The following is a 245,921-nucleotide window of genomic DNA, read 5'->3' on the forward strand; positions in this document are numbered from 1 at the left end:
GAACTGTAAACAGATTTACTTTTTCTTTATGGATATTTGACTAATCACTCCCCTTTTAAACTGTATTCTTGTGTTACTGTCCTATAGTATTTCATACCCGTTTTTCATTTATTCTCTTATTCTTTAATAACTGTAATGATCATATAAAGGTATTCCTCGCAAATACTTGTTTACATAAATGGTGACCAAACCGTTTGAGACCCACTGAGATAAGTTAACCTACACTAAAGTTAACTATCAAAACACTGAGAGAGTCTTTACCTCACTGAGCTGACGTTATAAGAGGCCAGTCGCGGCTGGTGGAAAATATTTTTGGTGGGGCTGTTGATATAGTGAGTAAAAAAATGTTTTGGGGAGAAATGACCCTTTAAATTAGGACTTCTGGTGATGTAATGGCGCGTTTCCAGTGCAACGCGGAGCTCGCTTTAATGCTGCGTTCAGACCGGACGCGATGCGAATATTCGCTTCGCTCTAAACGCTCCTATCACATCGCTCTAGTCGCTCGAGTTTCACTGCGGCTGCCAGCTGTGTTTACTCGCATCATTCAAACAAGACGCGCTGGCTCGGGAGCTACAACTACAACAAAATGAACATATTTTACGGTGATTAAATTGTAATACACGTTTCTAAATGATGCCGACGTAACAACATACTGATACCGGTTAGTAAAAACCATGAATTAATGCTTTGACAAGTCTGCAGATAGACGGCAGGCGAAAAACAACGGCCTATACAGACATAAATAAACCAGCGACTGTATTCTCCATGACACAGACAGTCTGTGGTTTGTAGCCTACTTGTTTAACTTTTGTCTAGTTTCTGAACAGTCCCGGTGTTGCAGTATAACGTGAGTCATGACAACTGGCGACATTCTATTATTTTCGTCATAGGAATCCGGGGCGTGTACATTGAGGACCCATTGTTGACTTACCATGTCGATCGCCTCGTTTGTCGTTTACGTTCATATTTTGCTATATCTGCCTTCCTAAGATCACTTTGATGCACATTCAGTACTCGTATGTGAGGTTGTGGGTGAGAGGTGGATATCGTGACGCTTACAGGGAGGTATCGAACATTACAAAGTAGGTGACTGTGTGGATGCCTGTTAAAAATATTGCAAACTTGAATAAATCATTTAAATTATATATTTGTGTCCGACTTTCATTTGTACATCGTTCTTAATGTGATGTATAGTAGCTCTGATAGCTGTCCATACCTTCAGACAGCCTAAAAGTAAAACACAAGTTGTTTATTCACAGCCCGAACGCTCATCAACATGACTGAATCACTCATGACAAGTTGTGATCAGCTCCGATTAAATTGTGATATAAATGCTAGCTATTCTCCAGGGAGCACGTTTTTTTAATGAAATACCTGTATCCCTCTCATCACAACAAGACTCTACACTGTGCAGGAAAAACAATTACATACATGAAAATAACCTTGATGCATGGGAATGAATCACACAAACTATCTTCCGTGGCTATACTGATATGTCACAGTAACGGTCAACCACAGAAAAGTAAGTCCTGCGGGGCACAAGTTGAATACATATAAAACATGTGTACATCGTTCTTAATGTGATGTATAGTAGCTTTGATAGCTGTCCATACCTTCAGACAGCCTAAAAGTAAAACACAAGTTGTTTATTCACAGCCTGAAAGCAGCATCGAGATGACTGGATCATCTGCAGTGTTGGGCAAGTTACTTCCAAAATGTAATACAGTACATTACTTATTACTGTCTTTTTTAAGTAATAGGCTACGTTACATTACAATATTACTGTCTCTGAAATGTAATGACTTACACTACTTTTATATTAGCCTACTTTTGATCACAAATACATGGATCCTGAGATTGAAGCTCAAGCCGGTGACCAGTGAGATTGTTCTAACAATTTCCAATAAATGTTATTCTGAAACATAACTATCACTGTTGTCTTTCCTTCTATAAATGAAGCCAAAAATATGTCAAGCTGGCGCTTAGCCCTCCAAAAAGTGCATGGTTGCAACTTAGACAGTTAAGCATTTTATATCAGTGGGTCCTCATGGTGCAGACAGAATTGCTAAGACACAGGTGTCACATGAACTTTAAATGTTCTGGAAAGTTCCTTATACAGCTTTAGCCTTTTTTAAGTCCCTAAGTGACACACACTGAACAGTCTGGTGGGTTATGGTCCTTGTCATTTGCTTTTGTGTTCCCATAACAACATGTCCAAGATGTCCATGTGCCAGGCTAACACATGTGACAGAACTATCTACATTTGGAAAGGTTTTTTGTTGCTAAAGTTAACATTCAAGCCATTTAAGAATACAAATGCTTACATGACATGTCATTTGTTAAACATTAAGCTGTCTTCGGCTCTTTTCTGATTCTGATTACATATAACCTGTTGTAGAAACATTTATTGATGAAATTGATATGAAACAAATGCCATAAATATTGCTGTGACACTGATGTCACATCGGGACATTAACCCTAAACATTCACAGTAAACCCGGAGTGACATATATGCAAAATTACAAATATGATTATGATCTGCTCAGTTAATTTAGCTGATTCAATTATATTTAGTTAACATATTCTTTATTCTTCAATTCAAGTATGTTCAAACAAATGTAAACCAAAAAATCATCCTCATTAATGAAGTTATAAATAAGAGTTACTTTACGATTAAAGCCCAATGTGACACATATGTCACATTTCAGATATTTGACACTAGGGGGGGGTTACTTGTCAGAAATGTGTTCTCGGTGGTCTATTTAGTCTAAATGACATTCCCCTTAATTTCCCCAAAAGTAGAAATGGGTCCGGGTTCTTATGGGTTAAACGTATAGGCTTAAAGGCATAATAGAACTACTGTATTATATGTATTGAGCTTGTGCCCCGCTGGACTTACTTTTCTGTGGTTGACCGTTACTGTGACATATCAGTATAGCCACGGAAGATAGTTTGTGTGATTCATTCCCATGCATCAAGGTTATTTTCATGTATGTAATTGTTTTTCCTGCACAGTGTGTAGAGTCTTGTTGTGATGAGAGGGATACAGGTATTTCATAAAAAAAACGTGCTCCCTGGAGAATAGCTACAGCATTGATATCACAATTTAATCGGAGCTGATCACAACTTGTCATGAGTGATCCAGTCATCTCGATGAGCGGTCGTGCTGTGAATAAACAACTTGTGTTTTACTTTTAGGCTGTCTGAAGGTATGGACAGCTATCAGAGCTACTATACATCACATTAAGAACGATGTACAAATGAAAGTCGGACACAAATATATAATTTAAATGATTTATTCAAGTTTGCAATATTTTGAACAGGCATCCACACAGTCACCTACTTTGTAATGTTCGATACCTCCCTGTAAGCGTCACGATATCCACCTCTCACCCACAACCTCACATACGAGTACTGAATGTGCATCAAAGTGATCTTAGGAAGGCAGATATAGCAAAATATGAACGTAAAGGACAAACGAGGCGATCTACATGGTAAGTCAACAATGGGTCCTCGCTGTACACGCCCCGGATTCCTATGACGAAAATAATAGAATGTCGCCAGTTGTCATGACTCACGTTATACTGCAATACCGGCTGTTTGAAGATCAAGCATGGGAAACAAAAGATAGCATTTACCTGTTTGCATCGTTTGCATCCAGCTAGCCTCGTTGATACGTTTTGTCTTTTTCACGAGCTTGCTGTGATATATACAAATCGGGTTGGTCCGGTCCAAGGTCTATAAGTATCAATTTATCTCCCAAACTTCTCCTTTCGAAAGGATTGGAGAGTAGCTCTTGCACGGAATTGGGTGCGGACCGAGGTCCGGTGACTCCACCTGCACACCATTCTCATCCAAATACTGCGTCACCTTGGTCACTCACGAGTCTAAAAAACAACTCACGTCAACGCACGTAAGCAACGTGGGCGCCAACGTGAGCGCCCTCGTGACCAAAATATTTGGCGGCGCTGATTGGCTGAAATTATGTTTCGGCGGCACAGTTTACTATTGAGACTTTTGCAACGTGCTGGTTGCTGCTGTTTGGCTCGGGGGCTCCGCCCGGTAATGATAAACTAATGCCATGGGCAAGGCCAGGCAGGAAAACATGTGACTTATCAGTAACTTTAGACATCGTAACACCATTTTAAACGAGATTTTATTGTAGATTATACATTTTACTGATACCAATTGTATGATATTTACCTTGTTCATTAAAAATAAAAATATAAAATATATATATTTATTAAATATATATTTTATTTTTTTTAGGGCCGGGACTTTAACGCGTTAATTAAGATTAATTAATTACACAAAAATTAACTCGTTAAAAAAATTAACGCATTTTAATTGCACTTATTTTTGCACCGCGGAACGTTTCTCACTGGATGAGTTTCAGGCGTACCGATTATACTGGAGCACCAACTAACGTTCATGACTTCAGACAACAACAAACCACAGTGAACAACAGTGGGAAATGTTGTTTTAAAAAACGGACGGATGGAAGCGTCGATAAGAGCACGGTTGTGTGCAAATTATGCAAAAAGGAATTCGCATATCACCGCAGCACATCAAGCCTCAAGTATCACCTCAATGCAAAACATATAGCAGCTAGCGTGGAAGCTAGCGTGGACGTTAGCCTCTTTTATCGCGTTCACACCAAAAAGAGCCGGTACTAAAATTAGTTCATGAGAACCTTTTTACCCCCACGAAAGTCCCTGCTAGAGAGCAGAGAGCTGCTAGAGAGCAGGGACTTTCGTACGGCTCTCTTGTGAGAAAATAGCTATATGTCTGATTGGCTGGGCGGATTGCAAACCACGCCCCGTAAAACTCCCAAAAAGTTTTGTGAAGCCGCCATTTTATTATCCTCGCATTAGCATTATTAGCATTAGCATTAGCATTAGCCCAGCGCAGAAACGCAGAGAGACTAACTTATGGCAACACAAAATAAAACATGGGAGCGGTGGAGATGAGGAGGTGTCGGCGTTCTGGCGATTTACTCGGAAGGCTTCAGTAGAAGCTGCTGGGAGTCCCAGCAGCTTCTACTGAAGCCTTTCCCAACTCCGGGGACTTCCGGCCGGGGACTTTGGGCGGCAGTATACGCCGTGAAGTGGTTTGCGGCCCTGCCAGTAAACCCAAAGCAGAAGAAGAAGAAGTGACGTCAGCGGCTTCATTTGCCTAATCCTCCCCCAGGTTCAAAGAGTTCTCATGAACCTTTGTGGGAAAAGTACTGCGGCGTGAATGCGCCTAATGGTACACTAAAATCCATGTGAAAAAAATTGCCTCTCACTGTTCTCAGGTCAAATATTTATATGTGATTAAAAATGCGATTAATTTCGATTAATTAATTACAAAGCCTCTAATTAATTAGATTAATTTTTTTAATCGAGTCCCTGCCCTAATTTTTTTATATATATTTTTGTATGTGGGAAGAGGTGGGGCGGCGCCCCTAGCGATGGGCCGGCCGCCACTGTAAGAGGCTCTCAGTCTGACAGGAGAGGACTCTCCTCCACCTTGGTGTAGAAACAGCTCTTTATATCCGTTAGCATAGCTAGCTAACCAGATGCTAACAACAACATTCCACGTTATCGCTCGCGCACTCACAAAATGTGCTCGTGCCACACACACACACACACACAGAGCCGAGCTTGAATGAAACACAGAGACCCAGAAGTAGGCTACTTGTACTGTACTGTATATCATATTATTTTCGATGGCTTTACTGTATAATCAGTGTAACAGATTAACAGATCGCCACTGGGCTTTCATCTAAACCAGGGGTACTCAAATACAAATCTTAAAGGTCCAAAATAAATGTTTCAATAAGACAAAGGTCCGTTTATTACGGTCATTCAAACTTTTAAACAATTGCAACAAGATTCTTAACACGAGGTTGCAAAAACAAAAATAATCTGTATGCAGCAGTTTTCATTGTTATTGTGTCTGTGCTTGACCCCTCAGAGTCGCAGTGTAAGAGCTGCACAGTTATGAATAAAGGCAGCTGCACCCTCTTTCATTCAGCATTCCCATTATTGCTTTATAAATGTCTTGCCTCCTTGTGTGTCCACTGAGGTTCGTCAGGCCCAACACATCTTCAACAAACTCCCCCTTTGCCTCATCATAACAACTCACAAACACCAGCAACTGAGCATTGTCAGTGGTGTCAGTGGACTCATCCACAGCTAAGGAAATGCACTGTGCATTTTCTATTCCATCACAAAACTGATGAATCAAATCACCAGCCAGTATTTCTGTTCTTCTGGTTGCTATGGAATCTGAGAGGGGGATTTGCTTGATTTGACCTGTTATTTCCTCTTTTTGTTTTTGTCTATTACAGCTGAATGCGGCGATTACCATTTTGTTCAGCAAAACGCCTCACAAACTGATTAAGATCAACAGCTTTAGTGCGTTTTGATTCAATGCTGAGTACAGCCGCAAATACCTCATTCCTTCAGTACTTGGGTCCGAATGCTTCTCGTTTTGCGCCGTCCCGTTCAAATGAAATCGCCGCCAATCATATTTCCACGCTCGTGCCAGGACCGGGGGAGGGGTTACAAGACGTGCATCTTGTGCTGCATTCACTTGCACTCGGACATTAGAGATTTTCTCTCATAAATGTCCGATGAGCCACAACTTTTCTTTCAAAACAAAGCTGCCAACTGGGGTGGCAAGGCCTATTTTTAGGGTGTCAGTTGCCACCCCGGTAGGTGAAACTAGGCTACTGGCTACAGTACAGATGGAACTAGATGAGCTGTTAACTCTCGCTCTGAATTTTTTTTTTTTTAACTCTCGCTCTGACTCAGACAGGTTGAAAGAGACGAGACACACATTTTTCTCACCCGCATTTCGCGATGACCCGCCCTACTGTGCCTCTGATTCGCAGATTGTTTGCGGGGGGAAACGCTGACGGGATGCTGAATGTGATTGGACCAATGCGTTGACAGACACACACAGACAGTGGAACAGGACATGCAGAGCGCTGTTTGCAGTCTATGGACATAGTGGATCATTTTGACTCGTTGCGTTTTGGCGATGTCTCGCAGATAACACAGATACAGATAATACATATGAAAAGTATAATTTGCTCAGAGTCCAGAGACAGTTGTGGTTCGGTCCGGACTTTGAGGATGCCTGATCTAAACCATAGATCTAAACACAATGATAACAAAACAAAGGTCGGGGGTCATTGGTCAAGCAACACACCAATCAGAGAGCAGCAGTGAGCACACCTCAGACTGTGTTTTATATTTGTATTCTTTATTTCTGATGTATTTCACACAAAACGTTTTCACTTATAGCCTATGATTTAAAAAATTTAAAAAACGGCAAAGTGGCAGGGCTTGCCCACCCTGCGTTGGGGGGGGACAGTGACTCATTTGGGGGGGCATGGCCCGCAAATGACCCCCCATGACGCCGACCCTGCCCTGCCCTATAGGGGGATCGATAAAAGTCCACCTTAATCTTTTATAAAATAGGATGCACTGCTGCATTACTTATTCACACCTTGCTGAGCAAGTTAGCTAGCTAGCACTCCACCCTCTCGGTCCCATGTCATGCTTTTCCGGTTATTACCCGTCCCCTTGTGTGTTATGAACAGGGGTGCACATAACTTTTTTGCCCTGGTTCTCAAAGGAGCACCTGGAGATGTTGCTTGGTGCTCATCCTTAAAATGAAATAAACCGTAACTTTTGAGGGGGTCTTGACTTTATTTGCCAGACACACGGCACTAAACACACATGCAGAGGTGAACACAGAACACACATGCAGAGGTGAACACTGAACACACATGCAGAGGTGAACACTGAACACACATGCAGAGGTGAACACAGAACACACATGCAGAGGTGAACACTGAACACACATGCAGAGGTGAACACAGAACACACATGCAGAGGTGAACACAGAACACACATGCAGAGGTGAACACAAGACAACATTAGCACGACCAGTAATCCTACAAGCTGTCATCACTACCCTCCTGACTGTTCTCCTCACTGTCTTCCTCTCTGTCAGACATGGTAGCTGATGATGTAGACCTACTTCTTTCTCTCTGGTTGAGTCTGTGATTAGCTGCTTGCATCCACAAGTCAACAGCTGGGTTTGGGTCGAAAGTCTCTGTTGTCATCTTAGACAAGTGGATGTAATCAAATAAGTATGTGAACATAACCAATAACCTACCATAGCCAATAACAAATGAATGTAATATCTTATTTTACCTTAACATTTATTTATTTATGCATTTTTTTTTATCTTTCCAGTTTTAAAGGATATTTTTGGTTTACTGTCCTATAGTATGCATTGAAATGATTTCAAACCTGTTTATCCCAATAATTATAAAGGAGTGCCTTGGAAATATGTGTTTACATCAATTGTGATCAAAACGTTTGAGACCCACTGAGATAACTTAGACTAAAGTGAACTATCTAAACACTCAGAGTCCTTTACCTCACTGAGCTGTAGTTATCAGCCTCTCAGTCTGACTGGAGAGGACTCTCCCTCCACATTATTGTAGAAACATCTTCTTCTTATATCCGTTAGAGCAGCTAGCACCAGATTCTAATAACAACAGCGCCGAAACCGGTGCACCCTCCCTCTCTCCCTCGCTCACTCGCATTTTGGCTGTGAGTTGCGGGTGCCAGATAAGCCAACATCCCCCATTTTCATCACTTACAGCGCCCATCGTACAGGGCAAATGAAACGTGTAACCGGGGTGAAAAGGGTGTTACATTTACTTAATTATGAATGTTGTTACATCAAGGCCGAAAATTAGGATGAGCACCAACGGTCAAAAATGTTTTTTTCCCTCCCAGAGCTGTCAGCGCAGCGCCTCCACAGATCTGGCGCCCGAGGCGAACATCTATAACGCCAGTGCGACGGGCCGGCCCTGAGTTCATATGCAACTCGCAAATATCTTTCTCTCTCTCCTCTCTCTCCTCTCTCTCCTCTCTCTCCTCTCTCTCCTCTCTTCTCTCTTTTCACTTCTCTCTCTTCTCTCTCTCCCTCTCTCTCAATGTTGGTACGCAAATGCGCCTTTTTTCAAATGACCCGGTGCTCTTTTTTTGGCGGAGGTGCGCATGCGCACCTGCGCACCAGTTATGTGCAGCCCTGGTTATGAAGGTTGTTCTGCATGTAAACGGTCTGCAGAGTCACAAACCCTCAAAGTACACCCTGTAGCGAGTACAACTCTAACACAGAGAAGACCTATCTATGCTGCCCCAGAATGCCTCGTTGGACATTTCTCTTTTTCCATTGTTTACTTCCTGGGTTCTGTGACGTGTGAACACCCAAATCAACAACAAATGACCGGATTGGCCCAAATGGACCAATCCGCGGAGCACCTCACACACCAGGGTCCCTTGACTACCAGTGTTGGGCAAGTTACTTCCAAAATGTAATATATTACATATTACTTATTACTGTCTTTTGAAAGTAATAAGTTACATTAGAATATTACTGTCTCTGAATGTAATGAGTTACACTACTTTAGTTACTTTGTAGTTACTTTCACCAAAATAACCTCAAAAGAATGGCTAGGTATTTTGAATGCTGAAATGTAGTTTAGTGCAGCTCATTATACATCCAGTGAAGGGCGATGTGGTATAGCATAACAACTGTGTAGGCCCTTAAGGCTACTGACAACTTGTATTACACGGCTTAGTTGAATACTCGATTCTGATTGTAACTTCTTAACATGTGACACGTTGTTAATACAGCAGTACAGACCACTGTCAAGGACTATAATGAAGGTTGCTAAGGAGGATCCAGAAAGAGAAAGGAAAAGAGGTTAAAAGACGGAGCGCTGGACGTCAGATAAATCACCAGAAGAAGGAAGACAGGAAGTAAACACTAACAGGACACGGAATGGGCTCTGTAGTGTGTTTTAGTATATGGCCGTGTACAGGCCCGGTTCCAGAACAAAATGACTCAGGGTGCCTCTGAGGTTACAGGGGGCGCAGCAGTAGCAGGTTTACATGAGCAATAGTGGCCGGCAACAGCAATGACAAATAGCATTGATGGTCCCCAATGAACAGATTATGGCCTTTGTTATGTTTTGAAACCAAGCAAGTGAGAACATTTCAAGTGAGTTAAAAGTGCAATCCTGAAATATTTAATATAGTCCAAAGTGGACTGTGGCAAAGAAAAGCACAACAGCTTCAAAACTGTACTGATAAAACAAATGAGAACATATTGTAAATCAAGGCAAATATGATTTGAACCAGCTCATGGTTTGAAATGACAAACATTGAAAAGCAAAAGTATTATTAAAACCATGTACTAAACATCACTTTGGTCCCATCATATACTCTGGGAAGAGAATATTTACTGTGCTTGAAAACTGGATCACATCATCATGTGAGGTTGACTTTGTGACCTGGAGAACATTTCAGCTGCAACATTAGCTTGTTGATAAGCTTGGGATATGAGATCTTTCTGTAGCCATTCGTGGTGAAGGCATCTGTGCTATTGTATGCATTATGTGTGACCCAACATTTCTACAGGCATGGCAGAATATGGCACTATTTCACATGAATATTCTAGCCCTTGTCTATTTGTATACCACGAGCTGCAAGATGACCGCCTAACCCCACTGTACAGGCGGGTACTTGTTTAGATATACCTGGGCAGGCTCTGTTTTGCCGTGGTATCCTGGCACCTGCGGGCCGCAGAGGGGCGGCGTAGTTTCGGGCGACAAAGACTGCTGCTCCGGGGGCGAGGGCGGAGTCAGGCGGGAGTAAGCTAGTGTCCACAACGGAGGGTCACGTGATGTCCCCATCTGACCTGTTGCTACTGTCTGCAGTAGATGCAGTGTTGCTGGCGTTTAGTGATGGTTGCTTTAACCATGTTCGTATAAATGATTATCCACAGATGTGTGTCACTGCTGTGGAAGCACTTTGGAATGATGCACGCGCAGCGGAGCAGGTCACGCGCACCTGACACAATTTCTTGTTTGTATTTTTCGCTCCGTTCTCTTTTTTGAATAGAGGGTGCATAACATTCAACTGCCCGAAGATCCCGACGCGAAGCCTGAAGGGTAAACACCAGGTTTACTAATCTACCCGCACAATTTGTCTCTGGTGTCGGAATGTCTCGCTATGTTAGTACATTCTTAAAAAACAAAACACCATTTCCGGTTGCAATGTGTTGTAACTGCGTTACTGAGCATTGTGACGGGTAATATATTACCCACATTTCATTAGTAATGCGTTACATTACTTCGTTACAGCAAAAAGTAATATATTACTGTAACTCCGTTACTTTTGTAACGCGTTACACCCAACACTGCTGACTAACTAACAGGGAGTCCCATTGACTTGCATAGAGCTCCCTGAACGCTGGTAATAGACGAGTTGCGATCGTGGAGAAATGCTCTCCACAGACCCATTCTCACAGCGTTATAAACCTTTTTCTTTCTCAATATCAAGCCACACTTATTGTTTTTACTTCGGCTGTGAGTGTTTGTATGTGCTCAGGATGAGTTTCGCTTGTTCTCCTGTATCGCCGACCCGGAAACCTGTCCGCTCCTCGCAGCAGCGAGCCTCGCAGCGTCCCGACCAATCAGAGCACAGTGGGCTCACAGGGGGGGGGGGGGGGCAGGAGCTCCAACAAGCCATTTAGGACAGAGAGTGAATACACATACTTTACAGAGATGCTGTTTGAGAAACCAATGTGAGTTTGGAAAATTGCACAATTTAAATCTATTCTAGTAGACCTCAACAATGGAAATATGATCAGTAGAAATGGCCATGACGTGGGACTTTTAAGCATTTCACTTCTTCAATTGGGTCCATATAACATCAATCAAAGTGATCTGTTATTTTAATGCTTTTGAATAAGTTACAGGAGGGAAATAATTATAATAATAAATAAAATCACCGAACTTTGTCGAAATGCTAAATTGAATCAGTGAAATACACCACAGGCTTTTCAAGATGATGTCATAAGGTAGTTATTTCTCAAAACAAAAAAGGATGTTGCCATCTGACAATAACAATAACTAATGTTCTTCCATAAATAGGATGACAGGATATTAATATGTGGTTTTCAGAAATAGCTTGTTATACATGCATTGAGGTTGGTATGGATAGGCTAACTCCATTTGATATTATTTTGTCCTGTAATCCCATGGTTACGACATAAATCAGGCCATTTTGCATCTGGGTATGAATTATACGTTATATTATGATATGTTATTATAAAAACATGATTACATTATGACAACACTCCCTGCAGATATGTGTGTGTTTGCTCACATTGAATCTAATACACACAAACTGAGTTTGCACAGCGCTGCTCACCACACAACAACCTGTTAGACAGTACGGACACACACACAGAGAACACAGGCTGCTTCACACACCGCGAACCTGCGCTTACACCCCCGCCACAGCACCTCACTGCGGGACACTCGGTGGAGCGCAGGGCTGGAGCCTTACCTCCCATACCGCTGCGGGAATCGGGCAGCGGTGCGGGCTTAATCTGCCGTCTGCTTCCCGAACGGACGAACCAGTTCACTCCCTCAGAACATTTCACCATCTTTCACATGCAGGTCTTACCGGCCCCCTCCTCTTCAGAGAGATGTTCTTCCACAGCAGGAGATGGAGCTGGTGCAGGAATCCCATGTTCCACCTCTGCTTCAGGCTGTCGTTAAATGGACCAAATCAGCATAACGGTGCCGAAGGGGGCCTATGACTGTTTTAAAGAACCGGGGGATTTCTATCCCGTTCACACGCATCCCGTCCGAACCTGGAATGGTGCTCTCATGTGTGGACCTTGGCTTTTTAAAAATACTAAGTGGTTAGAAGAAATGCTTCATTAGCTAGTGGCGGCCTCTAAAGGTGCTTCGCGTTCCGCCTATCATCCTCCGGAGCAGGAAACAAGTGGACACAGCCTGACGTGAAGTTACTGCAGTCAGGAAAAGGCCACTTCCGCCCTGGCCTTAAAAAATAAAAGCAGTTTGGTATCAGTTTAATCGCCTTAAAGGAAGCTGTTTAAAAGTAACGTGCAGTGGTGGATGTAACGAAGAACATTTACTCAAGTACTGTAGTGAAGTATGATTTTGACATAGGCCTACTTGTATTTTACCTTCCAATTTGTGCTTGGTTATAGGCCTACTTGCACCACTACATTTTTTAGGCAAATAAGTGCTACCTAAAACTCCAACACTCAGTCACTTTTTACATACAAACACAGATGATGACGCTTTTATGACACAACTAATCTACTTAGTATTTAAAAAACATATATAAAAGTGGTTTAACATTGACAAACTCCAACATTAAAATTACATGACATGTATTGGTTGGTGATAACAACTGAATTATATCGTTATGAAATACTAAGAAAAAAGCCTAATTATATGTTTGACAATACATTTGCCGGTTACTGTATATATCTGTACTTCTACTCAAGTAACTTTTTCCATTCAGGACGTTTACTTGTAATGCACTATTATAAGATCGTTATATTGTAACTTCTACTCAAGTAAAGGATGTTAGTACTTCTTCCACCTCTGATGACCAGTCTAAGCCCCCCGATGCACCTACTAGACCATCAGAAATGTTTGAACAGACAGTTCGTATTTATTATTTTTAGTGTTTTGACTTTTTCTATATTAAGTAGGCCTACAGTGTTTGCTCTGTTGGATACTGAAATCACTCCTTCACACCTCTTTACATAGACAACAGACCAGATTAAATATAGATCACTGCTTTTCATTGCGTTGGCACAGAATGCACTCATTTGCAACACCTTTCAAAAATAATGAAGAGTTCTCTCAATCAAATCCAACCACCACTTTTGCATCATTTTTGCTCATTTATACACACCGTTGTAATGTTATTTACTTTGCATTCAAAACGATAAAAAACGTTTTTATATTGGACTACAATTTGCTGCACTTTGTATACATCTTCAACACATTTTCTCCAAAGCATAAACTTTTGATTGGGATCCTATTTCATTGCTTGATGACCAAGAAAGACTTGCAGGTGGTAAGAGCCATTGGGGAATTATTTCCGTCATGGCCGCACAGCAACAGATGTCCTCCTACAAAAAACGACCATATAGGCCGATTGTTCAAGCCCTTATTACGAACCAGACACGTTTTAAAGTGTATGTTGTTTCTTACACGACCACTAGAGGTGCTCTAGTTGTCGTGTAAGAAACAACATGCTTGATTGCAAACGCCCCGGAGGGACGTTTATTCCAGCGCCAGATAGAATATTCTATTAGGTTAGCTAACCCTATTCTATTATATGGCTCTGGTTTATTCACAAATAACCCTCTCTGGAAAATCCTAAATTGTAGAATAGTTTGGCCATTAAAATGCTTTTTGATTAGATTTCTGGCGAGAAGTGTATATTGTACTTTTAGAATCCACGTCCAGTGGATGTGTAGGATCTATAGTTTGATAGATATTACGAAGATGATTTGAGGTCTCGCCAGGATAACGTGTATGCAGCTTCCATGTAAAGTTAGTGTGGGTGAAAACAGTTTTTCCGGTCTCGAAGTTTTCATAATAAAACCGGATGTATGTCAAATGATTACACAGTGATATCTGCATTACTCATCCACTAAAAAACATCAGTTTATCCTTGTTAATTACACAATATTGATTGGTTTGAATTGTGTATAATGCTTTTGTGTTTTTAATCTTCGATTCGGAGAAACAAATAGTTTTTCGGAGTTTAGACACTACAGAGTTTCCTAAAACACTATACCCATAATCCCCAGCAATCGTTTGGGACTACAACATCCGCCTTGCTTTTCAAACCCCGTGATTAGTCATCAAGCCCTGTGATTGGATGTTGGAGTGGCAGTGCGACAAGGTTACGCCGAGCGTCAGCAGCTCTTTGAAATGGAATGGAACCACGGCAGACTTTCCAAAACTGGAATTGGACGGGTCCAGCCCCCCGAACTACATGCTGGGTATTGTGTGTTTCGCAACATGTTCTATGGCCAACCCGGTATCACGGTGAGACGTGAACATGTAACGCTTTACCATTGCTGGGAGACGTGAAGATGTCACGGTTTCGTATTTTCAAAACGTGAAAAGCGTGACAGCTACACGGTATTGTTAACCCATGTTAACCAGTGGAGAAATAACCGGAAATACCAAGCAAATGCTACCCCGACGTAATGATTTATTTTGTAATAGTCACACTCGATTACAGCGATTTTCTTGTTGCCCCAGCTGGTCGACACCTCTTTTAGCATAAACAAAGGCTACATTAATGTATTAAATCGATGTTAATCCATGCGTGTGGATGTGGAATTAACGGACGTGACGTTGTGCGATTGAGTTGCCAAGCAACAGCTTCGGTTCATGTTAATTTACAAACTATTCAACTACAACCGTAGTTATATTTAAAAACATGTTAGAAGGCCTCACGAAATACTTTAATGCACATTCAAATGTAAATGTGAAGGAATGTGTGTATAACAAAATACATCGGTCATTAAACAAAACCGGAAACAGACGTAGCCAAGATCCTCAGCTCGATGATTGGATGGTTATCCGCAATGCATGCTGGGATTTGGTGTTTATGTGATGTGAAATCTGAAAACGTTTTTTAAAAATACAATAATACTTTATTCCGAGTGTGCTTGCTTTTCTCTTTGAAAGTCATCACATAACGGCATTGTAATACACGGATCGGCTGCATTAAATATTACATATCTGCCGTAATTCTCTATTTATAGAGCCCTGATGAGAAGACTTCTAGACAAACATGAGGCACTGAAAACGTGACGTGGATCATAAATATATAAGCAATTAAACAACATCTTACATTTATTTTCACACAATACTTCTCCTTGCAGTATCAACACTAATTCGGCTGACTTTTATATTTGATCCAATTAGTAGATAGGCTGTATTTACACCATAACCGTGCAGAGCTGATAGAAAGGGACACCTGGTGGTCAAAGCATGTTATTGAATTGTATTATTTTATTATTAGATATTAATAGGAGGATGTGCAAAACAGACAAACTAATAAGGCTTAATTTAAACATTAAAGAGTACTTTAGGTTAAGGTCTTATTTTGAATAAGAAAAAAGCTTTAAGAAGAATATGGAGGGATGAAACCCTCTTGAAACCGCAGGTCCTTCCTTCCTGCAGCGGTCAGACTTTATAACCAGCACTGCCCCTTGTAGACCCTCCTACACACACCACAACACAGACTATAACACCCCTTGCTGCTAAATACAAACCAACTTTGTGCTATATGTGCAATATATATATGCCATTAATAACTGTGTAATTTATACCTGGCCACTAAATCAATATATATGCCATTTTGTTTTTGATCTGTATTTTTGAAAATTATGTAACTTTTTATCTTTTTTTTTAGCATATTGTTTAATATATTATAACTTAGTACTTTTTTAGCATATTGTTTATTTTATTCTAACTTAGTACTTAGTCTGTGGCTCTTTCCTGCTGTAACGCTGCACATTTCCCCTCTGTTGAACTAATAAAGGTATTCTGATTCTGATTCTTTAATGGTCACACATGCAGAGCACACAGCACACACAGTGACATTTGTATCTACAGATAAATATTAAGCCTGACAAAGTACTTAACGTCTAATATATTGCTTTCCTGCAATGTTAACTATGTTTAAGCACTTATTTGTTTATTATTAAACTGATATTATACATATGTATTATACTCTTATAAGATGTATGTAGATAGTATAAGAAATGTGCAGAATGACAGTTTAATGGTGGAGTATAAACACATATTGATAGATGTCTTGTAATGCACTGTTGAGGAACCTGCGACCCAAGTTTTTCATTCATTGCATAACTACACAGTAGTTGTGTATAATATGATATGTCAATAAACCTTAGCTTATACAATCTTGAAATCTTGAAAGGGATGTTCAAACTAGTCATTATATACAGTCTTTAATGAACTATTAGTAGAGAATAACGAGTAATGAATATACTTTATAGAGATCCTATTAATATCTAATAATAAAATAATAAAATTCAATAACGTGCTTTGACCACCAGGTGTCCCTTTCTATCAGCTCTGCACGGTTATGGTTTAAATACAGCCTATCTACCAATTGGATCAAATATAAAAGTCAGCCGAATTAGTGTTGATACTGCAAGGAGACGCATTGTGTGAAAAATAAATGTAAGATGTTGTATAATTGCTTATATATTTATGATCAACGTCACGTATTCAGTTTTGGCGGCAGTTCTCCTGTTTGTCCAGAAGTCTTCTCAGCAGGGCTCTATAAATAGAGAACTACGGCAGATATGTAATATTTAATGCAGCCGAACCGTGTATTACAATGCCGTTATGTGATGACTTTCAAAGAGTAAAGCAAGCACACTCGGAATAAAGTATTATTGTATTTTTAAAAAACGTTTTCAGATTTCACATCACATAAACACCAAATCCCAGCATGCATTGCGGATAACCATCCAATCATCGAGCTGAGGATCTTGCCTACGTCTGTTTCCGGTTTCGTTTAATGACCGATGTATTTTGTTATACACACATTCCTTCACATTTACATTTTAATGTGCATTAAAGTATTTTGTGAGGCCTTCTAACATGTTTTTAAATATAACTACGGTTGTAAGGCAAGGCAAGGCAAGTTTATTTATATAGCACTTTTCAACACAAGGCAATTCAAAGTGCTTTACAAAAAATGAAAGAGATTAAGAAAATGGCATTTAAAATCAGTCATTAAAAAGAAAAGCTAATAAAATAAACATTAAAAGAAAAAATATATGGATAAAAGTTACAGTGCTGTCAATTAAACATTAAAAGAAAAAAGTACATGGATCAAAGTTACAGTGCAGTCTAAGATATGAATAGTTCAATTAAAAGCAGCGACAAAAAGAAAAGTCTTCAGCCTGGATTTAAAAGTAGTCAGAGTTGCAGCGGACCTGCAGGTTTCTGGGAGTTTGTTCCAGATATTTGGAGCATAATAACTGAACGCTGCTTTACCATGTTTAGTTCTGACTCTGGGGACAGAAAGCTGACCAGTCCCTGAAGACCTGAGAGATCTGGATGGTTCATCATTTAGCAGGAGGTCAGAAATGTATTTTGGGCCTAAACCATTCAGTGCTTTATAAACCAGCAGCAGCCGTTGTAGTTGAATAGTTTGTAAATGAACATGAACCGAAGCTGTTGCTTGGCAACTCAATCGCACAACGTCACGTCCGTTAATTCCACATCCACACGCATGGATTAACATCGACTTAATACATTAATGTAGCCTTTGTTTATGCTAAAAGAGGTGTCGACCAGCTGGGGCAACAAGAAAATCGCTGTAATCGAGTGTGACTATTAAAAAATAAATCATTACGTCGGGGAAGCATTTGCTTGGTATTTCCGGTTATTTCTCCACTGGTTAACATGGGTTAACAATACCGTGTAGCTGTCACGCTTTTCACGTTTTGAAAAGACGAAACCGTGACATCTTCACGTCTCCCAGCAATGGTAAAGCGTCACATGTTCACGTCTCACCGTGATATCGGGTTGTCTATGGCACGTCTCTACTGGAAATTGTAGTTTTATAATACGTTTTCGTATTTCCCACAATTAGAAGTTGCCAGTATTAAACTGTGTACACCCTGGAGGTTTAGGGGATACGAAACACAGTGGTGTTATCAAATTTAAAACATATCATTAATAAATGGGTGAAAATTGCTTGTGTCCATAATGGGCAGCATTAATATACCCACATGACAGCTACATTTAAGGTCAGAAGAGCTTTATTTAACAGCAGAGGCCTGTACTACGAAGCAGGATTTTTTCGCTTAACTTCATGGAAAACTCGGGGTTTCCGGCCCTACAAAGCTGGTTCTCTTTTTAGCAGGCTAGATCTCCATAGTAACTTATGCTGAGCGGCTAACCTGCCCCAGAGCAGGTTAGGTTGCAGGCTAAGAGATCAACTCAGTGAAAGCACTGCCTGCTGACCAGTGTTGGGAAGTAACGCGTTACTGTAACGCCGTTATTTTTGGCAGTAACTAGTACTCTAACGCAGTGGTTCTCAAATGGGGGTACGCGGACCCCTAGGGGTACGTTGGAGTACTGCAGGGGGTACGTGAGATTTATTTTATGTTGATGAAGAAAAACAACATAAGTAATGTATTTAAACAAACTACTAATAGTAGATTAACAACTTTATTCAAAGGTTTACAGTAATTCTGGATAATAACTTGGGAAAAATAAACGTGGTGCTCTCTTTTCCTCTCCCTCTCCTGACAGCCCGTCAGTCTCGTGCAGCTCGCTGAACCTGTAATAAGTGACCCGACAGTTTACTGTCGGGTATAACTAGTTTAGCTAGTTCCAGAGTAGATAAACTAGCTAAGTGTGTTAGGTCTAACTCTTAGTGTATTTAATTTTGCTCCACTCAACGGTCCGTCACAGCGGGCGGAGCTGTGATCATGCAGAGCTGTGTGTTCTCCGTCAGCAGCAGCTGATCTGATATCTGATCTCTCTCTCGCATCCGGTTACACTTCATTCGCGTTTATGTCCAAATCTATCAGATCTAGCTAGTTCTAGTTAATTATTTGACTGCCTGCTTATCAAAGGACACCTAAACAATAAGCGTTGCTTGGCAACGGCTTTTGGCCACAAAGTATAACGCAGCATTATGCATATTTAAATGAGGGGTCAAAATCCCATGCTCATATATTTTGTTCTCTTCGTTCCCCACGCCCCAAAATAAATAAATATACCAATTTTAGGAAAAGTAACGTAAGTTTGAGCAGCGTGGGTTTTATATTAACAGAGTTACACATAGGCTATTTCAAAACGTGAAGTGTAGAACTGCAGGTTGCCTCCCTGTCAGAATGACAAAGATCTTCAGTGAAGCACAAGCCCATGTTTCACTACATTGTAAGTACAACTTATTAAAAAGATCAGTTAAATGCAACTAATGTCGTCTTAGTGTTATTCCATGATGTTAAAATGTGTTTGCCATGAATTTAGTGATGGATTCTAAACATTTGAAATGTAGCATTTAAGTGTTTCTCAGTTACAAAGTTGTTGTTTTAATAAATCAGACACTGATGGTGCAGCGCTGTACTGTACCTCTTTAGCTTTTTTTCCTTAACAAATTGTTTTTGCGCTGATCAGGGGGTACGTGGCTGAATTTTTTTTTCAAAGGGGGTACATTATTGAAAAAAGTTTGATACTTTCTAAATTCAGTAACTCAGTTACCGTTACTACATGGTGCGTTACTCCGTTAGTTTTTTTTCTATAGTCAACAGCCAGGAGAACAGAGATGAGAACTGTACTTAAGTACTGTACTTGAGTAAATGTACTTAGATACTTCCTGTGTCACATGCGGAGACGGGCTGTGGGCGTGTTTGTGTTGTTTACTAACAAGACTATCATGGCGGCGGCGGAGCTCAAGTCTAGTTTCTCCACCTGGAGATATTCTCACTATTTCACTTTTGTCGAACACAAAGAAAAGAACGTTTTAGTTCAATGTAAGTTGTGTCTTGGCGGGTCAAAGATCCTATCTACTGCCCAAACCAGTAATTCAAATATCTTAAAACATCTGCAAAAACAACATGCTGGGACGAAGCTAGTAGCTAAGACCACAGAGACTCAGCCGACGCCACTCCACCTCCACCTAAGCAACAGCGGCTGGATTTTAACCAAGGGACTGCTAGCCAGGGAAAAGTCGATAAAGCCATTGCACGATATGTTGTAGAACACATGCAGTGTAGGAGCCATTTTATGGGTGCTGTTGGTGTGTCAGTTTATTTAAGTTATATGTAGCCTATAGTGCAATATTATTTTTGAACACTTGGTGGCGGGGTTTAGCTGCACCGGGTGTATATAAAGAGGTCATAGGTGACAGGAGTGGAAGGACACAGAAGGAGAGAGCATACCGATTCCACCAGCCCGGCAGATGCTCATCACAACAACTAGAACTGTACAATTAACCCTGGTATGTAAATGCTGAATAAACCTCACTATAAACTGCAACAAAGGACCGGAAACTCATCTGTTTGTGTCTGCGTCTGGATCACTCTTCAGCCCTTCTGTGACGTAATGACAAAAATATATTGGACATAGGAACAGGAAATTGCCATTACATTAAGTGGAATCTAACTCTATGAGTGAAACTGGACAATAAGATTCACTTCACATTGGATTAAGGATCGTTTTAAACGGAAACAAACAATTGGATTATTGCACAATCGACATCGTCATCCCGGATCAGCTGCACACGCCACAATCAGCTGGAGATTGTTCCCACCTGCGCTCACCGAAGACGCGGAGAGCCAAGACTGGGAAAGCGGCCGGGTATGTGCACTGTGCAGCAGGACAAGTGTATTGGAGATATTAAGCTGTATTGGACAATGGCTTAGTAAATGGTTTTAATGCTGCAACGATGTCAGCTGTTTGAAAAAGGCGCTGTCAGCTAACGGACAATTCCTGAAAACGAAACTTAAAGGGACAGTGAACATTAATCATGTCTGTGAAATCTGACGTCCCGTCACAAGATGGCGCTGTTGGACTGCAATCTGTGAGAGAAAAGGATTATCACTCACACTGCCAAAGGATTGGAATTGTTTATTGCAAACTGTCAAAAAGCAAGAAAGTTCAGCTACAAACAAATAAAGAAGTTAATGGAAAGACTGAAAGAGCTTATGAGCTCAGAAGACAATGCAAAGGAAATACAGTTGAAACTGGTTGAATTTATGAAGTTGTGTGATGAATTAAAAGCAACTCACAAATCATGAACTGACCTTCAACTGCCTGAAGAAGAAATGGGAAAGCAAAGGCAGTGGCTGCAAGAAAAGATGCATATATTTGATGGATTTATACAAGATGCAAATGTGTGGTTATCTGAGAGTGGACAGGCAATTAGACACACTATTGTGGGAAGTGCCATAGAACAAAGTGTCAGCTCAGATGACATCGGACCTGATGACAGCATTTCAAAGGCATCACACCCTCAGTCAAGACACAAACCTGGTTCATCACATGCATCATCTACCTCTTCTGCTCGAATTAAAGCCCAGGCAGAAAGGGCGGCTTTAATCGAGAGGGCTGCAGCACTGGATATTCAACATGAGCTTGATGTACAAGGGGAGCAGTTAAACCAACAGTTGAAACAACAAGAACAACAGGTGAACGAAAGAAGGAACAATTGGATTTACAAACTAAACTGGCAGAAGCCAATGCCAGGCTAAACGTGCTCAGCATGGGATCAAGACACACCTCTAGAGCATCAGATGGGATGAGCTCTTACTACAGAAACCCTACAGCAAGATTTAACGTACAGGCCACTGAATTCCCGCCTCATCAAGCCCAAACCTCTATTCCCAGACAAAGTATACAGACACATGTGCAGGGACATGTTGACATCACACCACCTGTAATCAACAATGGTAATCAAGGTGACATCTATAACCTAATCCAGAGGCAAAATGACAACACTGCTATGCTGGCTCAACAACATCTCACTTCTACTTTACCTCCAAGAGACATTCCTGTTTATGACGGTGACCCATTGCAGTTTGAAGCTTTCATCCGTGCATTTGAAAGAGGAGTAGAGCGGAAAACTGATGATGAAAGTGACTGCCTGCATTACCTAGAGCAATACACCAGAGGGCAACCACAGGACCTAGTGCGCAGCTGCCAACATCTGCCTCCAGCTCAAGGTTATCAAAGGGCAAAACAGCTGCTTAAAGAGCACTTTGGTAATGAACATAAGATCGCCACTGCATACATGAACAAAGCATTTACCTGGACAATGATCAAAGCCGAAGATGTGGAAGCACTGCAAGCCTTCTCTTTGTTCCTAAGAGGTTGTTGCAATGCAATGGAACATCTCACCTATATGGATGAAATGAATGTTGTTTCAAACATGAAACACATACTTCAGAAACTACCCTACAAACTCAGAGACAAGTGGAGGAATAGAGCATGTCAGCTACAGGAAGAGCGTGGGCATCGAGCTACATTTCCTGACCTTGTCAACTTTATAGAAAGGCAAGTGAAGATACTGTCAGATCCTCTGTTTGGAAGCATCCAGGATGATAAACCAACTGCAGCTATCACAACTGTTATCTCTACCTTTTCAAAGGGAAACCCAAGCCTAAGAGGAAGTAGTTTTGCAACAATTATTACCTGCCCAAGAACACCAGTGCTAGAACATGTAACAACGAATGGAATGAAAATACCTCCATCAAGCCACAACTCCCTACATTTGTGTTTGTTCTGCAGAAGAAGTGGTCACTCATTGGAGCAGTGTCCACACATCCTGAAGAAAACACACAGAGAACAAATGGACTTCTTGAAAGGAAAAGGGGTGTGTTTTGGATGCCTAAAAATAGGACACATGAGCAAACACTGCCACAGTCGTTTGACATGTTATGTGTGCAATCAAAGTCATCCTGAAATACTCCACATTGAACAAAAAGGCAAAAGAGAGGAAGCAGAACACACAAAACAGAATGGGAAGCCAATGGAAAGTAATAGTGTCATCTCACCTCATACATGTGGTCACATTGGGGCCAGTGATGAAAACTCCATCTTCTCCATTGTACAAGTAAAGAGCCACAAAGTGTTACAAACTTATGCATTTCTGGACCATGGAAGTTCATCCACCTTTTGCACAGAAAGTTTAATGAGGAGGCTAAACCTTACAGGACAAAGGACTAACATTCTCCTAAAGACAATGAATCAGAGAAAGATTGTGTCTAGTCATCATATCTCAGGTTTGGAAATATCGAGTCTGGACGAAAACAATTTCCTTCAACTATCCGATGTGTTTACACATAAAACCATGCCTGTTTCCAAGCACAATATTCCTCTACAAGGAGATCTGGAAAAATGGCCTTACTTAAAGGACATCAAAATGAATGAAATTGCTTCTGGCATTGACCTACTCATTGGGACAAATGCTCCTAAGGTATTGGAACCTTGGGAGCTGATCAATAGCCAAGGAGAAGGACCGTACGCTGCAAAGACCCTACTGGGGTGGGTCTTCTATGGTCCCCTAAAAGGAAGCAACGACAGCAGAGATGCTAGCGGACTCCAAAGAGGATGGAGATGTTGTAGCAGACTCCAAAGAGGATGGAGATGTTGTAGCGGACTCCAAAGAGGATGGAGATGTTGTAGCAGACTCCAGATGAGATTGTAGCAGACTCTAAAGAGGATGGAGATGTTGTAGCAGACTCTAAAGAGGATGGAGATGTTGTAGCAGACTCTAAAGAGGATGGAGATGTTGTAGCAGACTCTAAAGAGGATGGAGATGTTGTAGCAGACTCCAAAGAGGATAGAGATGTTGTAGCAGACTCCAAAGAGGATGGAGATGTTGTAGCAGACTCCAAGAGGATGGAGATGTTGTAGCAGACTCCAAAGATGGAGATGTTGTAGCGACTCCAAGAGGAGGAGATGTTGTAGCAGACTCCAAAGAGGATAGAGATGTTGTAGCAGACTCCAAAGAGGATAGAGATGTTGTAGCAGACTCTAAAGAGGATGGAGATGTTGTAGCAGACTCTAGAGAGGATGAGATGTTGTAGCAGACTCCAAAGAGGATGGAGATGTTGTAGCAGACTCCAAAGAGGATGAGATGTTTGTGGAAGACTCCAAAGAGGATGGAGATGTTGTAGCAGACTCCAAAGAGGATGGAGATGTTGTAGCAGACTCCAAAGAGGATGAGATGTTGTAGCAGACTCAAAGAGGATGGAGATGTTGTAGCAGACTCCAAAGAGGATGGAGATGTTGTAGCAGGACTCCAAAAGGAGGAGAGATGTTGTAGCAGACTCCAAAGAGGATGGAGATGTTTGTAGCAGACTCCAAAGAGGATAGAGATGTTGTAGCAGACTCCAAGAGGATAGAGATGTTGTAAGCAGACTCTAAGAGATGGAGATGTTGTAGCAGACTCCAAAGAGGATGGAGATGTTGTAGCAGACTCCAAAGAGGATGGAGATGTTGTAGCAGACTCTAAAGAGGATAGAGATGTTGTAGCAGACTCCAAAGAGGATGGAGATGTTGTAGCAGACTCCAAAGAGGATGGAGATGTTGTAGCAGACTCCAAAGAGGATGGAGATGTGTTGTAGCAGACTCCAAAGAGGATGGAGATGTTGTAGCAGACTCTAGAGAGGATGGAGATGTTGTAGCAGACTCTAGAGAGGATGGAGATGTTGTAGCAGACTCTAAAGAGGATGGAGATGTTGTAGCAGACTCTAAAGAGGATAGAGATGTTGTAGCAGACTCTAGAGAGGATAGAGATGTTGTAGCAGACTCTAAAGAGGATGGAGATGTTGTAGCAGACTCTAAAGAGGATAGAGATGTTGTAGCAGACTCTAGAGAGGATGGAGATGTTGTAGCAGACTCCAAAGAGGATGGAGATGTTGTAGCAGACTCTAGAGAGGATGGAGATGTTGTAGCAGACTCTAAAGAGGATGGAGATGTTGTAGCAGACTCTAAAGAGGATGGAGATGTTGTAGCAGACTCTAAAGAGGATGGAGATGTTGTAGCAGACTCTAAAGAGGATAGAGATGTTGTAGCAGACCAAAGAGGATGGAGATGTTGTAGCAGACGCCAAAGAGGATGGAGATGTTGTAGCAGACTCTAAAGAGGATAGAGATGTTGTAGCAGACTCTAGAGAGGATAGAGATGTTGTAGCAGACTCCAAAGAGGATGGAGATGTTGTAGCAGACTCTAAAGAGGATGGAGATGTTGTAGCAGACTCCAAAGAGGATGGAGATGTTGTAGCAGACTCTAAAGAGGATGGAGATGTTGTAGCAGACGCCAAAGAGGATAGAGATGTTGTAGCAGACTCTAAAGAGGATGGAGATGTTGTAGCAGACGCCAAAGAGGATAGAGATGTTGTAGCAGACGCCAAAGAGGATAGAGATGTTGTAGCAGACTCCAAAGAGGATGGAGATGTTGTAGCAGACTCTAAAGAGGATGGAGATGTTGTAGCAGACGCCAAAGAGGATAGAGATGTTGTAGCAGACTCCAAAGAGGATGGAGATGTTGTAGCAGACTCTAAAGAGGATAGAGATGTTGTAGCAGACTCTAAAGAGGATGGAGATGTTGTAGCAGACTCTAAAGAGGATGGAGATGTTGTAGCAGACTCCAAAGAGGATGGAGATGTTGTAGCAGACTCTAAAGAGGATGGAGATGTTGTAGCAGACTCTAAAGAGGATGGAGATGTTGTAGCAGACTCCAAAGAGGATAGAGATGTTGTAGCACACTCTAAAGAGGATGGAGATGTTGTAGCAGACTCCAAAGAGGATGGAGATGTTGTAGCAGACTCCAAAGAGGATAGAGATGTTGTAGCACACTCTAAAGAGGATGGAGATGTTGTAGCAGACTCCAAAGAGGATAGAGATGTTGTAGCAGACTCCAAAGAGGATGGAGATGTTGTAGCAGACTCCAAAGAGGATGGAGATGTTGTAGCAGACTCCAAAGAGGATATAGATGTTGTAGCAGACTCCAAAGAGGATAGAGATGTTGTAGCAGACTCCAAAGAGGATGGAGATGTTGTAGCAGACGCCAAAGAGGATGGAGATGTTGTAGCAGACTCCAAAGAGGATAGAGATGTTGTAGCAGACTCTAAAGAGGATGGAGATGTTGTAGCAGACTCCAAAGAGGATGGAGATGTTGTAGCAGACTCCAAAGAGGATAGAGATGTTGTAGCAGACTCTAAAGAGGATAGAGATGTTGTAGCAGACTCCAAAGAGGATGGAGATGTTGTAGCAGACTCCAAAGAGGATATAGATGTTGTAGCAGACTCCAAAGAGGATGGAGATGTTGTAGCAGACGCCAAAGAGGATGGAGATGTTGTAGCAGACGCCAAAGAGGATGGAGATGTTGTAGCAGACTCCAAAGAGGATGGAGATGTTGTAGCAGACTCTAAAGAGGATGGAGATTTTGTAGCAGACGCCAAAGAGGATGGAGATGTTGTAGCAGACTCCAAAGAGGATGGAGATGTTGTAGCAGGCGCCGAAGGCGCTGAAGGCAAAACTGAGGCCCCCCCAAGAAGAAGAAGATGAGGGTCGGGATTCAGGTGATTACTATGAAGAGGCAGAAGACGAGCCTTTTGAAAGCCAGCCGACTTCAGACTCCTGTCACAGCATGCCTGACTTCACAGCAGATGTCGAGTTACACCAATCTGACGCAGTGCCTGAGGAAGAAGCCAAGCCTGTGGCCGAGAAAGTGGAGACCGAACCAGAAGTGGAAGTGAAGATGTCAGATGGACACTACTGCCTAGACTTGCCATTCAGACAAGAAAATCCCAGCTTGCCCAACAACAAACACGTTACCGAGCAGCTCATCTGCGATGTTGCTGTTATGGTAGCAGGGCACCGGCTGAACCCAAGTGACAGACCTGAAGAAGTGACTGACTCATCAATGCAGGAGCCCTATAAGGAGAGGCTTGGAGTTGGGTGAAAATATAACCCACAGGTTCTCTCAGCGCTGGACGGGATGGCAACACTACTGCTTCAACCTAAGAACAGCAAAGACTGATGACCCTTAAAATAAGGGAGAAGAAAGGAAACTGAAAATTCTTTAAGAATTACATACACACCATTTTTATAGCTCCTTTATTATTTATTGGTAATTGTTTTTGTTTTCATACTAAAGCCAATTAGGGGCCGGTGTGTAGGAGCCATTTTATGGGTGTTGTTGGTGTGTCAGTTTATTTAAGTTATATGTATAGTGCAATATTATTATGTTATTAAGTTATATATATATATATATATGAGTGTTGTATGTCTTGTAATAATGAACCAAGAGTCTCTTTAAATAAAGATGATATCATTGACCTTCTACTTTCCCACTATTTTGTATGTACTCTTAATATTTAAATGTTTTTATCAAATATAACACATTCAAAAGTGCTTTACAAAAAAAATGAAAGACATTAAGAAAAAGGCATTTTAAAACAGTCATTAAAAAGCAACACAATCTTCCTGCATTGCAATTACTCTAAACGTGTAATAACGTGCTTTAACCAGTAGGTGGTTTGGGTTCAAAAGTGTTAACAAAATAAAATATATTGCTGGTTCCGGTTTAGTTTACGACGGATATATTCTGTTGTTTTGATATTTGTAACACAAAAGCGATGGAAAAACCCCACAGCAACACAGAAAAGATGGTCTTAACATGACCCAGCGGTCTAGTTAATAAAAAACAATAATATCAAAACAAATTATTACTATTTATTGTGAAATTAAAACAGAACAGTAAAAAAATAGTTTCCGGTCTATTCTGAGGCCCGATCTCTGTAGATAAATAAAGAACTACTACAGGTTAGTAATATTTTATGCAGCCAAACCATTTATTACAATGCATTCATGTGATGACTTTCAAACATATCACTGTAAAATCATTCGACAGTAAGGAGAATCCTCCGTTATCCAATGGGAATGGACGCTCACATTGCTCTCCGTAATACAATAAAGGGGACATGATCAAATAGGACTATAATGTTCTTTTAAAAAACGTGAACTAAAGGGAACAATCTATTTGATACAGCTGAAGCTCTGGCCTTCCTTAAAAACAAACTAATGTAATAAAAAATCACAGTTGTATTACACACAATGCACTGTTTTTTGAGAACAATTCGTAACTAATGCACCATAATACAATCTGACGAAAAATGATTATGAATACAAATAAAATAAAAGAAGCCTCCCGTGAGTTACTACAAGCTATAAAGTAGATTTGAAAAACGTTTTATAGAATAAAAGCTCACTGCAGGACGCTGTAGAAATGCGTGTGTGCACCACGACAAAGGAGCCTCATTCACTTTACATTGGGCTGGTTTGCGTGGTGCAGACACGTAAATGTAACAGAGTTCGTGACTCCACCACGCACTGCGGTGTTAAGGAGTCGTGGTGGAGTCACGCATTCTGGTGAGATCAGGGGCCTCATTTATAAAGGGATATACGCTCAAAAAATGGCGTACGCCAGTTTCTACGCAATGTTTGCGATTTATAAAATACTAACTTGACAGGAAAACGTGCGGTCCTCCACGCAAACTCTGACCCATGCGTACGCACTAAGCACAACAACGGGAGAGACGAGAAACTGCGACACCGTTGGCAGAAGGAAGAATGCAGAGAAATATGTGGAAATAATACCATCAATAAAATGTTACCTCTCATTTATCACATATGAAGAATTCATTTTCAAACATTGATTAAAGCCAATCTTAAAATGATTAAACAAACGCCTGTTTGAGACTCCTCAGTGCACACAAACACATAACTTGGAGAAATAAATAAATACGGATATGTTATTGAAAACCACCTCGAATATGTTGTGTTAATGTTATGAAATGTTTTCTCATAAATGATGCGGTAAGCAGGAGGACAGAATTACGTCTAAACTGACGCCGTGTTGCATTTCTATAGGTTGATACGAGCATGGTTTTATATACTATCATGTTTAATCGTGTTTTATGCCGTTTGCTAAGACTTGATAAGTCGCTCGTAAAACACAGGAGGTATGGAAACTAAGAACACCATATGTGGTCAATTGTACAGCGAATATAACACAACACATTAGTTGTATTTCCTTTAACTGGTGGATATAGAGTTGCTGCGGCGGGGGGGGGGGGGGGGGTGAGACGCACAGGCTGCAGTGGAGACGCTGCGCACAGCTGATCGACAGCTGGAACACAAACCACCAAATACAAAAACATAATTCAGATCCAGTCGTCATGACTCCACACCGGGGGGATTCCCTGATCACTTCTTACAGTCTCTCATCAAGGGGGTGTCTCCTGTCCCCGGTACAAACACACTGCCTGAGGAAGGCTATGTGTATTGTTTTTGTCATTAACCTTTTTCGGGCCATTTATTTATTTATTTTGGTGATGATCCGACCTCCATGTTGCTACTCTGGTTCAAACGGCATCCACCAAACAATGTGATTTTTCTCGACCTCCCCAAAATAACCAGAATCTGACACGGTGTGAGATGTCTTTTTTAGCTGTTCTGTCGTCATTTCCTGCGATCTTCTTCATAAAGTCAGTCAGAATGAATGAATGGGCGTTTCTTTGATTATTTATAGGCAAATATGGGCGTTACGTGAAGCCCGCAAAAGCTGCACCGCATTTCGAGTCAGTTGTGATTTATAAAGGGAAACCGGCGTAGGAAGTGCTGTACGCACTTTCCTCGCCGGTACGCAATGTTTGGTGAATCGGAAAATATCGGAACATTTCTGTAGCCTACCTATTTTTTTAATTTCTACTACGTAAGCAACCTTCCCACGTGAATCCTACGCACGGCATTATAAATGAGGCCCCAGGTTGTGTAAATCCTATGGGAGATACCAACTACAACAAAATGAACATATTTGACCGTGATTTAATTGTAATACACGTTTCAAAGTGATGCCGAAGTACAGTGGTGTAGTGGGGATTTTTTTACTGAGGGGACGCTATTTTAATTAGGTCATCCCAAACAATGCTACACATGCACGCAGTGCACTCACAAAACGGGCAGACAGGTCCACAGAAACTACCGGTATGCTTAGTCCTACTTTAGTTACTGTACTGCAAAAAGCAGACGGTGCTGCGCTCAACACACACACAGACTCAAAACCATGGACACACTGGCACATAAGTTACATAAACAATTTATAGGCCTAAATTGCATAAGCTACAGTATTGCAACTAAGCAGACAGTGCTGCTTCTCTCTCTATCTCTCTCTCCACTTTCAAAATCTATTTAAAACTCATAACAAACCAACAAAATGTCCAAAGTTGTCCTGAAATTAACTTATTAAATAAACAAAACAAAAAATATAGCCATACTTATGCAAACAACATTGAATCTGGACTTGACATTATTCTGATTAGGCCTAGCCTACATTGCAAATAAGCAGACAGCGCTGCTTTTCACACACACACACACACACACACACACACACACACACACACACACACACACACACACACACACACACACACACACACACACACACCTTGGGTTTTGAAGACTGATACATCCGAAATGGATGAACAAACTTTGCAGCCCAGTTTCCCAGCTTTGCAGTCTATCCACGGGTATGCCTCTTGTTTCCTCCGCCACATCTCCTCGGTCCACACCTCTGGGAAAGGTGAGCTTGAGCTAGCCAGGGGAACGTTGCTAGCGCAGCTAACGTGCACGTTAGCTAGCATTATCCACGTCTTTAGGCGGCTCTTCTGATGATGTATTACAAGCAGCTTCACTTGTAGCTTCGGTGCTGCTAGCCTCTTTCTTCTTGTGAATTATATTCTTTTTAGAAAATAAGTCAAGTAAAACATGTTAGCCTGCCATTATAGAGCTTTTTCGTTAGTGTTCTTGAAAAATCGGCGGGCACGGCGAACTGGCTCGCCGTGGGTGTGTCAGTGACCGCGAGGTCACGAGCGTGATGATGAATCATACTTTTTTAAGGAAATCGTTTTTATTATTTATTTTAATTACTGTGAAATGTATTATGTTTTCGTCATTATTACAACAAATACACACTTGACAGTTGCAAAAATATCATTGCCAGTGTTATCAGTTGCAAGTTGCAACTGATAACACTGGCAATGATTTTATATTTATTAGACTTAAAAAAAAGATCATGCTCCAAATAAGTGGGGGTACGGTGTATCCCCGGGTCCAACGCCCACTGCCGAAGTAACTACATACTGATAACGGTTAGTAAAAACCATGAATTAACGCTTTGACAAGTCTGCAGACAAGAAGGCAGGCGAAAAGCTTTTAACATGCGTGTTTTCTGAATGGAATCGGATCCATCAGGCTAAACTAACCCGTCCAAACTCACAACAACGTCATACAGACATAAATAAACCAGCGACTGTATTCGCCATGACACAGACAGTCTGTGGTTTTTACTCGTTTAACTTTTGTCCAGTTTCTGAACAGATATGAGGAGCTGTGAGCTCTGAGGCCGTTTCTCAATCTTGAGGAAGCTGGCTTGGTAGTCGCGTACTTCCAAGTCACTTCCTTCAGAAACGAAGCCAGTATACTTCCAAGCCACGGCTTCGGAAAACGAAGAAGAATGGAACAGGCTAACAAGTGTGCCACTCTCTCTAACGGGTTTCAACAAAAACTGTACCGAAAATAAATACCTCACGATGTCTATCTAATTATGTACTTGCTTTACTTTCACAGAACACATTTTTGGTGATAACAAACAAATGTAACAAAGTAACATATTTACCAACACATGTTCTACGCCCAGTGGCGTTTCTATATGTACAAAAGTGGTGGGGCACAAAAAACGTAGATGTCTATAAGCTTCTGCAGTGAGGTTCATGGCTGGTGAGGCACTGGCACTGACTCTTCGGGTTTACAAATATTATATTTGGACCTAAATCAAAATATAATATTATTTTCAAAAGCTTTTTTTGTCTGATGCTTCGATTAATTTTAAACACAGTTCAACAGAAGGATACCCAAAAAATGTAATTTTATCATTTAAATATTGAATTGTTCTCTCTTAGTAAGATCCCATTTCAATAAAATTGCAGTCTTACCTTGACTTGAAGATTAAGTCCATTTGCCTATCCTTCTGGACAAAAATCTTACTTTTTTGTAAAAGTCCTCCTTATGTTCTTGTAGTTTCAAAAGTCTATCATAAATCTAATCTAATCAATAGATTTATAATTCGAAAATTATAAAAGTAGGGTAGACATGTGGATATTATCCGGCTGAACAAAACGTGCATTTATCTAACAGCTATGTTAACCACAGATCTTATTTGGAGCTATTTTCTAAAATCCTATGGAGAAATCTCATTGCTTTTTTGTCGAGGGAAGCCATGCGCAGCTTATTTCCGGGTTTTAGGATGCGTCACTGCAGCTCTCTCGTCTCCTCTTCACACACCACACTTTTCGCGGCACACGTACTTACAGCCAATCAACTCTGAATTATGTGAGATGACATATGGTGGGGATGGCAGCTCAGTGCCCCTATGGTCATTATTTTTTTGCCACACACATTAAATAGGAAAATATTCTGAGTCTGAGCAAGCGCAGTGTAGTTTTTACAGTCACCATTGACTTAGACAGTAAGAGGGAGGGGCAGGATCGGGTTTTGTCCCACATGGCTCTAAACAGCTCAATAGGCACACACTGTAGACACTAATTAGAAGAACACAGACTAAAACAGCAATGTACAGACGAATCAGATGATTAAACATGATCTTAAAATATATTTAATATTTTATTTCATTTTTATGACCAGTGTCTACGCCACTACATACACTGAACAAAAATATAAACGCAACACTTTTGTTTTTGCTCCCATTTTTCATGAGATGAACTCAAAGATCTAAAACATTTTATATATACACAAAATAACCATTTCTCTCAAATATTGTTCACAAATCTGAAAACATCTGTGATAGTGAGCACTTCTCCCATGGTGGTGGTGGGGTTATGGTATGGGCAGGCGTATGTTATGGACGACGAACACAGGCTACTCGATTCACAACATTACCCTAACCCTACCCCTCACACCAGATACTGACTGGTTCTCGGACCCCCCCAGACCCCCCAATAAAGCAAAAATGCACGTTTCAGAGTGGCCTTTTATTGTGGCCAGCCTAAGGCACACCTGTGCAATAATCATGCTGTCTAATCAGCATCTTGATATCTGCCACACCTGTGAGGTGGGATGGATTATCTCGGCAAAGGAGAAGGAGAAGTGCTCACTATCACAGATTTTTTCAGATTTGTGAACAATATTTGAGAGAAATGGTTATTTTGTGTATATAGAAAATGTTTTAGATCTTTGAGTTCATCTCATGAAAAATGGGAGCAAAAACAAAAGTGTTGCGCTTATTTTTTGTTCAGTGTACTTACATTTAAATGTGTGCTGCGTCGGTTCAGCCATTCTCCGCAAGGGTTTTTGAAATTGGTCTGTGCGCAAAGCATTGTGGGGATTTTAAGGACGCAAAGTCTACCCATGTGCAGCCTCGAAATTTCCCCCAAACCAAGGACGCGGCCTCTGTGGAATTCCAAGTATGCTGGAGATTGGAACAGTACTTCGATGACGTAGATGACTTGAAATATTGGCTTGGAAGCCAGTATCCTCGAGATTGAGTAACGGCCTGAGTGTGTGCTAACGGCTGATGTGTTGGGACATATAGAGAGGCGAAGTCACGCCCATCTACTTCCGGTCCATGGGACCCCGGAAGCGAAAAATTATACATTGAATTCAATGGAGAGAGAAAACGTATCTTTTGATCCCGTTTGAATTGTGCCACGAACTACACATATGATGTTTGTCAATCTTAAACAATCATTTCCATGTCAAAAAAGTCAAATTTTGTCGTAAAACTGTTGAAATATAAGACTATGAAAAATACGCGACTACAAAGACTACAAATCCCAAATCCCATTCTGGGTCGCGTAAGTGATGTCACAGGCGATAATGCTCCAAGTGGTTGGTTCACTTTTACAAGATGCCTGTGTGCTTTGTACCAGGTTGTAATCACAAAAGTGATCATACATCTTGCTCGTTCTATCGCTTCCCGTCTGATGAAAGGACCAGGAGTCGCTGGATCAGACATATCAGGTAATATCATAGGTAATATACATGTTGTGCATGGAACATAGTCAAGTTAGCTACCTAGCTAGTAGCGACGAGTAGCGAGCACGTTAGTTAGCATTACATTACTTAGCCGTGTCATTTTTAGTAGCCTTACCATGAAGTTATTATTTTATTACATGAAGTAAACCAAAATGTTAAACAGTAACCAAACATGATGGTAAGTATTTCGTGAAACTTTTGAAGAGTAGCCTACTGCGCCCTCCACCGGGTGCTAAGGAAGCAGTTCAGGGAGAGTCGAAGGCAGGCAGGGAGCTTTGCATGACATTCTTCTGGACGTGTTTCATTGTGATGACAGTGAGGGTGAGTCAATCTGTTTGTTGGAAAGACAGTCGTTGTGTGCTTATTGAGAGAAAATTGTTAGAAGAGATAATTATTCAAAGTGTTGTTACTTTAAAGTGTTGTTACTGACCTTTTTCTCTTTTATTTTCTTTACCTCACCTGTAACTGCTGAGACGTTGAGGAACATGCACACTGACCTGCTCTGGCAACCTGATTTCCACTCTACGTAATAGTATTTGGTTATGGTATATTATTTATATACATCAAAGGCACAATGCACCCCCCAGAGACACACATGTATTGAGTGTGATATTTTGCATAGGTCATGTGAAATCATCTTTACATACTAGAAAACTGTAGGAGCGGCAACTTGTTTTGAAATAGAATTTTTAATATCCGATAATAAAGTTGATCTGTTTTCTTTATTCTTCTCTCTTCCCAGCTCCATACATCACCATTCTCTGTTCCTGCAGGTCCTGCTTGCTAATCAATGCTCATATTTTTTTTACACAATTACAAATAAAGTCATTGTATTGTATGACATGAAGTTGTGCTTCATTCGGAGTCAATAATAAATTCATTCTGCCTTCAACTGCACAATGATTGTGGACTGCACCGACATCCATGTAGCTGCCCTCCAGTAAGATGAACCAAGCAAAGAGGGTCACCATCATGCCCAAGGACATCCAGCTGGCCCGCCGCATCCGCGGAGAGAGGGCTTAGACTGACCTGAGACCAGCACACCCAAACACAACGGCTCTTTTAAGAGCCACCTACAGTTTCAAAGAGTTGCAATCCTACGTTATTATAATGATTAAACTGGTTCATGTATCACTTAGTTTACTGAACCGTGATGAATGAAAGAAATTAGTGAGGTAGTGGTTTACTGAAGTTACAAAGACATTAATATATGAGTAACAGGTCAGTGTAAACACAAGCTTCTGTCAATTATGGATCATTCAAACTATTTATATAAAAATATGTAATAAAGTTCTAAAACAAGTATTCGGTATATTCCTTGATAGCTTTTGGAGAAGGTTGTTTTTAAGTTTACTAAAATCTATCATTTCAACTGTTTCACTTTATAAAAATGGAACAGGTGAGTAGAGCGTCATTGAGTTTCTTATTCTGTCAGTAAATTATCCAAATTAAATGTTTTTCATTATTTTAGTCAACCCTAAACAATTTTATTGTACCTTTTAATAATGACCTTACATGGTCGGCAAAGTTAAATTAACTTCAGAAAATCAAATCTGTTCTGAGAAAAAACTAATAAATGTTTAAAGATAGGAACTTGCCATCCCACTGAAAAACAGTCCGTAGAGATTTAAAGGCATAGTTTTAGTTCAATCCAACGTTTCATTTGGATTCATTTGACAACAGTCAACTATTTTCATAAAGAATATATATATTTGTCAAAGTCAACTTTAATGTCAATCTTACTCAGTTAGTGTTTATAGACAGAGAGATCAAAAAGACCTTTAAATAAAATTATACAATTTACAGATATGTATACAAATATATATATATCCTATATACACCATCATGTATAATGATGGTGTATGATGTAGAAGGAAGTGTGGTAGATAACAAGTAAATATAGAGTTACATACAGATCCATGTTACAGCAAAAGATGGAATAACTAAGAAGCACGCAGTATAATAATAATTACATGCAACAATTAAATAACTGCTCAGCATCTCCACCACAATCCCAATCTGCTGTGTCCTGTTTTCCTCCCCTCTGCATAACACCCCATCACACATACGAAACACAACGCAGAGTCCGAGGGTGTTAAGAGTATGTTTATTTAAATGTCCTCCTCTCTACTGGCCAACACAGGGAGCATATGCTGGGTGTAGAATTTTTCCAGGAGGAGATTTCCATGCCATGCAGGGTCTTTGGGGATGGGGATGATGATCGCCTCCTTCGTGGTCCACACAACAAAGTAGCAGAGACTCCGGTCTGTGATGTGCAGCTGCCCTTGGACCTGGTGCCAGTATGGGTGATTCTCCTTGAGAATATATGACCCACCCTCCTCACGAAGACAGAAGGATGGTAACTGGACTGCCTCCGCGATGGTCATGTTCCTCTGGCTGTGTGGACACTTCACCTCCAGCAGGGCAGATGGCTGCACAAGTCCATCGGGTGATGCTCCCAAAACACCCGACTCACTCACAAAGAGACCAGACTCAATTCGAACACTGTCACTTGATAGGCCTCCACAAAAGCCTTCACCCCTTCGGCCTCGTTTACAACCCCCCAGTTGACAGTTGGCGATGTCTCTGGCCAGTGGGTTGTATGTCTCCTCTCGCTGTTGGCAAAGTTGAGACACCGGCTGGACTACTTTTTAAGTGCCAGGCTTCCTCCACTGGCACTCAACATCTGTGGAGCTGATCTGCCACATGGCAAATATTGCCAATGCTGCAGCGTGGCTGCATTTGTACATCCCCTGTGCACAATCACAGACAGCGCTCTGCATCGCGCCATCGTCTCCCATGCAGATCTGTAAAAATAAAGTAAGTACCATTTGTTAGCATGCTATAATAGATTGAATGAGCAATAATACAAGGATGGTCCGGATCTGGGGGTGGGAGGGTTTATTTTTCCATAGTTTTGTCCTCTTGTCTGATTGTTGTTATTGTTTGTTTTTTCTGTTTGTTTTGTAATTTGTGCTGTATTGGTTGTGATTGTACATTGTATTTTTCTAAATGTGTATGAATACATTTTTGAAAAACATTTGATCAACAATAAAAAAGGATTTGGTCAGGATCTAGACTCAGTGTGTAGTTTATTAATTAATCAATGCTCTCTACATTAGGAAAACACATACCAGTGTACCAGAGTGAGTCACACACAGCTGTGCCTAGATAACCAAAATCCTTGAATCTACACACAGCAAATAAACTCAAATGACACAATGAGAAAAAGGAGATCACACATACAGTATAGTCGATATAAAACTGGCCGCTTCAATCTGAAGAGCAACTAAAACAAAACACGGGAGTGTACCTTGTTCTTGTGAACACTAATGTTATCCACAGCATACACAGAGACCACGAATTTCTTAAGGAGAAAACTAGTTACTAAAACAAAACACGTTAGTGTACCTTGTTAGATAATGTTAGCTAACTGACATTAACGTTACACATTGCACTCATATTACTCACCGAAACCTTGTAAAGCCGGTCCCGCTGCTCTTACAGAACCGACTAACTACCCTTTCGTGTATTGTTTAGAGTCGGCGAGGTCCTGATAATTTATTCCGGTAAATTACTCTGACCTACTAATTGACCTGACCGAAGTTATTGAGTCTATGTAAGTTTACTGCTTGGCTCAGATCCACCAACGTCAGCAAGATCTCACCTCTATTAACCCCCCGAAGAACCAGGTTCAATTAACTGCTGTTTCTATTCAGACAACTCTTTTTTAATCTGTGATCCCGAAGGATTTTGATATCAGTAAATGGAGTGTGTTCCTACCTAAGTGTGAGTGTGGCAGGGTGCAGTCTTACCTTTTAAGCAGGAGAGGAGAGCACAGATTTTCTTTTAGTTGTCCCAATCCAACAGGTGAGATCAGTTTATTTGAAGAAAAATAGGTCCAAACTAATACAGGGTTTTTACCTAAAAGGTAAAAACCCTGTATTACTTTGGACCTATTTTTCTTCAAATAAACTGATCACACATTATAATCATATGCAACATATCATGCTGGGGTTATATTTTTTTCTAAAACCTCAATTCATATTTCTCATCTATCCAAGATCTAAATAAAGCCATTAGTTATACAATTCCTGTACGTCCTAATAACGCCTTCCAGGTAGATCTAAATAAAGCTATTAGGTCTAAGATTCCCGTACGTCCTATTAACGCCTTCCAGGATAGATCTAAATAAAGCTTATTAGGTCTAAGATTCCCGTACGTCCTATTAACGCCTTCCAGGATAGATCTAAATAAAGCTATTAGTTCTAAGATTCCCGTACGTCCTAATAACGCCTTCCAGGATAGATCTAAATCAGGGGTGGGGAACCTCCGGCCCCCGGGCCGTATACGGCCTGCGAGACCATTTGGTGTGGCCCTCGAGGTAATTTATAAACACACGCAAAAAAGAAAAAAATTAAAGAAATCTAGACTGCAAAATAATTAAACAAGTGAGTGCCTGTTTTTCCTGGCCAAGGTCAGGGTCCTTGAACACAACACAAGCCTAACGTGTCATCACGTGGTATATATCTCGTCTGACAGGGGTGTAGTTCTGACGGGGAGCAGTGAGCACCAGAACGCAGCTCCGCTCCGGCACTTCCAAAAATTGCAGTACCCATAAGGAGCCGTACACATGCTGCAGTTTTTGCGTGGCTGTGTCTTAGTTGTAAGCCCAGTGGCGATCTGTCATACTGATCATACAGTCAATAACTTTGTTGTTATTAGCATCTGGTTAGCTAGCTATGCTAACGAATATCAGAAGCTTTTTCTACAACCAGTGAGGTAAAGGCACATCTTTATATGATCATTATAGTTATAAAAAAATAAGAGAATAAAGTAAACGGGTATAAAATACTATATGACAGTAAAAAAAAGTTGTTATTAATAAACAAGAATACAGTTTGAAAGGGGAGTGATTTGTAAAATATCCATAAAGAAAAAGAAAATCTGCTTACAGTTATGTTTCATATGGGTGTTGTGAGATGTATTCATAGATCTAATGTTACTCTCAAAGTGCACCAGATTGATGCTTTTAACTTCAACATTTAAAAAAAAAATCTTCCCGGGGGTGCATACCCCCGAACCCCCCTAGAGGAGGTTAGGTCCCCCCCACTTAAATCATGTTCACATGGATAGGAAACTAAATACATTTGCACACATCTTGTGTCCATATCTTTCTGTTTTGGTGGTCATGCCACAACCGTGCATGTGCATGCTTGCGCGAGTCATGGTAAGATATCTGGATTAAGAGGTTGCTTTTTCTTTGCACAGCATGAAAGAAAGGTGAAATGAGTGGGCTGTGATTTTAGTATTTTTAAGCAGAGGTCAATAATTTGTACGGCCCTCGGAGGATGTTGAAAACATTGAAATGGCCCTTGAGAGGAAAAAGGTTCCCCACCCCTGAACTAAATAAAGCTATTAGGTCTAAGATTCCCGTACGTCCTATTAACGCCTTCCAGGATAGATCTAAATAAAGCTTATTAGGTCTAAGATTCCCGTACGTCCTATTAACGCCTTCCAGGATAGATCTAAATAAAGCTTATTAGGTCTAAGATTCCCGTACGTCCTATTAACGCCTTCCAGGATAGATCTAAATAAAGCTATTAGGTCTAAGATTCCCGTACGTCCTAATAACGCCTTCCAGGATAGATCTAAATAAAGCTATTAGGTCTAAGATTCCCGTATGTCCTATTAACGCCTTCCAGGATAGATCTAAATAAAGCTTATTAGGTCTAAGATTCCCGTACGTCCTATTAACGCCTTCCAGGATAACCTTACCGAGAACCATTTTACCCAGCTCTGAAGGACAGAGCCTACCCGGAGAGAGTATACCAGGGGTTTCCCCCTCTCTCTTGCGCTCTCTCAAAAAACCAGTCTCTTTATGCTCAAAAAACCGGGTCGAAACCCCAAAAAACACCTCCTCTATCCCCAACCAACATCTTCTATTGGCTAGGGCCTAAGACACACCTTCCCATGTTTGTGTAAAAAGGACATGACTGCTGTAGGACTTGAAAAATATTATTCTCGGCTATGACTTAACCATTTTTGAGGCCTCAATGTGTTTCTCGTTTAAGGCAGGAGCCCCCCTCCCTGTGATCTGCTGTGAGAAAAAAGGGGAAGAAACTGCCCTCTTCCTTATTAGTGACACCCATAAATCATAGACCTTACACACTCAACCTAAACAAACCACTTTGTTTTGTTTATGCTGTAAATATAGAAAAGCCTAAAATATGAAGCATTCTCATTATGGGTTCATACAAGAATATAATTGATCATATATGATTTATAATTAACTTTCGTTTTAAGGCGAGACACCCCAGGTGAATAGGGTAATTTTTTTAACTTAAAGGTATCAGCTAGACATTTCTCCAGTTAATTACTTACAATAAGGCAATTGTCTTTTGTATTACAAGTTTTCTGAAATAGCATGTTTAAATATGCAAATGATCCATTATCTCATTAAATATGCACATATTTTAACACATTTCAGGAATCGAAATCTGAACTTTGGATATAGCCAGATTCAAAATTATTGTTTCATTTTGTAGTCATATTAGTATCTAAGGCTTTTACAGAAGGGATATTGGATATCTCTTTTTATCATTCCATAAATCAGAAAATACTGTCAACAGCCCTAAAATATCCATTTTCGCCATGTTTTTAGGTATACAATGTTGTATAATTCAGGCTATGAATTATATATGAACAAACCCTTCTGTAAAAGCCTTCATAATATTGATAGGAATATAACTGGAAGGTTTGGTGTCTCTACGTACTACTGAAGTTGAAATTTCGAACTCAGAGTAGGAGAAAAAACTCATTTTGAGAAAACGACCTTTAAAGATTGCAGTGAGGCGCTAGCTAAACCCTCCTGTTCTTTGAATGACAGCTTGCGCATCGACGCACTCCGTGAAGGTATTTCATGTTCAGGGTCATTTTTTTTTATATAACCTTGCTTCGTGCAAGTGACAATTGTTGTCGTCTTCTCTGTGAACGTTTTTTTCGCCGTTCTTTTGGCATTTTGAGATTTCAATTTCTAGCTGAAAGCTAACCTGGAAGTGTTTTAGCACACCACGTGACGCATCTGAACGAATCACGTTGTCAGAAATTGACACCAGCCAATGAGATTTTGTTTCTTGGTTTAAGACCCCTTTGTGCTTTCACGATTGGTTGCTGATACAAAGGAAATGACCATATTTGGATCTGATGAGATTGTGCAGGAGAGACGGAGCTTTCCAGCGATACCTCTGTTGACATGGTGCACACAGCGGTCGCGGTACTTTATGTTATGTTAGAATGCTAACTTTTGGTGAATTTAGGAGAAATCTACAGACGCAAATAGACAAACTATAGTAAAATAAACACTTAAATGTGTATTTTGTACGTTTTCCTTCCAAAAGCCTGAAAGAAAACATGTTATGGAATCAAAATAGCACAAAATCTCAAAATTGACCAGTACTTGAAAAACGATGTTTTTGCCTGCCGTGTCTCGCCTTAAGTATTCACTTCATATATGATTTATAATTAACTTTCGTTTTAAGTATTCACTTCATATGAAGCTCTCAACAGTATGTACAGCTCTCAACATGCCCAGACTTGTAGTGATGTTCACCTCGTTTTATACTTTTCGCCTCATTCTGAAAGAAACGGGTGAAATTTGCTAACGTGACGGCCGTCTTTGTGATGGTGACGCGTTTTGTGCGAGACCAGAGACCTGTAGTTCACTGAGCGGTTTCACACAAAAAAAATGTGTAACTTCACAGTTTTACGACACATTTTTATTTTTTTGACTTGTAAAATGTTCTTTTAAATTGACAAACATCATATGTGTCATTCGTGGCACAATTCAAACGGGATCAAAAGATAACCTTTCTCTCTCCATTGAATTCAATATATCATTTTCCCGCTTCCGGGGTCCCATGGAGGCTCCCGGAAGGGGAGGGACTTCACCTCTCTATTGCGCTGTTGGGTGTTGACCAATCAGGAAGCGTCATTTCTTGACTGCCAGCGAAAAAAACAAATCACAGCAGTGCTTCTCTGGCTGGCTCTGTCCAATCACAAACAAGAAGTGTTCTCTAAAGGAATACCCTTTCCGTCCAACGTGAAATGCTGTAGTGTTTTCTGAAATGCTGTGGTGTTTTCTGAAATGCTGTGGTGTTTTCTGAAATGCTGTGGTGTTTTCTGAAATGCTGTAGTGTTTTCTGAAATGCTGTGGTGTTTTCTGAAATGCTGTAGTGTTTTATGAAATGCTGTGGTGTTTTGTAAAATGCTGTAGTGTTTTCTGAAATGCTGTAGTGTTTTCTGAAATGCTGTGGTGTTTTCTGAAATGCTGTAGTGTTTTCTGAAATGCTGTAGTGTTTTCTGAAATGCTGTGGTGTTTTGTGAAATGCTGTAGTGTTTTCTGAAATGCTGTGGTGTCTTGCACTTCAGGGCCACCGTAGGTTTGAAGATCAACGCACTGTCCCACAGCCTCCCTTAGTAACTCAGCAGCGCCCTCTGTGATTGGATCCTGAACTTCCTGATGGGCAGACCCCAGGCAGTGCGGGTGGAAAAGATCCCATCCTCCACCCTGATCCTCAACCAAGGGCTCAGCACTCTCATCTACTCCCTGTTCACACACGACTGCGTGGCCACACACAGCTCCAACACCATCATGAAGTTTGCTGACGACACGACCATCATCAGGACGGAGCTGCCATCCATGAAGGACCTCTACTCCCAGCGGCTCAGGATTATAAAAGACCCCCATCACCCCAGCAACAAACTGTCCTATCTGCTGCCGTCTGGCAGGCGGTACCGCGGCATCAGAACTAAAACCACCAGACTCAGGGACAGTTTCATTACTATTTAACACCTGAGCTCTGCTAAGTGCCCGATAAACATTCCTGTTGTCATCTTGTGCAATCTACTAATTTATATTATGATAATAGTTATCACCGCAATAAACGGTATTTAATTTTATCGTAATTTACATTACTTAATTTCATATTCTGTTATTTCTATTGACATGTATATAGACTTTTTGCACTGCTTTTTTATTTTTATTTTATTATATATGTTGCATTGTTGGAGGAGCTCAGGTCAGAATAATTTAACCCTGACATTTTGGTGCCAGGATAACAACCTCCATCTCAACGTCAGCAAAACAAATGAGCTGATTGTGGATTACAGGAAGCAGCAGAGAGAGGGACACGTCCCCATCGCCATCAATGGGACTACGGTGGAGAGAGTCAGCAGCTTCAGGTTCCTCTGTGTCCACATCACTGAGGACCTGACATGGACTCATCACTGAGGACCTGACATGGACTCTTCACACAAACACCATCACAGCCGCTCTTCTTCCTCCGCAGGCTGAGGAGGTTCAACTTGGACTCATACTCTGCAACTTCTACAGGTGCACCATAGAGAGGATCCTGATCTTCTACAGGTGCACCATAGAGAGGATCCTGACCTTCTACAGGTGCACCACAGAGAGGATCCTGACCTTCTACAGGTGCACCACAGAGAGGATCCTGACCTTCTACAGGTGCACCATATGGCGCGTTTCCACTGCAGGCCTCGCTCGGTTTGGTTAGGCCTTATTAGGCACGGCTCACTTTAATGCTGCGCTTCCATTACAGTTTAGGAACTGGGGCAGTTACTATAGTAACACAGTGTAGGTGGAGCCGAGACGTCATCTTCAATGAGAGCCCCAGAAAAACAACACAGCTGTTAGCTCTTAGCACTCAGAGCTCACAGCTCCTCATATCTGTTCAGAAACTAGACAAAAGTTAAACAAGTACAAACCACAGACTGCCTGTGTCATGGCAAATACAGTCGCTGGTTTATTTATGTCTGTATAGGCCGTTGTTGTGAGTGTGGACGGTCGGAGCATATATAACGTTAGCTGAGCCATGCTACATTTAGAAAACACGCATTTTAAAAGGGTTTTTCGCCTGCCGTCTGTCTGCAGACTTGTCAAAGCATTAATTTATGTTTTTTACTAACCGGTATCAGTATGTTTTTACTTCGGCATCATTTTGAAACGTGTATTACAATTAAATCACGGTCAAATATGTTCATCTTGTTGTAGTTGTAGCCCCCTTGCCAGCGATTCTCTCTCTAGTTTAGCATACTCAGCCCGACTCAGCCTGGTTGTTCCTGGCCCTAGAACCACGATTTAGTCGGGCCAGAAAAAAGTTGAAAAAGTAGCCCCGGGCCAAAACTAGGCCAAGTGGAAACGCAACCAAAAACGGGCCCCGCACGCTTAAAGCGAGCTACCCGCTGCAGTGGAAACGCGCCAATAGAGCATCCTGGCCTTCTACAGGTGCACCATAGAGAGGATCCTGACCTTCTACAGGTGCACCATAGAGAGGATCCTGACCTTCTACAGGTGCACCATAGAGAGGATCCTGACCTTCTACAGGTGCACCATAGAGAGGATTCTGACCTTCTACAGGTGCACCATATAGAGGATCCTGACCTTCTACAGGATGCCCATAGAGAGGATTCTGATCTTCTACAGGTGCACCATAGAGAGGATCCTGACCTTCTACAGGTGCACCATAGAGAGGATTCTGACCTTCTACAGGTGCACCATAGAGGGGATCCTGACCATCTACAGGTGCACCATAGAGAGGATCCTGACCTTCTACAGGTGCACCATAGAGAGGATCCTGACCTTCTACAGGTGCACCATAGAGAGGATTCTGACCTTCTACAGGTGCACCATAGAGGGGATCCTGACCATCTACAGGTGCACCATAGAGAGGATCCTGACCTTCTACAGGTGCACCATAGAGAGGATCCTGACCTTCTACAGGTGCACCATAGAGAGGATTCTGACCTTCTACAGGTGCAACAACAGAGCTGCCATCCATCTTTACTCCCAGTGGCTCAGGAAGAAAGCCCTCAGGATTATCAATCATCGTCACCCCAGCAAAAAACGGTTCTGTCTGCTGTCGTCTGGCAGGCGGTACCGCAGCATCTGGACTAAAACCACCAGACTCAGAAACCAACCCGCGGCCCTCAAGCCGCTTTCGGCCCTCAAGCCGCTTTCGGCTCTTTGCCCAGTCTCATGCGGCTCCTCAGTTCGTATCGAATTGTATTTGTGTTTGGTTATGTGTGTGTGTGTGTGCGTGCGTGTGTGTGGCGTCAGTATGAGAGCATGACAGCACGTCTTATTTTGATTGTAAACAAACTGAAACTGTTCCAGACACACCTTCAAAAGGGAGGAGTAGCGCATTTTCCCTCTCTGCTAAAAGCAAGCGGACAATCCACCTGCGCCACCCTGAAAAACAGCCTGATATGCAGCATTGGTTGAAAACCTGCAAAAAAACGTTGCGACCTAGTTCCATGGTCTACAGCTGAAAAGGCCACAGATTACGTCCCTCGTGGACCCTTTTGGTGCTGAGACGGACTGTTTGAAAGTTGCGCTTGTCACAGATCAGGCAGCAGCCGAATTAGAAATTATTGAACTTTTTGAAGAAGACCGACTGAAACCTTATCTGAAGGAAGGGACCATTCAGTTCTGGAAAACTTTGCCAATGGAAAAATATTCCAATGTCAAACGGGCTGCGCTCAATCTACTATCGATGTTTGGGTCAACATACGTCAACATACATACAGTGGGGCAAAAAAGTATTTAGTCAGACACCAATTGTGCAAGTTCACCCACTTAAAAAGATGAGGCCTGTAATTTTCATCCTAGGTACACTTCAACTATGAGAGACAGAATGGGGGGAAATAATCCAGGAAATCACATTGTAGGATTTTTAATGAATTAATTGGTAAATTCCTCGGTAAAATAAGTATTTGGTCACCTACAAACAAACAAGATTTCTGGCTCTCACAGACCTGTAACTTCTTCTTTAAGAGCCTCCTCTGTCCTCCACTCGTTAACTGTATTAATGGCACCTGTTTGAACTCGTTATCAGTATAAAAGACACCTGTCCACAACCTCAAACAGTCACACTCCAAACTCCACTATGGCCAAGACCGAAGAGCTGTCAAAGGACACCAGAAACAAAATTGTAGACCTACACCAGGCTGGGAAGACTGAATCTGCAATAGGTAAGCAGCTTGGTGTGAAGAAATCAACTGTGGGAGCAATTATTAGAAAATGGAAGACATACAAGACCACTGATAATCTCCCTCGATATGGGGCTCCACGCAAGATCTCACCCCGTGGGGTCAAAAATGATCACAAGAACGCTGAGCAAAAATCCCAGAACCACACGGGGGACCTAGTCAATGACCTGCAGAGAGCTGGGACCAAAGTAACAAAGGCTACCATCAGTAACACACTACGCCGCCAGGGACTCAAATCCTGCAGTGCCAGACGTGTCCCCCTGCTTAAGCCAGTACATGTTGTTAGGGATTTGGAGGGATAACTGGTCCGCTTTTCAAATCTCCGCGCGTTCCTATGAAGCTGGTTATAATACAGGAAGGAATCCATATCTACAAAGTAACCTTTAACAATAATCTACTTTAATGGCAATATGACAATGCAATACAATCATTACAATACAACATGATATATTACAGTTATATTGTAATGCTTAAGGAGTAATACCGGCTTACTCCTGCCCTGGTTCGCATACTGCAGAGCTACTTTCACCCGAGGGCAGCATGTGAAGAAGAGGCCGAACGCCAGGGATCCTCCGGATATATACCAGAGTAAGAAGGAGGGGTTTGGTGTTAGGTCAGCTGGTCATCTTTTCAGGTCATCTCATTGGGAGACGCAACGCTGGCCAGCAGGAAACCAAACCGGCTCACTTTACAACAAAAGGTCTCAAGGCCTGCATACCTACACCTCCCCCACAGAGCAATAAAACCCTGTTTACTCCAACCAGCCCAGAATGTTTATAGCCATTTGTAGTCCTTACATTTATGAAAGGATAAAACAGAGAAATCAATATAAAACACAAACACAGGTATTGTTTGAACAGTATTCACTTAACTGCTACTGTTGATAACCACCAGAGAAACCCAAGGGACCTCTCTTAATATCACAAACACTGCAGCTAGATCTAAGTTGAATGCAAATCAGGACATGCTCTCACCTTCCCCCATCTTCCTTTGTCCTCAAAAACACATGTCAACAGGCCCCATATCCAGCTCACAGTTTTACCCAAATTATTCCCATTTTAAGCTTATCCATAGTTTGCTAACATGAATAAATACAAATATAACTCTACAAATCCCCCTTTTTATCTCCTTCTCCAGAGATAAACTTAGACAAGGCATTTTGAAATATACCCACTGTCATTCTTTTCTACTGTGTCCGTAAATCCATCCGAAGCTGGTATTCAGAGTACTTGAAACCTTCATGGAGACAGAACACCACTTTCCATGGCAGTGAAGGAACCATGAGGGGGTAGCTGAGTGCTAGAATCATCAGCCCCCCCCCCCCCCCCCCCCTCGGAGGAATAGCCCACAAGGACAGCTAATAGGGAGGGGGAGATGCAGCTTTCCCTTCACGGGTAGAACTGATCAGAGCGAAGTAGACTCCTCTGCTGCGCCGTCCTGGCTTGCCGTGTCTTTGTCCACCCAATCCGCTGACAGCAGCTTCTGGGCTGCCTGCTAGAGAGATGTCTTCCTCCTCCTCGTCCTCCGGCCCGCTGATGGCGGCTTCCGGGTCGATGCTGTAGAGATGTCTCCAGGGTCCTGCTCCTCCAGTCCGCTGCTTCCGAGTAGTCCACGTCTGCCAGGGCCACGTCCGTCCTGATGTCGTCCCCTGGTCCTAGTAGGTGGTTTCCCCGCCGCACACTGGCTCCCGTGGTACGAGCTGTCCCCCTTTTCTCCCAGGCAGACGGCATAAGAGGTCCGCTGGGTCACTCGGTCGGGGTCGGAGAGCCTGGGGTTGAGCCACTTTGTCCTCGTGCTTCTCGGGTCCCCCTTTTGGCGCCAGTGACCTGTGTGGAGAAATCTGATACAACTCCCTCAAGCCTACGCTCAGCTGTTTTGCCCCACTTGGAGCCTCTTGGTGGGGTGTCTTGAAACAACAGCCGTCTGTGAACAGGTTTTCCAAATTAATTGTAGACCTATCTGCCAGTACAGCTTCAGAATCTTAATACTTGGATTGTGCCAACTAAATAAGAACCCCAACATCTTTAGGTAAACTAAATAACATATTTCAATAGCTCTGAATTTCTGACAAGCATCCGTGTTTATTTTTAAATGAAATCCTATTTAAAATCCAAATATAATATGAACTGCTAATGTTTCTGTAAGGAAACACACTAATGTTATGGATTCAAAAACAACCAAAATCACGATACTAACAAAGTGAATGACTTCCTGGTGATACTGCTCTTACCTGTCAGTGCTTAGATATTATCACGCTGAAAAAATGAATACAGAATTCCAACAAACTGTCATCAAATGTCTTTCTATTATAAATTTAGATGAAATGTATATCCCCATAATGACCTAAACAATAAAGTCTATGGCTTTTACTTCTTTACCAGGCTAGTTACATGATGTTGTCTAAATTAAATTCTCTCTCAATACACTACTATGTTTTAGCTTTAACTGTAATATGTTCTTTCTACATTTCAAACCTCAGTTACTCTAATGTCTGTTAAAATATTACAAAATTGTTTCATTATCACAGGTCAACTTCTTCGGTTTCACAGTAGCCCCTTGGCCACTACTTCTTTGTTACCTGTTATAATTCAAATCAATATTTAGAAACATCTCAACCTTCATCAAACAGTATCTTATCCCCAGATATGGAGCAGGTTAATTACATTCAATGCTCAGTTTGAACATCTGGGTTGGGGCGGAAGGTTTCTGTCAATCCTTAAAAGAAAAATTTAAATTGTGAATTTTACAGCCATGTTGAGATTTATACATTATACTCACTCCCCCTTTTTACACATGAAATAATGTGTAACAAAACCCTGTCATGGGAGGGGAACAAAAACTGTCAGGTAATTGGTTAGGGACATAACGAACATTATTTTCAATTTGACATCATTATCATTATTTCCACAGCGAACACTTCAGTGAAAAGAAGTGTTCCTCTCCGTCCTTCAGGCCTAAAAGAAACAGAATCTTCAGCTTTTAGTTTTACATTTGCAAACCACCAACTCATGTGAGAGTAAAATATCACATGTGTGGTTTCCCCTTTTTGTGGAATTTTTAGGAAACCTCTCGTTTCCCTTGGAGCTCCAAAATAATATGTTAGTCCAAAAACATGCTTGGTTAGTTATTGTTTTAGAATCATGCAGTTACACTGATCACATGCCGGCATTCATTCACACTCACACTATCTGGTTGTAAAGTCAAGTTTGGTCAGGTTCACCCCAGAGTCAGTCATCCACAGTGCCTTGTCAAGTTACACTGTCGGTCAGGGTCAAAGGTCAGTTGGTCTCCGTCTTTTTTGGCCATGTGTCGTGCTCTGCAGAGACTTTGACATTTCAGCATAGGCCAGTATCCTTTGTCTACAAAAATATGTCACGATTTCAACTACAATTTTCAAGATGATTCTCACTCGTCATTGGGACTTCTGCCTCCCACTTTTCCTGAAACTTGGTACAAAACTCACTTCCTTCGAGTACCACTACTACTGCAATCCAATTACACCTAATTAGTATTCAAATGTCTAATGATCTATTTCAGAAACTTGTGTACATAACTATTATCTTGAGTCAAAACATTACTAGGATCTGTGTCGCTCTGCATTTCATAGCTCATTATAATTCTGGTCTACTTAAAAAACAATGTTAAACTCTTTTAGCAGTGTGTGGAACCTTGGGTGTCCGAACATGCAACAATTACTCCCTCCTTTATCAAGGATTTAAAACCGAAGTCTGGTAATAACTATGCCACAATGGTGAAATCAACACTTTAGATTGGAATTTTATATGTGGCTTGGCACCAGCTCCCTTTTTAACATTATTAATACAAATAAAGATTTGTCTTATAGAGTGGTTCCTAAAACTATCCTTATAATGGTGATCAATATTGTAACCAATGAGATCACTACTTTATTCACACGTGAATAAAAATGTCTTAAAGAATGATTTGTTAACATAATGAAAATATTGAAGAATATGGTTCTACTCTGTCAGTGTGTTTTAGGATGATTATCATTTTACTTTAATAGTTTCCTCTTTACTGCTATTTTTAATTTACCAAATGATTAATAAATCTTTCTGTCTTTACGTATTTATGAAGTTAATTCAAGTTATTTAAATGTGCGTTTCGTGAATAAGTGTGTTTATGTGTAACTCACTCATTCCCGTTCTCCTTTCCTCCTCCCCTGGTTTTCTTAAACCGTGACCCCGGCCTCCTCACTTCTAATCGACCATGCCAACTCCTCTGATTCTGTCTTCTCTTCAGTCCATCAGCTGTTGAATCCATCCACTGTAACTTTTGTAGGCAGCCATTGGCCCAGTCACATCTGCAGCCCCATCATGCCACTGTTGTTGCACTCCTCCTCCTCCTCCAGTCTCTCTGCTGTTTTTATGGAGGGCGGATTCTGCTCTCATGTCTATTGTGCCAAATCTCGCGGCGCAGTTTGGAACTTCATGTCCTGTTTGAGGGACCGATGAGAGTTTGCCTCTTTGTCAGCATGCTGGTTTGGTTCTGGATGCCACAGGTGGAGCTAGTTCTGGCTGCAGTCTTGATGTAGTCTTGTTGTTGTTGTTGGTTCAGCTCTGGTTCTCTGTCTGTACGATGGAGAAGGAGGAGTCTCCTGTTGGGTTAGGTGTTTTTGTCTGCTTGGAGGGTCGGGATCAAAGCCTTTCTAACTCAGAGGGGGAGTCCAGGTCTCGGTACACATTACCTATAAGAAGTCTAGCCCACTGATGTTAAATAAATGCAACCCTTTCCACTCTGTCTCTTTCTAATCATACTATCTGTCTTAGTTGTTAAATGCCATGTAAACAACATAATTAATGTCTACTTATGATATTACAAAAACTCACTCCAAAAATTGTTTCATCCATTGTTACATATTTACCCAACATAACTCCGAAATACTTACATGTTTCCAGCATCACATATTCCACACACTATGAAAGAACATCTCCATATCTTCTCTCATTTTAAATCCCACTGTTACTTCGAACAATAGTAAACCTGCAGAGCACACCAATCGGATCACAGTAATGAAATTTGAATCAAGTGTAGGCCTATGTCTTCTTTCTGAACATTTATTTATATTGTCTACATTTGCAAACAGTTCGAGTGTAAAATGTGTTTTGCACAATGTATTTACACTCTACAGATTCTTGAGTTTACTCATCTCCTGGTGCTGTCGTTGTAAAAAATGTTCAATCCCTTATTGTTTTGTACCAGTTTTCTTCAATACCGGCCAGCAATGTAATGATCAAACTCTAAGCTCGCAGAAGTTTCAAGGGTGTGATAACCCCTTTCAGCCACTAGATGGCAGCAGCAGAAGTTTCAAGGGTGTGATACCCCCTTTCAGCCACTAGATGGCAGCAGCAGAAGTTTCCAGACAAAGGGAAACGCTCTCCCTTGGTTTAATATATAACAGACCTCTGGCTTTAAGCTTTTAGCATTGGTCTGTTATTTAAACCCCAGTTTTAAACGGCGACTCGATCTGATTTATCGAGTTTCCAGGTTTTGTCGTGCAGGAATCAAACCTCGCATTCACACAAACTGCACCATTTCCACGCCACTCAGGAATAAACACCTGCAGATCCACGCCAAACTGCTCTATTTTACGTCACGCAGGACTTTCGTCTACCTGTCGATCAACGTTTACGTTTTGTATATAACTTTCCTAACATAGTAAAATATGCATTGTATATTCCATTTAAACTATAAAAACACTGAAACGCCTACAGACAATCCTAAAGTTTTAGCGTATCCAATTACAGACAGGCGACTTTCATCGTCTGCTTACCTTATTTGCAAAGTTGCAGAGTCCTGCTGATTGTCTGAGATGTTTGAAAGCGTCTGAATTCTTCCTCAGCTTCGTTATATCTAGACGTCGGGTCACCATTTTGTTAGGGATTTGGAGGGATAACTGGTCCGCTTTTCAAATCTCCGCGCGTTCCTATGAAGCTGGTTATAATACAGGAAGGAATCCATATCTACAAAGTAACCTTTAACAATAATCTACTTTAATGGCAATATGACAATGCAATACAATCATTACAATACAACATGATATATTACAGTTATATTGTAATGCTTAAGGAGTAATACCGGCTTACTCCTGCCCTGGTTCGCATACTGCAGAGCTACTTTCACCCGAGGGCAGCATGTGAAGAAGAGGCCGAACGCCAGGGATCCTCCGGATATATACCAGAGTAAGAAGGAGGGGTTTGGTGTTAGGTCAGCTGGTCATCTTTTCAGGTCATCTCATTGGGAGACGCAACGCTGGCCAGCAGGAAACCAAACCGGCTCACTTTCCAACAAAAGGTCTCAAGGCCTGCATACCTACACCTCCCCCACAGAGCAATAAAACCCTGTTTACTCCAACCAGCCCAGAATGTTTATAGCCATTTGTAGTCCTTACATTTATGAAAGGATAAAACAGAGAAATCAATATAAAACACAAACACAGGTATTGTTTGAACAGTATTCACTTAACTGCTACTGTTGATAACCACCAGAGAAACCCAAGGGACCTCTCTTAATATCACAAACACTGCAGCTAGATCTAAGTTGAATGCAAATCAGGACATGCTCTCACCTTCCCCCATCTTCCTTTGTCCTCAAAAACACATGTCAACAGGCCCCATATCCAGCTCACAGTTTTACCCAAATTATTCCCATTTTAAGCTTATCCATAGTTTGCTAACATGAATAAATACAAATATAACTCTACAATGTCCAGGCCCGTCTGAAGTTTACTAGAGAGCATTTAGATCAGAGGTGCCCCGTACGTCGACCGCGGGGGCAATGCTGGTAGATTGCGAGTTATTCATAAATTAAAAAATCCAGCTCCGTTAAAATAGACAAAACAGGTTTTGATCCCTCCTCCCTTGGCCTCCCTGCCACTTAATTCAGGAGTTTACTTGATTGACAGAAAAAGCGACCAATCGCTTTCCAGTCTGTTAACCCAGAATGCAAAGCGATACAAAATCAGTCAAGTGCCGGGAAAACTCAAATTAAGTTAAAGAGACAAACAACAAAATGAGTGCGGGACCGAGCAAAAAGCTAAAGACATACCACTTCCACCCAGAATGGGAGGAAGAATATTTTGTTGTGATGTCACATTCAAAGGTTATTTGCCTTATTTGTAAAGCAAGCGTCGCTCTGCCAAAGAAAGGTAACGTGGAGAGGCATTATCGGAGTGTTCACAAGGCATATGACAGCGACTTCCCTCCGAGTAGCGAGTTGAGAAAGGTCATGTATTATTGCTACACAAACATTATCTCGCAGTCTTAGTGGCTCAACGATTGTACTCGCGCTTTTAGACGCGCTTGTAGGCGTGCAGAGAGAAAATGGAAAAAGGATAAACTTCATGTCTCCTTAGAAATTCTTCGCGCTTGCCTTTCCGATTATCAGACGGCAGTCAAAGCAGCCAAAACAGAGTATATTTCTCTGTTAATCTCCAAAAACAGCCATAAACCTCAAGTTCTTTTTAATGTCCTCAATTCGATCATTAATCCTTGTGATGCCTCTCCAATTGTGCCATCAACTACTCTCTGCGATACATTTCTTAAAAATGTTATCGAAAAAGTATCTGCTCTAAGGCTAGCCTGTACTAGTGCTACCCCAGATCCTGCTCCCTTTCTGTGCCCTGCTGTCCTCGACCATTTTGAGCCTGTATCTCTCTTCTCTCTCGGAAGTAGTCAAGCACCTGCGGCCGACAAACTGTATCTTAGACAGCATTCCCTCTCGCCTCCTTAGAGAGGTTTTTGAAAGCACTTGGAGCAAGTGTTTTATTGCTTGTAAACACCTCTCTTAGCTCAGGATGTGTCCCAGCTGCCTTCAAACATGCCGTGGTTAAGCCACTACTTAAAAAGAAAAATCTCGATCCCTCCATTCTCGCAAATTTCAGCCCCATCTCCCAGCTACCCTTTTTATCTAAAGCCTTGGAGCGAGTAGTCTACGCCCAGCTGCAGTCGTTTTTAACCACGCATGGCATCCATGAAAAATGTCAGTCTGGCTTTAAACCTATGCATAGCACTGAAACAGCCCTTTTAAGAGTTTTTAATGATCTGCTCTTAGCCGCCGATTCAGGCAGCCCAGCTGTCTTGATGCTGTTAGACTTAACTGCTGCCTTTGACACTGTGGATCATAGTATCCTGTTGTCACAGCTTGAACAGTCTGCAGGCATTACAGGCTCTGCTCTTGCATGGTTTAGGTCTTACCTGACGGACCGTAGCTTCTCAGGGCAGTTGGGTGCCTTCTCCTCTGCCAAAGCCCCTCTTATCTGTGGGGTTCCCCAAGGCTCGATTCTGGGCCCCATCCTTTTCCTATTGTACATACTGCCCCTAGGTTCAATTCTCACAAAACATAATATCCCCTTCCATTGTTACGCTGATGATGCACAGATGTACCTGCCTCTCAATCAAAATGCCAACTCACTACAGCAGTTGAAGGACTGCTTAATGGAGATTAAATCCTGGCTGAGCCAAAACTTCCTTACCCTCAATGAGAGCAAGACCGAGGTCATCTTTTTTGGACCCCAACCAACAGTCTCCCTGGTTGATATTCTGGGCTCCCTCAATAAAAATATCCTCCCGTCTGTCATGAACCTTGGAGTGACCTTCAACAGCGCCTTTAAATTTGATAAGCACGTTAGCACTGTAGTCAAGACCTGCTTTTTCAAAATACGACTATTGGCTAAGACCAAGTCGTTTTTATCTTTTAAAGACCTAGAAAGGGTTATTAACGCCTTTGTTACCTCGAGACTGGATTACTGCAATGCTCTGTATGTGGGTATGGATCAGGCCTCAATTAGACGCCTCCAGCTAGTTCAGAACGCAGCTGCACGTCTTCTTACTGGCCATAGAAAGCGTGACCATATCACCCCAATTCTGGCTTCCAGTTCGGTTCAGAATAGATTTTAAACTCCTTTTATTTGTTTTCAAAGCCCTAAATGGGCTGGCTCCTGCCTATATAGCCGAACTCCTCCATCGCTACACCCCAGGCAGAGCCTTAAGGTCGGCTGATCAGCTGCTGTTGATAGTGCCTAAGACCAGGCTTAAAACCTGAGGGCATCGAGCTTTCGCAGCGGCTGGCCCTAGGCTCTGGAATACTTTGCCCCTCCATGTGAGGTCGGCCCAGACCCTGTTTTTTTTTTTTTAAATCAACACTTAAAACTCACTTTTTCTCTCTGGCTTTTGTTTAATTATTTATTTATTTAGTTATCCTCAGAATTGATACTATTTTTAATATTATTAAATGTTATTAATATTATTGGGGTTTTATGGGGTTTCAGTTTGTTATGATTAGTAGGTTGGGGGCGGGGAGACCTTAGAGAAGGTTCTGACTGGACTGACTGGTTGCTACGTCTGGTTGCTTGGAGCTGAGTTGGTATAACCCTGAATTAGATTAGAACATTTTAGAAATATGAGGAATAACCTCTTGGTTTTATAAACAGTTTTGTAATTACTTCTTCATCCATTTTTGGATCTCTGCTGGGTTTTCTTTTAAAACCTTAAACCCCCCCTTGGGCTTGGTCCCTCCCCTCTCCCTCTGCGGATCTAAGGTCCGGTAGAGGGGGATGGGGCACAGAGTCGCTTATCCAGGCGGGGGAGTGCATCTGACGAAGAGATAGGTTGTTGTGCTCTCTATCTCTGTTTCTTATCCTACATTTTCACCCTGGACTAGAGGGAAAGCGTTCTTGGACGCCTTTTCAGCTCTGTTTCTTACTATATTCTTCCTACCCCGTTTACCTTAAACTATTCTAGGAGAGTGTGTTGACGTTGAGCCTTTCCTCCTGTACTTGTTTGTTCCCCAGTTCTTTCCTTTAACTGAATCTAGGAGAGGGCATTTAGGCCTCTCTACTTCCTTCTTTTGATTAGTTTAGTTTTTCACCCCCTTTCCCTTGAACTAATTTATACGGGAGAGTGCATTTACGTAGTCACGTTGTGCCTCTCGGCGTATACTTTGACTTTCTGTCTCTTTGGAGTGCTAGTCCGTTGAATACGTTGGGCTTTTTCACTGTTGTTCCTCTTCACTAGTATCCCATGTCCCCTCTTTATAATTTGGGTCTTCATAATTTCCACCCTATTCTAAGGGGAAGCATGATGGTGCCTTTTCTTTTCAATTTCTTGCTTTGTGATTCCTCACCTCTTACTCGTTTAATATTTAGGAGAGTGCATTTACGTAGTCACGTTCTGCCTCTCTTTCTGGCTATTCTTTTCATACCCTTGTTTCTCTGAGAATAGAAGAAATGATATTCTAAAAGGAGCTGACACATGGTAGGCTTGTTTGAGACGCGTTGCGGCTCGCCTCGAAAGTAGACGAGAATAGCCGATCGCAGCCGGGGGAGGTCTCAAAAAGCTTGCCTGAAGTCGGACAGCTCCGAGTCGGCTTCGTCTTCTTCTTCTTCTTCTCTCGGTTTTTTGGCGGATTGCAAACAGCTTGATTGCATACTTAGGTGCATACTGCTGCCTCCGGAGTCAGCTTGACTCGGTTTGCATTTATAAAGAATGCACACATGTGTTTAATCGTTAATGTCAGATTATCCTGCTCAAGATTAGATTCAACTTTATTGTTATTGCACATATTACAGGTACTGAGACAACGAAATGCACTTTAGCTTCTAACCAGGTGCAACAAGCAGTAAAGTGAAAAGTAATGTACACAATAGACAGAATAAAATATAGAATGAATTGAATGATGAATAAACAGTGAGGGGTATGAATACACTAGATATCAGCCTGAGAGCAGTATGAACAGTGTGTATGAATATGCTAAGATATATAAAGTATGAAAACGGTAAGCAATGCAAGTATAGTATAAAATATATGGATATTAATTTCATGATGATAAATATTGTGGAACAATGATGAAAAATGTGAATGGAAGTGGCGACGTAAAACTGACACAAAACAACAACAAACTTTTGCCCAGCCAATTGGAGAGTTTCATCAGCAGCACGGGGTAAAAACCACCAATGAGCGCTCAGCTCGAGATACCAGCGAGTCGTTTCCCATCAAGCATTTCGCTTCCGCAGCCCGTGGAGAGGAACTGCGCCGACTCGCCGCACCTCGCTCTCAAGGCTGCAGGCGTCTTTGTCCCGCGAGATTTCAACGTCTCATGTAGGCGAGCCTCCAGAGCAAGTCGGACAAAATGACTAACCATCATGCAACGCACGAGCAAGACGTTGATCGAAATTGCGCAGGTCTGCGCAGGTCTCGCTTGTCTCAAACAAGCCTGGTGTCTCTTCACTTGTACACTTGAGGGGTCAGAGTTCATATGGTGAGGGATTCCATGAGCGATATGCGCCGGCCTGTGCCTTTACCTTGGACTTCTAATAGAACTGCTCGGGTCTTGATAGATTGAGTGGGGAAGTTCATGAGATCTTTCTAGAAGGTTATCAAGAATAACTTGTATCCAATAACCTTTTCCCTCTCTGTCTGTGTCTGTGTATTCTCTTGTTCCGATTAACCCAGCCAAATCTTTTTTCTTGTTTTGTATCTATATCTACGCCGGGAACCGGAGTCGAGGCTGATCCTCTTGCTGTAGTCCTGTGTCCTGGATCCTCTATCCCGAGTTCTGGATTAAGTCGTGGACGTTTCGGGACGTGGCTGAACCTGTCTCTGCGGTCCTGCCTTGGGTCTCGCCATGCTGCTTCCCTGATGGCTTCCTCAGGATTGTAGCTGACATCCTCGTGGATTCATCTTTTTATTACAGACACATGTATTTCCTAACATTCGGTCTATATGCTGTAAAATGTATTATCTCTTCGATTTACACACAGCATCTATTGCACGTCTGTCCGTCCTAGGAGAGGGATCCCTCCTCTGTTGCTCTCCCTGAGGTTTCTCCCATTTTTCCCCCTCAAACTGTGGGTTTTTCTCTGGAAGTTTTTCCTTGTACGATGTGAGGGTCTAAGGACAGAGGGTGTCGTTTTTCTCATACTGATATTCTGAACAATCTGTGTTGTTGTATTTGCTGTAAAGTGTCTCTACTGTAGGCTAATTTTATTATATGTACAGCACTTTGGCTCGACCAAAAATCGTTTATAAATGTGCTATATAAATAAAACTTGATTTGATTTGATTTGAATGAGCTCCCCCATTGACATCAGGACAGCAGATAGCTTACACACCTTCCGGCGCAGACTGAAAACTCATCTCTTTCGACTCCACTTCGAGCGATAGAACTATTAACAAAGCACTTATATACTAATAAAGGGCTGGCTTACCTAAAGCCAGTTGAGTAGCACTTGAAATGTTTGGCTTTATGAAACCTGACGTACTTATATGATTCTGTTTTCTTCAAGGTTGTGTCTTCCTGGTCGAATGTACTTATTGTAAGTCGCTTTGGATAAAAGCGTCAGCTAAATGTAATGTATTGTCGGACATTGAAAATAAACTAAAATGAACAAACAAACATCTTTTGTCCACAAGCACGAAAAACATTGTCTCTTAATGTCCCCTGTCATGCTTTTCTGGTTATTACCCGTCCCCTTGTGTGTTATGTAGCTTTTTATGCATGTAAACGGTCTGCAGAGTCACAAACCCTCAAAGTACACCCTGTAGCGAGTAAAACTCTAACACAGAAAAGACCTGTCTATGCTGCCCCAGAACTTCTTCCTCAGTAAAGTAACGTAACGGGCATAGTGGCGTAACACACACACACTCTCACTCAGCCTTATCTTTTCTCATCCGCGGCTCCGTGGCTGTGAGTGTGTGTCTGTGTGCTCAGGCTGAGTTCCTCTGTGTCTCGCTGTCTCACAGACCCCACGCAGCAACCAGGAAACGACACCAGTAATCCAGCTCACACTGTCTGCTCCTCGAGCCGAGCAGCGAGCCCCGCAACATCCCGCCAACACGGCACCCAGACCCACGCAGCATTCTCATCAGTTTGTCATTAGTTACTGGTGTCATTCTCTGGTTGCCAACACCATTGTAACACATAATCACTGATGTTCACCACCGTTACAGCTGAACATCAGCGAGACACAGAGGAACTCAGCCTGAGCACACAGACAGCCAGGCTGTGTGTGTGTAAATCCATGGAGCCGCAGCTGAGAAAAGATAAGGCTGAGTGAGAGTGTGTGTGTTACGCCACTATGCCCGTTACGTCACTTTACTCAGGAAGAAATTCTGGGGCAGCATAGACAGGTATTTTCTGTGTTAGAGTTTTACTCGCTACAGGGTGTACTTTGAGGGTTTTTGACTCTGCAGACCGTTTACATGCAGAAAAAGCTACATAACATACAAGGGGACGGGTAATAACCAGAAAAGCATGTCATGGGACCTTTAAGTGGAGGCAGCTCCTTAGAGAAACATTGGGTCATATTTCCGGTGTCCTGAATAAATTGTCATCGGCAGCCACATGAATGTGCCTGACTTTTACACCATTAGTTTACTTACCATCATTATAGTGGTCCATTGACTGGTCCAACTCCGCCAAATAGCTTCCACAAAAGCCTACAATGAGAGAACACAAAACATGAACTATGAATGCTGTAACTCGGACAAATCACATTTACATACTGTCCGCCCGGAGGTAGTAGTGTGAAGTAGGGGTCGACCGATTATCGAGGCCGATATTCCGCATTTTACAGATTATCGCTATCGGCCTTTTTTTTTTTTTAAATCAAATTGCCGATAAAACTTTGGATCTGATGCGGCCGTTTCTCTAGTTGCAGTCACCACTCTGTGTTCACGAGCATTGTCCCGATCCAATTCTATCAGTTTCCCAGTTACACAGGTAGCGTCTCGCAGCGGATAAACTGTGAGGGGGGGGGGGGGGGGGGGGGGGGGGGGGGGGGCTGCTAGTGGAGCCTCGCAGCAACTCTGCTTTCTGCACCACAATCTGGTGCTGCTGAATTGGGACTACTAAATGAGTGAGACTCAAATATAAGAAGTTTTAGTAGTTTTTATTTTTATTTCATTTACTTTACTCAGGGTCACAGAGAGGAAACCAGTTTTAAGATGTTGAAAAGTTCATCAAACATAAAAAGGCTTTTCAAAGAAGTTGTGTTGGAGTTTGTGTTATTCTACATTTTGAGACCAAGATTTTCTGATATTACTGCAAATGTATATCGGTTCCAAATATCGGTTATCGGTCTCCTTGATTACTAATAATCGGTATCGGCCTTGAAAAAGCCATATCGGTCGATCCCTAGTGTGAAGTGGTTCATTTACCATTATCAGCCTGGTGAATTGACAGAACATCCTCCGAGTGGCTTCCTCCAGAGGCTAAAAGGGAACAAAAGACAGGAATAATGGATGCTGTAACTTTTGAACACATATCACATGACTGATGTTTGAATGTATTGATGGAGGAACTAAATGCTTGTAAATTAAAGCTCACATGCAATTACATATTGTTTCTGCCATTTTAACAAGTAATGACATACCACTGCTTGCATTTGGGGTTGGTACTGAGGGGTACTGGCTGGATTCTGGGAGCACTGTAGGACAATGAACATCAGGTGGCTTGGCAAATCTTCTCTTCACACAGCTGGTTTCTGACTCCCCATCTGACTCCATGTACACAGGATTTGGCCTGGAAAATAAAAATGAAACATTCAACATTCCCATTAATTGAACTAATTTGGCCCATGGCCCATTTCTGTAGAATGAGGCAGCTTGACGTACAGGTACACAGAGATGACACTAGTCCATCACAGGACTGGAGGTGGGGTTTTTATTTATTGTTTACACAGAAACCAAGGATTATATATTTCAAGAGGGAGCGATCAAAGTAAACATCCTAAGCCTGCTTCCTCCACACTGGGAGTGCTGTGACCACTTTTCCATTGCATCTTATGAGCGGTTGGGTTCTTTTGGTTCCAGCCTATGCACGCATACTGGTTCTTATCAATGCGATGTCTGATAAGGATTAAAGTCAGGCCAGACATGGAACCTGACCTCCTACAGGAATTCAACTGTACCTTACTCTTCTTTTCCCACGTTCACCTGCTTCGTCCTCAGAGCTCAGATCAGTGGTTGGACATCCAGTATTCACATACTTTTATTCGTATCGTTTGGCCTTTTCCAATGAGTCTGTAAAAGAAAAAGCATAAAATAACAGGATGACATTTTACTGACTAGTCTTACTTGTGACAGATATGTCATATGTGGTATGGCACCACACACATTCAAACTACCATCCATAAAAACGTGTGGATACCTATATACTTGAAAATAGACAATAGTAATGCAGTGACTACTTACCACAAGTAATCAAGAGCCGGACATTCACATATGTGGTCCATCCTTTATGGGCCGTCATGTGTTCTTTAAGGGCCTTCAAATACATGTTTTTTGGGGGCCATAACAATTTATCTTCCTTTAGACTGAACCAGCTGGCAAGAACTGTTGCAGCTCCGCCATTTGGAAAAAGTACAACGGCCCAAAGCACCACCTCCCTTTCCATTCTGTATACAATAAATGAAATAATGTAAATGATTAAAAAAAAACCTGCTCATAAATTATAAGATGTCATTTACTCGCCCAGCAGTATGAGCGGTATGCTACTGCATAATTATGAGCTATTGGAATAGCTATGAGGCCATGTCCTGCTGACTCTGGAAACAGAACACATTTACGTTTGATACATCCAAGTTTACCAACCCCGATATTGTCACACAACTCTCTAACCTTGTATGTACCTATGCATGAGGACTCGCAGGGATAAGTGTAATATGATTCTTGGTGTCTGAACCTTTTGTAGATCACATAGACCTCATCTTCTTCCTGGACTATATTCTGCACTACTGCAATACTATGTCCCACCTCAATACAATTATCCCCCTGCTTTGTAGACAAGGTAAAACGACTACTGGAGACCTTTGTGTACTGTACAGCAACACCGAAATGTTGAGGGAGTGGACCATCAGTGTGGATTTTCTGTAAGACTGGTTCATCTGTTGGTAATGGAACCTCAAAACGTGGCTGTTCTGACAACCTTTTGACCACCTGTTGTAGAGGTTGGTGTGGCATGAGTAAAAGATGCTTTATTTGGCCAAGATAATTCTCAAAAGGGAATCCTGAAACATTATCTAAATGTCCAAACTGTTTGTATTCATCGGCTAAATGTATAAACTGGTGTACACTGAACACAATCTGATCCCTGCCATACAACTGTCCAAAGTGTTCCACAAAGGAAATCATCAATCTATGCGCTAATTCAACCTTTTGGCCAGAAATTCCAGGAGACAAAAACAAATACATGGCCACTGAAAACATAAAGTTGTCATAAATCTCACTGGGAAGGCAATCCTTCAGAACTACAGGGACAGTATGAAGGATCGGAGCTCTGTAGCTTTCCAACGATCCAGCTCATTCAAACCCCTTGGCTTGCGATTGAATTCACAAGGGGTGTGGGAATGTAACCCCAGCAGTTTGCTTGATATACTGTTAACAGTTTGTGAAGGAAGCCTAGTGGCTAGATTGCCCTTTAACCACATATTCAACAGTTTTCTCATCACACCAAGACAACAGAGGTGCATATAATCTATTGGGAATGAAGAAACCATCTTTACTGTCCCTGTTAAAGGACTGAGTGTCTGTTTCAAGTGGTGTTCTTCATCAATCATATCACAATAACTTGAGTCTGTCCTGAGCCTGACATTTGTTTCAGGATAAGTCATTTTCTTCCTCCACACACCATGTTGATCACACTTGTCGCACCCTGAATAGCCATTATGTGACTTGATATTCTTAACGTATGCTCTGGCTGGAGCATCACACACAAATGAGGAAACCAGTACTTTCAATTGGTTACCATTATGAACAACACCATTAGCCAGTACATTTTTACGGTCGCTAATAAATTGCTGCAGATACTCAACAACACACTTGGGCTTGCTTAAACCACAAAAGATACCGAAAATAAATGGGGACTTCGTATAATCACATTTCAGAATTGCAAGTATAGGCCAGAATTGAAGGGAGAAGGGAGTCTCCCTCCGCAGCCGGTTGGTGTAGTTTTGGCACAATTCCGTTGTACAGATTACATTACATTGCATTTAGCTGATGCTTTTATCCAAAGCGACTTACAATAAGTGGGTTCGACCAACAAAATACAAACTTGAAGAAAACAGAATCATATAAGTACATCAGGTTTCATAGAGCAAAAACATTTCAAGTGCTACTCAACTGGCTTTAGATAAGCCAGCCCTTTATTAGTATATAAGTGCTTTGTTAATAGTTCTATCGCTCGAAGTGGAGTCGAAAGAGATGAGTTTTCAGTCTGCGCCGGAAGGTGTGTAAGCTATCTGCTGTCCTGATGTCAATGGGGAGCTCATTCCACCATTTAGGAGCCAGGATAGCAAACCCACGTGTTTTTGCTGATGGGAACTTGGGTCCCCTTCGCAGCGAGGGTGCAGCGAGCCGTTTGGTTGATGCAGAGCGGAGTGCATGTGCTGGGGTGTACGGTGGACCGGGCGCTGACATTGGCGCCCGGTGATCATCAGATTTGACGACGCTGATTGGCTGAAATTATGTTTCGGCATCATAGTTTACAGATAGCAACAGTCAGCTGCTAGTGGCTGCTGCTGCACTGGTTGAGGGCTCCTTTCTTACCGCCCAGACGAGAGAGGGTAATGACCATAGACTGTATATATAAAAAAAGGTAATGACACATGGGCAAGGCCAGGCAGGAAACATAATAAGATTTAATTTGTTAGCGCTTTTACAGGTGCTCAAAGACGCTTTACAGATATAGTGAAGGGAAAAGAAAAGGAAGGAACAACAAATAAATATATAGTTAAAGTTAAAGTCAAATAATACAAAAACAATCACACATTAAAAGCCAGATTGAAGAGGTGAGTTTTTTGAAGGTGGTGAGGTCAGTGCAGTCTCTGATGGGTTGGGGGAGTGAGTTCCAGAGGGAGGGGGCAGCGACGGAGAAGGCTCTGTCCCCCCAGGTCCGGTGATTGGTGCGGGTGGGGATGGATAGGAGGTTGGCTTTTGAACATGTGACTTATCAGTAACTTTAGACATCGTTGTAACACAATTTTAAACGAGATTTTATTGTAGATTATACATTTTACTGATACCAATTATATAATATTTACCTTGTTTATTAAAAATTTTAAAAAATAAAATAAAATGTATTTTGTATGTGGGAAGAGGTGGGGCGGCGCCCCTATGGGTCGGCCGCCACTGATCTATAGCATGGATAGCATCAGATAGGATCTATAGCATCTATAGCATCAGATAGCAAGGGGGGGGGGGGGGGGCGTAACAGCGGTAATTCAAGTTTAAAAGTCTCAAAAATGCTGCAACAACTGTCACAAACTGGATGAATGTGAAGTATTTTGTTAAAGGGGGATGAAAGCGTAATTAAGGAGCACTATTGGAGTGACTTTGATGGTTATTGGACTCAGGATTAATTAATTTGGATTCCCGCTGTATGAAGAAATTAAAGGACGGCGCAAGTGGAAACAATTCACAAAGGGATTAAACTGTTTAAAACACATGCTCAAAGTAAGCCGGATTTTGCCGATGTGTTTATGTGGATTCAAAAGTCGTAAATAATCTAAATGGAGAAGACCGATCTGATCGGAGAAACTGTGACAAATAATCCAACTGAAACCGGCATGGACAACGACTATTTTAAAAATGCGCTTATCCAGCAAAGCCTGGTTTGGACACTTTACGGGCAGAAGAAACATTTCTATCAAAGAATTTGTTTTGTATTTTTATGCCTTTAATAGCTACTAACTTGAATTTTTATTCAAATGAATTAATCAATTATTTTTTATATTGTATTGTAATGAAGAGACAAGGCTTTTAGAGACAATCAAGTATTGAGTTAAAATTATATGTAAAAAAATTTTTTTTTAAAAATAAATAAAAAGTCTAAATATGATATTTGGCCTCAAATCATCTGAGGCCTGGCGAGTTGCAAAAACACCACGATCTTATGATCCAATTCTATCAGTTTCCCAGTTACAGGGGGGGGGGGGGGGGGGCGGGTAGCGGTATCGGTTATCGGTCTCCTTGATTACTAATAATCGGTATCGGCCTTGAAAAAGCCATATCGGTCGATCCCTAGCATGGATAGCATCAGATAGCATCTATAGCATCTATAGCATCATCTGTCAGCGGTTGAACAGAGGAGCTCTGAGCAGAAAGAGAGACTTTAAACTAAAGTGAGTTAACCAGTTAAGCCCTGAGCTTGTTTTTCAGGTTTCAGGCTCGAAAATGCCACTAACACAACAAATGATATATCTTCACTTCTAAAAGGGGTAAATTAATAATTGTTTTTCTCAAAGCAAGGTTACATCTGTGAGTTGGATGTAGAAGTGTCAGAATCAATATAGATGTTTTTATCTTAAAGTAAATTCAGATGGAACATAGTAAAAACATGTAAATTATAATGTCCACCTAAAAAAAAACCTTTACTTATCGTGAAAACCACCCTTGCATGATGGGTTAGTAGACTAAAAGCTTTAGGAATCCAAACTATAACATATAATAAGTACCCTGTATCAAGATTGATGCAAAACAAGTGAAATTTGACCTTTTTAGAGAGATTTAGAAAAATAAAGTCTAAGCGGACTCACCTCTGGGTAATTTGGGAACCATCGGTTCCATTTGAACTTTTTCACTGTAAAAATCATTTTATTACTTTGAATTATCACTATAGGTATTCATTCCATCCAAATACAACTGTTGTGAAAAAAAAATAATAAATAAATAAAACATAGGCCTACTCTTACAGTGAGCCTCTGAATTAGCCCCGAGCGAAAAATGCTAACCTATTACAGCACCGAAAATCACTCCTCGCTCCCTTATTACTTATCCTAGCTGCACATCCAACACATTGTTTATGATCGCAAGGAGACACAGAGTCTAACGGTGCCCACCTGAACAGCCCAACACTGAAAGATACAAACTCGCGACGTTATCAACAAAAATGTACATCAAAACAAATGGCGCTAGCGCTATAGCGCTAGGCTAACAATGACTTACCTTCCTCGTTGTCTGGTCTAAACTGGTCTTCAATGGCATTAAAACGATAAAAACGATGATGTAGTTAATCCATAGATTAATATCCAATAGGGCTGTGTCCCCTTTGAAATGTTCTGATAATCTATAAGCAATAAAACTGCAATTCCGTTATCTGCTGTCCGCTCTGTGCTCCGTGCGCTCTGGGTCCTGCTGCAATACCCGCTTCTTTACGTTGTAAACAATAAATGAAGTGGGCTGCGTAATGTTGGCACGCTGGCTGGCATTCTTTATAATTTGCGCAGGACCATATCTCTGGAACCCATTGGTCGATTCGTGTGATTTACACCTTTTTCTTAACCATCAGAACCAATAGAATCGATGGGCAGTTCCCAAATCTACGTAAACATTACCATAGCGGACGTAATAGAGAAGCAAACGAAGCATATCTGAAAGTGCAAGCCTGGACGGCAATACTTTATACCGAGTATATTGCCATAAATATGATGATTGATTATCAGTAAAAAATTCTACGTGACACAAAGACATTGGATTAACCTTGAGATGCGTTTTTATTCCGTTGAACACAACTTTTGATCACAAATCAAAAAAGGTAAGACGTAATTATTGTAATATTTTTGGAACCGGATGTTGTTTACTTTCTCTTTTCTGGCTGATAGCTCCAGGAATTCGAGGTCTTACAGTGATGACATTACATGTGTGGAATCTGTGGAGTCTCAGCTTTAAATCGTATATCTTGTTTGTGCAGTTAAGATAGTAATAAGGGCATTTCTACCGTGTGTTGTGTGTAAAAAAGCGTTAGCATTAGTTAGCATTTTTTCGCTCAATGCTAATTCAAAGGCTTGGTATTACTTTTGTGTTTTTTTTAGCTAACAATTGTTCTTATTGTCAGTTAGCGGAGTTTCTTACCTTTAAAAGGGTATGAAACATTAATAGTTTCATAAATGTTAAGAAGCCCTGAGACATGTGAGAAAAAAACAACTGGGAGGGGTCCACTGGGGGGACCTTCGGGCTTAACTGGTTAAAGAAGGGTCTCCAGAGCAAAGAGACTGCTGGATGCTAACCTGCATAGTTTGGGACATTTACACAATTAGCACAAGTTAGCATTATTTAGCATTAATTATAGCCTATGTGGACAATAGTTCAAAATGTCTCATCTGATTTGGACAGTTCTGGAGACGTTATGGAGGTTATTGAAGATGCTGAATCCATTTCTGACATTTCAGAATCAACAAACAACAGTTTAAACAGAGAGAGGACCGATCTGTTCTCTCTGTGGACGGACTCGGACCAACAGGAGTCGTGCTGGACCATTATGAAAAGCATCTTTGGTAAAGCTCTTTAAAAATCCAATGTATGATTATTATTGGATATATAGAGGAACATCTTTATCTTCAAATAAACAAGTCTGTCCAACCAGAATGATCCAGAGTCCCTTAGATCGTCAACATCTACCCAAAACGCATCATGATCCGTCCACAGAGAGAACAGATCTGTCTGTAAATCCCTTTAAAGACGCATTCATAATATATTTAAATATTAGACTTATTAGCATTAATTTATTAATTTAAATAAACACAATGAACACAAACAACTGAGTCAACAACAGGAATACAACAATTACATTCAAGTTCATTTAAAGTTATATTATAACATTAAAAAGTAATCACCATTGATGTCTGTTTCTTTGATCCCAGCACGAGGATCAAAAATGTTCGGGGTCGGCCAGGGGGTACTTGGCTGAGAAAATATTTCAAAGGGGGTACATTGAGAAGCACTGTGCTAGGCTAACAGCATGCAATAGTGTTTTATTGTCAGAGTTCATAGAGGTTTTATCTTCACAGTCTACTGTATATTTTCTACTTTTTTTAACTGCAGTTTTAATTATATTTTGAGATGTTTAAATTCTAGCATTGTTTATTTCTACTCTTTAATTTCTTGTTGTTTTTTATGCTGCTGCAAAGCAAACATTTCCCCAATTTGGGATCAATAAAGTACCTCTTATCTTATTATCTTATATATTACATCCTAACATCGCTTTTGTTGTTAAAGTTGGATTCAGAACTTTAAACTGCACATTCACGTTTATTTGTGAGGGTTTATCGTATCCAACTGCGTGCTAGGATAACTGCGTGCTAAGCTAACGGCATGCTAAGCTAAGGCATGTGTGATGGAGTTTTCATTGATAATACACCTGTACACTCACCTGTGAGCGGGCAGTTGAAGCCTCCTGCACGTCCACTGACACATCCCAGGAGTCTCCGGACATGTTTTGGATTCACCTGAGCTTTTATTTAAAGATAAAAAACTAACTTTTTAAGGTTTTAAATGAAAACTGCGTTTCCAGCTGAAGATGAGTCGACCTTACTCCGAGGCTGCGTTCAGGAGAGTCGGACATCTCGGTACTTTTAAAACGTCCGGTAAGCAGAGGCAAAGCATTAAAGTCATTAAAACCGAAAGATATTCATTTTAAGTTAAATAATTTCGTCTGTTGTGTGAAGCTGAGGATTTAAAACAGCTGTTTCTGTTTGTCTTTAAAGGTCCCATGGCCATTTCTACTGATCATAATTCCATTGTTGAGGTCTACTAGAATAGATTTCTCATACAGCATCTCTGTATAGTATGGGTGTTTCTCAATCGCGAGTAAAGCTGCTCCTTTTCAAGCATACTACGTCAGTGAGTGCCGCCGAAGTACTGTTCCAATGTCCAGCACTCCTGGTCCGTGGTTCGATTCCCAGCTGTGGCAGAGTGCTGGACATTGGAACAGTACTTCAGCTGCACTCACTGACGTAGTATGCTTGAAATAGTGGCTCTGGAGCAGCTTTACTCGCGATTGAGAAACACCCATGCTATACAGAGATGCTGTATGATTGTGCATGGTAGAAAATGGACCCACTGTATTTACTGTGATCAGATGCTGCTCTGTTTACATGCACAGATCACTCCTGCTGTTAGATGAAATCCTGCTTATTGTAGTAACATAAATGTGCGATGCAAACAGAAGAAGTCATGAAGGCACAGAGCTCAGGAGTTTTAGTGTCCGGTGGTGTCTCTCCTCCACAAGTTAAAAGCATAACCCACTACTCGAAGTGAAACTAGTGAACTAAAGTGTTATAAAGAAAGGCAGAGGAGATCAGAGGAGGCTTTGCAGCTGCAGTACCACAGGGAGCCATGGGGGCGCTGTTTCACCCTAAATCATCCCAAATCATATCAAATCTTTAAAAAATCATATCAAATCACAGAAAAGAGCTACGGGAAGGAATCAATAGGGAACGCTTCACGATTGTGCGTGTCATCCTTTTGCGCCACCGGGGAGACGTTGTTCTCCAAAATTCTGACCAATGGCTGTCCAGGGTGGATTCAATCGTTCGCCAATGGGAGGCGGATAAAGTTCCAAATCAGAGAATCAAACTTTTGGCGTCCAATCAGTGAGGCGGATTTTTTCAAAATGCTCTCCTCCGTCCGCCATTGTTTCGACCTGGCATTCTACTGACTGACTTCAATCAAGTGACACTGTGAGTAAAATGTGCATTAATTATTAGCAAATACGCGTGTAAAACACTGTTACAAAGACACTTCTATGTCCGACATTAGTCATACTGAGTTAGCCGTGGTGTTTGTACGGTACTTTGTGAACCGCTGATGAACTGCTGTGTGTGTTCACCTTGAGCTAGGGCTAGCGGGATGCTACGGAGCCCAGCTATCCGCCCTCTGAAGCTTTTAGAGCCGACAGGGGGAGGAGAATGTCCCGCTAACGCTGTGTGTGTTTCACATTAGCGGGACGCTACGGAGCTCAGGTATCCGCCCTCTGAAGCCTTTAGGGCCGACAGGGGGAGGAGAATGTCCCGCTAACGCTGTGTGTGTGTGTGTGTGTTTCACATTAGCGGGACGCTACGGAGCCCAGCTATCCGCCCTCTGAAGCTCTTAGGGCCGACAGGGGGAGGACAATACAACGCTGTGTGTATTTATCGCTAAGCTAGCGGCTAAGCTAGCTGGACGCTACGGTTCAGGTATCCGCGCTCTGAGGCATTTATGGCGGACAGGTTGAGGAGTATGTACCGCTCCTGTGTGTGTGTGTAACGGAGCTCAGATGAGAGGGCTCTGAGTATAGTTTTAATCCTCTGTCAAACTGCATGTTTTCTGCTATATTTGACGAGAGATAAAATGATTTTCTGCCACAGGAGTTTGACAGAGAATAACTGAAAAAGTACACAGTAAAATAACTTCATAGTAGCCTACTTGTGGTAGAAGTCCAACTAGTACTGACTCCAACAGTAAAGTACTTCATTGTGTTTGTGGTAGTTGTCTAACTGAGTCCAACTCTGTGTAGATGGAACATCCAGTATTTCGGAGGGCCCCTAACGGGACTCTCCTCTTAAAGGCCACGGCCGAAGCCAGCACCCTCGCCCCCCGGCGAGCAGCCGGCCAAGCCCTGTACAGGGCAAAGAAGCCCGAGGAGGTGGACGCGGAGGCCTGGGCCCACGTCTCCTCCGAGGGTGGCTCCACCGCCAACGCCACCCTCGTCCTGAGCCGGTGGAAGGTCCAGTTCGGCCAGTACCAGGGAAAGATCTTCCACTGGCTCCTGGAGAACGACGTGGGCTACGCCATTAATCTGGTCGCCTCCCACCAGAAGGAGCGAGAGAAGACAGGGTCTCAGTCCCCGCTGATGGCCAACAAGGTGGAGTACTTGAGTCTGATTCACAATACCATTAAAAGAGTGACAACAGTTTTAACCTTATTTGTGAATTTACAGGACGCCTTCACCCGCTACTCCTCAGCGTACCCTGACTTTCTGGAGGCAGTCAGGTTCCACCGGGCGTTTGAGGAGGCGCGGGCGAAGTCCCTCCTGCCTGGTCAGGAGGGACAGGCCCTTGTTGGCTTCGGGGACTTTAAATTTGAGACCCTGGACAGCCTGTACAAGTCTGTGGACCCCAAACAAATCCGGTATGTCATATGTCATATATATATATATATATATATACATATATACACATGTGGATTCTAATTCGGTTGATAAGAATCACGTGTCTGATTTTTGTAGATTTGTCAACTACCTCCGGAGGAAGATTCCCACACCCGGCACGCAGATGGAGAACGCCATCCGCTACACCAAGAGCCGAGACAGACAGAGACCTGCTGCTGCTGCTGCTGCTGCTGCTGCTGCTGCATCCACCACCAGCAGCAGCAGCAGCAGCTCTCACACAGTCTCTGTGTCTGTCTCTGGCCAGAGAGCGAGGACTGCATCAAAGTACGTGTGTTATTTTAAAGCTGTCTGAGTTTGACGTACCTGGATGACCTTTCTGAAGACACGTTGGTGTTTTTCATGCTGTGCATTCTAGATGTTGTTCTGTCTCATAGGCCTCTTGGTTCAGCGCTTGCGGCCTTCGTGTCCGGGCGGCGTTCTCTGTCTGCCGTGGAAATGCAGGCAAAGATTAAGAAGCTGGTGGTCCCTAAGCCTGCATTTCCAGGCAAGTCCAGCCTGAATGAAATGCACAGTTTAACCCTATTCGTATTTCTCATGTTCACTGTATATTTTCTTCTCACTCACGTTGCGATTACAGCCTCCCTCAGATCAGCTCTTCCCTCCAAGCCATCGGAGGAGCCTTCCGATGAAGAGCTGATCAGGGCGGTAGTTGACATGGAGGAGTGTAAGTAAAAACTCAAGTAGCATTCATGCAACATGTTGTTGATAATTGAAAGTTTGACTTCCTTTTTGACCCTTCTCCCTTTATTTTGCTCTATAAATATGCCCGTACTCAGAAGGATGTGACCTGGCAGGTAAGTTTGTTTTAATGAATAACTATCCGCCTGTTTCAAGTCTCAAATCACCAAGCTTCACGCCGACCAATCGCCTGTCAAATCATCACTAACGGGTGCTTGTAGAGTAAGCTCATCATCCTCTCCCTCGTAAACCTGTGTAACCCCTCCAACTGCTCGCTGCCTGCATCGCTCCCTCAACAAGTCTAATCTGGTGCCGTTGTTTTGTCTCGTCGTCACTTTCTCTCTTTAAACAACCTTCTGTGCTCCACTAGGTTTTAGTTTTCTGTGGCTCAATATTAACACAACACACATCTAATTCTTTCATGTTAATCAAACATTTGTGTGTCTTTTTCATACCTCTGGGCTGTGGGAAACAGTATTTCAATCTTTCTGTGTGTACAAACATATTTTGAGATTGACATAAAGTTGACTTTGATTTCTCTTTAAGCCTCAGATGTACAGGCCCCTCTCTCGTTCCATCCGCCTCCCGCCACCCGCTCCTCGGCACCACAGAAGGGGGCTGGTGTCTCTGCTGTGCTGGGCGAGCCCACGGACGAGGAGGTGCTGGAGGCCACGCAGGAACAGGACCGCGCCCTGCGACCTCCAGCAGTAGTCCAGCCTGCACCAGCTCCCTCCTCGCTACCGCCGCCCGCAGCCACGGCTTCCCCCGGAGCTGCTGCTCGCGGACAGGAGGAGTTGCTGGCGCCAGCCTTCCTCCCTCCTCCGCCACGTGAGGTAAGACTGTCTGTCAAAACAAACGCTGCTCATCTGCTGCCCTGGAGCGATGTCCTCAGATATAAGTGCCCTTTACGTTGCTCTGGTTCTCTCTCCAGCTGCTGCCCGTGTCCTGGCGGGCAGCTCTCACTGTGGATCAGCAGCAGTGGATCGGTCGGGTGCTGTTCACCAGGGACCAGTGGGGGAGGCCGAGCCTCATCCCAGACTTGAGTCTGTGGTGGAACCCCCCCCAATCCCGGCCGATCTACCACCAGCCTCCCGCGTCCCCCGACCCCTTCTTTGCATGTCGGCTGTTTCTCTGGATGCCACACCGGATCTGGCGTCTGCAGCTGACATGCCCCCAGCCTTCATGCACCGGGTCCATGGTGAAGGCTGGGCTGTACAGGACCATCCGGAGGGTTCTGGACATCGACGGCTGGTATCTCATGGCCACTGAGTACCTGGAGTGCCGTCGATGCAAGAAGAAGGTCGGCGGGTGGTCACAGGGCATCATCAGGCAGCTGGCCCCCACCTACAGCTGCCTGTTCCCAGCAGTACTTACATACAAGTGAGAGGAATTGACAACATACCGTATATATAAATGAATGTGATGAAGGGAGCTGTATATAATGCTTGTTTTGTGTTTCTGCAGGCTGTCCTGTGACCATAGGGTGGTTACCCAGCTGAAGTCCCGCACTCTGGGCAACAGTGCCACTCAGCTGTGTAACACCCTGCGGGAGCAGCATTCGGACGCCTGGATGCGGAGAGCGATCCAGTACCTCGGCGTGTGCGAGCAGTTCCTGGCCTTGTGCAGCGTGAGGGGGCAGTTTCCACCACCGCCCATAATGCCCACTCTGCCCTCACCCATCTGGCTGCTGACGGTCTATGGCTATGACATAATGACGCGGCTGGATGAGTACAAGGCCAGGATCACGTCCACCTTCGGATCCATCCTTAAGATTGATTCCACCAAGAAGGTTAGTATAGTTTGGCACAATTTCATTTTTTTCTTACAGCCGCCGTGTGTTTATGCACTCACCTTTGAAATATCTCTCTCTCTCTGTCCAGGTGACGAAGAAGCTCGCCGGTACCGCTTCCGACACGGCCGCCTGGGTTACCAACGTTGGTAACGAGTACGGGCAGGTCCTCATCAGCGTCCTCACCTGCTCCGAGGGCGCAGAGGGCCTGTCCAGTATGGCGGCCGGACTGATGAGGCGGTACCGACTCGCCGGGGTACCACCCCCCCAGCTGATCTACGTGGATCGGGACTGCTGCAACAGAGACGGCGTGTCAAAGACAGCTGCCTTGTTTCAGGTCTGGCCTGTCAACACTAGTACTGATAATCATAGTAGAATTATAGCAATATTATTTATCTTACACAAAATGACTATTGACCAAAGACACGCTAGGTGATAATTACAACATCATAAAAACAGAAAAATAAAAATTGTACTCCAATAATCAGACAGACTTTTGTTTCCTTATCACAGGAGTGGGGACAGCTTGTGGTGAAATTGGACATCTGGCACCTGATGCGACGTTTCGCAGCAGGTGTCACCACAGAGAGCCACGAGCTGTACCCCGCCTTCATGAGGCAGCTGTCTCTGTGCATCTTCGAGGTGGACTCCGGAGATGCCCGCCGTCTCACTGAAGCCAAGCGGTCCCAGCTGGAGGGGAAGCACGGGATGGTCGGCCTGACCGACGCCGAAGTGATCCAGAGGATCACCAGGGAGGAGTGGAGGCTCCACTGCCGTCGTCGGACGCGTGGGGCGGAAGAGACGGCGCTCCTGATCCAGGACCTCCTCCAAACCTTCGGCGGTACGGCAGGACGCGACAACCTGGACATCCCGTTGCTCGACGCTCTCCGCATCCAGGACATATGGAGTACGCAGAGGCCCCACCTCAGCTGCATCCAGGACCCACCTGGCATGCAGCTGTACACGCAGACCGGCAGGCTGACAAAGGGCGGAGTCATCCTGCCGGTCTATCGCTGCGCGAGGGGCTCCACGTCTTTGGAGTCCTTCCACCTCCACCGGTTCATCCCAGGTACAGCTTGTGATAAAGTCTATCATGAATTCACATTTCACGCAAATGTCAATTAATCTCTGATCTGATACCTGCTTCCTCAGGGACGCAGGCGAGTGCCAAGCACTTCCAGGCGTTCCTGATCGATGGACTGGTGAGGTGGAATGAGGACCGCGCAGCGGCAGCTTCGGGAGAGGTGGAGCCTCTGCACTCCTACAGTGGCCACCTCAAGCACGTCCTTAACCAGAAGAGCCAAAGGGTGCTTGGCCGTCAGCTGGTTAAGGACTTCACCAAGCCTGCCGAGTACACAGGTGGGTGATGTGAAAACCCTATTTACTTTATTCAGACATCATAACTGTGAGGAAAAGGAGCATTTTGCAAATCCTTTGCTTCCTGTCTTTTTGCCGTGTGACAGGGGAGCTCATCGGGGTGGAGTTCCTGTACAGGCAGACAGGCAAAGTGCTTGAGGACGTCAGCTTGGACCCCGACATTCCGGACGAGGCTGCTGCCATCCAGTCGCTGGAGGAGGTGGACGAGGGTATCGAGGAAGACGTGGAGGACCCGACCGTCTTCCAGCCAGATATCCCCTCCACCGGCACAGCAGCCCGGTCGGGTGATCCGGCTGACGCACCCAGGTCTGAGCCATCCGGCCCGGCCGCCCCTCACCAACCTGACCCTCCCGAGGCCCCTGAGGCTCCTGCTCAGCAGTCCTCCTCAGACTCTGAGGTAAGTTCACTAACACACTGCTACTACTGATAATGATAACAATAATAATTATATGTATTCAAGACTCCACAGCAGCACTTCTCTCCTCCTCCCTCCTTCCTTTTCTCCTCAGGAGGAGATGCAGGGTCCTGATGGCCAGCCAGGATACCAGCATGTCCTGAAGCTGGCCAAGGCCCTGCTGGAAGCCAGGAGCCTTCAGGGGCTTTCTGACAAGAGGGTGGACGAACTCATGGCCCTCTGGCAACGCCTGCCCGAGCCGGACAGGCGACGAGTCGTCTACCCTCCCAGACACCGGGAGAGGCAGCTGAAGGGGCGGTTCAAGACAGCGAAGGGGAAGAACACCTCCTGTCCCGGGAAGGAGAGTCTCCAACGGTAAGACTCGCTTCAAATATTCCTATACTAAATATTTGCTGCCTATTAACCCTCACTGTCCTCTCCGTGACTCAGCTGTCTTCTCGGGCTGAACTCGGGCCCTGCAACATGGCCCAGCGCCAGCCGCCTGGTAGAGGCCATTTGCAGCCAGCTCTGCCGTCTCCACCCCGCGGCCACGCGGTTCGGAGGGATCATGAGGACTCGGTGGTTCCTCATCCTCACGGACTACGTGGCCATTAGAGAGGCAGTGCTGGCCAGCCCGAGGTTGATGGCTCAGACCGACATTCAGCTCTTTGAGCTGAACCAGAGGACCCTGTCCCAGTGGTGAGTTTAACCAGCAGCTTTGTTGGTGGTTTTGTAATCCGTACTGGGGTTTCTTTCCGTAAAAACATCTGCCTGGGTTTGTCTTACAGGTTCTCTCGGCGCCAGAAAGAGAGGGGGGTGTCTGTGCTGCTGCAGGGAGCTGGCGTCGTCCCTGCAGTAGATGTGGCTGTCCAGCCTCTCCCGCCAGCGAAAGGGTTGTCCTTTGTACAGGTGGGACAAGGACAGCCCTTCCGTTACAACATCCCGGAGGTGCCGGGTCCTTCAGGGGTGGGTCTTTCTGCCTCATCTGGCCACACCCCCCCTCCTCCTCCTCCTCTTCGGACACTGCTCCCGGCTGTCCCTCTCATGGCTGCTGCCCCTCCTCCTCCTCTTCGATTACTGCTCCCGGCTGGCCCTCTCATGGCTGCTCAGCCTCCTCCTCTCCATGTGCCGAAGACAACGGCTTACAGGAAGAGGAAGGCGGCGGAGGCTGATGCTGCAAGGGGTGGGCCGTCGCCCTGGAGCAAAGCCCGCCGGCAGACTGGTCAGTACACCTGCAGCAAGTGTGGCCAGGCCAAGAGGATCGACACTGGCCACACTCGCATTGCAGGTGTGTCTTACTGCGCGGCTGCCGGCGGGAAAACTGTGGAGGAATGGCGGGAGGAGATGAAGAAACTGAAAAGGGACCCAGCGGGGGGGGAATGATGCCACTTTTTCTTTAATTGTCTTTTTTCTTTATTTATTGAAATATATTTTAAAATAAAACTCTGAACTGAACTTTGTGTGGAAACTTTATTTAGAATTCATTACACAACGTCTGATATTTGACTGCAACACGGGTCAATAAAACACAACATGGTGCATAAATAAGCACAGTAGAGATGATGAGATGATACACACACATATATATATGTGTATCATCTCATCATCTCCTATATGTATATATATATATGTATATATATATATGTTGCCACTCAATTATGATGCATGTTATATTTGATATATATATCAAATATGACATGCATCATAATACAGCTCTGTAGAACAAACCTTTCTTTAATCAGATCAGTTTTATTTATTCAGATGTTATCTCACAGCACTTTACAGATACTCTTTGTAGTTTATCATCATTTACCAAAACCCCCTGTTTTAGAGTCATCAGTGTCAGGCAGTGCTGGCTGAGAGGGGAGCTCTTCCTCATCTCTGCCACAGCTGGGGATCGAACCGTGAACCTTCCGCTCCGCGGAGCAGGGCCCAATTTCCTCTCCTTGCCCCCCTCCTTTCATAGAGAAGAATGGGCAGTATCCTGCGCAAAGGATACTGCCCATTCTTCTCTGTATCGTTCCAATTTTAGTGTATGTGTTACCGAAGTTACACAACTATACAAAGAATGTGGGGGGAATATATACCTCTCTGACCCAGGACTAGTCTCTGCTCTGGTCCCAGGACACCTGGAGGCTCAGAAGAGGAAAACCCTGCTTCAAAAGGCTCTATATGTGCAGAATAGCATGTCTTAATGTGTGATTGTGACCCCTCAGGACCTCAATTGACCCCCCAGGACTTAAAGTGACCCCCTCAGTTCTGCTGAGGAACTGCTAGGGCTTGTGGGTAAAGTATGCAAAGAGCTGATACGTCATACCGGCCAGGATTGGTCGCCTGGAGACGAGAGGACAAAATATCTCACTGCTCCTCCCGGGCTGCTTCTCAGGTCGATTAAATGAAATCCTTGCTTCCCTCACTTGCGTCGTTTCCCTGCGTTTAGTCCCTCCCACCAGGGAAGCATGGAGAGACGCAAGGAAACCACGAGAAGCAGGGAAATGAGTTTTAAGAGCAATGGGACGTCCTTTCCTCCTGAGCGTCACGTGAAGCGACGTCCGTTTGTGATGACGCTGCACAGCTGTTCGTCTGGCAGCAGCCAGCTCTGTACCCGTTATTTCCACAAACACCCCCGCCTCTGTTAGTGCACATTTACTGACATAAACATTTGTATCATCTGTTGTAGATCCAAATACATGAAATAAAATAAGAAGTCATTCTCAAAAAAGATAAACGCCATTCTTAAAATGTATTTAAACGAACAATAGTTAGATTAATATTGATTAGAGTGCACAATAGGAATACAATTATTCAGAGAACAAAAACAGATATGTTATCTATCAAAACCCAGTTAGATTAACATTCATTGGACTGCACACTTTGTTTGTTTGTGTGGAGCAAATTAACATTTTAAATAGGACTTAATGACTGCGGTTTGGCAGCTGAATTAAAAGCTAAGCAGGTCAGTGAAAAACTACAAGCTGAAACCCATTAAGGTAATTTAGGAAGAAGGTTCCAATATACATGTTGGATAGAAAGAGGTTTAACCTTTCCAAACACAACATGTCTGATGCCATGGCGTGCATTGCAGTAGGCCTTGATGTATATAATGCGCTCCTGCAAGAGCAGGAGCAGTCCAGGCGCCGTCGGGCACGACTACAACAGGCTATTGGTTTCATGGAGGTAAGCATCACTAGTCTGTTGCAGTATGAATGCTTTCACCAACAACAGCAATTTCATGTAAGATCAATTAATTGTCAGTTTAATAAAAGCTAGGTGCTGAAGGTAACAGGTATCTTTATTTTGCAGACGGATGTCGATCCCATAGCCATTTTAAACCCTCATGTGCCAGTCCTTGCGGCGTTCTTTGATGGCCAGAAGGACCTCATGCAGGACTACAGACTGGGGCGCCAGTCTCTGGAGGCCCTGCTAAGGATCCTGCCACCAAAGAACACACAAGGCTGGTCACATGAGGTGAATATTTTAATTACCCTTTATTGGTTGGCACACGGCTTGTCATACAGTGTGGTGTCCCGAGCCTTTGATGTCCCCAAGTCCACCGTCTGCAGACTGGTGCACACTGGAGTACAAAAAATTGCAGCCCTTCGCCAGGAGGTCATCAAACTGCCCCCCCCTGGAGAACTGGAGGAGGTTGGCCAAGAGTTTGCAAGGCTGGCCAACAGCCCAGTATTCTCCAGGTGTGTGGGGGCCATTGATGGCTGCCATGTCCGCATAAAGACCCCCCCAGGACCTCTGGGCCAGCATTACCTCAACAGAAAGCTCTTCCCATCCATACAATTGCAGGCAGTGTGTGATGGGAAGGGCTTCTTTCTCAACACCTTTGTTGGGTATCCTGGCTCAGTCCATGACACCAGAGTCCTGAAGAACAGCGCAATTTACAAACAGGCTCTGTATCCTCCCTCAGGTGACACCAAATATTCTTGTTAATACATCAAAATCCATCAATGACTTTTAGTATACTAAATATGTTCTCTCTCTTTTTAGGATTCTTCCTTTTGGGTGATGGTGGCTACCCCTGCATAGAAGGACCTGTGGCCCTCATCACCCCATATAGAGAACCACTGCAAGGGAGGGTGCAGAGCCGCTTCAACCAGCATCATGCCAGGGCTCGCTCCATCATAGAGCGGGCCTTTGGCATGATGAAAACCAGGTGGAGATCGCTGTTCTTCAAGGCTCTGGAGGTCCACCACACCTTTGTCCCCTCAGTCATCACCGCCTGTGCAGTGCTCCATAACATCTGCCTCACAGCGGGGGACATCCTGGAGCCTGAAGAGGATGTTGGGGACATTGGTGTGGTTCCACCACGTCTGGTGAGGGGGGGATCGAGGCGGACATGGCCAGCGAGGACCGACTGGCAGGCTGCTCTCTGCTCCATGTGTGCAACCAGTTGAACTGCAAGAACATGATTATTTGTAGGACTTGGGGACACGAAGGCCTTGGACACCACACTGTGTGAAAAGCTGTGTGCCTTCATTTGCGGTTTATTGCGTTGTGATGTTTATAATTTAACAAATAAAGGAACAATGTTTTGACAAACAAAGTGTATCTCAATGGAACAATAACAACGTTGCAAAAACTTAGAAACAAAATCATTTATTTACCAATTTCTCAAATAAATCCAAAAATATTTTTGTGTTAGCCTGATTGGCCTCAAAGCGTTCCTGCTCTCGTTGGGCCTCCTCTTTCAGAAACTCTAATAGGGCCCCCCTACTTGCCCTCTTCTTCTTGGCAGGCGGGGGACTGAGAGAGGTGGATGGCTCTTCATCCAGTGTAGTGGTGCTGCTACTTGTGCCAGGCTGCCCAGGTTCCTCCTCTTCCTCCATTGCCTGGCCACAAGGAGCGGCCCCAGCTCTACTGGATGAAGAGCCAATCCCACTGGGGGTCACATCAGCCGAGTCCATCAGGACTGGAGGCTCCATGGAGGGCCGACTCCCAATGGCTTCATGCATCAGGGAAAACCACGACCATGTGGCTGCCGTGGCTGCCGTGGCTGCCGTGGCCTCCCCCGCATCTGTCCCCGTCCCTGTAGGGGGGGTTTTCAGCTCCTGAGGGAGAACAAGGAATGTATGAGTCAGATGAAGACACAATAGAAATAGCTGCATTGTATGCATCTAGAAATACAATATCTCACCTTATATTTTCTTTTCAGGTTGTCCCACTTTGTTGCCAGTTGGGTGGGAGTGAGCAACTCCTCCAACTCCATCTTCTGCAGAACCTCTCTGTGGAGTAAACCATTTCTTAAATTATAGCATAAAGGCATGCAAAGTCTGATTACTTCTGACAATATGCTTCATGCATAATAATTCCATGACACACTCAGGTTCACTGGTTCATTCACAGTAGTGGTTACATTGATTATCATACCATGCACCAAAACAACATTGTCAAACAACTCATGTAGAACTGTAGCTCACCCCCAGGCCTTCTTGGCTGTGAAGCTCTTTCCTGTAAACAGGTGCTCATCGTCAGTCCTCTGTAGAATGAGGGCTCTGGTTTGGGCCTCCGTCCCTGTTTAAGGAGAATTATGTTATACATACATCAGCAAAAGGAAACCTTAAGGCTTAAGCCATTCACATTTCACTCACATAATGCTGCATATAAATGACAGCTTAATTATTTAATTGAGCCGATTTGAATGTATTGAATTATTTATTACAAATACATTGTGACTGCCAGCCAAATGAATGATGGTACCTTAGTTATGTCTGTATGTGGCAGGTAGCCTAGTTAAATGAAGAAACAAGTGGTTTCCAACCGAAATATGTCCGATAAATAACGAATGCTGCGTGTGTATACGCACGTTATGTAGCCTATTGCAAATCTTGCCTTTAGTTGGGCATTTCACATGAACATTGTTGAGAAAATATAAAGCGTTCAATAACAGAAATATATGAGTTGTGGGTTAAATACATGTGAACAGATGTTGCATTATCGTAACGGTATCGTTGTAGGCATACAAATAACATGAAGTAATAGGTACTTACACTTGTGTAGTTTTTCTGCCGCCATGTCTTTCAAATGTGCCAGCTGCATGCTGGAGGCAGGGCTTTTAAACCGAGTGAAATCAAGGATTCATGCCTCAGCTGTGACTGAATGGAAATGACAATAAATGAAACTGTAAAACGAAAAAAGCGATCATGAAAATGTTTCCAATAATGATTTTTGACCACTTTTGTTCAGATCACATATTTGTAACTAAATGATACATTAATTGAAACAAAACACGGTATAAACTGAAGAGTGAGTCCCGTGAGGTTCATGTATTTTCTTCACTCCGCTGGGGTATTGCTCTCATGTCAAGAAGCATCAGATCAGTGCATGCACTGCCTCGTCCAATCAGTGAGTGATACACAGTAAGGGGGCGGGGTGAGTGTCTGAGGATTTCATCGGAGGATGGTCTTGTGGTTCCTCGGTTATCGCTCCTCCATTATCGCTCCTCGCTCCTCGATCCTCCGGCAGAAATAAGAGCCATGGGACGGTACTCAAGATGGCGCAGGCAAATCAACTTCCGGTGAGACCGAGGACCGAGGAGCGAGGAAATGAAAATAGTCGACCTGAGAAGCAGCCCCGCTCAGGCAGTGGCGTAGCCAGGAATTATTGTGTGGGTGGGCCTGGAGAAATGTAGGTGGGCCAGGGGGAGACATATTAAGCGTGGGGTCTGAGCTGAAACTTCATTAATGATTTTAATGATTTTTTAATGCACTAATGGAACATAAGCATAAATTAGCAGTGAAAACAAAAAACATAGGCACGGCGGCCTCAGAATGTGTGTAAAACTGACATCCACATAGGGATGGGTATCGTTAAGGCTTTAACGGTACTACTACTTTTATCGATAGCGCTTTATGCTCCAGGTTCAGTACCAACCACATCATAAAGTACGCAGACGATACAACAGTGGTGGGACTCATCAGGGACATTAACGAACAGGCCTACAGGGAGGAGGTGAAACATCTGACAGACTGGTGTAACACCAACAACCTGATCCTGAATGTCGATAAAACAAAACTTCAGGAACAAAAAGCACTGTCACCTACCACTCCACATCAACGGCACAGCAGTGAAGACTACAGACAATACCAAGTTCCTGGGGGTGCATATCACAAGCAGTCTGACCTGGTCCACTCTTCCTGCACAGCTCCCCCCTCCCATCCTCACCACGTTCTACAGAGGAACCATATAGAGCGTGCTGACATCTCTATCTGGTCGAGAGACTGCAACGCCAAAGACTGGAAGTCTCTGCAGAGAGTGGTTAGGACAGCAGAGAAGATCATCGGAGTTTCTCTCCCTCCCATCAGAGATACCGCTCAGAAACGCTGCCTGACAAAAGCCCAGAACATGTTTAAAGACCCCACTCATCCTCACCATGCTCTGTTCTCCCTGCTGCCCTCCGGCAAGAGGTTCCGCAGCATTAAGAGCAGAACAGCCAGATTCTGCAATAGCTTTTTCCCCCAAGCCATCAGACTGCTGAACAAAAAAGTAGACCAGTGACACAGAGATTACATTACGCTGTGTAAAGAGCACATATTTGTTATATAGTATGTCTATTTTATTTATATGTATAGTAAGTCTTTATATTTTAAACGCACACTTTATCTTTAATTTTATCAGCACCACGTCACTATTATTTATTGATATGTACAATTTTAGCAAGTTTTTATATTGTCCTGTTCCTGTAAGCCAGTACAACGACATTTCGTTTTAATAGTACACTCTGTGTCTTGTTGAAATGACAATAAAGTATGTCTTATCGATCCGGTCCTTTAACATTACTTTTATCGGTTCTTTTGGAGAAAAAAAATAAGGTAAACTAACTAAACAAATTGTGAACAAAACTAACATTGCTTTTTATTTAAATTAAATACATAATATTTCACATCAAAAGAAACAACAATGTTTTAACAAATCGTATTAAATAATGTGATGACAGAATTGTAAACAGAATAACTGAAACTTTAACTAAATAAATAACTAATTTTCCTCTAATCATTAACCCATGTTTGTATCATGTGGTTAACTCCGTGTGTTGCTGCTTGCATACATAACACCTGACGTGGAAAAGTTACTCGTGGACGGGGCTACAGAGCTACTAGAAAGACAGTCGAACCCGGTGCATTTCTCCGTCTGAATGTGGAGCACTTTTGCTAAATGTTTAGACAAATTGCTCGTGTTACCGCCCTTACATGCCACTTTTGGTAACGAGTATTGTCCACATCGACACGGCTATAGTTTAACCACACCTCGGAGCGCGTTCTCCCCGCCATCTCCTCCGTGTGTGTGTGTTGCTGGCTGCATGTAGCAGCTGCGTGTGTGTAAACTGCCCCGCCCCCTCGCACACAGACGGGGGAGAGAGATCTCTTAAACGGAGTTGGCGACACTTAAACTGCGATGTAATGTTTGTGTAGCAATAATACATACAACATATATCGGGGGCACAGGTTGTTTATCCTTGACAGTCGCACAGTGGGCACACACTGAGTGTTTTCATATTCAGCAAATGTGTACACGCTAAACTGCAGACCTCAAGAAGAAATAATACTTTCATTCACTCACGGCAAAAGTTACTTTACTGACTATAAAAACTCACGGTAAAAAAATGCACTCCCTATTCCATTGTCATGAAGGTGGAATCTAACTATATCCAGAATAAGTTTTATTGGATCCAGGCTAGAAACATGTTTATTTCTGCTGTAAAGTTGGGCATTTTAACATGGGGGTCTATGGGAATTGCTCCTTTCTGCATCCATCCCCTGTCGGCCACTAGACGAACTGCAGTTTGTGGCACTTCCTTCTGGGCTTCCCCGGCTCTGCGCTATGAAGCGCTGATTGGCTGTGGGTGGGACAGACGTGCATGTGGGTGGGCCCACCCACAGCTACGCCGCTGCGCTCAGGCATTCCTCCCAGTCCCGAATATGTTCCATGTGAGAGAATCAAACTTTCGGGGCTCTTTTGGCGTCCAATCGGTGAGGCGGATTTATTTCCAAATTCTCAGCAATCTCTCCTCCCTCCGCCATTGTTTCCCACGGGTATTCATACTGACTGACTTCAACCAAGCCACACAGTGAGTAAAATGTGCATTAATTATTAGCAAATACGCGTGTAAAAACTGTTACAAACGCACTTCTATGTCCGAGACCAGTCATACTGAGTTGCAAAACTGGCCCCGGTAATGGTACAAATCTCAACCTGTCGTTCAATGGACAGCTTCCCCCCCCCCCCCCCATCTATGTATATACTCGCATTTTAGACTCTGTTTCTAACTGTATATCTGTAGACTTGGTATGTCTTAAATGTCCGGTTAGGATGTATTAGAACGAAATCTAAAAGGAAAATTGTAAATAAGAAATCTGTATGTAAAAAACCACCTGTATGTAAATTGTAAATAAGCCATCTGTATGTCAAATATGTCTTATATGTCTTAAATGATATGATGAATTGGAAATGGGGGACCCTGATGTAAACAAGACGAAAGTCTTTCTCTGGTCTGCATCCCCTTAACAATTGTATGTTTTGAGCTGTACTGTACTGTACCCAATATACAAGCTGTTAATAAACTTTTCAATCAATCAATCAATCAATCAATCAGTGACCTCTGTTTTTTGTCAGGAGATGTGTAAAGTGTCCAGCTCTGATTCTGACTCCGAGATCAGTCCAAGGTTGTCGGACACCAGCACTATGGTAATACTTTACTTCACAATATTCACAATAACCACTTGGATAAGCTTTAAAATATATTAGGCCAAGTTCCCAAATGTTTGGATATTTTCCACAATATATCTCCGTTCATTTTATTTTAAAATAGTCTAATTTAGTTTATTGTACAGAAATGGAATGTGCTCCAAAAAGCATTGAGTGTTCTTCATAATAAAAACAAGGCAAAAACCAATGGCTTTCTTGTTGAGCAGGGTTGTGTGAGCAGTACGCTAGAGCAGGGGTGGCCAACCAGTCAGAGGTTAAGAGCCAATATTTTTCTATTTTACTGCAAAGAGCCACATCAAACACACAGTCACTGATACCGCTTGTTTCAGTTTTTTGTTTTCTGGAGACAATATTTCAACCACGTCACTGATGCATTTTTGTGGCATTGGGATATATATTTTTTAAATCCTCTGGAGCAGAGAGAGGAGCTGTGGATTATTGTTATTGATTAATGCATCAGTGTTTCTTAGGGTCAAAAACACTAAACTCACAACTTAAAATGAAAGCGTTTAGTTTATTTAATAAAAGAGCACATGTTCAATGTGAAAAGTGACAGTAGTTATAGATTATTTGCAATTTGGTGCTATGTATATATTAAAAAATAATAATAATTATATATATTTTTTAAACACCTTGAATTCCAGGGGGGGCGTGGGGCTCCGTTGGCGGGAAGCAGCGCCCCTCCAAGACAATGGTAGGGGAAACACTGGATAGTGTTTAATCAACGATAGGTTTCCCCCCCTCAAAGGTGATTGGTTCACTGCATCACAGGTATTATTGTGATTGGCTCTTGGGCCACATCAAAATTAGACGCGCTGTCATCCTCTCATACTGATTCCTGACACCACACATACACACGTAGGGAGAGCCGGGACGAAAGTAACACGGGACGAAAGTAACGGAGCGATTTTATCCGAGCCCAAACAACTTTGACCGGCCAAATTACGTCAGAATTATCAGCATTCAATACTTAACAGACCTACTAAATATCAGGTTTAACTCTGAGGAGTAGTGTTGTCACGATACCAACATTTTGTTTTCGATACCAAGTCAAGAATTGCGATTCCGATTCTTTTTCGATACTTTTCTTAAAAAAAAGGGAAACAGCCTTAAATGTAATTATTGTGCTTTATTTCACACCAGAACCAGAACCATAACACAAACTTGTAAACAATGAGAACAATAAATAAAACAAATGACAATAATTCGTATTAAATCAAATTAATACATTTCTCACAGACGGGCCTCGTGGTGTCCGTGGCTTGCCCTCACTGTCAGAGATATAGCTAAAATACTTCCAAATGTTGCTTCTGGCGTCTTTTTTGTCAACAAGCCGAGGCGCAGCGGCAGTTGCACTCCCACTTGCAGCCATGCTTCTCGTTTTCTCACATGCTCTGGCAGCTAGCGCGTGCACGAGAGAGGGGAGGGACTTAGAACGTGCTTGAGAGGGAGGGACTGCAGGCACGGCTGCAGTGCAGGGAATGGAAGCAGAGCGCTGAACACACACGGCTCTTATTAAACGGCGCTTTCTCACCGGAGTACTTTCCCCCGTCATTCTTAAAGTACCGATACTAATGAAACGGAGGAATAGTAACGTTTTTAACGGCAGGGTATCGCGGTACCTTTCAAGTATCGGTACACCGTGCAACACTAGTCAGGAGTCAGTGTCTCTCCCCCAAACTCACACATATACAATTCGATATGAACTGAAGAGCCGCATGAAACTAGGCAAAGAGCCGCATGCGGCTCGAGAGCCGCGGGTTGGCCACCCCTGCGCTAGAGAGTTTGACTTTTCGGCGGACATTGCCATTAACTCAAAAGCCTGCAGGAAGGTTTGGCTGTTGCTCTTTGGTCAGCATTCCCCCTTTATTCAATTAAAGTGTATCTGCTACAAGGCCATGCTGCTGTCCTATTTGTTTATGAACAAATGCATGTTTGATTGCAGTTTTCGGACCCATATGATGGGAGCTCTGAGGATTCTGATGAGCCAAACATCAATGGGGGTGTCTCCAGCAGGCGATTCAAGCAGCAGGGAAAAGGTGGAGGAGGAGGCAGTCGGTTCAGAAGGTTTATCCTCAATCATCCTGCTTCTGTTTCCCTAAGACAGGGGTCGGCAACCCGCGGCCCACGGGCCGCATGCGGCCCTTTAAGCCCTCTGCGCTGGCTCCCTTGAGCTTAGACAAAAATAAGAAGGAAATAAAAGTATTTGTAGGACTATTTATATTTTGTTGCACGATTGAAAATGTTTCGTATCTTGTATTTGGAGGTGATACTGTGACACATAAATAAAAAACAAAACGGTTTTAATTAGGTCAACTCAAATATGCGGCACATCCTGCTACGGTCCCGCGCGAGCGCCTTTTCTTGGAGGCGAATAACCTGACTCCCGGCTCGATGAGCGAACTATGGATAAATCAAAGAAAAGTACCGGAGGAACACAGGATTTAATTCTGCGTGGACAGAGTTATATGCTTTCACAGCAAACGATGCTGGTTTACCGGTATGTTTGATATGTAGAGAGAAGTTGTCAACGGTGGTGCAGCCTTTACGTATTGAGGAACAACACGGGAGAGGAAGACAGCTGACGATCTTCAGTCATAATTCAATGAGGTATGTAATTTATTTCAGAAAACACTTTTTGTTATATTCCATGGAATGCTCTTAACGTCCCGATAGCAATGAATATATAAAATGCTTTGACAATAAATACATACAAAAATTAATCTCTGGAAGCCGTAGCGCTGTAAAAAGCACGACCAATCATCTGAGCCGGCCCGGCTAAAATAACTGGATGGCCTAACTGCCTGTCAGCCTTCCATCTGTGCACACACTTATCTCGTGCCCTCATTGGTCATGTGCGCGTTCGTGTGTGTTGGAGGAGGGACTGCAAGAGGCATATTTTTTCCGGTTGTGTACTTTCAAATTCTAGCGCACTCGAGCTGGTTTCTCCATTCTTACCTACCCTACCTTTAACTCTTTTTATGGTGCAGCTATATGTTTTATTTATTTCAAAGTGGGTCCATTTTAATAAAAAAAATGTTTCCAACCAATGTGAGTTTGGGCAAGGCAAGGCAAGTTTATTCATATAGCACCTTTCAACACAAGGCAATTCAAAGTGCTTTACAAAAAATGAAAGACATTAAGAGAATGGCATTTGGAAAGTCGAGTGGACGTCGAGGAAGATGGCTGCTTAAGTTCGTGGCTCCGGAGCCATCACCATTTATTTTGCTTAAATATCCCACTATCAGTGATACTTTTTATCTCAATCACAAGTTATTAGTCCCAATAGTCATCTGTTACATTTAAACATGCCGAATACTAAAAAACCTCCGAAAACTGTAGTTAATGCAACTCAGTAACACCTGGTTTTCAAGGCTAATGCTAGCCCGAAGCCTGCGAATGTCTCACCGGACATTTCGGTTTTGAACTCAGCTGCTACTGAGCCTACCAACACCGCGATTCTCGAGCTTCTTCAAAAGCTATCTGAGGACCAAACAAAGCACAATCGGAAACGTAGAGAGCCGTTGTTGCTGTTGAGGAGAAGCTAGCCGAGCTGCTTACCCGAATTACCAGTGCTGAGGCCCGGCTGGATATGCTGGAAGACACAGAAGACCAGCGCCGCAATTATCCGCCAGCCCTGTTTTCGGAGGTAGAAATGCTGAATGCTAAGCTGGTGGAATACGAGGATAGGGATAGGCGGGTGAATCTACGCATCTATGGATTCCCGGGGGATTCTGAGGAGAAAAATGCTTTATCCTTCCTGAGGACAGCGCTGCTGGACATCCTTCAGACGGATTTTCCTGGGAGCCTGGATTTGGAGCGTGCTCACAGGTCTCTAGCCCCAATAAGGCCCGGGGCTCCACCGAGACCTTTCGTGGTGCGTTTCCTGAGATTCCAGCAAAAGGAGCACATGAGAAAGGTCGCGAGGGAAATCGGAGATGTCAGGTGAAAGACCTATAAAATAAGCTTCTACCAGGATTTCTCAAAGGCAACGCAAGATCGGCGACGCTCCTTTTTGGAATGTAAACGGCTACTTCACTCGGCTAAGATCCTGTTTGGCATCGGATACCGGCTGTGCTGTCCTTCACTGCACCCGATTTGACGACCCGAAGAAGGCTATGCAGTGCATCAGAACTAAAATGTATAGGTGAAGAGGCACAACGTATCTACGTCAATGCACTCTTATTAGATTATTTTATTTTATCACTATAAGCTTTATCAAAAAGGAAGGTCTTAAGCGTACTCTTAAAAACTGATAGGCTGTCTGCCGGCCGAACACAAACTGGAAGCTGATTCCACAAATGTGGAGCTTGATAAGAAAAGGCTCTGGCTCCCATTGTACTTTTAGAGACTCTAGGAACAACCAACAACCCTGCATTCTTGGAACGCAATGCCCTAGTAGGACAGTAGGGTATAATGAGTTATTTAAGGTAAGATGGCGCCTGCCCATTAAGGGCTTTGTAGGCGAGAAGAAGAATTTTAAATTCTATCCTGTGTTCTATAGGGACTCTGTAAGGCAGCCAGAACAGGAGTAATGTGGAGTAACCATATCCTGCTTGTTGAGGTGACTATACTTTATATTTTATTCTTACACTACTCTACTTATGACTAATCTCAATTTGATTTCCATTAATGCCAGGGGACTCAATATTCCACATAAAAGGACCACTATTTTAGGATTTTTGCATAAGAGAAATATTGACTTTGCCATGATACAGGAATCACATTTACTCCGCAAGGATGCGGCCTACTTTGCAAATAGGCTCTATCACCCTATTGTCTTTTCGTCTGCTCCTACGAAGACCAAGGGTGTGATGATAGTTTGTAGGCGCAAGCTGAAATTTGATCTGATCGGCTCTTGGACGCACAAAGAGGGGCGACTGGCCATTGCCAAGATTCGCCTGGACGGGCAGAATATAGCATTGATTTCTGCCTATGCTCCCAACACTTTCGAGGCTGGCTTTTATGACCATCCATCCATCCATCTTCTCCCGCTTATCCGTGGTCGGGTCGCGGGGGTAGCAGTTCCAGCAGAGAGCCCCAAACTTTCTTTTCCCTGGCGACATCAACCAGCTCTGACTGGGGGATCCCAAGGCGCTCCCAGGCCAGCGAAGAGATATAATCCCTCCACCTGGTCCTAGGTCTACCCCTTGGTCTCTTCCCAGCTGGACGTGCCTGGAACACCTCCCTAGGGAGGCGCCCAGGTGGCATCCTAACTAGGTGCCCGAACCACCTCAACTGGTTCCTTTCGACGTGAAGGAGGAGCGGCTCAACTCCGAGTCCCTCCCTGATGACCGAACTTCTCACCTTATCCCTAAGGGAGACACCAGCTACCCTGCGGAGAAAACCCATCTCGGCCGCTTGTATCCGCGATCTCGTTCTTTCGGTCATGACCCATCCTTCATGACTAGGGTTGGGAACCGAAACTCGGTTCCAGATGAGAACCGATAAGAAAATGCCGGGTACCGGGTACCCATACAAAATACACAATTTCGGTTCTGCTTAACGGTTCCTAAACGCGGTAGACCCTGTATTCCAGCGGGTCCGTCTGCACCGCGGTGCTGCGGTGACCCGGTGGAATACAGGGCGGACCTGGAGAATCACAGAACGGCCGGTCGTCAGCGGGCCGTTGACGGCCGGCTCGGTACGCTGACGGCCGGCACCCGCCCTTCATTTTTTAAACGGCATCATATAAATTGCGCTGACAGGCGACAGAGGTCCACAGTTGCCCCGCAGCGATGCCCCCCCGCCCTCCCCGTAGACATTTCACGAGCTCAGTCACTTCATAACACCAAAGATAGGTCGCGGTAAACGCTCTGAAGTGAGGCTCCACTACACTAAAAAAGAAAAAGAAAAGGCAAAGTGTAATGCCTGTTAATAGCTTGCCACAGGCATAGCTCAGTTAAAATAAAGCACAGCTATTGTGCAATACATTTGTATTGCATGTATATTTTTTAGTAACAATTTCAGTTAAAGCTTTTAAGAATAAATATATTTTTGTTATCTAAACGTTTGACCTCTTTATTTTACAATTTTGGAATCGAAACGGGGAATCGATAAGAACCGGAATCGATAAGCAGAACCGGAATCGAAATCGGAATCGATACATTTCAAACGATACCCATCCCTATTCATGACCATAGGTGAGGGTAGGAACGAAAATGGCCCGGTAGACAGAGAGCTTTGCCTTCTGGCTCAGCTCCCTTTTCGTCACAACGGTGCGGTAAAGCGACTGCAGTACCGCTCCCGCTGCTCCGATTCTCCGGCCCATCTCACGCTCCATTGTTCCCTCACTCGAGAACAAGACCCCGAGATACTTGAACTCCTTCACTTGGGGTAAGGACTCATTCCCTACTTGAAGTGGACAGTCCATCGGTTTCCTGCTGAGAACCATGGCCTCAGATTTGGAGGTGCTGATCCTCATCCCAGCCGCTTCACACTCGGTTGCGAACCGATCCAGTGAGTGCTGAAGGTCGCAGACCGATGAAGCCATTAGAACCACATCATCTGCAAAAAGCAGTGGTGCAATCCTTAGTCCACCGAACTGCAGACCCCCTCCCCCACGACTACGCCTCGAAATCCGAGCCATGTATATTACAAACAGGATTGGTGACAAAGCGCAGCCCTGGCGGAGGCCAACCCTCACCGGAAATGTGTCCGACTTACTGCCGAGGACCCGGACACAGCTCTCGCTTTGGGAGTACAGAGATTGGATGGCCCTGAGTAGAGACCCCCTCACCCCATACTCCCGCAGCACCTCCCACAGTAACTCCCTGGGAACTCGGTCATACGCCTTCTCCAAGTCTACAAAACACATGTAGACCGGATAAGCGTACTCCCAGGCCCCCTCCAGGATCCTTGCGAGAGTAAAAAGCTGATCCGTCGTTCCACGACCAGGACGGAATCCGCATTGTTCCTCCTCAATCTGAGGTTCGACAATCGGCCTGACCCTCCTTTCGAGTACCTTAGAGTAAACTTTCCCGGGGAGGCTGAGTAGTGTGATGCCTCTGTAATTGGCACACACCCTCTGATCCCCCTTTTTAAAAAGGGGAACCACCACCCCGGTCTGCCACTCCTTCGGTACTGTTTCCGACTTCCACGCAACGTTGATGAGACGTGTCAACCATGACAGTCCCTCAACACCCAGAGCCTTCAGCATTTCCGGGCGGATCTCATCCACTTTTATGACCAATCAACCAAAACTCTACGGGATCTCACAGGCTTTCGTCTGGTTATGGGCGCAGATTTCAATGCAGTATGGGATAGTAACATGGATAGAACGGGTGGGGCAGAGAGTAGAGATCAACGTCTCGCTTCTGATGCGTTACGCCGGTGGGCGGCCCAAACAAATATGATAGACATCTGGCGTGTGATGAATCCCTCCATAAAAGATTACTCTTTTTTTCTCAGACATAAATCCTTTTCTAGGATAGATTTTCTCTTTGCGTTCAAAGATCTATTTCATAATGTTCGGAAGGCTTTCTATATACCAGTTACATGTACTGATCACAAACCCATCTACTGTTCTGTCACACTTAGGGCTGTCCCCACTAGAGCTCCCAGATGGTGTTTTAACTCCTCACTGCTGCGTGACGAAACATACAAGTCTCAGTTTGAGACTAACCTCTGCAAGTTTTTGGGGTTCAACAAGGGGTCAGTGTCTGACCCGAGATTTTTGTGGGAGGCAACAAAGGGCTTTATTATAAGCAACACCACTCTGTACGCATCCACCCGAAACAAGGAACGTGCAGCTAAATTGGAAGCATTAGAACTAAAGTATGCTGCTCTGGATGCTAACTTACAACACCATTACAGCGATTCTGTTGCACTCCAAAAATACCTGATCAAAAAATAAATTAATTCTCTCCTCAGACGCCGTTCAGAATTTCTTATGCACAGAACCAGACAGACTTACTACTTCCACTCTGCCAGACCTAGCCACCTGCTGGCCTTGAGGCTTCGGACCAATGAACATTTTGCTGATATTTTCAGTGTTAAATCTATAGATGGCACTGTTCTAACCGATCCCAAGAGCGTGAACACCACCTTTGTTTCTTTCTACAAGGATCTGTACAGTTCGGAGAGTGGCTTTGTCCAATCTGAATGCAATGATTTTTTTAAATAATATCCAAATGGAGTCTCTTTCTGTCAGCGAGTCTAAAAATCTGAATGCCCCCATCACACACCACGAAATTGAGAAAGCAGTAATGGACATGCGTAAGGGCAGGTCGCCAGGCCCAGATGGTATTCCACCCGAATTCTATCTCACCTTTTGGCCCTTGCTCGGCCCCTTGCTTGTAGAGATGATATTATTTTCTATTAAGGAGGGTTCATTTTTGAGAGGCGTCAACACTGCCCTGTTATCCTTGCTTCTTAAAAAAGGCAAGGATCCGACAGAGTGTACTAGTTACAGGCCCCTATCACTCTTAAACACTGACGTAAAGATCTATGCCAAAGTGCTGGCTAGGCGCCTTCAGTCTCACATGACGAATCTAGTACATAGCGATCAGACAGGCTTTATAAAATCCAGGCTTGCCACTGACAATGTAAGGAGGCTATTACACATCATAGATGGGGCCCAACATCTACCTTCCCCAGCTGCAGTTCTCTCACTTGATGCGATTAAGGCCTTCGACCGCCTAGAATGGCCCTTTTTGTGGTCGGTACTCGGGGGGAATGGGCTTTGGCGCCCCTTTTATTGACATGGTCACGGTGCTATATAAAAACCCAACAGCTATGGTGCTTACAGGCAAGGTATGCTCCCCATCTTTTGCTATCTCGAGAGGATCAAGGCAAGGCTGTCCGCTAAGCCCCTTGCAATTTGCGCTGTTACTTGAGCCGCTGGCACAGACCATTCGTCAGTCACCCACGTTATCCTCAATCTCTATTAATGGTACGCATCATCATCTTTCGTTATATGCTGATGATGCGCTATTGTATTTGGGCAATGCTGTACAATGTATCCCAAGAATACTGTCTATTGTCGATCGATATGGTCAGCTTTCTGGGTTTAAAGGACACCTATCATGCTATATTTGAACAATATATTGTAGGGCCATACCTATATAAAGTATATAAATATAGTTTTTTTTTCAAAATACCAAAAAGATCCTGCATTTTAGCCATGCCTCATTTCGCTCTATTTGCTCTTTCCAGCGTTGTTTTTGCAGGGGGCTGATTCTGTGAGCTGCAGCTGACCACGCCCCCCTGCAGGAGAGGGGAGCGTGCTCTGAGATCAGCTGCTAGGCTGCAGCGGGGAGAAGAGGGGGACAAAAAGAGATCTCCGTCCTCCGTGTTTTATTCTTATAGAAGTAAGAAGAGAAGTAACGGGGCAGAAACCCTCCTTTTTACACAGCGGTCCAGACATAGACATCAAACGGCGACACATATTCAGTTGCCAGTTACTTTGGCATTAGGGCAGGGATATCTAGATACTTTCCAAGGTTTGACATAATGAATTGTGCTACTTTTAAAGCAAGCAACAATGTTTTCAAATCTGTAATCAAAAAGCTCCTCAAAAACACTATCGAAGCAGTTCCTGCCGTTGCTACGTTAGTTCAAACAGTAACAATGGACTATTTTTCTTAGCGGATGCATGTCAATTTAAATCAATACAACTATTTTTTAAATCAATAATCATTTTCTAAATCCATAAACGCATTTCAATTAATATTGGGAGTCATGTCGTTACTTTGTCGAGAATGTGGCCATGTAATAAGCGGGATAATGTGCACATTGCATAATGTGCCTTCATGCCGATCTAGATCCCTCCGCTTCGCGTCGGGCTCCTGATCAGCCTGTCTGTGTTCTTTTCCCCATAATGACCGCGTCGCTGCACATTATCCCTTACATATGATTATATAGAGTCATTATTCATTTGTTTTAAAGCAGGAGGAGCAAACGCTTGCCTCGGGGAGGGAGAAAAAGAGCCACAGCGGAGAATAAACAGAAGGGCAACCATGGCAACAATGCAAGGGAAGTCTTCTTCGCTGCTTTTGTGGCAGACTACAGCGCCACTTACAGGCCTGGCATATGTACTACAGCGTCTCCAGCGCTTTCGAGCAGCAATGGCCGTCCGTTGCCCAATCTCTCATTCCCCTGATAGGTGGAGAATTGACCAATAGCCGTAGCGCCACTTTACTGACGTCAGTAAAGTGTTCAAATCTGGATCAGTCTGTATCAGATCCGTTGCAGCCCCTTTTTTAGAGATTTGGGTATGGAGGAAAATAGAGAGGGTTGTGTTTTCTGACACTTGGTGAGTTCCCTGGAACACCAGGGACACATATTCATGTATAAAAGATGTACAAAAGTGCATTTTGCACGATAGGTCCCCTTTAAGATAAATTGGCAGAAATCTGCTTTGATGCCACTTAACCAGGCAATGATCAATGCACCTGTCCCTCCATCTATCCCAGTTGTCAAAACGTTTACATACCTGGGGATAGACGTGTTTCCTTCGATTCAGACAATAGTTAAACATAACTATGGTAACACGCTTCATAAAATAATTTCTGATTTGGATAGATGGTCTTCATTGCCTAATTCACTTTGCAGCCGTGTATCAATAATCAAGATGAACATTCTACCCAGAGTTAATTTTTTTAGTTCAATGCTACCTCTTCCTCCACCAACTCAGTACTGGAGCAAGCTACAGAAAGCTGTGACGAAATGTGTATGGCAAGGCAAACGCCCAAGCATCAAGCTCTCTACAATGCAGCGGGAAAGACAGGCCGGGGGTTTGTCTCTCCCAAATAAACACTATTATTGGGCCTTCACGCTTAGACCCTTATTAACATGGCTCCAGTCTGAGACATCAGTGTCATGGCGGGCCCTGGAAGAGAGTCTAGTGCAGGGGTGCCCACACTTTTTGGGCTGGTGAGCTACTTTTGAAATGACCAGCTCACCGAGGTCTACCAACCAAAAATAAAATCCCAAATTGCAAGGGTTGCTGAATAACACGTTTTATTTATACATGGGATAATAGGGCTGCAACAAACGACAAATTTGATAATCGATTAATGAAACGACTAATCGATTATTCAGACTATTACTGTATGCCTTGCACAATTTCTCAAACCCTCTTGTTTAGCCATCAACTTTTAGATTTAGCTTGAGGTTGTTTTAGGCATGTGGAAACTAACAATGAAGACAATAAAGATGAATACTTGATTCAAAAATACATATATTATTAAATTAACAAATTGTGAACAAAACTAACATTGCTTTTTATTTAAATTAAATAAATAATATTTCACATCAAAAGAAACAACAATGTTTTAACAAATCGTATTAAATAACCTGATGACAGAACTGTAAACAGAATAGCTGAAACTTTAACAAAATAAAGAGTAACTCAGTTACCTCTAATCATTAACCCATGTTTGAATCATTGAGTTAACTGCGTGTGTTGCTGCTAGCATACAGAACACCTGACGTGGAAACCTTACTCGTGGATGGGGGGGCTGCAGAGCTGCTAGAAAGACGGTCGAACCCGGTACATTCCTCCGTCTGAATGTGGAGCACTTTTGCTAAATGTTTGACACATTGCTCGTGTTACCGCCCTCACATGCTGAACTCTCTTGGCAAGGAGCATTGTCCACCTCAAGACGGGTAACATGTAACCACACCTTGGAGCGCTTCTCTCCGCCATCTCCTCCGTGTGTTGCTGCATGTAGCAGCCGCGTGTGTGTAAACTGCCCCGCCCCCTCGCGCACAGACGGGGGAGAGAGATCTCGTCTCGATTGGAAAGATCGAAAATACACCGACATTTGTTTGTCTTTTTGCATGTTAGAAACGAGTTGGCGACACTAAGATTGCGAGATAATATTTGTGTAGCAATAATACATGACCTTTCTCTTTCTCAACTCGCTACTCGGAGGGAAGTCGCTGTCATATGCCTTGTGAACACTCCGATAATGCCTCTCCACGTTACCTTTCTTTGGCAGAGCGACGCTTGCTTTACAAATAAGGCAAATAACCTTTGAATGTGACATCACAAACAAATATTCTTCCTCCCATTCTGGGTGGAAGTGGTATGTCTTTAGCTTCTTGCTCGGTCCCGCACTCATTTTGTTGTTTGTCTCTTGTTTGTCTCTTTAACTTAATTTGAGTTTTCCCGGCACTTGACTGATTTTGTATCGCTTTGCATTCTGGGTTAACAGACTGGAAAGCGATAGGTCGCTTTTTCTGTCAATCAAGTAAACTCCTGAATTAAGTGGCAGGGAGGCCAAGGGAGGAGGGATCAAAACCTGTTTTGTCTATTTTAACGGAACAGGATTTTTTTTTTAATGAATATCGCGATCTACCAGCTAGGGGTGGGCGATACCACCAAATCTGGATTCGATCCGATACCAAGTATTTCAGGGCCAGTATCGCCGATACCGATATCGATACCGATACTTTTTTTTAATGAAAAGCGTCTTATGTACTTTCATATAGGGAAGAGCTGCATGACAGGATTTTTTAGCTGAAATCATCATAAATAGACTAAATCTGAATTTATTTTCATGAATAAAGACAGGACAGTTTTTATAGACAAATACACGTTTTACTTTTGCAAATTTAAAGTGCAAACATGAAAAATAACAATACAAAGTGGCCAAAGTAGCGAACTGTCTTCTTGCACACATCACAGTTCGCTAAGTTTTAATTGCCAGTTGTGAAATTGCTCCACACAACGCTGCTCTTTCTCTCAGCCATCATGCGCGTGTGTGTGTTGCACTCGCGAGTCGCTGGCTGCTGCTGTCCTGCCCTGCTGGCTGCTGTCAGTCAGCTTGATAATCGGCGTTCAGACAGGGAGCCTCGAGGAGAAGAGGACAGCAGTGGAGAGAGAAGAAAAGAGCATATACTTGTGTTCGTCTGCACATAGTTTTTTGAAGAAATTGACGAGTAGAGGAGACGAGAAAAAAAGTATAACAGTATCGATCCTATTGGCTCTAGTATCGATATTTTGAAACGTAACGTAATATCGGAGGTATCGATATTTTGGGATCGATCCGCCCACCCCTACTACCAGCATTGCCCCCGCGGTCGACCGGTCGCCCGCGGTCGACGTACTGGGCACCTCTGGTCTAGTGCATCCTTACACCCTTCAAGACCTCTTGTATTCCAACATTCCTATGTGCAGTGTCGTTGCAGGTTCGGCCCCATTGTATCACAATTGCTGTCTGTCTGGAGGGCGGTAGAGAAACTATGTGGCTGCCCCTATGCATGAAATCCATGTTCCCCATTATTTAACAATGCCAGATTGTTGATTGGTGGCCATCTCATTCAGTTTCCTCAGTGGAAAGTGAGAGGGGTTCATATACTGGGGAACGTCTATGGAGATGAAGGTCTGCGTTCGTTTCAGGAGCTGTGTACAGAATTTGATTTACATCGTTCCTCCTTTTTCTTTTATTTACAGTTGAGGTTGGCTTTAAGGGCTAGCGGTGTTCCATTGCAAAGTCCTCTATCACCACACCTGCTGCATAACATTCTACACTCCACTAGAGGTACAAGTGGCCTTGTTTCCAAACTTTACTGGTTAATTTCACAACACGCTTATAGACCCCTGGCGTTAGAGGCGATATGGAGGGCCGATATCCCAGATCTGGATCCAGAGTTTGATTGGGATGAAGTCTGGTCCAATATACTAATAGCTTCTAGGAATCCTGACTACCATACACCATACATTATAATTTCACTCATAGAGTTTACCTTACGCCTAGGAAGCTTTGTTTAATGAAAATAATTGCAGATCCAAATTGCACTCTGTGACGTACTTATCTTATCTACATATGTTCTGGGAATGTCCGCCAGCAGTTGCCAGATTCTGGGAGATGGTTGCCTCTAACCTTTCGGCGATAACGTGCCTCATTCACCTGTTACACTTATCCTAAACGACCTGTCCAACCTGGGTTTAACCCTGACCAAAAGGCGAGCACTATTAGCCGGGCTTACAGCAGCAAAATAATTGGTTGCAACTCGGTGGAAGCCTCTCCATTCCCTCTCACATAAGGTCTGGGTTCTAACATATCTAAACATATCATATCTAGAAATATTGACAGCCCGGGTACATGGGGCAAAGGAGTCAACAATAGAGATGTGGACTTCGCTCATTGTGAACCTCAAGAGCATATTAGGATAACTATCTAATGGGGATGGTGATCTGGATGGGTGGGTGGGGAGGGACGTCACTGGGTTTTGTTTCTTTCTTTAGTTGTGTGCTGTTTTTGTACTGTATTGCATTTTATGTTATTGATTGTACCATTTGTTTAAAAATGTAAAACAATTGATCACAAAAAAAAATGGCATTTAAAATCAGTCATTAAAAAGCAAAGATAATAAAATAAACATTAAAAGAAAAAATACATGGATAAAAGTTACAGTGCAGTTTAAGATATGAATAGTTCAATTAAAAGCAGCGGCAAAAAGAAAAGTCTTCAGCCTGGATTTAAAAGTAGTCACAGTTGCAGCGGACCTGCAGGTTTCTGGGAGTTTGTTCCAGATATTTGGAGCATAATAACTGAATGCTGCTTTACTATAATAATAATAATAATAATAATAATAACTTGAATTGATATAGCGCCTTTCATAACCTCAAGGTCGCTTTACAAAGAAACCTACAAGGACAAGACATAAAAAAATAAAACATAAATATGAAACGGGGCAGAAATGGAAGTGGGGGGGGGGGGGGGAATGAGTTATTGTTGGAATGCGATGTTGAACAAATTCGTTTTAAGGGTTGATTTGAAGATGTTGAGAGAAGGGGCATTATGGATTTCTGCACACCTGTCGCTGCTGTGTGGAGGAGATTTCGCAACGGAGGAGTCCCGCGGCTGAAGGCCGCCATCCGCTGGGGAGACCGGCACAGCTGTTTTCTGCTTCTGCCGGTGCGGAGGCCTGATCGGGGGATATCGCGGAGAAACCGGAGTGTTGCCACACTGCTGGTTGCCTATTCCTTGCTGCTGTCCGTGGTTTTGTTTCGGGAACTTCGTGGATGCTGTTGTGCTGAACTGGGAAAATGGCAAATGTCGTGTTTCTGCTGTGCCTTTTTTTGACTGTGCTGGACAATGAGAAGATCGGTAGTCATCCTGAAAAATCTGCTGGATTCGGGTCTGTTCTGTCGCCGGCAGTGGACATCCCCTGTACAGGTTCGGATGGGTTGCACAAACATTTGCTGGTTGCACTGTCGCGGTCATTCATCTCGTCAAATGTCTGTCTTTCTCACTTGCCTGCCACGATGGTCCTTCAGAATTGTTTTTTGAACTCTAATCTCACTTTCGCGAAGTTTTCTGGTGACTCTAAAACAGTTGACAATGTTTGTGTGTTGATTAAGAGGAAAAAGTGCTTGGTATTTTTATTGTTGTTGCTATCGGGGAATGTACAGCCAAATCCGGGTCCACCTAGTACTTTTAGTCAAATAGCTACTCCTGCTGATTTTATTTCTAGATCGGGGTTAGGTTTAATTCATTTAAATGTGCGTAGTCTGTTACCTAAATTAGATTTTGTCCGTATTTGGGCGAGTTCAACTGATGCTGATGTCATTGTCTTATCAGAAACGTGGCTTGATAAATCCATCCTGGCCTCTGACATTTACATAAATGGTTACAATGTATATCGCACTGACCGTCCTAAAAAAGGTGGTGGCGTTGCCATTTATGTGAAAAATAAGTTTTGTGTAACAAATATGGTTTCCAAATCGGTTAGTAAACAACTGGAATTTTTAGCTGTGAATGTCGAAGTCACAAAGGGTCAACAGGTCATGGTGGTGGGTTGCTACAGACCCCCCTCAGCTGTCAAGGACTCCTTATCTTCACTGGCAAAACTGTTATCTCAACTTTCCTACAAGGAAATAGTGCTGCTTGGTGATTTTAATTGGGACTGGTTAACTTCTGTGTCAGAGGACTTTAAAAACCTGTGTACCTCTTTGAACATTACTCAGATTGTAGATAGTCCTACTCGCCCAAACATTAAGTCCCCAAATAAATCCTCCTTAATTGATCTAATTTTAACAAATGTGCCACATAAATACTCATCTGTGGGAGTATTTGCTAATGATGTGAGTGACCACTGTGTTGTAGCCACAATTAGGGACACTAAGATCCAAAAAGTGAAACCACGCATTATCACAAGGAGAGATAAAAAACACTTTGTGGAGCAGGGTTTTTTACACGATCTGTTTGATTTTGATTGGGGTAAGATCAATCTGTGTACGGATGTAGAAACTGCATGGTCTTATTTTTATCTTGGTTTTATGAAAATTATAGATAAACATGCACCTCTGCGTAAATTCAGAGTGAAGGGTCGAGACAATCCCTGGTTTTCCGCTGAACTGTCCAGTCTCCTTCATGAGAGAAACAATGCCTGGGCTAAGGCTAGGAAATCAGGCTCAGAGGTAGAATGGCTACGCTTTAGGCAGCTAAGAAATAGCTTCACATCACAAATAAAAAGTGCTAAATCAAAGTTCTATTTGTCAGTTACCACAGAAAATCTGAATAATCCTAGGAAATTTTGGAAAGCCATAAAATAGATTTCCACTGGTGATATTCCAAATGAGCTACCTCCATGCCTTACCACAGAATCTGGCATTATATCAGACAGGGCTACTATGCTCAATTGTTTTAATAAGCATTTTGTGTCTTGTGGCTCGCTGTTTGATTCTGTCACTGACTGTGCTTCTGCTTCTGTGAACGCTCCAATCCTTGAACAATGTGGTCTGGAAAACCCTTTCAGTTTTACCCCTTTTACTGTTGGTGTTGTCCATGATGTTTTATCCAAGTTCGATCCTAGGAAACCGGCTGGCCCGGACAACCTAGAACCTTTCTTTTTAAAGATAGCTGTAGATTTTATTGCTCCACCGCTTACTTCTCTTTTTAACCTCACCCTTAGCACAAATACAATTCCTAAAGTATGGAAGTCTGCTTATGTCTTGCCTTTACTGAAAGGAGGGGAGGCAACTATTTTAAATAACTATAGACCAATCTCGAAATTGTCAGTTCTGGCTAAAGTGCTTGAACGACTAGTGAGTGAGCAAGTAAAGGACTTTTTATGTATAAATGATATCCTGTCGAAACATCAGTCGGGCTTCAGGAAAAAACATAGCACCATCACTGCCACAATGAAAGTTGTAAATGACATCACTAGTTTTTTAGATAATAAGCAGAGTTGTGCAGCTCTGTTTATTGATCTCTCTAAAGCGTTTGACACCGTTGATCATCGCATTTTAAAACAGAGGCTACTCAGCATTGGCTTGTCCAGCCTTGCAGTGGGGTGGTTTGTGAACTACCTCTCTGAAAGGTCCCAATGTGTACACTTTGATGGGCTCACTTCTGAGTGGTTGAGCATTTCTAATGGTGTACCTCAGGGTTCTGTTCTAGGTCCACTTTTATTCTCCATTTATATTAATAGCTTGGGTGATAATGTGGAGGAAGCTACCTTACATTTTTATGCGGATGATACTGTGATGTATTGTGCAGGTACCTCAGTTAAGGAGGCTGTTGTTAAATTACAGACTGTTTTTAACACTGTTCAGACTCAGCTCTCAGCGCTTAAGCTTCTTTTAAATGTGGATAAAACCAAGTTAATGCTCTTTTCAAAAGCTAAAAAGTCACCAGAGCCTGTTTTAGATATTGTAACCATGCAAGGAAAAAAACTTGAAGTGGTAACCTCTTACAAATACCTTGGTATCTGGCTTGATGACTGTCTTTCTTTTAAACTGCATGTAAATAACCTGCTTAAAAAACTGAGGGTTAGGCTAGGTTTTTTTTATAGAAACAAGTCCTGTTTCTCTCTTGAGGCCAGGAAAAGGCTAGTCACTGTGACCTTTTTACCTGTGCTGGACTATGGTGATCTATTTTATATGAATGCGCCGGCCAATTACCTCACCAAGATAGATGCCGCCTATCATAGTGCACTAAGGTTTGTGACAGACTGTAAGACTTTGACTCATCATTGTACCCTGTATACAAGGGCAGGGTTGCTTTCACTTACTGTACGGCGGCTAAATCACTGGTATCTTTTTATTTATAAAGCAATGTTAGGGAAACTTCCGTCTTACATCTGTTCCCTGATCTCACAGCGTATTGTAAATGGCTACTGCCTGAGATCTAAAGCTGTGGTTGTATTACATGTGCCAACTGCTAGGACTGTATTAGGAAATACAGCTTTTAGATGCGCAGCGCCGCTAGCATGGAACAGTCTACAAAAGGAATGGAAGCTAAGCAGTTTGATTCCATTTCATGTTTTTAAAGCTAGGATAGACGCTATACAATCAGAAAATATTGGTGTCTGTAAATGCTACTAGTATACAAACTGTAGTATCATATAATGTCCTTTGTTTTCTGTCATGTTTGTATTAATGTTTGGAACTAATTGAAGCAGGTCACCATTGTAAAAGAGGTCTATGATCTCAATGGGTTTTATCTGTATAAATAAAGGTTTTGAATTGAATTGAATTGACTGAAGGCACGGTCCCCGAAGGTGCGGAGGCGTGAATGGGGAATGGAGAGCAGTCCAGAGTACTATGTTTAGTTCTGACTCTTGGGACAGAAAGCTGACCAGTCCCTGAAGACCTGAGAGATCTGGATGGTTCATTTAGCAGTAGGTCAGAAATGTATTTTGGGCCAAAACCATTCAAAGCTTTATAAACCAGCAGCAGTATTTTGAAATCTATTCTTTGACACACAGGAAGCCAGTGTAAAGACTTCAGAACAGGAGTGATGTGATCCACTTTCTTAGTGTTAGTGAGGACTCGAGCAGCAGCGTTCTGAATCAGCTGCAGCTTTCTAATAGATATTTTTTAATGAGACCTGTAAAGACACTATTACAGTAGTCCAGTCTACTGAAGATAAAAGCATGGACAAGTTTTTCCAAATCCTGCTGTTGTGACAGTTTACTTATTTAGGTTCTTTGGGGTGCCAGTCAGGTCTCTCTCCTGGCGTTTCAGATTTGGCTAGTCAGTCAGTTTTAGTAAGTCTGCACAAAGGTGTATACATCTCACTGCAAACACCCAACATTGAATGACATTACAAAATATAAGAAAGGACACAACTCAAAATCATAATCACAAATAGCAAGTGTATTTTTGAATACCCCACAAACAATCTAACAATTCGTCTTCCCACAGTTCAATGTTAAATCCAAAATGTTCCACTTCGGGTTTTCTTCAAAATAAATAAAACCGCGGGAGAACGTCAGTCATTTTTAGCAATCCAGTCGGTTTTGAAACTCCAGTCCTGGTTTTTAAGGTGGTTGGGTGATGACCGGCTCCTTTCAGTTTTGTAAACAATAATCCGGGAACGTGAAACGACAGAAGGGTATGATGACGGTGGATCAGACAAACGGTAACACAGACTTTAAACGACCTAACTGCTGGTTTCTAAACAGATGAGCGTGTTGCTCCGCCGATCCCTCTTGCTGCACACACCTTTCCCTTCCTGCTCTGTCTAACTAAATAGGGGGAAAAGGAAATGGAGGCGCCAACCAACAGCGAATCACTGGCTGGGTGGGCGTTACCGTGAGTGACTACCGGTCACATAAACACCGGTTGTTACACTCCTTCCCCCATGAGAGAAGCCTGACATAGGAAGGCTTTTTCTTTCCTTATCCCTCCTTATTTTATAAGGACTACACCTAGATTTCTGGCTTTATCTGTTGTTTGAACATTGCAGACTGAAGCTCAGCGCTAACTTTTATACCTTTTTGGAGCCTTGGCTTTTGTTGTTTTTCATTATCTGAGCCAGTGGTAGCATGTAGATGTTAAAGAGAAGAGGCCCCAAGATGGAGCCTTGAGGTACCCCACATGTCATATTTGTCAACTCAGATGTGTATTTACCTATAGAAACAAAGTTTGTTATGTCCTTTACAGTTTTTCTCGATTGCTAACACACTAAAATTATACATAAAGCACAATTATTTTAACTGACACTAAAAGAGCCAAACATCGGCTCAAATCTCCAAAACTCTAAACACGTTTTCAGCTTTTCACACAATTTGCAAATCAACATGGCACTTTTTGCAAACCACTGCACACGTTTGTCCACGTAAGACACAGGAATCTGACATGAAGTCACGTGTTAGCTGTTTTAAAACACTGATATTCAAAATGCCTCACACATGGACCAATGATCAAGAAACACGTTCCACCTGACCAAACATATGATAGCATCATTGTTGGCTCATCAATCAGGATGTTAGCACTATAAAAAGACCACAGGTGAGAACTTTCTTACAGCAACAATGGAAGCCAACATGGAAGCAAGAGCAAGAGCAAGAGCAAGAGCAAGAGCAAGAGCAAGAGAAAGAGCAAGAGCAAGAGCAAGAGCAAGAGCAAGAGCAAGAGCAAGAGCAAGAGCAAGAGCAAGAGCAAGAGCAAGAGCAAGAGCAAGAGCAAGAGCAAGAGCAAGAGCAAGAGCAAGAGCAAGAGCAAGAGCAAGAGCAAGAGCAAGAGCAAGAGCAAGAGCAAGAGCAAGAGCAAGAGCAAGAGCAAGAGCAAGAGCAAGAGCAAGAGCAAGAGCAAGAGCAAGAGCAAGAGCAAGAGCAAGAGCTGGGCTGAGAGTGAGAGGAGGAGGAAGAGGTGGGGTGAGATTGAGAAGAGGAAGAATGAGAGGTAGAGGTAGAGCTGGAGGGAGAGGACGTGAACAAAGAAGAATACTCTCTTATGAAATCCGGGCCACTTTGATTGACCATGTTGTCAACCATGGTTTGACGATGAGAGAGGCTGGACAGAGGGTTCAGCCTAATATTTTTAAAAGTTTTTATTTCTATCTACTGTATTTGACAGAAGCATCATTTTTGTTTTGCGTTACAGAAACAAGTGTAACTATGTGCTGAGATGCATGTTGCACAATGTTATTTTTGAATAAAATATGATTTTTTTCAACAACTCATTTGTATTTCTTCATTTACTGTATTTCTACTCAATCAATCTTTCTCTGCAGAAACCTCTATGTACAGAGCACAGCCCATCAAAGATGAAAGTGCTTTAGATTAGGGGTTCCCAACCCCCGGGCCGCGGACTGGTACCGGGCCGCGGAGGTGTTACTGGTGGGCCGCGAAATAGCTGTGAGTTTATCGTAATATTTGCAGATTTATACAAATATTTTATCATAATGTTTTTTTCCAAAAAGTGTTTAATTTTGCACCTATACCAGTCATATTATTTCATCCAGTAGCCTAGTTAAACCTCCACCAGAAAACAGTTGAAAATGGCTTTTATGATGTTCCAAGGGATTCGGCGGCTCAGCCTATAAGGTCTCAGCCTCTCGTGCGCACGAGAAAGTTACCGGTGCGCCAAGTAGGAAGAGGAGCGCACAGGAGACAACCGTTTGATTGCAGACTGTTATGTTTATTTGGGGAAATGGCAGTGCATACATTATTTGAGATATATTTCAAACTCGGACTTCATTTTAAGGACATGTCGGCCAGGGGTGTAGAGCTATTTGTTTAAGCACCGGATTGGCAAAACAGGAGAGTCTGTGAACCAGTCTGCTTTCATCTATGAATTAATGTCCGGGACTCTCAGTATATGATGCCACCAGCTGTTTTATAGAAGGAAAACTTCATTCCCTTCATGAAATGGCTGCAGCATCAGGAGGCAGCGGGACGTGTAACTCCGCCTCTGAGAAGTGCAGCACCAGCGCGCAAAGAGCTGTGCCTTTTTACGCACCGCCTTCACTGTGTTTACCTTCTTCAGAACAGCTTAAGAGTGACTGCAGGCTACTACAGTGTTAACCACACACACACACACACACACACACACACACACACACACACCACACACACACACACACACACACACACACACACACACACACACACACACACACACACACACACACACACACACACACACACACACACACACACACGTGTGTATCAGATACATCAACGTTTTGGTTTAAAATGAATTAACGTTGTTAATATGTTTTGGATGCATATTGTTCTAGTATTTGTTCAGGCTATTACATACAATTAGCCTCTGTTGCTACCTGCTGGTTGGTACATATTAAAATCAGTTAAAATTGACAACCGGTCCGCGATTTTGTTTTCATGTATCTGCCGGTCCTTGGCACAATAAAGGTTGGGAACCCCTGCTTTAGATTATGCTCAGCAGTGTGTAGCTGGGTGGTCAAACAATCTAGTATTATGAATGAAGTGTGTTATATTTGGTGTTAGCGATCGAGATAAACTGTAAGTAGGATTCAAACCAATTTAGAACTGTTTCCGAAAGTCCCACCCAGTTTTCTAGTCGGTCTAGTAATATGTTGTGGTCAACAGTGTCAAACGCAGCACTGAGATCTAATACAGTTTTTCTCGATTGCTAACACACTTTTTTTTTTAAATTGCTCAGTTTCTCAGAACACTAAACACAATTCACAAAACCACACACCCAAAGTGCAAAACACCTCATTTCTCCTGCTAAGTGAAGAACTGCACTCAAAACTACATAAACACTTACCAAATGCAAACGTTTGCACCGAATATAACACACTTCATTCATAGTACTAGATTGTTTGACCACCCTGCTGAGCATAATCTGAGCACTTTCATCTGTTCTGGGCTGGGCTCTGTACAGAGAGGTTTCTGCAAAGAAAGATTGCTTGAGTTTACAGAAATACAGTAAATGAAGAAATACAAATGAGTTGTTGAAAAAAAATCATATTTCATTCAAAAATCACATTGTGCAACATGCATCTCAGCACATAGTTACTCTGCTTCGGATCTCTCTAAGTGTGATGCATTGTTTGCCAATACCAAGTTTGTAACTGCTGCTTCCTGTGCATCATTGAACATCCTTAGCCTTCCACCTCTTTGTTTCTCAGTCCTTCAGATAAACAACAAAGACACAGTGGTTGGTCAGTGTCTGTGTTGCATAAAAGTAAGTTTACCACAGTACATTGTGCAGGATTTCTGTACAGTTATAGTATGCAACATGCCACCAATTCAATTACAGTAATGAAGTAAATACGTTTCACACAACAGACATAAGCTCTGATATATCATGAATTATGCAGAGCTAAAAACTGGTAACTAACCTGTGTTCATGTCTAAGTGTCTGGATTACAGAGGCGACAGTAAATCGGCTTAGATTAGGCTGAACCCTCTGTCCAGCCTCTCTCATCGACAAACCATGGTTGATAACATTTCATTTCATTAGAGAGTATTCTTCTTTGTCCACGTCCTCTCCCTCCAGCTCTACCTCTACCTCTCATTCTTTCTCCTCTCACTCTCACCCCAGCTCTTGCTCTTCCTCTTCCTCTTGCTCTTGCTCATGTTGGCTTCCATTGTTGCTGTAAGAAAGTGCTCACCTGTGGTCTTTTTATAGTGCTAACATCCTGATTGATGAGCCAACAATGATGCTATCAGGTGTTTGGTAAGGTGGAACGTGTTTCTTGATCATTGGTCCATCTGTGAGGCATTTTGAATATCAGTGTTTTAAACCTGCTAACACGTGACTACTTTATGTCAGATTCCTGTGTCTTACGTGGAGAGACGTGTGCAGTGGTTTGGAAAAAGTGCCATGTTGATTTGCAAATTATGTGAAAAGCTGAAAACGTGTTTAGAGTTTTGGAGATTTGAGCCGATGTTTTGCTCTTTGAGTGTCAGTTAAAATAATTGTGCTTTATGTAGAATTTTAGTGTGTTAGCAATCGAGAAAAACTGTAAAGGACAGAACAAACGTTGTTTCTATAGGTAAATACACATCTGAGTTGACAAATATGACATGTGGGATACCTCAAGGCTCCATCTTGGGGCCTCTTCTCTTTAACATCTACATGCTACCACTGGCTCAGATAATGAAAAACAACAAATGAAGCTTAGCGCAAGTTCAAGCAGGAAGACCAAGCTCTTCATTCATATTACACGTCACTTCTTTACCCTCTCCTCCCTCATTAAATGATCGGGGGCGTCACTCCCCAGCTAACCAATCACTCCTCTCTTCATTCTCACAAGCCTATCGTTGCACCCGCTAATCCCTGTGAGGAAAACTTCTGTGTAGCAATATTGTGGTGAAATTATGGAGTCTGGATCGTCGTTAGCCACAGCACTGAGAGTTTATTTAAGAGTACATTTAATACAGCCGGAGAGATAGCAAAGCCTCGACCCTTGTCAGGAAGAAACCTGGCCAGCTCTGCCACAAAGGCGAGACACCATGCACCAACATGAGAAGAGGCGGAACCACAGAAACCCGCGCTATACCATAATCAATGGCAGATGTCGGGACAAAGGTCTGTTTGTCTCGCAAATGCATGGAGACAGGAAACCCTCCCCCACAGGAAAAGCAGAGAAGCTTTTGACCTGTGACCTCAACTTACAGAGAGGATCATTATGACTAACGAAAAGCATGTTTGCAATAAGACAGATTCTAAGAAAAGCTGAGAAACTCTATACAATCAAGATCGGATTAAAATATTCTCTTGCAATACCTTTATCTGCTCTTCCCTCTTGTCAGCTGTCATTTCAGGTGACAATACGCAACAGCAGCAGGGCTTCGTCCCAGCTCCAGGCATACATTCATCAGCTCCGCAGTCTCGAGGATTAAGCTACAGGCGGTGTTCCCCAGTCGGCTAGCGGTTTCAGCCGGCAAACCCGGACGCGGGAGGAAAGGACAAGGATATCGGGCTCCACGGAAGTTCCTCCAGCTAATGGAATGGGCTACTTCACGCAAACAATTGACGCACGCCTTCAGTCTCTCGAGAGGGCATCACTGGCATCAGGGCCGCTCAAATGCGGCACTTCCGGCCTTCACGTGGAACGGGCCCTCATCGCATGCGAAGCTTTACCAATTTCTGGCTTCAACCACAACCCCCCTTGCAGGCAGGCAGGGCTTAAACTACACCCCATTGAAGCTACTTCTCCTCCCGGCTCAGTAGCCAGTACTGGACACTAAGTGCATCATAGGCGGCTAGCAGGTTCATTGCACAGCCCAGGCTCTCGCCTCTTTTCCCTGCGCCTCACCCCTAAAACAGGTGTCAGGGTAGCGCTGACAAGAGACAGTTTGCAACAAATTCACGAGATGTTCGTTATGCATTACTGCTTTAGTTCAGGGTTAAGGTGAGTTCCAGGCAGTGTCGGGTGTAACGTGTTACAGTATGGAGTTTCAGTACACGTATTACTTTGCCGTACGAAGTAACGTAACACATTACTAATGCAGTTCGGCAGTGACGTGCGGTGAGGTTCATGGCTGGTGAGGCACTGACTCTTTCAGAGTCAGATTTACAAATATTATATTCTGACTTTAATCGAAATATTCTGTTATTTTCAAAAGCTTTTTTGATCTGATGTTTCGATTCATTTTAAACAGATCGTTCAACAAAAGGATACCCACAATCTAAATATTGGATTGTTCTTTCTTAGTAAGAACCAATTTTCATTACCAATGTGGTATTACCTTGACTTGAAGATGAAGTCCATGCTATCCTTCTGGACAACAATCTCCTCAAGTCCTCCTTATCTTCCTCTAGTTTCAAAAGTCTAGTTGTTGTTCGCGTCTATACCGTCTCTGCGTAGAATAACAGTAGCAACAAGGACCTGTGGGCTCACGTGCGCCCCCTTCAGTGCGGCAGAGGTTATGGCTGCCTCCCCTGGTGCTTTTTTCATTGCCGTTGTACGGCGAGCCTAAATATCATATATACGTGAAATAAGTTATTTAGAGACCATGGATGGCAAGGATAAATGTAATAAAGGGATCTACAAACATTACATTGGTGACCTACAGTGAGATGGTAACAGGCATGCGCTTAGTGCCCGCTTTCCAGACAGTTTCTGTGAGGTAATGCATTCTGAGGTGAGGCAGAGCTCATCTGTGCCTCACCTTACCACACAGTAACTGGCTTGAGCGCGCTCACAAAATAAGTGCCCGCGCTAAATTAGTGCCCGCGCTCCAGCAAGTTACTGTGGGCTTACGTGAGGCAGAGCTCATCCCTGCCTCACTTCTCATCGCTCCCATGTAGTTGTAGCGGAGCTCGGCAAATTTGCTGATTTTGACTATAAAAAGCGATTAGAATCAACATAAATCACATTTACAACACAGATCAGTGGAGACATTTTATTATTATTACTATTTAGTTTTTCTTTAGTTGTTTTTCCGTTACATTGTAGTATGGCCAGTCTATGAGTATGACAGGTGAGGCTCTGCCTCCCCTGCCTCCCCTGACTGCACGTCGCTGCAGTTCGGTACTACCCGTTACAATGCTCAGTAAGTAACGCAGTTTCAAGCTTCAACACAGTCACGGATGCTGCCCCATCCGTCGGTTTTGGGGGGTTTCTTTCAGGGAGAAAGAGAAGTTCATGTAAGATGATAGAAGACAGTCTAATCACCCAATCAAGCACATCAGCATCTATGTCTCACGGGGTGTAAATAAACTGCTAATTAAGCTAGTCCTATATCATGGGTCATGTTTCAGCATTTACCTAAGCATACATCATCTTATGCTGCGCATATTGCATTTCATTTATATTTTGGTTTCATGCTCACATGGCTTACGATAAGCCAGGTTATGATATTCATGCATCACTGTACTCATGCTAACAGCTGCATTACATTGTCTACATCTCCCTCTTCGCCCGGACATCGGCTCACGCCGGCAATCCAAGATCTCTCTAGTTTACCTATGGTAAACATGCATATAACTGGTGGTGGTGTCTTAATAGCATTTCAGGGCTTCGTTCAGGATAGGTGCAGCAACCCTGTCGCCAATCAAGGTATTTCTTCCTCATCCCTACAACAACTTGGACGGTGGTCCTCCTCTGCCTTCACATCCTACATTCGCCCGGACATCAGCGCCGTGCGGCCATCCGAAGATCTCTCAAACCTGGTATTTATGCATTTTAGTGGTAGTGTTCATTGTGTTAATGTTTAACCCTGCATCGCAGGTCATCGACCATCGTGTCGGCAATGTTTAGTGGTAGTGTTCACGTAAGCCCGGCACTGATTCCGGCCGTCGACCTCCGGGTCAGCATCTTATGATGTACAGTAAGCCCGGCAGTGATTCCGGCCGTTTGTTTAGTGGTAGTGTTCACGTAAGCCCGGCGCTGATTCCGGCCGTCGACCTTCGGGTCAGCATCTTATGATGTACAGTAAGCCCGGCAGCGATTCCGGCCGTTGTTTAGTGGTAGTACGTAAGCCCGGCACTGATTCCGGCCGTCGGCTCTCGGTTCAAGCATCTTATGATGCACAGTAAGCCCGGCAGCGATTCCGGCCGTTGTTTAGTGGTAGTACGTAAGCCCGGCACTGATTCCGGCCGTCGACTCTCGGGTCAAGCATCTTATGATGTACGGTAAGCCTGGCAGTGATTCCGGCCGTTGTTTAGTGGTAGTACGTAAGCACGGCACTGATTCCGGCCGTTGTTTAGTGGTAGTACGTAAGCCCGGCACTGATTCCGGCCGTTGTTTAGTGGTAGTACGTAAGCCCGGCACTGATTCCGGCCGTTGTTTAGTGGTAGTACGTAAGCCCGGCACTGATTCCGGCCGTCGGCTCTCGGGTCAAGCATCTTATGATGTACAATAAGCCCGGCAGTTATTCCGGCCGATTGTTTAATCCACATGTTAATCTCTCATTTCATCCACAGATCACCGCAGTCAGCCCACAAGGTAAGAAACTCATTACAGCTCAGTATTTCATACTTCACTTCTTTGGGGGTTTCTTCGGAGCGGTTCTTCCCCTCCTGAATGATAATCCTGCAAACCGGGGCCTAATCGCCAAACACCATTCCATTCTCCTGTCTCAATTCTGGCAATCATTATTTCATTCATATGACGTGTCCCAGTAATAAATATGTATTTCATACATCAACGTCTCTTCTGATTGAACATAAGTTACCATAGCTATGCGGATGACACACACATTTACATAACCATTTCACAAGGGGACTATACTCAAATTAAAATAATTGTGCTTTATGTATAATTTTAGTGTTTAGCAATCGAGAAAAACTGTAATACTAACACTGAAGTTCTGCCACTGTCTGTGTTTAAGTGGATGTCATTGAAGACCTTTACAAGAGCAGTCTCAGTGCTGTGGTTTGGACGAAAGCCTGACTGGAACACATCCAAACAGTTATTTAAATGCAATTACTCAACTGTTGAAAAAAAACGTTTTCAATGATTTCACCTAGAAATGGGAGGTTTGATATGGGCCTGTAGTTGTTCATTACTGAAGCATCTAGATTATTATTTTTTAAGAGGGGTTTACACACGCACACACACACACACACACACACACACACACACACACACACACACACACACACACACATTTAATACATATTTCTGTGAGGGTGAGTGTTTGTGTGGCTGTGTGAGGGTGTGTGTGTATATGGGAGGGTGTGTCTTTGAGTGTGTGCGTGTTTAGATTTTCATTTTGTATGTGTGAGAGATAGAGGAAGAGAGTGAGGGAGCTGACAGCAAGGCTGAGAGCAAAAGAGAGAGAGAGAGAGGTGGGGGGACATGTTTGCATTAATCTGTTTGCATTTTAAACGTATTTATCTTAATTGTTATCACTGTGATTAACAGGATTATGTTTTATTGTATAGCATTTATTTTTACATTCAGTTCTTGTTCATCTTATTCTATTTACATGTAAGTACAATATTTAGACTCCGGCATTTTCTTGGTCACTTACAACATTCTCTGCACTATTTCGCTTAGTGTATCTTATTGTATAGTCATCTGCATTACATGCATTGATCTTGCAACATAATCTCGCACTATTGTATTTTACTATGTTTCTTCTTGCACTATTTCAATTAGTTTTATTGTCATATATCTTATATATATTATGTTGCATTGTTTGAGGAGCCTGGGACTTTATTTTCATTGACATTTCTACACTGTAGTTACTGTGCATTTGACAATAAAGCCTTTGAAACTTGAATCTTTGAAAACATAAACGTCAAGTAGGATTTTGAGGGCGAAGCAGATTTTTGAAACGGTTATGATGTGGTTAGTGCCCACATGATCTCTGTCACCATGGGCCCCTTTCCTCTGCCGAGTTTCAAGAACAGGAAGAGGAACACCAGCTTGTGGTTTCAAAATGAAAATTACACATGTGAGTGCGACTCACTGCTGGCAGAGCTCATTCTGCAAACAGCAGATGCATGAGCAGTTTAACACTCTTGTGTAACAGGGTGGTTGTGTGGCACCCTTCTTTACCACCCTGTTTCCCGCCTAACCAGATCTGATTAAACACACCCAAATGCAATGTACCCACCAAGAGTCTGAAGTGAAAATGTATATAATAATTCCTTTTGTAAGAAAATAAAGTCATTAAAACTCATCGATTTGAAATGATGTCATGATTTGATGAGGTTGGTTGCTGCTCACACCCGTCACCCCTGCCTTTCGGAGCTGTGTGTGTGTCAAGCAAGACATGTGTCCGAAATTTGAGGGAGGCGGGATTTCCTTTATATTAAGAATGTGTTGAGTCGGACCGAGCTGCACGGCAGCAGGTAAGTGCCAAGAACTCAGCCACCCTCGATTTTATTCTCCTTCTAATCCACCTGCTGATATCTACATTTAATTAAATACTGAATACTGGCTTTGTCCTCAGGGTAAAAAAATAAGATCTTACAGGAAATATATTTGAAATAGTATTTTTTTTCTTTCAATCAGAAATCCTTTTTCTGTCAGTTATTTTACAAGATACTTTATCCTCAACCCACACTATGTCTAGTGTTCATAGTTTGAATATCTATCAGAAAGTGACTCATTTATAAACAATACACAGATACATGTTTGTGCTTTGTTTGATTCAGAAATTACTTTTACTTGTTTTTATCAATAACTATCCGTTAACTAACTTTTTTTTTTAAGCCCGCAATACTTATGATGAAATCCTGAAAAGCGGACAGAAGCAGAACTCAGACACAATTGAAGATTTCTTCAAATGTTACGCAAGAGTTGTTAGATCATATTAGAGACACACTTGATGATAAGTGCAGGGATGGGATGGTAACTAAAACAATTGTAACCCTTTATAATTATTAGTCACCTGTAACATGTTAACGCTAATTACTTTCTGTCAGTTTTTGGATTACGTCAACATCAAACGCAATGCAAATAAATCAAATAGAGAGACATATCTATAAGATGTTTTGGCTTGAGTGTATTATGTACGCGAACAGAACAATGTGACCTTAGAAAAGAATAAACCAAGATATTTAGGATAATAAATGTGTCCTCTTAAATCCAGGCTAGACTTACAAAAAGTGTTTTAGTTTAAAGCAAATAGTATGTTTGTTTTAATAAATCAGTTGTCCACCCAGTCCATAGAAAAAAGTAATAGTAATTAAAAATGTAACAGAAATCTGATTACGTATTTTCTTAATGTAACTGTAAGGGGAATACAGTTACTTCTTTTTTGTATCTTGATTACGTAATCCCGTTACATGTGATCCATTACTCCCAAGCCTGTATAGGGGTTTGTTTCTGATGCAAACTCACTTGTAATGAACCTCTAAGCCCTCTGACACAAACATATTCAATGTCTCCCACAGTAGGAAATATTTTGTGTTATACATCCTGCCCTCTGCAGATCATGCACTGATGTGAACATATAAAAGCCTTATATACCTCAGATCTACCCTTCCTTCCTTTCTAAGAGTTGCATACCAGTAAACAGTGCCCTTTTGACCTGAAACACGCCCGGCTGGCTGCCATGAAGAGATCTGGATGCAGAGCCCTCCTGGTCCTCAGCTCCCTCTCAGCCCTGCTTTGTTACATCTTCTTGGACCCGACCCTCTACCTGCAGGACCCTCAGCCAGCTGTCCCTCAGAGAAACATCAGCATCCTGCTGTGGCGCTGGCCTTTTGGCCGCTCCTACAGGCTTGATGGAGACAAATGCCTCGAGATGTACAACATCCGTGGCTGTTTCCTCACTGATAACACCTCCACCTTCTCCACTGCTGATGTGGTTGTCTTCCATCACCAGGAGCTGAAAGAAGGATTGTCGGCGCTGCCCCTGCACCTGGACCGCCCAGCCTCCCAGCACTGGGTGTGGCTGTCCATGGAGCCCCCTGTCAACAATGAAAACCTCACTCCTCTCTCCGGCATCTTCAACTGGACGATGAGCTACAGACGTGATGCTGACATATACATCCCCTATGGAAAGACCGTGCTTGGGGGGGATGCACAGAGCTTCCAGGCTGCTCCTAATCGCTCCTGCCTCGTCAGCTGGGTGGTCAGCAGATTCCGGCCTCAGCAGGCTCGGGCTGCTGTTTACCGAAGTCTAAAGAAGTACATCCCCATACAGGTGTACGGCAAGTGGAACAAGAAACCCCTCTCGGACAAGAAGCTGTTGCCCACAATTGCAAAGTGTGCATTTTACCTTTCTTTTGAGAACTCTGAGGCAAAGGACTACATCAGTGAGAAGCTCTGGAGGAACGCTCTCCAAGCAGGGGTGGTGCCTGTCGTTCTCGGCCCCAGCAGGGCCACCTATGAGGCCATGGCCCCCCCTGGTTCCTTTATCCATGTGGCTGATTTCAAGAATACAGCAGATCTGGCTGCCTATCTGAAGCAAGTGGCTGCAGACAGGCAGGCCTATGAGGAGTTCTTCCAGTGGCACCACACTCACAGGATAAAGACCTTCACTGACTGGAGAGAGAGGCTGTGTCAGATCTGTGAGCACTTCCCCGGGCTGGCAGCCAGCAGAGTGTATCAGGACCTGGAGAGCTGGGTTCACAGCTGACATTGCACCTCTTCATGCCTTCAGGTCGCTTTTTTATTGGGACTGCTTTATGATATTTGGTTATCTCATGCAATTGGGTAATACCATACAGTTGTGGTGTGTGATGAAATGTGTCAGCCATGCAGTTACGGTTAACAGAGAACAGAACACAAATATACGAAAAAGCGGAAGTGGGAACTTGTGGGGAACCATACATACTTTAGTTATTTTGTTAAAACCACAGAAGCTCAGGCTACTGATAAATGTAAATGAGGAGCACACATTCTCCGTCTGTTTGTTGTTTTTCTGCTCAGGGCTGCAGGACAATAGGGTAACACATATCAGATGAATATCTACATGGCATTTTCACAGTGGAATACTTACATTAAGAGTTTTCTGAAATTGTTGGTATAAATATGTAAAATAGGCACAAAATGTACATTTAATTCAATTTGTGTGGAAGAATTAGAGGATTGTGGACCTCGTCTCTGTGTATCCCTTCATACATTTATATTAAATATTGTTTACAGCAATTACTTTTATATTTGCAATGTTTTAAGGCTTTGATATCAGGCTATGATTTGACCAACCTCAGTAAAAACTTGTTTTCAAGACAGATGAATATGGTAACAACATTTGAATTAATATGAAACTTGCCTAGTTACTTATCCGTTTATGTAATATGTATTTGAGCAATAAAAGAGCAGTACAATAACAAAAACACCTAAATGTGTATTTTGAAAGCTTTACTTTCCATTGGCCTATAAGAAGACATGTTATGGAAGAAAACAGATTGAGTGGTGCGTAAAAAAACGATGTTTTTCCCTGTGGTATTTCACCTTGTGAGGAAGCATAAACTCCTTCACTAACATTTGGACATTTTTGCAAGCCCTTTGTCTGTAAAGAAAGGTAGGCATTTTTCTTAAGAAATTCTTTATCTAATTTAATCCATTTACAAAGGCAAATAAATGAACTATGCATTTCAATAAATGTTGCTTCTTAAAATTATGTTAAAAATACACACAATCATGATATCAATCACCATTTCCTGTGTTCAGTCCTGGCAGCCATCTTGTGTCAGCGCTCAAAGGGGGAGCACACCTCAGAAGTACTCCTGGGTTGTGGTGGAATTGTCCAAAACAAACGTCTCCTATCGTCTCTTCCTATCCACTATTCATCTACCTCTGTATGTCACAGGGTTAAGGAATAGTGGTTAGGAGAATTAAAAAGGGGTGTCTTTCTTCCCAAGAGATAAACTCAATGAAGCTCAACCTACAGGGTGCTGGACAGATCTGCCGTTGAAAAGGACACTAATGGACGGCTCAGTGACTAACCATTATTCTACCATTTTTTGGGCCCCAATAAAATAATTAATGCTAATGTTTATAAATTACATTTAATAAGGCATAAACTGCAACAGCAAAACACAACAGAGACCATGACCACACATCTTAAGTAGTAAATAAATCCTTCATTTATAAGGGAGCTCATTTGTGCTTTTTAAGTATTTACATCTCTGTATAATAACTTCACTTATTACTAACTTCATATATATTTTAAAAACTGCATTTATTAATTATGCTGACATGTCAATTATGTATTTATATAAATAGAGAGTGGTGCCCTGTGAAGGGGTTAGGGTTGAGTAAAGGAAAATGGTAAGTTTTAATAGTTTAAGAAGAGTGCCAAAGTACAATGTTGGTTCATGGAATGGAATTGCTCACATTGCTGGAAAATGATATAAGAAGTATTTTCTTTAAGGAAGACTTGTTCCTGTTTCTCCATGTGACATGCTGTCCATTGTTTTTACTAGTTTCTTTCTAAGGAAAAGTCGCTGCTGGCATGTGTTGGTCAATGAGTACTGCCTTTAAAATGGGAATAAGGAAAAGAGAGTCAAACCATTTTTCACATCAGATTATATAAATATTTATTTCAGCTCTGGTATATCTACATGCAGGCTAAACATGGTGGTAAAGAAGTTCTCCGTAGTGTGTAGAACTAATGTAGTGAAAAACAGTCTGTATCGGAGCGAGCATGACCAAAACAAGGCAACCGTTTGGCTCTTTGCACTCAGAGCTATAGAACATGTAGAAAAGGCAAACAGCATGAGAATTGTATAATTTCTCGTCATCCCACATGGCCCTTTGTTTTGTTCCACAAGTTCAGTATGTTTGGATAAAACTGTCTTACAACATAGTTAAATATCTCCCCTGTTAATACTCCCTGGCCTCTGCTGTAGATATTTTTCTTTTGACATATTGTGGATATGTGTCCAGGTCTAATACAGTTCAACCATCTCTTTGAATGTGGTAGAGCTGAGAGGGGCCTAAAGAGTGCAGCTTTCCTGAGTTAGATCAGGGTTCCTGCAGTTTCCTGACAAGCATCTGCCACTGAGGCCAAATACCAACCTGGAAGTTGAATGTCATCTGGGGTAATATGAGCATACATACAGTACACAGAAAGATAGTTCACATCCAGTCCTAAAATAATGTATCATGGGAATGTCTAATAATTCAATATAAATATATAGGTTTCCTAACTACAAAATGTTCTCAGACAGAAGGGTGTCGCCTTGACCATTGTCAGGCAATTATCATATGGATGTTAGGGTTTGAATTACCATGCTACACTTCCCCTTCTGTCTGCTCCCCGACCTTTCTTAAGGCTGTAATGTAAATGACCTAGCTGAATGAATGCTCTTCCTGTGTCTAAAGTCATTGTTTGTCTGTGTAACAGGGTCAGATTCTTGTACTACATCAGTGGTAAAGGTTATCTGTCCTTTCCAGCTGGAAATAGATTGATTCTGTTAAATGCTATAACTCTTTATTAAATAACACAACTTTGGTTTAAGCTTGTATATGTGTTCTTTTCTTACCAGAAGGTGATTAAGTCTGAGGCCAGGTGAGGATAGCAGCTTCAGTAAAGGTAAAAGCAGAGAATCCAAGAGGTCATATGAGTAACAGTACCATCATTTTAACATTCAGCATTTCTACTATTAATTATCAGGAATACTGAGGTAATAAATCAAGTGAGAAATAGGGTCATTTTCTCATTGAGTTCTATACAATCCGACCTGTTTTTGCAGCCGCATGAGTCGCCCCCTGCTGGCCATTAGAAATAATGCAAGTTTAAGGCACTTTTGCATTGTACCTACAAATACCTAGTCCCTTTGTCATGTTTTATCTGGTGAAGGTAGGATTAAATGTGCGGGAGCAATGCTATACAGTGTGCTGATACCTACGCTCTTATCTACACAACTATTACACTAAAAACTGTAACGCACCACAGATAATAGGTGAATTATTTGTTCAAAACCTTGACATTACTTATTTTCTGAGACATTTGCTGTCCTTTGCACATGTGTAGGAACTCTTCAAACCCTTCAGTTAACAACAAGGAAACAAACAACTGAAGATTTGACACAAACTAGCAGAACACAAGTACTAACACAAGATCTCTGTCCTGTACATGTTAGCAGCTATTTACAGATCACAAAACCATGGAGACACGCCATGTTTGAGAGATACTGTATAAACACACTCGGTTTCAGAGTTTTAGGTAAAGAGGTTCCAAATTCTTTTGAAATCATTTTATATTATATACTTAAGAAATGTAAATGCATATTGATTTTCAGATTTCATAACACAGCGTCATCAATTCATGCATAGAGGAACTAGATACAACGGTTACATAACTAACATACTGATAAAGATCACGGTGTGTTAATAAAATATTAAAATCACATTTAAAAATGCGTGAATAAAATCAAAGCCTGCAGTGAGAACACATTCAATTAAGGATTATTTAGTTATCAATAAACATGGATATTCATGGTGACCTATCAATCTATGGACTCAGAATGTCTTAGTGGTAGCTCAGTGGTGCAGACACCTGTCTGTTACTGGACTCTGCTTTGTTATTCACTCAGGATATTTCATTCAATGTTTGTGTATGTTACCCCTCTGAAGTTATTCAGAATGTTGGAGGCATTGGTCCCTGCTTCAGTCTCAAACAGAAACCAGCCCTGTGTCCATGAACGCCTCACTCTTGATCCTCCTCCTCCTCTAAGGACCTTCCACTCTCCGTCCTGTCCTGAGCACAGCAGTGTACGAGGATTATGTGTAACTGTGCCTACTATTTATACACACAATGCTGCATTCAGAGTGAAGTGTCTCGAGTCAGGTTGACTTGTGGATCCTTTGAAGGTAAAGGGTGGAGTCGTCAAACAGTGGGTTCTTCACCTCCATTTCTCCAGTCTAAAGATGGAAACAGAAGAACAGATGAGAAATGTTACTCTGCACAGGAATTAGGTTTTGTGAAAAAAAGGTTTCAATCTTCACGATTTTCAAAATGGATAAAAGAGTAAAGCACATTGGAATTTGGATAATGGCAACACAACTGATTTTGTTGTTTTAATTGCAATACATGAGTGGATGGTTGAAAGCAAAAAATCCAACATATTATCACATTAAAAAAAAATCCCAGCCCATTTATCCTTCACAACAGACTTTTTGACTTATAACGGAGAAATAATATCTGAATTCCTTTAAACAAGCATTTAAAAATCTCTTTGGCCAGCAGGGGGCAGCAACACAATCTGTAAACAATACCTTAGACTAGACTTGAGTAACCATTAGAGCCAGTATTTTGTTTTGATAAGAAAAAAAGACTACAATTCCCACGGCGCCTCCTCTAAAGTGACAGTGATGGGCAACCTGCTTGAAAGACACCGTCGAGGAACAAGTTATTAAGTTATATAAGCATTGTCAAGAAAGAAAGAATACCTAAATTGTCTGTTATTTTATTTGAGTTTTGCTTATTTGTTTTGAATATTGTAAAGGCCTCTTTTCTTTGTTGCACATGTAAAAGTTTCTTATTTTATTTTGAGCAAACACATCGCTTAAAGGTAGGGTAGGTAAGAATGGAGAAACCAGCTCGAGTAAGCTAGAATTTGAAAATACACAACCGAAAAAAATCTGCCCCTTCCTTCAGACTTCCTCACAGAGCCCCTCCTCCAACACACACGAACGCGCACATGACCAATGAGGGCACGAGATAAGTTTGTGCACAAGATGGAAGGCTGACAGGCAGGTAGGCCATCCAGTTATCTGCTGCGGGCCGAGGCACATAATTGGTCTTGCTTTTTACAGCGCTACGACTTCCACAGATGAAATATTTGTATATATTTATTGTCAAAGCATTTCATGTATTCATTGCTATCGGGATGTTAAGAGCATTCCATGGAAAATAACAAAAAGTGTTTCTGAAGTGAATTACCTACCCTACCTTTAATATCAGAGGTGGGACCAAGTCATTGTTTTGCAAGTCACAAGTAGGCCTAAGTCTCAAGTCTTTGCGCTCAAGTCCGAGTCAAGTCTCAAGTCTTTGCGCTCAAGTCCAAGTCAAGTCTCAAGTCAGGACGGGCAAGTGCAAGTCCTAAACTTTGACAAAACGAGTGTTAAACAAGTCATTATCGAGGGGTGAGAACCAGAGGGGCGTAAGTGACATTTGACCAACTTTACAGGAGAGCCAAAACAAAAAATGACCATACTTTATCCTGACTTTGTTTATTAAATTCAATCTTTAATATGAAAACTTCATAAACATGTGGATGACAATATACCTAATGAACAATATTTTGACTTTCATTGAAAAAAATATTCTTCTATTTTTTTAAAAATTCGGAATAAAGTCACATGCGCCTTTTTGGAACTAGCGTATCTGATAAAAATAGGAAAAAGGCTTTACATTAATGAGGTCAAAAGTAACAGTAATCAATTGTTATAATAACAATATTATATGAAAATATCCTTATATCATATTAGTTCATTGAATGTAATTATTTGGACCTGGAAAACTTTGCAGCCAATCTTATTTGTTACAGTGTACCGTGCACCAGGTCCTTATTCAGAATTCTTATCTGAATTCTCTGAGTTTTTATCAACTTTGGTTCTTAAAACAGATAAAGTAATTATCGTAGGTGACTTTAATATTCATGTTGACGATGATAAAAATAGCCTTACTGTTGCATTTAACTCTATATTAGATTCTGTTGGTTTCCGTCAGAGTGTAAATAAACCAACCCACTGCTATAATCACACTCTCGACCTTGTTCTGACTTATGGTATTGAAATTGAGCAACTATTAGTCGAACCGCATAATCCTGCTTTATCCGACCATTTCTTAGTAACTTTTGAAGTACTGTTACTAGACTACAAAGCATTAGTCAAAAGCTCCTGCAGCAGAAACCTATCTGTTAGTGCTATAGCCAAATTTAAGGAAGAGATTCCACCAATACTTAACTCGATAGCATGTCTGCATGTAAGGGAGGAAACTTATACAAAATGTACACCACCCCAAATTGATCATGTTGTTGATAGTGCTACAGATGCGCTGCGAATAAAATTAGACTCTGTTGCTCCTTTGAAAAAGAAGAAAATAAAACAACATAGATTAGCTCCATGGCATAATGCCGAAACCCGCAAAATAAAGCAAAAGTCGAGACAACTTGAAAGGATATGGCGTTCCACTAAACTTGAAGAATCTCGTTTAATTTGGCATATTACTCTCAATGAATATAAGAAAGCACTGCGTAAAGCGAGAGCAGCCTACTACTCTTCATTAATAGATGAGAATAAGAATAATGCAAGATTTCTTTTCAGCACTGTAGCCAGGCTGACAGAGAGCCACAGCTCGATTGAGCCTTCTATTCCCATAGCACTCAGTAGTAATGATTTTATGTGCTTTTTTAATGATACAATTGTTACTCTTGGAAACAAAATGAATGACCTCTTGCCTTTGACCAGTATAGTGTTATCAACAGCTCCCGGAAACGTAAGTTCTAATATTACACTAGATAGTAAACTAGAATGCTTTTCAGCCATAAACCTTGAACAATTAAATTCAATGATTCTCTCTTCTAAACCATCAACGTGTATGTTAGACCCAATTCCAACTAAGCTGTTGAAGGAAGTTTTTCCATTAATTAGCACTTCTTTATTAAATATTATGAATATGTCTTTATTATCAGGCTATGTTCCACAATCATTCAAAGTAGCAGTGATAAAACCGCTTCTTAAAAAGCACAACCTCGATCCAGAGGTTTTAGCCAATTATAGACCTATTTCCAATCTTCCGTTCCTCTCAAAAATTCTTGAGAAAGCGGTTGCAAAACAGTTGTGTGATTACTTAAAAAACAATGATTTATTTGAAGATTTTCAGTCTGGCTTTAGAACACATCATAGCACAGAGACAGCTCTGGTTAAAGTCACAAATGACATTCTAATAGCCTCTGACAAGGGACTTGTCTCTATTCTTGTTTTGCTCGATCTCAGTGCTGCATTTGATACTATCGACCATGATATCTTATTGCAAAGACTAGAGCACTTAGTTGGCATACAAGGAACTGCTTTAGACTGGTTTAGGTCCTATCTATCTGAACGCTCTCAGTTTGTACGTGTCAATGATGAATCTTCCACGCAAACCAAAGTTAGCCATGGAGTGCCACAGGGCTCAGTGCTCGGACCTATTTTGTTCACATTATATATGCTTCCGTTAGGCAATATTATAAGGAATCATTCTGTACATTTTCATTGTTATGCGGATGATACTCAACTATATTTATCAATCAAGCCTGATGAAATTAATCATCTAAATAAAATTCAAGACTGCCTTAAGGACTTAAAAACGTGGATGACCTTAAACTTTTTGATGTTAAACACGACCAAAACTGAAGTTATTGTACTTGGCCCGAATAATCTACGAAACAAATTATCTAAGGATATACTAACTATGGATGGCATTAATTTGGCCTCCAGTGAGACTGTAAGGAATCTTGGTGTTATATTTGATCAGGATTTATCCTTTAACGCCCACATAAAATCAATTTCAAGGACCGCCTACTTCCATCTACGTAACATTGCAAAAATCAGGCATATCATGCCTCAAAACGATGCAGAGAAACTAGTCCATGCATTTGTTACTTCAAGGCTGGATTATTGTAACTCTTTATTATCAGGGTGTACCAAGAAGTCAGTCAAGTCTCTTCAGCTGATTCAAAATGCTGCGGCTCGTGTACTAACCAGAGTTAGGAAAAGGGACCACATTACTCCTGTTCTGGCTGCCTTACACTGGCTCCCTATAGAACACAGGATAGAATTTAAAATTATTCTTCTCGCCTACAAAGCCCTTAATGGGCAGGCGCCATCTTACCTTAAATAACTCATTATACCCTACTGTCCTACTAGGGCATTGCGTTCCAAGAATGCAGGGTTGTTGGTTGTTCCTAGAGTCTCTAAAAGCACAATGGGAGCCAGAGCCTTTTCTTATCAAGCTCCACATTTGTGGAATCAGCTTCCAGTTTGTGTTCGGGCGGCAGACACCCTATCCGTTTTTAAGAGTGCGCTTAAGACCTTCCTTTTTGATAAAGCTTATAGTTAGGGCTGATTAGATTCAGCCCCTAGTTTTGCTGATATAGGCTTAGTTTGTCGGGGGACATCTTACTTCTTCCTTCTCTCTGTCTATACCTGTGTACTCTCATGTTCCGATTAACCCAGCTTCCCCAAATGTCTTTCTTTTTGGTGTCTGTATACGCCGGGATCCGGAGTCATGGATGATCCTGCGCTCCTGTGTCCTGGATCGCGAGCCCTGGATCTTGAGTCGTGGCTGTGGTCCTGGATCATAGGTCCTGGATGGATATCCTCGTGGATTCATCTTCCTATTATACGCACATGCATTTCCAAACATTTGGACTACCTATGTTGCAAATGTATTATCTTTTCAATTTACACACGGCATCTATTGCACGTCTGTCCGTCCTGGGAGAGGGATCCCTCCTCTGTTGCTCTCCCTGAGGTTTCTCCCATTTTTCCCTTTAAACTGTGGGTTTTCTTCGGAAGTGTTTCCTTGTACGATGTGAGGGTCTAAGGACAGAGGGTGTCGTATTGTCATACTGATATTTTGTCCACTGAGACAAATGTAATATTTGTGATATTGGGCTATATAAATAAACATTGATTGATTGATTGATTGATTTAAAAAAAAAAAAAAAAATTAATAACCATTTTGCCAAATAGTTAATTATTTAGCCATTTCCCCAAATAACGGATTGAAAATAGGATACAGAGTCCATTGTGATCATATAACATATCAATATCACATTAGTTCACTGAATAACAATACATTAATAAATTAATAAATAACTGTTTGGCAAATCAAAAAAGACTTTAGAACATTGGGAATGTCAAATATAGCAATATAATTATATACGACAACAGCATATTTCATCCAGATCATGTAAGTTTCAGATTGATTTGAAAGGACATACAGCCTACTCTGCCTGAATGACTTGAAAAGACTGGTAGAAGTCCACATAGGAGTGAGGGATACTCCCATTTGTGCGAGTACGTCTTTCTTTTTCACAGCAGTGATCCCAGGTGGACCTGTGTGCATCTTCTTTGGTTCAATTGCATGAGCACCTCTGGTCTCCTGCTTTCCAACTTACAGTTTTGGTCAGACAGCTCATATTTGAACTGAAACCTTTTCGGATCCTCTTTTGTGTGGCGCAGCCATTTCATTTTCTGCCAACGAACTGTTTGTCCCTCTGTGTCTTTGGTTCTGTTTCGGACCGTGTGTTGTAGGGCTGTGCAATTAATCGTATTTTAATCTCGATTACGATTTTGGCTTGCAACGAGGTCCACAGTTTCCCCGCAGCGAGCCCCCCCCCCCCCCCCCCCTGTTGACAGTTCACGAGCGTGCCCCCTCAACTTCATCCACCACATCACAGTCATCAATTAAGGACGCACTTTACAGTGCAACGGCCGACTCAACCAGCTCGCAAGGACACAAAGATATAACACATGCCATCACATTCTACATACAGTAGCTAAAGACATGTGCCCAGTTAGCACGGTTAGCAACCAGGGGTTTAAGCAACTGGCTAACACTATGGACAAGCGTTACGCGATGCCATCTCGGCATCATTTCACCAGATCTGCACTGCCTGCCCTATATGACAAATGCAGTAGGGAAGTTAAAACAGATGTGGCTTTAGCTGAATACTTTGCAGTTGAGTTATACTTAAAGTTCAGGGTAATCAACTGTTAAAAAGATTCTGTTCAAATTATTATTTATTTTTTAAAGTTCAATAAATGGATGTTTTCAAAGTCAATGAATAATCGTATTTAATAATCGTGATATAAATATTGACCAAAATAATCGTGATTATGATTTTTGCCATAATTGAGCAGCCCTAGTGTGTTGTGAGAAGGACTTGAAATCCAGAAAGTCACTGTACCCAAGCTCAATCACCTTCTATGGCCTGTTCCTCCTTGCCATCCTCACAAGAGTGTACAGTAGTACCCCCTCAGAACTGTACACAGGCCCTTTTTTTCTGTCGGTCTCAATGGCTGCATGAACACTGTCACATTCCATCTTGCTGTGTCCACACTCCATGAATGTATGGTCAATAATGGAGATGGGCAAGGTTTTAACTGCATGGAGACCAGTGTTGTGCTAGTTACTGAAAACCAGTAACTAGTTACCATTACTAGTTACTTCATTTCAAAAGTAACTCAGTCACTTTACTAGTTACTTACACCAACAAATAATGCGTTACTGTGAAAAGTAACGTTTTAGTTACTTAAAAAAAGTGCTCCCATTTATTATTCTCCAATGCAATAACAGTACTGAAATGAAGGCTATAAGGCAGGGGTGCCCACACTTTTTGGGCTGGTGAGCTACTTTTGAAATGACCAGCTCACCGAGGTCTACCAACCAAAAATAAAATCCCAAATTGCAAGGGTTGCTGAATAACACGTTTTATTTATACATGGGATAATAGGGCTGCAACAAACGACTAATTTGATAATCGATTAATCTATCGATTAATGAAACGACTAATCGACTATTCAGACTATCACTGTACGCCTTGCACAATTTCTCAAACGCTCTTATTTAGCCATCAACTTTTAGATTTAGCTTGAGGTTGTTTTAGGCATGTGGAAACTAACAATGAAGACAATAAAGATGAATACTTGATTCAAAAATACATATATTATTAAATTAACAAATTGTTTACAAAATTAACATTGCTTTTTATTTAAATTAAACAATGTTTTAACAAATCGTATTAAATAATCTGATGACAGAACTGTGAACAGAATAGCTGAAACGTTAACAACATAAAGAGTAACTCTGTTACCTCTAATCATTAACCCATGTTTGTATAATTGAGTTAACTCCGTGTGTTGCTGCTAGCATACAGAACACCTGACGTGGAAACGATACTCGTGGATGGGGGGGCTACAGGGCTACTAGAAAGACAGTCGAGCTCGGTGCATTCCTCCGTCTGGATGTGGTGCACTTTTGATAAATGTTTAGATAAATTGCTCGTGTTACCGCCCTCACATGCTAAACACTCGTGGCAAGGAGCATTGTCCACCTCAAGACGGGTAACATTTAACCACACCTCGGAGCGCTTAGTTCTCTCCGCCATCTCCTCCGTGTGTTGCTGCATGTAGCAGCTGCGTGTGTGTAAACTGCCCCGCCCCCTCGCGCACAGAGAGAGATCTCGTCTCGATTGGAAAGATCAAAAATACACCGACCATAGACGCATTTGTTTGTCTTTTTGCATGTTAGAAACGAGTTGGCGACACTAAGACTGCGAGATAATATTTGTGTAGCAATAATACATGACCTTTCTCAACTCGCTACTCGGAGGGAAGTCACTGTCATATGCCTTGTGAACACTCCGATAATGCCTCTCCACGTTACCTTTCTTTGGCAGAGCGACGCTTGCTTTACAAATAAGGCAAATAACCTTTGAATGTGACATCACAAACAAATATTCTTCCTCCCATTCTGGGTGGAAGTGGTATGTCTTTAGCTTCTTGCTCGGTCCCGCACTCATTTTGTTGTTTGTCTCTTGTTTGTCTCTTTAACTTAATTTGAGTTTTCCCGGCACTTGACTGATTTTGTATCGCTTTGCATTCTGGGTTAACAGACTGGAAAGCGATAGGTCGCTTTTTCTGTCAATCAAGTAAACTCCTGAATTAAGTGGCAGGGAGGCCAAGGGAGGAGGGATCAAAACCTGTTTTGTCTATTTTAACGGAACTGGATTTTTTTTTATGAATGACTCGCGATCTACCAGCATTGCCCCCGCGGTCGACGTACTGGGCACCTCTGCTATAAGGGCATTAATGGGAGCCATTTTTTTAAGTAACTAAAACGTTAACGATAGCCTTCATTTCAGTACTGTTATTGCATTGGAGAATAATACAATCTGTTGATCAACTTGACTGGATTGCATCGATATTAGCTGGCTTTCCATTTTTGTATATTCTTTCTCCAGGTAGTTGGAAAAAGTTTTCCGTCCCATATGCCGTGTGCCGCCCGGACATGCTATCATGCTAACTAGCTCCCTGAAAGCGGGTGACTCCACTGTAGCAATAGCCTGCATGTGTTCTACAATATACCGTGCAATGGCTTTATCGACTTTTCCCTGGCTAGCAGTCCCTTGGTTAAAATCCAGCCGCTGTTGCTTAGGTGGAGGTGGAGTGGCGTCGGCTGAGTCTCTGTGGTCTTAGCTACTAGCTTCGTCCCAGCATGTTGTTTTTGCAGATGTTTTAAGATATTTGAATTACTGGTTTGGGCAGTAGATAGGATCTTTGACCCGCCAGGACACAACTTACATTTAACTAAAACGTTCTTTTCTTTGTGCTCGACAAAAGTGAAATAGTGAGAATATCTCCAGGTGGAGAAACTAGACTTGAGCTCCGCCGCCGCCATGATAGCCTTGTTAGTAAACAACACAAACACGCCCACTGCCCGTCTCCGCATGTGACACAGGAAGTATCCAATTACATTTACTCAAGTACTGTACTTAAGTACAGTTCTCATCTCTGTTCGCCTGGCTGTTGACTATAGAAAAAAAATAACGCAGTAACGGAGTAACGCACCATGTAGTAACGGTAACTGAGTTACTGAATTTAAAAAGTAATGCGTTAGAGTACTAGTTACTGCCAAATAACGGCGTTACAGTAACGCGTTACTGTGTAACGCATTGGTTCCAACACTGATGGAGACACATGGCACTAAAACCAGCATTCCTGTTCTGCCCACCACATGTGTCAGAGTACAGCACCACATGCTCAGTACCTGCAAGAGTTGACAGATACTGGAACATGCATGTGCTGATCTCTGATGAGTTGAATTCTCTGTTGAAGATGGATCTGTAGAAACTAAGTTTCCTTTGTCACTCAGCATTGACTTTTAATCCTGGATTATTTCATTCTCTTCATCAAGCTCTTCTGCATCTTGAAATAAGCCTAATAACACTTCTTCAGCAGTGAAAAGCTTTCTTCTCATGGTTGACCTAGCTTGCTTACATATGGTGTCAGCCATTTTGACTCAAGTGCTATCCAAAGGCTTTACCCATAATACATTTCTCAGGGCCAAAAGGGCGTAAGTGCACTTACGTCCTTTTGGCCCCAAATAGTTCAGTGTGTTCTGCGTTAGGTCTTTTGGTTTTTGATGAATAACTCTGGATTGGTTTTGAATTCACATGCACCCTTTTGGCAGTAGAAATAACTCATTGAGAGCTTTCATTTGATATATAGAACTCATTTTTGACCAAAATGTCACTTACGCCCCTCTGGTTCTCACCCCTCGTTATGTGCTTTTCACCAAATGTAATGACATCGATCAACAGAATAATACTTAATAATCAAACTGCTCTTTATTAGTCACATTAATCATTTAATAATCCATTTTCTCTTTGCTGGTAAAGTAACATGTGTTTTTCTAATTTAAGAGGGATCAGTAAGGTAAGGCTACCGTGACGGTTTGATTCAGAAGGAGTTTAATGTATAAGATCCCTGATGTTGAGGTAATCAGAATGTTTATTTCCACTGTGTACAACATGTTATAAGGGACCCACAATCTATCTTTATGCAAGGGATAATGTGCAGCGAGGCGGTCTCTATGGGGAAGAGAACACCTGCATCTAGATCCCTCTGCAGGTGGTACTTTAACTATATTTTGATGATAATACTTTTACTTGTAACATTTTTAATGCAGGACTTTTTATTGTAACCAAGTATTCCTACACTCTGGTACTTTTACTCAAGTACAAGATCTGAACTTCTCCCACCTCTGACAATACATCCTGAGTGGTTACCAAAAAGAAAACCTGCTCTGAAGGTTATTTTCATTTTACAAATCCTGCACTCAGCTTTGCTTTCTCCAATATCACTTTCTTGACTTTTTCCGACGCGCTTGCATTTAAATCCGTTTCCCCGTCGCTCTGTGCAGCTGGCCTGTACCACTACACCTGCTGTGCTCCCCACCCTTCTTTCACATAATGGTATGATCCTAGTGTGTCCTCGCATATGATTGGCCGCATGGTGGCCCAGCTAAATAAAGTCCCACCCCTGCCTGCAAGGATTCTCAGCAAGAGTAGGAGCGGCTGAAGAGTCTGCTCTCCCCGACGGGAGTCTGCTCTTCTAGCGGCATCTCGTGATCGGCGTGTTGGAGACCTCTGAATTAAATTCTCAAGTCACCTCAAGTCAGAAGGCTCAAGTCCAAGTCAAGTCCCAAGTAGGGTTGGGTATCGTTTGAATTTCCACGATTCCGATTCCACTTTTCGATTCCGGTTCTTAACGGTTCTCAATTCCGATTCTTTGAGGGGCAGGGTAAACAAATGATGCATGCTTCTTCCACCAAAAAAATTACATTTATTCGAGAAACTTATACACAGGTTAGTTTACAGTAATATTCACATTAATCAGTCTGTTTATATTCACTGCTATGTAACTGTAACCTGAGAACCACTGAAGCTACAACAGTCCAACTTTTAAAGGAACCCCCCCCCCCCCCCCTGCACTTTAAGCAGAATTACAAGAGACTAGATCTAGGGGGTACAACTCTAAACACCCATATGAAAAAGATCGGTTTACATTTTAATAATTAAACAAGTATGTGAACATAACCAATAACCCATAGCCAATAACAAATACATGTAACGTATTTTATTTTTGTTGTTCATTCATATCTTATTTTACTATTTTATTTATGCATATTTTTGTATCTCTCCAGTTTAAAACGATATGTCTGGTTTACTGGCCTATAGTATACATTGGAATGATTTCAAACCTATTTTATCCCAATAGTTATAAAGGAGTGCCTTTGCCTTTGAGTGTGTTTACATAAATTGTGATCAAACCGTTTGAGACCCACTGAGATAACTTAGACTAAAGTGAACTATCTAAACACTCAAGAGTCCTTTACCTCACTGAGCCTCTCAGTCTGACTGGAGAGGACTCTCCCTCCACATCATTGTAGAAACATCTTCTTCTTCCGTTAGAGCAGCTAGCACCAGATGCTAATAATCACAGCGCGTACCGGTGCACCCTCCCTTTCTCCCACGCTCACTCGCACTTTGGCTGTGAGCTGCGGTTGCCAGATAAGCCAACATCCCCCATTTTCATCAATTACAGCACCCATCGTACAGGGCAAATTAAAAGTGTAACCGGGATGAAAAGGGTGTTACATTTACTTAATTATGAATGTTGTTACATCAAGGCCGAACATTAGGATGAGAACCATTGGTCAAACATTATTTTGTTCCTCCCAGAGCTGTCAGCGCAGCGCCTCCACAGATCTGGCGCCCTAGGCGAACATCTATAGCGCCCTAGGCGAACATCTATAACGCCAGTGCGACGGGCCGGCCCTGGTCTCAGGTTACGCTGTACAACGCTACATTTCCCGTCCCTTCGCAGTCATACAGTAGGCTACGGAGAGCGGCGAGAAACATTTCCTCAGGCATCGAAAAGCGGAACCGAAATTCACATGTCTAAATGATGCCGTTGGAATCGAAATGTTGGAACCGGTTCTCGGTACCCAACCCTAGTCCCGAGTCATTGGTGTTCAAGTCGAGTCGCAGGTATTTTGTGATTTTGTCAAGTCTAATCCAAAGTCATTAAATTGTTGACTCTAGTCTGACTCGAGTCCAAGTAATGTGATTCGAGTCCACACCTCTGCTTAATACCATCCAAACCATCAGAGGCAAAGCAAATCTTCAAACTGTAAGTGATACTAAGGAAGAAAAGGAGTTAAAACATGTCTGTTTAAGGCGTCTAGTGGCTTGATAGATAAAAAAGGAAGGAAGCCACGACAATAACCAATCCCATAATGTCAGGCTGCATTCATGCATTTGCATGAAGGTCTGGAGCTTGGTCCTGATGGGCTATAGTAGTTTAGCTTCAGCAGACCTGAGGCGGCGGGTGGGCATGTGTTGTTGGATGAGGTCACTGAGGTACAGGGGGGCAAGGTTGTTGATGGTGTAGGTGACAAGTAATCATTTGAAGTCAATCCGGTGTTTGATGGGGAGCCAGTGGAGGTCCTGGAGAATAGGGGTGATGTGGTCGGTGTTAGGGAATAATTTGCCTAGGTATTCAACCTTTGACACAGTTCATCATTTTCTCCTCTCACTGTCTCCTTTCCCATGGCATATGTCTACGGCCTTGGGTATTGCTGCTATCTCTCTTAAGGAGGGGCAGCTTGGGCGCATTGTTGTTGCCAGTCTATGACCGAGCACAAGCCGCCATGAGGTAATTTACTGTTCAGGGACGAAGGTTCCTTGGCGCGCATTCTTTTCTATGGACGAGAGCTCTAGTTAGATTCAGGGTCCATATTTGTTTAGTCTCACTGATGAAGAATGTTGATTATTACACTCCGAACTAGATAAAACCTTGAGCTACAGAAAGAGTTCTTCAGAATTGGTTTGGCAACCGCTGTGTCAACTCGTGACACACCACCTGTCTTGTCAACTCTCCGGCCGAAACTCCAAATAAATCATCAGTGTTTGACATCAAAGCTCCTGCTCATCCCGTGTCTCCTTCATGAGTCGGTGACTCCCACTGCATTGCTACACAGAAGTTTCCTCCACAGTCGGAGCGTCGGGTGGAGGTGAGCATACGGGCAGCGGAGTTTTGGACATATTGCAGTTTATTGAGGATGTATGCATAGAGGATGCTGTTGCAGTAATCCAGACGGATGTAATGGAGGCATGGATAAGAGTTTCAGCAGCGGTGGATGAGAGGGGGGTTCTGGTGCGGGCAATGTTCTTTAAGTGGAAGAAGGCGGTTTTTGTGACCTGGTTAACATGAGGGAGGAAAGTGAGGGCGGGGTCGAGGATGATACCAATGAGGGACATCTTTTGCATTACATATGCCCATTTTATAATATGACTAGAAATAAATGATAGTTATTAATATAAGTATTGTTTCCTGAAATATGGTAGTTTTTTTGGATAATTATGATGAATAATACACACAGTATGACTTTTAACATAAAATAACATGTAGAGTTTACTCACAGGGGCCAGTCCAGGACACTCGTACACTGTGAAGTCTCCGTCCTCGTTCTCCTCATCTGTCGATGCTCCTGAGTCGGGAATTTTCAGCTCATCCCTGTGTCTGCAAAGGTCAAACACAACCACACACACGCTTAATATTTAGGGGGTAACAGATTGGAGGAGGCAGAGGGGGAGGGGGGGCATGTACAGTGCATCCGGAAAGTATTCATACCCCTTCACTTTTTCCAAAAAAAATTATGTTACAGCCATATTTCAAAATTGATTAAATTAATTTGTCTTCTCAACATTCTACACACAATACCCCATAATGAAAAAGTGAAAAAAGTTTTAAAATAATTTTTACAAATGAGTTAAAAATAAAACACTCAAATATCACAAACATAAGTTTACTTTACTCAATACTTTGTTGAAGCACCTTTGGCAGCAATTACAGCCTCAAGTCTTCTTGAGCATGATGCTACACGCTTGGCACACCTATCTTTGGGCAGTTCCTCCCATTGTTCTTTGCAGATCGTCTCAAGCTCCATCAGCTTGGATGGGGAGCACAGCCATTTTCAGATCTCTCCAGAGATATTCAATCGGGGTCAAGTCTGGGCTCTGGCTGAGGCACTCAAGGACATTCACAGACTTGTCCTGAAGCCACTCCTTTGTTATCTTGGCTGTGTGCTTAGGGTCGTTGTCCTGTTGAAGGGTGAACCTTCGCTCCAGTCTGAGGTCCAGAGCACTCTGGAGCAGGTTTTCATCAAGGATCTCTCTGTACATTGCTGCATTCATCTTTCGCTTGATCCTGACTGGTCTCCCAGTTCCTGCCACTGAAAAACATCCCCACAGCATGATGCTGCCACCACCATGCTTCACTGGAGGGATGTTGTTGGCAAGGTGATGAGCGGTGCCTGGGTTCCTCCAGACATGATGCTGCCACCACCATGCTTCACTGGAGGGATGTTGTTGGCAAGGTGATGAGCGGTGCCTGGGTTCCACCAGACATGATGCTGCCACCACCACGCTTCACTGGAGGGATGTTGTTGGCAAGGTGATGAGCGGTGCCTGGGTTCCTCCAGACATGATGCTTGGCATTCAGGCCAAATGTGGTTTCATCAGACCAGAATATTTGCTTTCTCATGGTCTGAGAGTCCTCTAGGTCAGTGGTTCCCAACCTGGGGGGCGCCAAAGATCGCCAGGCCTCAGATGATTTGAGGCCAAATATCTATCTTTTTTTACATATAATTGTAACGCAATACATGATTGTCGCTAAAAGGTTGGGAACCCCTGCTCTAGGTGCTCCATGTGGGCTTTCATGTGCCTTTTGCTGAGGAGTGGCTTCCTTCTGGCCACTCTACCATACAGGCATGATTTGTGGACTGCTGCACAGATGGTTGTCCTTCTGGAAGGTTCTCCCATCTCCACAGAGGAACACTGGAGCTCTGTCAGACTGACCATCAGGTTTTTGGTCACCTCTCTGACTAAGGCCCATCTCCCCCGATGTTCAATTTGGTTTGGGCGGCCAGCTCTAGGAAGAGCCCTGGTGGTTTCAAACATCTCCATTTGCAAATGCTGGAGACCACTGTGCTCGTTGGGACCTTCAATGTTGCAGACATCTTTCTGTACCCTTCCCCAGATCTGTGCCTTGATACAATCCTGTCTCTGAGGTCTACAGTCAATTCCTTGGACCTCATGGTTTGGTGTGTGCTCTGATATGCACTGTCAACTGTGGGACCTTATAGACAGGTGTGTTCCTTTCCAAGTCATGTCAAATCTATTGAATTGACCACAGGTCGACTCCAGTCAAGTTATAGAAACATCTCAAGGATGAACAGTGGAAACGGGATGCACCTGAGCTCAATTTTCAGTGTCATAGCAAAGGGTGTGAATACTTATGTACATGTGATATTTCATTTGATTATTTTTAACACATTTGCAAACAATTCTTTAAAAACGTTTTCTATTTGTCATTATGGGCTATTGTGTGTGGAATGTTGAGAAACAAAATGAATTTAATCCATTTTGAAATAAGGCTGTAGCATAACAAAATGTGAAAAAAGTGAAGGGGTATGAATACTTTCCGGATGCACTGTAACTCACTTCTCCATAGAGAGCATCTGCTGCTTCTGATGCTGGTAGTGGTACATCTGGGCACTGTGGGCCAGCTTCCTGTCCCCAGGCTGCAACACAAGGGTCAGAGATGGTCATCCACTTCCTGTCAAATGACCTTCACTTTACATGCTGTGACCGTGTTCTCAAACTGCAGGAAGGGCAGCCATGTTTCCTCTGAGGGTTCCAAACGTATCAAACTGTCAGATAACCTTGTTAAAGGGTAACTTTTCATTAGCTGCTACATAATCTGGACCTATATCAGAATCACAATCCCTTGATTATTCCAGACAACAAATTAACATGAGTGAGAGTTGGAGTGTGGAAATGAGTAAGTGCATTCTAAAAGAAGGTCATTGTCACAGTCAGAGACAATCACAAGCTCTTTATAATGAATAGATGTTGATGTGATAAGTGTGTGCGGGAAAGTGTACAGTGGGTTTCCAGAGCATTTCTTATTGGCATGGTAGTGTGGTGCCTTTCTCAAGGGCACCACGGCAGGGCCCAGGAGGTGAACAGGGACCTCTCCAAGTATAGCCAATATGTTAGGTCTGTTCTGGGACTGTTCCAGCGACCCTACGGCTCACAGACCAAGCCCCTACTGACTGAGCCACTGCCGGTCGTTTAACTTCCAAAATAAGTTCAGTAGTTCCACTTTAAACTAAGTTGACAGTAGTAATATTGATACAAGTAGACAATTGTCTATATAAAGATAGTAGGCAAGGACTGGTCAATATTATATCAATATCAGGATATAAGATGAAATATTTAAAATTTGATTTTGGGACTTTTGTAATATAGCACATGTTGTCTTTTTCTGGTTCTTAAAGGCTGCATGACTGTAAAATGATATGTCTGAGTCTGTTGTAGCTGTTCTGTCAATGACCTTCCTCCACTTCATATTGATCAAACTATTTAGGTAGAAATACGATATTTCATCTCATCCAAATCACCATGTAAATGTCCTAATTAGCATTTAGAATAACAACATTGATTTCAAATTTGCCAAACATGTTTTTATTTGGAAATCTAATAAATGCTTTTTCATGTTAGCCCCCACCTTTCCAACAACTCAGTGGAGGTTTCTTCCCGTGTAACACTACCAACTTATACTACTCACCAAATTGTCGAAGGCCTGTGCTCTCATCAGTCTGTATGCAGGGTAGTCCGCCTTCTGAGTCAGACTCACTCCTTTCTGCATTCTGAAAACAAGTTTTTAAAAGTCACTCCCTGGCAGATGTATACGCATTTTTATTTACATTTTGATATCTAATGTTAAAAAACATTTGTAATTGATTTGCATGCGTTTATTTGGATCCATGTGTATGGGCTTAGATTGGTCTCATAAATATTTGTGTGAACATAAAAATAATTTGTGTGTAAATATGTGATTTGTAAATGTAAACCATCCACATCCACAAATGCATTTAAAAGATTTGCAAACTCACAAATAAATGTTCAAATGTAAAACAGATATGCAAAATATTTTCACAAATAAAAAAAAAATCTGTGAATACTATAATTAATTTACAATAAACAAAAGGAATTTGTGAATATCTCTTTAACATTGACAACTTTCGATCAGGCATTTGTGAATCCATTTTGTATTTGTCGACCAAAAATGTGCTTGTGGATCTGAAATCTCTGCTCGTGGATCTGACATCTCTGCTCGTGGATCTGACATCTCTGCTCGTGGATCTCAAATCTCTGCTCGTGGATCTCAAATCTCTGCTCGTGGATCTCAAATCTCTGCTCGTGGATCTCAAATCTCTGCTCGTGGATCTCAAATCTCTGCTCGTCTTTTTACACACAGAGTTTTGAGACAAACTTTCCGCCGGTCTCGACCGAAATCTGCTCGTGTCACTCGGTTATTTTCGGAAACCACGAGATGGCCTGCTGATGACGACATTTCCGCATTTCAAGGTTTCAAAGTAAGAGCATGATGGCTTCCCTCTGGAGTCGACGCTCGCAGCGCCGTGTCGAAGTGCACATATTCTACGTATTTAATCAGATCTTTTCGATTATAAGGAGTACAAATATCATGGAGATAACCACCGAATCGCTGGAACTGTAGCTTTCCAGCGGTACCTATCGTGAGACTTTACCAGACGACTCACAGCAGCTAATAAGGCCGCTCAAAGCAGCTTGACTTTGCGTTCCACTGTGTCTCGGCCGGGGCAGCTGCAGCTATGTTGGTCTGAAATGACAAATGGACACTCAAGAAATCACTAAGGACCGACCGACCAATCAGTTAACGTATGTGAGAAACAAGAGAGACTGAGAAAATGGCTAAAAAAAACATAACAGTTACGGACGAGCTAGAGATTATTTTCGCTAGCACTCGTGAAAATTGTGTTGGTGTGGAAATCACACTGAGGAAATGATTCACCATGATTTGCCTGTATCGACAACCCACCGCTAAGGTGGATTTCTATGACCAGGTAAAACTCCTGCTGAATTCCTGTGACTCCAACAAAGAGCTAGTTATTCTAGGAGACTTTAATATCAACTGGAATGACAAACAAAATAAAAAGAGCTTAAAACGGATCATGGATAAACACAACTTAATACAACTAATGGATCAACCGACTAGAATAACCAAAACCGCCAAGAAGACTATGATAGATTTAGTATTTACTAACAAAGCTGACAGAATAGTTAAAACATACAACTTCCTGACTGGTCTTTCTGACCATAATCTTGTTCTTTTTACCAGAAAACTCACCAAAAAAAAGGTTCAAGGCCGCACCTAAACCCCCTGCCTTGGGTTCTCGCTTCATCCCCAAAAACCTGCAACAACGTTTTATGGAGGCAGTGACAATGATTGATTGGGCGGGACACTCTCTCCTCTGAAGATATTGGTGAAAACAGTGTATTTTTTGTAAAAAATTTAACGATACAATGTCTTCCTTCTCAAGGAACATCCTTGCCTTAGGGATAGGAAGGAACATCATCTTCCCTGGCTGAATCTACAGTGCAGGGATCTAATGCAATCTAGAGATCAACTATTAAAGCAGAGCTTGAAATCCGGACTATCCACTGACAGACAGAGATTCACTCATGCTCGTAACAAGGTAACACAAACAATAAGACAGGCCAAAGCAAACTTTTTCATCAATATAATTGAAGGTGCGAAAGGTAACGGTAAAAACGTTTGGCAAATCCTAAATAAACTATTAGGTAAACATAAGAAACAGGAAAATAATGCTCTAGAATAAAAAATCAATGATGCCCTGATAAAAGACCCTGCAGTGTTGGCCAGCTCTCTCAATTAGTATTTCATAAATAGTGCTCTGGACATCGCAAAGCTCTTCCCGCCATCTGAGGTCTCACCTAGCCCGACTGTGGATACACCCCGTTTTTGACCTGGAGGAAATCACAGAGGTGGAGGTAAAACATATAATCTCAGGGTTAAGAGGTTCTAAGGCTAGGGATGCAGAGGATTTAGACACCAACTTTATAAAGATACATATTGACGGTCTAATAAAACCAATTAGTATGCTAGTAAATCAATCTATCAGCATGAGGGAAGTTCCATCATCCTGGAAGGTGGCCACTTTGACACCGGCCTTTAAATCTGGGGATAAGGCAATTATGTCCAACTACAGACCAATCAGCATCCTCCCCTGTGTCTCTAAGATAGCTGAGAAATGGGTGTCAAAACTAATCACCAAACATTTAGACAAAGGTTTCGCTCCACTCCACCCAATGCAGTTTGGTATTCGTGCTCACCACTCCACTGAGACAGCTAACTGTGTCTTTGTGGAAAAGGTTAAATGTATGTTGGACACGAGCCCATATGTAGGTGCTGTCTTCCTTGATCTCAGGAAGGCTTTTGACACTGTTGACCACCAAGTGCTCCTTACAAAGCTGACGTATTTCAATGTTTTGGCAGATTCAATACAGTGGTTTAAGTCTTACTTATCGAACAGAAAAGTGTGTTTTGGTCAACGGTGCGAAATCCCCCTACCTTGTCAACCCTGTTGGGGTTCCACAAGGTTCCATTCTTGGACCATTACTGTTTTCACTATTAATTACTTGCCTAATGTATGTCCTGATTTGAATGCGCAAATGTATGCTGATGATGCGGTCATCTTTGAACATGGGAAAAACACTGAAATGATCGCATCCTGTCTCTCTAATGCTTTGGACAAGGTTCAACACTGGCTGAACAACATTTGCTTACAGTTAAACGTAAAAAAAACCAGTATACACGATGTTCAGTAAACGACCAGTCAAAATCGAAGGATCCAATGTGTTTTTAAACGGAGCAGAAATAGAACTAGTCTCCCACTTCAAGTATCTTGGAGTCATACTGGACTCGAACTTGACTTTTAAGAAACATATTAAGAAAGTATCCAATACCATTAAATTCAACTTGCAACATTTTAAACAAATTAGACCTTTCTTAACTGTCCATGCTGCAAAGTCATACCCCCACTGTATGATTCTATCCCACATTGAATACTGTTTGACAAACTGGTCGTTTGCTTGTGCCACAAACCAGAAACCCATAGAACAGCTGTACAAGAGAGCTATCCAGGTGTTTGACAGAAAGCCACATTCATACCACCACTGTACCATCCTTGATAAACACAATTTCTTGAGTTTTGACAATTTTAAGTATTTTAAAAGGTTCCATGTCATGGCCATTTCTACTGATCATAATTCCATTGTTGAGGTCTACTACAATAGATTTATACTGTGCAATGTTCCAAACTCACATTGGTTTCTCATACAGCATCTCTGTAAAGTATGTGTATTCACTCTCTGTCCTACACGGCTTGTTGGAGCTCCTATGTGGTATGTGCTTTATTTATAAATGTTGACATGGACTGCCCCCCCCCCCCTTAGGGGAATTCATCCACAGAAAACACACTGGACGCTGCACTAGGTCAGAAACCAGAAGAGACTGAAGTCCACCGCAGACGGACCACTTTTGGACAAAATGTCCTCTCCGTTAAAGGCAGCTCTTTGTGGAATAGCCTCCCAACTGAGACACGGGATTGTCCCTCTCTCAATAGCTTCAAAGGTCAACTCAAAGAATGGATGAGAAACAGATGATCACCGCTAAATGCACTATAACACACGGGTATCTCCTCTTGCACTTTATGTATCCATGCTGCTATATTGTATTGCCATGTCATACATACTTGTGTATTCTGCTCTTGCTCTTTTGCACTTTTCTTGCATTTCATGTATTTGTATTTGCTATGTTAGTAAATTTCATTTTCTTAAATGTTTTATGTGAGGGACTGCGGATGGAAAGTAGCTCAAAGCTAAATCTGGCATATTTACGCTTGGCACATTTATTGTTTTAAGTGTTCATTAATGTGCATTGTCCCTACCAAATAAACGATTAAAATAAATAAATAATCAGAATAGAAAATATTGTTAGCTGCAATGTATTGTATAACCACCTGGATGCCTCAATCATAATATGACTATCTTTGAATATAATCAAATTAGATGTAAAAAATCTAATCCTAAAAGCGAGTGACGTTATATTTGAAGCGTCTGAAGCCGTAGATTTGAAAGGCAGGAATATATATATATATATATATATATATCTTACCTGAGCCAACAGGCGCCTGCTGTGATGAGAGCCATCGAAGCCACCACCATGAAGACACTGCAGAGGACTGAGAGGACATACAGACACAGTGTGAGGGGAAATCTGTAGGCGTCAGAAGGGGACATGATTCTAACCCAAAGCCCTGGATCTGTCTTAGAAGCAGACTATAGAGCATGGGAGAGCTTCTGAAAAAAAAGGAGTCATTGTGTCTGATATGGCCCAGCAGGGACAGAGAAACAGCATTGAGAGGAGAAATGGAGCGAGGCACAACTAAAGGACAGAAACACACCTCTTCTGTTCTGTAGCTCCATAGTGAATTTGAGGTCAGACCCGAGATATCACAGCATGGAGTGCTAACATTTTGCCAGACAAAGGAGGTATTTGACTAAGTCTGAGGACTTTAAGGCGTGCGCCTGTTCCCATGAAGATAGATGACGTATTTTTTCTATTTAAAAACGGAAAAAGTTTCACTCAAACTGACTTCAGATTGGTCAACGACCTAAGCTTCATGTTCCTCAGTGCAGGTGCCTTTTCTGCTATTTGACATGCTTCTATAGCTGTTTGCTGGTTTTGAGATTACAATGCCAACCTACGCTGCTGCTGACTGGCCATCACAGAAATTGATGAAAGAGTGATTATTATTATTATTAGAGTAAGAACTAAAAGTACATGTATGGTAAATAAACTTGAGCAAACAAACATACCAACTATCAGCATGTGAAGAGGCTCCTGTGTTTTTAGGCATTTATGTAGTTTACTTTTAAAGTATGGCTTACAATTTATCCAACACAGATGTTCATTACATAAATATATACCTTTAATCACACCATGTCTTAATAGAGAATAACATCTGTGATATGGCCTGTCGTTTTATTTTCTTAAATCAACCAACTTAATATACCGGGTAAAGTGCATTCCCTTCTGCACTCACTGATGTTTGGGCTGAGTTAGTTAGGAACTCTGAGAGTATTCCCACAGTATCTGTGAATACAGGCCCTGGGCTTTGTTCCTATACATTTGCATTGAGATTGCATCGACTCAATGCAAATGCATAGTAGAGGGTGCTGTACCTGAATGAAAAAAAAGTGTTTTTACAACCTCAAAGATACAGTGCAGTGAAGGCAAATTGTTGTCACAGTTAAGATGGATGTACACTACTGGGTTATGTGTGTTTTACTCTACCTTGTAACAACAACAGATGCCTTTTTGTTTTCTTTGTTACATCTTGTGGCTATCCATGTGTTGTTGTCTCAGTGTGCAGACACTGAGTCAGTGTGAAAGGACACCTAGATTAAAGCTGAAGCCACCTGCAGACAATCAAGACCTGAATATTGCTCATTTTATAATCTAATGTCTTTATTTTCTCAATAATTAATTGATAAAGGAATTTAGATGTGTGAAACAGAAATTAACTAGACACCATTGTGATGAAGTAACATCACTGTTTAGCGGCAGCCATATTTTAAATGTTACGCTGGCATCATAGAAAATATAGAGCAGCCTGTCTTTAAGAATCCTCCTCCGCTCTGATCAGAAATAAAGATTTCTGAAGGCTCATGTTTTTCTTCATCCTACAAGGAATAAGAGCTCTGTGTCTAATGGAGCAGAACGGCCTCTTGGTTCCTGCACAGTTTAGCACGGCGTTTAGTTCTGAGGAGCGACGTGTCTGTATGCCCAACACCAGAAAGGATTCTGAAAGTTTATGAAATTTGATTGAAAATTACGTCTGACTATAAATAGCTGGCTGCAAAATGTCGGTGCAGGGGGAGAAACACTATAATTAGAATTATTAGTATGAATTATTCTTTAAAGCATTTGAAATAACATTTCAGATGTTTTAACACCTGGATGAATGAGGTCCTTATCAATTGTCAGTGAGCCACCTACAGTGTGTTGCCCCCCTTCAACAGCAGTACATTGCTTGTTTCAGTAATCGTATTTCTGTCCCCTTCCAATAGTTGGTCATATCAATTATTATATTTTTGCTCTTTACGACCTCAGCTGCTGTTATTTTTACTGTCTTACAATGTCTTATCATTAGAGTGTGTTTAAATTCAATGCTAACTTGCTGCAAAAATAATTTAAAACTTAAATGAAGCGGCCTCCAGGGCTGCAGCACTTATCCATAACGGGAACTTCCAAAACATCTTTGCGATAAGGCAGCAACCATTGACTAATCAATATTAGAAGATCAACAGAAAAATAAAACGGCAACAAAATGTATAGGCCATTTACTGTTTATTTAAAGTTAGTTAAAGTACATTTAAAGCAAAAATGACAAAAATGCTATTTCTAGCCTTGGAAATCTGGAGATTTTCGTGCTTTTCTATCTTTGGTATCATAATCGCTTGAGCACCAGGAAAAGCGCTATAAAAAAATAACATGTATTATTATTATATTAAAGTAAATCTTTAGATTTTGGAAGAAGAAATCTATTTCATTGGACTCACACAGGCTCCGCCCTCTACTGGACTCTATGGGTAATACCTCTCAACCATACTATGCAAGCATTCATCAACTGAGATATCTATAACCGTAGCCGGCCACCGGGGCGGGCCTACCTGAATGCGTGCACAAGCCCACCGTATATAAGGCGGCCACGCCTCCCGTTCCTTTTCTCTTCAGCGAGCGAGCAACAACTGAAGCAGAGAAAGTAAAACGTTTGAAAGAAGAAGAAAGATTTGTCATACCTCCATGGAGTCGCCACTTCTAGAGACCTGGGCCTGTCCTTCGTGCCCTGGCTTAGATAGCGGGCGCCGATCCCCACCACCTCTGCTTCGAGTGTTTGGGGGACCAGGATATGGCCGAGGCGGTGCCATTCATGTTCGCCATTCCAGCGGGGCGGATGGCTCCGTTTGCCGTTGTCGGGCACTTCCGGGTTCGGCGTCCATGGAAGTCCACCGCCCAGGGTTATACTTCCCCCTGGGTGATGACCATGGCGGCGGAGCGCAGCTGCTCCCAGCAGGCAGCAGGTTGGGCAGAGAGCTAAAAAGGGCTCTGCCCCGCTGTCGCGTGACAGGGCAGCTGTAAATAAACACGGGTATGTTGGGCATCTCGCTCATTGCTAGAGATGCCCCACCTCACCAGATCAGAGCGATTATTTGGCCGCAAGGCCAAATTAGTAGCTGGGTCTACTGTGTGGCCGCCGCTGCTGCCTGCCGTGTGATGTCCCTGGGGGATCACGCCGCATGGCATTTTTCAAAAAGGAGCGTGTTGATCTCCGGGGAGCCCCCGTGTTTACGGAAGGGCTCTTTGGATCGATCTCTTTGGTCACGTGGGTGAGGAGTAGTCGCAGCGTGGCTGCTTCTTGCTCATCCCCAGAGGAAAGAGCACTGTCCCACACTCCCCGCACCGCTGTAAACTCCAGTATAGGAGCCAGCAGGTAGGCGAGCGCACAGTGCTGTCAAAGCACTGTGCGGGTTCAAGAAAGAGTGATGTGTGTGTGAGAAACGCATTCAGTGAAAACGATTGCATTTATCCCAGAGTAAGAGTCATCTCTCTCCACAATTCCACTTTTTACTATAACGTCCATTTCAAAGAGACGGCATTAGGACAGAGCCGCGGCCCCACGGGAGCATGCCGCGGTGCGTTCAAGGACCTCAGTAGAAAATCGGCCCTTTAAAGTGTCGGCCCCCATGCCAAACTTCCTTTTATGGAAGGTTTGGAAGCGGAGTAGGCCACCAGAGAGTACTACAGCTTCTTAGCTTTGGCTCCACAGCTGCTGGCATGTCCCCTGAACACAGCTGTGTAGGGAATGGAAGCCCAGCTGTGTACTGACAGAGTAGAGGGGCAGGACACTGAGACTGGGTTACTCACTCCAGCTTTGCAGCATCCCTCCTCCATTCAGGGGCAATAGAGAGGCAAATATATCATCCTCGGCAGAGATTCAGGCCCCGTTGCAAAAACAGGCGGTATCTGTGTGCCAGGCGATTGGTTCACAACCATCGACCTGAAAGACGCTTACTTACATGTCAAAATTGCTCCAAAGCATAGAAAGTATTTGCGTTTTGCCTTCATGGGAATAGCCTACGAGTGCAACAGACTGGCGTTCGGCTACTCCCTGTCCCCACGCACATTCAGCAAATATGTGGCCACAGCGCTTCAGCCGCTGCGCGACCGTGGCATGAGGGTGTTCTTTTATCTGGACGACCTCATAGTCATGGCCAGGTCCAGGGAATGGGCAATGTTTCACACAGCCCAATTGATCCAACACCTAAACAAGTTGGGTTTTGCGGTCAATTGGAAGAAGAGCTCCCCCATGCCTCACCAGCAGGTGCAGTATCTGGGGATGTTGGTCGATGCAGGCAGGCAGGCTACGCGCCACCCTGTCAGAGAGCAGACAGGCATCATTGCTTCGGGCAGTTTGCAGACTGCGACAGGGGGCAACGGCGACAGCACTGACCATTATGCAGACTCTGGGTCTCATGGCAGCTGCTCACTTCGTGGTACCGCTGGGGTTGCTGCATATGCACCGCCTGCAGAGGTGGTTTGCCGGCCTTCGTTTTAGAGACACAAACAACGTCTGGTGACCATCCCCCCCCCTCCCTTAGTGGAGGGCAACCTCCGATACTGGGGGTCCCCAAGCATCGACGGAGGGGGAACCTCCTACGTCACGGGATACATCCGTGACAGGATGGGGGGGACCTGCCTAGAGAGAGCTATAGGTGGTGGCTGGCCTCTGGCAAAAACTCGGCACATCTACCTTCTAGATCAGGGGTCGGCAACAGGCGGACTGCGGTCCGGATCCGGACCCAGACCTATGTGGACCCAGACCTATAATCAATACATTAATAGGGGATTTTAAATGTTGACGGGGTGATTCTATTTTAACCGCCGCCGACAGGGGGCGAAAGAGACGAGTGAGCGATACAGGGAGAGAAACACAGAAGAAGAGACGAGAGAGCGGCAGAGAGAAGCGGAGAGGAAAGTGAGTGAAGAGAATAATTAGCGATACAGGGAGAGGAGAGGAGAGTGAACAGGCGTGTTAGCGGCAGACAGGGAGAGACAAATAATGACACATGGCGCTCTCCAAGAAGAGGAAAGTGGACAGTGAGAACAGAGCTTTTAACCGTGAGTGGACTCATTCATGTTCATCCTGCTCACTGGGAGCACAGAACCAGTGTGTCTCATTTGTTCAGAGACCGTGGCGCTCATTAAAAGTGCCAAAACGCCACTACGAGACAAAACACAAAGTGTTTGACCAAACATTCCCTCTCAAGTCAGAACTGAGGTCACAACAAATAAATATTGTTCCAGCGCAGGCTAACCGAGGCTAACCGATGAGCACCTGCATGTGTGTATGAGAATGGCCCTGACACCATTTCAGCCCAGATCTAAACTCCTGGCAGGACAAGCTCCAGCTCAATTCTCACACTGAATTAAAACAAAGTGAGTGAGGGACTGCAATATTAGAGGGAAAGAAAGAGACACTTTAAAACTGTTCAATTGTTATGATGTGTAAAGACTGATATTGTTCTATAATCGTCTGAAACTGTTAAGTCATGATGTGAAACGGTTAACAAAGAAAAAGGGAAACTCAAGCTGCTGCTACACTTTATTTTATTTATCTAAAATTAAGCACTTTTAAGATGCATATATTTTCAAAAGCTATTTTATTTATTTTCTCTATTTCATTTTTAAATGCAGCCCGAGAGGAACATTACACATATCCACAGTATTTTACTGTATAGTTCAATGTTAATTGACAAAATATATATACATATTGTTGTTTATGAATTGTACTTTCTTTATTTGGCAGTCAGTTGTTGATTACATGCAGACGTTGATAAAGCTACAGGCTACTTCAATATATATCACATTAATTCATAAAGCAAGTTAGACATTTTGAAGCTCCGGACCTTTGCATGGGGAGATTTTCTCTAACTGGACCTCGTTGAATTTTTGTTGAATACCCCTGTTCTAGAGCTACGGGCAGTAGTACTGCTCCTACAGCACTGCAAACCCTTACTACAGGGCAAATATGTGCTGGTGAGGAGCAACAAACGCACCACAGTGGCTTGAATCGACAGGCAGGGCGGTGTCAGTTCTGTGGTTGGGGGCCTCAGAATGTTTTTATCTCTGAAGGCCCCCCCACATTCGGGGACTGGAGAACAGGGCGGCCGGCCTCATGTCAAGAGGCGGGCCCCTGCCAGACGAATGGTGGTTCTCCCTGGCTCGGCAGGACAATCCACCTTTGGGGGTGGACACGTTTGCACACGAGCCATGGCCAAGAAAGCTGTCCTATGCCTTTCCACCGCTGCGTCTCATTCTCCCGCTCCTGGGGAGGGTGAGGCGAGAACGTCTGTCAGTCATCCTAGTGACTCCGGATCGCCGTGGTACTCAGATGACACAGATGAAGGTGGGCCAGCCCTGGAGCTCTCCTCCCTGAAAGCACTGTCATGGAAGACATCGTTGCTACTTGCCTTAACTTCGGCCAAGAGAGTGTCAGAGCTGACCGCTCTGTCGGTGCACCCAAGTTGCTTGTTGATCCGGGGTGACCGTAGCGGGGCGACACTCAGACCGAACCCCTCCTTTGTTCCCAAGAGTCTAGGGAGCTCGTTCAGGTAAAGTGCTATTCAGTTAGGGGGCTTTAATCTTCCACCCCATAGTGGGGCCAGGGAGACTAAATTGCACCTCCTCTGCCCGGTGCGTGCACTAGCATGTTTTGTGGAGCGCATGGCTGCCACTAGGCACACTGAACAACTGTTTGTGTGCTTTGGGGGCGGCGTGGCCGGTAAAGCTCTGTCCAAGAAACGCCTGGCAGGATGGCTCTGCAAGTGCATCTCACATGCCTACGGATAGGCGGGGAGAGCCTTCCCCACGGGGGTCCGTGCACACTCTACACGGGCTGTGGCTGTGTCAACAGCCTTATTTAACGGAGTGAGTGTGGAGGACATATGTACGGCGGCGTCTTGGTCCACGCTTGATGAGTGTCACGGAGGTGATCTCTGGGCCCATAGATCTCGGCCTCCGTTACTGGTTGTGTAGCTTCATTGTTGTTGATTGTGTGCACCTGGTGCCCTGTGTTGTCTCCTCCCCCCTCACCTGTGTCTTGTTGGGTTAATTAGTGTGGGTATTTAGGCTCTGTGTTTCCTGTTTTGTTTGGTGTGTGAGATCCTTGTGGCTGGTGACTGTGCTCACGTGAACAGCGAGATTGAGGCTGTGTCATGTGCCCGTGAGTAATAAATGCTCACACTGGGTTGTATTTTGGATGTTCTGCCTCTGACTCCTTGCTTGGTTGGGCCGCTCAACGGTCAGCTTCACATTGAGGCAGCACATGACTGGTGGTGGGGGGGGGGGGGGGGGGGGGGGGCTGTGGGTCAGCAGGTATCTCCCGGTCAGGGGAGTGTGGTGACTCGATGTTGTTGGACGACAGGGCGTTTAGGCATCAGGGCTTCACCCACTGTACCCATAGAGTCCAGTAGAGGGCGGAGCCTGTGTGAGATATAACGTTGGTAACCCTTGTTATATAAGCACAGGCGGAGCCCTCTACTCGGGGCCCTGTCTGTCCTATGCTGCTCGCTGAAGAGAAGTGTAGGATGACGGGAACAGGAGGCGTGGCCGCCTTATATACAGTGGGCTTGTGCACACATTCAGGTAGGCCCGCTCCGGGGGCCGGCTACGGTTATAGATATCTCAGTTGATGAATGCTCACATAGTATGGTTGAGAGGTATTACCCATAGAGTCCAGTAGAGGGCGGAGCCTGTGTGAGATATAACATACGTAACCCACCGTTTTAACCTGAGAATATATAGTCATTAAACCAAATCTCACAGCACTCAGGTCACAATTACAGTTTCTACATCAAGCTCAAGAGGTAGAACTCCAAAAGAAAGCTTTGTCATGGCTAAAGTACAGAAAAGACTTACTGATGAAGACCTGGTCATGGGGGGGGTACGGGAGGATGATGGGATCGCTGAGCAGAGCAGTGGTGTGGTTTGTGCTGGAGGTGGTTTCGGAGATAGGGAAGGTTGGCGCCGCACTGGTGGGCAGGACACTCTGGCTCCTGGGCTGCTCTGTGGTGAATGCTGTGAGGGGGGGGGGCGCCGGGTGACAGTTCAGAGGCAATTTGGGAGGTTGGAGCTGAGATAAGGAATGAAGGGTTTAGATAAGGAATGAAGGGTTTGGACTTTGGAGTCATTATGTCAGCATGGATGTACTGTAGAGCTGAATAGGAACAGGGGGCTTCAGTACCTGGCAGCCTGGACAGAGTTCTCTGTTCACTGATGATGGCAGACAGGAAGTTGATCTCCTCATCCAGCTCAGGATAGGTGCTCACCTTACCTGGAGGAACAGAAAAATAACAAACACGCTTCATCTGTATAATACTAGGTAATCATTTGCAAACATTATGCAGGAAAGAGAAGACACACAATGAAACCGGCACATTCTCTTGACCATTAGATACATTCAGATCCTTGACATAATCAATGAACGGCCTCCATACGTTCTCGAACGCTGTCTTTATGGCTCTTAATATATACAGTAGGATATCTCCTCCAATGGGAGGCCTGACAGCATTGGTCGCAACCAATGAGTGATGTTTGAGCTGTGAGCCTTGTTCCAAAACAATGCTATACAGGTTTTGGCGTAGAGTAGGCTGAGGTCTACAAATGTTAGCTCATGTTCATTACCGGACCCATCAGAAAATACTGGGTCCAGTAAAATCTCTCGTACCTCTTCCCAGAACACTTCTGCACTAATCTTTCTGCACTGCAAAATACAGTGAAACCATGTTCTCCGTGATTATGTGCATACATCTGGTATATTTGTGTTCTATCGGTTTGAATCAACCGGGGTCACATACGTTCGCATCAACCATTTATACTGTATTGGTTTCAGTCGTGTATTAATATTAGTATGAGCAGCAACTCAAGCATTTTTCCAATCTTCATCTGAGACTTCAGTCTGCAGGCTGTCCTTCCATGCATTTAACCTACAATGTGAATCTCAAATGAGAAGGATGAGAGCATACTGTACTCTGAAGACAACACACTTTAGGTTTAGGTTTGCGGTGAGGTTCATGGCTGGTGAGGCACTGACTCTTTCAGAGTCAGATTTACAAATATTATATTTTGACCTTAATCGAAATATTCGGTTATTTTCAAAAGCTTTTTTAGTCTGATGCTTCAATTCATTTTAAACAGACCGTTCAACAAAAGGATAGGCCTACCCACAATTTAAATATTGGATTGTTCTTTCTTAGTAAGATCCCATTTGCATTACAATTGTGGTCTTACCTTGACTTGAAGATGAAGTTCATGCTATCCTTCTGGACAACAATCTCCATTAAATTTTTGTAAAAGTCCTCCTTATCTTCCTCTAGTTTCAAAAGTCTAGTTTGTTGTTCGCGTCTATACCGTCTCTGCGTAGAATAACAGTAGCAACAAGAACCTGTGGGCTCACTTGCGCCCCCTTCAGTGCGGCAGAGGTTATGGCTGCCTCCCCTGGTGCTTTTTTCATTGCCGTTGTATGATGAGACCAGCGAGCCTAAATATCATATATACGTGAAATAAGTTATTTAGAGACTATGGATGGCGAGGATAAATGTAATAAAGGGATCTACAAACATTACATTGGTGACATACAGTGAGATGGTGCAGGCATGCGCTTAGGGCCCGCTTTCCAGCCAGTTTCTGTGGGGTGACGCATTCTGAGGTGAGGCAGAGCTCATCTGTGCCTCACCTCACCCCACAGTAACTGGCTTGAGCGCGCTCACAAAATAAGTGCCCGCGCTACATTAGTGCCCGCGCTCCAGCCAGTTACTGTGGGCTTACGAGAGGCAGAGCTCGTCCCTGCCTCCCTTCTCATCGCTACCCGTAGTTGTAGCGGAGCTCGGCAAATTTCCTGATTTTGACTATAAAAAGCGATTGGAATCAAACAGAAATCACACTTACAACACAGATCAGTGGAGACATTTTATTATTATTACTATTTAGTTTTTCTTTAGTAGTTTTTCCGTTACATTGGAGTATGACAGGTGAGGCTCTGCCTCCCCTGCCTCCCCTGACTGCACGTTGCTGCTGCAGATAGAACCCCCTTTGAACATAGACCAGGCTGGGTCCAAGTGAAGTACCAGGCAGGGTTGGGAGGGATTCTTCGAAAAGGTAACCAAATCTGAGTATCACAATATTAAAGCAATGTAACCAGATTACTTTACGTTACTTTTGAATAACCTTAATATCAAATGCAATGAAAATAAATACAATCTTTAATCTCTAAATATGTTTTGATTAGAGGACATTAGAAAACTGGTTTACACAGGCTGTCTTCTCCTACCTCTTTTTTTGTTTTGATACAAATATAGAGAATAATATGTTGTATGTAGGTTGTTTGTGTTGAACCCAGTGACGATTAAACTGAACATCACATGTAAATAATTTAACCTCAGAGCAACAGCTTCTTCTTTCTGAAAACATCATGAGCTCATCAAGAAACACAGCTGATCGAACAAAGCCCATGCATGTGAATAGCTTTTTAACCACCTTGACCAGCAGGACTGTGACTGTATAACATCATTGAGGACCAGTGGTAACTATTATTTTTGCTCTCTTCATAAGCATCCTGCAAGTCAAGACACAGGTTTACAGGTCTGTGAATGCAGACAATTAATATAGCACATCAATTCAACACTTTACTGTCAAAACTGTCAAAGAGTATCTCAAAATAAATGGTGTTGCTATGCAAGGCCTGCCTGAATCGGTCTACTTTTATTGGTCTATTAAATCAGAGCACACCTTGGCACCAGTCAGTTTTAGGGGCATGCACGTGGCCTATGTGCCGGATTGGAAAGATAATAATAATAAAGTTATAACATTATAAGATGAAAGGAATATGTCCTCAATAAAGCCATCATTCTAAAGTCAAGTCGTAGTTCAGTTTGTTGCTATGTGCATCCTTACTGCTAGAGGCCTCTCAATCCAACACACTGGACCTGGAGTACACACTCTGATCACTGGAGTGTTATATGGTTAAAATGCCAAATTGGCAATACAAATGCTGTATGTTGCTAATAAACATCCTCTGAGTCACACAGATAAACTGAAGCCCTTACATTCACCTGTCCTAATCCTTCAGGACTGCTGAAGGTCAAGTCATGGCTTGAAAAGGAAAGATGACAACGCCCTTGTGTGGCATTAGAAGCAACTGCTGACGTGATGTTTTTTAATGAGTGGATCAGTGTTTATGTCCCCTCTATTTCCTGTTTCAGATTATCATCTGTATCAATCAATCAATCAATGTTTATTTATATAGCCCAATATCACAAATGTTACATTTGTCTCAGTGGACTTTACAGTTTGTACAAAATATCAGTATGACAATACGACACCCTCTGTCCTTAGACCCTCACATCGTACAAGGAAAAACTTCCGAAGAAAACCCACAGTTTAAAGGGAAAAATGGGAGAAACCTCAGGGAGAGCAACAGAGGAGGGATCCCTCTCCCAGGACGGACAGACGTGCAATAGATGCCGTGTGTAAATTGAAAAGATAATACATTTGCAACATAGGTAGTCCAAATGTTTGGAAATGCATGTGTGTATAATAGGAAGATGAATCCACGAGGATATCCATCCAGGACCTATAATCCAGGACCACAGCCACGACTCAAGATCCAGGACAGAGGAGCGCAGGATCATCCATGACTCCGGATCCCGGCATATACAGACACCAAAAAGAAAGACATTTGGGGAAGCTGGGTTAATCGGAACATGAGAGTACACAGGTATAGACAGAGAGAAGGAAGAAGTAAGATGTCCCCCGACAAACTAAGCCTATATCAGCAAAACTAGGGGCTGAATCTAATCAGCCCTAACTATAAGCTTTATCAAAAAGGAAGGTCTTAAGCGCACTCTTAAAAACGGATAGGGTGTCTGCCGCCCGAACACAAACTGGAAGCTGATTCCACAAATGTGGAGCTTGATAAGAAAAGGCTCTGGCTCCCATTGTACTTTTAGAGACTCTAGGAACAACCAACAACCCTGCATTCTTGGAACGCAATGCCCTAGTAGGACAGTAGGGTATAATGAGTTCTTTAAGGTAAGATGGCGCCTGCCCATTAAGGGCTTTGTAGGCGAGAAGAAGAATTTTAAATTCTATCCTGTGTTCTATCGGGAGCCAGTGTAAGGCAGCCAGAACAGGAGTAATGTGGTCCCTTTTCCTAACTCTGGTTAGTACACGAGCTGCAGCATTTTGAATCAGCTGAAGCGACTTGACTGACTTCTTGGTACACCCTGATAATAAAGAGTTACAATAATCCAGCCTTGAAGTAACAAATGCATGGACTAGTTTCTCTGCATCGTTTTGAGGCAAGATATGCCTGATTTTTGCAATGTTACGTAGATGGAAGTAGGCGGTCCTTGAAATTGATTTTATGTGGGCGTTAAAGGATAAATCCTGATCAAATATAACACCAAGATTCCTTACAGTCTCACTGGAGGCCAAATTAATGCCATCCATGGTTAATATATCCTTAGATAATTTGTTTCATAGATTCTTCGGGCCAAGTACAATAACTTCAGTTTTGGTCGTGTTTAACATCAAAAAGTTTAAGGTCATCCACGTTTTTAAGTCCTTAAGGCAGTCTTGAATTTTATTTAGATGATTAATTTCATCAGGCTTGATTGATAAATATAGTTGAGTATCATCCGCATAACAATGAAAATGTACAGAATGATTCCTTATAATATTGCCTAACGGAAGCATATATAATGTGAACAAAATAGGTCCGAGCACTGAGCCCTGTGGCACTCCATGGCTAACTTTGGTTTGCGTGGAAGATTCATCATTGACACGTACAAACTGAGAGCGTTCAGATAGATAGGACCTAAACCAGTCTAAAGCAGTTCCCTGTATGCCAACTAAGTGCTCTAGTCTTTGCAATAGGATATCATGGTCGATAGTATCAAATGCAGCACTGAGATCGAGCAAAACAAGAATAGAGACACGTCCCTTGTCAGAGGCATTAGAATGTCATTTGTGACTTTAACCAGAGCTGTCTCTGTGCTATGATGTGTTCTAAAGCCAGACTGAAAATCTTCAAATAAATCATTGTTTTTTAAGTAATCACACAGCTGTTTTGCGACCGCTTTCTCAAGAATTTTTGAGAGGAACGGAAGATTGGAAATAGGTCTATAATTGGCTAAAACCTCTGGATCGAGGTTGTGCTTTTTAAGAAGCGGTTTTATCACTGCTACTTTGAATGATTGTGGAACATAGCCTGATAATAAAGACATATTCATAATATTTAATAAATAAGTGCTAATTAATGGAAAAACTTCCTTCAACAGCTTAGTTGGAATTGGGTCTAACATACACGTTGATGGTTTAGAAGAGAGAATCATTGAATTGAATTGTTCAAGGTTTATGGCTGAAAAGCATTCTAGTTTACTATCTAGTGTAATATTAGAACTTACGTTTCCGGGAGCTGTTGATAACACTATACTGGTCAAAGGCAAGAGGTCATTAATTTTGTTTCTAAGAGTAACAATTTTATCATTAAAAAAGCACATAAAATCATTACTACTGAGTGCTATGGGAATAGAAGGCTCAATCGAGCTGTGGCTTTCTGTCAGCCTGGCTACAGTGCTGAAAAGAAATCTTGCATTATTCTTATTCTCATCTATTAATGAAGAGTAGTAGGCTGCTCTCGCTTTACGCAGTGCTTTCTTATATTCATTGAGAGTAATATGCCAAATTAAACGAGATTCTTCAAGTTTAGTGGAACGCCATATCCTTTCAAGTTGTCTCGACTTTTGCTTTATTTTGCGGGTTTGGGCATTATGCCATGGAGCTAATCTATGTTGTTTTATTTTCTTCTTTTTCAAAGGAGCAACAGAGTCTAATTTTATTCGCAGCGCATCTGTAGCACTATCAACAACATGATCAATTTGGGGTGGTGTACATTTTGTATAAGTTTCCTCCCTTACATGCAGACATGCTATCGAGTTAAGTATTGGTGGAATCTCTTCCTTAAATTTGGCTATAGCACTAACAGATAGGTTTCTGCTGCAGGAGCTTTTGACTAATGCTTTGTAGTCTCGTAACAGTACTTCAAAAGTTACTAAGAAATGGTCGGATAAAGCAGGATTATGCGGTTCGACTAATAGTTGCTCAATTTCAATACCATAAGTCAGAACAAGGTCGAGAGTGTGATTATAGCAGTGGGTTGGTTTATTTACACTCTGACAAAAACCAACAGAATCTAATATAGAGTTAAATGCAACAGTAAGGTTATTTTTATCATCGTCAACATGAATATTAAAGTCACCTACGATAATTACTTTATCTGTTTTAAGAACCAAAGTTGATAAAAACTCAGAGAATTCAGATAAGAATTCTGAATAAGGACCTGGTGCACGGTACACTGTAACAAATAAGATTGGCTGCAAAGTTTTCCAGGTCGGATGCGTAAGACTAAAAACAAGACTTTCAAAGGAGGTATAATTTAATTTTGGTTTAGTATTGATAAGTAAACTTGAGTCAAAGATTGCTGCAACTCCACCTCCTCGGCCCGTGCCTCGGGCAATATTAGTATTGATATGGCTGGGTGGAGTGGCCTCATTTATGCTGACATATTCTTCATGTCTCAACCAAGTTTCAGTGAGACAGCATATATCAATATTATAATCTGATATTAAATCATTTACCAATATTGCTTTAGATGCTAGAGATCTTATGTTTAAGAGACCACATTTAATATTCCTGTTTTGTTGCACTGTAGTAGTTGTTACATTTACTTTTATTAGGTTATTATGTATGACACCTCTATTAGGTTTTACCTTAACTTGTCCTTGGGCAGACACACACACCGCTAATATTGGGTATTTTATTGGGTTCGGGATTCCTATGGATGACTGCCTAGGAGAGAGCGCAGAGAAGCGTGTAAGACTGTGACTCCGCCTCCTGGTCTCAACTCCAGTTTGTCATGGATTAAGTCCACAAAGCCCTGAAATGTTTTCCGAAATAAGATTTGCACCTTCCAAAGTAGGATGAATGCCGTCTCTCTTAATCAGACCAGGTTTTCCCCAGAAGGCTGTCCAATTATTTACGAAGCCCACATTGTTTGCTGGGCACCACCAAGACAACCAGCGCTGAAATGATGACATGCGGCTATACATGTCATCATTGATCAGATTGGGGAGGGGACCAGAGAAGATTACGGTGTCCGACATTGTTTTAGCATAACTACACACCGACTCCACATTAAGTTTGGTGCATTCTGATTGGCGTAAACGAACATCATTACCACCGACGTGAATAACAATCCTACTGTATTTACGTTTATTTTTAGCCAGCAGTTTAAGATGCGCCTCAACGTCGCCCGCTCTGGCCCCCGGAATGCATGTGACTGTGGAGGCTTCGGTCTCTAATTTCACGTGTCTCATAATAGAGCTACCAATAACCAGAGTTGACTTCTCAGCGGGTGTCTCGCTGAGTGGGGAATATCTGTTAGATACGTGAACGGGTTGGTGGGGACCTGCGGGTTTCGCGTTATGCCCCTTCTGAACAGTCACCCAGTCTCCCTGCTGCTCGGGAGTTGCCGGGGGACGGCTAATAGGAGCTACCTTTTGCCGGTCCGCACCAGCTAACATGGGCTTTACTGTAGCTGAGTTTCTTTCTAAGATGCGGAGCCGGGCTTCTATGGCTATGATTCCCGCCTCCAACCTAACAACTATACTACATTTAACACATGTATCGGTACCAGTAAAGGAGGCAGGGAAGTAACCAAACATGAGACAGTTAGAGCAGGAAATAGCACCCGAGGGTGGGGAAAGAGCCATGGCTAGCTATCAAGCTAAAGTAGCTACCGTTAGCAAACCCGAAAAGAGTGTAGGCAACTGTGGAGTTACAGTCGCTAACAGAAGGAGAGTTGTGAGAGCTTAAGTTATAGTAACGTGTGATTACAACGTCAGGCAGTTGCCGTGATCAAGAGTTTTAAAACGATCGATTAAGTTAAGATAATAAGCTATCAGCAACAGAACAGGCACACGGGATACCCGGAGATGACAACAACCGGAAGTTACAACATGCTTACCGCAATAGTGGTCCGTGTAGAAACCTATTGCTTTGCTTTAATTCAGTATCATAACACTTACGGCCCGTCCACACAGCGCCGTGCGTTGAAGCTTGCCGGCGGGCGTGTCTGAAACTCCACCAACAACCAATCACATGAATCTCCCGCCCCTGACACACAAGCAGCGGTTTGATTGGCTAGAGCTTGTACTGGCATATGATTCGATTGGCTGACGCTTCTGCCGAGGCATCAAAAGTTGAACATTGCTCAACTTTTGCAGCGAGCCACACCAGCGACGCTTCTCGTCGCTTCCCACAATGCAGTTCGGCCAAAAGTGATGTCACCCCATTCAAAGTGAATGGTGAAGCATCAACGCACGCCGCTGTGTGGACGGGCCGTTATGTTTGGGAAGAAGTCCCATAGGCACGAAGGCTTAGTTTGCCATATGTGTGTCCTGGAAGAATAGAGCAAGGATATAGTACAGCATGGTCTGAAGCTGGGGGAAGTATGTGAGGGGCTGGAGGCTGAAGGGTTTGTTGTGAGTAGAGGGCTGGATGATGGGCAAAATGTGTCAAATCCTTTCCATCAATGCATTTTATAATTATAGTTCTATTTGGTGTGAGTGGGTAAATAGGTGTGTTGTGTTCTGTTTGTATGTTATGTGTGCACGTGGAGGGCTCTGTGTTCTACTGTGTGGGTGGAAGCAGCTCAGAATCATGAAGGAAAAGCATGGGCCCAGCTACAGGGGGGAGAGGGGGAGGAGGAACCAGATTGTCTCTTAGATTTCTGCCTCCACCTTCAAACAACAGATTGAAGAGCAACATCTCTTTCCAGAAACAGCTTCCGTGTTACCCATGGTTACCCAGGGAACACTTTGTCTATGTGCTTCATCTTTCAGCTCTGCAGGCACTTCCTTTGATATCCTGCCTTGAGTTTTACTTTAATATGTATGGGTAGCTGGGAGACCTACAGGTGTGTGTCTTCCCAAATGATGTCAAATCAATCAAATCAAGGTGTAAAGCATCGTTTTGAGGATCAATAAATAAATAAAATGGTAGAAGTTATTCTGTCATAATGATTTTGATTTGAGCATACTGTATGGCTGCAACATATGACACAAAGTGAAGGGGTATGAATACTTTGTGAATATCCTAGTTCCTTATCTGTGATTTAGAAAACATTTCAAACCTGACCCTTCGAGAGGAGTGAAAAGAATACAATGAAGGACGAACAGCTAGAGAGGGCTGGCAGAGTGGAGTAGGAACAAAGAGCATGGCTGTGCACGTTTACAGTCCCCTGTACAGTGTGGTCAGGGGTCCAACAGCCTTTCTGTTCTAGTGCTAGTGAATGAAGCTGTTGGTGTTCCAAAATAAAATACTGCCTTTTAACATTTTTATTACCAACAATGGATCATGTTCATCTGTTTGATGTCTTTTGCATTGATAAACCACAGCGCCTCTCAGCTCTCTTATTCTCTTTTAGCTCATCGTTTTGATTTTAATTCGCACACTCATCGGCGTCGTTCCCAGCGGCAGCAGTTTAATCAAGTAGCTCTGATAAACCCTGAGCACACCACCTGCTCACAATCACACAGCAGGCAGACACAGGTTGAGGTCGAATTGTCAGTTTATCTTAGGAAGGTTCCTAACGGAGTGAAACGACCCGGAAGTACCTCAGTAGCAGCCATGATAAGAGCTGTTGGAATGCTCTATAGATGATAGGAAAGGAGCTTCAATACTTCCTCTATAACCGCCTTTAGCTTAGGAAACACTGGACCTTCATTTAGGGAAGGAAAGGAGAAAATGCTGTCCCACAATGCCTTGCTGCAACATTTACGATGGCACAACATTCAGTCATTCACGGAAACAACCGATCGTGACCAAGAAATGCGTATCATGAAAGTTAAGGTGCTTATTCAGCATTTTACAACTTATGTGGACACTTGCTAGAGTGCTTTGTTTTGAACGTTGATCACTATAATAATCAAAAGGAGAAATATGAACGTTACCTTTTTACTGAAATTATCAAATAAAGTCTCACAGTGTGATGCATCCTCACAGTCCTCATCATCACCGTTCCCATCAACATCCTTTAACACCTGCCTTGAGGAGATAAAGGCTTAGATGCAACAGAACTTCCTGCAGCTAAATAGCACCAAAACCGAGGCTATTTTAGTTGTCACACCAAACCAGGTCCAGTCTCCCCCATAACCCACATCACCTTTTCTGGCCAAAACATACCCCTCTCCACATCAGTTACCAACCTGGGTGTAAGATTTGACAGACATCTAACCTTTGACACCCACATCAAACACCTGTGCAGAACCTCCTTCTACCACCTCAGGAACAATGAAAAACTCCGTCCCACACTCTCCCTGTCAGATGCTGAACAACTGGTCCATGCATTTGTCTCCTCAAGGCTCAACTACTGCAACGCTCTCCTCATCGGGACTCCTAGCGGGAACCTTCAGAAGCTCTAATACATACAGAACAGTGGGGTGATACTTTGTCAGTGTTGTTTGTCAGCTTAGTTCACTGATGGTCCACAAATAAGTATTCATCAGTGTTAATGGAACTGTGCTTTTTAGCAAGGGTTATGTATCTTTCGAAAAGATTTAATCCTCATGCCAATATGATATGCGTTGTATTACTAATACCAACTGCAATGCAATACTTCGAGAAAAAGCTGCAGTTCCAATACAAGGCTATCCAAAATGTCAGTTCATCATTTATCCTATTAAACATTTCTGTGAAATTGAAGATGAACATATTGCATATGTATATGAGTTGTGTAAGGTCACAGTGAACTTGATCTTTGACCTCATCTATTGAGTTCATCCTTGAGTCAAAGTGAACCCTTATGCTAAATTTAAAGGCATTACAGAGATATCACATGAATGGGCAGACATTAGCTCACCGTGATATTTCAACCTCAAAATTGTGGACCACCCCCTTAAAGTGTTGCTAAGATATCCTGTTCATGAGAATGGGACGATTTGCTCTTAGCTCTTAGGTTTACATCCTACCTTACAGACAGAAAACAGTATACAACTCAATAACCACAAGTCCAGTTGCTCCACTGTTTCACATGGTGTCCCCCAGGGGTCAGTTTTGGGTCCACTCCTCTTCATCATTTACCTCCTCCCTCTTGGCACCATCCTCCGTCACCATGAGGTCCAATTGAACTGTTATGCTGACGACACACAGGTCTACACATCCACCAAACCCAACACTGCCCTCCCCCCACCTCTCTCAGCACCTGCCTCCAGGACATCAGGAGCTGGATGAGCCGTAACTTCCTCAAGCTCAACGGGAGCAAAACGGAGGCCCTGCTCGTTGGCTCCAAATCCACCCTCTCCAAAGCTCCACCCCCCCTCTGCCCCAGACCTAATCATAGATTATTTCCCTGTTCCATATTCTACCCAGGTCAAGAGCCTTGGTGTCATTCTGGACAGCTCCCTCTCATTTGCACCCCACATAAAAAACATCACCCGGACTGCATTCTTTCATATCCGAAACATCTCCAGACTCCGCCCATCCCTGTCTCAACCCAGCACTGAAGTCCTGGTTCATGCATTCGGCACATCCCGTATTGACTATTGTAATACCATGCTCTCAGGTCTTCCCATCAAACTCCTTAATAAACTTCAAATCATTCAGAACTCTGCTGCCCGGATCATCACCCGCACCAAATCCTCTGACCACATCACCCTCCATCCTCATCCATCTGCATTGGCTACCAGTAAAATACCGGATAGACTTCAAAAACCTCCTGCTCACATTCAAAGCCCTCCACAACCTGGCCCCCACCTATCTGGCTGACCTCCTATACCCCCTCTCGCTCCCTCCGCTCCTCCTCTGCTGGCCTGCTAACCGCCCCCACCCCACGCCTAGTCACGATGGGGGCTCAGGCTTTTAGCTGCACTGCTCCCAAACTATGGAATTCTCTGCCCCCACTCATCAGACAGTCTGACACAATCGCCACATTCACGTCCCTCCTCAAAACCATGCTAAAAACCCACCTGTTCAGATCAGCCTACTCACTGTACTATCATCGTTTCCCCTGAATACCTTTTCCCAATCATGTGTGTCCACATTGTCTTCTCCATGATGGTTTGTTAGTGTTTTTATCATGTTCTGTTGCTTGTACCTCTTTGAATATGTAACAAATGGTATGGTGTCCTTGGGTGTCCTGAAAGGCACCTTAAATAAAATGTAGTATTATTATTTTACTATGTGATCAAATAATAAAAAAAGATTATGAATCTGACAATTCATCTGAGTGTTTATGCTTTGTTAAGTACAAATACATAAGATACAACAAAACGTTTTGAGGTTTGACATCAAGCCATAGCTATTGAATTATGTTTGTCTATGACCTGAACTGATTCAAATAATCCAAAGGGTGTATCATCATGTATCATCTACCAAATAGGGATATGCCGACGGGTTGTACTGTTTCCAGCTTTATCTCATCAGTCATTTTGTCTCCAAAGACTCACTCTTGTGCTCTGGAGAAAGCAGCTATATATATGACTGGTCCCATTAATGTTTTCTACTCACATACATCACTTGTTCTCTTTATCTCCATGGTGCTGTTGTATGATACACTTGTACTAATATAACGGGAGCTCCACTGATCTTACACATTGACAGCCAAAAGATCCAATCCAATTCAACTTCCTGTACTGTTCATGTTCACAATGGCTGTGGTTAGTGCGCTTGTTTTAAAATGCAATGATGTAAACCAGGCAGGAGGCTCTAATCTTCTAAGTAAGAGATAGACAGGGTACAATGACTTTTTCCTGATGCAGTGCTTACATTTGATGTTAAATATGTTTGCACTTTGTTGTTCAGGAATTGACACTATGCTGAGTAAGTAAGGCTTTTTGTGCTACCACATACCTTTAGTGTTGTGAGCAGCGTGCCTCCTCTCGACCACACAGCGGCCGTGGGCATTCTCCAGTAGGGGGCGCAGGCAGGGCCCGCAGTGGGAGCCGCCCGGGGGGCAGAAGCCACGTCCTGCCCGGGCACAGTCTAAACTCCGAGGGCACAGGTGAGATCCTGTGGAGAAATCCACAATGACTTTTCAAGAAACTGAACCTTAGCACTGGGAGAATGACATCACAGAAACAGCACAAGGCAAGTTTATATGAAAGCACCTTTCAACACAAGGCAATTCAAAGTGCTTTACAAAAATGAAAGACATTAAGAAACATATTATAAAATGATATCTAGAAACACTCATTTAAAAGCGATGATATAAAATGACATTTATCATTTAAAGGCAAAGATAAAAAGCAAAGATAATAAAATGTACAGTGTAGTTTAAGATATGAATATATCAATTAAAAGCAGCGGTAAAAATAAAAGTATTTCGCCTGGATTTAAAAGTAGTCAGAGTTGCAGCAGACCTGCAGCTTTCTGGAAGTTTGTTCCAGATATTTGGAGCATAATAACTGAACGCTGCTTTACCATGCACAGCAAGAAGCAACACGTCTGAGCCTCCTGACACCCCCCTTCACACTATACTTCAGACTGCAGCCAACATGTCAAATTGTCCTTGACTAAGATACTTAGCCCCAAATGACTACTGATGTATTGAGAGAACTCTTACCTGTGCTGCCTGTCTCTGCTTAAACACATGAACTTCCCGACAGGAAGGTTTCTCTTATCTTATGTATTTGTTTTAGTGTTCAAGTTTTTAAATGATCACTATTAGTATGAACTTGCATTATATACAAATATATATATATATATATATATATACACAAATATATATATATTTCTACACAAACTTGATACTTTTTTTAATGATGAAAATCTTTTTTAATTTTAACATTACCTTCAATCAGCAATCTTCAGAGTGAGAAAAACCCGAAATATCATAATTATTTCACCTCTTTAACGCAGCGTCCACACGACGGCGTGCATTGAAGCTTGCCGGCGGGCGTGTCTGAAGCTCGACCAACAACCAATCATATGAATCTCCTGCCCCGGACACACAAGCACACGGTTTGATTGGCTAGAGCAGGGGTGGGGAACCTTTTTCCTCTCAAGGGCCATTTCAATTTTTTCAACATCCTCTGAGGGCCGTACAAATTATTGACCTCTGCTTAAAAAAACTAAAATCACAGCCCATTCATTTGGCCTTTCTTTCATGCTGTGCAAAGAAAAAGCAACCTCTTAATCCAGATATCTTACCATGATGATGCATGCACGTGCACGGTTGTGGCATGACCACCAAAACAGAAAGATATGGACACAAGATGTGTGCAAATGTATTTAGACTCCTAACCATGTGGACATGATTTAAGTGGGGGGGGGACCTAACCTCCTCTAGGAGGGTCTGGGGGGCATGCTCCCCCGGGAAGATTTTTTTTTAAATGTTGAAGTTGAAAGCATCAATCTGGTGCACTTTGAAAGCAAAATTAGGAGATCTATGGATACATCTCTCAGCACCCATATGAAACAGAACTGTAAGCAGATTTTCTTTTTCTTTATGGACATTTTACAAATCACTCTCCTTTCAAACTGTATTCTTGTTTATTAATAACAACTTTTTTTACTGTCATATAGTATTTTATACCCGTTTACTTTATTATCTTATTTTTTTATAATAATGATCATATAAAGATGTGCCTTTACCTCACTGGTTGGAGAAAAAGCTTCTTATATTCGTTAGCATAGCTAGCTAACCAGATGCTAATAACAACAAAGGTATTGACTGTATGATCAGTATGACAGATCGCCACTGGGCTTTCAAATAAAGACACAGACACGCAAAAACTGCAGCATGTGTACGGCTCCTTATGGGTAGGCTACTTTATATACAGTCTATGGTAGGCTACTGCAATTGTTGCTCTCCGTCAGAACTACACCCCTGTCAGACGAGACATATACCACGTGATGACACGTTAGGCTCGTGTTGTGTTCAAGGACCCTGACCTTGGCCAGGAAAAACAGGCACTCGCTTGTTTAACTTTTTTGCGTGTTTATAAATTACCTCGAGGGCCGTACCAAATGGTCTCACGCGCCGTATACGCCCCGGGGGCCGGAGGTACCCCACCCCTGGGCTAGAGCTTACTGGCATAATATTTGATTGGCTGACGCTTCCGTCGAAGCTTGAAAAGTTGAACATTGCTCAACTTTTGAAGCGAGCAACGCTCAACTTTTGAAGCGAGCAACGCGAGCAAAGCAAAGCGACGCTCCCACAATGCAGTTCGGCAAAGTGTGACGTCACCCCATTCAAAGTGAATGGGCAGAAGCGTTGAAGTTTCAACGCATGCCGCCGTGTGGACGGGCCGTTACGGTACGTCCACACAGCAGCTTTTCTAAAATCTTGAAAATCTTGGAGCTGGGCGTGTCTGAAAGCTTGGGGATTTTTTGCGAGCAACGAGACCAACAACCAATCACATGAATCTCCTGCCCCCGACATACAAAGCAAAAAACCCCGGGGCTTTTATGCGACCAACAACCAATCACATGAATCTCCTGCCCCCAACATACAAAGCAAAAAACCCCGGGGATTTTATGCGAGCAATATATATATATATATATATATATAAAATCCCCAAACAGGCGAAAACCTGCCAGTTTCACCCACTGTCTCTGCCACCTCCCTCCATGCCTGGTTCCTCCGGTTTGTATCCCGGTAAATAGTTCTGGTCGTAAAGAACCGGGTGATTTGCTACCGTAATTTCTTGTTTGGAATATGAGGAAATGAACTGCGGTCTGGTTCTCCCTGCTTACACGCGGTTTGATTGGCTAGCGCTTCTACTGTCAGATTTGTATAAACGGGATTTGATTGGCTGACGCTTCCAGCTCAGCTTCAAAAGTAGAACATTGCTCAACTTTTGAATCCTGAAAATCCTGGAAATCCTGGAAATCTTCGCTTCGCTCCCCCACAATGTAGTTCGGCGACAAGCGAGGCAAAGTGACGTCATCCCCATTCAAAGTCAATGGGCAGAGAAGCGTTGGAAGCGGTTGAAGATTTGTTTAAAGCTGCAGTGTGGACGTACCGTTACTCATATATCACTACAATATTTGGATGTATACAATTATGTAATACTATAGTGTTCATCTCAGTTTCAAAAGGTGAGTGAAATTAGATCAGTTGGGTTTATTACACACCTTCAATATTTCACTGATTATCTATTGCACTTATTGTTTTGGAATGACATCCAGTCAATTTAATGGACTTTTCATCCATTTATTTTAAGTGGAACGGGACATTGCATTTCAGGAACTGGCCTTAATGATCTGCATTAAATAATGTCATCCCTGTTTCAGTGGAGAAAAGTACGGAAGTGTGACATGATGGTCTGGATTCTGTTCTGATCACTGTCATGTGTTGTAAAACAGTTTGCATCACAGTGTCCTGATGTCAAGCACTATCAAGATGGGAATGTGAGCCTCAGAATAAACTGTGTGACATCATATGATCACCCGGTCAGTAAGAGCTCTTCAGCTCTGGCAGCAGGAATGTGTTTCTGAGGACAACCAGAGCACAGCACCCACGTCTCTATGGTTACTGAGGCTCTGACACCTCAGCATGCCCACCGTCACACCCTAAGACTTCTGCTTTCATCCCCCAAATCATTTCAACTGTCTTATGACGTACTGTCTTTCATATTAGCCATGGTCCTTCAGCAAACACAGTGTCAAACCACACAAGCCGCTTGAATATATCACTTTGGGCTTTTTGAAGCTCCATTTGACATTTCTTACTATATTCTGACATTTTCTGAATTGATCAAGAAACAAGCCTTAGTTATATCAATCACACAACATCAAATATAAATATGGCAAAAAAGGGTACTTTTTAACAAAATGTTCAACAATTATAATATTCATAACAAAAGAGTTAAACAAATGTTTGTGCAGATACACTGCAGACCCCCTGAGAACATATAGACAATAGGCTAGAGACCCTAGACCAGGGGTCGGCAACAGGCGGAACGCGGTCCGGATCCGGACCCAGACGCCGACCTATACGGACCCGGACCTATAATCAATAGATTGATAGGGGATTTAAATTTTGACGGGGCGATTCTATTTTAACCGCCGCCGACAGGGGGCGAAAGAGACGACTGAGCGATACAGGGAGAGAAACACAGAAGAAGAGACGAGAGAGCGGCAGAGAGAAGCGGAGAGGAGAGTGAACAGGCGTGTTAGCGGCAGACAGGGAGAGACAAATAATGACACATGGCGCTCTCCAAGAAGAGGAAAGTGGACAGTGAGAACAGAGCTTTTCACCCTGAGTGGACTCATTCATGTTCATCCTGCCCACTGGGAGCACAGAACCAGTGTGTCTCATTTGTTGAGACCATGGTGCTCATTAAAAGTGCCAAAACGCCACTATTGCCCCTTTCACACCAACGCGTTTTCAGCTCCGGCTCGGAGTTGGAGCCTGAAAACTAAGTACCGTTTTTTCCTGTTCACACTGCAGAGGCGCCGCCTTTTAGCTCCGGAATCCGGTTCACTTCCAGCTCCAAAAATGTGTCGGTCTAGAGGCCAGAGCTTCGGAGCTAAGAGGCGGCGTCGCTTACGTCTCTCTTACGTCGAGGCGGGTTGAAGTAGATGCTGAAGACCACAAAGAAGTCTTGCATTTCGCATGTGATGTTTGTAAAGTTCCAAGTAAAGTCGTCCCTTGTAAAGTCGTCCGATGCCTTCCATTTCGTTTCGTAAGAGGATAACCAAAGCGAACAGCGCTTCAATACAAACGGCCATTGTTGTTGTTGTCGATGTGAGGGATTTCCGCGAGGTTTGGATTTAATGAAGCAGGCACGTAAACGGTGACGTCATGACGCAGCAGCGGCAGCTCTGGGCGGTGTGAACAGAGCGGGAGCAGAAAAGGGAAACCGGAGCTGAACCAGAAAAGCTCCCGCTCGGAGCTAGAAAGGGAAAAGTCGCATATGAGACAAAACACAAAGTGTTTGACCAAACATTCCCTCTCAAGTCAGAACTGAGGTCACAAAAAATAAGCAGTCTCAGAGCCTGATATGATCAGTCCACCAGGATCAACATTACAACTAAATATGGTTCCAGGGCAGGCTAACCGAGGCTAACCAATGAGCACCTGCATGTGTGTATGAGAATGGCCCTGACACAATTTCAGCCCAGATTTAAACTCCTGGCAGGACAAGCTCCAGCTCAACTCTCACACTGAATAAAAAGTGAGTGAGGGACTGCAATATAAGAGGGAAAGAAAGAGAAACTTTAACACTGTTCAATTGTTATGATGTGTAACGACTGATATTGTTCTATAATCGTCTGAAACTGTTAAGTCATGATGTGAAACGGTTAACAAAGAAAAAGGGAAACTCAAGCTGCTGCTACACTTTATTTTATTTATCTAAAATGAAGCACTTTTAAGATGCACACATTTTCAAAAGCTATTTTATTTATTTTCTCTATTTTATTTTTAAATGCAGCCAGAGAGGAACATTACACATATCCACAGTATTTACTGTATATCTGTATAGTTCAATGTTCATTGACAATAAATATTGTTGTTTATGAATTGTACTTTCTTTATTTGATTGGCAGTCAGTTGTTGATTACATGCAGACGTTGATAAAGCTACAGGCTACTTCAATATATATCACACTAATTCATAAAGCAAGTTAGACATTTTGATGTTCCGGACCTTTGCATGGGGAGATTTTATCTAACTGGACCTCGTTGAATTTTAGTTGAATACCCCTGCCCTAGAGTGTGAGTGAGGGGTCATCATGAACTGCTGAAGGTGTCCACAGCAACAATATCAGATATCATGTGAGCAAGGGTGTCCGAGCACAGAGAGGGCGGTTCGGCAGTGCTGAGGCCCACTGCAGCTTTTACCTGTCAGGCAGGAACTGAGCGCCAGTAGGGCCGCGAGCACCGCAGCCCGAGGGAGCAGGGTCCTCATCCCGGGCAGAGCTCCGGGGCCTGAGCCGGGACACGGAGCTACCGAGGAGGCGGAGGAGGAAGGTCTGCGTGGATCATTCCCCATACATCCCCTAGCGAGGCAGGAGAAGACTCGAAAAAACGAAAAAATACCAACAACTGTTAAAGCAAAACTATTCAGGAACCAGGGCCAGCAGCACGAGTCCTCCGGGGCCTCGAGAGTGTTCACCGCGGGGTCTGTGCTCCCCGCCGTGGACTGCCGACATAGATGCACCGATGACTGGAGTACTGATGGAGGCTGGTGTCTTCTGCTGAGCTGTAGCAGGGACACGTAGGTATGACGTCAGCACGCTGCGCTCCCTCGAGCTGCCTTCAGGTGCTGTTTATGATCATAGACTCAGTGTAGTGTATAAAGTGTAGGATCCAATTAAAAGATCATCTTCAGCCCACCAGGCAAAACAGTAAAACTAATGATTAAGCGATTGCTATAATGGCTATATTCCCATAAAAATAATCCTACCATTTTTTTTATTATTTTCATAGTTACGTTTGGCTGTAGTAGGCTATTGGTGTTTAAATAACATATTTATTTTCAATTGAAGACCATTTTTTTTTGTTTACGCAAATATTGTCAGGGTATTTAAAATGCTTAACAATTTACATAAATGTGTAAACAAAATTACTGGTTATAGTATAAACCATGCACTAGTATTTACTGTACAACCTATAGGAATACAAAACGGCGTAGACGTAATTATTCCGTTTACCACATCATTTAAAGTTAGGGTAGGTAATAATCGTGTATCCTGCCTGCCATATGGAAAGCCCAAAGTGCCACTATTCGCCCGTTTTTGTCAGCCTTCCATCTCGTGCACAAACTTATCTCGTGCCCTCATTGGTCATGTGCGCGTTCGTGTGTGTTGGAGGAGGGGCTCTGTAAGGAAGTCTGAAGGAAGGGGCAGATTTTTTTCGGCTGCGTACTTTCAAATTCTAGCGCACTCGAGCTGGTTTCTCCGTTCTTCTTACCAACCCTACCTTTAAGAGAATATATTTCATAACATGTAAGAGAACATATTCGAGGGGTGATCAATAACATATCCATAGTTAATTACTTTTCCATGTCACGTTGTTTGTGTGCACTCAGGAGTATCAAACGGGCGTTTGTTTAATCATTTTAAGATCGGCTTTTATCCATTTTTGCAAATTAACTCTCCATATATGATACATGAGGTAATATTTTTGATTTATGGTATGATGTTCACAAATTTCTCTCCATTCTTCTTTCTGCTAGGTGTCGCAGTTTCTCGTCTCTACCGTTGTTGTGCTGATATGGGCTCAGAACAGTCTCATAATACACACGTGCACACAGAAGGATTCACATTTGTATTTCCGGATCCACACTTGTGTTTTTCAATGCACACTAGGGGTGTAACGGTTCACAAACATTTCGGTTCGGTACGTATACCTCGGTTTTTTGGTCACGGTTCGGTTCGGTACGTTTTCGGTACAGCAGAATTTTTTTCACAAAACAAAACATATATATATATATTTTTATTATTATTAAACTGTGAATAATGCATTCACTCAAATAAATACAAAATATAATAAAATGAACATTAAGGTGCAGCATTTCGATGAACTGAAATAATCTGTATTTGAACTGTACTGTACATGAGCGCGCCCCCACGAGGGTATGATTTCTTGCATTCATGACACTTCATATACGCATTTTGCGTATTCAGCTTGCTAAACAGTGGGCGGGGCTTCAGGTGATTATGCATAGCAGCGTGTCTCCGTCAGACTCAGCAGCTGATCTGATCTCTCTCTCGCGTCCGGTTACACTTCACTCGCGTTTATGTCCATATCGATCAGATCCAGCTCTCCTGATCGGCCTTTATAGAGAGCACCGATCAAACTATTAAGAGTGAGTATCGGCCGATAATGACCGGCGGGGCTCATTGTGTTGAAAAACACAAGTGTGGATCCGGAAATACAAGTGTGCATCCTTTTGCGGATCATGAAATACAAGTGTGAATCCTTCTGTGTGCATGTGTGTATTATGAGACTGTTCTGAGCCCATATGCTTAGTGCGTACGCATGGGTTAGAGTTTGCGTGGAGGACCGCACATTTTCCCGTCAAGTTAGTATTTTATAAATCGCAAACATTGCATAGAAACTGGCGTACGCCATTTTTTGAGCGTATATCCCTTTATAAATGAGGCCCCTGGACTCGACTGGTGGGGCAATGAAGGCCTCGAGTATACAAGCATAAAGTACAATGTTCGTCTGAGTGAAAACTTATATTCATGTACTTTCCTCCCTAATGAGATTACTTTCTTTGTATGTCACCGATTATAATGCCATTTTTGAAAAATAAATAAATATTAAAAAAAACAAGACTACTGATTATAATAAATTGATAATGATTTATTATTATCATCATTGAAAGTAATTTGAATCACACAAGAGGAAACAAATCTAAAAGTACAAAAAAGGGATGCATAAATAAATGGAGAGATCTGATAAGGCACTTACAAAACCATATCAAATTATGTAAAAGGTAAACTTGGTTGGTTCCGGGTCCATAATATTTATACATAATATACAAAAGCTAGATCTTTCTTTTGTGTTTTTGCCACCAACACAAAAGTAATGGTCCTGTCTTTAGATGCCAGTAAGTACTTTGACACAATTAAGGAATTAATGTTCCACATTCGAGAAAAGGATTTTTTTTTTTTTATTAACTCAAGAACTATATCAATTAACATATTTCACCGAAGGCACCTAAACTGGGGTGTCCCTGCAGCCTGTCACTCAACACAACACACCATCATACCAGGTAAAGAGAAAGTAAAGTGAGGAATTTATGTTGACCGAAAGCTCAGAATCTGCTGAGGATTTTCTGTCAGCTGGACAGTTGTGAAAAAAAAGTTCTGAAAAAGTGTGTTTAATAATATGACGATAACAACTGAGCCCTGCTTGGTGAAAAGGATGTGCCGATCTGTGATTACTGTGCCTGGAGTTAAAACCAAAAGAAGTATCATTTAATATTTGTCAAATAAAAACTAAAAACCGAACATAGCAGTATCCAGTTCAAATGGAGCTCATTCATCACTGGTCTCTGTTTCTGCGGCAACACTCATCGCCCCCCAGGTGGTTCCTCCTACTCCTGTCCCTCTGCCTCCTCACTGGTGGGAGACTGGAAGCCACTGTCGTGGTGTGGAGGCTGGGGGAGGTCTGCTGGCTCCGGGGGGCCCTCTGGGTCTGTGTCCATAGCTCCAGGTAGGCTTTCCTCAGGTGGTGGGGGCGGGGGTAACGCCTCCTCCGACGCCTCCTTTGATGCCTCCTCTGATGCCTCCCCTGACGCATCCTCTGACGCCTCCTTTGATGCCTCCTCTGGCATCTCCCCTGACGCCTCCTCTGACGCCTCCCCTGACGCCTCCTCTGGCGAGGCCTCCCCTGACGCCTCCTCTGGCGAGGCCTCCCCTGACGCCTCCTCTGGCGAGGCCTCCCCTGGCGCCTCCTCTTGCGCCTCCTTTGATGCCTCCGTTGATGCCTCCTTTGATGCCTGCCCTGGCGCCTCCTCCTGGTTGCATGGCAGTTGTGGCTCCCCCATGGGTCGGCTGTTCTCCTCTCCAGCTGATTGGAGCTTCAGTGGGACTTCTTCTCTGCCCTGCTCCTCTGGTTTAGCTTTCTCTTCATCCACAGATTTCACGTTCTCTGAAGCGCTGGGACTTGCAGATCTATCCTGGTCGTGCTCATCGGAGTTCTCCTCGAAAACTCTATCCTTCTCCTTCGGGATGTCGTCGACACTGGGCACCTCCATGCAGGACTCGTTGGGCAGCACTGGGGAGCCCTCCACCTGGATCATGGAGACCACCTGCTTCATCCTCCTCCTCCTCTGAGACTCCCCCCCCTCCTCCTCCTCAATGGCCTGGCCTGCTGGCTCCGCCTCTTCCTGAGCTCCTCCGTACTCTTCGGCCCAGTCGATGGAGGGGTTTTCTCCGAGCAGGTGCAGGCTGGGGTCGCTGTTGCCGAGGACGATGCTGTCCCTGTAGAGATTGTGTCTCCTCTGGACCGCCACCTCCTTCACAGCTGCAGACACAAGAGGTCAAAATGTGTGTCATTGTGATCATTGGTGGTCTCAAAAACATATATACAAATACTTCTTTCCTGAAAACATAACATTGAATAATTCTGCAATCCCCCACCTCAGGTCTTTTGGGGCGAGGAGACAATTCCTCTTATATTTTCACATCTGCGATTTTGAGTGTTCGACAGTATTGCAATAGTACATGTGTAATACAGTCTTTGTCCACCACCAGTTAGTCAAAACTGCTGGACCAACAGAAAGTCTGCCCAAAGATTGTAGGTCAACCCTTCGTAGCACTCATCAGACAGGAAGGAGGACGAGGAGAACACTGACCCATCATGATGTTCTTCATGACCGAATGCAGCACCACCTCTTCAAAGATGTTCTCCACCAGAATGAAACGAGAGAAGTCCTCGAAGATCAGCTCTCGGAAACGTGGCAGCTCCTGGTGTTCACAACAAGAATCAAAACCTTTCAACATCTTACTCTATATGAACATCCTCCATTACCCCATGACTTTTAAATATGTATAGAAGGATAGATACACTTTATATTATCCCAAATTGGGAATTGATTGTGTAAGAGCAGCAGCAGGTTATCAAGCATAGAGTATCTGTATGATACTCTATTTAAAGAAATAAACTAGACTTCATTATACCAAACTACTACAACTATGGGAAGCGTATATTAGCGTTTTATATTTACACTCTTACCGTATTTCTTTTTACGTTTAATTTTGTTCTCCCCCAGTCTTAAAATGTTATTCAGGATTGTATATACACACATACCAAGTGACGGCATTCATGTCTCATTAATCCTGCAGGTTGGGACTCACCGAGCCGCAGGCCGGGCTGAGCTGCTTCAGCATATAGGGGATGAAGATCTGCAGCAGAGCCTCGCGGAAGAATCGCTTCCTCACTGTGCTGCTGTCATAGTCAAATTTCTGAACCCAAAATAATTGAACAAAACACTAAAGCATTACTAACACCAAAGGAGTTTTTTCAGAAGAAATATTTTATGAGTCAACTGCTTTGTTCCCAAACTAAATGTGATCAGGAAAAGAGGCTGCAGACGATCAAATTCTGACCTGGGTTACACACCGACTTTGGATAAATACCTCATACACCCCCACTTAAAAACATCAGTTCTTCCTTTAGGTTATTAGTAAACTGTGTGTGTGTGTGTGTGTGTGTGTGTGTGTGTGTGTGTGTGTGTGTGTGTGTGTGTGTGTGTGTGTGTGTGTGTGTGTGTGTGTGTGTGTGTGTGTGTGTGTGTGTGTGTGTGTGTGTGTGTGTGTGTGTGGTGTGTGTGTGTGTGTGTGTGTGTGTGTGTGTGTGTGTGTGTGTGTGTGTGTGTACCTTAATGACTCTGTCCTGGCAGCGCTGGATGGCCTTACAGAGCTCCTCTGTACCCTGAGACTCCAGACTCTGGTGGAGAATCTGCTCAAATGTATACACTGCATGGTCCATTTGCTGGGGACACACAGAGAGAGAGAAAGAGACCAATACATTACATTAAATAACTTGTGTGAAAATAAATCAGTACATTTGCGAAATTTGAAAAAATGTGCTGCTCTAAGATGACAGTTTGGGGAAACTAGATTTCTTCAGAAGAATGAGTGAGTGAAAGTGTGAGCGTTTGTGTTGGGTCATGGAGATGCTGGAATATAGAGGGCTTTTTAGATCATTAAAAGGACTTCAACATGGCACAGTGATGTGGACGGACGGGAAATGTGATCAGTGACAACCCTACATTGAATGAGAGAGTTGAAGTAATACATGCTGCTTGTAATATAATAAAAAGCATATATAAACTAAACACAAAAAGTAAAGCAATTTGAGTTTGGTAGATGATTTCTATCAGGGCCGGTATTTGGCATAGGCGATCGCCTAGGGCGCCAGATCTGGGGGGGCGCTGCGCTGGTAACTCTGGGAGGGAAAAAAACATTTTTGACCGTTGGTGCTCATCCTAATTTTCGGCATAGATGTAACAACATTCATAATTAAGTAAAGGTAACACCCTTTTCACCCCGGTTACACGTTTCATTTGCCCTGTACGATGGGCGCTGTAAGTGATGAAAGTGGGGGATGTTGGCTTATCAGGCACCCGCAGCGCACAGCTATCATGGCTTCCAGTTGAGAAACGTCTGCAATCTGGTGTTATCACTTTTCTAAAAAATGTCCAATTTAGCAAAAGACCACTGTATTTGTATGATCAAATAGTTTACACAAGAGACGAGCATGACCATAAGACTAGACAAGCTACATCAGGCCATCTACTGGCACCTAAACCCAGGACACATCTTCTGAACTCTTCTGTGTCTTATAGAGCTATAAAGGAATGGAACTCATTGCCAAACTACCTTGCTGAAATAGAGTCCAGAGCCTCTTTCAAGAAGAGATTGAAGGGCCAACTACTGATGACCATGTACCCTGTGAGCTGTGAACCCTCATTGAATTTGATAGCATACTTGCACCAGCATACTGGTGGGTTTCTTGTGCACTCATCCTTGGCTGAGATTGATATTGAAAGTGGATGACATTGTTGATGATGTTAGAGATTGTTGATAATATTGGTGATGTTGTTAATGTTGTTAATGATGTCAGGACTTATGTCTTGAATGTTGCTGTATTATTGTTGTATTGTTTTAAGTGTCGGACCCCAGGAAGAGTAGATGTTGTCAAGAGCAAAAGCTAAATGGGGATCCTTAATAATCATAAACAGCCAAAGTGCGAGTGAGCGTGGGAGCGAGCGAGGGAGAGAGAGGGTGCACCGGTACCGGCGCTGTTGTTATTAGCATCTGGTGCTAGCTGCTCTAACGGATATAAGAAGAAGATGTTTCTACAATAATGTGGAGGGAGAGTCCTCTCCAGTCAGACTGAGTGGCTGATAACTACAGCTCAGTGAGGTAAGGACTCTGAGTGTTTAGATAGTTCACTTTAGTCTAAGTTATCTCAGTGGGTCTCAAACGTTTTGATCACAATTTATGTAAACAAATATTTCCAAGGCACTCCTTTATAATTATTGGGATAAACAGGTTTGAAATCATTTCAACATACTATAGGACAGTATTCACATTTGAAAGTATTTAATTTTGGTATTTTCAGTGTATGCTACTCTATACTTCTACTCCACTACATACATCCTCTTAAGCCCCACGGACCCTTCGGCGGGTCCGAAACCACAATATCTGCAAGCAACAGTGTCTGAGGGCTTCTTAAGATTTAATAAACTATGAATGTTTCATATCCATGTAACGGGAAGAAACTCAGCTAACTGCTGAGCCTCTGAATTAGCCCTGGGCTAAAAAATCTTAATGCCGTTAGCACAGAACTCTAGCTATACCGATCGATATACTTATTGGATCTACACAAACAAGCTTAGCTAACATCCTGAGAGTTCACAGATTATAGAAATATAAGTATCATCACTGAGCGATCAGAACTCGTGACAGGGGAAGCAAATACAGACAACACACAATGTAGCTTTAGGTAGCAAAACACGGAGATATGCTCACTTTAGCTGTTATTCTGATCAAAAGTCGTGTTCAATTGCATTAAAACGAGAAAAAACGCAGCTGAAGGTTAATCCATAGGTTATCCAATGTGTCTGTCACTTTGAAAAAAGTATTGATAGTCCATAATTCAATTTGTATGCAAAAATCAGAGAATAAAAATTAGCTGCTAATGGTAGCCACCAGAGTGTGTCGCAGATCCGGTTTTGGCTACGCGTCTCTCTCACTCCTTATTTGGTAACCTGTGTGTATATGTGGAACTTTCCCTCGATTCCATTGGCTCTAATTGTTAAGAAGAGATGTCAATCATCAAAATCGACCCATAGGAGATAGGTCAAATCCACCCAAATGACCCCAGACAGAAACAATTTCACTTGTTTTGCATCAATCTTGATACAGGGTACTTATTATATGTTGTACTTTGGATTCCTAAAGCTTTTAGTCTACTAACCCATCATCCAAGGGTAGTTTTCATTATAGGTAAAAAATAATTTTTGGACGAACACAATCATTTACAGTTTTTTTACTATGTTCAATCTGAATTTACTTTTAAATAAATCTATATTGATTCTGACTCTTCTACATCCAACTCACAGGTTTATCATTACTTTGAGAAAAAAGATTATTAATTTTCCCCTTTTAGAGTTATGGTCATTTGTTCTGGAAATGTCATTTTCGAGCCCGATACCTGAAAAACAGGCTTGGGGCTTAACAGTTTAAAACTGGAGAGATACAAAAAATATGCATAAATTAATGTTAACTAGCCTATGTAAAATAAGATATGAATGAACAACAAAAATAAAATAGGCCTCCCTACATTTATTTGTTATTGGCTATTAAGGGTGTAACGGTATATCCGTATTCGTCCCGTACCGTCACGGTTCGGATATCACGGTTCGGCACATGCAGTCACACGACGAATACTCCTTTTTTTTTACGAGTGGGAAAAAGGTCTGTCATTCAGGGCAGTATCCATTACACTATTTATAATCCAGGGGGCGGTATTGCGCCTAAAAGCTGTTCGACAGCCGCCCTTAAACAACAAATGAAGAACAAGAAGAAAACACAACAAAACGAACAAAATACAAGAAGAAAAGTTAGTATGGCGATTTCAGATAACACACAGGAGCTAGAAGACCCACCTGCTTCTTTTAAATCAGCTGTGTGGGAACATTTCGGGTTCCCTGTGGACTACAATAACGATGAAGTGCGAGTGGTGGATCGGACGAGGACGGTGTGTCGGAGGACAGCGGTGCGGTATGCTAATGGTGACACACGCCAAACATGCTAAATCATATCAGAAGGCATCACCCAGATTTGCCAATCACCGGAGCCCGGCGAAAGACAACAGCAGTTCAACAGCTGATCCCCGCTGTTTTTAAGAAGCCAATAGACATGAGAGCCGAGAGACCAAAATAAATAACGGAAGCTATTGGCATATATATTTCAACGGCTATGCGCTCTTGAAACACTTTCTTATTATTTATGATGTAATATTTTCAAGACATTCTTTTTAGTTTTACAGCTTATTGAACCTTTTTGTTTGACATCAGCCATTATATAATCTGGGCATCTGAGTTTGTGTGGTACCGTTTGTGGGTTGTTTTTAACAGTGTAATACAATTAATTATTCAATATGTCAGAGTTCCTTATTTTTAAACTGAAACTTGCACTACTGTTAAAAAATAAATAACAACAAACCTGGAATTGTGCATTTGGGACTTTTTTTGAGCTTTTTCTTGTTGTACCGAACCCGTACCGAACAGTGACCTCCAAACCGAGGTACGTACCGAACCGTGAATTCTGTGAACCGTTACACCCCTATTGGCTATGGTTATTGGTTATGTTCACACTCTTTTGATTATTAAAATGTAAACCGATATTTTTCATATGGGTGTTTTAGAGTTGTACCCCATAGATCTAGTCTCAAGTAATTGTGTGCTCAAAGTGCACCGGATTGAAGCATTTTACTTTAAAATATTCCAAAAAATTCAGCTAAAATCTCGCCTAGGGCATCAAATTGGCTAGAACCGGCCCTGATTTCTATGTTGTAACAATGCAATAAATCTTATACCGTTGGAAAGCCTGTTTTCTTACCTTTCCAATGGTACCACATGTGTGAGGAACAAGTATTTGTGGGTTGAGCAGCAGAGCTGAGTATGCGCCCATGAACAATTTGACAAATTTCCTCTACCAATACCAACAGCAACTGCCAGGAGCCTGCCATGACTGCCCTTCACCGTCAGGCCCACTTGCACTTTGAAGTAAAGGATGACAGTAACGGCCCGTCCACGTTGAAGCTTCAACGCTTCTGCCCATTCACTTTGAATGGGGTGACGTCAGTACAAGCTCTAGCCAATGATTGCCAATCAAACTACGTGCTTGTGTGTCCGGGGCGGGAGATTCATGTGATTGGTTGTTGGTCAAGTTTCAGACAAGCTCACCAGCAAGCTTCAACGCACGCCGCCGTGTGGACACTGCGTAAGGAAGCGAGGCCTCCTTTTATGCGGTGAGATGCGCACGCATTCAGGTAGTCCCGCCCCGGGGCCGGCTACGTCTAGAAAGTCTCAGTGGATGAATGCTTGCATGATAGGATCAAGGTGAAGTACCCATAGAGTCCAGTAGAGGGCTCCACCTGTGTTTATATAACAAGGGTTACCATACGTAACCCCTCGTTCTATTTCGTATATGGCTTCGCCCTCTAAGGCTATCGCTATTGGGTTTACCCTTCTGCGCCCCCGCGCAGTACTGAAAACACTTGTAGTCCACGCCCACCCGCTAGGTGGGCCCCACCCTCGGGCCTCCTTCCGGTATAAATAGGGAGGTTGCCTGGCGATCTGCTCCCTCTTTTCTTCAGCAACCAGCAGTTTACTGAAGCACGAGAAAAGCAACATCATGAGCAATAAAGAGTGTGTCCGTATGTGCCCTTCGTGCAATACGGGCTACATTATGAGCTACGATTTGCATCCGATATGCGCAGCCTGTCTGGGGCCAGAGCACGCGGACGCGGCTCTCAGCCAGCAGGTCGCATGTCCTCACTGTGTGCGTCTTCCTTCATCCGACAGGAAGCGAAGGGCGGACGCTCTAGCTGCTGCGGGTGAGGAAGACGTCTGGGGTGGGCAGGAGCCCATCCAGAACACACCACCGTCGCTGTGCGCAGCCTTGGCGGTGTCCCAGGCGAGGATTACAGCCTGGATGACACAGATCCAGCGTCACCTCTGGTTACAGCAGGCAGCGGTCACAGAGCCAGCCAGGAAGGTTTTACTGGACGCTCCGATCAGCTCGGACGGGCTGTTCGGGCCCCAGTTCCTGGCCATGGTTGATTCCATGAAGGCGGCATCGGAGCAGGCGGAGGACATCCGCCAGCACGTCGGCTGGCTCCAGCCAGCGGTGAAGCAGCAGCGACACCAGCGGCAGCAGCAGCAGCTAACCCGGCCACAGCGGCAGACGGACAGACAGCCGAGGCGTCAGAATCGTCCGTCAGCGGCGGCCGGGGCACCGGCCCACACCTCCAGGGCACCGTCCCGCACCTACGGGCCCCCACCAGAGGGGGGTAAAAAGGGAGTGAGATACTCCCGTTCGGCGTCTGCTCCATGAGAGCCGCCGAGGAGACAGAGCGGCCTTGACGGTTTGGGAGGGAGTGTGAGGAAAATAAAAATAAGCTTATTTTCCAACATGTTGGCTGAGTCATCAGTTTCAAATGTGTTTCACATATCCCCCACTCTGGGTAAACCAGCTGCCTATGACATGACCTATTGGTTAATAGCCAGCAGGATTCGTTACAAAAGCCTGCGCATTTTAATCTATCGATTAATAAGCTGAGGAGCACAACTACACCAGCTGCCTTCAATCTGGTGATTAGTAGGCAGCATGGTTCGCTGCAGGGTTCTGGTGGTTATAACTTTCGGTTATTAAACCACAGACCTCGCGGCATTCCTCTACCCGAGATACGCCACCTACACACGGTGACAATAAGCCCATGAGCGCCGTGGTAACGCCTCATGTGGTTATCACTGCACACACCTCCACCCATCCTCTGAGCGTGTACGCGCATCATGATGAGAGGCGGAGTGAATGCAAAGTGTGGAGGCCTCCTCACAGCCTTTTCGCTAGGCCCACCTTGGGTTGCCTCACGGGGCCTCCGCCCCCCCCCCACCAGGAGAGGGGGGGTAAAAAGGGAGTGAGGTACTCCCGTTCGGCGTCTGCTCCATGAGAGCCGCCGAGGAAACAGAGCGGCCTTGACGGTTGGGGAGGCAGTGTGAGGAAAATAAAAGAAGATTATTTCCCAACATGTTGGCTGAGTCATCAGTTTCAAATGTGTTTCACATATCCCCCACTCTGGCCGGTGAGCCAGCAGCCATGACCTATCGGTTAATAGCCAGCCGGGTTCAGTACAAAAGCCTGCGCTATTTAATCTATCGATTAATAAGCTGCGGAGCACAGTAATTACACCAGCTGCCTTCAATCTGGTGATTAGTAGGCAGCAGGGTTCACTGCAGGGATCCGATGGTTATGACTCTTCGGTTATTAAACCACAGACCTCGCGGCATTCTTCTGTCCGAGATACGCCACCTATACACGGTCATAATAAGCCCAGGAGCGCAGTGTTAACGCCTCATGTGGATATTACTGCACACACCTCCACACATCCTCTGAGCGTGTACACGCCTCATGATGCAAGGCGGAGTGATACGCAGCGTGTGGAGGCCTCCGCACAGCCCTTTCGCTCTAGGCCCACCTTGGGTTGCCTCACGGGCAGCGGCGGCGAGGGCTCTGGCGTGGCTCGTCGTCATGACAACCACAACACATCTCGAGCATGCGCGCCCGCTGTCAGAGTGTTTCTCGGCGTGGCAGCGCATGTGTTTGATGGACGGATGGATGCACAGGCTGATCAGCAGAGGGTACACCCTGCAGTTCGCCTCCCCCCCCACAGTTCAACGGGATACAGGTGACATGCCTAACATCCCGTGAACAGTGTCTTGCGCTCCAAGCAGAGCTACGGGAACTCCTGTTGAAAGAGGCTATTTCCAGGGTTCCCCAGGAGGAAGAAAATCAGGGGTATTACTCCCGCTATTTTCTTATCCCGAAAAAGACAGGGGGAATGAGACCCATCCTCGACCTGTCAGTTTTCAACAAGGCAATAATGAAAAGGCCTTTTCACATGCTGACGGTCAAAAAGGTGCTAGAGTGTGTTCACCTCTATAGACCTAAAGGATGCATACTTCCATGTACCCATCATTCCGCAACACAGGAAATTCCTGCGGTTTTCATTCCAGGGAATAGCGTACCAGTACAACCGTCTGCCGTTCGGCTATTCCCTGGCTCCTCGTACTTTTTCAAAGTGTGTAGAGACGGCGTTGCAGCCGCTACACAGAGGAGGGATGAGAGTACTATTTTTACCTGGACGACCTGCTGCTGCATGGCTCGCTCCAGGGAGGAAGCGGCTTTACAGACGGTACAACTCATATCGTATCTGTCAAAGCTGGGTTTCATGATAAATTGGGAAAAGAGCTGTCCTATTCCAGCCCAGAATATTGTTTACCTGGGTGGAATTGAACTCAGCCCGCATGAGAGCACGACTCTCACGGCAGAGAGTGAAGTGGACACGCTGACAGCTCTCCTTCGACGTGTCACACCCCGCAGCGTGGTGACGAAAAAGCCCCCCACAGTTCAATGGGATACAGGAAACACTCCTGTCCTCCCAGAAGCTATGTCTATGTCTGGCTATTTGTCTCCAAATCCGAGCTGCTGGAACTCCTGTTGAAAGAGGATATTTCCAGGGTTCCTCAAAGGGAGGAAAATCAGGGGTTTTCACTCCCGTTATTTTTCTAATCCCGAAAAAGACTGGGGCAATGAGACATCCTCGATCTGTCAGTATTCCACATGCTGACGATCAAACAGGGGCTGGAATGTGTTCACCAGGACGACTGGTTCACTTCCACCTGAAGGATGCATACTTCCACGTACCCATCATCCCGAAACACAGGAAATTCCTGCGGTTTCTCATTTCAGGGAATATCAGACCAGACAATCGTCTGCCATTCGGATATTTCATGGCTCCTCCCATTTTTGTGTAGAGAAGGCTGGAGCCGCTACACAGAGGAGGGATGAGAGGGTGGTTTCCTTTGGACGACCTGCTTTGCTGGCTCGCTCCAGGGAGGAAGTCGCTTTACAGACGGACATCTCGTATCGCATCTGTCAAAGCCTGGGTTTCATAACAAGTTGGAAGAAGAGCTGTTCCTCTTCCCTCTCAGACAAACGTTATCTGGAGTGGAATTAAAAACTCAGCCAGCAGCAGAGCGCTCTCTGGCAGCGAGTGAGAAACTGACAGCTCTCCTCCGGCGTGTCACAAACCACACAGCCCTCTCCGTAACGCAGCTGCTGGCATTAGCGTCAGCTGGTCACGGGGGGGGGATTCCCCTGGGTCTCCCCCACAGGGGGAGTCTCCAGAGGTGCTTCATTCACTGCAGAAACCTGCTGTTTTAACCTATTGGTTTATAAACTGCAGAGCTCGAGGCATTCCTCTGTCCCAGATATGCCTCCTACACACGGTCATAATAAATCCACGAGCACCGTTATAACGCCTCGTGAGGACAGCATACACACCTCTCATCCTCTGGGCGTGTACGCGCCTCATGATGAGAGACAGAGTGGAATGCAGCGTGTGGAAACTCCCTCGCAGCTTTTTTGCTTCACGGGCAGCAGCGGCGAGGGCGTGGCACGTCACCATGACGACCATTACGGCACATCACAGAGAACCCTCTCCCCCCAGCAGTTCCATGGGATACAAGAAACACTCCCGTTATCCCAGGAACAGTGTTATTTCCGGCGAATTTAACCGAGGGGCTTGCAGAACGCAGCAGCCGTGCTATGCGAGGAGTATGGAGACTCAGACCGGTGTCACGCACACTGGCGCCTCAGTGGGATTTGGCTTTGGTGTTACGCGCACTAAAGAAAAACCCCATTTGAACCTGATCAGGTTCCCCTTAACTGTATTCAGCCAAAGTAGTACTGCTTTTGGCTCTATCAGAGAACAGGGTGATATGTCTGCTCTCCCGGTGGCTCCGTCATGTCTCCGGATCCATGGAGATGCAGTTCAGCTGTTTTACGCCCTAACCCGGCTTCATGCCTATAAGGTCATCACAACTCTTTTAGGTCAAGAGTGATCACCCTGGCTGGCTTCTTCCCCCCTCCTTACAGGTCGGAGGAAGAAGAAACATCTCATCTCCTCTGCCCGGTGCGCGCGCTGTCCTGCTATGTGGCGCGCACGGCGGCATTGCGCCGTTCTCAGCGCCTGTTTGTGCACTACAGAGAGAGCTCGATCGGGCAACCTCTGTCTACACAACGGCTGTCACACTGGCTGTGTGAGGCTGTGTCACAGGCATATGTCTCCTCTGGGGTGGAGCCCCCGGAGAATATCAAAGCGCACTCAACCAGAGGAATTTCCTCCTCCTCGGTGTTGCGCGGAGGAATGTCAGTGGAAGATATTTGCACGGATTCATCTTGGTCTTCCCCCTGTTCATTTATTCAATTTTATTTGAGGGATGTCTCCCTTTCCTCTCTGACACGCCCTGTACTGGGTGTCCTGTCAGAGTGAGTGACGTCAGGGATCCAGCTGTGCGCCTCTCTCCTGCCTCGCGGCACACAGAGAGCGGCCCTTTTTCCCCTCGTAGGAGAGGGATGTTCCCCTTCCTCTGACACACTTCGTAGGGAGTGCCTGGTCAGAGTGAGTGACGTCAGGGATCCAGCTGAGCGCTCTCCTACCTGGCTGACACGGAGAGAGCGGCTGTTCCCCCTCTATGATCGCAGGACAAGGTGGGACCTTCGTCTCTACTTTCTCACAGCGGTCGGTATGTATTGTTCCCAGCCTTCACCCCGTCAGGAAAACAGGTATGTTTGCTCCAGGGACGGGGATGTGCCATTACGCATGGCACAACAGGCAGGGGGGTGTTATTAAGCAGGTATGTCTGTGCTTCTAGTGCTGGACGGACCCAGTGGGGCGCAGACTACATCATGCTTCGCCCTTAACCCAATAGCGATAGCCTTAGAGAGCGAAGCCATATACGAAATAGAACTGAGGTTACCTACTGTAACCCAGCTTCTATGAGTATTGGCGCAGCCCTCTAAGCGCTGGGCCCCACTGGCTCTACGAATAGCTGAAGAAAAGTTATATTGTATGGGAGCAGATCGCCTGGCAACCTCCCTATTTATACCGGAAGGAGGCCCGAGGGTGGGGCCCACCTAGCGGGTGGGCGTGGACTACAAGCGTTTTCAGTACTGCGCGGGGGCGCAGAAGGGTAAACCCAATAGCGATAGCCTTAGAGGGCTGCGCCAATACTCATAGAAGCTGGGTTACAGTAGGTAACCTCAGTTCTATGCTTTATGAAAGTGGACAATAGAGAAAATACTCTAAAATACAAAAGTGAAGTGAAACTTATTGTTGTCACCATCCGGTCCACATATGAATCCCAATACGTATGATTGTATGAAAATATTTTAAAATAAAATACAATTGTATTTTCAAACATGTTTAAAAGGTTTAAGAAGCTCAGTAAACACTATGAAATGTTGACTATTTGATCGTTTGAGTAAAAAACTAACGTTCATATTTCCTATAACTTTCCTAAGCTAAACTGACAATTCGAACCCAACCATAACCTCGGTCGTCCCACAAACATGGAGCTGAAGAACGCTTCAGTGAATCGGTCCTCTGTTTCTTTGAGGTAAACTGACTGGAATAAAATGTCACACTACAAGGAATTCTTCTGTTCAGCTTTTAGGATAAAATCACTCATCTGCATGTTCAACAAAATAAACTAGAGATAGACTCAGAGCAGCTTCAAAATATCTACATCACACAGTGGGTAGAATATCTGTTAGCATCAGAATAAGAGCAAGGGAATTTAAATAACTCTTCTGCGCACTGAGGCAGTGTGTGATTCTTCAAGAATAACTACGACTTTCTTTGGCAAGACATATCAACATGGACCTCTTTATTGCAACATACAGTCATCTGCTGCCGCTTTAAGATCTTTCTGTAGACCCTCAACCTGAAAACTCAGTATGGTTTGGGGGGCTAACTTAAAGGTTGACTGCAGTTTTAAACAACACTTGAACTATGAATGACCCCGAGGGAGTGTAGATCCCCTGCACCTCTTCCTTGAGACTGAGGCCCCTTTCAGAGCCTGTTCTATATAAAGGGTCAGAGACAGAATGGGGGTTAGACGCTTTTATCCAAAGTGACTTACATACACTCAATACTGGGGGCACTAACAATAAGACAAGAGCCTACACACACACACACACACACACACACACACACACACACACACACACACACACACACACACACACACACACACACACACACACACACACACACACACACACACACACACACACACACACACACACACACACACACACCACAACACACACACACACACACACACACACACACACACACACACACACACACACACACACACACACACACACACACACACACACACACACACACACACACACACACACACACACACACACACACACCACACACACACACACACACACCACACACACACACCACACACACACACACACACACACACACACACACACACACACACACACACACACACACACACACACCCGTTTGCTTCAGAGTAAAATTGGTAGATTTGCTGTTTTGTTGCAGCTGTGTTTCAATACACATACAAACTACCTTTTCAGAGTTCTTCAAGAGATATGCAAGACCAAGGTCATTCCGCTTTGTTCCGAGGTGGAAAACCTCATGTATTGAGGAATCAAGTGATCTTTTTGATATGTCATCCTATTCACCCAGCACCCTGATTTTATTTGTATCTTCACGAGGAACAAAAGACAAAGGGTTGGATCCCCTTAATTACACTGCTCAAAAACATTTAAGGAACACTTTGAAAACACATCCGATCTCAATAGGAAAATAAATCATGGTGGATATCTATACTGATGTGGCCTGGGAAATGTGTAAGAAATGAAAGTATGCCACATCGTTTGATGGAAATGAAAGTGATCAACCTAGAGAGGGCTGAATTCAAAGACACACCGCAAATCTAAGTGGACAAATTATGCTGCAGGCTGGTCTATTTTCCTGAAATTGTAGCAACTCAAAATGGTACTCAGTACTGTGTATTGCCCCCACGTGCTTGTATGCGTGCCTGACAACATGCTCCTAATGAGCCGACGGATGGTGTCCTGAGGGATCTCCTCCCAGATCTGGACCAGGGCATCACTGAGCTCCTGGACAGTCTGAGCTGCAACCTGGCGGCGGCAGATGGACCGAAACATAATGTCCCAGAGGTTTCTATGGGATTTAGGTCAGGCGAGCGTGGGGGCCAGTCAATGGTGTCAATTCCTTCATCTTCCAGAAACTTCCTGCATACTCTCGCAACATGAGGCCGGGCACTGTCGTGCACCAGGAGGAACCCTGGACTCACAGGACGCCAGTGGCCGACCTGACAATTCTGGTGTTCTATGGCAAATACCAATCGAGCTCCATAGTGCCGGGCAGTGAGTACAGGGACCACTAGAGGACGTCGGGCCCCATGAAGTGTGTTTGATGGTTTGGTTAGAGACATTCTCACCAGTGGCCTGCTTGAGGTCATTTTGTAGGGCTCTGGCAGTGCTCATCCTGTTCCTCCTTGCACAAAGGAGCAGATACTGGTCCTGCTGATGGTTTAAGGACCTTCTACGTCACTGTCCAGCTCTCCTAGAGTACCTGCCTGTCTCCTGGAATCTCCTCCATGCTCTTGACACTGTGCTGGGAGACGCAGCAAACCTTCTGGCAATGGCACGTATTGATGTTCCATCCTGGAGGAGTTGACTGCCTGTGCAACCTCTGGAGGGTCCAGGTATCGCCTCATGCTAGCAGCAGTGACACTGACCCTAGCCAAATGCAAAAATAGTGAAACAGTCAGAAAAGATGAGGGGAAAAGGTCAGTGGCCTCCACCTGGAAAAGCATTCCTGTTTTAGGGGTCATTGTTGCCCCTCACCAAAGCAGCTGAAATGGATTAACAACCTCTCTGCTACTTAACTGACCAGATCAAAATCCCAGAAGTTTAATTGACTTAATGCTATACTCTGAAAAGTGTTCCTTTATTTGTTTTGAGCAGTGTATAAAAAAGGGCTAGTTGAAATGGTAAATGGTTTGTTAGATACCTACAACTCCAAATTGTGGACTGACATCAACACAATGAAGGTAAATGGAATTTAGTTTTCTAAGCACTGAAAGAACAACATCTAATAAATTAAAATACTTTGTATTAACAGTGTGCATAAGGTCTTATGATTAGATGTCTTTGGCAGTGAATAATGATTGTGGCTGGTTTACTTGAAATTAACCAGAGGTAAGACTTCCAGCCAGAAAATCTTAATTGTCTTAATACCGACTAAACAGTGGAGACACCGCTTCAAAAATGGCCTAAGGACAGCTCCTGACATACATTCATGCACATTTCAATAGAATTATAATGATAACAAGGCATATTTTGCAATGAAACTCTTGGGAAAGCTGACAAAAACGTTTCAATTATAGAAATAACAACTGTCGTCGCCTCAAACTGTAACTTAACCAAACACTGTCACAACATCTATATGCAATATATGTACATTTCCCTGCTGTGGGGCGAATTAAGGATTCATGACTTTTGAATGTAAGAAATGTTAGTAAATAAATAAGGGCCGTTGTCTGGTCGAACTTGCTTTGTCCATATATAAAAGTGCAGTTTTATAAACAACTAATGTTCTTGTGACATCCCTGAAAGCAACATGGGTAAGTGCAGTGCCAGGGTGTCACCTCTCTCATGAGGATCTGGGCCCTCTGGACAAACACTGAGGGGCTGGACACGTCAAACCTCTGCTGCAGACCCTCCAGACTAAGCGGCTCCACCTTCTCATAGCAGCTCTGCATCTTCACCGGGTGGAAGGCTAGCATGGAGATCTTCTCCATGTGCTTAAGGAGAGGAAGGGGGGGCAGAGTATTATTTTACATTTGAATTCATTAATACATCTGTTTCACAAACCATAATGGACATACATCGTTTGTATTTCAGAGTTTGATGCTTTAATAAACCCGTTTCTCTCTCTCCTCACCTGTGCCACGGCCTCCTTGGTGCCGTTGTTCAGAGAGTTCTTGCTCATGTCCACCAGCTCTCTGAAGAACACATCGCGGACCTCAGAGAAACCTCGGCTGGTGGGCTCCATCAGGGCGTCCAGGATGGAGCTGATGTATGGCTGGATGCTCACCTTCAGCAGCTTCTCAGCCTTTGGGAGGACCACCTCTGTGGGGGGATGAGGAATGTGAGAGGAAGAGAGATCTGGTCCGTGTTTCTCTATTTATTTTTGAAGGACTCTGAACCCCACACAGTCAGTCGGACATTTGAAAGTCCAAAGATTATTTCCGTTTGTCATTCACTGGCTGGGATAAATGGGATCGTTGTGTTGACTTTTGAGCAAAAACATGCCACTCAAACCAACGGCAGATTAAATGGCTTAAAGCAGGCTAGTGGAGCACGCTCAGGTACTGTGGAGCACGCTCAGGTACTGTGGAGCACGCTCAGGTACTGTGGAGCACGCTCAGGTACTGTGGAGCACGCTCATGTACTGCGGAGCGCATACAGCTTAGCAGACTCTTCACGCTAACAAAGGATCACTTCTAGGCTACTGTCCAGAGCTCCTGCCTCTCTGTTGGACTCTGTCGAAGCGGGGCGGCTCTTCACAAACGAAGGATCACTTCTTCTTCAAGGCAGGGAAGGCTACGCAGTACGCAGTCTACTGTCCCGCAGCTGCTGCCTCTCTGTTGGACTCCGGTACTGCACATTACTCACGAGACGTTGTAAAAAAATAAATAAGTTGATGGTCACTGCTCTAGGGGGGTAAGACTAAATTCATTTCATTTATCAGTCAGAGCATCACAAACAGGCCTTGGAATGCATAAAAACAGGGATTAAAGAAGAGAAGTCTGAAAAGGATTTCATGGAGAGAAGGCTGACCTCTGATCTTGTTGCTGACGTGCTCCTTGGAGGAGATGATCTGGTCCATGTCGCACCGTATGGACGCCTCCAGAGAGGAGCAGGCTGCCTCACACTTCTGCACCACCGCCTGATACTGGGCCTGGCACTGCCCCTGCACCAGGCTGTACACTGCATCACTGATCTACACACATACAGGAACCACATGTTGGGAACAGAACATCCTGGTCCTTCAGTTGCTCAGTCTGTGTGAATCACTGTTACGTGCCGTGTTGTGTTGTGTTGTGTTTGTGTCTCTCTCCCTCTGATTGTCTCCCTCCAGTGTATCTTTGTGTATTGTTGTACTTTAGTCACTTTTTTTTTTTTAGTCACAGTTTTCCTTTCCTTTTTCCTCTCTCCCAGTTATTTTATATTTTGTTACTTCCCTTTGGTACCACTAGTCCAGCAGGGAACGTAACAATCACACATGCTCTTCTGCACTACTTTTTTCTGATATGAGCTGGACATTATCATACAGGCATAGACTGGCTGTTTCCATCACTGGTGGGTAAGACCCATGATGTTTCCTATGATCCATTTGCTCAAAATGTCAGCGATGTATACAACTGCGTACAACTAGACATGTTTTCTCCACACAATGTGTATGTAGTAGTCTCTCACCAGCATCCAGTTTCTCTGCCTCTCGTGTAGCTTGCCTTTGAGGCGGGGGGAGATGAGCTCCCTCAACTCCGGGAGGAGGCCCTCCATCACCAGGTTAGCCAGGATCTACAAGACACACAATCATAGTCACCTCACTAACCACATACACATGTTGGACTGGATAAAGTGTCAAATGTAAGGATATAGAAAATGGTTATCAGGACTCAATAGAGGCCCACAACTCTTCAGGTGAACCGGGCCTTCCGTAACCCCACAGTGTTCTGACAGAAGCCTCTGTGTGGACCTGGTGGCGGTTGGTTGACTCACACCTTGTTTAACAGAGCTGTTAAAGTCAGGTCTCACAGAGAACATATGAAGTCATTCAGCTATACTCAGACTCAGCTAGAGCGTCATGGGTCATTGAAGTTATCTCTGGTTGTTTCCGGGCCTTAGTCCTATCTCACTCATCACAGAGATAATGCTTCTCTGCACTCTGCACATTGAGATTTAGCTTTAAAAACTCAGATTTGTTGTGTTTACAGGACAACAAATACTTTTGTTTCTGTGCTTAGGACCATGTCCAGCCCCATTAAAATGTGCTTCAAATCATCGTCATCAAAAAACATAACCTAATGTTTCAAAATAACTAAATGCATGGAATAAGATTTATGTATTACAAAAGGATGGACAAATGCTGCCACAACTAAATGAGTTTGGATCGCATGTCATTTGTCAGAATTTGGCACCTCATTAAACTTGGACCTGATGTTCCTTGTTCCTTATGTTTTTATGATGTTCATGTTATATGTGGGTTTGTGCTGTCATGGATGGTGGTGTCATTAATGTTGTTTTTATGTGATATTCCATGCATTGTGTTTCCTTGTCAAACTAATACATTACCCACGATGCAACTGCAAACAGTGCGTTATCCTCCCGTTGGCTAATTAAATCCTAATCTGCTCTCCTTGAGATTATCAGCGGGCTCCAGAAGTCTGCTGAGCTCACTTCTCAGACTCCTCTTCATTTACAACTTCTGGATGCAAAGAGAGTCCAGATGATATTTAAAGGGGACCTATCATGCAAAATGCACTTTGATGTCCTGTATACATAAAGATGTGTCCCCGGTGTCCCCAGGGAACTCACAAAGTGTCAGAAAATAAAACCCTCTCTTTTTCTCCGTGCGCAAATCTCTAAAAACGGGGGTACAACGGAGCTGATCCAGATTTGCCATCTGATATGACGTGGACCCACGGCACTATCAGAAACATCGCTATCAGAATCAATGCCCGACGTGTTTTGGATGTATATGGTCTCTGTTTACATTAGCAAGCATTGCTAACAGCAAGAGCTAACCTGTACTGGAGAGAGTACAGGGGTGTTTCTCAATGTCGAGGAGGCTTGCTTGGTAGCACATGTACCTCCGAGTGAGTTCCTTAAGAAGCGAGGCAAGAATACCTCCTAGCCTCGGAAAACCAAGAATGGAACTGGCTAGCAAGTGTGCAGGTGTGCGTCATAAGAGATGGCAATTCTTTTGATTTTTGTGTGTGGTTGAAACTGACATCTTTCAAATCACACTGATGTCAAAATAGACACTCGATATAATAATGTGCTGGTAAAAATAAATAAATGCTTAACCAATATCATACATCGGGCATTAAAGTAAGACATGTTCTTATGTCTATAACCCCTATAAATCATGTCACATGATCACGTGATGTGATTGTGGATTTGAGGCAGAGGAATAGAAGCAGAGGCCTGGATGACCTTTCAGGGGTCACAAAGCACCAGATGCTCTTGAACACAGGAAACCAGGTTAGCGGGACACATTTAAAAAAAAAGAAAAAAGGATTGTAGATATTGAATAGTTAACTTTTATATATTGTAATATTTTACCCTTATTTTGTACATATTTGTTTTAGTACTTTTTTCTTAAATATATTTTTTACATTTGTATTGTTATGGTTATATATTTATATTTCTTGAAATTGCTGTACTTTTAGCCCCCCTTTAAGATGAAATCCTACATGGCAATAAACCATATACTGATTCTGAAATCAGGCAGGATTAATGGAAGACCCAGGTTTACATTTAACCTGTTTTTTTTTTTACCACCCACTAAAAAAAAAGAGGAACCAGGCCAGGTATATTTTGGAACTGTATTGGGTCATTCCGACTTAAAAGTTCAGGGCAGATCCAGAGACAGAGGACAGTGTAGATGATGTACTGTACTGCCATGCTTACCTGTGATGGTACACCACACATCATCTCCCAAGTGCCATAGTGCCCTTGAGCTTGGCGATAGAGTCGTACTGCATCAGTGAAGGCTGGAGTTTGTACTTTATTGTCCTCCTTCAAACCTGCCATGGGAATACGAGTAGCGGTTAGCATTTGAGCACACAATCCATTTGGACATGTGGAGGAACGTTTCTTGCTTAAATTAAGAAACTTCTGAATATGAAAATCAATGATTTGTTGGCACAAGCCGATAACATGCTGATGTGTCAATTAGGAAAAACATAAGTTACAATTTTAAATTCTATAAAGCTGCTTCACTGAATCATGGTTAACTTGAGATAAAACTGAGCCGTTGTTAAAGAGGCCCCGTTATTGAAATGTTCAGCTTCATATTAACGTCTCTCCTGGGACATGTCGCCATGCTCTAATGTTCAAAAAGCTCTTTATTTTTCTGCTATGATGGGTCAACCGCTTAGAGATGTCCCGCCCCTTAGCCTATGTAGTATGTACAATGTGTTGGAGCAGTAGCCAGTAGGAGCGCAAGTGTTACATAGTGATGTCACCATGTTCTCGAAATTAACAAAGGACTGCAATCAAAGCGAAAGGCAGGAGGGGGGGGGGATTTAAGTCTTTGCAGACCACAAAAACCTATAGAACACACTACAGGAAAGCAGAATGGGGCCTCAAGATTATTGATAACACATTTTTCAGCTATAAGAATTCCGTATTTAGGTTGTGAAAAAGCCTATTGCTTCTATGATACAAAGGGGGTTCAAGTTTAACTTTGCCAGATTCTAAAGGTTTTCTGGCAAACAAAGAATAATACAAATCAGGAAAAAGCATGTTAACAATGAGTGCTTGGGGAAAGAATACATGCTAAAGCTGAAATTGTGTTCAGCCAGATTGGACAGTGTGTGAGAACTCCAGACTATGACAAAGCCAGGAAGTATGTGCGGGGGCGGGACTGGGGGGGCCAGATTTCCTAGTAGATGCAGAGACAGAAATTGTGAGGACCCTCTCGAAAAGCGGGTTAGTATTTAGATGTAGCCTTAAATGGTATGAGCCGCTTTCAAACAAACCAGAAGTAGCTAGTTTCTTCTTTTATCTTACAACCCAGAGGACAACATTCAGAATTGTGGGACTAGTGGACCTGGTGTGAGGTTGGTTGACTCACACCTTGTTTAACGGAGCTGTTAAAGTCAGGTCTCACGGAGAACATATGAAGTCATTCAGCTGTGTCTCCTTTCCAAGTGCCAGAGCACTAAACTGGTTAAAGGGGGACTGTGATGGCGCTCAGTTTTAGTGAGCAGGGGGGGGTGCAGTAACACAACCTGAAGAAACACATGTTCCACAGCAGGCTAACCATGCTGCCCCTTATGGTCTGGTTTCTAAGGATGATAGATACACTTGTTACTTCTGTTGAGCTAACAACTCATTCATATTTTTAACAATGTGTTTCTTAACTAGTGTCACATGACTGTTAATATCGACTGATGTGAAAACCAAGATGTACATCCAAATCAAACATATAGTCTCAATGTTCAGTTTAAGAATTAATGAAGGGGAAGTCAGCTCAATTTAAAATTGCAAAATTCATCATTTCCTTTAGTCATTGCTTTGCTATATTTTAAAAAGGGGTCCTCTTCAGATTGATGTCACTATCTCACTCCAAACTAAACAAAAACAAATATGGCATCTGCCGGAGGCCACGGGAGCAGAGAAGGACAAAAAAGACAATCGAAACAAATGTTTCAGTTAAAAGGTCCTGGTGAAGGAAACAAATGTTGGTACATGCATTTCTTAAAAGTGCACATGCTGTTTGTTTGAGCTGGCAGCCCTGCAGCTGCAGACGAGATCACAGAACTCCGTTCACATGTATCCTCCTTCTAGCCTGCTGATGTGTCAGGGTGCATCCAAGATGAAGACTCATTTGGAGCATTTGTAAAGATACTAAAAGGGTAATACGTATTCATAACCATGTGTGTCTGCAGGAATGCGTGTTGATGTTTAGCCGGCAGGACTCACCATCATTAGTGTGTCTGACGCAGTCCTGGAGCACGGCTTGCCACTTCCTCTGCTCCGCCTCCGTCACCACACAGAAGGACTGGCTCCGGGCGTACGGGTGCCAGAGGATCAGAGGGAACTGGGTGGCAAACTTCAGGAAGGGGGAGCTTCCCACCTTGGCTTCCATACCTGCAGACATGTACACAACATCATCTCACCGAGGGGGGGCATAATGAAGCTGGCTCGGCCCCTGCTAAGATCTTTTATTTGTCAATCTGCAATGTACTCTCTTTCACCTCGATGTATTTGAGTTGTACCAAGCACAAATTAACCCTCACCAATGAAAGAACAACAATTATGAGGGAAATCAAGTTAAATATAGATTTTGCGGGCCTCACCCAGGTTCCCCAGGTTTGAAAAATATGAAACCAAGCACAGAGGCCCCTTGATGCCCTTATAGTAGATTCAACATTACAAAGTACTCTTCAGAGCAACATACAAGTTTAGCCTCAAGGGGACATTTCTCTCTCATTGAGTAAAGTGACAAAGCCAGGTTAGCCTTAAGCATTCATTATCTTCAATGAATAACAATAACAGTTATAAGCTTATTGGTTTTTTTTACCTGCATGTTTCCTTAAGGTAGGATGAGGGAAGGTTCTGTGAAAATAAGGTCTTACCTTGCCCTTATGTTGTGAGGGGAAAACAACGTTTGTATCCCAAACATTATTCTAAATTAAAAAACACAAGTTGAGTGAAGTTTTCATCACAGCAATAAATGAGATTGAGTTAGAGTCCAACTGTGTGCTTAAAGTTTGCCTTCAAATAAAGATGCAGTTTCAGGGTGTGAGCAGCCTCTGGCAGGTTGAAACACAGCCAGCATGCTCTCATGTTTAGAGGATTACAGATGCCACACAGCTGGCAGACACATCAGTGATCATATACTGAATACACCTACAGTTTAAGGAATATATAACATTGTAATGTTTGAATGGAATAACAGTCCAAACATAAGGAACATGACATCTTCAAAGGGGCTGCTGCCATCTTGGTTTTTTTCTATGTGATGAATCTTTACAGATGTTGCTGCAAGAAGTACGACACTGAAGTATGAAACCTAGGCTGAGGTCCAACACCCCTTTTTGCGAAGGAGGTTTCATAACGGAGTGAAATGACCCGGGAGTGACCGCCACCAGAAGAGATGTTTGTATTTTCAAAATGCTAATAAAGGAGCTTCAATAGTTGCATAAAGACACATCGCTGAGAGCTTTATGATTCTATAAGCACTGCAGCCTAGCTTCCTAGCTGCTTATTCATTTTCCTTTCACATATTGTTTTGACCTCATTATGTTTACAAACAATATTAATGAAAGTGCTTAGCCCTCCGGTATCATTCGATTGGACTACCCTAATTAGTCATTCGGGACAAATTTCCACTGGCAAAAACGTTGATAAAAACATTATATTAAAATGTTTTTTCACCGCTTTTTTGGGTTCAATCTTTAAAGCAACTTCAGCTCTAATAAAAAAAGTAATAATTTTCAGGATTTTAACCCTTTAAATGCCCTTTAGAATAATTAAATCGCTGTTGTTTTTCATAATAAAAACAGCGAAAATTAGTTATTAGTGTGAATGCTGTTTACAGCATTCCACTATAGTTCTTCGAATCTTTAAATGTCCCATTTCATGCTTTTCCGGTTATTACCCGTCCCCTTGTGTGTTATGAAGGTTTTTATGCATGTAAACGGTCTGCAGAGTCACAAACCCTCAAAGTACACCCTGTAGTGAGTAAAACTCTAACACAGAAAAGACCTCCCCAAAACGCCTCGTTGGAGATTTCTCATTTTCCAATGTTTTCTTCCTGGGTATCGTGACGTAGGAATACCCAGTAGCCACGCCCAGAGCTATGGCCGCACCCTCTGCCAGCCGAACATACTGTTGGAAGCTCAAGTTCAGTTCAAAACTGTATCCAGTCATGCCAACGAGGGTCTGTTTCCTGTCTTGTGAGGGGAAATCTTAAATGTATGCCTTACCGAGGGCAGAACCACGACGAAGTCAGTGGTTGACATTTCTTGTTAACACTGTTCCTTCAGATGTTCGAGCCTGTACTGTGTGCGCGGCATTTCACGGACCAAAGCTTCGCAAACATTGCAGCGATTCATGCCGGATATTATGCACAGCGTAGGACACTGAAGGACGATGCTGTTCCTACTTTGTTTGGACCAGCGGGAGATTCAGTACACAACCTGTAAGTATCCATTGTTGTTTGTGTATTTATGATGTTTAAAACAAACAAGGTATCTACCACGACTGTTTAAATGGGTAAACGTTTTTCGGGCTGCTAAGCCATTGACACAGTGCTAACTGGGCTAACTAAGTTGCTAGCGTTTCCATATATCAACTCCAATGTCAGGTCAGCTGCAGATGGCCTTACATGTATCTCATAGCAGGAGAATGTCTGCATTCACACACGAAATACTCAGACAGTATACTCCGGGTGATTTACCGTATGGTCAGTCGCTACATTATAGTTGGCGTTCCTAGCGTGTATGCTACCGAGCTACCGTTCCTAGCGTGTATGCTACCGAGCTACCGTTCCTAGCGTGTATGCTACCGAGCTACCGTTCCTAGCGTGTATGCTACCGAGCTAAACAAGAAGGGAAAACATTGTTTTTATGCCAGCTACAATGAATGACCGAACGTAGCAGACTACCCGTATAAGATTGCAATTGTAAACATGTTCTTGCTAGCCTAGACTAGCTGTTGTTCATAGTAGGTTGGCATATTACACTGAACAAGCAAATGTAGGTTAGCATATTAATCTAGCTGGCAAGCTAACGAACCTAAAACAACTACGTTTCTCTAATATTTTGTGATTTTGCATTTGATTTCGTCCAGCCAGATCAGGAAACTCCTGGTATCTGGCGGACAACACATGACGGGATGACCACTCTGATGCCTCGTCCTAAAAAGCTCCAGCACCAGCTTACAAAGCTGCGATAGGCAAGATTCCGAAAACGTCTATAAGGGGAGGAATGGATGATATACAGTGTATATATGTATATTTACATTCATTTTGTACATATCTAAAAATAAAGTTTGATGGAAATACTTAGTAGCCTTTCTTCCCTGAATTATTTGCTCCTATAACATATCATTCATATAGCAAACCATGATTTGATTTTTCATCAAACACAGTAGTGTATTACAGGTAAAAATAACGTACTCTTCTTCCGTATGGGCTCAGAACAGTCTCATAATACACACATGCGCACAGAAGGATTCACACTTGTATTTCATGATCCGCAAAAGGATTCACACTTGTATTTCCGGATCCACACTTGTGTTTTTCAATGCACACACAAATGTGTTCCGTTTCATATACATGTAAATAAAATCCAAATACAGAAAAAAGTTTTACATGTGTATTTTTGATCCACACATATTTGTTTTCCGTTTAAAACCTCTGAACCTGCAAACACAAACCGCTTTCTGTGCACGGATCGCTTTGCATTCGTGTGTGGGTTTTTTGAGACTCCCCTGACGGTCAGCCGATTCGTACTTGTAATTATTTCTATCTATAGCCAATCAGATGTCTAACGAAGGTAGATTTATTGCGTTCATGACGTAGCGCTTCATGTACGCATTTTGCGCAGTCCGGAGCAGACAGCTCCAGGGACCCTGCCTGCAGGCGCTAATCTCAGGACACCTCCACTCTCAGTACAGCGCCACTTTCCGAACAGGAAATGCACGCAAATACAAGCCTTTATATTATTAAGGTACAGCGCCACTTTCCAAACCATTGATGAATGCTTGTGTAAACAAAAACGGCAGGCAACACCGTTTTAAATGTGTGTTTCCTGTGTGGCGAATACAGCTGCTTTATTTATGTCTGTATGAAGTTGTTGTGGGTGTGGAGGGAGCAGCTACAGGTTAGCTTAGCCTAATCGATCAGTGCACTACGAAGCCAGTGCTAGACAGTGACCTGTTAACGGGGGGAGCCCCGTCGGTCATTATCGGCCGATATTCACTCTTAATAGTTTGCTCGGCGCTCTCTATAAAGGCCGATCAGGAGAGCTGGATCTGATCGATATGGACATAAACGCGAGTGAAGTATAACCGGACGCAAGAGAGAGATCAGATCAGCTGCTGAGTCTGACTGAGACACGTAGCACTGCATGATCACCTGATGCTCCGCCCTCTGTTTAGCGAGCTGACCGGACTGCGTCTATCGTTATTCCAATCCAGTTTAGATTTTGCTTCCGCATTACGCAAGAACGTAGCTCTACGCGATAGCGTCATAGCCTTCTTCTTCGGCTGTTATAGCAACCTGGCGTTACATCTCTATGGGCGGCAAATATGAATCTGACAAGCGAAATACCGTCCTTTTAAACGCCCATAATTATAATTATAATAATAAAATAGTGCTTCTTTGTCAATATGACTGACGACCACACTTATGCAGTGCTGAGGTAATGTTAATTCATCATTTAATATTAATTCCTGATGGATATAAGAGGGATACATTAGCAAACATCTGTATATATAGCCTATATAATGTTTCGTTTTTTTGTTTGTCATGTAACATATTAACGTGTTGACCTTCTGTTTAGGATGTAAAGGTATCTATTTAATATTTTATTTAATGTCTATTTTGTTATATAATACAACATATAACATTTGACATTAATAACATATAAACGTTTGTAAAATATAAAAATGAAATGTTGGGACATTTATAAAAATGTATTCCTTTACATAAAAGTGCTTTCCAGAGGTGTAAGAAGTGATAAGATCTTGTACTGTACTTGAGTAAAGGTACAAGTACCAGAGTGTAGAAATACTCAATACTTTTATTATATATATATATATATATATATATATATATATATATATATATATATATATATATATATATATATTAGGGATGCACCGAATATTCGGCCACCGAAAATTATCGGCCGAAAATGGTTAAAAAGGCCCTTTCGGCTTTCGGCCGAAAGGGTTTTAGCACCGAAAAAATATCACCGAATGTCAGAACAGGCTTACGTTGGTAACCTAACGTGTTGTTGTGATGACGTAATAAAGACGCGGCGACCATGCTCGCGGCTGGCTCACAGGGGGGGGGGGACATTGACCTGTGTCATCGAGATTGCCCTGAGCCTTTAACAAATCGTATTGAATAATCTGATGACAGACTGTAAACAGAATAGCTGACATTTTAACAAACTAAATAACTCAGTTACCTCTAATCATTAACCCACGTTTGTATAATGTAGTTAACTCCGTGTGTTGCTGCTAGCATACATAACACCTGACGTGGAAACGTTACTCGTGATGGGGCTACAGAGCTGCTAGAAAGACGGTCGAACCCGGTACATTCCTCCGTCTGCATGCGGTGCACTTTTGCTAAATGTTTAGACAAATTGCTCGTGCTTACATGCTAAACTCTTATTGCACTTATGGTAACAAGTATTCTCCACATCGAGACGGGTAAAGTTTAACCACACCTCGGAGCGCGTTCTCTCCGCCATCTCCGCAGTGTGCTCCGCTGCATGTAGCAGCTGCGTGTGTGTAAACTGCCCCGCCCCCTCGCACACAGACGGGGGAGAGAGATCTCGTCTGATCGAAAATACATCATAGACGCATTTGTTGTCTTTGCATATTAGAAACGAGTTGGCGACACTAAGACTGCAATATAATGTTTTTTAGCAATAATACATGACATATATAAATGTACTGTATGCATTCAAAAGTGCTGAATAAATGTTTTATGGACCCATAATAGTGATTATTATTTAAGTTAAGTTTTGCCATAATCATGTCTATTTCCATAATCAGGTAGCTGAACAACATTGGTAAAAAATGTATACATTATATATATATATATTTCTATTAATCATTTTCGGCCTTTCGGCATTCGGTTTTCGGCCAACTGTTTCCTATTTTCGGTATCGGTTTCGGCCAAGAATTTCCCATTCGGTGCACCCCTAATATATATATATATATATATATATATATATATATATATATGTGTATATGTATGTGTGTGTACAAATGAATTAATATAAAGTGTATGTGAGTGTGTGTATAAATGAATGAATACATCTCTGTGTATACATGTGTGAGTACATATAAGTGTGTGTTTATATGTTTATAAATGAATAAATGTGTGTATATATATATAAAACAGTATCATTAAATAATGCTGTGTGTGTATAAATGAATGAATACATCTGTGTATATTTATGAATAAATACATGTGTGAGTACATATAAGTGTGTGTGTGTATATGAATAAATGTATATATAAAATAGTATCATTAAATATATATATATATATATAAAATAGTATCATTAAATAATGCTGTCAAATAAATGAAGTGCACAGTAATAGTCAAGGTTATATTCAATATTCTGCTGATAAGATAAGATATTTAAAACGTCTTTTGTTTGTCCTGAAAACGACATTTGAGAATACACACAGGCTATTTATAGATGATAAAACACCAGTAATACAATCTCAGGAATCTTCGATGACATTTGAGAATACACACAGGCTATTTATAGATGATAAAACACCAGTAATACAATCTCAGGAATCTTCGATGACATTTGAGAATACACACAGGCTATTTATAGATGATAAAACACCAGTAATACAATCTCAGGAATCTTCGATATGGCTTTGATTACAGGATCGTTTACTTTCAGTCAACAAACAAACAGGATCGTTTACTTTCAGTCAACAAATCCTTTGGAAAGACAAAAAACAACTATTCATCCTGCTTTACCGCGACCGCTATAACAGCCGAAGAATAACAGCCGAAGAAGAAGGCTATGACGCTATCGCGTAGAGCTACGTTCTTGCGTAATGCGGAAGCAAAATCTAAACTGGGTTGGAATAACGATAGACGCGACCGGACTGCGCAAAATGCGTAAATGAAGTAATCTTACCCTCGTGGGGGCGCGCTCATGTGATTGGCTTAGAATGAAGGAGACATCTGATTGGCTATAGATAGAAAAAATTACAAGTACGAATCGGCTGACCGTCAGGGGAGTCTCAAAAAAACCACACACGAATGCAAAGCGATCCGTGCACAGTCCGTGCACAGTCCGTGCACAGAAAGCTGTTTGTGTTTGCAGGTTCAGGGGATTTAAACGGGAAACTAATAAGTGAGGATCAAAAATACATATGTAAAACTTTTTTCTGTATTTGGATTTTATTTACATGTATATGAAACGGAATACATTTGTGTGTGCATTGAAAAACACAAGTATGGATCCGGAAATACAAGTTTGAATCCTTCTGTGTGCATGTGTGTATTATGAGACTGTTCTGAGCCCATACTTCCGTTCTACCCCTCAAAGGTCTATAATCAGGGCTGCACATAACTGGTGAGAGAGAGAGAGAGAGAGAGAGAGAGAGAAGGGAGAAGAGAAAATAGAGAAGGTAGAGAGGAGAGAGGAGAGAGAGAAAGATATTTGCGAGTTGCATGTGAACTCAGGACCGGCCCGTCGCACTGGCGTTATAGATGTTCGCCGAGGGCGCCAGATCTGTGGAGGCGCTGCGCTGGCAGCTCTGGGAGGGAAAAAAACATTTTTGACCTTTGGGGCTCATCCTAATTTTCGGCCTTGATGTAACAACATTCATAATTAAGTAAATGTAACACCCTTTTCACCCCGGTTACACGTTTAATTTGCCCTGTACGATGGGCGCTGTAAGTGATGAAAATGGGCAGAGACGTGCACATAGACTCTAGGTAGTGCTTGAGCACCTGCCCGTTTTGCCCTCTTGACAGCAATGTGCCCTTTTGAAAGTTCTTTTTTTTTTTCTTTTTTTTTTTTTTACAGTGTACTGTATGTGGCTCATGGTAACATCGATCAATTCTGGATTAAAAGCTTCTAATATATACAACAATGCCCCAAATGCGCGTTGTAATTTTGTCAGACATCCCCACACGTGCCCCGCGGCACTCCAGTACGTGCTCTGGCTGCAACCCCTCCCTTCCCTGCTTTCAACGTGAACGCGCAGCGCGCAGAGCTGACAGTCAGTCAGTCAGACAGGCCACGGCGGGTGTGTGGTGCAGCAGCACGCAGCAACACGATTAAAAGTGCCCTAGTGACGACCAAGTAAGTAACCACCAGGTAACAAATACAACGAGTGTATTGTTTAATCCCCTAAATCAGATGCCAAACTAAACTATACAGGGTTCGTACGGTCATTGAAAACCTGGAAAAGTCATGCAAATTCCAGGCCCTGGAAAAGTTATGGAAAACAATATTTTTCCCAAAGTTTTGGAAAAGTCATAGAAATGTAACAAGTTGCGTCAAATATAATTTACATTTGATCTAATCGCCGAAATAATCTGCGGTCGCGAGCTGTTATGTGCCATCATGACGTGCAAGGTGTTCTTTTTTAATATATGAAGCGCGAGCTGTGTGCTCGAGTCTTCTTGCCTGTCGGGCCGGCTGAACTCTGCTGCTCCGGGATGAGGGTCAGCTACATTATCTACGGTGCGTTCGTTAACTGTGCGGAGTCACTGTGGCACAGACTGAGCCGCTGGTGAACAGCTGTTAGAACGGGCCGTTCAGGTGTTCAGAGCAGAGCGGCAGAGCGTGATGTGAACTGAAAAGTCGCATTATCATTGTCACTATCTGCTAACGTTAGCTTTAGCCTTCGTTTTCTAATAGTTTTTTCATAGGCTATAAACAGAGGTGGTATAAGTATAGAGATTGTAGGCTACTAGAGTAAAAGTAGAAGTATATTCAGATCTTGTACTTTAGTAGAAGTACTCAGATCTTGTACTTAATAAAAGTAGAAGTACTCAGATCTTGTACTTGAGTAAAAGTAGAAGTACTCAGATCTTGTACTTGAGTAAAAGTAGAAGTACCAGAGTGTAGGAATACTCTGTTACAGTAAAAGTCCTGCATTCAAAATGTTCCTCAAGTGAAAGTAGAAAAGTATTCTAAAAATACTAAGAGGCATGAAAATACATTTTCAAAATGCTCAACAGTGCTGCCAAAATTATAAACTGACTGCTACACAATTAAAATAAATGCTTTTATATATTTCTATTAGATGTAACTCTTTGGCGTTTCTGTTATTATTACCTGCTGCTTTAGTTGTTCTGACTGCTAAAATCCTGTTATTCCTAATTTTAACCCGATATTCCGTGGGGTCGGGGGGCTCGGATCCTTGTCACCTTTTTCATACCTGATGAGTTTGCATCCCTGACTACAGTTGCTTTAGCGTGTAGAAGCTAGTAAGCCTACTATTTGATTTGTTTTAGATAGGCATCTGCATCAGACAGCATATGGTTATTGAAATAAATATATATGCAATTACGACATACAAGATGTGCCTTTAATAAATCTCACACTACTAAGGCAGCCGGCGGTTCCACCAGGGGCGTCAATCCCGGGGGGGGGGGATTTCTTCCCCCCCTAGCTTCAGATTGGACCCCCCTAAGTCATTTAGAATAATAGAAATACATGTTAAAATAATGAATTTTTTGATAATAAATCAGTAAAATCAGGCAAAAATAAGAATGAAATAACCTAACACCGAAATAAAGTAACCAAAAACCGAAAAGAAAATAACAAAATCCGCCATTATCCGGCACATTTTTGCGCACAATTTCGGAGCGCACAATTTCGGCGCGACCGCCACGACGACTCAGAAGGTGCCCTTTTTTTTCTCTTGAGCACCTGCCCCTATAAATGTCTGTGCACGCCACTGAAAATGGGGGATGTTGGCTTATCTGGCTCCCGCAGCTCACAGCCAAAATGCGAGTGAGCGTGGGAGCGAGGGAGGGTGCACCGGTTCTGGCGCAGTTGTTATTAGAATCTGGTGCTAGCTGCTCTAACGGATATAAGAAGAAGATGTTTCTACAATAATGTGGAGGGAGAGTCCTCTCCAGTCAGACTGAGTGGCTGATAACTACAGCTCAGTGAGGTAAAGGACTCTTGAGTGTTTAGATAGTTCACTTTAGTCTAAGTTATCTCAGTGGGTCTCAAACGTTTTGATCACAATTTATGTAAGCACATATTTCCAAGGCACTCCTTTATAATTATTGGGATAAACAGGTTTTAAATCATTCCAATGTATACTATAGGACAGTAAACCAGACATATCGTTTAAAACTGGAAAGATAAAAAAAATGCATAAATAAATGTTAAGGTAAAATAAGATATGAATGAACAACACAAATAAAATAAGTTACATTCATTTGTTATTGGCTATGGTAGGTTATTGGTTATGTTCACATACTTATTTGATTACATCCACTTGTCTAAGATGACAACAGAGACTTTCGACCCAAAACCAGCTGTTGACTTGTGGATGCAAGCAGCTAATCACAGACTCAACCAGAGAGAAAGTAGTAGGCCTACATCATCAGCTACCATGTCTGACAGAGAGGAAGACAGTGAGGAGAACAGTCAGGAGGGTAGTGATGACAGCTTGTAGGATTACTGGTCATGCTAATGTTGTCTTGTGTTCACCTCTGCATGTGTGTTCTGTGTTCACCTCTGCATGTGTGTTCTGTGTTCACCTCTGCATGTGTGTTCAGTGCCGTGTGTCTGGCAAATAAAGTCAAGACCCTCAAAAGTTACGGTTTATTTCATTTTAAGGATGAGCACCAAGCAACATCTCCAGGTGCTCCTTTGAGAACCAGGGCAAAAAAGTTATGTGCACCCCTGTCTATAATCAAATCTGTACGGAGGTTCTGCAGGGTGTGGGGTATGTATGGTGTATATCTTGGCATATAAATGTTGTGTGCTACTGTTGGTGTTTTCAGCTATTCATATCTTAGACTGCACTGTAACTTTTATCCATGTATTTTTTCTTTTAATGTTTATTTTATTAGCTTTTCTTTTTAATGACTGATTTTAAATGCCATTTTCTTAATGTCTTTCATTTTTTGTAAAGCACTTCGAATTGCCTTGTGTTGAAAAGTGCTATATAAATAAACTTGCCTTGCCTTCAGCTAGCTGGCAACATAATGTTGTAACTGTCAGCTGCTAGGCTACCTTTCTAATTTCTTTGCAATAGACGTTTTCCACTTCGGTAGGCATCATGGCGCAGTTTCCACAAGTGCACCTAAATAACAACAGTTGTATGTACAGTTTGGTTGGTTAGCATATAACATACGGCTGTACCGACGCCATTGTAAAACTGATGTTCCGCTCAGAGCCGAAAAAAGAACGGTGATAGACATGGGCGGAGCCTTTCTGGTGGTTGACTAATCAGAACAGAGTGGCCGAGCTGACCAATCAGAGCACAGTGGGCTCATAGGGAGGGGGGGGCAGGAGCTCCAACAAGCCGGCCGGGGACTTCGGGTGGCAGTATATGCCGTGAAGTTGTTTGCAGCCTGCCAGTAAACCCAAAGCAGAAGAAGAAGAAGTGACGTCAGCGGCTTCATTTGCGTAATCTCACCTCAGGGAACTTTTCCGGTGTGAACGCCATCTGTACTTAGTTCCATGGGGTACTAAGTGCAGGGCACTAATGCGGCTTTCACACCAGCGCTTTTCCCTTTCTAGCTCCGAGCGGGAGCTTTTCTGGTTCAGCTCCGGTTTCCCATTTCTGCTCCCGCTCTGTTCACACCGCCCAGAGCTGCCGCTGCTGCGTCATGACGTCACCGTTTACGTGCCTGCTTCATAAAATCCAAACCGCGCGGAAATCCCTCACATCGACAACAACAACAATGGCCGATTGTATTGAAGCGCTGTTCGCTTTGGTTATCCTCTTACGAAACGAAATGGAAGGCATCGGACGACTTTACAAGGGACGACTTTACAAGGGACGACTTTACAAGGGACGACTTTACTTGGAACTTTACAAACATCACATGCCCCTGCCCCCGCCTCGACGTAAGCGCCGCCGCCTCTTAGCTCCGAAGCTCTTGCCTCTAGACCGACAATTTTTTGGAGCTGGAAGTGAACCGGATTCCGGAGCTAAGAGGCGGCGCCTCTGCGGTGTGAACAGGAAAAATCGGTACTTTTCAGGCACCAGCTCCGAGCCGGAGCTGAAAACGCGTTGGTATGAAAACGGCATAAGTGCTGGGCACTAAGTATGGCAAAGTACTTGGTGTGAAAGCGGCTAATGGGAGGAACCTTCAAATCCTCTTTTACCTACAGCTTAGCCGATCTCCATTTAAAAAACACGCATTTTAAAAGGTTTTTCTCCTGCCGTCTGTCTGTAGACTTGTCAAAGCATTAATTCATGGTTTTTACTAACCGGTATCAGTATGTTGTTACTTCGGCATCATTTTGAAACGTGCATTACAATTAAATCACGGTCAAATATGTTCATTTTGTTGTAGTTGTAGCCCCCTTGCCAGCGATTCTCTCTAGTTTAGCATATTCAGCCCGACTCAGCCTGGTTGTTGGCCCGGAAAGAACCTCGATTTTATGGGGCCAGAAAAACTGTGAAATAGTACCCGCTAGCCGCAACTACGCCAAGTGGAAACGCAACCAAAAACGTGCCGGCACGGCACGCTTAAAGCGAGCTCCGCACTGTAGTGGAAATGCGCCATTAGAGTGTAGAGGGTCTTAAAACTCTTCAGAAAAAATATTTAAAACTGCTCCGAGCCAAAATATACACTATTCAAATAATTTCAAAAGATTTCAGGGGCATAATTAGTCTGGCCTGCTCAATTGCCTTCATCATATCAAACGGACCCACCGTTCTGGCCCAATAGTGATCTGAGTGACGAAAGGTCCACCTTGCTCGCATTAGACTCCCATGTTAAAACATTTAGGATCTTTCTTCAGAACAGAGAGAAGTAAACTTTAGACAAACTGCTCCCATCTTCACATTTTACACACAAAACTCCAAACAAAAAACATATTTCAGTTCATTGGGGTTCCTTGATGCTCACGGTCTGGTAATTTTTTTTGATAGGAGCCATAGTTTTTGAACAGGTGGCAAAATTGTCAGATATAATTCTGGACTCAGTGCTGCAGTTGGTTACCATGGTGTTGCTGGGCAGATTGGACACACACCCACACACCTTTTTCCCTCCAAAATAAACCCCTGACATTACAAAATGCATGATTATATACCAGTATGGCTGAGAGATCAAAATATGTGGTTATAATGGGAGTGAATGGGACATTTTAGATTTTTTTTTAAAGATTCGATTCTGTGCAAACACTAATAATGCACCAAAATCAATGTAGCTAATCTTTGAAATATCCAAGACTGTGATAAAAACAAAAAAAACAGACCCCTCCAACATTTATTATATGGAAAATAACTCCCTTTTTGTGCACATTTTTCTTAAAAAACGCAACATGTTTTCAAACTGGCAGTTAAAGGGTTAAAATCCTGAAAATAATAAAAATGTTGGTATTTTTTTTACTAGGGCTGAAGTTGCTTTAAAGATTGAACCCAAAAAAGTTGAGAAAAAAACATTTTAATATAAAGTTTTTATCAAAGTTTTTGGCAGTGGACATTTTTATCCCGAATGGTCGATTAGGGTTGTCGATTTTTAAATAATAGACCCATTTAAAAAAAATTAAATTCCAAAATATATCGAAAAAATAGCCATGTTACAAAAAAATCATGCCATTTGCAGTAACACAACCAAAGTTATTGCCAAATGAAATGGGAAAAATTAGTGATACCGGAGGATTAGGAAATATACAGGCCATCACTTTTTTGTTGGCAGCCCTAGTATCATCAAATCCAAGTTATGAAGAATTAACACCTGTCAAATGCATAAACCAACACAAGGTGATAATGCGTCTGTTGAATACATATGAAAACTGTTTGTTTATTCTAACCTGAAATAGAAAAACATCTCAATTAAATGATCATCATAACATGTCTCCTCTGTCCCCCGACCCCTCACCCTCCTCTCACCAGGCAGGCTGCTGCTGCTGAACAGATCCAGGTACTGCTCCATGGAGGTCAGCACTTTGTAGCCGGCACAGTTGATGGTTCCTTTGGGGTGGAGGTGTCTGTCGTGGGCCTGGGCAGAATAGTTAACATGTTAGAAAGTGAGTCAAAGCAGAATAATGTAAACCAGATTTGAGAGACTCACTGCTTTGCTGTCGTAATAGTTGAGGTTGTAGGAGTCTGGAACAAAGACGAAGTGGTTCCTCCATTTCTTGTTCTCCTCCAGATAGTGAAAGAGCGAGCCAGAGAAAATTGATTTGTTTTCCAAAGGAATCTGTGAATGACCACAAACCTTATAGAAGCAAACATATTTTCATGACAGTTAACTGCACAGGAGGAGGCCTTAGGAGCTTTTGTTATTGCCAGAGAAGCAGGAAAAAGACAGTGTTTATATTTTATAGAAATACACTTCGAAAATGTGCCATTAGAAGTGGTTTCTTAATCCACAAACACCAGACTAACAATGTTTTCCTCAAGTAAGATGACTGCATTTCTCACTACACTCGTAAACAAGAACATAATCAGTCTCCAGACAGTAAAAAGCAGACAAAGATATAAAGGGGACCTATCGTGCAAAATGCACTTTTTGATGTATTGTATACATAAACATGTGTCCCCGATGTGTCAGGGAACTCACGCAGAGTCAGAAAATAAAACCCTCTCTTTTCCTCCGTACCCAAATCTCTAAAAACGGGGCTACAACGGCGCTGATCCAGAATTGCGGCCGATATGACGTAATATGGGCGGCGGACCCACGGCACTATCAGAAACGTTGCTATCAGAAACAATGCCCGACTGTTTTGGACGTAATATGGTCGGTGTTTACATTAGCATCGCTAACACTCAGAGCTAACCTGTACTGGAGAGCATGTGTGTGAAGAAGCAGGAAATACAAAGGAACTCACCTTGTGGTATAACCGCTCCGCCCCCACTTATTTTTTTCAGTTAACAAAAAAAAAGAAGTTTTAAAAAAATATATTGTATTTAGCCTTTATTTATACAGGTGACAATCTCATTGAGACACAGGGTCTCATTCTCAAAATAAACCTGTTTATACCCAGAATCAGCACTTTTGTAACAGGAAGAGAAATAGAGGGCTATGAGGCTAGAATGGGTGATCCGTTTGGTTTTTTGACCAAAACACTTCATAGATATGTTTTTTATATATATTGCCTAAAAATAGCACGATAGGTGACCTTTAACATTGTATGTAATTTTTTTCAATAACATATTAAAGTCACCCAGTCCGTGACTTTTCCTGAAAGTGTGTTATGTATCACCCTCTGTTGTTAACAATTGTCAATATGAAGTCAGATTGAAAAGATTAGCCAAAAAAATGCCATTTATACCTATATCCGCCAGCGGGTAATATTTACCTCATAGAAAATGCAGCGTAAACATGACGTGTTGCTATAGCAACGCCTTTTGTCTACTGCGGTTCCTTATAGATAGAGAGATAGATTGAGAGAGATAGAGATAGATAGATAGATAGATATATTGATAGATGGATAGAGAGAGATATATACAGACAGATAGATAGTGTAACATCTTGGAGAATACAAGATCTTGGATGACTGAGCTCACGTTGAGGACGTAATGCATGTGTGCAGGTTACGTGCCAGTTGAATAAAGATGGACACTCGGAATGAGAGAAGTAGTCTGCGTCGTCTGTTTATAGACAATTATAGGCTATATCCATAGAACAGAACATTACAGATGGATCGATAGATAGTTATAGATAGATAGAGAGATAGAGAGATTTGTATCTAAACAAAACACAAGTCTAACACCAAGCGTTTAAATCAGCACTCTTAGCGATATGTTATACTTCATGCTATCTGCACAAACTATATCACATGAAAAGCTGAGAGTCCACAGATTCTATTGGTATACGTTTCATCCCTGTGCGATCAAAACTCACTGTTCTGTATGATAAATAAAAGAACATTGTACCTTGAAAATCAATAGCGGGTACATTTGACCCGTTGGCGGTTTTAGGTATACAGCGACCTCTGGCGGTTCTAGTGTTGAGTTAAACTAAATGTTGAAACATGACTAAAACGCAAAAGCCCTACATGCAATTTCCCTTAAAAAAAATGCCAAAATTATTCGAGTGTTATCCTCTCTGCAGGCATCACTGGCCTCACCACACCTACAGTGATGGCTTCCACAAGTTCACCTGGAACTCCAAAACAGCAAGTATAGGAAGTCTGTTTGTCTCTCAAAGAGCTGGGCTGGTTAAAGTTAGAAATTAACGGACGGTCTGGCAGCGTGCGGGATCTGGCACTGATGTAACTCAACTAGCTAATGTGACCAACACTGGCAGAATGAGTTGTGTTTTAATTAGGGCTGTCAAGTTAACACGTTAATAACGCAAAAAAGAAAACGCCACTAATTATTTTAACGCGATTAACGCGTATTTTATTCGTCGGCCGCCCCGTAGTTTCAGAGCGCATCGAGTTTGAAATACCATCAACAAGCTAATGCTGACAGCCCCGCTCCTGCCGCGCGCTTGCAGCAGACCACACTTCCACGCTCACCGGCAGGCACCGACTGGCCATCGGGAGGACCGGGAGGGTGTGTGTATGTGTGGCTCGAGCGAGATCTTACGTGTATTGTTGTTGTTAGCATCTGGTGCTAGCTAGCTGCGCTAATGGATATAATGAGCTGTTTAAATGAAAACAGAGGAGCGACATTTCGTCCGACAACTGCGCCGAGCACTTGACTTTATGCAGGAAGCCAGACAGTGGGACATTGTACGAAAAGTCAGCACACGATCACGCGCAACATGATCACAGCGTCCAGGCGACACACACACACACACACACACACACACACACACACACACACACACACACACACACACACACACACACACACACACACACACACACACACACACACACACACACCACACACACACACACACACACACACACACACACACACACACACACACACACACACACACACACACACACACACACACACACACACACACACACACACACACACACACACACACACACACACACACACAGTATGCGAGAGGTTCCAGGTTGAATTGAGGTGAAAAGTTAGGGAATATAAACATATGTAATACTATAGCGAGTGTGTGCTGTGTGTGGAGGACATGGTCTTGCAGAGAGGTGGAAGAGGTCTTACCTTGCGGTGTAGCAGCTGAGGTTGTGGGCCAGCTCCTCCTTCTATGTCAAAGCGAACTTTGTTGAAGAGAGCCACGGCATACTGCTGCTCATACAGACGGCCAAACTCCCCCATCACCTCCCTGGTCTGAGCTGAAACACACACGCACAGATTGTTATCACAGTACTGACAGTGTTCTAGAAAGGTTCTACATTTAGAGTACAAATTATTATTTTATAATTAACACAATAATTGTGGAAGTGTTTGCACTCGGTAATGCCCATTGGCTTGACATTGTGTCTCAAAGAATGAGCATTACAGTTTCAGGGTTTGCTTACATGGCTAAATGGTAAACTTTATCAACACTCATCTTAAAAGGTTTTTGTTATCAATGGTATAAGATCAACAAAGCTAATACAAAAAGTTTGAAAAGAACAAACACTCACACAGTGCAGGTCAAATGTCCATCATCTGTGTACTTGTGTGATAATTATATGTGATAATTGTTTTAAAGGTGATCTGTTATGCAAAATCTTCTTTTCCATGTATTTTATACAAAAATGTGTCCCCTCTGTTTTCAGAGATTGGGAAAGTTTCAGGAACAATCTATATAAAAACCTCTCTGAGAATGAGCTGAGATGTCGGACACTTTTTGATGTCACTAGCCTCATCCCAATACCCCTCCTCGACTCCTCCTTTCCCTCACTCGCCTCCCCTCCTTGCGTCTTAGCTCCGCCTCCGTAAGATGCGAGCGAGAGACACGAGGAGGTGACGCGAGGACAGAGGAGTCCTCAGGTATTCATTGGGATGTCCTCGTTCACTCAAACGTCACTCTTAAACGACGTCTGTTAATGATGACATGTGCACAGCTGTATCCCCTCTCATCGGGCTTAACTGAATAACTCCTTAGAACCGGCCCATTTCCGGTTAAATATTTATTTAAATGAATGAATCTTTCTCTTGTTAGTCAAGGAATTCAATGTATGATGGTTGGTCCTGCTTTTGTGTTCCGTTTTGGTGTAAAATGTAGCCTACATTTAAATAAAAATATAATTATAGTAATGTGAAATCCTTTACTCTGAAAATGTGTGTCCTGTAGATCCCCACATTCACCACATTCAGGACTGTGAATTTTAAATAATTTAACTCCTGAATATCTTCACACAAAACAATACAAATAATTGTTATTTATCAAGATCTAGCCATTTATGAAATAGCGTTCTTAATAGCTATGTTTTAGTGACGTTCAAGATCATTAAACATTACTTAAAATTGTGCAATTCATTTCTTAACCTTAAGAAATGAATTGCACATAATAATTCCCACGGAGCTGTGAGCACTTATACATTTATGTGACGCTTTTCCACTCATCTTCCAGTTGTCGGTTTTCCTCTGTTCAAATGGACCAGCTGTGAAGGTGGGGGCGGGGCTTTTATACGCGAGTAGTGAAAACACTTCCGCATAGTCTGCTCGCGTGTATCCTCCCTTTCGTCTCCTCCCGCACCCCTCCTCGACTCCTCCGTGTGCATTTCAGCTATTGGGACGTCCTTCAACATGGCGTGTCCTGATCGATTTCCGGGTCAAGTCCCGGAGGAGGGGAAGAGAGGAGTCGAGGAGGGGTATTGGGATGAGGCTACCATGTTTTTTGGGTTGGGCAACCATTAGCCAATCACCAACCAAGGTAACACCCGCCCACCTTATCACCTATAATCTCCTCCTAGAGCAGTGGTTCTCAAACTTTTTTCAATAATGTACCCCCTTTGAAAAACAATGTCAGCCAAGTACCCCCTGATCAGCGCAACAATTATTTGTTAGGGACAAAATGCCTATAGGTACAGTACAGCGCTGCACCATCAGAGTCTGATTTATTAAAACAACAACCTTGTAACTGAGAAACACTTAATGCTACATTTCAAATGTTTACAATCCATCACTAAATTCATGGCAAACCCATTTTAACATCATGCAATAACACTAAGACGACATTAGTTGCATTGAACTGATCTTTTTAATAAGTTGTACTTACAATGTAGTGAAACATGGGCTTGTGCTTCACTGAGGATCTTTGTCATTCTGACAGGGAGGCACCCGCAGTTATTACACTTCGCGTTTGGAAATATGTACAACTCAAATTAAATAAATCAAAATAACTGTACATTAAATACATTTGACATTTAGCTTGAGCTGGCTTTAATACTTTCTTCATGGTGTTCAAATTGGGCTCAAGTAGAACCTTTACCCATGTATTTAGCTAGTTCTGAAAGAATAATCAACATTGTGCACAACAAGATAAAGCACCATAACACCTCTATCAGCTGACGCCAACAGGCAGGAGCAGGGAGACAAAACACTGAGAGCACAGCAGCCCAAGGTTGCAGGCTACTCTGAAAAATATAAATCATATACTGGTTTGTTTAACACCTTTGTGTTTACCACATCATTCCATATTATGTTTTTTCATAGTTTTGATGTATTCGGTATTAATCTACAATGTAAAAAATATAAATAAATCAAAACCTTCGAATGAGAAGGTGTGTCCAAACTGTTGACTGGCACTGTGTGTGATCAAAGGTTTTTCAAATGCTGCAGCAACTGTCATGGGGGGGGGGGGGGGGGGGGGGGGCAGTGTGTGTGTGTGTGTTGGACATCTTGCACCACAATTCTTTCTCAATGTTCTTCCAATGAAACGGTCCCCCTGTCAGGGTGTGTGACTTCCACAGAACTGATAAAAACACTCACACCCATAAACACACATGATGTGTGGACTCATTTGGCTTTGGGGATTGTTTTTGCATGAATTCAGTATCATTTTCCTTGGAATATGACTCCTCCCAGGTAATGATTGCACAATGACCCACAGCATCTTTGTTCTCTATAAGCAGCAGTGTTTTTTTTTTAAACCAATCATCTCTCAGAGAGGCGTGGCCAGCAGCAGCTCATTAGCATTTAAAACTACAGACACAGAATCAGCACTTTTGGAACAGGGCTGATACAGAGGGGTTTATAGGATGCTGCAATAATCGGTTTGGTGTTTCAGCTAAACACTTCAGAGACATTTTCTGTATATATCTGAGACCTATGATATATTGTTAAAAAAAAAAGAAGAGTATAATAGGGGACCTTTAAGGTTAAAGTCCAATAGAAAGTTGAGGAAGGTTAAAGAATGGCATCATATACTGCGCTCTTTTTCTTTATCAGTAAGAGCTCTGGGCAGCCTTCACATATCTAGCAGCTAACATATTACACTTCTAAAAAGGAGAGCTTTGCATTGCCTTTTTGCCCAAAGTTATTCCTGGAAATGCAAGTTAACTGATCCCAATGAAATCATTATCTATGATCCAGATCTAGCAAGTCTGTTTATATGAACAATTAACCACTACACTCTGGAAAAGAGTATAACGTTGGAGAAGTGGTTCTTTAATTTAATCTGGCTTCTTACCTGGACATCGCTGAACACACGAAGGAGATACAGAGGGTTGGCACCGATTCCTTCCTGGAGTTCAAAGACCAAACTAAGGCGATACCCAGGGTTGGCAGCATGTCCTTTACCCCCGCTCCTCAACGACGCCGACAAAAATCACTGCAGAGACGCACACCATCTCCCCCGTCTTCATCACCATGCCTACGTCAACCACCTCCCCCCCTGGCAGCATGTCCTCTACCCCCGCACCATCTCCCCCGTCTCCATCACCGTGCCTACGTCAACCACCTCCCCTCCCTTCGAGGGGGCATCTGCAGTCTCCGAAGCCTGATAAGAATGTGTGTGTACAAAACGCAACAAACTCTTACTGATATGTGCTGGGTCCAGGCTCAAGGGCGTATGGCACTCTCAACTCTTTCCAGGACATGCCGGGGCCCTGCCTGCCTATAGCTTTGCCGATATCTGTGTTGATAGGTAATAGATTAAGAGCGGTGAATCAGCTTAGAAACAGGAAGTGCTCAAACGTTTGTGTGAGTTTATCAAATTTAGCAGTGATTCCATGTCAGCCACAGCTTGTCACAAAAAATCCAACAAATTTAAACTAGCTTTATTAAATGTCAGGTCTCTGGCAGGAAAAACATTTTTAATCAATGATTTTATCACTGAGCACAACCTCAATTTTATGTTTTTAACGGAAACTTGGATTGAACAAAATAACAGTGCAGCTGTTCTTATAGAATCAACCCCTCCCAACTTTAGTTTTATGAGTCAGGAAAGAATGCATAAGAAAGGGGGTGGAGTTGCTATTCTGTTCAATGATTCCCTTCAATGCAGGAAGACATCTTACGGGAACTTTGCTTCTTTTGAATATGTGGCCCTTCAGCTGAAAGGCTCCTCTCGAGCTCTGTTCCTAAATATCTATAGACCACCCAAATACTGTGCAAGCTTTTTTGATGACTTTACTGAACTGCTGTCTATAGACTGAACTGCTGTCTATAGACAGCAGTTCAGTAAAATCACCAACAATGACTAGACGGTCAAAGTCAATACACACTATAGTGTGTATTGACTTTGACCGTCTAGTCATTGTTGGTGATTTTAACATCCATGTTGACAAGCTGAGAGCTCTATTTCTGTTCACAAGAATGTTCAAAAAGAGGTAACCACAAAGCGATATTTAACTGAAGATACTAGGGAAATGTTTACTCGGAATTTTTCATCCACACTTGCCCCTGCTAAGATCTCAGTAAATGAGCTAGTAGATCATTTTAATTCAAAAATTAAAAATGTTATAGATGCCATTGCTCCAACTAAGGTAAATATCTCCATGGAGAAAGGCCATGACCGTGAGAGCAGAAAAAAGAGAGTGTCGAAAAGCGGAACGGAGGTGGCGAAAAACAAATCTCCAGGTCCACTTTGAAATCTATAAAGAGAGACTTGGCCTTTATAATTTGGAATTGAAAAACGCACGACAGTCTTTCTTCTCTGACATCATTACCAAAAACAATGCACGTGCCTTGTTTGCTACCGTCGACAGACTAACTAACCCCCCAGTGTCAGTAGCCTCTGAATTTCTATCCACCAGGGCGTGCAATGATTTTGCCTCCTTCTTCACTGACAACATTCAGAAAATCAGACAAGCAGTCAGTGCCTCTGCATCAGGTAGAGCAAATGTGTTGTCTCTGTGTCCACTTAACATCAATTCAAACACCATGACACAATTCCATCAGATTAATGATAAAAACCTAGAGGACATTATTCAACTTCTGAAATCCTCCTCCTGCTGCCTTGATATTATTCCAACAGGATTTTTCAAAGATGTTTTGCCTTGCATGGCCTCAGATCTACTTCATATAGTAAACAAATCTCTTCACTCAGGTCTTTTTCCACAGGCCCTGAAAACTGCAGTCATTAAACCGCTCTTAAAAAAGAATAATCTAGATGCTTCAGTAATGAACAATTACAGGCCCATATCAAACCTCCCATTTCTAGGTAAAATCATTGAAAAAGTTGTTTTTCAACAGTTGAGTAATTTCTTGCATTTAAATAACTGTTTCGATGTGTTCCAGTCAGGCTTTCGTCCAAACCACAGCACTGAGACTGCTCTTGTAAAGGTCTTCAATGACATCCACTTAAACACAGACAGTGGCAGAACTTCAGTGTTAGTATTATTAGATCTCAGTGCTGCGTTTGACACTGTTGACCACAACATATTACTCGACCAACTAGAAAACTGGGTGGGACTTTCGGAAACAGTTCTGAATTGGTTTGAATCCTACTTAAAGGTAATAACCAACTTTTTTTCTATAGCTAAATACACATCTGAGTTGACAAATATGACATGTGGGGTACCTCAAGGCTCCATCTTGGGGCCTCTTCTCTTTAACATCTACATGCTACCACTGGCTCAGATAATGAAAAACAACAAAATAAGTTACCATAGCCATGCGGATGACACACAAATTTACGTAACAATTTCACCAGGAGACTATTCTCCAATTCAAACACTGAGCAAATCAATGACTGGATGTGTCAGAACTTTCTCCAAGATAAAACTGAGGTAATGGTTTTTGGAGCCAAGGCAGAACGTTTAAAAGTTAGCGCTGAGCTTCAGTCTGCAATGTTCAAAACAACACAACAGATAAAGCCAGAAATCTAGGTGTAGTCATGGACTCTGACCTGAGTTTCAACAGTCACATTAAAACAGTTACTAAATCAGGCTACTATCACCTAAAGAATATATCTAGGATTAAAAGACTAATGTCACAGCAGGATTTGGAAAAACTTGTCCATGCTTTTATCTTCAGTAGACTCGACTACTGTAATGGTGTCTTCACAGGTCTCACTAAAAAATCTATTAGGAAGCTGCAGCTGATTCAGAACGCCGCTGCTCGAGTCCTCACTAACACTAAGAAAGTGGATCACATCACTTCTGTTCTGAAGTCTTTACACTGGCTTCCTGTGTGTCAAAGAATAGATTTCAAAATACTGCTGCTAGTTTATAAAGCACTGAATGGTTTAGGCCCAAAATACATTTCTGACCTCCTGCTAAATTATGAACCATCCAGATCTCTCAGGTCTTCAGGGACTGGTCAGCTTTCTGTCCCCAGAGTCAGAACTAAACATGGTAAAGCAGCGTTCAGTTATTATGCTCCAAATATCTGGAACAAACTCCCAGAAACCTACAGGTCCGCTGCAACTCTGACTACTTTTAAATCCAGGCTGAAGACTTTTCTTTTTGCCGCTGCTTTTAATTGAACTATTCACATCTTAAACTGCACTGTAACTTTTAACTTGTATTTTTTCTTTTAATGTTTCTTTTATTATCTTTTATTTTTAATGACTGATTTTAAATGCCATTTTCTTAATGTCTTTCGTTTTTTGTAAAGCACTTTGAATTGCCTTGTGTTGAAAAGTGCTATATAAATAAATTCTCCTTGCCTTCTTACAAGTAAAAGCAAAATGAGAATTATCCCGACGCAGCCCGCCATTGTTGCGGTTGTGTGCGACTCCCCAGATGAGCTGAACTCTTTTTAAAACACTCCACCATCGTTCCTGTCCCCAAAAAAACAAAACCCACCATCCTCAACGACTACCGCCCAGTAGCACTCACCTCCATCATCATGAAGTGCTTTGAGCGGTTAGTCAAAACCTTCATCACCTCCTCCCTCCCTGACTCTCTGGACCCCCTGCAATTTGCCTACAGAGCAAACAGGTCCACAGACGACGCCATAGCCCTCACCATCCACACTGCCCTCTCACACCTGGACCAGAGGAACACATATGTGAGAATGCTGTTCATTGATTACAGTTCAGCTTTCAATACCATTGTGCCCTCCAAGCTGGTCATCAAGCTCAGAGACCTCGGGCTCAACAGCGCCCTCTGTGACTGGATCCTGAACTTCCTGACGGGCAGACCCCAGGCAGTGCGGGTGGGAAACATCACATCCTCCACCCTGATCCTCAACACCGGAGCTCCTCAAGGCTGCGTGCTCAGCCCTCTCCTCTACTCCCTGTTCAAACTGTCTGACAGCTTTGGACATAGTGTTTTCACGTCAAGCCCCTACAATGTATAGCAATAGACAAGCATGCTGCATGATTATTGGCTCAGGAACACTGATGAGATTTTCGACTCACGTATTGAAAGTTGGTATTGAATGACCAGGTGTTTTTACTCAATAGTTCAGTAGCCAGCCCTACTCACACCGTCTGCTAGCGGGTTCTGTCCATTGAAATATAAATCAGCACTTATTTGTGAAATTAGTCATCATCTGGTTTTTGCTGAAACAGCATGAGTGATAAGCTTCTTTTATAAATTCACGATCACATGACCTAGACTGCAACGCACAACTGAGGGGAAATCAAAGACCTTATATATTTAAAACAATAGAAGACGACAGGAGAAACATTTAATGATGATATTCACCTTAGTTGAGCATGCTAGCTACATTAGAACAGTTCAGCAAACGTTTTAATATATTCAACTAACCATCGACTTCCCTACTGAGCATATCCCTGATCATGCAGATTTCAAGGCCTGCCAGTAAACCCAAAGCAGAAGAAGAAGTGACGTCAGCGGCTCCCTCAGAGACTTATTCCGGTGTGAACGCGATCTACTAGATAGTTCCGGAACTAAACATTTCCGGGGAACTAAGATACGGGAACTATTCCTGGGAAAGGTACTTGGTGTGAAAGCGCCTATTCTCACGTTCACTATGCTTTAAGATTTTGACCTCTGAAATAGAGGGGCAATCGCTTTGTTTTCTGACATAGGACAACGAGCCACACTGGGAATAACATTACATAAACTTTGAAGTAGACACCCATAGCTAACAAACGTTCACATCTTAACCATAAACTGTATACCAGTCCATTATTTCAACCCACATTTAATAATCATTCAAAACACTTTTACCGGTATTGTGCTAAAGAGAGTGTGTTAACCTTGAGCATGTGTGTTCACAAAATCCCAATATCCATGTGTTGGCAGGATGTGAAACTGCTGACTGATCAAACCAGTACCGCCGCCCCTACTCCACTCACAACAACATTTTGAGAACTCTTTCTCTAAATGTAAATGCAAAGAGAAGGACAGAGAGAGAAAGAGCCAGATGGATTCTGTTAGTTAACAAAGCATGGACCATCAGTTCTGTCATGTTATTATATCCTGTCCATAATCATTGATTTTGTGGACACTGTTGTGCACAGTATTATCACTGCCTTGTGAATAAAAAGAAGACAAATAATTACACTTTCTGCAAGACATACACAGCAGCACCTACAATGGTTGAGACAATATCTGACAAGGGGAACGATTGTTCTGTTACACTGCTTCATTTAACTCAACACGTACTGCTGAATCTACAAATGCAATGGGAGGCATATTAGATGGCTGAGCGGCACTGAGCAGCTCCGTGTGGGGGTCCAGAGGTTATGTCCTGCACAGATCTGTGTGAGGATGGACATGACACTGTTCAGGCTGAATCATCAGTACAAAATATGAGCAACTGTGTTACACCAGATTTAATTATTTGGCTAAAGCTAAAAGCCTTTTAACAAAAAAATGTAAAAAGGGGAAAAGTAAAGCAAAGTTCCCAGAGAACAATCATGCTTACCATTGTTAGGGGTGGAAGTATGAATGGTAATTTAAATAAAGTACCATCAAATCCGTCATATAAATAAAGTGGAGTAAAAAGTATGTTATTTCTCCCAAACATTTACTTAAAGTGGACATATCATGCTATATTTGAAACATATATTGTAGGACCATCCCTATATAAATACATATATTTTTTCAAAATACCAAACAGATCCTGCATTTTAGCCATGCCTCATTTCGCTCTATTTGCTCTTTCCAGCCCTGTTTTTGCAGGGGGCTGATTCTGTGAGCTGCAGCTGACCACGCCCCCTGCCGGAGAGGGGAGTTGCCAGTTACTTTGGCATTAGGGCAGGGATATCTAGATACTTTCCAAGGTTTGACATAGTGAATTGTGCTACTTTTAAAGCACGCAACGATGTTTTCAAATCTGTAATCAAAAAGCTCCTCAAAAACACTATCGAAGCAGTTCCTGCCGTTACTATGTTAGTTCAAACAGTAACAACGGACTATTTTTCTTAGCGGATGCATGTCAATTTAAGTCAATACAACTATTTTTTAAATCAATAAAATCCTTTTCTAAATCCATAAAAGCATTTCAATTAATATTGTGAGTCACGTCGTTACTTTGTTGAGAATGTGGCCATGTAATAAGCGGGATAATGTGCAGCGACGCGGTCATTATGGGGAAAAGAACACCGACAGGCTGATCAGGAGCCCGACGCGAAGCGGAGGGATCTAGATCGGCATGATTATAGTCATTATTCATTTGTTTTAAAGCAGGAGGAGCAAACGCTTGCCTCGGGGAGGGAGAAAAAGAGCCACAGCGGAGAATAAACAGAAGGGCAACCATGCAAGGGAAGTCTTCTTTGCTGCTTTTGTGGCAGACTACAGCGCCACTTAGAGGCCTGGCATATGTACTACAGAGTCTCCAGCGCTTTCGAGCGGCAATGGCCGTGGCCCAACCTCTCATTCCCCTGATAGGTGGAGAATTGACCAATAGCCGTAGCGCCACCGTGCTGATGTCAGGACAGTGCTCAAATCTGGATCAATCTGTATCAGATCCGTTAAAGCTCCGTTTTTAGAGATTTGGTTATGGAGGAAAATAGAGAGGGTTGTGTTTTCTGACACTTGGTGAGTTCCCTGGAACACCGGGGACACATATTCATGTATAAAAGACGTACAAAAGTACATTTTGCATGATAGGTCCCCTTTACAGTCACGTAGTAAATCTACTTTTACCTTCCATCAGTGTTAATGAAGTATTTAGAGCTAACTACCAAACCAAACTGCAGAAGAAAAAAAACATGCTCTTCAGGGCTCAACGCTAACTTTTTTAAGTGGTTGCCAACCAGGCATCAGCTTTTGGTTTCCAAAACTGAAAATACAGTTGCCATTTTTAGTCACCTTATATTTTAAATAATTAAGATACTATACAGTTATACATCAACTTAATAATGAACATGTGACACAAAAGAATGTTGAAATGCTTTACAATAAGTAATTAACAATTATTTGAACCTTAAGTGGTAGTAAACTTGTCCACCCTCAATTGCTGGTATACTAAATACCAGGAGTGCAGCTGCTGTCATGTTCTTCACAGATCCACAAATGAATTGAGCAAGTCACTAGTTTTTTGGTCATCCGTTGTCTCCCTTTCAAATGTGGGTTTTATTGACCTTTGTGCTGACCCCCACCATAGATCCACTGGCCCTTCAGCATTGAAGTCTTGACCTTTGTGCTGACCCCCACCATAGATCCATTGGCCCTTCAGCATTGAAGTCTTGACCTTTGTGCTGACCCCCACCATATATCCACTGGCCCTTCAGCATTGAAATCTTGGATTGGCCAGACTAATACATTTCTAATGTTAAATAAATGAAAACCATTCACAGTTAAGAATTAGATATTCATTATTAATGCTGTAAATTAATATGTAACTATATTTAAAATGTGTTACCTTTTTATAGAAGTGATTATATTTGTATGCCAATATTTTCCTATGGTAAAGTTTCGTTTAGCACTTTTATTTTGGTAGTAATAAGATCGGGACTCTTATTTTGAAGGAACTTTCACCAGAAGTGAATGGATAACGGAGCAGAATGTACATATATATTTCGCCTCCCAATCAATCAATCAATGTTTATTTATATAGCCCAATATCACAAATGTTACATTTGTCACAGTGGACTCCCAAGACTTTACGCATTTCCTCTTTGCTTTTCGTTCGGGTTCACCTTGCGCTTTATCAGTTGAATCACTTTGAACATTCGTTTGAGATGTTGACGGGTGGGCCAAACTTTTTACCCCACAGTTAAACAACTTAATTTGCTTCGCCATTTTTTGTAAAACAAACACACGGCGCACCGCGCACGCGAGTAAACGTGCATCGCTTTCTGGCTCCGTAATCACACCAATGCACGTTCAATTTAAAGTGGACCTATCATGCTATATTTGAATAATATATTGTAGGGCCATACCTATATAAAACATGTCTTCGAAGTTTTTTTTTTCAAAATACCAAACAGATCATGCATTTTAGCCATGCCTCATTTTGCTCCATTTGCTCTTTTTTAGCCCTGTTTTTGCAAGGGCTGATTCTGAGAAGCCTTCTTCGCTGCTTTTGTGGCAGACTACAGCACCACCTACAGGCCTGGCATATGTACTACATCGTCTCCAGCGCTTTCGAACGGCAACGGCCGTGGCTGTCTCCTCCTGATAGGTGGAGAGTTGGCTATATAGGCGGAGCTCCTCGTTCCTGACGTCAGAGATAATTAAAATCTGGATCAGTCTGTATCAGATCCGTTGCAGCCCCGTTTTTAGAGATTTGGGTATGGAGAAAAAGAGAGAGGGTTGAGTTTTCTGACACTTGGTGAGTTCCCTGACACACCAGGGACACATCTACATCATCTACGTACAAAGGTGCATTTTGCATGATAGGTCCCCTTTAAGTATCAGGTTCCGACTGGTCACAACAATAATTAAATATCACTCTTAATACAACAAACAATGAACATTTATCTCTTTTGGGGTGCACATTTTGCTGTCCTTATTTCTTCATGTTAAAAAGTGGTTGCCACTGATGGCAACCAAAGGCCAAGAAGTGGTTGAAAATGTTCTTGAATGGTTGCCAATGGCAACCGTTACTGTCGAGCCCTGCTCTTTCAGAAACGATGGAATATTAAAACTGAATAACATTAACCAGTTGTGTGGTTAAATCAAAGTTCCTTTAGTAAACAGTGTTTCTCTGTGAGGGCATCAACACTCTGGAACACAACACCGATACAGATAAGGAATAACACCTCCTATCATACATTTAACCACTATCATAAGAACTGGCTTTTCAGCAATCAAAAATGTGAACACTTTGAACTGTATCATAGTATGATAGTATTTCATCTGTTTGCAAGTTTGCCTGTTCCTATTTATTGTTGTACTGCTGTTGTCTGTATTCTATTTAATGATGTTTTTATTTCTCTAGTCTGGTTGTGGTTATTTAACATCTTGCCAAGCACAACAGTTGAAAATGTACCTGTTGGCTAATACTGGCTCATTTACAGCAATGTGGATTAATGTGCACTGTCCTTTAAATAAATAAACAAATGATCTAGGACATTGAGGATTTAAATGTAACCATTAATGAATGAAACTTAAAAACAGTAACTGAAATAAAATTGTATCTGGGCCAACGTCTCCCAATCACAGTTTAATGTTTTACCGCGTCACATTGCAGAAGGTTTCTTTACAAAGTACATGACAGCGTTAGAGGTAAGAAGATATCAGAGGCGCTGTGAGCTGCTGCTGCTGCTGCTGCTGCTGCTGCTGCTTCGTGTGGCTCTGTTGTTCTGCAGCTGGATACCACACTAACTACAGCTTTCTGCTCTGATAATGCCACCATGTGCCCTTCCTCACTGTGGCAACGTCATCTAATCAAAGCTGCAGCCCAAGGATCATCCTATCACTGACGGCAGGTCTACTGCTTGAGCCCGTGTTGATCATAGAGATCTGAGCTGAGCTGAGACAGCTATTTAATAGACTCACAAGACAGCCCCCCCGCCCCCCAGTCCTTAACAAAAACATTCCACTGAGATAGACCCATAGGCTGACTCATAAATTCAGACTGTGTTCCCATTAGAGCTGAAAGAAGACAGCTGTGCTTGTGAAAGGATGTAGTGGAGCACCAAGTGAGTTCACATTTAGGCATGTTTACCAGGGGAATTAGATGGCAGCTTTAACTCAAACATTTCCCTGCAGCAGCTCTTCAAAGTGCAAGGCGCTGATCCAGGATTTACCTGCAGATTATGGTGCAGATAATACTGTTTCTTGATTTTACAGGTTTAGAAAAATGGCTGACTAAACTTGATACTTATAATCTGGATTCATTCATTTAAACTTAAAGGTGTGTTTACCTGTCTCCCTTTGTCTGGGAGTCCCTGTGTAATAACCTGAGCAGAAACATTCTGTGGCTGTTTGGTAAAGTTGACCTCATGAGATCATTCCGGACCTGCTCTGTCTCAATCAGAGCAGTGTGTGTTCTGTGGGGTCCCAGGTACTTCCTCTATCTGAGCCCGTTCAACACACACCCGGCTCCGCACAGAAAGGCTTGTTTTAAGGTGAGGGCTACACCTCTCAGGCTACAGAGCCGGCCTGTTGGGCCCCTAACACTCCCTCCAGAACTGTAGGGTTTAACAGGGGCAGAAAACACACACCACATTAGGATTTCCTGTTTCCTGGCCCCTCACCCACTACTCTATGCATTATATGAAGTTTGGGATCCCTGCTTTCATTTCATCAGGGTGTCGTATTGTCATACTGATATTCTGTACACACTGTGAAGACCACTGAGACAAATGTAACATTTGTGATATTGGGCTATATAAATAAACATTGATTGAACAAAAATAGTTGTGTATTTTTTTTAATGTTTTTGTTGTGGTGTCATTGTATATTTTGTAATTTTGTTTGTTATCTTCCAGGCAATGATTCCCATAATTAGGAAACACATGTTTCTTTTTACAACAACCATAATGAAGCTGCTCAGAGCAGTGGGTCTCAATCCATGGGTCAGGACCCTCAAATACTAATCTGAGGGGTCACAAGATCATTAAAAGAGATAAAAAAAGAGAACATCAACGTGTGTATTTACTCGTGTAAAAATCTAAATAAATATGAGTGTAAAGTAGAGTCCAGTAAACGGGTTAACATCGAGAGCAGGACGGCTGATAGATAATGTTGATATGTTGTTGTTGGTTTATGTCTTGTTTTATGCATCTGATAAAAGACAATAATACGAATAGACATGTATTTAACACAAATATTGTCAGTACTATCTCCGATTGCTTTAGTAGAAATAAAAACAGTTTCAGTGCACAGCATTTATCAGAGAACAAAAACATACAAAATGGAAATACACAAATAAGTAAATAAGAGAAAGAGTGTCTTTTTGCGTTCATGTGCATTTGTTGTTGTGTATTGGTTTTCAACAAACATCAAATAAACAAGCAATAATACATCTGCTTTCCATGTAACTGTGTGTACGTGCATACGCCTGACGAGAGTACCCAGTACAACACATGTGAGCTCATGCCAGTTTCAAGAGAGGAAATGAGAGGTTAGCCATGTGATCCGGGTGATCTGCGCCCACTAGACCCCCCCCCCAACTCCCCCCCCACGCTGACCTCACCTTCGAGGTTATGATGGAAGTCAAACAGGCCGCTAACTGGTTACATACGACTCCAGTATTATTCTTATCAGGATCAAGACACGGCTTCTCCACAGTAAGGGGTGCTCCATTCATCAGCTGCTCATCAATCATCAGCTGGCACAACACACCTACTGATGAAGCCCTCGATCAACACGATAACCTCAAGTCTGATAAGTCAAGTACACAACATGTGTTTCACCCATTTCATTAACAGGAATTGACTTTGAGTGGAAGTGTGAATGTGTGTGTGTCAATGATAAATCCAGGCACTTCCCCTAAACGCCAGCCAGACCCTGTCCTTGTCTCGGCAGCAGAGACTGTGTGGCTGCAGCTCAAGGACTGGAGGACACGCACAGAATCACGCACGCTTTTTCATGCATACCTCAGATTCCGAATCTGACGCGCGCACGTGCGTGTGTACTCAGTTGGCTTGTAACATTACTTTTTTTCTCTTTCTCCTGAGGAGGTAGTTCGCTGCATGTGTTCTAAAGTTGAATGCAGAAATGAAGAATGGAAATGTAATGCAACACAGAAAGGTCATTGGAGGAGGTGAACATATCCTCAGATGATAAGAAAAGGAAAGGTAAAATACAGACATGTACAGAAACGAGAGTTGAGCTTTGTGCCAGTCGTCACTTTGAAGAGATAATCCAGTTAGTGGCCAGCTTTAACCATTGCATAGAAATGGACAAACATTTACATCGTTTCCTTTTTTGGAGTTTAATTTGTGTAAAGTAACGGAAAGTAATCAGTTCAGTTACTTTTATACAGTGGTGTAAAGTCACTAAGAACATTAACTTAAGTAGTACTATACTTGAGGGACATTTGTTGCTACTGTGTACTTCTACTCCACTTTAGAGGTAAATGGTGTACTTTTACTACACTACATTTATTTAATACCTTTAGTTACTTAGTTAGATTTTAACTAATAATGTGAAATATAAACGACACATAAAAGGATACCTGGACGATATTCACATTCTACCCTGCAGTATACAAAGTAATTAGTAATATAATATTCTGGAATGGGCCATTCTGCATAACGACTACTTTTACTTTATATAATAAGTATATTTTGATGATACAACTTTTGTACTTTTACATGATTAACATTTTGAATGCAGGACTTTTACTTGTAACAGAGTATTCACTCTGGTACTTCTACTTTTACTCAAGTACAATATCTGAGTACTTTCCCCACCTCTGCTTTTATAGTATGATACTGAGATGACCCCCCCAGCTCTGCTGTGAGTATATATGACCCGGTGTTACCGTGATGTGATGTCCACTCCTCGCGTTATCTCGCGTTATCTGACGCTACCACAGCGATTAGAAGACAAACTCAAATGTATGTCGGTAAGTAAGCAAACAGTAAAGAAAGAGAACACACACACACACACACACACACACACACACACACACACACACACACACACACACACACACACACACACACACATCACCACACACACACACACACACACACACACACACACACACAACACACACACACACACACACACACACACACACACACACACACACACACACACACACACACACACACACACACACACACACACACACACACACACACACACCACACACACACACACACACACACACACACACACACACACACACACACACACACACACACACACCACACACACACACACACACACACACACACACACACTACACACACACACACACACACACACACACACACACACACACACACACACACACACACACACACACACACACACACACACACACACACACACACTACACACACACCAACACACACACACACACACACACACACACACACACACACACACACACACACACACACCACACACACAGACAGATCTCAGATTACAGTCTTTTCATGTTTCCTAGCTTCAGTAGAAACGTGTCAAACCGCCACCCTGCCGAGCCAGGGCTCCAGAATCCGCGCAGACTCACCTGAGATCAGCTCGCGCCTGCCCTCATCCAGGTGACTGGAGATCACGTCCCCCATGCTGGAGCGAACTCAGAACCCCAGGTGGACTCCTGGTCTGTGCAGTGTTTAAAGAAGGGAACCGAGCCGGAAAAACTGAGACTCCTGCAGAGGCTGAGCTGTCACCGGCTGTCCAACATCACCGGGCCTGCAGTCAGCGGGTCGAGAACGACTGAAGCAGACGGTGAAGGAGGACACAGTGAGCGGAGGGACACACTGGCGGAGCCGTGGGAGAGGGACACACCCTCATTTAAACCACCCCCCCCCCCCCTTCCCAGCGGCGCTGCGTTCAAGTCATGTGGGGGAATGTAACTCTCCCCTTCAATCTGTCAGGATAAAATATGTTAGAACTATTAGGATTTGACCGCACTGTGAACGCTGAACGTTCAACAGTGTGTTCAAACCTTCTCCACACTGCCAGGAGAAATACGTCTGTGTGAGGAGCACTGAACAAGAGCCTGAAACAGAAGCACCTGAATGTGTCGAACATTCTGGACATAATCAGCCTGCGTATTTCAAATATAGGCCTATTGTAAAACGTAGGGGTTGGCACAAAACAGCTCTGAGAGGACAATGTGCAAAAAGTTTGGGATGACATCTTTATTCCCCACCACTTGATATGCTGTTCCTCTGCTGCCCTCTCGTGGATTTAGCATTCGGTGCCATTACTATGGGATTAGTTTTGTATCATAAAGATAAAGCAACACTTTCTCAGAATAAAGCAAAACTATGAGTTTAAAAGAAAAAAAAACTGAGTCAAGCAAAATCAAATAAATTTCAAAAATAAAACTAAACGTTGCAAACAAATCATTTGTGTAATCATGTAAACTATAAGTATTTTTTTCTTTGTTCTAACATAGGTTTTTGTTTGCAGTTCTTGTTGCTACTTTCTGAATGATCAGACTTTTGCTCTCGCTGCAGCTCTTCTCGTTTGCGCTCCTTCACTTTTTGTTTGAGATTCTGACACAAACCTCCCAGGTGGGCGGGACTTTCAGGGGTGCGTCCCCATTGGCTACTCCGTTTTTGAGTGACAGTCCAGTGCTCCAGCGATTGTACAGTGCAGCTGCGGTGCGGTAGCTGAGCGTGGATAGAACACCCGCAGAAGAACCAGCATTTCAATTATTATAATACTACAAGTGAAAATATATGTAAGTATTGATCATTTGTGTTGTTTGTGCTGTACTATATGGTCTGTTTCTTTATTATGTTAAGTGAGAAGTAAAGCAAAGCTGTGCTATGAAAGTTAGATAAATATATTAACCAGATATTTCCATATGAGTTTCCACAAAAAATAACAGGGTGGACACGGTATGCTTTACCAAAATAGTCAAGCTCTTTAAAAATAATTTAAAAACCTGTAAATTCAGAGGATCAATAAAGTACTTATCTACTATATTTCTATCTAAATGAAGAGTGATTCTAACTCTGCTCCTCGAATAAGATTATCCTGCTCAAAATGAATTCTTCTTCCTGAGTCATACAAATAATAGAATATTAAATGGCCAGGGGATTTAAATCAGAGTAACAGGGGGGACATTCAAACGTTGGACACACACTTTTCAATACACTTTAAATCAGTGGTCACCAACCTTTTTAAGCCCAAGATCACCAACCTCGGCCTAGGTGAAAGGCGAGATACCTATTGCAGAATTTAGTGACAAAGACAGTGCTTCCAATTTGAGGCCTTTTATAGGCTAATTGCATCTGAATGACTGTTACAATGAAGGCTCCATAATCAGCTCAGAGCATATAGGCAGGGGTAAAGTGCTATTTTTTATGAGTGGGGGGCGGACCTCACCTCCTCTAGGGGGGTCCGGGGGCATGCTCCCCCGGGACGATTTTTTCTAAATATTGAAGTTGAAAGCATCAATCTGGTGCACTTTGAGAGCAACATTAAGAGATCTATGGATACTTCTCTCAGCACCCATATGAAACAGAACTGTAAACAGATTTACTTTTTCTTTATGGATATTTTACAAATCACTCCCCTTTCAAACTGTATTCTTGTTTTACTGCCATATAGTATTTCATACCTGTTTTTCATTTATTCTCTTATTGTTTGTATAACTATAATGATCATATGAAGGTGTGCCTCGGAAATAATCTTTTGAATAATTTGTGACAAAACCGTTCTAAACACTCAGAGAGTCCTTTAGCTCACCTGAGCCCCTCAGTCTGACAGGGGAGGAGTCTCCTCCAGCTTGTTGTGGAAACAGCTCCTTATGTCCGTTAGTGCAGCTAGCTAACCAGATGCTAACATCACGGTCCCAACCAGTCGATCGCGATCGACTGGTTGGCGACCACTGCTTTAAACAATACAAATGAATAAATAAAACAGAATTTGTTTGATTGCTTTTTTTATATCTGTTATGGAAGTTGAGCAAACATGACTTGGGACACGGCACTTTGGCCTATTTGTGCTAAAAGAGTCATTATTTAGAATTTTGAATATTCTGAGAATATAACATAGGGGATTACACACATGTAAATGTTATCAACAGGCTTCAAGAAACAGAACAAACAGTAGTAGGCTACACTTAGCCGAGTATTTTTCCTATGATTGCCTGATTTCATGTCAATCATGTTTTCAGTATTTCTTCAAAAGTTGTATATTATAATAAAATTAGTACAACTATACAAATTATGTTTTTAAACTTAAAACTACAAGTACAAAATGATATTAGCTTGTGTTCACCTCGTCAGATTGGTTGTGTCTGTGTTGTAGCAGCTACATGATCTCAAACAGCCAGCTAAGCATCCCGGAATTGTGCTGAAGATCCTACATGTACATTACATGTTTTAGGTTATAAATAATATCACATCAATGGTGCATCAAATCAGCCTTCAAAGGATAACCGAAAAGAGGAACATTGGAAAGTGTCAAAACACTCTTAAATTCTTTATTTGTGGTTTGTGAAGCAACAACAGGCTGCTGAGATGTTTCCAGCTGTGAACCTCTGCCCTCTGGTCAGCTGATGTGGACAGAGAGGAGGGACTTCAGAGGATTCAACATCAGGTGCATCTAAGATCTTTATCATCGTCTTATATTAAGTGTATAGTTAGTCTTCAAATAAAGATTGTTCCAAGTATCTGTGTTGCAGTTTCTCTGAAGCTCTTCTGTTGATTGTCATCCTGTAGCCTACTTGAAGCTCATGTTGTCTGTTTCTGTCTTGGGGCCTGGCTCTGGATGTCTGCTACAGTATGTGCCAACTTTTCAGAGGCGAAGTTCTGAACTTTTGCAGGTTATTGTTTTTTAAAGTTATGTTGTGTTCGGGTCTCCCGTGACCCGTTTCACGTTAAAATTATATAATAACTACGCTCTAGTTTTTTTTAACGGAACAAGGCTTCATGATATCCTCCACAACAGCTATAAACACTACAAAACTGATTTTGACCATTTTAGCCAAGTCTGAAGGTCTCTAAAACATTTGTTGGACCAATCAAGATTCATCTTTGACTTTAGACACCACACCTCTTCATCCACTGTAACAATCATTTAAAACTTTTTTTGGGGAGATTGTATTCTAATATTAGTCTATTATAGTCAGATAACGTAATGATCCACTGTCTTCACTATAGGAAATATAATGAGTGAATTGAATCACATGTTTTACTTAAATATGTGGTGTAATGTTTTTTGGGGCCATAACATAAAATTACAACAGCATTGTACGGTTGTGAATGCATAATAAGTTAGTTATGATAAAAACAATATTGGATGATAGTCATTATTTTTGAGTGTTTTGGACTGAGAAAAATCATGGGTCAAAATTGACCCGCCAACACCATGAACGGTAACAGCTTTTGAACACAACACAACGGTTAAGAATAAGATATTGCTAATATTGTAAGATACAGCACCAGGGCCGTCCCTCCCTACTTGAAGATTAGAGGCTCCACTAGCACCCCCCAAACCCCCCCCCCAATGCTCGCGAAACAGAGGGTGTTTCTCAATGTCGAGGACGCTTGCTTGGTAGCACATGTCTTCCCGAGTCACTTGCTTCAGAAGCGAGGCAAGAAACCTTCCTAGCCTCGGAAAACGAAGAATTGTGGAAAAGGCTAACACAGAGGTCTGCACATTTTTTTACCAAAAGAGCCATTTTGCCCCCTTTTTCACCAATATATTTTGTCTGGAGCTGCAAAACATATTTGATGGCTTGATAGCTTATAAAGTTGTATATATTGTTATATCATTGACAAAAACTGCAGTTTTTTTGCATTTATTATTTATTACATAATAGAAAACTGTTAACCTCTAATAATAAACAAATAACTCTTATAAGGAGAATTAAAAAAAATACACAGGCCTCGCCTACTTTAAAATAAATCAACACAGCATGTTCTGCCCTTACGCACATATCCCTATGCGTAGCTAGACAATTAGCTAACATTTAAAAGTCCTCCAATAAAGATGCAAGGTTTTCTTTCTTGACGTTACTGTTCTTCTTTTACTTTGTAAAACTGTAACAATACAGAAATAAAACACATAAGTGTGCACGCTTTACATAACATATAGCACTGTACAAACGACACACATACTACTATAAAAGGAATTAGCTATCATTAGCATCACTATTAGCTAGAAATAGCACAGAGCTACGGTGGCCCTGAAGTGCAAGACACTACAGCATTTCACAAAACACCACAGCATCTCACATTGGATGGAAAGGGTATTCCTTTAGGGAGAACACTTCTTGTTTGTGATTGGACAGAGCCAGCCAGAGAAGCACTGCTGTGATTGGTTGTTTTTGCTGCCAGTCAAGAAATGACGCTTCGTGATTGGTCAACACCCGACAGCGAAATATGTCCCAACACATCAGCCGTTAGCACACACTCAGAGCTCACAGCTCCTCATATCTGTTCAGAAACTGGACAAAAGTTAAACATGTACAAACCACAGACTGTCTGTGTCATGGCGAATACAGTCGCTGCTTTATTTATGTCTGTATGATGTTGTTGTGAGTGTGGACGGAGCAGCTACAGGTTAGTTTAGCCTGATGGATCCGATTCCATTCAGAAAACACGCATTTTAAAAGCTTTTCGCCTGCCGTCTTATCTGCAGACTTGTCAAAGCGTTAATTCATGGTTTTTACTAACCGTTATCAGTATGTAGTTACTTCGGCATCACTTTGAAACGTGTATTACAATTAAATCACGGTCAAATATGTTCATTTTGTTGTAGTTGGTATCTCCCATAGAATTTACTTGGAGATACGCCCCGCCCCCTCTCAGCGCCTCTTGTTTGAATGACAGGAGCAAACACAGCTGACAGCCACGGTGAAACTCGAGCGATTAGAGCGATGCCAATATTGGGTGGTCTACCATAGTATTTACATGGAGATAAGCCCCTTAAAAACCATGAATTAATAAGCATTAATTCTGTGTTTACTCCTGTCATTCAAACAAGACGCTGGAGAGGGGGCGGGCCGTATCTCCATGTAAATCCTATCGGAATCGGATCGATCAGGCTAAACTAACCTGTAGCTGCTCCGTCCACACTCACAACAACGTCATACAGACATAAATAAAGCAGCGACTGTATTCACCATGACATAGACAGTCTGTGTTTTGTATATGTTGAACTTTTGTCCAGTTTCTGAACAGATATGAGGAGCTGTGAGCTCTGAGTGTGTGCTAACAGCTAACGGCTGATGTGTTGGGCCAATCACGAAGCGTCATTTCTTGACTGGCAGCAAAAACAACCAATCACAACAGTGCTTCTATGGCTGGTTCTGTCCAATCACAAACAATAAGTGTTCTCCCTAAGGAATACCCTTTCCGTCCAACGTGAAATGCTGTGGTGTTTTCTGAAATGCTGTAGTGTTTTGTGAAATGCTGTGGTGTTTTGTGAAATGCTGTGGTGTTTTCTGAAATGCTGTGGTGTTTTGTGAAATGCTGTTGTGTTTTGTGAAATGCTGTGGTGTTTTCTGAAATGCTGTGGTGTTTTCTGAAATGCTGTGGTGTTTTGTGAAATGCTGTTATGTTTTGTGAAATGCTGTGGTGTTTTCTGAAATGCTGTGGTGTTTTGTGAACTGCTGCGGCGTTTTGTGAAATGCTGTTGTGTTTTGTGAAATGCTGTGGCGTTTTGTGAAATGCTGTGGTGTCTTGCACTTCAGGGCTACCGTACAGATCACCATTAGCTAAATTAGCACACATTAAACTAGCTTCAGACCAAAACTTACAAACTTCAAACATTCTGCACATAACACATCCAAATTGCACATGAAGAACTCACAGACAAATAGTCCCCAAGGCTCAAGCATCACAGACACGAACACAGTTTACATGAGGTCTCTGCTCCTTGTGTTGATCTCCGTGCTACATTTACAAAAATCCTCGCAAAGCAGAGAGCGCTCATTCTGACACGCCCCCAGCAAACCAACAAAACCAAGGAGCGCTCACTCTGAGCCAAAAAACATGTCCCAACTCCATAAACATAGAAATAGGCAGCACACTCCCTGCTTGAGATAATAACATTATATCACGACAAATACAATTGAACTTGAAAGGGAATGTCCTCTGAAAACAACATATTAAGAGTTATTTCTCTAAGACTCTGCAAGAAGGACAACAATTTCTGTTACAGGCCTAAGGAACACCTTGGCTGTCCCGTCCTTCACAATCCACACTTCTACTTTGCGGACTGTTATGGAAATCTTAGACCTAGTCAATACTGTGGAGATATACAATTAGAATGATCAATCAATAAACTGGTGAAACAAACAGAGTTGTCTTTCTGGTTCTTTATTCGAGGCGTCTCGAAGGCACAGGTCTCACAGAGTATAGGATAGTCTGCAGGAGTGTGCGCAATAGTCACAAAATAGCAAAGCTTATATACAAGATAGGGCGGGCAGACAGAGTTTTGTGTAGCTAGGCGGAACGCCTCAGAAATCTGCTTTCACACGGATGTCTCATATTGTTATTAGACACCTGTCCTTGAGCTGTAGATAGTATAATGGTTCCCAGAATATGGAAGTTCTTGTGTGACTTTGTGTGAAGAGGAGTAGTCTCAACATAGTCTGCCAAATCAGCTCTGTGGCCTTGAAGCGCTTGGGAATAATACCCCTCATTAGAGTATGCAGAGAAAACAGCACATATCAGGAAAATGGTACAGTAGTGTTAGACAATGCTTTTAGAAGCATTTGGTTTTACCATATAAGGTAACATAAGAAATTGCCACTACAGGACCCTCTTGTCACTGCTTGGAAAAGTCTTAACAACCAATCCCATTGGCCATTCGTTCCTATGGGCTTGACTGTCTTTGAGAAGGACGACGTCTCCTTCTTTGACGTTTGGCTCGTCTTGCGTCCACTTCCTGCGGCTCTGCAGAGTAGACAGATACTCTCCTTTCCATCTCTTCCAAAAGGTGTCGGCAAGGCACTGAACTTGCTTCCATTGCTTTCCGAGCAACTGAGCTGTATCGAAGTTTCCAGGAGGTGCTGAAACTGCACTCATTTTCTGAGTCAGGAGCATTAAGGGGGCATATCTGGGTCAGTAGACACAGACACAAGGGGTCTTGCGTTGATGATCGCCATCACCTCTGCCATGAATGTGCTCAGAACCTCATGTGTAAGACGTACGGGTCCATTAAGGAGCACATCGTTTAGAGATGTTCCCTCATATTCAGCACTTGAGTCGAACACAACTCGTATTTGGTTAAGCTTTTGTGGGTGATACACACCGAATGTTGGTATGTACCAGTGTTCTTTTCCTTTGACCAAAGGTGGTGCAGGCTCAGCTTGGTCATTGTCCAGCATCTTTTGCATGAACTTGATGTAATGTTCTTTCATTTCTGGCCTTTTCTCAAGAGTTTTTCGAAAGGAGAAGAGACGTTTCAAGGCGTGTTCCCTGTTGCTTGGAAGGTGTCGTCTAGGAGAGCTGAATGGTAAAGGAGCTACCCAGCTGTTTCCTTCTTCTTGGTAGACCTCTGCATCCATGATTGCAAGGAAAGCTTTGTCTTCTATTGAGAGTGCAATCTTGTTGTCATCTTTGGACCAGTCAAACACCGAACACCCAAGATTGTCTGTAATCGCAGTGCAATCTGTGTTCTGCTTACATGCAGGGAAGGTGAGACTAGGATGCTGTGTCATGCCACTGAAGTCTTCTTTAACATGAATACTGTTTGGACATGGACTGAGATAAGATGTGCAACCGTAGTGCAGTATGTTGGTCTTGTAGACATTGACCTATGATGGTTTGTGAGCTATCCCCAAGCATACTTCTCCCACAATGACCCAGCCTAGGTCTAGCCATTGTGCGTAAGGTGCATTGTGCGGTCCATTTGCTCACGTACTTTGTGCACCCTTAGGATGTCTCTCCCTAAGAGCAGAAGGATAGGAGCGTTTTGATCTACTGGATGAATCTTGTTAGCAACTGGCTGTAGGTGTGGGTGATGTAGTGCAATCTCTGGAGAGGGAATTTCTGCTCTTTCATCTGGCACCATGTCACACTCAATTAAGGGTGGTAAGGGAAGCTGTACTTTCCCCTCCACAGACTCAATGACAAAATTAACGGCTCTTCTACCTGAAGTCTCTGACTTCCCAGAACAGGTTTTCAGGGTGTATGGAGTGGAGTTACCTTTAACTTCAAAGAGGTTGAAGAACTCTGTCTTGGCTAGTGACTTATTACTTTGTTCGTCCAACACTGCATACATCTTCATTGCCTTCTCCTTTTCCCCTGCAGGATATGCTTTCACCAAGATGATTTTGGAACATGAGCGTGAGCTGTAACCCTCCCCACAAACCTCTGTACACTTTGAGGTCACTGATGAAGATGAGCTTTCACTTTGCTCCCCGCTTTCGTCTATCCCAGCCGTAGCACTGAGCGTTTAAAGGAGGAGGGCCTGGATGCAGTGCGGCGATGTGTCTGTCACTGTTGCACTCGAAGCATTTGACAGTCAGTTTGCAATCTTTTGCCATGTGTTTAAAAGAACCGCAACATCTATAACAGATGCGATTGTCTCTGAGATATGCTTTGCGGTCTTCCAGAGTTTTCTCTCTAAAGAGCTTACATTTTTTCAGTGGGTGTGGCTTCTTGTGAATTGGACACTGGCGATCTGGCTCATCCAATTTTTTAAAAGTAGGACTGCTTTGGGTCTCTGCTGGCTCCTCTGGGATGTCTGTTTTATGTACAGTTACAGAGGCTTTGTTACTTGGCGTGGATATAATAAAGCTTGGATCGTTCTTAGTCTTTGCTTGTTGCTGGATAAACTTGGCGAAGACAGAGAAAGGAGGGAAGGCTACTCTGTAAGGCAAGGCAAGGCAAGGCAAGTTTATTTATATAGCACTTTTCAACACAAGGCAATTCAAAGTGCTTTACAAAAAATGAAAGACATTAAGAAAAAGGCATTTAAAATCAGTCATTAAAAAGAAAAGCTAATAAAATAAACATTAAAAGAAAAAATACATGGATAAAAGTTTCAGTGCAGTCTAAGATATGAATAGTTCAATTAAACATTAAAAGAAAAAGTACATGGATAAAAGTTACAGTGCAGTCTAAGATATGAATAGTTCAATTAAAAGCAGCGACAAAAAGAAAAGTCTTCAGCCTGGATTTAAAAGTAGTCAGAGTTGCAGCGGACCTGCAGGTTTCTGTGAGTTTGTTCCAGATATTTGGAGCATAATAACTGAACGCTGCTTTACCATGTCTAGTTCTGACTCTGGGGACAGAAAGCTGACCAGTCCCTGAAGACCTGAGAGATCTGGATGGTTCATAATTTAGCAGGAGGTCAGAAATGTATTTTAGGCCTAAACCATTCAGTGCTTTATAAACCAGCAGCAGTATTTTGAAATCTATTCTTTGACACACAGGAAGCCAGTGTAAAGACTTCAGAACAGGAGTGATGTGATCCACTTTCTTAGTGTTAGTGAGGACTTGAGCAGCGGCGTTCTGAATCAACTGCAGCTTCCTAATAGATTTTTTAGTGAGACCTGTGAAGACACCATTGCAGTAGTCGAGTCTACTGAAGATAAAAGCATGGACAAGTTTTTCCAAATCCTGCTGTGACATTAGTCTTTTAATCCTAGATATATTCTTTAGGTGATAGTAGGCTGATTTAGTAACTGTTTTAATGTGACTGTTGAAACTCAGGTCAGAGTCCATGACTACACCTAGATTTTTGGCTTTATCTGTTGTTTTGAACATTGCAGACTGAAGCTCAGCGCTAACTTTTATACGTTCTGCCTTGGCTCCAAAAACCATTACCTCAGTTTTATCTTTGTTTAATTGGAGAAAGTTCTGACACATCCAGTCATTGATTTGTTCAATGCACTTACTCAGTGTTTGAATTGGAGCATAGTCTCCTGGTGAAATTGTTATGTACATTTGTGTGTCATCTGCAAAGCTATGGTAACTTATTTTGTTGGGTAATGTAATGTAATGTAATGTTGTTTTTCATTATCTGAGCCAGTGGTAGCATGTAGATGTTAAAGAGAAGAGGCCCCAAGATGGAGCCTTGAGGAACCCCACATGTCATATTTGTCAACTCAGATGTGTATTTACCTATAGAAACAAAGTTGTTTCTGTCCTTTAAGTAGGATTCAAACCAATTTAGAACTGTTTCCGAAAGTCCCACCCAGTTTTCCAGTCGGTCTAGTAATATGCTGTGGTCAACAGTGTCAAACGCAGCACTGAGATCTAATAATACTAACACTGAAGTTCTGCCACTGTTTGTGTTTAAGTGGATGTCATTAAATACCTTTACAAGAGCAGTCTCAGTGCTGTGGTTTGGACGAAAGCCTGACTGGAACACATCGAAACAGTTATTTAAATGCAAGAAATTACTCAACTGTTGAAAAACAACTTTTTCAATGATTTTACCTAGAAATGGGAGGTTTGATATGGGCCTGTAATTGTTCATTACTGAAGCATCTAGATTATTCTTTTTTAAGAGCGGTTTAATGACTGCAGTTTTCAGGGCCTGTGGAAAAATACCTGAGTGAAGAGATTTGTTTACTATATGAAGTAGATCTGAGGCCATGCAACGAAAAACATCTTTAAAAAATCCTGTTGGAATAATATCAAGGCAGCAGAGGAGGATTTCAGAAGTTGAATAATGTCCTCTAGGTTTTTATCATTAATCTGATGGAATTGTGTCATGGTGTTTGAATTAATGTTAAGTGGACACAGAGACAACACATTTGCTGTTCCTGATGCAGAGGCACTGACTGCTTGTCTGATTTTCTGAATTTTGTCGGTGAAAAAGGAGGCAAAATCATTGCACGCCCTGGTGGATAGAAATTCAGAGGCTACTGACACTGGGGGGTTAGTTAGTCTGTCGACGGTAGCAAACAAGGCACGTGCGTTGTCTTTGTTTTTGGTAATGATGTCAGAGAAGAACGATTGTCGTGCGTTTTTCAATTCCAAATTATAAAGGCCAAGTCTCTCTTTATAGATTTCAAAGTGAACCTGGAGATTTGTTTTTCGCCACCTGCGTTCAGCTTTTCGACATTCTCTTTTTTCTGTTTTCACGCTCATGGCCTTTCTCCATGCAGATCTTTTCTTGCCAGACACTTCCTTTACCTTAGTTGGAGCAATGGCATCTATAACATTTTTAATTTTTGAATTAAAATGATCTACTAGCTCATTTACTGAGATGTTAGCAGGGGCAAGTGTGGTAGAAAAATTCTGAGTAAACATTTCCCTAGTATTTTCAGTTAAATATCGCTTTGTGGTTACCTCTTTTTGAACATTTTTGTGAACAGAAATAGAGCTCTCAAAGAAAAGACAGGAATGGTCAGAGAGTGCAACATCAGTCACCACAACCGTAGAGATATTCAGACCCTTTGAGATAATTAAGTCCAGAGTATGCCCCTTATTGTGCGTGGGCTCCGTCACATGCTGAGTCAGTCCATAGCTATCAAGAACACAAAACAGTTATTTTGCCCCTCTGTCCTGGGGGTTGTCAACATGGATGTTAAAATCACCAACAATGACTAGACGGTCAAAGTCAATACACACTATAGACAGCGGTTCAGTAAAGTCATCAAAAAAGCTTGCACAGTATTTGGGTGGTCTATAGATATTTAGGAACAGAGCTCGAGAGGAGCATTTCAGCTGAAGGGCCACATATTCAAAAGAATCAAAGTTTCCATACGATGTCTTCCTGCATTGAAGGGAATCATTGAACAGAATAGCAACTCCACCCCCTTTCTTATGCATTCTTTCCTGACTCATAAAACTAAAGTTGGGAGGGGTTGATTCGATAAGAACAGCTGCACTGTTATTTTGTTCAATCCAAGTTTCTGTTAAAAACATAAAATCGAGATTGTGCTCAGTGATAAAATCATTGATTAAAAATGTTTTTCCTGCCAAAGACCTGACATTTAATAAAGCTAGTTTAAGTTTGTTAAACACACTATCAGTCATGTTTTTTGTAACAAGCTGTGGCTGACATGGAATCACTGCTAAATTAGATAAACTCACACAAACGTTTGAGCGCTTCCTGTATCTAAGATGATTCACTGCTCTTAATCTATTACCTATCAACACAGATATCGGGAAAGGTATAGGCAGGCAGGGCCCCGACATGTCCTGGAAAGAGTTGAGAGTGCCATACGCCCTTGAGCCTGGACCCAGCAAATATCAGTTTGCAGCGTTTAGTACACACACATCCTTATCAGGCTTCGGAGACTGCAGATGCCCTCTCGAAGGGAGGGGAGGCGGCCGACTCAGGCACGGTGATGGAGACATGGGAGATGGTGCGGGGGTAGAGGACATGCTGCCTGGGGGGGAGGTGGTTGACGTAGGCACGGTGATGAAGACGGGGGAGATGGTGCGTCGTTGAGGAGCGGGGGGTAAAGGACATGGTGCCAGCCCTGCATATCGCCTTAGTTTGGTCTTTGAACTCCAGGAAGGAATCGGTGCCAACCCTCTGTATCTCCTTCATGTGTTCAACCATCCCCAGGAGGGTGGGCGAGGGTGAAAGGGTGAAAGGGTGAACGGAGTATCCTCAAAGGCGTTGACAGGGGGGGGGGGTTGACGGGCAGTGGAGACTCCTCCATGTGTCTCCCATAATCAGAACATTCCTCAGGCGGGTGCAGTGATAATTCTTCAGGGTTTTCTGCGCGATGTGTTGTGTCTTTCTCCTGTTTTGATTGCCGCTTGTCCTTGGCAGAGGGAACAGATTGATAACGCAGGCAGTTGAATATGTTAGAGATAAACAATTTCACTCCTGACTTGTTCAGGCAAACTCCATTTGCCTTGAAAAGATGTCTGCGATCCCAGAAAAAGGTAAAATTGTCAATAAAATGAACAGAATGGTCAGTACAGGCCGTTGAAAGCCAGGTGTTCAGTGCAAACAATCTGCTGAATCTCTCCACTCCTCTTCTGACTGGCGGTAGAGGGCCACTGATGAACACCTCTGCATTTAGAGAGCTGGCAGTTTCCAACAAACATTTAAAGTCTTCTTTCAGCACTTCTGACTGTTGTTTCACAACATCATTTGTTCCAATGTGCAGTACCACATTCTTCACAGTTCGGATGTTCAGCCCCAATATGCAGGATCTTCTCAGCCAAGTCAGAGACTACATCCTTGGGAAAACAGAGTACTTTGGTGTTGTTCTTATTACACAGACCTTTTACATCTCTTACAGCAGAGTCACCCACAATCAGAGTTTCAGGCCCAGTCGTTAGCTTTCCCTCTAGCCTTTTACTTTTGGAGTAGCTATTGGTCCTTACCCTGCTGCGTGAAGAGGACAGGTTATCCAGGTCATCAGATCTCCGGTTCTCGGTCAGCGGAGCGTATCTGTTCTGGATTGGCACACTTGGTGGTTTAGGAGGATTTTTTGTAGTTCTCCCTTTAGCAGCTGTCCACTGCAGTTTCCTAGTATGAATAGGGGTTGAAGAGGCGCTCTTCCTGGGTGATAACAATGCAGGCCAGCCGGTCGCATCACAGATTGCAGAGCACTGGGCTCTGCCTGTTATCCGTCCTCCTAAATCCCATGGAAATGATTTACTCTTAGGCTTTGCACCCAGAGAGTTCCAGGGAGGACTACCACTTGTAGATTTATTACCCGGTACACAGCCCTCCTGTTCCTTGGAATCCTTGTAGCTGCTAACTAGCTGTGAGTTAGCATACCCTTCTCCATTATTTTGCAACACTGGTAAAGTGGTGTCATTCCCATGACATAGTCCATTCACTTCCACGTTAACTTCCAACCGTTGCATTTTCATTTCCAACACAGCTATCTTCTGTATAAGTTTGTGGAAGTCATCTGTAGAGAACGGAGGCATTTTGCTACCAACTAGCTTAAGCTAAATAGCATGCAGTAGCCTACCAGGCTTTAGCTGTTGCTAGGCCACGCTACTGTAAGACTGAGGTCGTCGTAAAAATGTTGAAATATGGCTGAAACCCTCCGTCTATTTACGAAGATGAACTGTCCCAGGGATAAGTTAATGTCCAGGAGCCGCTGCTCGAAGTTTTCAGAGAATAAGAATAGGAAAATCACCATAAAAAGTAAGCAGAGGCAGGAGCAAGCAGAAAAGCGTCTGCACTGTAAGAAAGAAACAGAACTTGTACTTGCTTCCAATGCTGGTCCACCTCTCTTGCAGATTATAAGGAAGCTTTTCCACTATTTCTCTTACGCCACGAGCTGTATCCAAGTACGAAAGCCCTGGCAGATCACCTTCGTCCTTAGCACACTCAAGTTCGAGGGGAATGTCGCCGAGTTCTCTCAGTTTAGCATTGTCTTTGTTGGTGAGCTTTGGAAAGTGTTCTATTTTGTTGAGCAGTGAGTCTTCAATGACCTCTGGCGCCCCATAACACTCTTCAAGACGTTGCCAGACCATGTTCACACCTGCTGCAGAATTGAGTACGTGAACTGCACAAATTCTCTTTGCTTGTTGCATGGAGTCGGACCCTAGCCACTAATGGCGCATTTCCACTGCAGCGGGGTAGCCCCGTTTAAGCGTCCCTAAGCGTCCTCGCTCAGGCCTCGGGCTGCCTCGCTGGCCGTCCGAGGCCGTGATGCATTTCCATTACAGTTTAGGACCTGGGGTAGCAACGCAGTGTAGGCGGGGCGATCGGCTTTGTTTTTGTTCACATTTCGAGTTGTTCCGTCGAGCTCCCGCTGGATTTGATCATCCCCAATGAGATGTAGGAACGTCGTCACCTCCTCGGTCGACCACGGTGTGCTTTTCTTATTAGACGTAGCCATTTTTGTAGCTCATCCGTTTACAAAATGCTGTTTATAAAAATGGTGCAAGCTTGCTTCTAAATATATATGCGACGCTAGGGATGAACTCGTGCGCGATCTTGTGACGATTCTCTCTGACCAATCAGCAGGCGAGAGTGTTGACGTCACTAGTTCAGCCCTGGCCCTGGTCTGATAGAACCACGATTTTATGGGGCCGGAAAAAGAGGGAAAAAGTACCCGCTAGCCGGTACTAGGCTATATGGAAAGGCCACCAACAACTGGCCTGGCCGCTTGAGGATGGTTAAGGACGCTTAAACGGGGCTACCCGCTGCAGTGGAAATGCGCCATAAGTCATCAAATCTAGCTCTTCTCTGGCTGTGAGATTCAAGTCCTTAGTGGCACTTATAAAGGAGGCTTTCCAAGACCAGTAATTTTCAGGCTTGTCATCGAATTGAAGAAGACCTGCACTCACCATTTCTTTTCTGATGAGGTATCTTGCGAAGTGTTGTGCACTTTGTGACTCATACTGTTGATCAGCGTGCTTCGGAGTACTGTGAGGGTAAGTATTTGATGTCGGTTCATTTTGTATGTCTTTGTAGACTGACTTAGCTTGAGGTGGTTTCAAACGTCTTTATTTTTCTTTCCTGTGCCTCCACTGCTACCTGTGTATGATGCGTTCCGGAATAGGTGTACTGAGACTGCGCTTGAACATACTTGGAAGTGTGTTGGACTGCACTGAAGCGCTCACCTTCAACAATGGGTTCTCAACTTAGCTTCACGCTTTCAACATCTGCTTCTTCATAAGCTATAGCTTCAGCTTCAGCTGCAGCTGCAGCTCTTTGGCACTGGAGCAGATGTAGACTGGCGTCATGGTCGGCTTTTTGCTTTAGCAGGTCTGCCCTCACATTATCAATATGACGTTATATTAATGTTAATTATTGATGATTGATGAAAGGTTACTTAAACATTTTTTCTTAATGTTCTAAAGATGTTTGGGGCCCCTCTCAGTCACGAGCCCTTAGAATCGTCCTAACTTTTCACCCCCTTACGGCACCCCTGTAAGCAGCACACCGGTAGTTTCTGTAGACCTGTCTGCCCGTTGTGTGAGTGCACTGCGCGCATGCGCACTTGTGGCATTGTTTGGGATGACCTAATTAAAATAGCGTCCACCCAGTAAAGAAATCCCCACACAACGCTGAAGTTGGCTTCCGATTCAGAGCATCCGATTCGGCAGTTAAGGGGAAAGTTAAGGGACATTTAATTTACAGCGTTGAGCGAACAATCCTCCGTGTTTGAACCTCTTAAATCGCTGCATAACCGATTTATTTGGACTGGATTATCCCAGAGAGTCTAAAGATTATTTATAACCCAGTTTGAGATTTGTGAAACCTTTTTCTATTTGTGAAAATACAAACAAGGGAGATTTCAGTGCTTTTTTCGCATCCTGACCACATTAGACCAGGTCCTGATCTAAAACCACTAGACCTAGAGACTCATCAAATCTGGACTGGATTATCCCACGGAGGCTAAAGATTCTTTATAACACAGTTTTAGATTTGTGAAACCTTTATTCTATTTGTGAAAATACAAACAAGGGAGATTTCAGTGCTTTTTTCACATGTAGACCACATTAGACCAGGTCCTGATCTAAAACCACTAGACCTAGACTCATCAAATCTGGACTGGATTATCCCAGAGAGGCTAAAGATTATTTATAACACAGTTTCAGATTTGTGAAACCTTTATTCTATTTGTGAAAATACAAACACAGGTGGAAGGCTGAGGTTGCTGCAGCAGGCCAGGATCAGAATCAGAGAGTGAACCTCCCAGCTGGGCAAGCCTTTATGCCTTCTTGTATCAGTCCAGATTTGATGAGTCTAGGTCTAGTGGTTTTAGATCAGGACCTGGTCTAATGTGGTCTACATGTAAAAAAAAAGCACTGAAATCTCCCTTTTTTGTATTTTCACAAATAGAATTAAGGTTTCACAAATCTGAAACTGGGTTATAAAGAATCTTTAGACTCTCTGGGATAATCCAGTCCAGATTTGAGTTTTAGATCAGGACCTGGTCTAATGTGGTCAGGATGCGAACAAGCACTGACATCTCCCTTTTTAAAATGTTCACAAATAGAATAAAGGTTTCACAAATCTCAAACCGTGTTATAAAGAATCTTTAGACTCTCTGGGATAATCCAGTCCAAATAAATCGGCTATGCAGCGATTTAAGAGGTTCAAACACGGAGGATTGTTCGCTCAGTGCTGTAAATTAAATGTCCCTTAACTTTCCCCTTAACTGCCGATTCGGATGCTCTGAATCGGAAGCGAACTTCAGCGTCGTCTACACTACTGTGTGTGTGCGTGTGTGCGTGTGTGCATGCGCGCGCGCGTGTGTGTGTGACACGAGAGCGGAGGGTA

At 42.8% G+C, this 245,921-nt stretch overlaps 5 protein-coding genes across 8 annotated transcripts in view; 2 read left to right on the top strand and 3 right to left on the bottom strand.

Annotated features, from left to right (window-relative positions):
* abca2 (ATP-binding cassette, sub-family A (ABC1), member 2) overlaps nt 1-12,895 on the bottom strand; it is a 238,833-nt gene extending 225,938 nt beyond the window's left edge. Inside the window, exon 1 of the mRNA XM_034208396.1 lies at nt 12,552-12,895. Within this exon, the coding sequence (XP_034064287.1) occupies nt 12,552-12,617 (66 nt within the window). The 5' untranslated portion in view covers nt 12,618-12,895. The remainder of the gene's footprint in view (nt 1-12,551) is intronic.
* Nucleotides 12,896-70,081: 57,186 nt separating this feature from the next.
* On the top strand, nt 70,082-77,183 carry LOC117541213. The gene is made up of 17 exons (XM_034208374.1): nt 70,082-70,093; nt 70,909-71,256; nt 71,332-71,522; nt 71,620-71,725; nt 71,807-71,826; nt 71,937-72,046; nt 72,140-72,226; nt 72,787-73,073; nt 73,172-73,620; nt 73,705-74,029; nt 74,121-74,366; nt 74,543-75,098; nt 75,182-75,388; nt 75,493-75,803; nt 75,916-76,175; nt 76,251-76,499; nt 76,589-77,183. The coding sequence occupies exons 2-17, from the start codon at nt 70,909-70,911 to the stop codon at nt 77,181-77,183; spliced, it is 4,347 nt and encodes a 1,448-aa protein (XP_034064265.1). The 5' UTR covers nt 70,082-70,093.
* A 37,735-nt stretch (nt 77,184-114,918) lies between these two features.
* Nucleotides 114,919-118,166, top strand: LOC117541211 (fucosyltransferase 7). Its single transcript, XM_034208369.1, has 2 exons — nt 114,919-114,942; nt 116,095-118,166. The coding sequence occupies exon 2, from the start codon at nt 116,151-116,153 to the stop codon at nt 117,177-117,179; it is 1,029 nt and encodes a 342-aa protein (XP_034064260.1). The 5' UTR covers nt 114,919-114,942; nt 116,095-116,150; the 3' UTR covers nt 117,180-118,166.
* An 893-nt stretch (nt 118,167-119,059) lies between these two features.
* npdc1b (neural proliferation, differentiation and control, 1b) lies at nt 119,060-170,460 on the bottom strand. 4 transcript variants are annotated; one of them, XM_034208351.1, is made up of 9 exons: nt 169,058-170,451; nt 163,118-163,276; nt 150,393-150,482; nt 150,068-150,226; nt 142,199-142,265; nt 137,744-137,825; nt 136,615-136,694; nt 134,533-134,632; nt 119,060-121,414 (listed from the first exon to the last, which is right to left on the bottom strand). In XM_034208351.1, the coding sequence occupies exons 1-9, from the start codon at nt 169,206-169,208 to the stop codon at nt 121,337-121,339; spliced, it is 966 nt and encodes a 321-aa protein (XP_034064242.1). In that variant the 5' UTR covers nt 169,209-170,451; the 3' UTR covers nt 119,060-121,336. The 4 variants fall into 4 exon arrangements, with proteins under 4 accessions (XP_034064242.1, XP_034064241.1, XP_034064243.1 ...); XM_034208350.1 differs by lacking the exon at nt 119,060-121,414 and adding an exon at nt 133,738-134,310 and having other exon boundaries at nt 169,058-170,460; XM_034208352.1 differs by lacking the exon at nt 119,060-121,414 and adding an exon at nt 133,739-134,310 and having other exon boundaries at nt 150,068-150,281; nt 169,058-169,118.
* A 1,348-nt stretch (nt 170,461-171,808) lies between these two features.
* Nucleotides 171,809-228,629, bottom strand: niban2b (niban apoptosis regulator 2b). Its single transcript, XM_034208354.1, has 14 exons — nt 228,340-228,629; nt 211,666-211,796; nt 208,646-208,774; nt 208,465-208,573; nt 194,620-194,787; nt 192,601-192,716; nt 190,381-190,485; nt 189,742-189,904; nt 188,843-189,030; nt 188,547-188,702; nt 174,554-174,667; nt 174,031-174,138; nt 173,529-173,640; nt 171,809-173,197 (listed from the first exon to the last, which is right to left on the bottom strand). The coding sequence occupies exons 1-14, from the start codon at nt 228,392-228,394 to the stop codon at nt 172,266-172,268; spliced, it is 2,586 nt and encodes an 861-aa protein (XP_034064245.1). The 5' UTR covers nt 228,395-228,629; the 3' UTR covers nt 171,809-172,265.
* Nucleotides 228,630-245,921: the final 17,292 nt, after the last annotated feature.

This window comes from Gymnodraco acuticeps, unplaced genomic scaffold (assembly GCF_902827175.1).
Source record: "Gymnodraco acuticeps unplaced genomic scaffold, fGymAcu1.1, whole genome shotgun sequence".
Classification (NCBI taxonomy): Eukaryota; Metazoa; Chordata; class Actinopteri; order Perciformes; family Bathydraconidae; genus Gymnodraco; species Gymnodraco acuticeps.

Excerpts from the sequence above, each read along its gene's own strand:
- LOC117541213 (XM_034208374.1), top strand. The coding sequence starts at position 70,909 with ATGGAACATCCAGTATTTCGGAGGGCCCCTAACGGGACTCTCCTCTTA. Across the intron at positions 73,621-73,704 it reads CCAGCAGTACTTACATACAA|GCTGTCCTGTGACCATAGGG; the intron begins GTGAGAGGAATT and ends GTGTTTCTGCAG. Across the intron at positions 76,176-76,250 it reads GGGAAGGAGAGTCTCCAACG|CTGTCTTCTCGGGCTGAACT; the intron begins GTAAGACTCGCT and ends TCCGTGACTCAG.
- LOC117541211 (XM_034208369.1), top strand. The coding sequence starts at position 116,151 with ATGAAGAGATCTGGATGCAGAGCCCTCCTGGTCCTCAGCTCCCTCTCA.
- npdc1b (XM_034208350.1), bottom strand. The coding sequence starts at position 169,208 with ATGGGGAATGATCCACGCAGACCTTCCTCCTCCGCCTCCTCGGTAGCT. Across the intron at positions 163,277-169,057 it reads GCTCAGTTCCTGCCTGACAG|GATCTCACCTGTGCCCTCGG; the intron begins GTAAAAGCTGCA and ends ATTTCTCCACAG. Across the intron at positions 150,483-163,117 it reads CGCTGCTCACAACACTAAAG|GTAAGGTGAGCACCTATCCT; the intron begins GTATGTGGTAGC and ends CTGTTCCTCCAG.
- niban2b (XM_034208354.1), bottom strand. The coding sequence starts at position 228,394 with ATGGGGGACGTGATCTCCAGTCACCTGGATGAGGGCAGGCGCGAGCTG. Across the intron at positions 194,788-208,464 it reads CAGCAGCAGCAGCCTGCCTG|GTATGGAAGCCAAGGTGGGA; the intron begins GTGAGAGGAGGG and ends ACATGTCTGCAG. Across the intron at positions 189,031-189,741 it reads CGTCAGCAACAAGATCAGAG|AGGTGGTCCTCCCAAAGGCT; the intron begins GTCAGCCTTCTC and ends ATCCCCCCACAG.